Source organism: Lupinus angustifolius, chromosome LG03 (genome assembly GCF_001865875.1).
Source record: "Lupinus angustifolius cultivar Tanjil chromosome LG03, LupAngTanjil_v1.0, whole genome shotgun sequence".
NCBI lineage: Eukaryota > Viridiplantae > Streptophyta > Magnoliopsida > Fabales > Fabaceae > Lupinus > Lupinus angustifolius.
The window spans coordinates 23,314,605-23,547,940 of NC_032011.1; the positions used below are offsets into that span (position 1 = coordinate 23,314,605).

The following is a 233,336-nucleotide window of genomic DNA, read 5'->3' on the forward strand; positions in this document are numbered from 1 at the left end:
TCAGCAGAAGGAGTAGGGAAGGTACTGATTCAAAGACTTGATGGCAAGGGATCATCAATTTCCAATGTGCTCTATGTGCCCAAGATGCAGAATAACTTGTTAAGCCTTGGTCAACTTCTAGAGAAAGGATACAAGGTGATAATGGAAGAAGGTGAGCTAATTCTGTTTGATAGAACAAACCAGAAGATATTGAAGGCCTCTCTTTCATCCAATAGAACCTTCAAGATAAAGATACAAGTCAGTGAACAAACTTGTCTCAAAGCTGGAGTGGACCAAGATACTTGGCTTTGGCACTTGAGGTATGGACATTTAAACTTCAAAAGTTTGGAGTTGCTAAGCAAAACTGAGTGTGTTGCAGGATTGCCAGTTATAAAATCACCTACAACATTGTGTGATGATTGCTTGACCAGCAAGCTAGCAAGAAGTCCCTTTGAATCAAACATTCCAACAAGGTCAAAGAAGCCTCTTGAACTGATCTATAGTGATGTATGTGGCCCTTTTGAAACAGACTCAATTGGAGGGAACAAGTACTTCCTAACCTTCATTGATGATTGCACAAGAAAGGTATGGATCTACCTGTTGAAGAAGAAAAGTGAAGTCTTTGAAAACTTCAAAAGATTCAAAGCACTGGTAGAAAGGAAGTGTGAGCAAAAGGTAAAAACACTTAGATCAGATGGTGGAGGTGAGTATGCTTCTGCTGAGTTCAGTGACTTCTGCAACAAGGAAGGTATATATCATGAAATAACAGCTCCATACACACCTCAGCACAATGGTGTGGCAGAGAGGAAGAACAGAACATTGCTTAGCATGGCTAGATGTATGTTGAGGACAAAGAACTTGCCTAAGAAACTTTGGGGTGAAGCTATTGCTACTGCAGCATATATCCTAAACAGGAGTCCATCAAAAAGATTGGAGAACAAGACACCTGAGGAGGCTTGGACAGGGCAGAGACCTAGCATAAGTCATCTAAGAATCTTTGGATCACTATGCTATGGTCTTATACTTGAGATAAAAAGAAGCAAGCTTGAGGATGGAGGAGAAAGATTGATCTTCCTGGGTTACCATACAACTGGAGCATACAGAGTGTACAATCCTACCACTCAGAAATTTATGATATGTAGAAATCTGAGGTTTGATGAGAATCAAAGTTGGAATTGGAACCAAGAAGACAATGCCTCAGGAACCAAAACAGTTGTGAGACTTGATGAATGTAGACTACATCCAGATGAGACAGAGGTGTCAAGGTCTGATGTTGAGATAGCAGATGAAGAAGGTGTTCATCAACAATCAAATACAAGACTGTCAAGTCAGAGAAGTAGGCAACCATCAACAAGACTCAGAGACTTTGAAGTATTCTCAGACTCTTTGATAACACAAGAAGGGGACTTTGTTCATATGGCTTTGATGGCAGAGATGGAACCAATTAACTTGGAAGAAGCTCTCAAACATACACACTGGATCAGTGCAATGGAAGAAGAGTTAAGGTCCATTGAAAGAAACAAAACCTGGACTCTAACAAATCTACCAACTGGAAAGAAAGTTATTACTGTTAAATGGGTATACAAGACCAAGTTGAATCCAAAGGGAGAGGTATCCAAATACAAAGCAAGATTGGTAGCAAAAGGGTTCCTTCAAAAGCATGGATCTGATTATGATGAGGTGTTTGCACCAGTGGCTAGGATTGAGACAATTAGACTTGTGATTGCCCTAGCAAGCTTCAATGGTTGGGAATTACATCAAATGGATGTGAAGTCAGCATTCCTCGGACCCTTAGACAAAGAAGTTTTTGTAACACAACCACCAGGTTTTGAGGCTCAAGGCAGAAGGGAAATGGTGTACAAGTTACATAAGGCTCTTTATGGACTCAAACAAGCTCCTAGAGCTTGGAACAAGAGACTTGATTCATTCCTGCTGCTACTTGGCTTCACAAAGTGCAGAACTGAACATGGTGTGTATGTGAAAGGTAATCACATTGAAGAATTGCTAATACTTTGTATCTATGTGGATGATCTTCTTATCACAGGGAAGGAATTGATGATGATCCAATCATTCAAGCAAGAAATGCAAGCTGAGTTTGAAATGACAGACTTAGGTGAATTGTCCTATTTTCTAGGCATTGAATTCAAGAGAACAAGCAAAGAGATCTTGATGCATCAAACCAAGTACACAAGAGACATATTGCAGAGGTTTCATATGATCAATTGCAATCCAGTATCTACACCAATGGAGACAGGAATTGGCTTGTGTACAGAAGAATCAGATGGTGCAGTGGACAAGACAGTGTACAGGCAAATGATAGGATCCTTGAGATATGTATGCAACTCAAGGCCTGATATAGCATACTGTGTGGGAGTTGTGAGCAGATTCATGGAAGCTCCTAAACAAAGTCACCTTAATGCTGTAAAGAGGATCCTTAGATACCTAAATGGAACAATAGGATATGGCATCATGTATCCTGCTAATGCCAATAGAAGCTGCAAATCAGAAATGGTTGGTTTTTCTGATGCTGATTGGTGTGGAGATAAAACAGATAGGAAGAGCACAACTGGTTACCTCTTCCTATTGAACAAGGCTCCAGTGAGTTGGTGCTCTAAGAAACAAGAAATGGTTGCCCTGTCTTCATGTGAATCTGAGTATATTGCTGCAAGTATGTGTGCCTGTCAAGCAGTGTGGTTGAAAGGTTTGATGGAAGAATTGAGAATGAATGCAGAAGAAAGTATGCTGATTATGATGGACAACAAGTCTGCTATTAACCTTGCTTTAAATCCAGTGGCTCATGGTAGAAGCAAGCATATAGAGACAATGTTTCATTATATTAGAGATCAAGTTAGCAAAGGGAAGGTGAAGGTTGAGTTCTGCAACTCAGAAAACCAGTTGGCAGATGGTTTCACCAAGCCTTTGAAGAGGAGCAGGTTTGAATTGCTGAGGGAAAGGATTGGTGTTGTAAAATAAGATCAAAGCTGAATTAAGGAAGAGTGTTGTTAATAATTTCAGCTTTTGGCATTGATTTTGTAATAGTTTCCTAATTAGTCTAGTTAGTTAAGAGTTAGTTAGTTAGGAAAGCTATAAATAGAAGTCTAGCATATTTGAGAAATTTGCATTGTATTCATTGATACTTGAAGTGAATCAATAATACAAAGAGGTATATTCATTGAATTGTTCTTTCTTAGTATCCAAGTAAACTCATTATTCTTCAATCTTCTTTTCTATTCCTACTCCATTCTTTCTCTGTTTTGTGCTGGTGTTTGTATGCACTTGGTGTGCATAGCAGTAGCTTGAAGAACAAACAACAAAGGCAACAGATGCTATGAGTAGTTGGTAATGTTGATCCATTGTAGTTATACAAGATGAAAAAACTGAAGGTGCAACACTACAATGCAATCAATATTCATTGTAACTCACTTATCATTTATTACTATTATTTGTTTAGCCAGCAAAAAAGGTATATATAACTGATAACTTAATTTGTGACTATACTGATACGGGTTGTAATGAAGCTGGGTTGTAAGGCGAATGCAAGATTTTAATAAGCATAGAGAGTGGCTATGAATTAAATGGTAGTTCTATTGTAAGTAGTTAAATGGTAATTTAAGCTTTCTACTATCAATTAACTTCATGTAAATTCACACAAATCAATCTTAGTTAATTCCAATTTTATAAAGTTATTTAAAATTGTATGTATGTACCAATTTCACGAATATTTAAAGTTTGAGGACTAATTAGGAATAAAAAATAGTTTATAGTATCTATTTGCAAATGCCATAAAGTTTAAGGGTGTTTTGTGAACTTTTCCAAAAAATTAATAGTGAATGATTTATTTTTTTTGGTTTCCCACAGGTATCCTTGCACTGGAGACAATTCTGTCCGAGCCGGGCACATCCACAGGTAAGTGGGGCTAACTCTCCCAACGGGCATTTTTTCCATCCACAAGACTCGAACCCGGATTCTTGCTTAAGGGGAATAAGCATGTACCACTTGAACCAACGCCCGTTGGTAGTGAATGATTTGTTGACAGTGCAAGAAACATTTATACATTTAATGTATATATATTAAATCCATAAAATAATATTCCCTTTCAAAATAATTATTTTCATGTTTCGTTTTAGAAATTTAATATATATTTATATTTTATTTTCTACCTATATCATTACTTATTGTTCATCTTTTTCACCTCATATTTCTAATATTTTTATTCAGTTTCAAATATATTATACTTATAAATATATTATTATTCATGATGATTGAGATTGTACCAAATCTTTTTTAATTGTAATATGTTTTTATTCGATCCAAAGATAAAGGATACTACTTGCACATGTGTCAAACCTTTATGGTGCAAGAAAGTACAATAAATTTAAGTGATCAGTATACAATTTCTGGCCCAATTAAAATTTATTAGCATATGGAGTGACAATATGATATTGTTCCATTTGATTGTGGCCGTAGCATGGGAGTAGGGTAAGGTGCAATTACTTCTTGGAATGCTTATGCAAAGGCTTAGCAAAATTGTGTTAAATTTTGGGTTTAAATATAATGTGATTGGATACGGGCATATAAAAGTGTTGATTAAATTTGCATATAAAAGTGTTGATTAAATTTGCATATAAAAGTGTTGATTAAATATTGGGCTAAAAGTGGTTTTATGAAAGAGTGTAATATTTATGTATTATCAGCAACCATGATAATGAAAACTAAATTCATGGGTACTCGCATGAACCTAATCTGAATTTAATGGGGAAAACATGATGTAATTGAATTCGGATTCAAGTTTCATCCAAATTCAACTTTAGTGTTCGAGTTTGATACAGTTGATACCATACCATAAACCCGATTAATATATCTAAAATTACAAAATAACACATAAATACATATATAATATATATATATATATATAGAAAATTGACGTACATAGCCTATATATAAATACATGTTTCAGACGGGTTCTCATTGTATTTGGGTTACCCAGGTTCAGGGATATCATTGTTTTCAATTCCGCTTAGTTCGAATCAGGTTTTGGATTTCGGATTTAAAATTAGTAAACACAAACCCGACCGTAATTCACCTTTTTACCATTCTTAATTATAGTAAAGATTTATAAACATTTCTATTAAACATGCATTGTCACTGACCCATTTGACAGTACGTTTTTAACTCTAAGTAGTCCAATTATCTTGGACAAATAACCCATTTGACAGACATACCCCAACCCTAAAATCAAAAGAAGTAGAGAGAGAAGGGTAAATGAGTCATTACGAAACCCAACGTTTCCTGAATAAACAACTTGTTCTTCCCATGTTGCAAGTGAGCGATAGGATTTTACGCTTTGGTTGTGTTGTTACTTCCGTTATCTACTTGAGCTAACAGTAACAATGGCGGAACAGGTTCAAGGGTTTTCCATTTCAGACATTTAATACATTCGAAAATGTTTTATTTTTTTCGTAAATAATAAGGTTGCTTGTTTTGTGTTTTCAGACAGAGAAAGCCTTCTTAAAGCAACCTAAAGTGTTTCTGTGGTAAGGTTTCATTAGGTTTGTATTTTGATTATGTGATTTATTTGCTACTGTTACTGATTTATTTGTTCATTACTGGGTCCAATGTGATTCTATCTGATCTTTCATTATCAGTAACTGTTCTGCATACTCGTTTTAATGGATTCAACTTAGGATTGTTTTTAGTTTTGCACCATGTATGTATTAGTGATCACGTGTTTTCATTCTATTTTATTATTGTTTTTTGTTTAATTATGATTGTGATCCCGTGTTTTTATTCTATTTTTTTATTGTTCATGTTTAATTATGATTGTGATCATGTGTTTTGATTCCATTAACTTTTTCCTATACAGATATTCGATAACAGAAAAACCGGAAACAGAATGAAAACAAGTGTTATTATGAATGATAATAGAAAATGAAAACAGAAAATATTTTCTGAAACCATGGTCTTAGCTTTCAGCATATATTAAAATATAGCATTCATTTTTTAGGCTGAATGAAGATGAATGCTACCATGTTTGGTTTCAGAAAGCATTTTCTTTTTTCATTTTCTAGATCAATCTATGACAGTGCATTATGACGTCATTTGATCCATGTAGCCGACCCTGCCTAGTGGGATTAAGGCTTGATTGTTGTATTCAATTTGTAGACTGAATTTGTTGCAACTTTTAATGAAAATGGTATGTGCCATACAGTCATAGACAAATTAGTTTGAATTGGGGTTAGAATTTTGGATAATAAGAAATAAAGGAAGTGTTTAGGATTGGGACAAACCACTATGTGATGGACACTGAACAGGAAACTCTCCACATCTAGGCCATGCCTCATAAGGATACTTATACAATTGTATCACATTGATTAGATACAATCATACAACAAACTCAGAGAAGTGTTACACTTTTGTATGATTTTATACTGATGATATTGATAAGCATGATTTTCTGCATATTCAGGAACTTACATTGATACGAAATGCCCATTTACCAGCAACGTTTCCATCCATGGTCGCATTCTTGCTGCACTTTGTTAGAACTGGTATTATTTCAGAAGTTGTAAGTAGATAAACAGTATAGAAATTCCCAACAAGGAATCAGATTGATTCTAGGTTGGTAATATTTTATTGAATGCAGAAAGTATTACAAGAAATACAGAAAAGTACTACACTGATTTCCCTCCCAAACCAGTAGAAACCAAAACTGAACTCCCCATGAGTCAGTTATTCCTATTCTTATTATTTCCCCCCCTTAACAAGAGGTGTGTAAACCTCTATTTATTCATTCTAAACTGCTGTCCTAACTATTATTTTTCTTTCTCCTAGAATACACATGCTTAATAATAGGCTTAGGCACATGAAGGAGTGTACTCCTATCACACTTGTCATAGTGCCAAGATGAACAGGACAATCATTGTTCGGCGTGCAACTACCTCCATTTTATTAAGAAATACCAAAGGCAAGGCTCATTCTTCCTCTAATAAATTGATTACCTTATTCTTTTGTTTTTTTCCTGACTGGTAACTTTCTATTCGACTTCTTAGGAATGAGAAGTGACATTCAAACATTCCAGCACATGTATCTCCGTGTGAAGGAAGGAGACCATGTTATTATTGGGCAGTGCATTTTGGTACCTGTATCTTAAACATGTTAGAATACTGCTAGTACATGATTAGCCCAGTATCACAACTAAACAATAAGGATCCTTATTTCAAATTTCTAGCTGCAAATTCAGTATTCACCGATTCTACGGGGTTTAATGTTTTGTTTTACACATACAGGCCATTGTCGACTGTACGGTTTAATGTGCTGAAAGTGATTCCAGCCGGTTCTTCTGGAGGTGCCAAGAAGGCTTTTACCGGAATGTGAGCCTTATTGTTGTTTTCTGTTAACAGATGGTGTTAGATGTAGCAAAATTTGTAATGCTTCTTGATTTTTCTTTGTGCTGTTCCTGTTTTCTTTATTCCCTATGCTGTTCTTATATCATGTGGATCACTATTGTATTCAAAGTGTTTATGACTAATGATTCCCTTGCCCATCATATTCTTTGTTGGATATAGTGTTTCAGTGTCTATTTGTGGTGCTATTAAGCATAGCGTTTTTCAATGTTCACTAAGAATATGCTGATTGGTATGTCCAATTAACATTTTAACTCTTTATCCCCTCATTTTATAATACTAAACTAAGTATGTGGCTAGTTTTGATAATAAATATATATTTTTAATGGTCAAAGATGCTTAGGGAGCAAGGTAACACTAATTATAATTGTATGCAAGATAGTCATGCTGTGTTTGATATGATGAACCAACCAACCATGGCTAAAATTCAAGTTCCGGGAGTAAAACATCAATTCGATATCTGAGATTGATACTATCGATCGATTCGGTTTTATAATCATAAAGGTATGAATTTGATCTCTGCCTTCACATATTGTTTGTCGTGGTGGTTACCGATAGATAGTAAGGGTTTCATGGGGAACAAATTGGTTGTCAATGTGTAAAGTCAGATCAAATTGATGTTTTTGTAATATCAGGGTCTGAATTGGCCAATGATGCCAATCTTAGGAATTAAATTATCATTACACTCTTGCAATAAAAAAAGAGAGAATATAAATGGGTACTGGGCAGGTTATGTATACATTCAAGTTGTTCTTGTTCAAAATATTCTCTACCTTCAACAACCATAAGACGTGTGTATAGCAAATTGATCTTTGACAAATTATGTTGACATTGCCACTTTGCAATTTTTTATTCAATTTTTTGGGTCAAATTTCTTTTAATATTTCATCTCACCAAGAAGACAATATGCTATGTACATTGTTAAAGGGAAATTATGTACAAATTTCAGATACTTTGGTCAATAATATTCATAGACTAAGCATTTCCAATTGGCAATTCTGTGGAAGCTACTCTCACATTAAGAACTAAGAAGGAAATAATCTACAAGAAAACTTACTATCCAAGGATTTTGAAAAGTTCAACCCCATGACAATTTGATGAATAGATTTCTCAAATCATATCCTAAAGTATAAATGTCTTTTTTTAAATATAACATCATTCAATACATTTGATTCTCAAAGAATTATTGTATTTCTTTAATCCTTTTTCCTTCACGCCTAGTGCTTCTATTCTACTATATAATAACTTCACAAGATACAGAGACAATAACTCACTACAGCACCAATAGTGTTATTCTATCCTTCATTTCAAGTCTTGCCTAGTCTTTATCTTAACATCTGAAATCACTGTCTTGCAAAACCAGAAACCATGTACAAGGTTGCAAGTGCATCACAGTACCTGGTTATCACTGGTGCTGGAATCAAAGACATAAAGCTAGCAAAGAAAGCATGGGTTCTCCCAGGTCAAACATACAGTGTCTTCGACCTCTCTCCGGTTAACTACTCCTTCGACGTTCAAGCCATGAGCGCGGAGAAGCTCCCTTTTGTGCTTCCTGCTGTCTTCACTGTTGGTCCTAGAGTTGATGATGAGCATAGCCTTCTCAAATATGCTAAGCTCCTCTCTTCCCATGACAAGCTTTCAAGCCATGTCAAGGAGCTTGTCAAGGGTATTATCGAAGGCGAGACGCGTGTTCTCGCAGCCTCCATGACCATGGAGGAGATTTTCAGAGGTACTAAAGAGTTTAAAAAGGAAGTGTTCGAGACGGTGCAACTGGAACTTAACCAGTTTGGACTTCTGATTTATAATGCAAATGTTAAACAGCTAGTGGATGTGCCTGGTCATGAGTATTTCTCTTACTTGGGTCAGAAGACACAAATGGAAGCTGCAAACCAAGCAAAGGTGGATGTGGCAGAGGCTAAGAAGAAAGGAGAGATAGGAGCAAAGCTGAGACAAGGACAAACCCTTCAGAATGCTGCTACAATTGATACCGAAACCAAGATCGTATCGACGCAGAGACAAGGAGAGGGACAGAAGCAGGAGATAAAGGTGAAGGCTGAAGTGAAAGTGTTTGAGAATCAGAGAGAGGCTGAGATAGCAGAGGCGAATTCTGAGCTTGCTAAGAAAAAGGCTGCATGGTCAAAGGCGGCAAAGGTGGCGGAGGTGGAGGCGGCCAAGGCTGTGGCACTCAGGGATGCAGAGTTGCAAGGAGAAGTTGAGAGGATGAATGCTTTGACAACAACACAGAAGCTTAAAGCCGAGTTCCTCAGTAAAGCAAGCGTTGAGTATGAAACCAAGGTTTGATGATCTCTTCTTCATTTTTGGTAATACAAATTAAACTATGTTATTCACTTTCCATTAATTAATTGGACTAATTAATTTTTTGGTCACTGGTAAGAGCATTATGCATATGTCCTTAAAGATTGTCATCAGAACATGAGGGTTGGTTTCTGCTTATTCACACAAAGTTAGAAACCACCCTTATCTGATTATCTCAATTTGACATTGAACTAGGGGTGAGCATAGGACGGGTTAAGACTTGTCCTTACCTGACTCTAAATATTGGTCGGGTCATTTTTTTGAACCCGGACCTAGACTCGAAGCTAATCCGACCCTAAATATTGTCCGGATCAACTTTTAAATCCGAACCGACCCTAGCCCCGATTAAATATAATGCACATTCATTTTAGATAAAGACTTCTCAATATTATTTATTATTATGAATATGTAATTTGATATATAAAATGATATATGTATATATATATATATGTTATTAATCATGTATATATGATAAATAATTAGAGAATCAGTGATATTTTCGACTAAAAGGTATATTTACTCTGTACACATTTGAGTAGAAATACATACAAACATAATGAGCGAGTGACCATGGGATAGGTCGGGTCATGCTTGGTCCCCATCCCACCCTAAATATTGATCGGGTCTATTTTTTGAACCTAAATCTGACTCTAGACCCAATCAGACCCGACCCTATTCGGACCTGATAATGGTCGGACTGTGTCAGGTGAGCGGATAGGGCCGGGTCTTGCTCACCCCTACTCGGAACTGTGGAAAATTTATTGTCTAAGTCATTCAAAAGTTGGCAATGGAGTTGTTAACGTAGGATTGCATGAAGCATGCTGAGATTGATGGCATGTTTATTGTCCCCTGAATAGTTTATCAACTTAACATTTTTAGAACAAAAACAGTTGACAAGCTGGTCTTAAATTATCTTATGAATGATTTTCAATAATTGTTTCAAGAAGAATTATACCATTGAGATTTAACTTCATTACTTCATGACCCTTCAAAAGTTCCACTCACCTTTTTTTCTCAAATAACACCCCACAGGGAGGTACAAAATTGATGTTAAAAAATTGATGAAACCTGAAGAGAAACCTTGGTGAGATCATTTTTCAATCCTCATAAATCCATTAAAATTCTCTATCAGGTACAAGAGGCCAACTGGAAGCTATACAAGAAACAAAAGGAGGCGGAGGCAATTTTGTTCGAGAAGGAAAAAGAGGCTCAAGCACAAAAGACATTAGCCGAGGCCGCGTTTTTTACTCGCCAACAAGCAGCAGAAGCAGAGTTCTATGCAAAGAAAAAAGAAGCAGAGGGGCTTTTAGCAATTGGGCAAGCACAAGGGGCATATTTAAGGACACTTCTTGAAGCACTTGGAGGCAACTATGGTGCTCTAAGGGACTATTTGATGATAAATAATGGCATGTTTCAAGACATTGCTAGGATTAATGCAGATGCAATACGTGGACTTGAGCCTAAGATAAGTATTTGGAATAATGGTAATAATAATGGTGGAGAAGTAAGTGATGCTATGAAAGAGGTTGGTGCTGTATATAAAATGTTGCCACCATTGTTTAAGACGGTTCATGAACAAACTGGTATGCTACCACCAGCTTGGATGGGAACCTTGCCAGACAAAAAGACTTAGACTTTTATCCGTAACACATCTTCTGTCCGACAAAGTTTGTCACTCCATGTATCACTTGTGTGATTGGTCAGAAAAACATCTAATTATTACTTTTAACATCAATATTTTTTTCTATCAATCACATCAAATTATACATGAAGTGACATATTTTGTGTGACAAAAGCTGTCCTCCCACTTTTATGATACTACAAAATCATCAAACATTTGAGCTATTGTGTGAAGTTGTTTGGGTTGTGTTTAAAAAAAGTATCATTATTTCAATTATGTGAAATTGTGGTTTAGTAACTAAATTGGACTGTAACATGATAAATTGTACTTAGAAGAAAGAATATCTACAATGTGTGCTTAATTATATTTTGTTTATGGTTAATTCCTGTTGTCTTGTGAATTGTTCTGCTCTGTCTTTATTTGATTGTGCATGTATTTCACTTCTTTTTTAGAGTCCACTTAATATTCACGCATCCCAATTCCAGTTTCTCATTATTTCTTTAATAAATTTAATAAACGAAAAAATATTTTAATCCAGAAATAATTTATTATATGGAAAAAGTTAAATGATACCCATTCTGAGATTAGAGAAACAACCATCAAATTTTCTTGTCACGCCACAAAACTCTCTTTTTTACTCAACATTTGAAAGATGTGTTAGAACATAAGAAAAAAGAAAAGGCAAGTGACACACATTATTACACAAAATGCAACATGTAATAACAATTTTACTCTTTTGTCATTAAAAATGTGAGTAAAACAATCATTTACCTCTCTATTCTTATTCCTATGTTAATGGAAAGGAGTCTCACTAAGGTGAGAGATACACTTTATATAGTATCAAAATATTTTTCCGTAGTAGACTTCACCATTCTTTTGTTTTAGATTTCTTTACCCGTTCTCCGTTGTTTTCAACTTCAATCCATGAATTTATTCTTACATATAATTTAATTTGAGTCATTAAAATTACTTTAAAATAGTTATTGATTTTCAGTTTTTCAATGGGCAACTTGGTGGATAAGAATTTTAGCCAGCCAACTTTTAGTACAAAGCAATTTCACTTCAAATGAAAGTTTTTCACTTGTTTCACTTAAAACAGAAAGTCATGCTATGTAAGTTTGGTATGCTCAAGCGTTTTAGGCCCTAGTGTTTAAAGCTTGCATGACTTAAAACAAAGTTCTAGGTAAAACGCTTGTTTGATCTAAAATAAAGGATACATTAAAGTATAAATCATTGAATGGTCAAGCTATTAATCGGTAATAATGTAAGCTTGTTATAAAATATGGTTATAGAATATATGAGATAATTAATATGAATGGTGGAGAATGGGCTAAGATTCTGAGAACCATATAAGTTATTATCAAACCAGGAAACATCCAACATATCATAAAATGGATTCATAAAACTGTTGACCAATTAAAATAACTTGTGAAGGAATCCAGAATCGAAGAGAGATTTTTACCTATACAATGAATAGTAGATATTACACTACCAAGGCCATTTTATCCCCCTGAAGAAATTTCAGAATCTGATGAACCTTCAACAGTAGCATCTCTACTCTACAGCCTAATGGCTAGAACTAAAGCATAATCTTTTTTCACTTATGACTACCCCTTCTTTAATCTTTTCCTTTCATAAGGAAGGGTAGAAGTTTCTCACTAAAAACTTTGTTAAGTGATTTCTATTGTATAGAGGCATAGATAGAGCCTTCAAATGTACTATTGGCCTCTGTACATTGTTTGTTCCATAGTGGTTCTAGTTTCAACCACAACTGTTGAGTACTGGAGGAAGAAATCAAGTAGGATTCAACTCATTCCACATAGATCCTCTGTCTAAGAATCATCATCAGGTGGCATCATATTTAGATCTGGTATCAAGGAAAAGTGTCCTCTAGATTCTGAAACTTGTGAATGAGAATCATCTTGAGTTGTATGTGTGACTTTGAGGGGGCCCAAAGGTGCTATTATTCTCTGGTGGGGTTGACCAGTAGGAGTACATTGTAGTTCAACAGATGTTGAACTAGGATTGCTATGCCATTTTGTACCAAAATCAATCTGAGAATATAAGTATAGAAAAATATATGTCAGTGAAGAAATGATGAAAGATACAACTCCATTAAATATTATTTACAATATACATATTGAAAAAGAAGCCTAAGAGAATTTGAATTTACCTTCATCCTCTTCATTCTCTCATTTTTGGCTTTCTCTACCTCAAAATTTGCATTTTTATTTGCTATCTCCTGCAAAATAAGTGTAACATTAGTGATCATGCATGCCCATATGTTAAAGATTAAAAATTGAAGAGGAAGGAGGGTTGAGAGACACCTTTACCTTTTCTAAATACACCTTTTCCTTTAGCAGAGAGCTTTCCTCTTCCTTTAGTTCTGCAAAGGTCTACAAAATGGAAAAATGAAATCATGATCAACACTCATACAACCACATCTCAATCCAATACAACTTACAAACTTTTAAATTTGTGTGAAAGAAATAAAGCAACATCTATTGCTTTCAAAAAGGGAATGAAAAAACAAGGTAGAGTACTGAAGATAAAAAAAAGGAGGAAGAAACAAGGTAGCTTTACCTTCTTTTTTCTGCACTTTTTAGTAGAGGCAGAATTGACAGTGAATCCACTTGTAGAAGTAACCTACAAAATTGTTTCCAGTTATTGAAGATTAGCAAAATAGTGGGCACAAGTTACAAATCCAATCAGAGTCATAATAGAACAACATAAGAGGTGAATACAAAAAACAACTCAAGAATGGTAAAGTTAAATAAATTTAAAATAGTAAGAAAAAAGAGAGTCAGCAAAACAGCCCAAGGATGGAATATTTTACTATATAATAATATTTTATCTTTCTATAATAATTATAGTTATTTATATTTACTTATTATAACAATATTAATTAATATTGTGTTGATTTTCAAAAAAATCTGATAATTAAAAACATATCTAATTTTTCAAAAGTTGGATTATAAATAGAAGAATTAATAACTAAATTAGTTAATTAATTAATAAAGGCAACCATTCGATCCACTATTAACTACCGGATCTGCAGATATGCTTATACATTGGGACACGTGGCATGTGAATGACAATTGAAAACAACGTGGACATGCCCTCACATAAAACCCATTCATTATTCTCGCGTTCTAGAAGGACAGCTCAGCTGGCGTAACTCACAATTCAAACCACCTTCCAACTAAGTTTGGGATACAAATGTCACTTTCGGAAATCGAATATTTACCGGGTTTTGTGGTATTATTATGCACTAAAGTGACTCAACAAAGTTCTCAAATGTTTAGAATTTCAATTGAAGGCACCAACTTCAACTACCCCTCACTTTCACCCCGTGATACTCGTCTCATACCCTATCTAACTCATACTAGTGCCATTGGTGTCATATTAATATCATCTGATTTGGAGTTAGAGCAGCAATATTAAATACACCGCACCACACCAGAATGAACGAATCTCATGGCCCACAAAAAACTAAAACTAAACCCTTCTACAATCACTGCTCTCTATTCTGCTACGCTTCAACCCATTCCGTCTTAAGGACCCACAAATTCCATTATTTTCAATTACCAAAACCTCCCACGCTTCCACTCCCATTTTTTAACCACTGTTCTCATGAAAGAAGGGTGTTTTAGTCAATCAATCCGGGAATAGAGAACGGCCAGGATTTCAATCCTCTTAACTTGTAAATTTCTGACTTGTTCTCAAAATTGTTTACATAACCCAACAAGACGTTGGTGTAATAATGTAAGGTGTATCCCAATACGACTAAAAGGAAGGACTCGATTAATGGAATCGACATTTGTTAGTAAATCTGAATGACGGTTGTCACAAGCGCCAACCCCATCCTTACTTGAAGTGCTGACGTCACGCGTGTCACAAACGTACAAAACAATTTCCGTCAAAAAACATCTGAAACGGAACGCCAACTGCCACGGTAAATCTGATCGGTGAGTGGAAAATTAAAATATGACTTTTTTTAATAAAAATAATAATAAATGAAATGCAAAAATAAAGTGGATAGATAGATTTACGCGTCAGCATCTGATGAGGTCAGCGGCAAATCGTAAACGAAAACAGTTGCTTTAACGCATTCAAGGAAAGAGAAGAAGAAGAAGAAGGAGAAGGGTAAAACGGTAAAATTGAAAGGAAGCGTCATTCAGAAGAGAAGAATGTCTCGTAGCACACGGTGACATCACCACCGCCGGAAACATCATCGCTCTTAAAAACAGAAGGGTATTTAAGTAAAACAACACAAACAAAAGAGATCAGCATATAAAGAGAGAATAAAAGAGAACCTTGGATCTAGCGACATGGCGGTGGTTGGAGTCATCGTTACCGTCACCGGTGTCGGAAGGAGAAGCGGCGCCACTCCAGGAGAGAGGAGTGGTGGGGCTAAATCTGGTTGAACCACCAGCGCCGCCGCCGCCGCAACGAGAAGCATCAGCATGAGGTAGCCTTGACCTTGAGGCTGAGTTAGCGCGTGGCTTCTTGAGTCCCCATGTGAATGGAAGCATGGCATGCGATTTCACTGACACGGTGTTCTTGATGGTTAGAAGAAGATCGGCGACGAGAGTGTCGTCGGTTAAAGCAGCACTAACCCAATCATCGTTGAAAATCGTCATCATCGTTCGTAGAAAACGGTCATGTAAGTAAAAAAGTTGGTGGTGGGTTTCGTGAGAGAGAGAAAAGAGGGTGGCGCAGAAGGTGAGGAAATAAAAGATAAAGAGAAATAGAGAGATAGGTTTGTTTTGTTTTCTGTGTGTGTATATATATATTATGAGAACATAAATAATAGAGAATGAGAGAGGGAAGGGAGGGATATTATGTTTTGTTATGTGGCGGTGAATATATGGAAGATAAATGAAGGGTTGAGTTTATTATAATTCATAATCTTCCTAAACCTATAACAAGTGTGGACTTAGGCTACATCATAATAGGGAAATAATAGATTTTGTTTCTTAACAGATAATTTATATTGAAATATTTTGTAAAAAAAATTGTAGCCTTATCATATTATTTCAAGGTGGTTGCATGTTAATCTAAAACTTAATTTGTGACAAGATATTAATGGATGGAAGGAGAAGGTTTTTGGTGATAGGATCTAGGCGTTGTCATTGTGGGGGGTTTATAGAAGTTTAAGATTATAAATTTAAATATGAATTAAATATTGATCAAATTTAAATATGAATTAAATATTGATCAAATTTAAATATGAGTTAAATATTGGCCAAACTTAAATATAAGTTAAATTTTGGTCAAACTTGAATATGAGTTAGTCTAACAAAATTATTATTATAAGTAAAAGTTATTACAAATGATAAGATGATAAACTCAAATAATAATTAACAAGATAAAATTAAAATAAAACTAACTTATTATTCTTTATATAATCTAAATATATTTAAGAGAATCTTGCTTCTCTCCCACTCTCTTAGTCCTCTTCTATTCTCATTATTAGTTACTAGTGTGTACAAGCACGAAAGTGCCTGCCGGTCAATATTACATGGTATTACGTATTCAATTTGTATATATTTTATTTTTAGAATTAGAATGTATTTGTTATAATTTTTATGTATTTATGATAATGTTCAATTTAATATGAAAGATATAGTTAATTAATATGTTGATGATGTTTATTTATGATTATATGACCTTTTTGTAAAAATTAAATAATGTGAAGGGCAAAATAGGAAATAGAAATTACACCATGGTGGAAGTTATATCATGTTTTGCCTTTATATATAGTATAGATATACATTTATTTATACTTTTATACTACATATAAAGGCAAAACATAATATAATTATCATCATGTATGAGCTTTCAATTATTTATTTTGTCTTTAATATTTTTTAATTTATACAAAAAAAATCATATAATCTAAGGTGGTACCATTAATATAATAATTGTTTATCTCACTTTAAAGTAGACATTATAATAAATACAAACAAATTATAAATAAACTATACACTACAAAAGATATTATAATTTTCTAAAATAAAGTATATAAAAATGAATTTAATATTAAAAAATAAGAATATAGATTGGTAGATATGATATACCTATTGACACTCTAGTGAAGTATAAAGTCAATATGTATGTAATTCATATTTTTGTTTAACAATGTTAGTATAGTTTTGTAACATCTGAATATATTTACATATAGGATAAAATATTAAAAAGTTTAATTTTCATGAGTTATAGATACTAGGAAAAACTATGTACCTTACAAATATTGTTTTTTGTCTGTATGGTAAAGGAATATTTTTCATTATACAAAAAAAATATTTTACTTTTTTCACTAATAAAAAATGATTGTTATATAAATTGATAAGTTTTGGAAGATCAAATATGTTCAATCTTCTTCTCAGCAAATGTTCCGCCAATCCAATTCACTATCACTCCCACCCTCCATATCTTTTCATTAATAACAATTACTTTTATTTATATGGACAGAAAACAAATTGTGAGGATAATTTAAAATGCAAGGAGAAGACTAATTATATTTAATCATAATTAACTATTTAAAAACGTAATTCAAACGAGTGATGAATGATTAATAATTATGTATAAATTTTTATACTTACAGTCCATATTTATTATCCCATTCTAAAAACAATCAAACCAACACATTGTCAATCTATGAAAAACACTTCATCTTAATAGAAAACAGACACTATGTACTTGAATAAAGGATTCATATTTATTCTAGTTTTTTTTTTTACCAATAATGGACAATTATATTTGTAGGAAGAAAACTAAGCAAATGTATTGTATAACAATGCCCAGTGGAGGTGGGTTGATCCTATATATTTTTACGAGTCTTTCTATCATCCAATCCAAACAAATTTGTATACCAATCAATGAAAGTATTAGTAAGCACTTCACTTTAATTCATTTGATGTCATGTTTATATGACAAATCATTTGTTTGTCTTAGGAAAAAATAACAAATAGTATAACTTGTCATTTGTAGCCTAATAAAAACATTCTTATTTCATATTTCTAGATGAGAGTGTCATATATTCCTCCTTTAATGCTCAGTGGTATCATAAACACACTTTCTGCATCCTAGAGAAGAAGCATCTTAGATTGACATATAGTATAACTTGGAAGGTGTATTTGATTATATGGGATTTATCCTATTTTCCCTTATGGATACTTCTCTTTCATGCAAAAAAATGATTGAATAATAAAAATTGAGTATAAAGACTAAAGAGTAATGAACTGTAATTAGATTGATTTTTTGGTCGAGATGGTATCATACTATCATGATTACTATTGGAACTATCAATTTTAAATCACCATCCACCAAAAATTAGCACATGTGAGGGTTGCATAACAATTTCGTCCTCTAATTTTTTTTTTAATTTTATTTATTAACACATTCTAAATTTACTAATAGTCTAATATGAAAGTGATGTCATTAAACTTACAAGAGTAACAACACAACAATACATGACAACTAACATCAATAACTAGATGAAATCGCCATCAAAATAAATTGATTGATAAAAATGACAAATATATTTAAGAGTTAATATAACAATAATTATATACAAAAACTAAAGTTAGACAATAATAATATCATCATTGAGATTAAAACATAATGCACGAGTTAAAAAATTTCACTGTTGCTAATTAGAAATTATTTTTATGTAATGATTATTTTTACCAACAACTAAACTTCAAAATTTAAAGAATAACTAATAAGAAAAATTGTTGATAATAATTATTTGCAAAAGATATAAACTTATAGTTTTTATTAAGTTCTCAAATGCTAATATTATTGAAAAATAAAACAATAGTATTATATATATGTATAGCTCAATTTGTATAATCAATCCTACATCTTCCATATAGATATTAAAATTTGTAATTTAATATAAAAATAAAAAATGAGTGAGGGTGGACAATGATTCGTCTTTGAGAGGAAGAGTGCAAGGCAAGATTCCTTTCGGCGACTTCATGCCTCCTCTGCCATTCAGATTCCCACTAAATTCCGCAATTTTCGAAGCCCTATCACAATTATTATTATTTCATTATCGATATGGACCATACTTAATTTTTTTGAGTTTAAAATCTATGCGTTGATAATGTAAAGTTTTTTATATTATCAGTATATCATTTAATTTATCATTGATTTGTATTATTTTTGTTTCAGAATCAATGGTAGTTAATAAATCAACGGTGGATGATTGACTGACAATGTAAAAATATTTACACTGTCAGTGTATACATATTAAATCCAATTTTTTTGTACTATTGGGAATATTTTATTATATTTTTTGGTAAATAGTTAATTTCTTTTGGGTTTCATAGTTGTCTATTTTAATAAGTATCACTTTCAGGAATTGAATCATTGACCTTGAAGATCAAATAAATCCTTACCCAACTTGACTCAAAACTTGTTTGTTGGACCATACATAGTTAATTATGAGTATTACACAATTTCAATTTCATTTACTAATTATTGCATGATGAATCAGCTTAATCAGAGCTGATAAGTGGGATTCAATGAAAATACAATTATATTAACAGTTGTGAATCCATACTAATGTAGAGTTTAAAATATTAGCGTAAAAATAACTTTTATCTACTATTTAATTTAGTAAGTTACATTTTCAAAGGTTTATTTCTCTTTAAATATAAGTTGTTTTATAATATATTGATAGTATTAAATAACTCATACAAGTTATACCTATAATAATTACTTTATATTTATTACTCCTTTTATTTCAATAAGATCTGTACTTTCTCCATAATAATGTATGAACTAGTAATTTTGGAATGTTTATATACTTTTTGACAAGCTATAAAGTAATAACTATTTTTGCAATTTTTTGATCTATTGTTAACTAGGTGAATGTGACTTATAATTAGAGATGAAAACAATAATATATAGTGAGGTTAGTAATAAATTATTTGAAGAATGGATTTTAATAACCATAAAAACGATTACATTTTGTATAGAATTTGAGAGTGAAAAGACATTCACTAATTTGGTAGGAGTGAAAAAGGTTGCAGAAATTATAGATTTCTATAGTGATCACTGATTAGGAACATTTGTTGAATTTAAGGAATCATTTATTTCATTGTCATAATATAATTATGTAGAATGAAATTTCTTTTCCTCAATTTCCCCACAATTAAAAGGGCACGAAAATAGGAGCCCCGTGACTTGTTTAGCGGCATATGGGAATTTTGTGTTTTAGTAAAATGTTTTAAAAATGTGTTTAAACATGGTATCTCTTATTTAAAGGGGAAATTATTGAATAGAGGAAAGTTTTGGTTTGACTTAGTGTCCCATCATCAAAACAATTTTGACACATAACAAAAAACACTTTCCATTTCCATATACTTTATCGTTGTTCCTTTCTATTTTGTTATCATTTTGTTTGTTGAGTAAAGAACTAATATTTTTTAGGTGTATATTTACCTCTCCTAACAAGTTGCTCATAAGAATTAAATCACTGTCCTTTTAATCTTTTTTATGATTTAACAAAGTCATATACCATTAGACTAACGCCTTGTAAAATTTTGTATCGAAATTTTGAGAATGGATGTGAGTGACTCGATAAGACAAGGTGTGTAGAATAAGAATGGTTTATGAAGACAAGATACTCTATTTTTGCTTTGGGCTTTGAGGTTTAGCACACTCACTCTTAAACATTCTTTGATTGCTTTGGTTTAATTTAAGGATTTAATATGTATACATTGATAGTGTAAGTGTTATCTTACACTGTCAGCAAATTCTCATCATTTATATGTTAGTTAGAATTGACTATCAAATAAAAATATTGCAAATTAGTGATAAATAATATATTATCAGTATAAAAAATTTTACATTGTCAGTGCATAGATTTTAAACTCGTAATTTAACTCACCACTTGTCTCATCAATTCTTGGATATTGAGCAGTTTGAAGTGGAAACTACTGCATGCCGCACTCATCATGTCCATGTTCTGATTAAGCCCATATTCGATTTTCGGGCCTTAATTTCTCACACACCCCTATGGCCGGCCCAATTCTGATTATCAGAATATTCCAATATATAACAAAAGAAATCATTATAAGAGAAAAGGATATTAGTATTACTAGGGAAGAGGATATGCAAAAGGATATTAGTATTCCTAGCTACTTATTGAATGATAATACCCAAAATAAAATGTTATGTATTTTTTAGCATAATTATTTTATCACTTTTGGTACATAATTCTTACATTAGAAAGGAATAAGCAAAATGAGAAGCAAGAAACATATAGGTAGACTTAATATTTTAAATTTTTGTTCCAATTTAAGTTTTGACCGAATCCATTATTAAATTTTCCTTAACCACTGTTCTTCTATGCAAGGCTCAGCAGTAACATTTTTTAAATTTAGTTAGAATGTAAATCACAATTTTTTAGGAATACAACTTTTCTCAAGTATTAAAGAGTCTAATACTAAAATATGGTGATAATTTTTTTATTATTTTAATTTTTTATTGAAAAATCACTTAAAATTATAACCACTATTTTTTTTTTCCATGTATCACAATATCTCAAATATTGAATTCTCCAGTACTATATATGATTCATCCATTTTTAGGTAGGATTATTAGTGTTTTGTGTTGTGTTAATATAGAATTGTGACATTTATGGTATGATTGCAACTAATATCACTTTCTGGCACATTTGTATAAATCACTTAATTAAGTGTGTATTAAATAAATTTATATATCTATGATGCAACCTTTTTGAAGGAAAAAAGGAGGAGACGCCTCATTTTTACAACCATCACGTGATTCTATAGTATATCCACATACGAGGTAAGGTGTCTTGCATGTAACATTTTTCTTAAAAGTCTACCTATTTCTTCTCAAGGTGCATCATATTTTTAACAAGAAGGAAAATAAATGTTAATGTTTGCACCAACTTACAAAGGCACAATTTTAAACAATGGTTTCATAATGGTTTTAAAAACTCCCAAAAATAACCTTGATGCTTCTTTCAAATGTGGATATTCTCCATGGATGAGTTATAATTATAGTTGTGTTATAGTTTCAATGACTCTGAAAACCTTATCAAGTCAACTTTTGTAGTCGTTACACATATAGGTTTAAAGAATTTAGATCTTTTATACTATATTCCTATATCCAACCCAATAATACCTATAAGAATATGACACATTTGTATTAATTAAAAATTAAGATAAATTTTAAATTTAACATTATACATTTTAACTAGTTTGAGATAATGAGATAGAATAATTTTGGCACATCTCTTCTGGTTTAAAACTTTTGACATAAGTGCACATGTTTATCAACATTTTAAATTGCAGTTACATTTATGTTGTCTCTATCACAATTGTGGGAAAATGGTTTCACCCACAAGTACTACCTCAACTTGGTTGTGAATACTCCTAAAACTATAATATGACATGGTACAATTTAAAACAAACAATGATCCGCTCCATTATTCCATTATATATAAAAGAATAAAAATGACTTACTACATTAATTTTTCATTTGTTTCTTGTAGTACTCATCTCTCCATTAATTGTAAATAATCGTTACTCATTCAAAACACTAAGGCCCCCACCCTGAATATTAAATTCCTCTTGCTGTCCCCACTTGCAGAGAAAGCCATAGAAGATAAGGACAGTAGTAAGTAGTACCCCAAAGAAACAACCCCTAAATTAAAATACTGAAAAAGTGTGCTTAAAAGAAGATTCAAACCATAACAAAAAAGACTACTTTTTTGAAAACCCAAAAAGCAGTTCAAGCCTTCAAGATCTACAACACAATTCACAGTCTCTGCTTGTGCCTGTGTTGCTTTTGAGGCTTTACCTGCACAACCTTCACTTCCTCATATATCTTTCTGAGGAACATAGAAGAAACACTGAAAATGAAACTTCTTCTTATAGTTTTCATTCTTCACCAACTTATCCGGGTTCTAGTAGCTGCAGACCCTCCTGTTTCTTCACCTCAACCTGCACACATTACTACACTTTCTACCTCCATGCCTGCCTTTTCCCCTGGTACTCATCATTCAACTCTTTTCGAGTTCCGACCCAGTGTTTTAAACTGCGGTTGCGCTTACATTTAGTTTATCGTGATTATGTAAGCATAATTGTGGTCATGATACGAGTGCGAATACAATAATAAAAATGATCATAATGATATGACATTAATTGCTGTTGCAGACTTTGGTTTAAAACCTTGATTATCTTTTCTTTGTTATTTTGTTCTGTTTACTATCTCTACAGCTACATGTTTGATTCATTTCAAATTTCCAATGATTTGATTCTCATTATTATATACTCTTCATGTTGCTCGGGTATTCATGTAGGGGTAGAAGACAAACACAAACACTCACACAAGAAATTGGTAATAGCTCTTGTTGTAGTTAGCACTGCACTTGCAGCACTCGTTTTGAGTTTGTTATGCTTTTGGATTTATCAACATACCAAGCACCCTTCAAAATCCAATAAGAAGAAAAATGCCCAAAGATCAGGTATTTATTTTGTAGTATTGAATTTCTCTAATTCATGATTTTCCTTCAATCTTTTGGCTTTTAACTAAGTTCAATATTGGATTGTGTTATTAAAGATTCTATTTTTAAGTTTTCCTTTGTTCTGTTTTTTTTGAATAACAAGATGCAGAGAAAGGGGTAGCTGCAGCACCATCTTTGAGTAAATTCAGTTCTGTGAAGTTGGTTGGTATGAAAGGTTCTGTTCCAATAATTGATTATAAGCAAATAGCAAAAGACACCAATAATTTCAAGGAAAGTAATATCTTGGGCGAGGGTGGTTTTGGATGTGTTTACAAGGCTTGTTTGGATGATAACTTGGATGTTGCTGTCAAGAAACTGCACTGTGAAACTCAAATTGCTGAGAGAGAATTTGAGGTAATGCTTCCTACTGCTTCATTCATTTGATGATTCTTTGATTTTTGAATAATTGTTTTCTTTCTCTAGTATTGAATTATTAGATGATTTTGCAGAATGAGGTGGACTTGTTAAGTAAAATTCAGCATCCAAATATAATTTCTTTGCTGGGTTGTAGCATTGATGGGAACACAAGGTTTATTGTGTATGAGTTGATGCAAAATGGATCCTTGGAAGCTCAGTTACATGGTAAAAAATATTTAATTTACATATTTAGGAGACACTACCTTACAAATTATACTATTCTAATTTTTCTGCAAAATTTGTTTATGTTGTTGAAGGACCTTCTCATGGCTCAGCATTGACTTGGCACATGAGGATGAAGATTGCTCTTGACACAGCAAGGTGACCCTCTTCAATAGTGTTTTAGTCTTTTTTTCTGAGTGAATGTTCAAATTAGTCTCAAGGGATACATACACCATTGGTTATATTAGTGGATAAGTGATGGAGAATATTATTCATAAGATTCTTGAATGCATATTCCAGATAGTATTTACCTTAATTCAAACAAGACTAATGTAAGGGAAGTTGATAAAAGTTTCACCATCAAAGGATAGATATGAGTTAAAGCTAAATCTTTTAGGCTCTATTTGCGAGTTAGTTTTTAGAGGGGGAGGAAAAGGAGGGCTTGAGAGCCATATCATAAGTATATTTCCTAGCTCCGAAGCCTTTTCCTTCTGTCCATTGCCCGACAATAACCTACTCGCAAACAAACCTTTAAGAATTAATCTAAACTTTTACTGTTTTATTGTGCTTTGTTAATATTACATTTGACATGATATTCACAACTGGTTAATGTTGTCCAGGGGATTAGAATATCTGCATGAACATTGTTATCCTCCAGTGATACACAGAGATATGAAATCTTCTAATATTCTTTTAGATGCAAAATTCAATGCCAAGGTAAAAAAACTAAGTTGGAACTGCTATAAAAGCTATTATCTTCTATTATGTATTGTTATCACCATTCATTGTATTCACCAAAGCCTCATTTTTTCATGCACCCACATAATAATTGGTGGTGGAATATCAGCTTTCTGATTTTGGTCTTGCCATAATTGATGGGTCCCAAAGCAAGAAGAACATCAAACTTTCAGGCACATTGGGATACGTAGCACCAGAGTATCTTTTAGATGGTATGCCAACTAAACTTATTATCATTCATATGCATTGGTCTGACACATTGTTATGTGTTTAATGTATTGTTAAGCTTTCAGCAAACCAGATCTAAGATATTGATTCTTTAGGACCCTAGTTGAATCCAATCAACATCATTAGTTTGAAACATATTACCTGTGCATCTTGGGCATATACCTGCCCAATTGACATAACATGTTATCTAATCAATTTAATATGGATATGCTGTGACTTACACGTTACAATCTCATTTATATAATGCATAGTTTGCTCCAGCTAATCACAAACTAATATCTGCAATGTTTTCAAAGAATAAATAAAAAATAGGTTTATGTGTAATTTTCATCACTAGGGATGGGAAGTACTGTTATCACACTTAGTTTTAAGGATAAAAATATCATTGCAAGTATACGTAAAAGGATATAATCATATAACTGTCGTATTGTTTTGTTTTTTGCTTTGTTTTGCACAACACTGTCTGACTCAATTTTCATCCTTGACTTTTGTTTGTGCACTAAATTCGTCTCCAACCTTTTTTGAGGTTTTGATCCTCAAACTTTTTTGTTTAAGCTAAGTCCATCCATCAAGTTTTTGTCCAAAAACTAACCGATATTTTTAATCTTATCGGAACAAATTATGGAGTAAAGCAAAAATTAAAAGGGAAAAAAGTGCATTAAGAAAAAATGAAACTAGTAGATAATTTGATATAGGTGCTGATATCTGTCATTGAGATATATGTTCTCCAATGTTTTTTAGAACATGGATAATTTACCTGGATCCATCATTGTAGAGCATAACAATATAAAAATGGTCATGTGCAAAATGCATGTATAACAAAAACTTTATTGAGGAGAATGCAATTGAATTATTTTGACAGGTGAATTAACTGATAAAAGTGATGTGTATGCTTTTGGGGTGGTGCTACTTGAGCTCCTATTAGGAAGAAAGCCTGTGGAAAAAGTGGCACCAGCTCAATGCCAATCTATTGTCACATGGGTAAGGGGTTATTTTTTATCCCATGAAATCAAATTTAATTGTGTTGCATCCCAAAATATGAAATATGAAACAAGTGTTAATCATTTCAGGCCATACCACAGCTCACAGATAGATCCAAGCTTCCAAACATTGTGGATCCAGTGATTAGGAATACAATGGATCCCAAGCACTTATACCAGGTTTGTGAACCTTGGAGTCAATACTCAAGCATATATCCTAGCTATATACATCTAATCTAATGTTATATGCACAATTAGAATTTGACATCTTGTTGAATTGGTTTGTCAAAATAACATTGTCCATAACCATTTTCACTCTTTTATAAGGCTAGACATGGTTAATGTTACAATAGAGTTATGTAATTTATTTGGCACATGTTGCCTAAAATACCATCATTTAATTAGGAAATACTTTTCATAATTAAGAAAGAGAAATAAAAGATGAAAAAGATAATGTAATAAACAAAGGTATAGTTGAAAAAATTTATAATTGAATCTCGTGTTTCTAAAACATAAATTTGAAACAAAATGAAAATGCTAACATTTTGTGTTATAAAGATCTAAGTTCTTAGGAAATTGTCCATAATAGGTGTATGTAGAACAAGTTCCTTAATAAAAACACATTGGCTTCATTTTGGTTGATGTTGTGTTTCTAGTACTAGGTTCCTTGTGGAATCAAGTATGCACTGTCTTTTCTTTATTAAACTTAATACTTTTGCAGGTTGCTGCTGTAGCTGTGCTGTGTGTGCAACCTGAACCAAGTTACAGGCCATTGATCACAGATGTTCTCCACTCTCTTGTCCCTCTTGTTACCACTGAGCTTGGAGGAACACTCAGAGTTTCACAAGTGCCTAAACATGTCTCCTCTGCTGACCCACCTTTGAATACCAGTCATTAATGTTTGGTTATCAATTTGACAAAGCTGCATAATTTTACCAAGACATAGCTTGTGATTGCAAGTCTATATTACAAGCTACCTGATAATTCTGCTCCAAAATATGTAAACATTTTCATATGGAAAGAAGGTTGGCCTTCATTTGGGAAGAGGGGAAGCATTGGATTGTTAATAACTTATGTATAGAGAATTGAGTTTGTGGAACAATGAAATCTCATTTTGTCTTCTCTTCCCTATTTTGGGTGTATGAAAATAAGAAAATGAAGCAAATATATTACAGCTAACTTTTTGGAATCCGTCCTCTGATGTTGGATGATTTGTAATTTTGTATGACTTTGTGAGCAGAGAAGTCTTAGTCTCAGAGATCATTTTGAGATCTCTATTCACTTTATTAAATCAAGAGTAGTTAAATTTTTATTTGTTTAAGAGAAATTATCTCTGAGGAACTGCATTTTAAAGGAGTTCCCACCTCCCACATGGTGAATTGTGAAGAGAAGAAAGTATGAGTTTAACAAATTCATTTTAGAAAGCAGCATTTATGATCCATGTGATTTTTAACTGAGGTGACTGACAAAGACAATCGGTTTTTACTGGAAGCCACTATGGCCCCTATTTGCATCATTTTCCTGGACCCCCTTTGATTCCTACATTTCTAGCTTTGAAATCCATTTACTTTCAAAATCTCACAAGTATCCTTATCCATATTCTTCCTCATTTTCCTTAACCAATGCAAACCCTACCATACCTCTTACTCACGCTTTCATTCTCACTATCAAGGTCTCCCATTCATCACCTATCGGTCTTCTAGCCTCTTTTTCAACACTCATCAACAAGTTAGTTCCACACATACGATCTTTGTCAACATGAAGACAAATTTAGGTTTAGTTGACCCATCATCCCTTTTAGTTTAGTTTTTCATAGTGATTTTAGGAGTTTTGTCACTTCATTTTTTTATACATATCGGGTCGTGGTTTGGGATTTATGCATTTGTGGTTATCGTTTTTTGTTGCTTCTGGTTTTATTTGTAACATCTGAATAACGAAGATTGATTACTTACACAGGCTGGAGGAGGAAGAGTTTGTGACTAATTATGAAAGAATAGGACTAGACGTGAAGGAACATCTCAACCACCGCATGATGAATCACATCCTCATTCAAGTCATGAACAGGTCCATGAATTGACCAAATCATGAGGAGGTGGATGCCAATGGAGAAAGTTATAATGTGAGACAAGGACCCTGCTATATTTGGACCATGTTGTGCACCATATATGAGAAAGCAAAGTATGTGTTAAATCTCATTTCTAATGCAATTTGCATAATTTTTAATAAGATCATATAAGTTATAACTAAATCTCCTTTATTTTAGGACTAGGATGTAACACCAGAAAATTTAGCAATGCCATGATCTTTCCGTTAACATTGGAAAAGGATGCTACGCGAAAGCTTTCAAACCCGGCTAAACAAATGTATTTCAAGTAGAAACATGAGAAAAAAACTCAACATGTGCTGCCGACAGTAGCGGGTACTGTCCGGGGTAAACCCCTAATTAATTTAGGAGTGCCCAATCTAATTTACTTGGATTTGATGAAAAATAATTTCAATCAAACTGATTGATTTTAAGTGAAAATATATTTTATTTGTAATCAGTGAACAAAATCAAAACAATCTTAATTGATGTCTTCCAAACATCACCGACAAGGTTCGAATCTAAACACAGAATGCAAACATCAGTAGTCTATCTTAATTGGTTCAGTCCTGTTGTGCTGATTTGGATGAAATTTTCCCTGGTTGAAATGCTCCCTTCATAAATAAAATAAAATTTAATTTTGATTCAATAATGGTGTAGTAAACTCAAAATTGTACAGTTTTGGTTTGATTTTATAGATAATACATGAAAAACAGTCAAACAATTTTCACAAGAAAACCAAACATTTAAAGTTTTTTGGTCCCACAGAAAGCCGGCAACAAACCATCTATGGATCTATACAAGTGTATCGAAATGTGAGGGCAAATATTGAACAAAATATACAATGCAGAGATCTCAATTTCATGTCTAACCCAGATGCAATTCAAACCCAAGCAAAAAAAATAAGAAAACTATCTTGCAAGGGGGACAAGAAAAACCACATTTCCACAAAACAAACTAGACTTCTGACAACATTACAAACCAAACTAAGGATAGAACTGTTCAAAAATATGTGTTGGCAAAATACAAGGGTTCCTAAAACACAAGGTCGGCAACACCACGAAAACTGAAGAAAACCACTTGGTGGAAGATGTTTCTGCCACCACCTTATAAAGGGTATGTGAATGGAAAGGAATGAGTAGCAGGTTGGTTGGGCCTAGTAGAAGAATTGTCAATAATCATAGATGAAGGTAAGTGATCAGCATGAACCAATTGATGTACATATCTTGTATGGAATTCTAGAATGACAACCATGATTGTTGAACATGAATACACATACACAAATGCATAATCTAACATGGCATGAAGACGATAATGAACATGGAAAGAAAGAAGAAAAACAGATTGCAACAGTTAGTTTGGAGTCTTCCATGTAGGTTTCTATGGGGAGGAGAAATTAAGACAGCGCATGGAAGGTGCTAAAAGAAAGACATCATTAAGATAAGATGATGACTCGGAAACACACATTGTTGATAATGTTGACAAATGAATGAATTAGCAAAGTAGCATAAAGGATTGGAGCCAAACACCCTCGCACAAAAGTCCGAGAAAACTAAAGTAAAACAAAACAGAATTGTTTACAAAATTGCTGTCAACTTTCGTATACAAGACAACAACTAAGCCTTAGCCACACTACATGCTGTCGGATTCTCATCTTTCTTATACCCATCTCAAAATTACAAACAACAAACTATAGTTCAACATTAACAAAATGTGAAGAAACTTAAATAAACAAGGCAGAACCTAAAACATCATTGCAATTGCCTACCAGTTGAATAATGAACTCAATACATAATTAAAGCAATGGGGAACTAAGAGTTAAAGATAATTTAAGTAAACAAAAAACGACAAGATAATGATTAAAAAATTCCCATTACTTGAGGATCAAAAGTAGTACTCTTAAACAATACTCAGTGAACTACAACATGCTCCTTAAACAGTACCCTTGAAATAAATGCACAACATTGTTTCTGACTTGAAAAAAACAAAAAAACTTGAAACTAATTTCAATAAACTGAAATGAGTAAGCACCTCAAAATCCGAGCTTAGTACGACGCCAATGGCGGCGCTTAGCATTGTACCTAAAATAAAAACAGAGAAAATGTAAGCAACAGATACATGTTAAAAAATTTGCAAAGAGATTAACAAAAAGAAGTTACCTGATAGTGTTATCGGTCCTCATGCGGATCCAATAGGGGATAGGCCTGTTCTGCCTAATCTTCTTCGCCAACTTCTTCTTGATTCTGAATGTCTTGTGTGACGGCTAAAACAACAACAACCAAATCATTCAAAAGAAAAACCACAAATTTGAAGAAATCGAAATCAAAATCAATGGAGTTAGGGTTTGAATGATGTGTACCATTTTTGCTTCGGCTGCACCAACAGAAACTGGAGACCCGAAACCCTAATCCCAACTCCACCTCTTTTTATATGTTTATTTTCTTTGAAATAAAATAATTTAGCTATGGGCTTTTTAAATGGGTCTCATGAGAAATAGAGTTTTGGGTTGGACCGTTTTCTTTTCAAACAATCATGTGTATATTTCATTCAAACATAACCAAAATCAACAATTTGACCGTCAGATACAAGGTTCCGCTAGATCTTAGTATAATCAATAGTTCAATTTTTGGGAATGATACTTGTTGTAAAGGGCAATACTGAACCCTAAAAGGGAAAGTGAGAACTTATCTCTCTTGGGGAGGATTCATTTCGTATCATCCTTTCTATGCATAGTTAAATTTTTTGAATGCAATCATTAAAAATAAGGAAAATGATATTAAATCACCACATTTACCTTACAATAAAGTGACATATATTACAAAAAGTGTAATATCTATATACTGACAGTGTAAAGATTTATACACAGTTAGTGAATCATTCACCCTTCATTTGAATTACTTTTTTTTAAAGTCAATGATGATTGAAAATGAATGATATATGATATAGTGACAATATAAAAACTCTTACACTGTCAATACATACATCTTTTTCTCTATTATAAAATAATATTTTATTTATTAATAATTAATTTTGAAGTAACATATTGTAAGTATAAAAATTTAATAGGATGAAGAACTCTAAAAATAAGACAAGCCATCACTAAACAAACTACAGATAAAAACAAATGTCAAAACAAGTATAAATGACAAAGCCAAAATCTACTTAACAAATAACTATTTTAATATATGAAGTAGATAACATTAGGCAATAAACGATTGCTGCAAAAATCTAGCCTAAAGAAGTAAATAATCTTTTGCATAAATCCTTAACTCCATCTAATGTAAACTCATTCAAGATGAAAAAAGACATAAACATGTAAATCATGTTATGTTCCAATCCAATTAAAAGATAACACCTAATTAAAAAAAAAAATATAAAAACAGAAAATAATTATTTTATATTATTTAGTGGAATATTATTGATTTGAGACATAAAGACATAAATATTTTGGGACATGTAATCCTTTTTTTCCTTGCCTCACTCATCATTTTCTGTTGAAAAGCTTATATAGTTATAATATATATGTTTATGTGCAGCAACTTGAATATTTGACCAAGGTTATCATGCTGCACCAAAATCATATACAAGCAATTTGATTCCTATGATGTTCATAGAAAATACTTTATAGGGGCAATTTATTTTAGTGATTTGTTTGTTTTGAAAGAAATTAGTCTCTCCCTGTCAATTATGAAATAACCTTGATGTAAAAATAACTAGAGTCACATGAACGAGGATCACCTGGAAATTGTTTTTATAAAAAACATAAATTAATATTTTATATTATTTTAGGAAATATGATTGGTTAGGGACAAGGGGACATGATTTTTGGGGACATATAATCCTTGTCCGAGTCACATATGTTAAAAAGACTCAGCACACAACAACTTGTGAAACTTATTTCCAGCTATTCATTTCATAAATGAATATTGTTTCTGAAGTTAGAGGGGTGTCTTGAGTAAATGGACGTATACCTGCAGTCACAAATGGAAACATGATTTTGCTTCAGCTACAAAACAAGAAAATAATTTCAGGGCAATCTGCGGCCTAAAGGTAAACATAATCTATTGAGAATGAAGTCTCACATTCTTTACTTCATTGTCTCTCTCTCAAGAATGACTCAAATAATAATTGTTACACTGCTCATGTTATTGTCAATTGGTTTTGAGAAACCTTAACATAGTATCAGAGTCAGAGTTCATTTTTCCAATTGTTAGGTTGTCATGGGCCAACAAAAATATCATTAGGTCATTAGTTAAAGATAACCCTTCACCTAATCAAACAATCTTATATGGTAAAGACATATTGAGAAATGAGAAGTAAGTCTTGCATTGCATACCTCATTCATTATAACTTAGTCAAGTTAGAGATAAGGGCCCAAGGAAGAGTACATGCAAATTAAAGAAAAGACAAAAGACACACATAAATACTGTAAAGTGCATGCATGTGTGTATTCAAGTTAGGACTCAAAATAGAGAACTGGCATATTATTTTTCAATTTATTACAACTTTAGTTAAATTCAATGGATTAAGGATGTTGGCATGTGCAGCTGTGTGAGGGGCAACAAAACATGGAAGGTTTAGGTTATATGAAGAGAAATAGGTAGAATATAAATTAATCAACATATAATCAAATATCTTCTCATATTAAAAGATAATTTATCTATCTCTGCTAATAAAAGTATGAGTGTACTTTTTTATTTAGTTTTAGAAATATTTTTATAAAAAATGATTAAATCTAACACATGTGATGATTTTATTGCTGTAGGAGACCACTTATATCAGAAGTTACTTTATTTTCTTTAATTAATAGATAAACACTGGTTTTGCTCTCATCACCCATGTTGTTATGTTTTTGGATCCGTTTCACGCGTATTCATTTGGTCGGGACTTAACAACATTATATTTATATTTTATATCACTTTCTTGACCTTTTGTGCATATGAATCTGATGTTAGTTGAATACCCAAAGAAAATATCCAATTCAAGAAAAATAAAAATAAACAAGAAAGATAATAAGACATATATAAGGATATTTATAAAGTTACAAATCTTTTAAGACATTATATACCTGATGATGCTTGTTCTTTTGTCTCCCTTCTATTCTTTTCCCTCCTCTTTCTTTGTTACTGCCTGATTTTGTTCTTCTTTTCTTCTGCTTAGAATGAAACAACAAGCAAAACTGCACAATAATACTAGAAAGTGGAAAATGTTCAAATTATAGTGTTTAATTATTAAAGGAGAAAAATAAATGTTCAAAATAATAAATTACATTTATAATATTGTGAACAATAATATGAAGATATTGTAATACAAAAGATATAATATTAATCTCTATTTATATTAATATTAAACTTATAATTAAGTAAGGAAACAAATCATAAAAGATGAAATAAATCAATTCTAAAAGATCTTATAAGATACTCTAAGGCTATGTTTGGTTAAGGAAGGAAAGTGAAAGGAAAGAAAATTGAAGGAAGGAAAGTTGAAGGAAAGAAAAGTAGTAAGAAATGAGATGATAATTTTATTGTTTGGTATGACTGAAAATGGAAGAAAAATGGGAGGTAAGAAAATGCATGTTTAAACATAATATATTTAAAATGACATAAATGCCTTCATTATATAACTAAATTACATAACTAAATAATTATTTAAAATGATAATACATAATTATATAATATATCTAATTTTTGAATACTATTTTTTAATATTACAAATTACATAACTAAATAATTTATTTTTAATAATATTGATTAATATTTTTAAGTCACATATAAAGTAAGTTTAATATAATAATTTATGTTTATAAAATTCAATAAAAATTATTAACATGTTATATCTTCTTCTAAGCAATGTATATAAGTAAAGTATGACTCATTTTTTTATAATCACTTTTATATTTTTAATAATTAACTTCTACATATTTGCGTTTTGTCTTTCTAATCTATTTATTTTTGTCACTTTGTTTGTAATTAAGTTTATTTTTTCTTTTCATTCCATTTTTATTGACAATACATAATTATTATTTATTTTTGAGTTTAGAAGCAACAAAATAAAATTAAGTTAAAGAATTTCACATCAAATTGAATACAAACAAAGAATTTTACTAAATTGTATATATTTTCACATAGATTGTGGTTCTTTAAATTCATTCATGGTGAATGGCAAATTTGGAATTTTTGATGGTTTTCTCTCCTTTCTTAATTTTCTTCACAAAATAGGGAGGACAACTTTTTGTGTGGGACCCATGCATATTTTTCTTTCCCCTCATTTTTAGTGTTGAACCAAATGGTGGAAAATAATATTTTCCACCACTTTTCCTTCCTCCCCTTTTCTTTCCTCTTTTTTTCCATAAAACCAAAAATAATGTAAAAGAATCTAAAATATAATCTCGATAATATGAAATGTTATTATCATAATATGAGATGGTGATCAATCATACGAACAATACTTATGTAACATCTTTCCATGAAAGATACCACTAGTAAATTCAGCCATAACATGTTATGAACTTTTTGTGTGGAACCATGCATCTTAATAAAAAGCTGCATATAAAATGTTCATAACATGTCCCAAATAGGATGCTTTTTCTCCTTAACTAGTACCTAGACTATTAATTATATAACCGCCCACAAAATAAAAAATTAAAAGGAGAGGGACCCTTTGCTTTGATAGGTTAGTGATTTGAAAATAATGAATCAGATTAGTATATCAAATGATTTGATATGTTAAGGTAATTATGATGGTCCAAGAATCATTGATTCCTAGCTTGAGATTGACCCAATTATAAAACTATACACTAATCCCAAACAATTGATCCAGAAAATCTGAAAATGCAGTGATTAACAGTATTCATTGATGTTTGATTTGTAGAACTACTAATAATTGCAACATGTGATTATTATCTTGGTTGCCAAAATGGTCACAATAATAAAGCTCTAAAATGTGACATTATCTGATAAAAAAATGGTAAACTCTAATTGGCATGCATCAAAATTTTATTTTCATTATAGCAATTGGTGATTTATATATTTGAGAATGATATGTTCAAAGATCTTGTAGTTCAAACTTCATACCAGAGAAGAGAACAAGTTTGTCATAATCAACAACTTGCTCATTACTGATCAATAATCACATGAGGAGAATCTATAGTTGCTGTTGGGTTTATTCAAGTGTGAAGTCTCACATTAGATATATGGGGAGGAGTGAAAGAGTTTATAAGAAAGAAAGACTCATAGAACTAATACCTTAAGGTTTTGGTTCAAGACGTGGTGTCTCAACTACAAAATTGCAATACAACCAAGTTATAGCTGATAGGTAAAGAAAAAAAATAAGGTTAGACCTCAAAAAATCCCCTTGTGGGACCCCTTGGTGCTTAAATTGGGTGCCAATTTGTTTAGAAAAGGTTGCATACTATGGAACAAACTCAACTACAAAAGCCCCTACCTCCTCCTTCACCAATTGGTACCACAACTCTATGTTACTCAAAAATATCCTCCAACATGGCCAGACCACAGCAACGATATCGAGGCGTCCGACAAAGGCATTGGGGCTCTTGGGTGTCGGAAATTCGACATCCTATATTGTAAGTGTATACATTATTTTTCACAGGCACTTACCAACAAAACTAAATTCTAAGATAAGATAATGCTCAATAAGTTACTCATATTAAAAAAAAAAACATCTTCTACTATGTTTATAACTTATGTAACATGATGACTAAAATTGAGATCTTCATATAACATGCATTAATTTATATTTTAGGATAATGTAGTTATTTCTGTTATTAGAAGCCTTATTTCAAGGTATTAAATTGGAACATAAAATTGTGCAGGAAAACTAGGATATGGCTTGGTACTTTTGAAACTGCTGAGGATGCTGCTAGAGCCTATGATGAAGCAACAAGACTAATGTGTGGAACAAGGGCAAGAACAAACTTCTCTTACAACCCAAACTCATCACAATCATCATCTTCTAAGCTTCTATCAGCAACTTTGACAGCTAAACTTCACAGATGCTATATGGCTTCACTTCAAATGACTAAGCCATCATTGCCAGAGCCTCAGAGAGTTATAACTTCACCAAATAATGAAAGTGAAAGTGATGCAATGTTATTATTACCAAAGAAGAGAGAACAAGAGGAGCAAGAAACAGAAGGGAAATGGGTTTTCAAGAAGGTTAAAGTTGAAAGTCCTCAGCAGTTTAAGGCTCTTGAAGAAGACCATATTGAGCAAATGATAGAGGAGTTGCTTCATTATGGTTCTATTGAACTCTGTTCTGTTTTTCCACCACAGACTCTTTGATGCATCAGCATAAACCCTTTGAGTCTTTGACTTTGAGCATTTTGTTGCTTCACATTCTTATTTTCCTAATTCAACTCATTTTTATGAACATCATTTGAGTTTTTTTTAGTTGTTTAACTTATGTCTTGGTCCTAGATATATTTCTTCTAAGTGACCAATTAGACAATGCTTTATATATAGCCAAATCATGTTATGAACTTATGATCAGTGAATTTATGTTTCATGTCTCTTTGTTCTAAGATCATGACCTTTGCAATGCATGTATTTCTAGTTCATGAATCAGAGCCTATTTGACTAAAATGTAAGAAAAAATTGTCAAAAGTTACTACTTAATAAAAGAAAAAAAACTTGATTCAGTTTCTGGTCACTTAAATGATGATTCATTATTCTAACTTAAAAATTTTACATTTATGCTTTGAAGCATAGAGACTTTGAACACCCTCACATGTTGGTGTTGGACACAACACGAATACACTTGAATTCGTAAAGAATATATATCTCTAGAGTATCCAAAAATAAAAATAAAAAACAATAAAAAATAAAAAAATAAAGATGAAGATACATGATACGTTTCCAACAAAAAAAGATAAAATATAATATGTTTTATCAATTTTATGAATTATTCTACTGTATTTTCTAATTTTGGTACTTGGAATTTTGGAGGACAATGATTTTTAATTTTCTACTTTTGATATTTTGATTTACATTTATGATTTTATGTATTTTTTACTATTTTATACACATATTCCTAAACATATTGTATCCTATATTTTAAAAAGAATGCCTGTCAACTTATCACATATATACCCTATCCAACATACATATTCATATCCATCCTTCATACCATTTATGTATTTTAAAAGTGAATGTATCGTTTTCATGCCATATATACTGCAAATTTAATCAGCTTTTGGCAAGTGAAACTTCATATTCTAATCATCTTTAATAATTTCATGTCAACCCCATTAACTTTCAGATCTTATTAAGTAATTGGGTTGAGCACAATAATTAGGAAGTTCTAGATTCCTATCACAACTCCAATTTTAATCTCCATAATAATTATGAGCTTAATAAGATTGTTAACCCAACTACAACTATATGGTCTTTGAGCAACAAGCAATAGGAAATTATAAGGTAATTATTAATTTATGATTATATATTGACTCTCTAAAGTGGAATTCACATAGTTATGAGTTTTTCTAATTTCTTACTATGCTTTATTTTTTTGCTCGTTAAGATTTTTCTCATTTGGTTAAAATGGATAAAATTAACAAATGTTAATCTCTTCCTGATAAACTAAAAAAAATTTGATGATCATTTTTATAAGACACTTCATAAAAATATGCAATATTGTCAATATTAAAAGCTATTATTATCTTTATTTTTTATTGTCATTGAGACTATCAATTATGAACAGTACTAAATTGGAGTAAGATTCTAATCTTATAGAATTTTTTACAATTTTTTTTTGATATTATTAACTATCTTTTTATTTGCAATCTATTTGGAAGTGTTCTATAATATGGAGAGGAGATAATAATTTTTATCTATAGTAACAGTTGATAAAAATATATATGTACTTAGATTGTAACAACTTTACACCATTAATACATCATATTTAATTAGTATAAGAAATATAAATGAATAATGAATGATATATTTTATAAATTTTTACCTTAAAACTATATAGGTATTACATTAGTAATAGAAATATGAATAATGTTTCTAACTAGTTCTAGTAATTGTTGGGGTTTGTGTGTTTTGGTGTCCCATCTCTATCAATGAAACTTCATCATTGTTCACCTGTTTATGATTTGATCTTGTTCTCCACAACGATCAAATAATAAAGTTGTTTATTCTCATTATTTGGTTTTACTTTTGAATCAGCAAATTGGTTAAATCATGGCATGTTAGTGAGTTTTTCATCATTAACCGTTTGAATCTTGTGAGATGAACACATTTACTATCTATGTCACACAGATAACAGAGAAAGAATGAAAAGGGTAAAATACTTTATGAAATATCTATTATCTAGGATTTCTTCGTGATTAGCTAAGTTAATTACCGTTGCATGAATTGAGAATTTGGGATGGACATCTACTGTCACACACTTAGTGTTACTCTATGTGTCATGACCTTATGATTGGTCAAGAAATCACTTAAAATTTAAATTTTAACTTAAATATTTTTTTCAACCAATCACAAAAGTTAGAACATGTAAAGTGACACTAAATGTAGGAAAGCAGAAGTGCACCTATGAATTCATGTATTGAATTGGACTTACTTTTGATACTTTGACTTATCATCATTGCAATATTTTTGAGTATTTCTATGATACATAGGACACATGTTTATATGATCTTGCTAATGAGTGCTTGAAGGGCACTCAATATAAAAGTATAAGTTGCCAAGTAGAAAACCAAGTTCAAAATATCTTGATCTTCTAAACTCATAATCTTTCAATGTACAAATATTTGTTTTGGTAATTGGTTCCGTATAATGATGTAAGGGTACTCTTTAAAGTTGTTCTTGAATATTATAGTTTTAAAGAGTAGTATTGTTTTCATCATTTATAGAGTTCATGGTCTTTAGATTAGAGAGCAATGTTACTAATCTCAGATTCATTGTGATTAAAAATCTGGTAATGTCCTTTTAGCTTATTTTCTGTAGCTCTCAATTCAAGAAATTAATACTATCTTTAGCATGCTTGGTAAAAGTTATTTATAGGAAAATAATCCTTTAATCATTTTTCTTAAGAGGGCTTTTCAGGAAACTAATTCAAATATATACTTAACATGTATTCAAAAGTTCAAGTTAGGCTAATCAGATTTCCATTAATATGTATACTATTTGAACAAGGCCTGTATATATAGAATCCACGGTTGAAATTTATCTTTTTTCCTTAAAAAACTCACTCAATTCATAAGAAAAGTAGGTGAAGGAGTCAAAAGTATGAATATTCTTGAGAAGAGATACTGGTAAAAATCAATCACCCTCCACCAAATCATGGTGTATATAGAATTCATGGCAAAAAGTTATATTTTTCCCTTAAAAAAACTCACCCAATTCATAAGAAAATTAGGTGAAGAAATCAAATGTATGAATCTTAGAAGAAAATGTGGTCAAAATCAATCACCCTACACCAAGCTATGGTGTATATATAGAATCCATGGTTGAAATTTATATTTTTTTCCCTTAAAAAAACCTCACCCAATTCACAAGAAAAGTAAGTGAAGTGGTTAAAGGTATGGATCTTCTTTAGAAGAAAAAATAGTTAAAATCAATCTCATTGCACCAAATCATGATTTATTTATAGAATCCATAGTTGAAATCTATCTTTTTCTCTTAAAAAACCTCACTCAATTCACAAGAAAGGAAGATAAAAGAGTCAAAGGTATGAATCTTTTTTAGAAGAAAAGTAGTCAAAACCAATCATACTACAAATCATGGTGTATATATAGAAATAGAATCAATGTTGAAATTTATTTTTCTCTCTTAGAAACCCCCACTCAATTTACAAGAGAATTTATTTTCATATGGTAAGAGATCTATTATTAAATTTATTTTTCCCCTTAAAAGCCCCACACGAATCATAGATAATTTATTTTCGTGTGGTAAGAGATCTATTATTTGTTTTCTAGATGCCTTGGGTCAGGTGAGTCATACATAAACCCAAGAGGAAAAAAGTAAGAAAATCAAAATGTCTCATAAGTAGTTTTGGATCATAAGTAGATTTTTTAATCAATTAGTTGAGTAGAAGTCTCATTGTCTGAAGATTATTAAAGGCAATATGATAACCCATTTATCTTGAAGTGTAAACATAAAAGGAATAAGTTTCTTCGAGATAACTTTTTTCTAAAAAAGAATCTTATTCAGGAGTAATAAGTTGTTCCTTTTCCTTTTGCATGATTAAAGTGTCGTTACCTTATATTTAAAGTGCCAAAATGTTATGTGATATCATATTATTTTTTATACATTTTTCTCTTGGGTAATGAAAATGATCTTGACCTAATATATATGGTAAACAATCATCTCATGTATTGAAAAGTAAATTGTTCATTTTCTTTTTACATTTAAAAGTAAAAGTATTATCACATTATATTTAAAGGATAAAATATCACAACATGTAATTTTTTCTTTTGTTTTTTTTATGTATTTTACTGTAAATGATCTTGACCCAATATATATGGGAAAAAATCATCTCCCTTAATAAAGAGACAAATTATTCACTTTCTTTTTACTCTTAAGCGTAAAAGTGTCATTATATTATATTTTTTCAAAAATAACATATGTTATCTTCAGGCAATATATATGGAAAAGAATGATGGAGAGATAAGTTGTTACTTTTTCTTTTAGACTTAGAGGTGAAAGTATAACCAAAGACAAAAATGTCACAACATTTTAATTTTTCCTTTTTCATTAATATTTTAGTTTACAGCAAAAAAGGACAAAGCACTGCATCATGATAAACTTCAGAATACCATGACATTTGGTTTAGGTTTAGTGATACAACTAGTCCTTCCCCATCACTTCACGTGGTTTAGTGCATGTATTCATGTACACCGAATAAGGATCATCTTTCTCAATAAAATTAGATTGATAAGTTTCTAACCAATCAACTTTTTCAAGTAGTATAAAAATATTATTTTGTGTATTAAGAATTTTTCTTTTAATTAAATGACATTTTTTATTAAACGAGACAAAAAATATGGACATAATTAGGGACAGCTGATATGTATTCTTCGACCACATGGTCTTCCTAAACCACCCTTCTCTTAACCTTAGCAAACAGACAAGGTCACCTGGGCCCACATCATATGCACTGGTTTTCTAAGCTCACCCATTTTGTGGGAAAAACAAGCTGCATTTATTCTCCATAAGAGTAGCTGCAACAGTTTTGTCAAAAGTGAACCATAAACAAGCTGCAATTCACTTTTGTCACTAATTTCCCCTGCAACCAAACACTGAACCATAAACTTTTCTCCATGAGTTTGATGATGTTAGTGTTCAATTCACTTTTGTTTCGGTTATTGTTGGGATACTGATATCATATAGCTTTTAAGATTCTGTGTTGTATTGGATAGAATCAGATGCATATCAATTGAACCTTACAAATGAGGATGGAAATGAGGTAAATGAACCTTACAATTGACAGAAGTAAACTAACATGTATTTAAACCATTCCCGAGATAACGAAGTAAGCAATTGTGAGACTTACTCCCTAACAGTATTAGCAAGTAGATGGATTGATTGAATGATTAATGGATTCTTTACCACCCCTTCTGCACAAGTGCCAATTAAACAATTGACTGTATTCTAAGTTCTAACGACAAAGATTTTAAGTGCTTCCAGATATATACTTCACAATCCAAGAGTGCAAGTGAAAAACATTTGAATCTTTCTTTTGTAACTAGTTGAGGTGGCAGATTATGATTGGCTTTATCTGGAACTTAGAATTTTTCCTACAAGTCTACTCCAACCATTGGCATGAAAGACTATTATTAGTGTATAACTGGCAAATTATAGCTTAGGACTCGGGTGAAAGTGTAATGTAACAGTTTGTTTATGAGTTGAGTTTTAAAGGGAGAGTAAGAGAAATGGAAGGCTTTAAAGCCATGAAATACACTTTTGAGATGGCTACGAAACTTTCCATTTATTTTTTTTCTCCAAAACCCAACTCGTAAACAGACCCTAAAGGAACAAAAAAATGATGGATTTTTTAACCATTTCCACTCAAACGAATGGTTTGATACCAATGTCATGTTAAACACAACTCAAAAAAATCTACTAGTTTGTGAATCATGTTCAGTTTGGACCCTCTAAACAAGAGTTTGAAGCATACTATGTGCAGGATGAGTAGATTCTGAAATCTCTTTCTCATAACATTTTGTACCTTGTATTTCACAATTGATTCAAATGATCCTGTATGATTGAGGATCCTAATCCTAAGCCCAAGATACATAACTTTGGAGTCCAATTTATGAGGATTTAGACTTTATCTCACACTTCAGTAAATGTACACTATCCTACACAAGGAACTCATATGTTGCATCAACTTTTGTAGATTAAATCATATTCAGGAATACATACACTAAAATTTAGAAATAAAGAAACTTACCATTCACCATAGAAAGAAAGCATTTCAATAAGAACAGAGACAAACAAAGAAACCATTCTGTAGTAGCTATCGCTACACTAAGAAAGATATATGACAGAACAGAAAAATGGAGCAAATAAAGAATTTTCTTCCCTGCTCTTCTTAGGTTGCTAAGATAATTCTAACATGGTATACATAAGAGCACGACTTCTATGAACGCTTTACTTTACTGTTAAGGTTGGAGTTGAAGAAGCATCAATCAATGATGTAGATGGAGGAAGGCAATGTCTTCGGCTGGTTCTTTTAATCGTAGAACCTTGAGGGCAAGACGGCAATGGAGGATTGGAGGAAGCCTCACACTTGTTAGACTGGCTTCTTGTTTTCTTCTTCTCTCCTTCCTGAACCTTGTCTAATGTAACATGACGAACTTTTGTGTCATTTAGTCCAGGGGGAAGAACACAGTTGCAGAGAAGACCTTCATATCGAGGAACATAACATAAAATTAGAAAAAATCATGTCATGGCTTTCGAGTTGCAGCACGATAACATCAATCGCATAAGAGGTGTATATTAAACGGGAAAGAAAACTGCAGCATAATCAAAAGCAGCCAATCATTTAAAATACCGATAGATACTGGCTGAAGAGCAACCTTTTCATTATATCTTCATGAATTTTGAGGTACTAAGTAATCATCACGACTTCAACTAAATTGAGAAAATAAAAATCACTCGGAGTTTATTTCCAATAAAATAAAAAGATCATGTGAATAATATTCAGATTCCAGTAACAGGCATGAGGCCTCAAATAAAAGGTTAATTTGAAACACAGCATTCAACAATCATAACCATAAACTTTCATATCACAAAGTTGTAATGAAATGCAAGAAGTTAATTTTTTTCCAGAGCTGATATTGTTGTTACATTTTGAAGTGTGCCCTCTCCAATCAAGCACAAGGGGGACAGAAAATGGAACAAGCATAATTGGTGCCATTGCAAATTTGGGTTGTAATTGGTGTTTTACAACTAACATATCTCCCTAGAAAATTTCTTAACATCCAATGGAAAAACAAAACAATAAATCATAGAAACAGAAAGAAAGATATTAAGTTAATATGGAAAATAACATACTGTGATAATGTGATATATTGCTTACCAAGTCGAGCAAGTCGATTCACCCATCGAGGGATTGACCTTCCTGTTAATTTGAGACACGCATCATTACAAAAGTGGTTGCAGTTCTTCGAGATGAGATGATAGGTGTTCCCAGAGTAGTCTTGAGCTAGTTTCTCCATAAATGCCCGGACATCTTTCGTTCCGAGATCTGTTGTTCCAATGAAAATTGATTTTCTGAAAGTAAACCCAGGGCAGTGTTTCGGTTGCACTTCAAAAACTCCAGTTGTCTCATGTTCATGCGCTCCAAAACCATATTCAATATCATGTACTATAACAAAAACAAAATTACACCTCTGTCACTCTGTCAGTACCAACAAGCAATGGAATTTACTCACAAAAGCTTGATATCATGATTTATTCTAAAGCTTCTCTTTTTAGCTTCAACTTTATACAACATATCATACATGAATTGACCCAGTATTTCAATTCATAAGCTTGGTGTATATAAATAAGAAATCATTAGTTTCATACATATCAGACACCATAATCCAGTGAAATAAAATAAATAGCTTAATTTCCACCAAACAGATAATAATAAATAGAACAAAACCACTCATCTGAATTAAAAGCACCATGATTTAAGTTATTATTCATATGAAATAAGAAAGAGTGCTAGACTTAGATGGTTACCTTGAACACCAGAATGATAAACTCCAAGACCAAACCAATAGGCATAGCCATTTATAGGGGTGAGATCATAAACATTGAGATAAACAGGAACAGTACCATGCTTCTTCTTCCTTGGCACCCCAACAAGTTTACACAGCATTATACAAGTTGCTTATGAATCCAAGGAAGAAGATTTTGTATGTGAAAGTAGAGATTTTTCTCTTCTACCTCTTTGGGTTTTGGAAGAAGAAGAAGAAGAAGAATCTTGTTATGGGTGGCTATGGATGGTGGTGTCTTGGTATATCTATGTGTGGACTCACCAAAGTACTTTCCTTTTAGTTCTCCACCTTTTTACTTTTATCCATAATTTCTTTTATCTAAAATATTTCTATAACTAACAACTTGACCAATTTCTACTTTCCTATTCAACACCTTTTTTAATTTCTATAAAAAAATCATATAATTCTAAGTAAAAATGTGTTTCATCTTAAATTGAATATTATAATACAAATAAAAAATATAATATAAAATACATGTTAGTAATAATACTAGTCAAACTTAATTCATAGTTTAGTACACATATTTTGACTATTTTAATTAAGTGTGTTTTTATATATTAGTTTAGCCACCAAGTTTAAGAAAGTGATATATGATATAAGAAATGTTAAAAGAAAAGTCAGTATAATATATTAATTAAGAGAAAAAAGATATAAGGGTTATAAATTTAATGAATATAATTAAATTTTTATGAGAATGATTACCAATAGTTTTTATGTTGTTCTTATCTCAAAAGAACCATTTTGTGAAAAATTTAGGATAGTTTTAATAAATGATAAATCACATAAAAGTGTGGAATATGTCAGACTCATAGGAAAACAATTGATGTTTCTTTAAAAGTTAGATTGCCTAATTTGTAGAAAGTATAAAAAACACAACATTTTTTTAAGAATAAAATGTGTGTTTAATTTTGGATATGGATAATCTTAATAGTAATATGTATATTTTTAATAAGTTTTCTAACCAATTAGAAACAATGACACATATAATGATACATTATTTTGGGATAATAGATGTCCACCTATGAATGATCTAAGTAGCAATGTTTCTTGATGGATATCAAAATATTGAGTAAAATATGAATGTTAAGTAGTAAATTCTCTCTCGCTATATATATATAGATTAAAATATGAATTATTAAGTAGTAAAATCTATACAAGTAATATGGATCATCTTAATAGTAATATGTATATTTTTAATAAGTTTTCTAACCAATTAGAAACAGTGACACATATAATGATACATTATTTTGGGATAATAGATGTCTACCTATGAATGATCTAAGTAGCAATATTTCTTGATGGATATCAAAATATTGAGTAAATTATGAATGTTAAGTAGTAAAATCTCTCTCGCTATATATATATAGATTAAAATATGAATTATTAATTAGTAAAATCTATACAAGTAATATACATGCCAGTTTTGGGATACAAATTATCTAATTAGTAATATCCCTATAGGTATTATGTATGTTTAGTTTTAGGATTGGGATGATCTAAGTAATAATATATATGTTAGTTTTGGGATATGAATGATCTAAGTAATAATATCTCTTGATGGATGGATCTTAGAATGTTGGTTAAAATATCTACAATTAATTAAATACCCCAATTAATGATTTACTTTACCTTTTCATCTTAATTTTATAAAACCACACAACGATATCTCCCCTGCTCTTATATTCTCTGTCTCGTCTAAACAACACACATTCATGTAGATTTCATGTTTGTATCTAATGTATTTTTAATTATAATTATAGATTTTAATAATTAATATATAAAATAACTATTACATGTATAATAATATATTTACGATAAATTTATTATAAAATATTAATAAAATAAATAATATATAATCTTAAAATAATAAATAATAAAAAATAATTAATTTAAAAATAAATTTATAAATAAGCAGATATTCATATCACTGTTGACTAGTATCATAAAACTTATTCTAACACATAAATTATTATTATTAGTATCAATTACATATATTTTTATGAGTACCCATATATTAGGTTTTTTTTTGTCATTCCTATTTCACATACTAATTCGCAAGGAATAGCAACTTTTAAGGCAACCCAAATCCCGGAATTCATGTTCCCTAAATTCTTAATCACTTGTACTATATATGCGTTCAATTATATATGCATTCCAACTACTAAGATGATTTCTTTTAATTTGTATATATCTTTTTGTGTGGAATATTATCTCATTCACGTGTGACAGATTTGTACTATTCATGGAACAAAGATTTAATGTTTCAAATTTTATCATACACCATTAAAAATCTATTATGTCAATTAAAAAATTAAATATTCATTATTTTTCTGTCTTTATTTTATTATTATTAGTGCGAATCATAATTTGGGACCATATATTTCTACCTCTAAGAGTTGACACCTTAAATGAAGTGTGAGACATGGCCCAATAATTAAACAAACAAAATGTTAAGAGAATAGCACATAGAGTCTAATCATTAAACGAGTGAAGAGGATGCAATGCCTCAAAAAAGGGAAAAAAAGAATACTTAAAAGTTGTGCTTATCAGCTTAAGTTAAGGATTATATTATATACTAGGGGAATAAATAAAGTATATTTCACGAAATCATAGGGAATAGAGATAGATTTGATAAGCATTTTTAACTCAAGTTATAACCTTAGTTATAGAACATTTCAATTTTACCCATGTTTCTGACTTCGAATTCACAATATCCAAGGGCGCATGCGAGATATAATCATGCGGGATTCAGCATTTTAGACAATATTCTGACTTTGATGTGGGACCATATACATTATTCATGGGTGATAATTCTACTATAATATATGATATATAGAGTTTGTAAATAGGAAAGACATTTATGAAATTATTCTCCTTTTATTTGATTGTTTGTATTCAACATCGTATAATGATCACTTCTATTGAACTAACAATTATCGACCAAAACAGATCAATATAAAAATAGTAAGAATAAAAAAAAGCACTCACTTCCAAACTCAAAATGTTTGGTTCACTTTGGAAACAAAAAGAGAAATCATGCTGGACCATTATCTTGAATCTTTTTCATTTAGGAGTGACATGATTTGGGAGATTAAAGTTTTCTACCTAACCTTAGTTGATTAAAAAAATCTTTTCAACTTTATTCATCATTTGGCAGTTGGCACCAAAGGAATTGATTCTTTCTCTCTTTTGTGTATTATTTATCTTTTTTCATTCTGTATGAACATAAAACTTAGATGCTTTTTCTTGGAATAACTTTGTTAAGTTGTGGTGGGTCGAAAAGGGTTTGATGGGTTGATGCTTTTATAATTCAGAATAGCATATGTAATGAGACATTATAACCAACCATAAATAAATTTCATGCGCATTATGGGGTGGCTCATGAGTCATGATTCACTCATGAAAGTTCTGATCACATCAAAACATGAGAGATTTTTCACAGCCAAGCGTAAGTCCCAACTTTGCATGTAGATTATGAGCCATATATAGTTTTTTCATTGTTTTGATAGGAAAGATATGTCAAATGTACTAGAATGATAAGAATATGTAGAGTTTGAGTTATTTATTATTTATTTTGCTAAAATAAAAATCATTATATTAGGTCACTTTTTAGCTGCATTCTTTTTAAAAAATACTTTATAATTATTGATTAAATAGCAATATTATTTTTATAGACTTAGCATGTTAGTTAATATAATATTTTGTTAAAGAGTGAGGTTTGAATTCTTAAACTTCTTATCACTTCACTCCTCAAACCTCAACCATGTAACAACTATATGATTACCAAAATACCATATATTATTATGAAAATAAAAATATGTACTTATAGTGTATAAGTTTTATACACTATTATTGCATTATTCATAATTTATGTTTAATTATTATTGACTATTCAAAGAAAGTAATACAAATGAATGATGAATAAATATTTACATTGGCATTACAGGTATTTAACTCTATTATTATATGATTGTGAGATGAATGAGTATTATCATGGTTCGGATGAAAAATTAAAGTAAAGAAAATTGAGGGTTCGAGTATTATCCACCACAAATATAACATTTTGCAAAAAAAATTATCATGAGAGAGTTATGTTGTTTGTATTATTGGGCTCTGGTATCAATTAGTAGTGTAAATTAAATGAAGTTGTGTTGTGGGCTTGTGGCAATAAATACCAAACTAGATTTGGTAGAAGTAGATATTATGGCCCAAAAGAATAAATATGCATGAGACATAGAATACACATCAAATTTTAATGTGGAAATTCTTCCAATAAAAATCTTCTATATCCACTATTTTATATCATCGAGAGTAATGTCACATACAAACTCCAAAAAATATTGTATTATATATAGGATAATTACAAATACTGTTTTCACAATATTGTTACACAAAAAGTTACAAATACAATGTTACTTAATCAATCATCCTATTAATTCAAGTACCACAATATGCTAGGATCCACCATAGTTTAGTTGGATATATTGCAAGCTGAGAGAATGTAACCCATTTTACTAATGCTAGTTGTAAAAATAAAGTTTTCATGGTTATAAATAAGCCTAAGTCCATTATCAATTCAAGATTCATATCATCCATACATTTCTTGTATTGCTTGGTCATGTGCTTCTTTCTCTAGTTGTCACAGACAAACTCACATGTAGTGTCACCTTTATCACATTTCTCAATGGCAGAACTTCATTATAGCATCATATATGGTAAAACACATGCTTAGTTTTTAAATGGGTCAGATGTTATATAAATTTATGCTTACTCATAATTTAAGCAATTTGCATAAAATTATACTTCATTTCTATAACCCCAAAAAAATTAAATGGAAACCACAATCAAGTGCAACTTATCTTGGGTCAAGTCTTGGGCCTCATAGGCATTATATGCGATTATGCATGTATTATATCAAAGAATAAAGTATCTCCTCATACTAAAAGATAATTTATCCTTTACAACCAATAAAAGTATGACACATGTACTGTTTTGTTTAGTTTTAGAAATATATTTAAAAAATGATTAAATAGGACAAATGAACAAGATATCACTTTTAAATAATTTACATACATATCAAATTATTGAATTGAATTTTGTTTATAAAATTGATAATTCATCATATGAGAGAATGGTCAAAACAATCATCTGAAGTTGCTCAATTTTACTTTATGCATTTGTCAGTTATTCAAACTGAAGGGCTTGGTGCATATTTTGGGTGCTTGTGGTGTTATAATGGAGTTAATAATGTTTTATTTTACACTATATCAAATCTTTTATACGTGTGACTTCAGTGCTCTTGTTTTCAGTCATATATATATATGTTTGCTTGTAATAGAGACTAAGATCAGAAAGATTGAATTTCATGTCCTAATGATAGCAACAGATAAATCACGAAAAATGCGCCCTTGAAGATTTGGCAGGGTCCATAATTAAACTTAGAAAAATGACACGTGAATATCAAAACTTAGAACAAATATTTTTAACATTTTTTTTATGATGAGAGATTTACTTATTGTAGGAGTAAGTTTTACTCCTCATCTTAGACATCAATTATAAGGAAATCCAATAATTTCAATTAATGAATAGATCTAAATCATTAGATTTTCCTAAAATTGATAATTAAGTTGAGGATTAAATACAAAACACCTACTCTTAGAGTAAGTGGATCCCTACTCTTTTTTCATACATTTTGAGGAAATCTGCATTTATATAAAGAAAGTAAAATAAATAAATGAAAGAAAATTAAGTACTTACAATACCATACATTATAAAAACTTTGGTATCCAAATAGCATAACTTTAAACTCTAGTGTGAACTATGAATGAACCATGTGAAAAAAAAAAGTATATATAGTTTGCTTGCTGTCAGAATGAGAAGATTGGTTTTGCTGAGTAACAATTACGTTTGTTTAATTATTATTTAATCTTGAAGAGTTTGTCCTTATGCAAATGTTTTTTAAGTAATTACAAAAACTTATTATTATACTATTAAATATGAACTCATGTGAATCTTTCCAAGATTTGAGAGCACTCTATGATAGTGACCGAGTATATGCACCTTGCTAATAGGACAAACATGCCATCCTATACAAATACCAAACTCATAGAGCAACTCTAATATGATATTCCAAGTGTCCATAAACAATAATCATAGTCTTATTATTTAAATCAGATAATTAATATTCGTTTATAATGTTATCCAACACCACCCCACTAATTTGGTTTTTAATTTGTCTATATTTATTTATTTATGTAGTCACGTTTCCCTTGGCTTTCTAGTTTGGGACCAACTATCTCCTGAATATAATTTAGACTCAGAAGGAACGTAACATGTTTTTGCTGCTTCTATTGTTATAGTTTTAGAATAAAATATCATGAAATCTTTGATTGAACAATTTTCATTGGGATTATATAGTTAGTTTGTAACAGCACATGCATATATGAACAATGATCACCCCCATGTCATGCTTCATGTATTGTCCTGTACCAATAAAAATATGTCATATATGAAGTCCTACATTGGATATGCGGAAATAGTGAAATAGTTTATAAGTAGGAAAAACCCATGAAATTAATGTGTTAAGGTTTTGGTTCAAGATGTGGTGTCTCACTTGTGGCTCTTCACTCTTCCCATACCCCGGTAACAATGAAATTTCCTAGTGGTTAGGAAGCTCTCCGGTCGTAGTCTAGTCCAACAAGTAGTATCAGAGCTGATGGTTCGACTGGGCTGTCTCACTTATAGATCTGAAACATCATATGATCTCATATATGTAGGACCATACTTGGAAACATCAATTTAGTCTAACTATATCTCTTTTGTTTACCACATTTTGCATAATATATACATGTGGTCCTGTGTTTAATAAATGTGAATTGATTTATGGTTGCATTAGTTAGCAGATTAGACTTCAATCTTTGTATTACTTTAGTAGGTCTAGTTTGATTTATAATTTTGAAGGGAGTTATGGGAATAATAGCTCAAATTTGAGACTGGTAAGAGTTATAAGAACTTCAATTAAAACATTCTTTGGATTAATTTAAGCATTGACAAAAAAGAACAGAAATTAAATAAACGTCATAGAAGGAAAAATACTCATCAAACTGAAAAACTAAAACTCATTGCACACCTGAACCTACAAGATTTGAATAGTGTTGAATTCATTAACAGGTAACAGATAAAGAACTTTGATCCTCCAATAAACAGAAATTTATACAATATATTTATTACAAACATTTGGAAAATAAATTTGACAAAATGTTAACTAAACCTACCAATCCATAAGTACCAACTAAAGTAATACAAACCTTTGCTTAAATTAAAGCTTTAAGGATAAATCAAGAAGCTTCATATCTTCTTGATGAATAGTCTTCAAACGAGTTCCATTAACAACATAGCCACTTGTTTCTTCATTGGCTTCATAATTCAGCATAGAACTTCTAACATTCACCACTTCAAATCTACCAACACTGTTATCTCTTGATGATAATGTTAACCCTTTCTTGTGTGAACTTTCCATTGCTAGCTTCCCTATTCCAGGTTGTTGATTAATAATGGGTTTTGATCTTGACCAACCATGTAGTTGTTGTCCATAAGTGCTTCCAAACCCAATAATATTAGATGAAAAGTTAGAAGCTTTATGAACCAAAGAGTGAGCTTGAATTCCAAGTGGTTTATTACTACTAAAGGGTAGTGATGCAATATCATGAAGAAATGGTATTCCAAAAGCTGCTGCTGAAGCCATTATATGTGTTCCTAATCTTTGACCTCTCTTTGCTATTGACCTTTCTCTCTTATGAGCATTTTGGTGTCCTCCTAAAGCTTGTGAACTATAGAACTTTCTCTTGCAGTAGTTGCAAGAGAATACTCTAGGCTCTTCTGCTGCATCAAAACCTTCAGGATCAGGAGGGTTTTCTTCTGATGAAGTCTTAGCTGAATCCATTTCCAAACAGGTTAAGGGATTCAGCTTTGGACTACTGCAATCAAGAGCTGAATCACCACAAGGAGCATTCAGATCCAATAAGGTAATAACTGTCTTTGCCTTCTCTTTTGGTTCTTGTTCCTCAAGAGAGTGATGCTGATTATTTTCATGTGGATTCTGCAATAGTGTAGTTGGACTTTGAGGAAGCTCTCTAGTGTTATCACAAAGATAAGGCTCTTGACTCATGAGTTTTTCCATTGCAGGGTACTTTCAATTCTTGGTCCCCTTGTTGGTAGGTTAAGAAATTTTAACATGAACATGTACCTTTAAATGTATAAAAAGTGAGTATGTATATATATTTTTATATATATAAGACACATGCTTTATTCCTATTATTATCATCATCATATATAGAAATGGAATTATAAAGGTGATGGTTTTATTTTGTCAAAACATTAACAATATAGTATAGTTTCTGAAAATTATGAAGTGATGGGTCACGCGGGGCTTCATAGTAAAAACCAAATGATATAGGAGACAAAACCAAATATTGTCATGTCTGCCAAACAAACTTTCCTTTGTACTTGAAAGTCCATAAGCCAGTGTATCATGTCCCCACTTGCTGTTACACTGTTCCTTTGTGCTTCTCGTGAATTGGGAAAAATTCTAATATTGTTTACTTAATTTGCTCTTCATTTCAAGTGAAGTGAAGTGACAGTAAGTACTACCATATTCTGTATGTATTATTATAGTATTGTTATCGAAATAAAAATATTTTTTATTTGTTTATCAATTAAGATTCTTAAGAATATTCATTGTACAAAATATACTTATTCTTATAAGAAATATAGGTCCCAAAAGTAGAGAGGAACATAGAGAAACTATTTTTTATTATAAAATATAAAAGTATAAATATATTTGAGATCCGAATATAAGAATAATAGTTACTATTTTAGAAGAAAAAAACTAGATATTATTCTTGCTTTATAAGGATATCTCATGAATTATAAAATAATACGTGTTAACTAAATAAGAATCTCTATTAAAGATAGTTTAAGATACTTAAAACTTGATGACTCCTTTTCAAATTAAAATCTCGTCCTTTTCTTACCCTATTGTCAAATATTATTTATTTTGAAATATTAAATTAAATTCTATTTAAAAATGATAATCATTAGATGTTGAGGATAGATAAAAAAAATTAGTGACATACATTAGTAAATAAAATATCAACTGATCATATATCACTTTTCTTATATGTTATAAGAGGATTCGTATAAAAATATAACATTTTCTATTATAAAATGATTTATATATGAGGATTTGTATAAAAATATATCATATTCTAGTAATAATTTTAGCAGAGGAGCAAAATGGAAAGAATGAAAAATTCTATCCACCGTGGAAGAAGCAACAAACTGCCGACAATCAAAATGGGAAGCTGACGTGGAGTCCCTGCAATTCATGAATTTGATAGTGGTATTTGTACCAAGTGCATTATTATTAATTATTAACTATTAAATTAAGAGGATCAAATGTCGCAGATAATCTTTTGGCTTACGTATATAACTTTAGCTTTTCCAGCTGTGATCTACTAATTCTAACAATAAGTTTTTTAATATACTCATCATCCTAACTATCAATTTTAGATAAATTTAATGGTTTAGAATCTTCAAATTATTAGATTCTTCTATAACTAGAATGAAAAATAAATTTAAAGTAGATAAATCCTCTCTCTTTTCATTCCATGTATCTATCAATGAGACAATATAAAAAGTATTAGTATGATTTTACCATATTCTATTTTATTTTTATTTAAAATTTTTATTTTAATTTTATATCATACTTTTACTGTTTCTTTAACATTAAATATACTATTGCCACTAATAATAAACTTTATTTTTAAAGGAGTAAATATCAATTAACATATAAATTATGGATATTATGTTAACAATATAAATTATAGTTTTTTTCTTCTTATTTTATATTATATTTGTTGAATTTTAGACGACTTAATGGTGTGCTATTTTATTATTCTCTTACTAAAAAATTATATTTTTATCTTACACTATATTTATGTTATTTATAAAATTAAATTTATTATTACTAGCGTGTTGACATGCACTGTCGTACCTGTCAACCCGCTTTCCTATCGTTTATAATGTATAGTTTGTATTTTATAAATTTAAATATAATTTTTTGCGCTAAATTTACGGTTGAATTTATTCAATTGGTCTAATATTCAATTTTTTAAATACACTTTTAAAATAAGAAGATAATCAGTATAAAATAAGAAAATAATATTATATAGTTTTTTTGGTAGAAATAAAAAAATAATGAGGGCAAAATAGGAAAACACAAATTACACCATGATGAGTGATTATTTTGTATTTTTCCTTTATTAATAGTATAGATAACGAATAATACATTTGTATATTCTATTTTTTAAAACTTTAGTTTATAATCACATAACCTTTAATATTAATCTATAATAATCAAATGATTGACTGAAAAAATCTTTTAATTTTGTTGGTACTATCAAATATATTTTCTCACTTTTTTGGTAATGAACTAATTCTTTTTAGAATGTATAACTGTCTATCCCAACAAATATTGTTTATGAGAATCGAACCATCAACTTTTTATTCTTTCTAAGAATATAATGAAACCTTAATGAATATCTTTTTTAAAATCTTTTGACTACTTGGATTGTCAAAGACTCAAAGTGCTATCCCCACCCAAAAGGATCATGGGTTTGGAGTAAATACTAAATATTTTCATTAGACAAACAACTCCTATGATTCCATTTTAGAACATCATTAGCTTAGCTGTCTAATAAAATCGTAGAACCAAATCTCTTTAAAGAGATTTTTCTCTCTCTTGTCTTTTCCACATTCCAAATTAAAGCTAGCCTTCCAAAATAAGAAAACCAAAATTTCCTGATCCATCCCCTCCTTCCTCGTCCTAAAGAAAAACAAATATCTTTAGGATCCATCTTAAAGTACCCCATCACCACTTCTTTACTTTAGTGCATCTTTCTTTACATCAATACGCTTTTTATTTTCTTTGAGTGGAGGTAGATCATTTATATATATTATTGGAACACTTTCTTTTTGTATAATGAATAGTAAGAAATTCATCGTTTCAGTGTGTAATTGTCTTTTCCAAGAAAAATTTTAATAAATTATTTATAAAATTTTGAAATTATACAAATTATTTTATGTACATTATTTTCAAAGCCTATTGCAAAACAATAATTTTTACCATGTTTATTATTGTGATATACAATAATACTATGAGAGTATACGTCAACGTTGTAAGAATTTTTATATGGTTAGTGTATTATTTATCGTTCATTTTTAATCATGACTCTTAAATTAAAAGTAATAAAATGAATAGTGGATAATATACTTTATAAAAAACTTTATACTACGATACATAAATATTACATTCGAATACTATAACTATAATTTTTGTGTATGTAAATTACTTCTTGTAAAGGTCAAGTAACACACGCGTATGTGATTAGTATATTTATAAAATATGTTAATGAGTAAAAGATATAATCGTGCATCCACACATTCAAATAACCCACTCATACAGTGCATTCTCTCGACACAAACATATGCAAAGGATGACAAAAATGTTACGCCACAAATCAAAACATGGCGTGACCTAGATGGTCACGTACTCGTGTTAGAGATAACTCTAAGATCGTGGTCGCAATTTGCCAATAATATTTTGTGCTTTCTTTATTTCTTTGTGCGCCATTTTCTAACTCAAATATCTTCTCTTTTTTCTTCCTCACATCATCTTATTCCCCATGGCTAGTTCCCTTTCACACACATATCTAGAATTCGTTTTCATATGGGCCAAACTGTTTTACTTTTATACATGAATAAGAGTAACCACAATGACAAACAACATCTTCATTTTTATTTGGGTCTTACTCATTATTTTATAGTTTACTATAACTCCCTGTGAAATTAGAACATTTACTTTTTTTCTCACACTGACAAACATCATTTTTATTTACACTTTTTTCACGATATCTACTTTTCTCCTCCATTTCTATAGGTTAAAAACAATCAAGAATCATTCTTATTTAAGAATAAAAGTCGAAAAATAAGAATAACATAGTAGAAAATATATAAAAATATTCTTATTCCATTAAGAACAACCATTATGATTGCTATAAGGTTGTTGTATCTGAGTTATGACCTATATGACATATGTATGAATTTTAAAGCATGTTGGTAGAAAAGATCGAATAGATGTATCATGCTGCTAAAGGCAAATACAAAGGCATGCAGTGTACCGAGTAAAAGTATCAGAGAGAACCGAAAGTGTAAACTAACAAATAAAAAAATAGCTAGCAAGAAAATTTCCTTGGTGACCTAAAAGTTTAAAATTCAAACAAATAAAATGAGAGGTTGAATAAGTATACAGCTTGATAAGAAACAAACTATAACATTAACCTCGAGTCCTCGACTATACAACTGGAAAGTAGAAACGAAACTAAAACATATTCTTTAGTTGTTATATACTAACAAGTTTGATAATATCAACCAGAAAATTTAAAGTGTTTCTAAGAAGAAATTATTTGTAGTATCTTAGCTATATATTTTTTGATCGGCAAAATAAACTATTATTAAAAGAAGAAATAATCACAGGAGAAGGAAAAGAAGAGAAGAAAGAAAAAGGCTAAAAGCCATTACAACAACACATTATGAAGACAAGAAATAAGATTCGTTATCCAATCCAAAGAAGAGATTTGATATTTGCCCATCTGCCTATTGATCCATAGTCAAGAATTGATCCTAATGGACTAAAGAGTTTTCTTAAAAGTAGGTTGAACAGAGTTAAATATAAAATCATTCATAGATTACCAGAGTGTTCAAATAATAACTAATCAAATGATAGTCAAATTTATCATAACGTACAATTATCCATCAGTGTTGAGAACTTTAGTATAGTAGCAAAGAAAGAAATACAAAAGAAACTTACCAAGTTATTATTGAAGCAAAGACACTTATGTAACTAACTAACTATATATATATAAAAGATTAGATTCCTTTTAACATGGAGGCTGTGGATTTTCAAGAGGATCAAATAATAGCCTTTTTAGGTAGCACTATACACAGTGCCCATGCTAGGGTTGATGAAGTTTGCACCCCTCATATCTAGAAGCCAGAATATCTCATTTGTATACTCTATCATCCAGAACCATTATTGCATGCACTATTAGAGTGCTTTAATTTCGAGGAGCTCTATCTACATTTTTTTTATACGAAAATGTTAGTATGTTAGTATTTGTTTTGGATGAGACTCAAATCATCAAATTCTTTCACTCAATTCTTCACTCTAACCATTAAATCACCTTATAATTCCTTTTTTTTTTTAAATTTATTATAAGTAAGACTCAAACCCACAAAATCTCCTACGCTTCGTTCCTTAAACCTTTCACTTTCACCATCAAACCAACTTATGACTTCCAATGAGCTATGCCTATTGTTAGGGAAGTAGAAAGAAACAAGATGTAATACATATGAAGATAATATGTATAAGGTAGCTAGAGTCTGTGGCAGATCATAGATATGAGGTAAGTGAATGTGGAAGAGGGAGAGAGTATGATATGAGTAATAGAATAACAAAAACCAAAACAGAAAAAGATATACACAAGCAATGATGAAAAGCTTAATCAACTAAACTATAGCTTTAAGCCTTTAAAGGATGATCTCTTTCAATCTAAGCATGCGAAGCTTTTAATTAGCGACAGCATAAAATTTCCATTATTATCTTTTTATTATTTAAATTATTTAGGTTCATTGTATTAATTCAATTCATTCTAAAATCATAAATCAATAAAGAGAAGCATTTCATTTATCTTCTTCCTTCTAGTTCTTGTTGAACTGGTTTCTTTCTTGATTGTTTGATCTTGTTTGAAGATCAAAATATCATAGTTTTAATCATTGATATGGTTACATGATCCTTGGTGAGTTCATTTTGTTTCGTCAACATACATTGTACCACAATGGAGACAAAGTTAACTAAAATTGACCACTCATAAAATAAACCTTTTTTTTTCTTGCAAGAATATTAGACATTGAATTAAGTATTAAGCAATATTGTAGAGATGACAATTAAAACCGAACACAACTCGAATTTAATGAGAAAAACTTAATGTGATTGTGTTCGGGTTTTACCCAAGTTCAACTTTTGAGTTTGGGTTTGGTGCATTTGATACCTCACGTCGAATTCACCACAAACACGTTTAATATAATATAATTATAAAATTACACATAAGTACATATAGAGTATATGTTAAGGGCGGGTTCCCATTGGGTTTGAGTTACCTAAAACTTGACGAGTTCAGAGATAAATAATTGTTTTCACCTCCACTTAATTGAAAATCAAGTTCGATTTCAAGTTTTGGATTTCGAATTTAGAATTAAGTAAACACAAATCCAACCCAATGGGAAGTTAGATTGCACTATAGCCCCACCAAACACCAACAAGAAATAATAAATAAGTAAATGACATTTCCAAGAGAAAGTCATTACTCATGTGCCTTTAAAAAGCAAGATGGAGGAATCCTAAGATTTCGTGCTAAGAATGAATCTTGAAGATATATTTGTTATATAAGCTGGAGGTTATCATGAAAATAGCAACTTATTTGAATATAAGTGGACAACCCATGATTATTCTTTGAGTAATCATAAATTAATTAGAGGGTCATATCTAGATGTGATTTGAGGACTCAATTCCAAGGAAGTAGGTAGTAATTTACTCTTCAATCTTATTTTTATCAATATTAGTTGTCGTAGTTTCTTCAACATGTTTTACTAGTTCCAGCTATGAGGACCAAAAGAGTGTCTATATACACATACATAGACATACATATAGACATATATACATACATATATACACACATACATATATACATATATATATTTTGGACCAGTCTAACGTTTGCTTATAATTAAATAAGTAAATAATGCTGTAAACCTTGGATAATTTGTAGTACTGTAGTGTCTCAAATCCTATAATACATTAAAGTTTATTAAAGGGGTCTTGCATAATCTTTTATATAATTTTACATTTTTTTTCATTGATTGAAACAAGTCAATTAAACGTTACTTCGTCAAACCCTATCACATGATGAACACTACTAAAATATATCTCATATCATTTGATGGATCAAGAACCCGAAAACGAAATAAAAATTCACAGCTATGAAAGTAATAAAGATAAGTAAATTACTAGTAGATTCTGTTTTACACGCGCAGTCAAATATATACGGTCAAATATTTAAATGGTGAAATTTGGGTAGAAAATTATTTAACAAAAGGGTGATTCAAATATAGAGGACAAAAAGATATGAAAACTAGTTTGGAATTCATTGGTGCCTTGAAGGTTTGAACTTTTGCTTGAAAGATTATGTTGAATAAAATTCCTTGCAAGCTAAACATTTTCAAAAGAGGGGTTAATATTAGTGAAAATGATCTATTGTGGGTCTAGTGTACTGCTCATCATGAAGAAACTATTGTTTTTTTTTCTTGTCATTTCTAAATTATTGTTTTTTTGCTTGTCATTTCTCCTATCACATATGACAACTTCTCTACTAGTATTGAGTCTTGTCATGGTCTTACCCACAAGTGATAAGGAACATCTACTACAACACTTCCACCCAGGGCCATGCATGTAGAACTTTGGAAGAAGTTTTCTCGATAATTTGGATGACTGACATTTAGTCTCTTCGGAATTGTAGGAATGGAGTGATTTTCAAAAATAAGGAAACATGTCCGGAGGAGTTTATAAACAATAACAATCTCAATCTTAAATCTGAATTAGAGAAGACATAAATTTGTGATTTTGGCTTAGTTCAAATGAATTTCTAATTCAGTGTTTAGTATGAAGTGTTATATATTGTTAATGTAACTTCTTAGTTGTGAGGGTATTGATTTTGTTCTCTTAAAATTTTGTTGAAGGCTTTATAAGATAGATACTTAAGTTTTACACTATTACTTGTGGAATCTTACATAGCATACACCAATGCATTCTTTTGGATCTTGTACCGTTCTGTGGGTACACTTAACACAAACCCAATAACAAGTCAGGGATGCATGCTCTAACATTCTAATAATCATTGAGAACCAAGGTTAGAGATGGTCTTAATGAGTTAGAATTTTTTCATTTTATTAAATTAATGTCATGAATATACCATTATTTAATCACTTAGATCACATTTTTCTAAAGTTTTGTATACCATTTGCCTCATGAATTTTCTTTTTACCCGATACATATAATTAATTCATTCACCACATTCAATCCAGCTAACAAATGGAAGTAATGTTAAAACAATTGAGCTTTTGTTGGTTAGTTTAGTTAGGATAATTAATTTTTCTATCCTTTATATAAAAAATTTAATGTAATTTTATTTTTCCATCTATTCAATATTTAATGAATAATATTTTATTCTCTTATTTTTCTTGATTTATCAAGAAATCTTTTTCATGTCTCTTATCATTTTAACCATTAAAAGGAAATAGTTGGAGCATTATTATCATCCATTATTATCTAATATAAAATTTTGAGGAAGACGTGAGAGAAACTGCATACTCATAATTGTGATTACTTGTAATCGACTTTCTTTGCACTAAGGCTGCCCTTTACATCATTACTGTGAAACCCGAGCCGGACGTCAAACCGGCAGAGGTCCCGTATTAGGTTTAACCGGTTTAAACGGTTAAATCGTCCGGTCTGATCTGATGATTTCATACATAATTAATAATTTTTATTTATAAATATATAGTTATATATAAATGTAAAACTTTATATAATTAATAATTATGTATAATTATATTGAAATAATACCTCTTTATCTTTTTTGGACCGTAGTAAAACAAAATATTAGAACATTGTCCCATTTTTTTTATTTTTAAGTGAGTCATCCGGTTTACTTCCCGGGTTAATCCGGTTTAACCGGTTTAACATGGTCGGACCGGATTTTTTCCGGTTCAAAGCGGTCTAACTCTCATTCGGTTAAGACGGTAAACCAGAGCCGTTTTCAAGTCCGGTCAGCAGTCAGACCGGTCGGAGCGTTTGGTCCGGTCCGATTCTAACAACACCGCTTAAAAGATGAATATTTTTGAAGACATGGAGATCATTAAAGTGAAAATTATTTCCATTAACAAAAAAACTCACCTATATACAACATAATTGAACATTTAATGAGTGTTATTAATACTATATCGGTCATCAAACCGATCGGAGTACTAGTATAATGGTATATCGGTTCAATGGTTCACTAATGAAAACAATAAAAAACCATTTTTTCATTAAAAAATAAATTTTAAATAAAAATCGAACGGTTCAATTGAAAACCGGTTGGTATGGCCAGTTTCGGCTGATTTTGACCGATATGATTGCATGACCGATACAATTAGTGTATCGTACTAATATTAGGACTGATTCACCGATTTACCAATTGAATCGAACAACACGAATCATTTTTTACAACACTCTATTTAATGCTTAAAAAAGTATCTATCTGACTACTATAATGGACCTTATTGATTTAATTTACAACTACTTTAGCTAAGATTGTCTTTATCCTCACTTATATGATTTGTTAATTTTAATGTTACGAATTGTGTATCTATTTATGTAGAAGGATTATGCACCAAACATCCACTAATTATATGACTTTTGCAATCGTATCTGAAAACCATATGCTAAAGCTTTTCGGCACTCCAAGGGGCAAGGACAACCATAAACATAGAGTAATAAAGGCATTTAACTAATATATGTTTTGTTAAATAATATATAACTAGCATGGTTTACATTAAATAAGTCATTGTCTCCCTATCTCAAAGTGTTTGTCCACGTTTTTATTTCTATATGTTTGTATTTTGTATCATTTGTCAATGTAACTCTTTCAATCATGATATTAAATTTCATCATAATAATATATAATGTAATCACATATTTGTTATTGAAATTGAGGTTTAACAAATTCTCTTATATTTCCTTCCCAAATCTTTTCTCTCACTATTTTTTCCCTCGAGTTTGTCTGTAAGATAAGTGCTAGATGATGAGAGGAAGAATTGGTGGAAAAAAGATTTGTAAAGAAAATAGAAGAGAATTTCCACAATTATAGTATATTTACTGAAATTTAATTAACTAAAATAATATTTTGACCTAAATTAAAAGCAATAAATTATTCACATATCTACTTATGTATCAAGATTTTATGTCGGTAAAAAGATGCCATTGCCAATGTTAGGGTTTTAGTATGCTCATTTTTTTCATTCAACCATATAGACTAGTGATATTTCATAAGTTACATAACTTAAGTTCAAAAGTTAATGTGCAATTAATGGTATCCAAGATTTATGAAGAGCATGAACAGATTTAAGTGGCCCCACCATGGTGAATGAATTTTATAACTTATAATTCATTTATCGTTTAGACATGTAATGAACAGTGACTAGGTTTTTAACAACGATTGTAGCTATAGCTCAGTGTTAAAAAACGTACCTAATATACCATAACATACATTTTTAACCACATATTGGTACTAACTTACACAATTTAAAATGGAAGTTAAACAATGATTGACAATTTTTTTTACATATTTTTATAAGTTCGATGCTTTTATATACTTTTTCAGACTAAATTTTTTATTTCCTAAAATCTAATAAATGTTACTACCAAAAATCGAATCTTTAATGTTTTAGTTTTTATATAAATATAATAAGACTTTATATTACTAGATGAATGTCTGATTGGTTTTACATTTAAACATTCCCTCTTAGATTTTACTTAAAATGATGAAGTATATACTATTTTTAGTGTATATCATCTATAATTTAAAATGGAAATAGAATGGAAAAGGGAATCATTCTATTCTTTACCCAAATCTCCACAATTCATTATTTTCTCTAATTTGGCAGGAGACCATGGAGTGGAAAGGAATACTTTTCATTACAAGATAATAGTGTATTATGTATAAGTAACGTATTTACCTTATTGACCTCTAATTTCAGAATGTGACATCCCATATTATTATTATTGCTATATAGAAAAGTATTTAAGAATCCTTCAATCTTGCTTATCCATAGTGCCTAAAGTTAATTATTGTGACATGTTATGATTTAATCGATTGATTCAAGTGAAGGAAATCCTCGGTTTCCTGTGAACAACCCCTACCCTATATAGTTGCAGATTCTATCATTTTTATAGTTGGACACTGACACACACATGTGCCAAAAGATACCCACTTTTTCACTGGAATATATAATTTATTTCAAAAAATATATTACTTTATATATTTGATTTGTTAAAAATATATTTAAGCTAAAAATTTTATTATTAAATATTTTCTTGAATAATATGACACACTTTTTGATACTATTATCCCTTTTTCACCACTTCTCATTCATTTACCGTTTTCATCTAAATTCCAATTAGGTCATTATCATAAGTAAATGAATAATATATATATATATATTAGCGTGTTGACATGCACTCTTGTGCCTATCAACTCGCTTTCCTATCGTTTGTAATATATAGTTTGTATTTCATAAATTTAAATATAATTTTTTGCGCTAAATTTACGGTTGAATTTATTCAATTAGTCTAATATTCAATTTTTTTAAATACACTTTTAAAATAAGAAGATAATAATGATAAAATAAGAAAATAATATTATATAGTTTTTTGGTAGAAATAAAAAGATATTGGGGGCAAAATAGGAAAACACAAATTACACTATAATGGGTGGCTATTTTGTGTTTTCCCTTTATTAATAGTATAGATATAGATATATACTAATATTATATGAGTTTTATATATGACCAATATGTTAGTTATTATTCATATTTAATTATAAAAAATTAATAAAAACAAATAGTGAATAATATATAAGTGTCTATAAATTTTTACATTAAAAATATATAGATATTACACTCTACAAAAAAAACTCACACTTTGATGATTGTTAAATAATAGTATAGTAGTTTATAATTAATTTAATTAACAACCATACTATACTCATCCTATAATAAAGATTTCATATTTTTATTTAATATTTTCTATATTCATTCCCGAACTGCTCTCCTGAAATTACTCTTCTTCAAATCCCAATTTTCATTCTTTCAGAAAATAATAAAAATCCAAACTTTCCTTCTTACCGGAATCTCTTCCGTTTCATAGATTCTGGTTTTGTTTTCAAAGTTCTATAGACCCATAAAACAGAAATTCTGGTATAGTTAATATACCTATATCTATTTTCTGATTCATTGAGTTCACTTGGTGAAAACTTCGTATTTAGAAAGAGAAAAAAATGACAGTGGAGAATACTATGGTTGACCCCATTGACGAGTTTCCTATAGGGATGCGTGTTCTTGCAGTAGATGATGACCCAACATGCCTCTTTGTTTTGGAAACTCTACTCAAAAGATGTCAATATCATGGTTTGTTTCTTCAACTTTTGCTTTTGATTTGAGTTTTGTTCTTTTAAGATTTTGAGATTCAGTCTAAAGAATATGTTATAAATTTATATCTTTTGGTTTTGGTCTTAGATTCCAATATACACACTTTTTTAATTACATTGTTTGTTGGGTATATATATATATATAGTACTAATTAATTCTCAGTTAACTACAACTTTGTCAAGTTTTTTACTTTGTGATAGTTAACAAGTACATATTTTCAATTTAAGTTGATAACTGGACAAAATCTTTAATTTTAAGTTCACCTTTTTAAGATCTATTTTTTTTCACTATTAGGATTTGTATTTGATGAACATTCCACTATTGCTTGGTTTTATTGATGTATGTTATGTTAATTTGTTAGTTATGTCTGGTGGATTTTGCAGTAACCACTACTAATCAAGCGATAACAGCGTTGACTTTGTTGAGAGAAAACAATGAGAAGTTTGACCTGGTAATCAGTGATGTGCACATGCCAGACATGGATGGATTTAAGCTGCTTGAGCTAGTTGGGCTTGAAATGGACCTACCTGTCATAAGTAAGGGGATCTTTCTTGCAATCTTCGGCAGTTCATCTTTAATATTTTCTTCATTTTGACTCGCATTATTGATTATCGAGTTTTCAATTGATACGGTTTGACTCGCATTTTGACAGGGGTGATTTGGTTTGTTCTATTTTCGTTTTCGATTGATATGTTTTCACTCGTAAGTACAAAAATGCCACGATGTTTACATTTTGTTCCATGTTTTCAAGATTTTGTGAAGGAAACGGTGAAGAGAAGGTTTTATTGTTGTAGTTTAAGTGGGAGAATATCAACTAAAAATGAAAGTGTAGACAGGAAACAAACCAAACATCACCTTAGATTTCAAATACTGAGGTTTTGGTTTTGTAATGTTCATCGTACAAATTCAACTATATTCTATGTACTCCATAATAATCCTAAATTTAGTAAGGCTAACTTGAGTTATTATGTACTTTTGTTTCAATGATTTCAGTGTTGTCGGCAAACGGTGATAAGAAGATGGTGATGAAGGGGATTTCTCATGGAGCTTGTGATTATCTGCTGAAACCTGTGAGAATCGAGGAGCTAAAGAACATATGGCAGCATGTAATGAGGAGGAAGAAGTTTGATTCAAAGGACAAGAACAAAACTAACAACCTAGACAAACCTACTTCCGATTGCGGCAATGGACCAGGGTCAGCAGGAAGAGAAAATTCAGATCAAAATGGAAAGCTGAATAAAAAGAGGAAGGACCAGGATGATGAAGAAGATGATGAGCAAGAGAATGATAATGACAATGAAGACCCTTCGGCACAGAAGAAGCCTCGGGTTGTTTGGTCTGTAGAGCTGCACCGCAAGTTTGTTGCTGCTGTTAATCAGTTAGGCATTGAAAGTATGTTCTTTAATCCCTGTCTTCAAAACAAAACACTTGTTGATATAAATTTTTTATTAATTGCCTCAAGGGCTTAATAAAAAACTTTTCGTTTACTTTATCATAATTTTATTTAATACATGGAAGATGTTAGCACTAGCAATCCAATTTTAACAATAATTTATGACATTACTATTCTGTTCAGATTTATTATGAACACTTTTCAATTGTTCTTCCTTCATATAAATAGCATATCATGATTATGGCTCGAATTTTATGCCATCCTGCGAAGTTTTCCATTACTGGATATAGATGCATTATGACATTGTTTTATTGGTGGCAGAAGCTGTACCTAAAAAAATACTTGATATGATGAATGTTGAAAAGCTTACGAGGGAGAATGTGGCCAGCCATCTCCAGGCAATTTTCGGGTTCTCAGTGCTTTAATTTAATGTAACATAATCCTTTTTCATTCACTGAATGTTTCTGGTTTATGAAATGACTGCAGAAATACAGGCTTTACCTGAAAAGAATCAGTTGTGTGGCAAATCAACAAGCTAATATGGTGGCAGCCTTAGGGAGTGCAGATCATTCCTATTTGAGAATGGGTTCTATGAGTGGCGTTGGACATTTGCAAACATTGAATGGTTCCGGACAGTTTCATAACGCTTTTGGATCCTTTTCACCAAGCAGGGTGATTAGCAGATTGAACACCCCCGGTTTGAATGTGCATGGATTTCATTCTCCTGGAGTACATCACTTGGGTCAAACACAAAATTTAATCGATTCCACCAATGATCAACTTAAGTTCCAGTCAGCCATAGTTCCGGTTAACCAGAATGGTGTTCCGGGAATGCCAGTGTCTGTAGGGCTTGATCAATTGCAGCAGAATACAGATGTGGTTTCTGTTCAAAACCTGACCAATGCTATTGATGCTAGAACAACTTTTCCCATCTCAAATAAACTCCCAGATCCAGGACCAAGAGTAACTGCCTGTGGTTCCCACCCTCGGCGTCTGGGTATCTCAAACAATGCTTTGATGTTGGAAGCTCATCCACAAGAAACACTAGGGGGTATAGTATATGAAAATTCACCTACTTCAGCACACTCACAACATTCAGAAGTTTCTTTATCTTTGCCATATCAAGGTAGATATCCCGATAATTGGTCAGGTGCTATGCAGCTATCTGGGATCCCGACAAAATCTTTTAGTCAGACATCTCTACGTGGTATAGATAACATGGCATCTTTACCCTTACAAGGGGGGAATCTAGAAAGTTCCTTAAATGTCACTTCACTGTATGGTCAATCTCATGATTCCATGACTGATATGCACTCCCAAGGTGTGATTTTTACTAACCGACCTGGGCATATAAGGAATAACATGCCATTCCAAGACATCTCTACTTTCCATTCAAATGTTAGCCGTGGCTCAATGAACCCTTTGAGTGCTCCGCTTAATGGTGTCGTTGGTCCAGCAGGCCATAACAGAAACTTGGACTTCAAGTTTTGTGACCCCATACAAATGAAACGTCATGGGATTGTGGAGTTATCTGCAGAGACCTCGATGAAACATCCGGGTAATATTGTGAACCAGCAGAAGTCTGAACAAAGTCATTTGTCTAACAACCTTGGTTCACTGGAAGACTTTGTCAATTCAGTGATGAAACAGGTAATAACAATTTTCCAATTTGGCAGTTTTGCCATAGAAGTTTCGTATAATTCTTTTAATACATTGACTACAGTCTACCCTTGCATTCTCGATGACGGCTTAAAACCATTTGAAGTCGACTTTAGGGAGAGATACACGGATGTCATCATTATTAATTTATCTAATACTATACAAAAGACTTGATTTGTTACATTGTAAAAATTGATACTCGAAGACTTAAAGCGATGCATTGTGTTTTTTGTGCTTGTCAAAAGGATTAATTATGGTAGTCCGATAGGCCTGCTCGCCGAATACAAAAACAATCAAGCCTTAGTCCTACTAACCAAATGACTACCATAATTAATTCTTTTGACATTCCCATTTGGCGAAATCATCTTATTTGTCTATTCCGGGTTGGTAAAATAATCCACCTATGGTGTATATGTTTTAGCATTTAATTTATGTTCACGCATCTCTAATGTGTTGGCTAATCATATGAATGATGTATCTTAAACCTCTAGTAAATATTTTCCTTTTCATTTCATGCAGGAGCAAGATAATATGAAATTATTGGATGGAAACTCCATCTGCGATAATTACTCTGGTGGGATACCAATGTGATACAAGTTCCGCAGTATATATATGAGCATCATTTCTTTCTTATCGTGTTGAACTACTTTTTGTCTTAGTTTTTTGTAGGATGTTGCTTATCTAAGATTACTTTTTTTGTTTAGATTTTGCACGTTAAAGACTTCACAATTTATTAAGATAAATGCTTTGTCTACTGGTCCTACAATGCATTTTGGAGTAATAACTCATGCTGTTTAATTTGCGTAGATATTGCTTTTGTTAGTGACCAATAAATAAGATGATTATGATAACAATGAACATGGATTCTCCAATTTGTGATCGAAAATGTTGTCCTACTAGAGTGCATTTATTTTAGGAGTAATGAGCACAATCCATGGTATCTCATGCAATAGTTTTGGGTTTTCGCTTCTTGTTTATGCTTCTTCCGATAGTTCTTCTTTACCTTTCTTCTAATAGTTCTTGTTTACACTTGTTTCGATAATCCTGGGTTAGAATTAAGGGTGGAAATGAGGTGAATCTAGTTTGGTTCAGCTCGACTCGTTAAGGGTTCAAACTATTTTTCAATAGCTAACTACGAAGGAGATAAATCACCATACAATTATTTTTCAAAGGAAGATATTTAGTATGAGAAAGGTAAGTGTCTTTAATAAAAGAAAAATCATAAGCAACACATCAGTAGAACCCACATTAGACAAAAAACATATGTGATAGGATTAGCCAACGCTGCCTTAGTTTTCTTTCACTTCAATCTCATTTTTTTTTTTTTTTTGTATAACTAAGATATCTTTCACCCTATGATTAAAAAATTAACCGTTCCTCACCATATGGCTAAAAAACTAATAAAATTTTATACTCACTGGATCAGCATCTTGGTAGTTTTCACTTCAATCTTTTATTTTACCATAAATTAAAGAAAGTTCTTGCTAAAACTCCATCAAAATGTCTAAATTTCATCAGTTCCACAGCCACTCAAATAAAAATTAAAGTTGACCAACATCGAGTGTTATATTCAATTTCTTAAAGGTCTATTTGCGATTTGGATTTTGGAAAGGGAGACTTTGTAGTCATGAAACTTGAGAGATGACTATAGGGCCTTCCCTTTCCATTCTTTCCCCTTCAAAAATCAACTCACACTAAAAGATAAAAACCTCATACTAAAAAACCAAGAACCATGAACAATATCCAATTAGGTTGTTATTTTGATAATATTTCCAATGGACGTTGTTGCAAGACATTTAATGACTACCGGATATCTACAATGCATGTTCTTTAATCCAAACACTTAATTAGTTAAAATGTTTAAGACTACTATGCTGCAACAAACATATAGTATACTAGTTTATGTTTAATCATCCAATTCAATGACCCCAGCACCAGATTTATCTGTGTTCTAATTCAGTTCAGCATTATTCTTAGTTCCATCTATTTCAGTATCATCTCCCTTCTTCTCATCTATCAGACTGGAGCAGCTTTCTTTTTCAGGTTTGGGCTCTATTACCATATCTTTGCTCTCATTGTCTGCAGAGTTATCAAGTTTGCAGTCCTCTTTTGATATAGCAGCCTCTGATTTGTTTTCTGAATTGAATACTGAGATTCCAGCATTAGTCTGATCTTGTTGTGTGGGTGTAACTGTAAGGAGTCGGTTGATATCTTCACAAAAGGTTTCTAGTGGAGGGTTGTTCTTCACCATATTACCCTCTGCTTGTTCTCTTTCCGAAGATCTTCGAACTAAATCTATTGGGTTTTCCTTCACTGCCTGGCACATCTGACAATACAAAGGAAAGGTTGTTGACACAGATCCTCATTATAATACTACTTTCTACTTTCTCTCTCTTTATTGCATGATTTGTGAAGTGATCAGCACATAAAGAGAGCATGACAAACTAAAATACTTTTACCTCATTGTAAACTTGAACTAATTCCAATTGATTTGGATCCTTATCACAAGCAGCAGCTGAAATGTCTTCCAAAACTGCAAAAAATGGTAGCACTGCAAGTAAGTCTTTCACCCCCTAACCATTGGGCTGGGTATTGCACACACCAGACAGATTTTGTTTTAATGTATGACAGCACATTCAATTTATGTGCTACGTTTCATATTCTAATTGTGTATACACTTGGAGCATGCAAGACTTCCTCTATTATCTGATGTAAACTCGGTAATTCCTATTGTATGGCCATGAGATCAAGTATCTGATAATCTAATGGACATCAATAGAATCATACCTACTGCTTCCACTTGAGGCAATTGATCAATCACTTGGGTGTCAGGGTCCCCTAATTTGTAACTTTGAAAACCTGTAGCCTCAGGTTCACTTTCATGTTCTTCATCTGATTTTAGATTAGCCTGCAAACAAAGCTCATGAAGAAGAAATGTCAGTCCACAAGCAAGTCAACCAAACCTCTTCATTTGCTTGTATGCACCATGAACATTAATACACTTACAAAGTACTCTTCCTGGTACTCGACATTGAGTCCTTTTTCCAAGAGAAGGACCCTCTTTTTTACAAACTCAACCTGTCTTCTCTGCATGTCTCTAAAATGATATAGTACTGTGGAATCTTGATATAACTGTGTTTGGTTCTTAGCATCACCAGAACCTTGTGCACCATCAGCTGCTATGTCATTCCCACCATTTTCCGGGCATTGGTTGCTAGGCAGTTCCACATTTGTCAAATTTAGACCATTTTGTGTATTACAGCCAACTTGTCCTGCCACTGGTAAAGTTATAAGGGGAAGATTCAACTCCTTACAAATGACCTCCTGAATATTCAGATCCTTATCATCAACAATAGCTTGCCACCTTCCATATCCATGCCTTTTATAGAAAAGAATTATGTAAACGAATAAACCAACAATAAGAATCCACAAAGGTCACAACTAGCACTTAGCAAACTACCAATCATCAACAATCATAAATAACAGATCATGTAATTTTAATAAAGAAAAATGAAAAACTAACACAAAAACAAAGTAGATATGTAAAAAATCAAGCCTACATTTTTTGGGTAATACCATGCAGTAAAAAGATACTGCTTGTTGCATTGTTCGAGAAAACAAAATATATATCATTAAAAGACATACTTCATCACAGCACGCAACAAAAGTCTATCATGCTCCTCCTTCCATATTTTTGCACCCTTTAAACCAGGATAGCGTAATAATACGTCATCTGAAAACAGGGCATTTCGAGGATTTTCTGATGCAAACTTCACCTGTCATTCCATATCCCAAGAGAAAGAGAACACACTCATCAGCAAAAGAAAAATAAACTGAAAAAGCATATTACCACCCACCCCAATGGTCCTAACAAAAAAAAGTGATTTTAAGTTAAATTCAAAGTCAGTGAAGTTTTTAACATTATCAGACATCAACAAACAAGAACATGCCCCATCATTATAAACTTTAGATTGAGTGGGTAACTGCTCTTCAACTGGGAATATGTTTACCAAGAACTCTTTTGTTAGAATTTTCCCAAACCTAATTATACTGCGGTAAGGAAACAGGGAAGCAGAATGATAAAATATGCTAATCACAAGCAGTTAAAATACAATTGGAACTTACTTTGTCCCTTATCAAGGATAAAATTGCAATCCTAACAAGCACATCTTGTATTCGGAGACCTTCTTTGGGAACACCATCTACCGGAAAGTTATAAACAGAAAGTAAATATTAGGAATATTAAGATATATAAATATAATACACATACATATATAAAACTCAAGAAAACAAAAATGTAAGAAATAATAGACATAAGGATCTACCCACCTGTGAATGTAGAGGAATCAGTTATATCTTCAGTAATATGAGAGAAGAAAAGGATTCCATAACTGTAACAGAAAATATATATACCACATTCACTCATAGAATGACTTGGAGGTATGCTACGGACCACAATATAAGTAATAAAATTATTAATAAAAAAATCCAAACTATCATATACTATGTCATAAAAAGTTTCCAATATGACATTTGTGTAGGCCAAAGTTTTTTTACCCTAAATTTAACTCTTCATTCATTCATGTACTTGCATATATCCAATAAAAAATATATGCTCATGCCAAATATGTGCACATGCCACAAACAGATGAATTGCCAATTAGAAAGTCATGGAGTATTAAGAGAGAAAGCAAATACAGAGCTGGAAGATTAGAAATTCTCCCGAAAACAAAAATAAAAGGTACAAGGAAAGAACATTAAAAGAATTTCATTTGTTATTAAAAAACACTCATAGTGAACCCTGAAAGACAAAAAACATACTTTTATTTCACAAAGGTTATTGAACTACCCCTAATGTGAAAGTACCCATGGTGTCTGTTAGGCAGGATTTTCCCAAAGGAACAATACCATCTCCCTTGCATCCTTCAAGCAATTCTTTATGATTTTTAAATGGCCGAAGTTTTGGAAGCAACAAATTGAAAAAGAAAACAACATCCTAACATGCAAATCACCCAACATGTAGAGACTAGTTACTAGTAAAGAACTACTACAGAAGTTAACAAAATCTAATTAAATCCGAAAAATTGTTGTTACTGTTTTCCCCCTACTCTCAATCTTATCAGTATTCAAATTGTTGTTACTACTTTCTTTGCTGACAATGCATGGCACAGATACCAAAAACTTAACCGTCCCTTTGCCCTCCACTGCAGCTAAACAAAATTAAGATAAACTTCCAAGTAAAACACATGTTGGCATCAATTCAAATAAAATGCTGAAATCCTATAAAAATTCCTAAATATGGTAAAACATTTAACAAAACCCATAATAATACTCTTTAATTTCTTCATAAGTCTTCTGTTTCATGCGGGGGATAAACTCCTTCCAATCAAATTCACCAACCCCAAACCTGTAATTGATGCACAATGTGAGATAAACTATGGATATTATCATGCAAAACACATTCTTCAATAAATAAAGATAAAATCAAAGACGGTAACCTCATCAAAATTTGCACAAACGTAGCCCTCTGATTTTGATTAAAGCCAAGTACCCTGAACGATCTTCCTACACCTTCCATCAGAGGGAGCGGTTCTGTGCTTTCTGCTGCTTTAACATCACAGTCAAGGCCAAACAAACAATGTTCACCATATCAGTTAAAAAAAGGTTAAAATAAAGTTATAGTCCAAACTTTGTGACTCATTTTCATTTTAGCCCCTATAGTTTTTATCGATCCTTACACATACAAACATTTTCAAAATAGTCCTTACCGTCAATATCAAATATAACATCATTAGTTTAGTTCCTATGAGATTTTTACATGAGGAAACGACAACACCTGCTGAACATTGCTCATACAGGATTTATTGCCAGCAGGAACACCTAAAATAACACCTACTGGACAAATGAAAATTTACTAGGTTAGCCATATAGGGGTAAGGCTGTGTACATATACCATCCCCATCCCCTGTGCATCCCTTCTTTAGCCATATGGATGTGTTACAACAGTCTCCTATTAGAAGTTGACGGTGGGGAGTCTGGGGACTCTATTGGAAATGCATATGAATGCAGGACTAATTTAGAAACAAAACTAAAATGAAAATTGTAGAGAAAAACTTTAATTCAACCTAAAAAATTAAATATTTTATATATACCACGAGCTTTCTTTTTATAAGGCCTTCTAGCAGAAGTAGCTCCAGTTGAATTTGAATCACCATCAGTAAGGTCTGCTTCGTAATTGTCATCTTCACCATCAGAGCTTACATCTTCCAGACCAGCAAGGTCATCCTCCTCAACAGAAACAATCTGGAAATACAGGGAACAATAGATACCACCTTAACAAGAATACACATTATAAAAACAAATACAGAAAAGGAGAATTAGAAAAAGGAACAAGTTCCACAATACCATAAAAGAGAGGCCTGGTGCATGAGGCTCCCACTTAGTGGGGTCTGAGGAGGGGAGATGCATGCAGCCTTAACCCTGCAAGTGGAGAGGATGTTTCCAGGATTTAAACTCGTAACCTCATGTTCACTAAGCAACAAACTTTTGAGGGTGAGTTTGGCGCAATGGTAAGGTTGTTGCATAGTGACCATGAAGTCTCGGATTCAAATCCTGGAAATAACATTTCCGCTTGTAGAGGTAAGACTGTGTACATCTGCCCTCCCCAGACCCCACTAAATGGAGCCTTGTGCACTGGGTCACCATTTTAAAGTTCCATAATACCATACTAGGGTAAAAAGCAACATTAGAGAGCAAACAAAGTATGTATTGGTACTATTGATTGTAATCTTAGAAACTTAATGAGAACAGGTACCAATAATCTTTTCTGCTCAAATTAATACAAGAAAATGGCATAAACCATAATCACTTACTGTCTTGCGATTTCGCTTCCCTTTGCCCAAGGAATTAAACTCCTCAACTCTATGCTCTTGATACTTGTCTTTTAACAACTCCTCCCAATAATGTGTCCTTTCTGAACTATTTAGAGTCTCCATTGCTCTTTTTTGTGCTGCCTCCTCGGCTGCAGCCTGAGCTTCATCAACATACTCAAAATTTGCAACCTAGAACATTTAATCCATTCAGTCAACCAAAGCATGGGACCCAACCAGAAATCTAAACTGAGTAAATAGATACAGTGCAGTTATTTGTTGTAATAAAGGCAAAATAGAAGTTGCTAAACATAGTGGTAAAAAGGCAATGAAAGCAGAGTAAGCAGTTCATTGAAGAAATTTTTTCTAAGAAACCAATAGAAAGAATTGAATTACTCAATTATTTACTAGCCGTTGAGGTAAAATATATATCTCATGGATCTCTCCTTTTAACTCATGAGTAAATCTATCAGAGTTGTTGGAAAAGGCTCATAACCTCATATGGTAGAAGCTAAGAAATCCATTCACTTATGGTAGCTGGCAGAAAGCTTACCAAGCCCGGCAGTAATTATGTTGTTGATCCTCATCTTTATAGGTTAGTCGTTGGTGTACTGCAGTAAGCAATGATTACTAGACCTGAAATCTGCTACAGTGTTAACATGGCAATTCCTAGCCCGCCCCTTGAAGATCATCAAAGGACTGTTAAGCACATCCTTAAATATCTAACAGGTACCTTAATTCATGACCTAATTCGGTCTGCTCAGTCCATTAAGTTTCTTACCCTTAAAGCTTTTTTATGCTGATTGGGCATCAGATCCAGATGACTACAGATCAGGCTCAGGTTTTTTTGTATTTTTGGGGCCTAATCTAGTATGATGGTGTCCAAATAAACAAACTCTAATTGAGAGATCTGGAACTCAGAATGAGGACAGTCACACAAGCCTAGAAACAAGCTTGACCTAGATTGGTAGCATAAACATTAAGAGCACAAAATCGCATATGCATGATTATGTGAAATGATTAACCTTAAATGCCTTCAGAAATCCATCTTCATCTTCATCTTCCAAAGTAACCTCTTCATTTCCAACTTGATCACGATCCAACAATCTATTACGAAGAAATATACATGAAATAAATCCCAAGCATGTTCAAATTTGATGCTTGCTGAGAAGTGCCTGATTACCTATCGATAGCAGCAGCATCATAATGGATTTGGCGGGATTTGCCTGCTTCATCATTCTCATCTGAAAATAACTCCTTTGAGCCATACCTTATGATGTCATCTAACTCTTCCTAAGCACAATCAATAATAAAAAGTTACCATCAGATCATTAAAACAATACTATTTTCAATTAAATGAAGTTCAATTGTATTTCGTTTTTCAATACTTAAAGTTCTTAACTAACATTCGACTTCAATTTTTTTGGAAAATTCGATCCCTTAAAAAAATGGCATGGAGATCAACAAACTCCACATCGATAGGTTATGAGAAAACCTAAGGGTATATCAGATTGAGGTACTATAAGTCCAAAATGCCTTGGCAATTAGACAAACCAGCATCTAAAGTGGAAATTATTTTGCTCTGTAAGCTTCATCGCCAGAGCAGGGAGGACCAGCGGTGAAGCCACTGCTTGCAGCGGAGAAGGAGAAGGTGAAGACGGTGGTGATGAGGGAGAGGTTCCAGGAGCGGTAGAAGCCGTGATACCATATAAGAAGATACAAAACAAAGAGAGAGCAAGAGAGAGAGAGAGAAGGAGAAGAAACTGAATTTTGTTATCAATGAAAAGTTGGTAACAAACAGAAGGAGATGAGATATATATACTAGAGGCTTGGACAGCTCAGCACAGTGAGTATTTCGGCAGCCTTAACCTCATCTTAGAAATATAAACACAGTAACAACTAACTACACTCTAATAAAAGAAGAGCCACTTTCCCACATTCAAGACTTGGACGGTCCCATACACAAAATATTTACATAATCAGGAATTTTAAAAGTGAAGGTGCGGTGAAGATAATGACCTTCAAGGAAACACTAAACACAACGGACCACATATGAGGCAATAATGTGTTTATTTATGCAGCGGTTTCCAATTTTGAAACACATGGTCATTCTATTCCAAAAGAAGATTTTCTACATGAACAATTTTGTGCATTTAAACAAGTGTAATGCCTGATTTTTTCAAGAATCTGTGTCGGCCTCTTCTGTAAAATTCAATCAATACTTGGGATTAGCTGTCATATATGCAGAGTGAATGGAGTGCTATACTTTGTTAATGTGCTTTCCTCTTCACTATTTGCATGTTGTTATCATATTTTCGACAAGTTGCCTTATCCTCAATTTTGATGCTTCTCTTTATCGATCTTTCATAAAATTCTTATTTTAAATACAAAATGCACATTAAGCATCCTACACATATTATTTTCTATAATTCAGATCTACATCAAACACCGCACTACATATTAAATGCATTTTCTCTTCAGACAAAAGTAATTTTTTTTCAAGAAAAACAATGGAATTACAACTATCAGGAGGATAAGCATTCCTCCAGACATGTCAGAGAAGAGAGGCTGGGAAATAAAGAACTACAAAATGCACCAATGCTAACTAATCTCTTTGCTCTCCTCCATAATTCTTGATTCAGTTAGAAATAAAATCAATTCATGTGTTCCAGTACGAAGAAGTAAGAGCGTGCCAGCAAGTTGTCCATATTCTGATCAGACGATAAAATAAACAGGGCAGTGAACAGTGACTACAGACAATGAAAACAAAGGAGCATAGACTAATTGAAAAAACTAAGATATTTCTAATACTACAGATTCCAATGCTATACTACCAATCAACATCTATTTTCCATGTGGTTACTGCAAACTAATCACATCAGTACTTCTAAAAAAAGCAAAAAATGCAAGACGGTGACACCTAAACAATTTGAATTAATGTGGCCCAACCAATGAGACCGATAGCTACTATTATCAGCTTTCACAACACAAACCTTTATTTTTGAAAATGTAATTGCTTACCTGATTGATATTTTGAGCCTTTAGCCTCCCTACAACTAGATGCTCTAAAACCATTTTCTTTTTTGTCAACTCCATCATCCTTTCTTCAATAGTTCCCCGTGTTATAAGCCTATAAATCAGCACCTACAATGCCAGAACTTTTATGACATTCAAAGGCAACAATAATAACCTACATAACAATGAAAAACTCAAACCTTGTTGGTTTGTCCAAGTCGATGAGCTCTAGCCATAGCTTGTAAATCAGCATGAGGATTCCAATCACTATAGAAAGACAGTTCAACCAGTGGATAATAATGAAAAACTGGATTAGATTAGCCAATAAGTCACACCAAGAAAATCTTAACGTCTTATCATCTTATTAATAGTATGCATCAAAATGACTATATTGAGAATCCCCCATTGTTAACATCAGAACAGCCAGGAGGGCAAACACTATGATCACTATCTAGAGCACCACATTGGCCCCTCCTTATATCATTCAATGGCAGGAAGGCAAACACACCCAAACTCTTATGCAAGAGAACTATGTTTTCCCCTTAAAACTATGCTTCTTTTCTGGAATGTTTTTCAGAGTAGTCTCCAGAAACACATTTAATGGCATCTTTTCCAAAATCACAAAAACATACTCAAGAAAAGAAATCTAGAAAACCCAATAAAACTTGCACGCCTAATCTAAAAATGTGAGAACATGATCAGGAAGCTAACGTCTCTTATATTTTCAAAGACCATAAAAGATTTCTCTAATCAAAGTTCCCACCAAACTTTCTAAAACCATAGATGAATGCCCAATTCTTAAAAGGAAACAGCTCGAATTCTCATACTTTAGTAGGTTAGCATTAAAATGTAGAGCATAAAGTAACTTACTCAAATCTCACAAGCATAGCAAATAAAAGCAAAAAACAAGACAATATCAAAAAGAAGTGCAAGAGAAAATCACCATATAACAATGATAGATACCGGTTCACAAATTTTGGAAGTTGAGGATATATTTTAACCCAAAAGGGAAAACCAGTTAGACAGCAAAAATTGTTTAATGGCCAAATTTATTAACATATTTTTTCATCAGACTAATCTAGAGTAAAAAGAATTATATGAATTAAAAGGTTCACCTATCATATATAATGACTGTGTCAGCAGTTGCGAGGTTTATCCCCAACCCCCCAGCTCTGGTAGACAGAAGAAAGCAAAATCTTGACGAATTCTTGGCATTAAAACGATCTATACGTATTTGTCTTTCAGCTCCAGCAACTTTGCCGTCTATCCTTTCATAATGCCAATTCTAGCATATATAAAAGAAAGAAAACAAACACACTGAATATCGTACAGAAAATTCAACTTTAAAAAATAATTTGGTTAATAACATATAACAACTACACATGAATACCTTGTAAGAACAATAATCTTCAAGTAAGTCAAGCATGTGCTGAAACTGGGAATATATGAGGACTCTGTGTCCTTGCTCTTTAAGCTTCACCATCATCTTGTCCAGCAATTGCAACTTCCCTGATGTTTCTAGCAGCTGACTGTCAAATAGAAGTGAAATAGAAAAATGGATTAAATCAATAACATAGTTAACTGATCAACTGTATACTCAAAATTATACTACAAAAGCTAACAATTCTCAATAGAACATAAAAACAGAAACAAGATCTAGTTCAGTTAGAGTGTATAATAATAAAAGAGTGTGACCTGAAATTCACTGTGTTGTGTTATCACTGTTACAGTCGCTGTTATAATTAACAGTTCTGCAACAGTTGTAGTAAGGATTAACGAATTCTGTTAGTGATAGGTAAGTACTATTAGTTACTAACAGACTCCATTAAACTAACTGATATAAACATCATTGTAACAGTGGTATCAGTTAAGATCTATAATATTCAGCTTTTTGGTGTATCAGATTCTCTTGATTCCCTCTCAACTTCCTTCTTCTTCATATTCTTTCATTTCCCTTAAGCAGGGCACCTAGTATTTCTAATAGGCAACCTCAATGTCACACTCAGAAAAATGCCATGAGAGCTTACTTGAATGATTCATTCGCATCGCCAATATCTGGTTCAACTCCTTCTAGCATGTAAGGATGACAACAGAGCTTACGCAGTTCCATAACAACATTGATAAGAGAAATCTGATTCAAAAAACATTAGAAAAACCCAATAATGCCAACACTGCTATGATTTTTGTCTCTTTACTTACGAAGCTAAGAATAAGCATAAACTAAAAGGTCAGTACAGAACAAAATGAATCTTACCTGTGCACCACCACGGCGAGTTAATATCTGATAATTGCGGGTCAAAATTGCCTTATAATATTCTTTCTGTTTGCTGCTCAATTCAACACGTAAAATAAGTTCTTTTTTAGGTGGTAGTTCCTTCATGACATCTTTCTTCACTCCTGCAAGTGCATTAAAATTTTGAATCCACAACTCAGCAATACACTTTTTTCTATACAAATTACCAACTACTATAAGAACCACAGAATAACCAGGCCTCTGAGGGCCTAGTTGAAAATACCGTTAATGCCAAAATCAGAACTACTAAGTTAAATCATCGGAATATATAGTATCACATACACTTCAATATAAAGGTCAAAGATTGAGCCAAACAATATAAAGCTCTTCAGCAATTAAACATCATTTTCTGTCTACAAGAAAAGCAAGAGAATAAGAAAGTTACATGATCCAATTCCAATATGGACCATTCAACGTTCTAACAACTGCTAATCACTCTTTATCTGGTTGAGATCAGGACATACTCCTATATACATAATAAGACCCACAACTTCTTCTAGGATCCTACCACTTCCCCCAAAGTGATTGCAGAGACTAAAACTTCTACAAGAACAACATTTAGACAGATTGAGAGAGAATCAAATTTTTAAAATATCACGTAAATCTTGAAAAAATGAGCAGCGCATAGACATAGATTTAGAAGCTTGATAAGATATATGCTCTTCAATTGAATGTTAAAGAAAAGGAGTATCAGATATGATATTTTGAGAAAGACTTGTTTCTCAATACTCAATGATCTTGTAAATTTGACAAATTGCAATGTAGTATCATAAAATCTGACTATTACCATCAGCACAGAAACAGGTTCACCATAGTTCAAGCAAGAAACATAGATTGACAACACAAAACTTGCACAAGAAATAGCATAAATCAATAGGCTCAGTGCTATAACACAAATGTTGAGTTAATAGTAATCCAAGCAAGCAAATGACATCAAATTGTGCCACTCTTCAAGATTAAGATGTATACTTCGCAACAGATGTGGGGCCAACATTTTATGAAGCCTTGAAATTTGTTCCTCTTGATTGATATCCTTAAACTCTTCCTGGAACTCCTCTAAACTTCCAAACTACCAGCAAAGAAAAAGGATGTACATAAGAAACTCTTGAGTCTTGACCTTCATGAGCAAATTCAATAACTTAAAATCATGAATTATATTACAATACAGTCCTCATGCTAACCTTCCCAGCATCAAGGAAGTGCATAAGCATGAAAAGTTCATCCAGGTTGTTCTGAAATGCATCAAACAATTTGCCATAAGTACCTTCCAACTTCCGATAGATAAATTGAACATATACGGGTGGGTTTTAAATCAATAGTGTGTATCAGAATGAGCGAAATGTATCAAACAAATTGCCAAGGAAAATTCAATAGAAAACTCAACAACAAATATTGAACTGTTCTTTTAAGATTAGTGAGTTTCTAATCCAGAATCAAACAGAAATTAAATGATACACAGAATAATAGTACCTATCATGTAAATGCTGAAAATTAAAAGGACAAAAGTTCACTATAGTTCAAGCAAGAAACATAGAGGGTTTAATATAACTTTCAAAATCATAAAATTCTTCAGTAGGCAACCATATATTAATTTACACACGTATAGACACGCTCATGGAAATAACACTAAATAATTGTCAAACCACAACTATTATACAAATCAACTCTGATTTAAAATACATAATAGGTATATGTACACGTAAAAATTCTAATCCAGTCCTGGGTGTAAGTGGCGTGTCAATTGTGGCACAATGGCATAATTTAAAGTAAACCTGAAGAGGAGTCCCAGTCAAGAGCACACGATGTTTGGTAGAGTACTGCTTCAATGAAGAAAATAATTTTGAATCCTTGTTTTTGAGACGGTGACCTTCATCAACTATCTGAATACATATGACAGGCTGTCAGCATTAAGCAGGAACGAGAATAGAAGTAATAGAGGCAACTGGTAAATTCATATTTTTTGTTCTAGTACTGCAATGGAAAGTAGAATGCTACCATGCAATTCCATATTATAGGTTTCAATGAAGTTGTGTCCAAGTTGATCATCTCATATGATGTCAAAAGGACATCAAACTTAATCCTCTCTTGCTTGCTTTCAGAAACAATTTGGCCAGATTTCTTTTTCTTGATCTTCTTCTGTTGTTTTGGAAAGTAAAATTCATAATCTCGTATAACAGCACGAGCTTGGGCAGATCCAACATACATAATCTGCAGAAAAAACATACAATTAAAAAAGCAACTACATAACTAACAATATTGCTGACAAATGCCCATATACATACAACATTCATTTGGGGTGCCCATGTTGCAAATTCGCGTTCCCAGTTTCTCAATGTTGAAAGTGGAGCAACCACCAGATGTGGAGAAATGCCCTCTTCAAAAAGGGCTGCTAGGAAAGCGATACTTTGTATGGTTTTCCCTGCAGGTGAAAAATTCAGCCATTAAAGTGCAATGATACACTTTTGCTCGAAACTTCAAATTAAGGGCAGGGTACGAGAAGAAAAAATAGTAAAAAGGAGGGTATAAACCCTAGTGGTTTGGTTTAGTTGATAAGGATCAAAGAACTTTGGTTGGAAGACTTGGATGAGATCCACAGTAAGCCCTCATATAGGCTTGTGGATTGCCCTTGTCTTGGAATGGTATATCCTCTCATCCCCCTAATTTTTTTAATTATAGATTTACCCCCAAAAGGGGAATAAATAGATAGAGAATAAGACCGAGAACAGAATTACCAAGTCCCATTTCATCAGCAAGTATAACATGAGTTTGCTTGGACCAAGAGAACCGCAAGAAGTTCAAGCCTTCAAGCTGATATGGGTGCAGCGTACCTTCATAACATGAAAATGAAATCAGATGAGTAGATTGTCCAGATCAAAATCTAAAAAAGTAAACATAAAACATACTATTTCATGAAGAATATCAGTAGAGAAAACATACCACCCGACAGAAAATCAGGGTTATCTTCATAATGTTGGAATTCTTTCTGCTGTTTCTTCAATTCAGCATCATCTCTGTCACTGCTTTTTAGTTTATGGGAAGAAAGTTTGCTGGACTTAGAACGTAAGCTATTGAATCTTTCTATTTCCGGCTGAAATGCTGAAATGTCTGACTCATACTCCCAACAGCACTCATCATATGGAAGCTCTTTCCACTTCACAAGATATTCCTTCTCATCATCGTCACCCCTAGACCACTTACAAGTTATTCTATGAAAACATATGCATTTGTCTACATTTTAAAGGAATAAAAGTAGCATAAAATAATTAAGTTAACTATCTATGAGTCTAGGACAAACAAATGACAATATCATTAGCTTTTTTTCTTTTTCAGTTGGGGAGACTAAAGGAAGAAATGCATTGACGGAGAAGAGGAAAAATACAGCAGGAAATTGAAAATATCCTCCAAAAATTGAAAATATCCTCCAAATTATATACCAGAATCATATTCCTTCTAAATGATCATGATACTATTTTACACTGCTACACAAGGACAAATCCAATATGATTCCTCACAATATAAGATGAGAAGACTATTAAGAGCTAAAATGAAAATAAAAAATTCATAGTGAATCGCATTAGAAAATGTTTTGCTGGATAACTAATGTTTTTGTTAAGGTTTAGTTAGTTAGAGTAAGTCTCAGACTTTCAGTTGAATAGCTAAAATATTAGCTAGACAGCGCTCACCACTTCTAATAATACCTTACGGGTCTGAATACCAAACTCAACAATTCAGGATAACGCATTTCAGTTTTCCAAGAGTTCTCTCCCTTTCACACTTCTCAGATTCTAATAAAAAACTGTCTGGCTGAATATATAAACCATGGACTGTGAAATGATAGGAAACTATTACCCCCAAATAAAATAAGTAATTCACATTTAGAATACAAACTAACTTCCTAGTTAAACAGATAGACATCCTAAAGTCGAGAATGATAGTTTGGACCTGACTTAACATAGCACATTAACACTACCAGAATTCCTGTTAAACGCATTTCAAAAAATTCCAAATTTAGCATTGATCCAGAAATTAGGAACAGATTCATCTCGTGTTATTTTGCATATGGGGAAGATAGAAAATGAAGTCCTACAAAGTTGAACCTGCAAGCAAGTACTCGGTCGACTGTAGTCCATTCAGGTCGAATGGCAACAAAATCTTCCTCGGAAGTATTGACCGATGCCATTTGACGATGGAAGTTGTTCAGTTTAGTCCTTAGACGAGGATGAGTCTTGAAAGCATTCTGAAAATCTTTCTCTGGCACCCTAAAGAAAAATTATGTGTAGCGTATATGGAAATAGAAAAATGATAAGAGATTTGGAGAAAATAAAATCCTGGAAAGCAAGCTTCAAAACTAAAATAAAATAAAAAATAATAAAAATACCGAAAACTAAAAATTGGGAATGCTATAAAAATAGAGTGAGCAGAGGTGACGAATGGGGACTAATATATAAATATATAATCAGCATTGCAGAACTGCAGGAAGGTTTACTAGACACTATAAGAAACTGGGACATAATAAGAATGAGCTCCCACAAATTTACCAACTGCAATGCAAATATGATAGTCCCTTCCACTTAACAAGGTATTGTTTGACAAGACATTGCTTTGACCCAGATACTGTGGCATCACTATCAGCAGCTACAGTAGGGAACATCACGCAATCTAATATCTTATCGATATCAATAAGTGGGCTAACCTGCAAAAAAACATAAAAAATATAAGTATAGGCTATCACTCAAGCAGAAATCTGTTATAAGTATCAAGTACTGCTGGAAAAAACATTTAACACTTACACATTCAGGGCACCTCCAAATGATTGGAACGGGACCTTTAAGTGGTGGAAGTAAACACTTAGGATGGTAAACATAATTGCATGTGTCACAGCTAATAAAATTTCCACTTTCTCCACAAGCTTGACACAAATTCTCTTTCTATGAAGAAGGAAATGAAACATTAAAATGGAGACGGTGAATAAAATTAGTACAAAACATTTACTAGTGTAAACAAAGATACACAGCATTTATGAATGAAGAAAATGGAATCTAGCATTTAACTAGAATGATAATATTCCTAATGTGTATATAACAAGAAAACCTCCATCTTTTACCTTCAGATAAAGGAGGAGATTTTGTTAGAGAAAAGAACAAGAGAGCTACAAGAACAAAGGATAAAATAAATAAAATTTACAAAAAAACAAACACATTAAGTAAGCCAGGATTGCCAATTTCTTCTAACAACCAACAATGAAACTCCTCTTAATTCTTAAACAGACGTGTTAACAGAGCATCACAAAGAAGTTAAGCAGACCACTTCATGTTATGTCTCAGAGAGGGTTAAATCTATATTGCTAAACAAGTGTATCCAATAAGGCACGGGGGAGAAGCTAGAAGGGATGAGCACTTCTTACAGGTTAAGTTGCTATCCTTCAACGAGGTACATGCCTCTAGCACCTTAGGCACGCCTCCAGTTCAGGTGAGTCAACCATTTGTGCATTATTGCTAACTGTTAAAAAGCCCAGTCATATAACTTGATAACCATGATGTTGTAGGAGGTAAAGGAGTCAGTGTTAAAAAATAACTAGTGGTCGGTTCCTGAGACTCTTAGCAGCAAGCAATTTAAGGTTTCGTAAATTGAATAACAACAACAAAGCCTTTTTCTTCCCATTAGGTAAGGTAAGCTTCATGAAATGAAAGGCACAATAGTGTTCTATAAAAAATTAAGTCTTCAAATAGGCTGTTTAAATCTTAGTTGTTTATACGGTTTCTCTTAGAGTTTTTTGTCTTCATCTACATCTATTTACTGTTCCAATATTAGATCGCTACAGACCTACAGTTGTCAAACCAATTTCATACAGAAATTAAAAAATGGAGAGATTGAAGAATGGACTGAAGGGTGGGGATGAAGAGCCAGAGGAGGAATATGATGAAGTGAGAACTAACCTTGAAGGGCATGGGAGCTGAAAGATCAAAGCACTGAAGGGGTGGGTGCAGTGCTGGGTGACGCTAGAGTACTAGACCGCAAGAGATAGGTGGAGCCGCAACAACAAGGGACCAGGCATGCGCCGACAGAGAAAAAGAAATCTAATATGAAATGCTAATAACATTACTATTAAAACAAAAGAGGCAGCATTATAGATGATGGGCTTCAGTCTATTGCTCTAAAATTTTGGCCCATCTTATTCCAAGGCCATGTTAGCAATAATAGATTAAAATTCGTATATATGTCTGACTAAGAAAATGCAGCAGGGCCTAAAGATGGATTTGAGGGAGGGATTGATCCGCAGTAGAGATTTTGAAGGGGTCTCGAAGTGCTGGGCATGGATCAGGATCGAAATAAGTTGGTATACATTTTAGAGTTCATGATGTCTGACAAAATGATAGAAAGGCAATAAAATGAAGGAAAATGAATGTAGAAAGTAGAGAGAGATTTAGAATTCAATAGTTGTGTCTAGTACATCAAGAACAACGTAGAACCCTAACTATGAGCTGATGCAGCTTACTGACAGATCAGCAAACTTACTAGCTGATGTATTGCCACACACACACATTAAAATTTACCATATCTCCACATCTTATAATAGTAAAAGTGTGTTCTATCTCCATATCTGTGTCGTGTCGTATCATACCGGTATCATATTTAGTCTTGGTGCTTCATAGCATATAAGGGTGCCTTTACCTTTACTACCTTGGCTTAACCTATATTGAAACTCTTCATGAGTTGTATCAGCAATTATACTTTCACGCCAAATTACACACTCTTGGAATGAAAAGTTTAAAGGAGAAATTTCCACCACCACACAAATCACCAATTAATAGCAAGACAAAGTAGTGTCCGCTTCTATAAAATATATTGAGGACAGCTCAAATGTGAGAGGAAACTCCAATACATGCGAACAACGCAAACAAATATACTGGTTTCCTGAACCAAAGCGAAACACCAACAACCGATCTACCACTGAAGCAAAGCAATAAACAATTTAACATACCACATCACTTCGAACTATCCTCTCAAAATTTTCCAGAGTTGTCCCAGGTTTTCTAGGCAAAAAATCATCATCATCTGAGTCATCTATATTATAAATTGGCTTGCGATCTGATCTTACACGAAGCCTCTCAACCAAGCTACTCATTTTCTGCCAAAAAGATAAAAATCTTGATATGAGCAAGAAGAAGAAAGAATTAATTATATCAACATAACCGTAGAGTGATCAACTTTCATAATATCTCCAAATAAAAATCTGATACTATTTCCTTTTCTTTCTAAATTAAGATTATAATTCATTTGTCCTCAGTAACGTAACTGAAAGCAATGTATGAAAAGATATGAACTAAAACTTCATAAACCGTACGATTTGGATAAATAAAAAATTACATAAAAGTAAAAAAAAACTAAAAACACATTAAACAACGAATCAACGAAGTAATTGTAAGATAACAACAACATCTTAATGTTAATTAGTGTTGAATAACAACAGCTTCTCATGAAAACACTTAGTAATTACAAAAACAAAGCAGAAACCCTAGAAAAACTGAAAACTCATCGATCATTTCTAAAAACGGTTAGAATAAGAAAGTGCTATGAGTAAAGTAAATCAAATATTTTATGAACTACTAGTATCAGTGAAGTTTGAAAGTTCAGAGTGAGATGCACCGTAGAATGCGAGATTTTCCGGCGATCTAGGAACGGGAGCTTCGGAATTCGCGGGAATGTAGAAAAATGAGAATATGGAGAGAAAAAATGAACATGAAAAATAAAAAGAAGAAATAATATATAGATGCTTAGACTCACCGGGAAAAGAGTCAAAAGACAGTGACCGTAGATTAAAAGATGTAACCAAATCTGTGTGTATCGAAATTTGGAAAAACACAACTAAACAGACACTGAAACTTTAGGCCAGTGAAATTATATTCATACAAATATATTCATTATATGGTTGGATAATTCGTAATGACGAAAGCATACATACATTATCAAAGTAAAATAATATCAAACAAAAAAAGTAAAATAAAAACTTTATAAAGAACTTTCATTTATCTAGCCTTCTATTTCTTCCATTGTGCTGAGTAGTACCCAAAAAAGTGGGTATACTTTTAATTATTTATTTCGAATTTTCTATATTATTATTCACTTTTATGTTGATGATTGTTTTTAATCAATGAGACTATATTGTTTCAAATTATGGTGCAATTAGTACTAATACAAAAAAACTAACTATATATTTCTTATAATTTGCTCAATTGATTAAATTGTAAGATATAGAATATGATTGTTTAAAATGTACTTCACCTTCTTTTCATTTTGTGATTTCTTGATGAAGACACATCAACATTCAAGTAAGGAATGGAAATAAGGATTTATACAAATAAGTAAGATGATAAAAAAGTGAGAAAGGTTTTCTATTAGGAGGGTTATTATAAAAACTTGAGAGAAAACCTCTTATTACCAACCTTAGGAGTTTGTATTCGGGAGAGAAATCATGACCTTAAGTTGGCCTTTAGACTATGGAAACTATGGGTTATACCTTAGGTTAGCCCCTAGGAATCAACCTACTAAGACTATGGCATTATTATATGGTCCAAAAAGATAATGAAAGTTCTATATTGAGGGTCATGTCATATGATATCACTTATCTATCCAACATACTATATGTTATAGTCTCTAGGAATTTTTGGATTATTTTATTATATTGAAACTATTTCACATTAAATCTAAAAGACAAAACATCTTTGTATAAATATATAAGGTAAAATTGTTTGATATCCTCCTCTAACTTATTATAGGACCTTGGAGTGTATACATGTACTCTCTACATGAGAAATGTCATAGAGATTACAGAAAGAGAAAACATTTTAGAGTTTTGAACAAATACTTGCTTTGAATTGTATATGGAGTGACATCTTTGGATACACTAATTATCTCATTTGTTAGACCCAATGAGTAATATCTATATATAAATATGTATTGCTAAACTTGCTTGTACTCATAACCTACCACTCTCATCTAATTTGAATATTAGAATACATTTTTATACATACTTTTCACCTTGTGACACAAGGTTACTCAAGTAGGAAGTATTTCTCACAATTAAATGTTTTGAATGAAGGAGAATATAATTAAAGTTACAATTGTCACGCTTTCTTTCTTCAATTATAATATCCGTGATGTTTCCACCTGATTTAATGAGGTTGGTCATCTATGATTGTGAACCTCACATTTACAATGATTCCAAATCAGTAACTATTGGTTCATTCTATATATTGTCATTTGGTTACATTCCTAAATGGTCTACAATGTGATTCAGTGTTTTAGACAACATAATGAACAAAGGAACATTAATATACTATTTTCAAAAACATAACATGCAATCTTATCAAGTGAAATATGGATTGTCATAAACAATATCACTTTGAAATGTTGGAAAATATGTATACTTTTTAAGTAGTAATACTTTTTAGTACCACAGAGTCAGAGCAACTTTATTAATTTTAATTTTACTCTATTTATTGTATCACATATTATCAATCTCCATTTAATATCGAACTCAAGAAAAAATATGTATTCATATTATTTTTTAGTACAAATGTACTAGTACGTTGTTTCCAACTCAACATGGATGAGTTAGGGTTTCAAAAAACTCATGCAATGAAATAAATGATGAAAAATGATATGTATTCCTTATAAATATACCCACCACATAAAATAAGTAACATGTTTAACAAAAAAACATTTGTATACTAATGAGTGATTTATAAGTGATATATGTAATTTTATTGTGCTATAAGAAAAATACTATAAAGCACACATAAGTGGGTTATTTTTTATCAACAAAATGTTGATCTAGTAGTACAAAATTTTGTCAGATTCCAAAATGACCAAAAGATCAATAGTTCGATTCTCGAACGTAAGATTTGTTAGAGTGACAATCACGAATTCCAAGAGAGATAGTTTTATGGACGACAAAAAATCCAACCGATTGATACTCGTCAAAATACTCGCAGTAAGTACGCGCCCACAACAATAGCTTATGAGTGTGAATGAGTTTTATAATATTCGCACCCTGGATACGCACATATTTATAAATTAATTTTTTTATAGATATTATATATTATTATTATTTTAAGATTATATATTATCCACATCACTACTATTTCAGAATAAATTAAAGTGATCTGATTATTATCATAAATTTATCATATAAATATCTTGTCATTCATATCATAATTATTTTTATATATTAATTATTATAAAATATATAAATATATAATTAAAATTAAAAGCTAAGTGGGTACTCGCGAATACCTACTATTCACACGGATACTCGCAAATAGTATGTTGTTGCGAATGAGAAAACATTAACTACACTCACCGACCTTATTGTCATCCCTAATTAGTTTCTTAGTCAAAGAATGAGAAATATCTTAGTAGTATAAAAAAAAAATATTTAAAATTTTGAAAGGAAAGCCTTCTTATTTCTGCATTTTAAATAAGAAAAAATAGAAAATTACAAAAATGGAATTTTAGGACCTTCTAGCATCTTCTTTACCCCTTCCACACGCACTTTTTATCTGTCTCAAAACCCCCATTCAATTCCATTCCACTCCACTCTTCTATCAAACAACACCACACTGTGTCTCTCTTCGTGAATGGCAACAAGAAGAACATCAAACCTAACTAAATCCATTTTATCTTCCTTACATTCTTCTAGAACCTTCCACAAACCTCTCTATCGTACACGCGCCGCCGCGCGTGTCTTATCTTCATTCCCTCACCATGTCTCTGCTTCTAAGATTATCGACACCGATGTTGCCTCCGCTAAGTTCTTATCGCACTCTTTCACTCGTGCCTTCCACGCTTCCAATCCCTCTTATCGCTCAGCTAGTAGCAGTGCTCAGGTTCCTAATTCAATTTCCTTATTATTTTACGTTTGATTCAATTTTTAATGAATCGGAATTTTTTATTCGAGATGGAGTTTCCAAATTACTGTATTGGTTTTTGTTTTTGTTTTGTGTGCATAATATGCTATTCATAATTCATTTCATACATAATTTGTAAAAGATAACTTTAAGTTTTGATTAATATTTATCTCGGGGTATGTCTTTTTTGGTATAACCAAGGGTATCCCGAGTTAAGAAATTTTGGGGTGTGTGACTGCCTCTCCTTGTAGCTAGCAGAAATCGAATATTTGACATTTTGGTGGATCTTGTGATCGGTGGGGCCTTATGTCACTAAACCAACACTCTGACATGTTTACATTCTTCTTAATTGTTTTTTTTTGTTTTGGTATTAGGTCTTTCCCGTCTTGTGTTGATGTTAAAATTGAATACATATAATATAAATTGAGTATGCTGCATTGTTGCATCCCTATTGAAAATTCAAGGAACATGTAAAACTACCTATTTTTGTATGCTGATGTAACTAACTGGTTTGTTTCATAAAATTAACAAAATGGAGTTAATGATATAGATTCGAACAATTAATTAATCACTTAAAAGAGTCAACTGTGATATTAACAATGAGTTGATCCAGTTTTACATTATGGATTAAAATCTCATTATGGGTTACAATATCTTTTGGCAACCACTTAGCAGTGTGAAGAAAATTCCAATTTTTAAAAAAATCTTCTGATATGAAGATGTATTGTCCTCTATAATCTTTTCCCCACTATCCTTACACTATTTTGCTAAAACACCCTACTTCGAAACAACCGTGCAAATTATGCTCAAATGCTTACTTATTATTCTATTTCACTAATCACCATGTCTTATCAATCGCTTAGACCCTTGGGATAATGATTTTAGGTTCAAACCGGTGTGCTAATGTGTCCTTTATATTTAATCAGATTGCACAGACAGAGTTCACAGATATGGCATGGGAGGGCATTCTCGGTGCTGTGGATTCTGCACGCGTTAGTAAGCAACAAATCGTGGAATCTGAGCATTTAATGAAAGCCCTCTTAGAGCAAAAGGATGGTTTAGCTAGAAGAATACTTACTAAGGCGGGATTAGACAACACGTCAGTGCTACAGGCTACGGACAACTTTATAGCTCAGCAACCAAAGGTGTGTTTTCTGGTGATAGGTTTCTATCGGTATTTCATATAAATTCTCAATGCTTATTTCATTTCGCAGGTGACAGGTGACACTAGCGGTCCTGTGATTGGTTCACATTTTAGCTCTATCTTGGATAATTCTCGGAAGCACAAGAAAGAAATGGGTGATGATTATGTGTCTGTGGAGCATCTTTTGCTGGCATTTCCTTCAGATAAGAGGTTTGGTCAACAGTTATTTAAGAATCTTCAGCTTAGCGAGAAGGCTTTGAAAGATGCCATCCAAGCTGTTCGTGGAAGTCAAAGAGTGACTGATCAAAGTACAAATTTACACTCTGATTCTTTATTTCCGTGAGGAAAACATGATAACATGATTGGTTCATCTTATTAAAATATTGGTGACAATTGTTAAAATTTTAACTAAACATAAAATCAATATTTAGCTTTTACATAAGAATGGTAAGTTTGGTGAGATGATAAAAGAAAAGAATAATGATTATTTATGTTTCTTATGAGCTGTAGTATAAATGAATTAGTAAACTAAGTAGTGAGTTATAAATATAAACTGGTGTATATGTAAGGTTCCTCTTGTTTCAATTGGCTTCATGATGTGATCCTAGAGCAGGTTTGGTGTCCATGTACTTGATCCATGACAATTTCTGGTTATGAAATAGAACCTGCATTCATGCTTGTATCATCAATTTCCGCTTCAAATATGTTTAAGCTGTTACTCAAATATTCATCTTCATAAAGTTAACCTGGGACTTGTTTTTATAATGTTTCTTAACAGTTGGCCTATGCTGAATGATACTTTCTACTTGCTGTTGTTTGTTTGTTGGCACTTCTCAGAAACATCTTTTTCCTCACTTGAAAATAATTGTCTATAGATCCTGAGGGGAAATATGAGGCATTGGAGAAGTATGGAAATGATTTAACTGAACTTGCTAGGCGTGGCAAGCTTGATCCTGTCATTGGTCGAGATGATGAAATTCGGCGCTGTATCCAGATATTGTCAAGGAGAACAAAGAACAATCCAGTTATTATTGGTGAACCTGGTGTGGGGAAAACGGCAATTGCTGAAGGGTTTGTCTCATTCTTTTGGATGTGTTATGAAACATGACTTCTTCATATAGTTGTTACAACTTAGAACATGTTTTTGGAGTAATACTTCATAAACAAACTTCTCCAAATTCCAAATTTTTTGATACAGTGAACAATTCAAATATCTGTGCTATTGATTTAGAGTGCCAGTGCCATACATTTTTAATGCTGAGCTATATGCTCCTTTTTTACATGTCTTGTTTCCTACCATTTGATTTTACTAAAAACATTTTCATTGTTTTGCAGATTAGCTCAACGTATAGTGCGCGGAGATGTTCCTGAACCATTGATGAACCGGAAGGTTGAACTCATATTCTTTCTTCCCTTGGTTACAACTGATAATATAAATTTAGCTACTTGTTTGACATTATGTTAAGTCTCGGTGCATGCTGATTTTGTAGAAGTTACTGAAAGGGTTTAAAGGAACAGTTACTTGAACACCTTCTAGCGTTGAAACATCCTTAAACACTAAAACTAGGTTTTCTTACATTGAAAATTTCATATGAACTAGGCAAATCTTCTGAAATGGGTTAATATTCTTTTAATTTATAATCTGATCTGGAATATAACATTGTAATAAAGTGAAGCTTGTGCTATAAAACTCCTGATAATCTTCTATGCATGGTAATATGGAAAGGTTCCACCCACTATTTATGTCTATAATAGCAGTCTTACAAGGGAGTGTAAACGTTTAGTATTTTTAGTTAATTTTGCATTGAGATTTTGCTTTTGTCCTGGGTGCTTTGTAGTTGATCTCCCTCGATATGGGTTCATTGCTTGCTGGTGCGAAGTTCCGTGGAGATTTCGAGGAAAGGTTGAAAGCTGTCCTAAAGGAAGTTACAGCATCAAATGGGCAAATAATTTTGTTTATTGATGAAATTCATACTGTTGTAGGTGCAGGTTGGTACATTGCTCTCATCACTCATGTTATAAGGTTGACACTGAGAATATTGTGTACTTTCTATTTGAAGCCTTCGCCAGTTAAAATAAGATTGTTTGTTATCTTTTCTTTCTTATAGATAATCAACTAATGAACAGAATCATTTGGTACTTAACTCCACAGCAACCTAATGTGTAAAATAACTTTGACCTTTCTTGTTGGTTTTCCTTTTTGGATGTATGGGGGAAATTTAGTAATCGAATACTAAAGGAAGTAAGCGAGACAATTATACTGTATTATAATTGATCTTTAATTGGTTGAACTCCAATATTTGCCTGTTTAAGTCTGTTGTGTATCTTCAATTATTTGCACTTTTATTTTTAACCAGCTTTTTGTGATACCCTAATTCATCATCCACTCTAGTTTGTTCCAGTTCTTCAATTCAGACAATTAGTAATATGATGTATTTTGGTTTTTGGTAATAGGGGCTACAAGTGGTGCAATGGATGCTGGGAACTTGTTGAAGCCAATGCTCGGACGAGGTGAACTTCGATGTATAGGTGCAACTACGCTGAACGAGTATAGAAAATATATTGAGAAGGATCCTGCACTTGAGCGTAGATTTCAACAAGTTTTTTGTTGTCAACCATCTGTGGAAGATACTATATCCATTCTTCGTGGGTTGCGTGAGCGCTATGAGTTGCACCATGGAGTCAGAATATCAGATAGTGCACTTGTTTCAGCAGCAGTTCTTGCAGATCGATACATCACGGAACGCTTCCTGCCTGACAAAGGTAAGTTGTGACTACACTTAAAAATGCGAAGTTGATTCATTATAATAATTTATTTTTAGAAATTTCCAGTTCTAACCAAAACATGGTAAAAAATTTCTTTAAAAAACATGACCTTTAAGTTTTTATCTCTCCTATAAAAAGGATTGAGTAAGCACTCATCAATTAAGAATTCAGAAATAGAAAATAACTAACTAAGAGTTAGTTACAATAACTGCTCTCTCTCTCTTTCTCTCTTCTCTCTTCTTATTTTTCTTCATTCTCTTACATGGTATCATCACCAGTGGCCAACGCCATTAACGATCCTCCTCACGAAGCCTCATCTCCTCCTCTCTCGTCTTCTGCTGCCACACCTCTTCGTGCTCAACCTTCAACTCTTTCTCTTCAAATACCAAATACAAAGCTCACTGAACATAACTACCTCACGTGGAGCCAATTCGTGCTTGCTGTCTTGAAATCAAATCGTGCCCTACGCTTCATTCATTCCAGCGATGTTCCTCTACGTTTTCTGTCTGATTCAGATCGTAACACACATCAGGTAAATCCTGGCTATCTAGCATGGGAAGAACAAGATCAAGCAATGTTTTCGTGGCTCCTCAATTCAATTTCAGAAACTCTTCATCCACGAGTTGTTGGATGTGTTCACTCCTGGCAGTTATGGAGTGAATTACATGCCTTTTGCAACTCACATACAAAAGCTAGAAGTCGTCAATTACGAACTCAGCTTAGGTCTCTCTCTCAAGGCTCTATGAATATCTCTGAATTTTTCTCTAAGGTGAAATCCCTAACTGATTCTCTAATCTCAATTGGAACACCAATATCTCTTGAAGAAAATGTTGATTGCATTCTGGATGGTTTAAATGAAGATTTTCAGAATGTTATTACATCTATTGAAAGCCAAGTTAATCCACCCTCAATTCATGAATTGGAACAATTTTTACTGACTTTTGAATCAAGATTAGCCAAGAACAAAAACAAGTCTGTGTCTGATGCTCTCTCAGCAAACATAGTTGCTCAATCTCCCCCTCAATCACCTCTCTCTGTATCCATGCCATCTCCTACTGGTCATCCTCATTCTCCACATTACTCTGGCATCTTACCAAGACCTTCAGGCAATTTTCAGTCTGGTTTCTACACTCAAACTAGAGGTGGACGTTCTGGAAAACGTGGTGGACGTGGTCTTCGTTCTGGCAGGAATTTCACTCGTCCTGGAAGCTTCTTTTGTGACTATTGCAGGAAACCAGGACATGATGTCTCCTGGTGCTACTATGCTCCCTATGATAGTCATCATGGCACACTAACACCTTCTCATTTCTATGGACAGTATCAACATCAAAATCAGTATGGAGCCCCAACTTCAAACATGTATTCAAGGCCATCTACTCCATATGGACCCTACTCTTCTGGAACAATGACCAGACCATACTCATCTGTGGTTCATCAAGGCTTTGGTCAAGGCTATCCCAATGCACAGTCTGCAAACTTCTACAGAGGACATTCCCCTTTGCCTCCTTATGCTCCTCATCATCAAGGTCCAAGCTATGCTATGAATGCTGACACTGGCAGTCAAGATTCCAGATCTTCACTGTGGTATCCTGACTCTGGTGCTACAAATCATCTTACATCAGATTCATCCTTGCTACATGAGCCTACTGAACATTTTGGACCAGACCAGATCTATATGGGTAATGGAGCCAAAGCTCCCATCACAAGTAGTGGTAACACCTATTTTCATTCTACAAATTTCACTACTTCTTTATCTTTACAAAACCTATTGCTTGTTCCAACAATAACAAAAAATCTAATTAGTGTATCTCAGTTTGCAAAAGACAACTCATGTTATTTTGAGTTCCATCCTAACTATTGTGTTGTCAAATCACAGGGTTCTAATGAAGTTCTCCTTCAAGGGACTCTCACTTCAGAGGGCCTCTATGCCTTCTCCAATCTTATTCCCAAGCCTGTCTCCAAGAAGTCACATATATCTCCTACTACATCTCAAACTGTTTTAGTTTCTACTACTAGTCATATTACACCTAGTTCTTTTCTGTTATGGCATCATAGACTAGGTCATGCCCATGAGGCAATTGTTCACAATGTCTTGAAAAATTGTAATATACCTTGCTCAAATAAAATTGCCTCAGATTTTTGCTCAGCTTGTTGTTGTGCTAAAGCTCATAAAGTTCACTCTTCATCATCCATAAATGTATATGCTACACCTTTTGACTTGTTATATGTTGATTTGTGGGGACCATCTCCAATATACTCTAAATCTGGCTTTAGGTATTACTTGTCTATAGTAGATGCCCATAGCAGACACACTTGGATTTACCTACTCAAACAAAAATCAGACACCTTGCATATGTTTCAGCATTTTGTCACAATGGTTAAAACTCAATTCCAAGGCAATATCAAAGCTGTCCAAAGTGACTGGGGTGGTGAGTTTAGACCTTTCACGAATTTCCTTAATTCTCTAGGGGTGAACCATAGAATCTCCTGTCCTCACACTCATCATCAACAGGGCACTATAGAGAGAAAACATCGCCATATAGTAGAGACTGGCCTAGCCTTGCTAAATCATGCAAACCTACCTCTGCCTTTCTGGGAATATGCTTTTACAACTGCAGTGTATTTAATTAACAGACTCCCTTCCCCTTCACTACAAAATCAATCACCACATTATCTTCTATTCAAACATATCCCAGATTACAAGTTTCTCAAGGTGTTTGGATGCTCTTGTTACCCCTTACTTAGACCCTACAATAGTCATAAACTTCAGTCAAGATCAATTGAGTGTACCTTTTTAGGCTATTCTACTGCACATAAAGGGTATAAGTGCTTGTCAAAAGAGGGTAGACTATATGTTTCTAAGGATGTGATCTTTAATGAGCAACATTTTCCCTATGTTCCTACTGTTTCCTCTCCTACTTCTAACACAAAAATTAGTTTTGAGTCATTCAAATCCCCTCCTACTCACATACACAATCCTATCCCATATGTCACAGAGTCAAGTCCTCCCCTTCAATCATCAATGACCCCTCAATCATCATCCACTGATTCTCATATTGCCTCAAATAGTGATGCTCCCACAGATCTCAAACAATCAACATCATTCCCCTATCAACACTCATATGTCCAGTCCCACTGCCATTGTTTCCTCCCCTGGTCAGCATACTACAAATTCTTCTACATTCTCTCAAGGTGTTACTACTATAGCTCCTACTCATCCTATGGTCACTAGATCCAAATCTGGAATTGACAAATCTATAGTTCCAAGAGAAGTGCTTAGAGCTCTTCTAGTTCACACAGAACCCTCAAGTGTTAAGGAAGCTATTGCTGATCCTGTTTGGTTACAAGCTATGCAACTTGAGTTTGATGCTCTCATCAAACTAGGAACTTGGTCTTTGGGTCCTCTACCTCCTCATAAACATGCTATTGGCTGCAAATGGGTTTTTAGAGTAAAAGAGTAAAGAAAATGCTGATGGTAGTGTCAACAGGTACAAAGCTAGACTTGTGGCAAAAGGGTTTCATCAAAAACCAGGGGTTGATTTCACTGAAACATTCTCACCAGTTGTGAAACCTATTACCATCAGAATCCTTCTTACCTTAGCTGTGACGTACAAACGACCTCTAGAGCAACTAGACATTAATAATGCCTTTCTCAATGGTGTGTTAGAAGAAGAGGTTTATATGGTTCAACCACCTGGTTTTCACAGTGGAGACAAAAACACAGTGTGCAAGCTCCACAAAGCTCTATATGGTCTAAAACAAGCACCTAGACAATGGTTTGAAAAACTAAAAGGTACTTTAGCTCAACTTGGTTTTCATATCAGCAAATGTGATAATTCTCTGTTTATTCAAATTACTCCTACATACAAGGTGTTTGTTCTGGTTTATGTTGATGACATTATAGTCACTGGATCCTCTACCTCTCAAGTTCACAGAGTTATTGACAAACTCAGCAATAGTTTTGCTCTCAAAAAGCTTGGTTCTCTTGACTACTTTCTTGGAATAGAAGTTAAACACCTCACTGATGGTTCTCTTTTTCTCTCTCAATCCAAATACATCAGACCTTCTACTAAGGGCTAATATGAACATGAACACTGCCAAATCTACTCCTACTCCTATGGGAACTTCCTGCAAATTAACCAAGTCTGGTTCAGAACAGTTTGAAGATCCTACTTTATACAGGTCTATTGTTGGTGCTCTGCAATATGTCACTGTAACTAGACCAGATCTAGCATTCAGTGTAAATAAAGTCTGCCAATTCATGAGCAAACCCCTGCTTCAACACTGGAGTGCAGTGAAGAGAATCCTGAGATACTTACAAGGATCATCCTCCTTAGGTCTACACATCAAGCATGCTGTTTCTTCTACTCCTATTCCTATCATAGCTTGCTGTGATGCTGATTGGGCCTCAGACCTTGATGACAGAAAGTCCATCTCAGGAGCTTGCATCTTTGTTGGACCAAATGTTGTCACTTGGTGGTCAAAGAAGCAACAAACCATTTCTAGGTCAAGTACAGAGGCTGAGTACAGAAGCTTGGCTCTGGCTACTCAAGAAGTGATCTGGATTGAATCTCTTTTCTCAGAGTTACAATACAAATATCAAACCCCTCTGGTTCTCTGTGATAACCTTAGCACTGTTGCTATGGCTCACAATCCTGTCCTTCACAACAGGACAAAGCACATTGAACTGGACCTGTTCTTTGTAAGAGACAGAATCCAATCAAAGGCTCTTCAAGTAAAGCATATTCCATCAGAACATCAAACTGCAGATGTCCTAACAAAGCCTTTGTCAACATCCAAGTTCCTTTCAATGAGAAAATCCCTTAGAGTGACAGATGCCTTGTCCCTAACTAAAAAGTGTATCTAATTTTTTGTTGTTTCTTCATTGTACTCTAGTAAGAGCATAGGAAAAGGGGAGTTCCTTTTCAGGGGGTATATTAGAGTAGTTAATATTGCCAGATGGCAAAACTGATTGTAAGAAACAGTTGTGCCTCTATTCTCCTATAAATAGGATTGAGTAAGCACTCATCATTAAGATTCAGAAATAGAAAATAACTAACTAAGAGTTAGTTACAATAACTGCTCTCTCTCTCTCTTCTCTCTTCTTATTTTTCTTCATTCTCTTACATTATCCTTCAGATTGTTATGATTTTTAGAACACGTGTTACCTCCAGGTTGGGAAACTTTTGTGGTTGATTTGTTGCTTCCAGTGTATAATTTAAAATCTCTCTTTCAGCCATTGATCTTGTCGATGAAGCTGCTGCAAAGCTGAAGATGGAGATCACCTCAAAGCCTACGGAATTGGATGAGATAGACAGATCGATCTTGAAATTGGAGATGGAAAAACTGTCTCTGAAAAATGACACTGATAAGGCATCTAAAGAAAGATTAAGCAAGCTTGAAAGTGATTTGAATTTACTTAAGCAGAAGCAAAAGGAATTAGCAGAGCAATGGGACAGCGAAAAGGCTTTAATGACTCGGATAAGATCAATCAAAGAAGAGGTAGTGTTCAGTCTATTGGACACCATTATCAAATAGTTTACACTGTTTTATATGTTGGTAGAAAATAGCTATCTGGTTATTATGTGTTACTGGGTTGTGTGGACCTATTTTTCTTGTACGACATGATCTATATTTCTCAGTGTGTTTGTCTGGGTAACATATTATCCTAGTTATTCCCATCCTCAAAATTTATCTAACACCTTTTCTGAGCATATGTAGATTGATAGAGTCAACCTAGAGATGGAAGCTGCTGAGCGTGATTATGATCTGAACCGTGCTGCTGAACTTAAGTATGGAACTTTGATGTCCCTTCAGCGCCAATTGGAAGAAGCTGAAAAGAACCTAGCTGAATTCCGTAAATCTGGGCAATCTTTACTTCGAGAAGAGGTCACTGACCTTGATATTACTGAGATTGTAAGCAAATGGACTGGTATACCATTATCAAATCTCCAACAAACAGAGAGAGAAAAGTTGGTCTTTCTGGAACAGGTTCTTCATAAGAGAGTGGTTGGTCAAGATATTGCTGTAAAATCAGTGGCTGATGCAATTCGCCGTTCAAGGGCTGGATTATCTGACCCAAATCGGCCAATTGCAAGCTTCATGTTCATGGGTCCAACTGGTGTTGGCAAAACCGAGCTAGCCAAGGCTTTGGCTAGTTACTTGTTTAACACAGAAAATGCTCTTGTTAGAATTGATATGAGCGAGTACATGGAGAAACATGCTGTTTCACGTTTAGTTGGGGCCCCTCCTGGTTATGTTGGTTATGAAGAAGGTGGTCAGCTAACTGAAGTGGTCCGGAGAAGACCTTACTCTGTCGTACTATTTGATGAGATAGAGAAGGCACATCATGATGTCTTCAACATCTTGTTACAGTTGCTGGATGATGGAAGGATTACTGATTCTCAAGGAAGGACTGTTAGCTTCACAAATTGTGTTGTGATTATGACTTCAAACATTGGCTCCCATCACATACTTGAAACCCTTCGTAGCACACAAGACGACAAGGTTGCAGTTTATGATCAGATGAAAAGACAAGTTGTTGAGTTGGCTCGGCAAACATTCCGCCCTGAGTTCATGAATCGTATTGATGAATATATTGTTTTCCAGCCTCTCGATTCCACAGAGATCAGCAAAATAGTGGAGCTCCAGGTAATTTATGTGTTCATATTATAGTTTTCCTTTTCAACCTGTCTTATTTCTCAGTTCCCTGGTATCACTGGAATATAAATAATGGATTACATAATTAACAAAAATAAGATGTTAATAACTATTCTCTAGTTATTGCAATCATGAAAAACAAAAACTATGCATTACATATTTAACTTTTAATGTTATTGAAGTTTTTGGATTATGTTCTTTGACTCATTCTAATTTATGAAGATGTATGATAATACTTAATACATGTTTTGTAACCTGCTACAGATGCAACGAGTGAAGAACAGGCTCAAGCAGAAGAAAATTGATCTTCAATACACACAAGAAGCTGTTGCACTTCTTGGTGTATTGGGTTTTGATCCAAATTTTGGGGCAAGACCAGTTAAAAGAGTGATACAACAATTGGTCGAAAATGAAATTGCAATGGGAGTTCTAAGGGGTGATTTCAAAGAAGAGGACTCAATCATAGTTGATGCTGATGTGACTCCATCAGCCAAGGACCCTTCTCCCCTAAACAGACTGCATATTAAGAAGCTGGACAACCCTGTTGCTGATGCCATGGTTGCTAATGACTAATTTTCCCCATTGGGTTTCTCATTAAAGCTTCACAATGGTGAGTTAAGATAACATAGTTTATACTTTTTTTGTATAGTGAATGGTTATGATAATTCCTTTGGGTATGAACTCAGTCCTTGTGTTTTACTTTAGGCCATGTTTCCCACTTTGGGTAATAAGATTATTCTTTTAACAAGGCTCTGGGAATTAAGAGTTCTCTCCTTTTTTATATATTTGGCTCTCACTCTCCTACTTCATCTTCATTATTGCATGCCCCAAAAATTCAGTGCTGGTATAAAAAAATGTGTCACCAATTGAAGCTTGCAAAATTCATGGTAATATTATCATTTCTTTTAGGAAAACTTTCTTACTCGCTACTGTATGGTTCATAAAGAAATGTGAAAAACATAAACCCTTTACAACTATAGTTAGGTTGTATTCTACAATCTATGATAATATCTAAGCTATGGTAAAGTTGAAGAAGTGTAACATCTCAAAGGAATACACGTTTTGGAGAGAGTATAAATCTTTACATTATACAATGTAGAAAACTCATATATTGTCACGACATACATTTTTTTTTTCTCTTTTAGAAATTCTGGTCCTGTTCAAGGCAAATATTAAGTGAGGAGAAAGGGGTTAAGGTTAAGGTAAGTAGTTCTCTACCATGTCCTAGTCCTCCTACTCCCAAGTAAATTCAAAACTAAGAAACGAACTTTGAAGAATATTTGGTAAGCGCCAACCAAATCAATATAGAATAATATTTGATGGTCCAACCACAAACATGAGTTATGTTTTGTCTGAAAAATCTAGTTAACCTTTGATCTTTTGGCAAAGCCACCTCAACGTAAAAAAAACTACTTTTTGTACTTATTAGTTTGCAAAATGTTGCTTTTAAATCTGAAATCATTTATGTTATGCTGCTCTTGCTTCTTATAAAACTAAGGATGACTTTGTCAAGCCTTGACTAAATTGTTCAAAGTAACTAGAGATTTCTCTTTGTAAAATTACAAGTTGATTGTGAACAGAGCCAAATGTCCGAACGTGAGAATATCCTCATCAAGATTCTTCGTAACGACTATAGATTATTCTACATTTTTAATTTTAACAAGTTATAGTACCGTATATGCATACCCCATTTAATCTTTGAAACTTCTCTTTTTATCGATTATTCTGATGAATTTATTTAGAATAAAAACTTAAAAAGTGCAATAACTATGGCAGAAAAAACAGTCCATACATAATAACAACCACACAATAGTTGTTTTTTCCTCTGTTTTCCACTCTGTTATTCTTATTTTTTACTTTTGTTCTTAAATAAGAATAATTATTAGTTGTTCTTAATTAAGGAAAGTAAAGAGAGAAGTAGATGTTGTGGGAAAAAGTAGATGTTATGGAATCCAAATAAGAATAAAAATGATGTTTGTCATTGTGAGAAAAAATATATATTATTCTTATTTTATGGGGTTTTATAACAAATTATAAAATTTGAGATTTAAATAAGAATAATAATGATGTTTGTGGTTGTTCAGTGAATAAATTTTATCTGTGATGTTTGAGAGAAAACAAGGAATGGGTTGTAGACAAGATATGGGACTCATATTAAATGCGAAAGGTGTGGGGTGGGACCAACAAACATGGCTGCAGCCCATATATGGTGTAGTGTGAAAAAGATACATATTGTATTGGGATCTTCCTTTCGATTTAAAGGGTTGACCTTTCTTTTAAGTTTTAACCACCCTAATAATATTCGTTAAGGAATTTAAAATAAAAAAGGTTATACTGAGAAGTAGAGCATTCAAATTAAGGTATTGCTTATGGTTCATTATTTTTCATTGGTCGAGTTTATAAGTTATCTATGATGAATGAGTAGAAAATAAATAATGAGATATGAGGTCATTGAGGTGATGGAGAGTACTACAACTAAGGATGTGAACCCGAGTTCTCAACCCAAAAGAGATCTCATATTAGACTTGACCGGTTTAAACGGTTAAACTTTCTAGTCGGATAGGATGATTTTATATATAATTTATCATTTTTATCTGTAAATATATAGTTATATCTAAATACAAAATTTTATATAATTAATAATAATGTATAATGATATTGAAACAATTTTTTTTCATTTTTTTGGACCGAAGTAAAACAAAATATTGGAGCAGTGTTCTATTTTTTTAATTTTAAGTGAATCGTCTAGTTCACTTTCCGGGTTATTATGGTTTAACATGGTCGGGCCGAAATTTCTTTGGTTCAAAGCGGTTCAACCCCTCATTCGATTAAAACTATAAACTAAAGTTGTTTTTAAATTCGGTCAATTGTCGAACTAGTTGGACCGCCTGATCCAATCGATTATCACAACACTTACTATTAGAACAATAATGAGCCCAAGAATATGAGTTCTCTCGCGTGAAATATGGTCATGTAGGAGAAAACTCAACACATTTTATATATCATTATCATGTAATATACCTCATTATAAGAAGCTATTAGAAACTTCTCTTTCAACACGAGAGAATCTAAATCCTCAAGAAATCATGGGTCTCACACTGTATCAAGTGGTTAGATTTTTGTTTGGCATAATGCCTCTTATGAGATTCTGATGCATTCTCCAATTTCTGCACCATACTATTGGTGGGAACTAACTACATTAAAGCTTTTGTGTTGGGTGAAGGTGCCCCTAGTTTTGCCATCATTCTATGCCACCATACATGCTCCATAACTTGCTCAAGGTGTTGGTGCTATTAGAAACAATTAAATTAGATTATCCAAAAATATCATTATATTATTATATATTTTTTATAAAATCTATTATATAAATTAGTGTAATAAAAACTTTGTAATGATATACCTATTTATTCAGCTACCGAATAAAGATTTTGAACATTTCGGTGTGTACATATTATTTGATCATTATAGTGTGCTAGAGCAGAAAAGATGGTTTTATAGCAAGACAAAATCAATATAAAGTGCCGAAAAATTCAACTGGGAAAACGTGTTTGAAGTTAGGCAACATGCTTAGTATCTTAATCATTGATTGGAACCTTATAACTATTTTTCTACTTTTTTGTTGTTGCTGATTGTTGGCCTGTAGGTAAGGATGGTGTGGGGTTATTATACGCCTTTATGTTTATCGAATACCATGTGGCAATACAGTCCAGTCAAATTCGCCTTTGGCACGTCAAAATATGGGTTGACCCGGTTCAATCTTTATTGCTAAAAAAGTTCAAAACATCCGCTCAACTTATATTTAGTAAGGTAGGGGTTGATCCGTTTTTTTTTCTTCAAAATAAATATTTATAATCAATTCAATCACAATTTAAAAAATAAATAATCATCACGCCTCATAGATGTTTTTTAAAACAAAAAATCACAACAAAGTTCACAATAACATATCGTCTTAGTTTAAAACTTGTAAGTTCTAAACAACAGATCAACATAGTCTTAAATTTTTAGACTTTTGGTCTCCTTTTTAATGTTGGCCCACTTGGTCAACCCTACCCTCCATGATCCATCTAAAAAACGGACTTCTAAACCGGTTTGAATATGAGTTTTTGAACTAAAATCTCCAGCCAAGCCCATATTATTATTTCTATCATTAATAAGTTAATTTAATAATATAAGGTGTCATTGAATTTTCATATAAACCCAAAAAGTAATTCAATTACTAGGAGTGAAAAGAGTAGTCACATATCGATTAATGCCTTAGACTAAGGGTTACACCAAAAAGAATACATTAAGGACCATATATACCTCAAAGCATTATACAACCTTCCCCACTAACTTGAATGCAATATCAACACATAACCAACCTCATCTCCCATTGTTATGCCTTCACACACTTTCTCCATTCGACAAAGAAAACCAAGATTGAACTTCAGAAGAAACACTACACACGTATTCCAAAATGCCACCGACAAAGAGAAACCCTACCCTACATTTTTAGAAACCCCCACCTAATATTTAATTGAAGTTATATGCTTATCACTATTACTCCATTTCTTTATTCTTTCCTTTCAAGTTTCAACCAAACCAAAAAAGAGCACCGTAAGTACAAGGTTAAATAGTCAAATGGATCTAATTGTAACTAATAAAAACAAAAACATTGGTGGAATCCAACTATAATTAATCAACTCATAGTACTCAAATTGTAACTCAATAATTTGTTAGGGGTGAAATCAAACTACAGTCAACTCAAAATATCAATCGGTATAAAAATTTATATATAATTATTATATCATTTATCACTCAAACATAACAATGTATATAACTCGTGGCATGCATTGTCGGCTACAAACTCAATTTAGGAAGTATTTTAAATTACATTTCGTAATCACAATAATTATGATCCTAACACTGCGATTTTGTAATCTCCACAATAACATTACGATTGCATTTTGTATTCTATCCTTCGTGACTGTAATCACAATTTAAATTTAAAATGCGTATAAGTAAACGTGGACTCAATGATACACTACTTCTCATCACTCTCCATTTTCAAAAGCAGAACAAACCTTTCCATAATTTCTATCTTATATTGATTTATAAAGGACTCGTTTTCTCTTTATCTTCTCAGTAATGTAGGTCATCGGAGAATGGCAAAGTGTCACCGTAACAACGTCGGATCTATCGCTCTCGACCACCGCCGCGCTACCAAAACCTCAACCTCTGGCGGCCACTTCCGCCTCTGGAATTCCACACTCCGCCGCATCATCTTCGACGCCGTCAGCTGCGGCAGCACCTCTCGCTACAAGTATGACAACGACGGCGGCGACGGCGAGATAACCTCCACCGCCTCAACGAGCCGCAGGGAGAAACACGCGGAGGATCAGAAAACGGAGAAGAAGGTTATGAACGTAGCGGGGAATGAAATGGGAGCGTGGAGGAAGAAGAAGGAAGAGGAATTGAAGGAGATGAAGGAAATGGTGAAGGAGTTGGAGGGAGAGGATTTGATGAAGAAGAGAATGGCAGCGAAGAGAGTGAGGATGTTGGCGAAGGAAGAAGGGTTGGAAGTGAGAGGAACACTTGCAATGTTGGGAGTGATTCCTCTACTTGTTGGAATGGTTGATCATGATGAAAATTCCGTTGAATCTCAGATTGAGTCTCTCTATGCATTGCTCAATCTCGGAATCGGAAATGATGCGTTAGTTTTCGTTTTCATGATCATAATTTCTGATTAATTTAGGGAACATTTATTGACATTTTCTATATAAAAGGAATTAAGTTATTAAACTGATTAGATTTACCAACAAGGTGGTGGTATAGTAGTGTAAGGCCGGCCTCGCTGGATCCCAGTATGACCAAAAGTTTCGATTTCTGTGAGCGACGTTTGTTGAGGTTTGTTGGGAGGGACAGGAATAGGGTTCAAGATTATATGATTTTAATTTAGTTTCTGGTTTCCTTTTCTTTAATCAACCATAAGTTTTTGATGTTTCTTTGTGTGGTGTGTTACAGAAATAAAGCAGCCATTGTCAAAGTTGGTGCAGTTCACAAAATGCTGAAGCTTATTGATTGTTCAGATTCATCAGTGTGTGAAGCAATAGTTGCAAATTTCCTTGGATTGAGTGCTTTGGATTCGAACAAACCGATAATTGGATCCTCGGGTGCAATACCGTTCTTAGTTAGAACCCTTCGAAATTTAGATGATAAAAGTAGCCGCCAAGCTAAGCAAGATGCTCTTCGAGCTCTGTACAATCTTTCAATCACTCCAACCAACATTTCATTTGTTTTGGAAACTGATTTGGTCTCATTTCTCATACACTCAATAGGAGACATGGAAATAAGTGAAAGAGTTCTCTCGATCCTAAGCAATTTGGTGTCAACACCGGAGGGTAGAAAAGCTATCAGTACTGAAAGGGACGTAATCCCGATTCTGATGGATGTATTGAATTGGACAGATTCGCCAAAGTGCCAAGAGAAAGCATCATACATTTTGATGATCATGGCACATAAGTCTTGTGGCGACAGGCACGCCATGATTGAGGCAGGGATTGCGTCAACACTTCTTGAGTTGACACTTTTGGGCACCCCATTGGCACAGAAAAGAGCCTCAAGGATATTGGAATGTTTGAGGATAGATAAAGGGAAGCAGGTTTCCGGGAGCTATGGTGGAAACTTGGGTGCAACTGTGTCTGCGCCAATTTGTGGCTCTTCATCATCTTTCACGAAGACGGAGGGAAGAAGCGTGGAAGACGAAGATATGATGAGTGAAGAGAAGAAAGCAGTGAAGCAATTAGTCCAGCAAAGTTTGCAGAACAACATGAGGAAAATTGTGAAGAGAGCCAATTTGCGTCAAGATTTCATTCCATCCGAGCGTTTTACTTCACTCACTTCGAGTTTTACTTCAAAGAGCCTACCTCTTTGAATAATTGCAGCTGGTATAGATGGGAGTCAAGTTTGAAGAGAATGAACCATGAAGTTTAGTCTTCACATCATGATTTTACTGAGCTTTTGGTGTTGTAGCTATTTGCAAATTTTTAGCACTGATATTAAGTCATCCCTTGTCATAGTCTTAGTATATAATTATATAGAAGTATGTCTAGTTTAAATCTCTTTCGGTTCTTTTGTTTTTGGGTGTTGCAAAGGGCATTATGTTTCTTTTGCATGATCATGAATCCATGAAACATGAAAATCACTTTTACTAAATTGAAAATGAAGCATAGACATTTGAAAACCAACTTGACACTATATGAGTTTTATGATTCATGTGTAGTGAATGGGATGCTATGCAAATTTGGGAAACTTGAGGGTTGTTTGAGACTTTGAGTAGCTTCAGTCATACTACTGCTACTAGCATACCGAGTCACTTTCAAACCGACCCTACTATTTGTTATATTATTTTGGCTTAAATATGTTTTTAGTTACTAGGCAATTCTGGTTTTAGTTCCCAAATTGTACCCATAGTTTTTAGTCCCAGTTTAGTTTATCATTTTGGTTTTAATCTCTTTTGATGATGTGTCAACATCACAATTGACCACATCACCAATTAGTATTACACATGTCACATTTTTAATCAATATTTTGGAATATCCAAGGACCACAATGAAAAGAAATAAATTATAAGAACTAAAATCAGAATTCAATTACTTTTTATGGATCAAAAATATTTGTAATACTATTAGTTATAAAAGTTGTTAACAATGAAAAGGGTGTGTCATTTCCTTCTACTATATATAAACATCTAATATTCACTGCAATTTTCTATTTTAAGAATCTTTCCTCTGTTTATTTAAAAACTCTGTTCTATTTTCATGAATCTCTGTACTATCAGAATTGAATATAATTTGTTAAGCATTTACTTTAGAATCTCTCTATCAGCAGATTTGAATGTAATTAGTTAACCATTTGCACTGAGATTGTAATCTGCTAGCTAAATTATAAAAATGACCCTGTATTTGTTTAATGCCACATGATATACTTTACTGAGTTTATTTTAACAGACAACAAATATAAATGCTATGTTGGATCTAATTGAATGGAAACATGAGCTGCTAGTGGCAAATAAGTATAGGTAACATTTTCTCCGCACTACATTCACATTAAACAGTGTTCCTTGTGGGGTCTATAGTCATATACAATGCAAACTTCTGTTGAGTACTTTAATTTTGTTGCTTTTTTGTGTAAATATTCTTATAAAAAAAAGGAGAAAATGATGGCTTAGTGCAAGAGGCCCCACTTAGTGAGGTCTAAAAATGGTAGATATACGCAATTTTATCCTACAAGCGGATAGGTTGTTTTCAAAATTTTAATTCGTTACGAAAATATCCTTTTGTTAATGTAATTTTTTATTTAAAAATTATTTGGTTGACCCTTTGAAAGATGTATAGGGTCAATGTTAATTTACTTTATATGAACTTAGGTATTATTTAGTCTGAGTCAGAAGTTCCAAAAGCAGGTTTCAATTATTTGAGCCACACATGTATTTCATAGTTGGTTAAAAAGTTGGAATTTTCATCACAAACCACAGATTCTGCATAGATCCAAAAAGAACTGCACAAAGGTGCATTACCTAATTTGATGCCTGGAACTTATTATATAGTATTTTTCTTTGATACCACAAAGGCACAAACAATGATGTGTGTGACCACTAACTGCTATCAGTTTTGGTGTGAAAATTCATACAAAGGATGCCCATATTTTTAGATAATAAATTGATCTTGTATATCCATTTTTCGTGTATAAGTTGAAGTAAGACAGTATATATGGGACAAAGATCTTCTGTCTCAAAAAAATTTGTCATCTGTCTCTACTCAATCATATTTCCTAAAATAATATAAAATATTAATTTATGTTTTTTATAAAAACAAATTCCAATAAAATAACTCATTTTGATTGGTTTGGTACACCATTGGGGACACCAATAGGTACAAGTGATCCTCGTGTATATGTAGTATAAAGTTTAGCAATAGGCAAACAAACTCTATTTTAGAGGTAAAAATTGGAGATCTTGGGTAAATCGTTCAAGATGATAGAGAAACTGAGGTGAGAACTATAAGATTCAAATGGGTTGGATAAAATGTTAGAGTAGTTCAAGTGTCATTTGTGACAAAAAGATATTACTCAAGTTTAAGGGAAAGTTTTACCGCAGAACTATAAGACCAGTAATGCTATATGGGACAGAATGTTGAATGATAAAATGTCAACAATATAATAGACTTCATATAACAGATATGAGAATTTTGTGTTGGATGAGTGAACATACTAAACAAGATAAGATTCAAAATGAATGTATTAGAGAGAAACTTGGAGTAACTCATGTTATAGAAAAAAATGGTAGAAGTGTGAATTTTGTGTTTTTATTTATTTATTTATTTTTTACTTTTAGGTAAAGATAAATAAATGTATTAATATATCTAACATTATGCTCAATATCTCACTGCTTTAATAGTCTTACTTATCACTGGAAACTTGCACACAAGTGTTGTGTTGTATATGTGTGCACTGCACATTGTTGGCCCCATCAGTATTATTATGGGTACAGGCATGGGCATTACAAAAGTGCATATCTTCATTGATAATAATTATAAAAAAGAACTTCAAAGTTTTAACTGCAAAAATGTGATGATTTTAATGTGGTACTGTGGATGAACCATGACTGTGCATTGTGCTCCATTTCTAACTGTAGAATGTATTCTCCTGTGCTTCATAGATGAGAGTTTATCAAATTGTGGTGGCAGTATTTGAGTTATGGTTTTATATAAAGAGAATTACTGGTTGGAACATCGAATCCTGAAGCTTGGCGTAACGGCAAGTTTGTTGCTTAGTAATTACAGAGTCCCATGTTCAAATTCTAGAAACAGTCTATCTGTTTGTGAGGATAAAACTGCATACATTTATCCTGTGAGAGATTCGTGCTCTGGACTGTCTATTTTTTATGGTTTGGAACATCAAATGCGATTTTATAACTTAACATTCATGGCCAATAGTAAAATGTTATAGCTGCAAGCAGAAAATGAAATTCAAATAACATCAATTAGATGGGCCTGAAAACTTTGCCTAGTTATTTTTCATCAAATTCAATTTAGCCAAACAAGTAGGTGAGAAATTTACTTCATAATAATGTATTTTCTCATACAAGGATATAAGTTATATCCTTAAGTCAATAAAATTATGACATGTGTCATATTTAACTGTTTTCTATAAAAATATTTCTAAAATAAATAAAATAATACACATATCATATTTTTACTTACCGAATGAGATAAATTATCTCCTGATATAACTGCTTGAATATACATTTTATTTAGAACTCAGACAAAGCTGTTAAGTGGGGCTATAAGTTGCTGTCCTTGCAGGCTGTGTTAGGCAAGGTTAGTGGTTTCAGATTTTCAGTATTTTGAGTCTGTTTTAATAGAAAATTACTATAACAATTTTTTTGTAAAATAATAAGACATGCTTGTTGACTTTCAACAACCACATTTATATTCTGCAATAGTTCTGACTATTTTTTCTAGTAGTATATTTTTTCTGTAACTCTTTCTTGTTAGGACTATACAATTAAAAGTTAGTGTTGTGGCCATAAATTCATTACTAGGTCCACTAATTTATTTTGGAAAACATTTATAGGGACCAGTGCATTAATTTGATCACCAACTCATATTAGATTAATTATTGGGATTAGTAGAATAAATAACCCAAGTAAATAAAAATAAATTTTACTTCATATAATTGCACATGTAAATAAAATATTATGCCTTGAACTTTCAACAAGCAAATTAATCACATCAGAATTAGTATAGGGACCCACGATATCAAAAGTACATGATTTGCTGCAATTTTCTAAGAGAATCCTCATGATTCAGCAACTAGAATAATGTAAAAAAAGTACAAATGTAACATGTTGAATAATCTAGTAATTACATGATGGAAACTTGTGTATGTTTAAAGTGAGCTAGTAAACTGATTAGATTCAATGGAGATTTCAACCAATAAATGATTTAAGGGTTGATATAAGTTAACTTTAGAGGTGAATTCATGTAGGGGTGGGTAGGACCCGACCCTACCCGCTCACCCGGCACGGCCCGATTATGATTGGGTCTGAATAGGGTTGGGTCTGATTGTGTCTAGGGTCGAGTTCCGCGTTCCAAAAATAGACTCAATCAATATTTATGGTCGAGTAGAGACCAAACATGACCCGGTCCGCCTGTCCGAGGCCACTCGTTCATCATGTTTGTATGTGTTTCTACTCAAATGTGTATAGAGTAATGATACCATTTTGGTCGAAAGTATCATTTATTCTTTAATTTTTTCATAATATATACATGATTAATAATACATGTATACATATATCATTTTATATATCAAACTACATATTCTAAAATGAGTATGTATTATATTTAATCAGGTCTAGGATCGGGTCGGGTTTAAAGGCTGACTCAGTCGCTATATATATTAAATTCATGCTAATTAACTACAATCATATTAAAAAACTACAATTTCATGTGTGAACAACTAATAGATTTGTCCCTTCTGCAGTCACAAATGTTGAAAAGTAATAAGAAGAAGCAGAAGAAAAACAAGGTAAAAGTGACAATATGAGTATCTAACTACAGATTGAGCAATTAAATTTGGTTTCTGTAGTACAAGTTCTGCTAAAGGCAAAAAAGGGTTCACCATTTATGAGAAGGACCACCTCTACCAGTACAATATTCCATTATCTGTGTTTATAGCTATAGATAGATCCTACATCAGATGTATCACATAGCCCTGTTTTGTCAATTCAGAGATATATCCCTTAAGAGTTAGGGGAGTACTGACTTACCATAAATTGTGTTACATTTTACATAACTAGCACATGATGCATCATCACTACTATTGCACTAAGGTTTTATAGTGGAAATACCAATTATTTAAATTTTGGCTGCACCGTTGTGATGATCACCGCAACCGCATTATATTGTAATTGCGGTGTGATTCCAAATCACAACGATGTGGCTGTATCAGGCTGCAACGTAACTGCATCAGGCCGCATCAAATTCAAAAATATTATTTTAATTACAACATAATTCACATCGCAATGACCACAATCATAATAAGTACAATCGCGGCCGCAATTTAAAACATTTAGTGGAACCGAGTGAGTGTTACATATAGACTATTTTGGAAATCTAGTGGTGAAAACATGGAAAATTGGCAAAGTCTTATTGCACATCACTGCAATGCACGTGTAGATTGTAGACACTTATTCATGTATAGCAAGTAACATGTATGGTCCTGTCTGTGACCTATATGCACCTTTGCTACATGCAATGTCTATGTCATTGAGTCATTTTTGCATTACTAATTCGTTCACCATTATTGAACATGAAAAATATGAAATCACATTTCCAGGTTCTAGGCCAAAACATAATATGAACTAATGAATAAATTCTTACATAATTGTAGCCAACCATTTAGATTATTAGTACTTTAGAGTAGTTTTGTTTTGGCTTATTTTCTAAGATAAATGTTTTTTATTTTGGAATAAACGCTTTAGACATTTTTATATCTATTAGTTTGGCTTTTGGAAAAAAAAACTGATTATAAAAACCATGTTTTACATATAGATGCACACATGATCTGAGATAATTAGCTGATTTAACTAATACAATGGAATACCGATTTGATTCTGTCATAAGGTGAAACCTGATCAATCTGACCAATCGTTAATTCAATTGGCAGATTGAGAAACCTGACTTTAACAACCTCCATATCGTATTTAATGTAATGCCATTTTGAATTGACAGTCTAGAATTCAAAAACAAAGTATGCACACATGCATGTCTCCTATGGTTCGTTTATAAGTTACGGAAAAAGTTCGGAACCATGAAATAGACTTGTAAAGTATCTCTGAAACATTTTCATTCTAAAACTCAACTCTTTAATAATAAAAAGAGCATGTTGTGCAGATCCCATGGCCTTCATCAAACTCTTTCACTGTCCTGTAATTATCTCCCGAACATTTTTATCAATTTTATTAGCTTCCTTTTGCAATTTTATGTATGTTGGTTGATTGGATTGCTAAAAAAATATGAATAGTTACACAAAGTACATATAGAGCTCTCCAAATTCGGTTCTTGTGCCAAAAATGAATATGGAAATAGTTTGGGGCATACATTTGATAATATTACTAAACTTATTAATCAACTTGAAAAAGGAAGTTCTATTGTTTGTGAACTCGCCAATCGGCACATTGCATAACGAAATAATAGTTACTGCAAGTATTTTCTGGGAGGAAAGGGGCTGCACTGGCTTAATATAAAAATGAACAGAAGACAAAAATATAACTATCATTATATGATCCTGAAAGTGCTTATGTTTAATTTCATTCAACAAACAAACTACATCTATTATCAGAAATGGTAGCAGCCACCAAAAAATTCCATGATCCATGTTACCTATTTGGACAAAGCATTAAAACTAGTTAACTTCATTTGCTTTCAGTAATTGGAAGGTAGACGCCTTCTGCTGCCAACCAGACATTCTCGGCACGCTTTTCTCGAACACCACAAACCTAATAAAACACAGCAAATGACAAAATTGATGATCCACTTCCAACATTTTAGTTACATATGACATAAAATGGACTGTAAATCCCACCGTCACTATTCCTTGGACATAACAAAATTATAGATACGTGCTTAAATCATTTGCAGAATACTTCTTTTGTTGCTGCACTCTAAAGTATATAATACTTACATATATGAAAAAGCAAAAGCAGCAAATACCAAAAAAGAATCAGAGAATAGAATTTATTTGCACTCGTATAGTTCTTCAATATATAATTGATTACAAGAGAATACAAAATTTCGGTTTCCAAGTCATTTCTTACCTCCTGCTGCCCTCCAGCAATTCGAGTGTATTTCTTATCATGACTGTGCAGATAGCCTCCAGTGTCAACATGTTGAAGCCGAATCTTTTGATCTTGCTTCCAAGTCTTCCCGCTTCCTTCTATTGTAAGCCTGGTGAAAATAAAACCAATATAAATCACCTTACAGAATATTGAGTTGGAAATATCATTATTTATTGTTTTATTATATCTTACTTCCAATGGTCCCCAGTGTCAGACTCGGTCTCTCCTCCAAAGCAGCTCACCTATATTCAATTCAAATTGACAAACTCGGGAAAATATTATACTTGAATCAAAATTCTAACTTTAATCATGAGCTCATTCAAATACAAAGGACAATAAAAAAGATATAAAGGATTACAAAAATGCATGTTTCAATCTATGTTCTCCATAGTTCAAAAATGTAGCATGGTCAAAATTTTCTTGCACCAGTCTATTAGAATTTAGAGGGAAGATATAGACATGACGAAATAACTCAGAAGTGGTGGTGGATTGCACAAGTGTTGATTTATAGTACAACATGCAAGATCTAACGAACCATATGGTCAGTAACATAGATGAAAGATCAATGGATGCCACTGAGATGATAGTCTTTATTTTGATTTATATCATAAAAGAGAAAAAGAGATGCCTCAAAGTGTTACAGTAGTCCATTTTGCTAAAGGTGGAGGATAAGATTAGGCTCAATCCATAGGACACATTTGAAGATATATGTTAGTTGAGACCAAAAGCTAATAAAACCTAGTGGGAATATAGAGAAGATTTAAAATATTATAGTCTTTATGTTATATAAGAGAACATAGAACTTTTGCTACATGGTACATTAAAGCATTAAATTAGCGAGGGTGAGAACTTTTGATTATTAGGCAAAACGTCGAGATATATCAAAACGGGGCATTTTCATTATCTGTGGTAAATGGCTAACAAGTAATATGCAATGCAGAGCACAAATAAAAATTCATAGAATGTCTATCACAATTAATAGGCCTAAGATGAGTTGCTTAAGAGTATACAGTATTACAAGTGCAAAATTTTGTTCAACCAATTTGCATGTCTATCAAGTGGCAAGCTTTAAAAAACAAAGTTGGACTGTTTCAGGAACATATCTCGGCAAGAGTGTAGAGCATAAGAGTACGTTCAAGTAACACAGATGAGTGATAACTTCATGATAGGGGATACGTTTGTTCAATGATAAGAGGTTTTTAATTAAATTAAGATGAAAAGGACTCCCACAATACATAATAGAGACTCCAGGACTAAAAAAGCAAGCAGCTTTGCTATTTAGACAAATTTTGAGAAAACAAATCATATTCACATACATTTATCTAGTCTACCTTGGTATCACATTCACGTAAATCAAATGTTATTACACACGTAAATCAAATGTTGTCTAAAAACATTTCTCAAAAGAAAATGATGTTGGAATACCCAAAAAAAACAATCACGAAATACCTCAAGATTGTGTGATATTGGGGATGCATGCAAATGGCTATGCAGCCACTTCCTCGTCCTCATATGCTGCAGTCTAATGAGTGTTCCACTTTTAATGGTGTCACCTTGTTTAGCAGAAGATTCTAGCTCAGGTTTAACAACCTGAAAAAAGAACACATATCTCAAGTCAAGTTCAATACTCAATACAAACATAAAATGCCAAGTAGTAATTTATTTGCTGAAAATAGGGAATCATAATGACCTTCCTTGGGGATAACTTAATCACCCATTGTTCTTGCTTTACCAATTTCCTCCAAGATTATATTATCGTTATACTTACATGATGATTGAAATTACAATAACCTCCTTCAACAAGAGAGGCATCAAGTGCACTTAAATAAACGTCACTATCATTTCACTTAGACATAGGTTTAAATGCATAATACAACAAAATTGACTCTCATGACACTGGAAAAACATCGACATAGGTTTCTTAAAAAAAACTATTTATAGAAAATATTTAAATAAGATATTAGCAGCCAATTACTTATAAGAACAAAAGCCAAAATTGAGAACTGTTGGTTCCAGTAACAAAGAGCTAGGTTTCACATTAGCAAAATCTCATGTTCTAGTCTTGTGAATGAAAAAATTATAGCCTGAGAAAACATGCACCTTAAATGATTCTTTCAAAATGGACTCGGATTAATCAAAGTCCAAAGCAAATTTCTAATATCCAGAATTTCAAGCCAATACAATTATAACTTAAAGCGTAGATATAAGGAATGTACCCAGTAACTATTGGAATCATCAACACTGGGAAAACCAGTAACCGATTGTTGTCCACTTCCAGAACCATATGGCACCTCATGAGAATGCAACCGAACTTTCGTCTTCTCATGCATAAGCTTCAACACCGATCCATAAGTAATCTGCACCTATAACCGCACCAGATCAAACACAAATCAAACTATCAATCACCACCAAAACATAAATTATAAGATCCATAACCCTAATTGCAACAAAAATGACAAAAATTAAAAATTAAATAAAAACCTCGACGCCTTCGGAAGAAGCAGCAGATACAGAAGAAGTAGGAGAATAAGGTAAATCAGAATCAAGAGAGAGGAAAAGGAAGAGTGCGAGAGAGAAGAAAGCGATAGCCATAACGAAGAGTAATGCGATGAACCAGTTCTGTTGCCAGAACGGGAATTCAGATTCTGAAGTTCTGATTGATTCCCTGTACACGATTCGGGTCGACCCGGTTGGTTGTGAAGAAGGAGAAGAAGAAGATGAAGAAGTTTTTCTTCGAGACACACTCTGCGACCCTGATGAAGCCACGGTTCGACCCGGTTTAATATCCAGATTTGAACATTGAGAAAAAAAGAGAGAGAGAGTTTAAGTTTTTATTAGCTGAGAGCAATGAACACGGAGAAGAGGACTCTCGTACGTAGTTCTTAACCAATTGTTAAAGGACACGTACGTATGTGGATGACGTGGTGGGTTATTAGTGGTTGTTGGTTTCTGTTAGAATAAAAAGGAAATTTGATTTGGGCTTCAATTTTATTGGCCCGAGTCCATATATTTAGGGTGACTTTATATTTATTCAGTTAAATTTGTTATTTAGGGTCATAGATTTGATTAATCAACTAAATGAGTTGATAAGATTTGTTAGTGGTAAGTGAAAATAATTAGTATGAAATAATTGCATCTTATATACATGCTTACAGATAAAAGATAAAATATACACTTTAAAATAATAATATAACTACTAACTAATTTTTAATATTTATCATTTATATGCAACTATATGACTCGGGATTTCTACCCTCACAATTTTTACATGCAAAAGTAATCTTATTTGGCTCTCCATACACATAAATATATATATATTAAACAAAATTTTATAATAAATATACATATATAATATATAAGTCAGAATTTGTTTACACCCAAATTAAATTATACTAGTTATACTCAATCTTAGTTATTAATTTTTTTTAAATCTAACAGACCAAATGTGTAAGTGAAATAAGTGATGAGAGAGAAAAATATAAATTTTATATAAAATTTAAGTTTCACATATTTGGTTCGCTAGATTTAAAAGAATCAATGAATGAGATTGAATGTAACTAGTGTAAGTTAATTTTGATGTAAATTGGTCTCCCCTATATATCATGTATATTAAAATTAAATTTCTTGATACAACCTGATTTAAAGGTTTCATATATCAAGAGATATATGTTTACACTCAATTTAAGTTACATTAATTACCTTCAATCTTGACCGTTCATTTTCTTAAATCCAATAGACCAAATGGACGAAACTTAAAAGTTATTTAATATTTTTTTTTCTCTCATCGTTTATTTTACTCACTCATTTGGTCCGTTAGATTTAAGAAAATGAATGACTGAGATTGAGTATAATTAGTGTAACTTAAATTGAGTGTAAATTGATCATTCTTCTTTATTTATATATATATATATATATAAATACTCATTAGTGGAGTTAATTAGTGATATATATAAATATGAATTTATTAGCAGGTTTACAAATTGGTGAACTTTTATTAATTCAATTTTAAGTTTAAAATAATAATTTATGTTGAGTTCAAATAAAGTATTAAGGAGTTTGAGTTTTCCACCATACTTGTGTGGGGTAGAAGATAAATGAGTTAAGTAATTCAAATTTGCAAGGTTGTTATAGTCCAATGCGTTGGACATGAATATTACAATGTAACCCGTGGTCAATTTCTCTCTTAACCTATATTTGAGAGTTAAATAATAAAAACAAAATTAGAGGAATCATAGGGTAAGGAGGGGGAAATGAAAACAAATAAAGTAAATTTTCTTACTTGTTTAGGACTCACACGAGTATAACATTTAGATGATGGAGAGAAAATAATGTTAATCTAAAAAAATTGTATTAGTTTTCCTTTAAAAGTATAATTAATAGAGAGAAATGAAAATAGTTAATTAAATAAAATTTTACTAAAGATATTTACATACTTTAATATGTTTGTCTTCATATAAACTCCTACTTGGAGAATCATGAAAAAAAATGTTTGAATTAAAGTGAGTTAGTGAAAGGGGCAAAATAATATTGGTATATTCTTGATATAGTTATCTGGACTATGATTTCGTTTAAAAAAAACCTTTCCATCCAAGTTTCCCATTTGATCAAACATCATGTATGCTTAAGCCATTCGGCCCCATCGATGAAAAAGAAAATCAAATTGTATTTACATAAGAGTGTAATATATATACACTAAACTTTATATATAATTAGTCAATGCATTATCTATTATTTATTTCTATTAATTTTATTTAAAAATTAATGATAATTTAAAATCAATAGTGGATAATACAGTGTAAAAAACTCTTAAACTATTAGTATATATATATATTTGTCTCTTCATATAATTTAGAGTAAATTACACTGACATCCCTTAAGTTTTAGTGAAATTAGACGAACCACCTCTCATTTTTTTATACATACACAAACCGCCCTAATTTTTATACTTTCGTTATATTGACCACTCCTACATGAGAAATAAGTGTAATTTTTTGAACAAAAAATGTGATAAATGTAATTAAGTTAAACAAAACATGATATATATTGTGGAGACAAATCCAAATAATATTAGTCGATATCTCTTTATTGTTTTTGGTTCGTTACAATATAAGAACGATTTAAACAATATCTATTTAGAATTGTTGATGCATTTTGTAACAAAAAATAATAAAAACACATTGATTTGTATATTATTTGAATTTTTCCTCACAATATACCATATTTTGTTTAACTTAATTGCATTTATCACAATTTTTGTTTAAAAAATTACACTTATTTCTCATGCAAGGTTGACCAGTGTAAGTAAAGTATAAAAACCAGGGGTTTGTGTAGGCGTAAAAAAATGATGAGTAATTTATGTAATTTCACTAAAACTCAGGAGATGTTGGTGTAATTACTCTGTAATTTATCAAATGTCAAATAAACTAGGGAGAGACAAAATCAACGGTCAAGAGAAATCTACGTGGGCCAGAATTTGATGAAAATCCAAAATGCGAATTCCATTCCCAAATTTAACTCAATTTCACGAACCCGCCAAATCCAAAAAGTTCCGCGTAAGAAACTAGAAAATAGCGCAAAGTGGAAAAAACTTTTATTTTGTATGATAATTTATCAAGAGATTTTCGATTTCAAAATATTCCGAAAATCTCACTTCACCTTCTCTTTCACTTTCTCTCTATTTCCCTCTTCTCTGTTCTACAGTCGAATCAGAAATAAACATTTTATTGAAAGGAACCATTGCCTCTTTTGTTTAATTACAAAATCTGATTTCAGTTTCGGTGGAAGCGGTTATGGAAGATATAGAGGAAGAGGTTCAGAAAACGGTGCTACCAACGGCGGATTCGGATCCAGAGCTTGAAGAGAAGCTTCTCGAAGTTGGAGGAAAGCTCGTAGAGCCTCCTTCTTCGGTGGAGGAGCTTCTCTCTCTTCTAGATGTAAGCAAATCTCTTTCGTTTCTTCAATTCAATCATATTATTTCAATCTTTGTGTTCAAATTCTGATTTTCGTTTTCTTGTTCTTTTTTTATTATGGCTTAGTGGCTCCGTAATTCGAATTTAACTCGCGAGTCATTTCATTTTCGTTTTGCTTGTTGTTGCATGTCGTTGTGTATATGATGTATAAATTTCTGAACTGGATACCTGAAATCGTAAACTGGTTGATGAAATCTATAGTATGTGATGTTTTTGTGAGGGTTTGGTAGAAAATAAAGCTTGACTGTATTTTTTGTTCATCAACTTTTGCTCATGTACCAATTCGTCCCACGGTTTGTATTTTTCTTGGCAGTTTAGGTCTCAAACTTTTTAATTTATGCAATGTTAGTGGTTCCGTCAAATTTCGATCTACAATTAACAAAAGACATTAGGCTGGCTATTAGTTACACAGGCTTTTCCCATTATTTTGGACGGAAACTTGATGTAAGGCTAGCATTGCATAAACAAAACTTTGAGACCAAAATTGTTAGAAAAATGTCTAGGGAGGAACGCACATGATTAAAAGCTGAAATATAAGTACTTGGAATGTGAACCGCACCTTGGATGTCGACAAGAGAGTATTGCACCTGGTAACTTTGGTCCTAAACAAGTGATGTAATTGGAGAAATTTGAATTTGGTACAGGTATTTGAGTATGTTCAGTTTCAGTTGATTTGTTGATTGTCAGAATTAGTGATTAATATACATAGGAAATGACATTAAGTTGAAAAGGACCTTTTTACATTTAGCATTGGGTTGACAAGTTTGTAGAAAGTTTGTGAAGTATATAGTTGGTGGAGGAGGTAAACATTTTAAGTAATCTGTTTTGAAAAGGCATGCTTGCTCGTGTGATAATTGTAGAAGAACAATATGCACTTCCTCAATTTTGGAAATTGTGATATTCATAATACCTTTATTGTAAATGCTATAAATAATACTTTAGTTGCGAGTTTAGATATTTGGAATTTCAAGGTAAAAAAACACTGTTGTACAAATAAATGCTTCCAGAAGTAAGTGACTAAAAATAGATGCTTCGTTTTGCTTCCAGAAGTAAGTGACTAAAAATAAGTTTTTGCGTTGACTAATTACCTATGCATATCACTTTTCTTGCTACAAATCCTGGTTTAAGGCATTAAAAACTTGATAGTGAAAGGGACCTTCTTGAAACTGTATTGTTTAGCCCTAATTTGGAACATTATACAACTGCATTTATTGTTAGTAAATTATGCTACACTAGTTTTTTGTGCATGTAAAGCGTAATGAACACACAAAATGCGCAGGAGGAACTAATATAAGTAAAATTGAAAAATAAAAAAATCATTATATTTTTTTACCTTCCATCATCCTTGTTAATTACTTATGCTCCGAACTAAACTACAGTATAAAAGATTCCTGGTAGTAGAAATTTTACAGTGAAAAACATTTGCTACAATTATGTTCATCCACTAAATGAAATAGATTTTATTGTTGTCGACAATTTTATAACATGTCAATGTTAATATCATGAGTTTGCAAATTAAAATTTAGACCATTTTTGCAACACTTTTTATTGTTTTTTGATTCCAACACTGTCTTATTTCATAAATATTGACCATTGTTGTCTATAGTTCAACTGGTTGCTCATAATATCAATGAGGGCTAACTTACACTTTTGGTCCTCTTGCATTATTTGAAATTTGGTCTTCTATTATATATGACCCAATTTGGTCCTTGAAATTTTGAAGTTGTTCCTTTCTATCAACACTGTTATAACAGTGTTAAGTATCTCACAGTAGTTCACAGGAATCTGGTTTCCAGCAAAGGAGGAAAGGGAAGAAATAAGGAAAAATAGTGAGAAAGAGTAAAGGAGAGAGAGCCTAGCTTCCAGTGAACATCGCTCATATTCTGACAAACTATTAGATCTGACACTGTTATTGTGGTGTTGACAGAAAGGATGAACTTGGAACAACTTTAGACTTAAAGAATCAAATCTGCTTGTTTACTACAGATTGAACCAAATCAAAACATTAGATTAAGTTAGAGGATTGTTTTTTTGATGAATTTTTTGTGTTGAATTATTTTTACGTTGTGTTCCTCTCCCTGAACAAACTCGATGAATTATCTGTGTGCATGCCTAAGGTGTGTGAAAATAAAAAAAATGCTAACTTTTCTTGTCATTGTTTTAACTTTCTCTGTTGACCAAGTAATCTTTTAAGCTTGACATATGATGGAGAGTTGTTATTTACACATTATTAATTATGCATCTGACTTTCAGTAACTGTAAGACAGGTTGACTTTATATTTTTGTATTTTTATTATCTGAAATTTTTTGCTGAAAAGTTCCTCTCTGGTAAAAGATATGCAAATTTAAAAAATATACTCCTTGCTTTATGAATGACCAGTACTCGTTTTTATGATCTTATGTATTCATTTTGTCCTTTGTACTGCAGCAAGTTGATAGTTTCCTATCAAGGGTTGAACAGTCACCTTCTATCTCTATGCAAAATGCCCTCTCTCCATCATTGAAAGCATTCATTGCTGATGAACTTTTAAGACATTCAGATGCTGATGTCAAAGTTGCAGTTGCCTCTTGCATCAGTGAAGTAACAAGAATCACTGCACCTGAAACTCCTTATGATGATGACCAAATGAAGGTGTTCATAACTACTTCCTATCACATACTCAATGAAACTGACTTTATATTGTTTTTACTAATGAAATCAGTTAAATTTTACTTATTACATTTTGTGCAGGAAGTCTTTCAATTAATCATATCTTCATTTGAAAATCTATATGATAAGACAAGTCAGTCGTATGCAAAAAGAATCTCAATTCTTGAAACTGTTGCGAAAGTCAGATCATGCGTGGTAATGTTGGACCTTGAATGTGACGCCCAAATTTCGAAGATGTTTCAGCATTTCTTGAAGGAGATAAGGTAAGGAAGGCTGTAGGAGTTGCTGCATACAAGTGTGGCATCATCACAACTTTGGACACTGTCACTTATCCCTGCCCCCAACCTAGTGGGATCATGGCTTGGTTGTTGTTGTTGTCACATATGTTTTTCATTCAAACAGGATCTGTCCTTTGATAATACTCTCTCCTTGAGCTATCTTAATGTGTTCTGCTGATTAATACCTTGCAACATGTAGTAACATAAGTGATTTTCCATATTTTTATTACATACACACAAAAGCATTTCAATAGACAGTTGAGGGCTCTTGGTGCAGGTTGTGATTCTAATATGCTGTATTTGAAACTTCCAGGGAACATCACCCAGAGAATGTTTTTACATCCATGGAAATAATTATGACCCTCGTCCTGGAGGAAAGTGAAGATATATCCCTGGAACTACTCTCTCCACTCATGGATAGTGTTAAGAAAGACAATGAGGTTTGCATTTTACAGTTTTATTTCCAATCTTTCTAGTACATTGTGATTTTGAACTTTAACTTTGTTTTGATATTCATATTTTTACTACTTTGGTGTCGTGATAATCATCATGATCCAGGAAGTTTTTCCAATTGCTAAAAAGTTGGGGGTGAGGGTCCTTGAAACTTGTGCAACCAAGCTTAAACCCTACTTATTGCAAGCAGTGAAAAGCTTGGGTATTTCTTTGGATGATTATAGTACGATACTTGCCTCAATATGCCAAGGTGCATCTAATAGCCTGGAGCAAAATGATATATGTGTTACTAGAGAGCAGACAGTAAGTTTTCTATTGGTCTTTTATTAATTAATATTGGCTTTAAAATAATTAATGATGTGAAAATTTATGGTGAAGTTTCTATTGGTTATTGAATTTTTAGGAAGATGAGAGCAAGTTAGCAAAACAGTCATCTGAGGAGTCAAAGCAAGTATGTTTCTTCCCCCTTGTACTTTTGTTTTTTATTTGTCTGTTATTGTTCTGGATTTTATTTTCCAGAATTGAACAGTGGAACATGTTAATTTTGATTGGTCAGATGGTTAAAAAGGATATAACAGAAGCAGTACCTTCTCATCAAGATATTGCGGTCAGATGCATATCTCCCAAGTCAGTCACGAGTAATGGCGCTGCAAAGATTGGAGAAGATTTTTGTTTAGGAGATTCAAAGTCCCTTAAGAGGCAAGAGGTTACTGATTGTTCTGATAAGTCCAAAGATGTGAGTGTATCTGGTTACGAGGAGCCCAATGGTTTGGACACTAAAAAGGTTGACAAGAGGGAACAAAAGCCAGAACATCCGACCAGGAAGCGGGGAAGGAAATCTAGCTCTTCAACCAAGTTGGTTGAACCTTTTGAGGGTCACGTTGCTGCTAATGAGAAAGAAGCTGAGAAAATGCTTGACTCTGAAAATCACAGTGAGGAGGTTCCCAGTTCACTTCATGAGAATGCTTCTGTTGAAGCAGCAGGACCTTCAGAGAATGACAAAGATATTGATGCTAAGATTTCGTCTCCAAAAGCAGGCCATGGTGAATCTGAAGTTATTGGTTCTTCACCAGCGGAGGGACTCCATGACAGAAATCATTCAAAGAAAATTGCATGCGCAAAAACAAAGGATGTCCATGCAAAAGAAGTAGCTACAGAGGACTTTTCAAAGGTGAATGATGTAACTAGCGACTCTGATGTCAAACCTGCCAAACAGTCTGCGCAAAAGGCACTTGGTCTGAAGTCTGATCTGAAAAAAACTTCTGTGGCTGATTCAGTCAAAAAAGAAAGTGTGACCACAAGCGATACAGATGCCAAAAAGCAGGCAGCTAAGAAATCAGATAAAATCAACAAGGGTGATGATGGATCCTCCTCAAGACAGCCAGAGGAAAAGAAAAAGTCAGGACGGGGGAAAGCTAGCTTTGAAAAGGGTGTAGTGAAATCTTCTGCTAAAGATGCGGATGTGGTAATTTTTTATGCTTTCTGTAGAGTCTGTTTCTCTGCTGCTATTTATTAATATTACTGCAACATGATTTTGTTTTGCTGTATTTTATTAAAAAATGAAAATAATGAAATTATTGTTAATTATTTAGGAAGTGGTGTCTTCTCCAAGGTCCGGTACAAAATCAACTAAAAATGAAAGTTTAGTGGAAACTCCCAAGACAAATGTGAAGAGGAAACACTCCTCGCAAACTGGAAATGTATGTATCCCGTTCCCACAATTCTAAAACACAATAACATGGACACATCATGTTATCCTACGGGAAATCCTTTCTGCAGCTACATGGTTTCTAAGCTGAACATTTATAGCAGGTTCAAATCTGTTGGTTTTCTTTTTAAACGCACAACAGATTCAGTGAAATATTACTTCCTATTCCTTTATAAGTGTCATTTGTTTTGATTTTTTCCATTTATCTGTCATTGTCAAGTTTCTAAGACAATATTAATTACTTCATCAATTATCCTTTTCCTCAAATCCTGGAAACAATTTCTTTGCATGGGAGGTTAAGGTTGCCTATGTTTATCCTCCCCAGACCTGAGAGCCTTGTTCAATTGGCCACCCTTTTTCTAGTGAAGCGAGGAGAGGAATTGAGAATGATATAACTGGATGTTTTCTACAATAAGGTGTAATTCCACTATCTTTAGAAATGTGTGTAACCTCCACACATGCGCAAATCACCTAAGGCGTGACTCTATTATTTTTCTACAATAGGATATATTCGAACTTTCTCCCTATTGCATTTACTCTTATTCCTATATTGCTCAGTGTGTTAATTCATCTAATGCAACATTCTCATCTTTGTTACACTGTGTTTATTGTCTTGTTGACTGTTTGCCTCCAACATTGTATAGTATCTCCAATCACTGGAATTCTGGCTGTGTTGCTAATTACATAATCATACTTTATTGTCACTTTGATTGCTAATTATCTAGCTGGTGTTTCAGGAGTCAGATATCAAGGAATACTGTGAAAATCTTGTTGGTTTACGGATTGAAGTTTGGTGGCCAGACGATCGCGAGTAAGTACTTAGCATAAGATTCCAGTGCTGTTTGGCATTTACTTATAAATTGTAATCTTCAATTTTTGTATACATGGTTGCATGAGCTGCTTAGTGTATGGGTCATTGATTTTCTGACCTCTTAATCTGGAATAATGCTTTTACAGGTTTTACAAAGGTGTTATTGATTCTTTTGATCCTGCCGTCAAGAAGCATAAGGTAATTTGCCAGTTATGAAATTATCTCTCTAGCCCCGCTCCTATTGTGTTTCCCCTTTCTGTATTTTGTTGTTGTTTAGCTCTAATCTTTTATGTATGTATACCTTCTATCTTTAAAACGCCAAAAATGCTACTAATAGCATATTTGTTATCTTCTGGTACTTGAAAAAATCTTCTGATACCTGTTATTCATTTTAGGTTAATTATGATGATGGTGAAGTAGAAATATTACATCTTAGAAAGGAAAAGTGGAAGATCATCGAATCTGCTGATTCTGATTTAGATGGGGTTGGTCTCTGCCTTCTTTTATACATTTAATTAAACCTCATACAATAACAACCAAACCTTTATCTCACTAGGTGGGGTCGGCTACACTTAAACCTTACCTGCACACAAAATAATAGCAATTTTTTCTGTTGACAGGATGCAGGAAGTGATTGTGCCAGTCATGATGGTTCCATTGATATGTATGTTCTCCATATTGTTGATGTTGTTTATCAGTAATACATCTTGTGCCTATATTGTTAGGAAAATTCTCCTGTATTATTTGCATGCCTGTTTTCATGGTACAAATATAGTGTTACATTGCCTTTGGAAAGTGAGGCGGGTTCTGTGGTATTTTTCAAAAGCTATTGGAAAACCAAAGCAGTAGGTGTTGTCTGGTATTTTTCAGGTAAAAATATGTTGATAAATTGTGTTGTGTTCTTAGAGAATATTTTATAAATTCAATAAACAACAAATCACTTAACATCTCTTAATAAAATGTATAACCTTATTGTTCTGTTCGCTGGTATTTGGATGGAATCGTGGAAAATAGCAGATTCTGTTGTGCATTGACAATTTGTATTTTTGCATGGTGTGCTTCTTGCTATTGAATATCGGGTGATTCTCTTCGATGCTGTGGCAAGCATGGTGTGCTTTCTTGCTGTTTCTTTACTGGCCTAATTTACATTGCATTATTCTACGGTCTTATTCAGGCCCCCAAGGAAGAAAGGGAAAACTATTGCTGGTGATTCAACTAAGCAAAGAAAGATGGATGCTTCTTCCAAAAGGTTTGTGAACATTAATAATCAACTTTTTTGCTACGCTTTGTTTGATATCTAAATAATCAACTTCAATATCTAGTGCTAAAGAAAAGGTGATCAGTAAATCAAAGGGCACATCCACAAAGTCTAGTGGTAAGTCCAAAGATGGCCGCAAATCCAAAGATTCCCCTACTATTACCAAATCTGATGATGAAGAACCTGGCAGAAAAATTAAGGACAACACTTCTAAAAGTATTGCTGCTGCACAAAAAACGACTGGTAAATCGAAAAACACTGGTGCCTCCAAGACAAGCAAATCAAAGGATGATGATATTAGCACGCCAAAACCCTTTAAGTCGAAGGAAGAAACCCCAAAGAGTGGAAAAACCCAGAAGATTGTTGCTTCCAAAGATGGTGGCAAGTCCAATGACAATAATAGTGGCAAGGTGAAATCTGGTTTATTGAAGAGAAAAGATTCAGAGAATGACGCCTCAGATAAATATAGAAAGGTCAAGGCATTGAGTTCATCAAAGGCACAAGGAAGTGATGCCAAGAGTGGAAAGAAGCGTGAGAGAAGCTAGAAGTAAATAATATTTCTCACTGTTAATTCCTTTACTGCTTGCATCGCTTCTGCTTATTAGTGCACTCTCACTTGCAGCAGCATTCTCAAGTAATTAAACTAAGCCATGTGTTAGGTATCTTGTCATTGTTTGTGGCGATTCCCTCATTGTTGCTACTATTATTATCCGTAGTTAGCCCTAGTTAGTTGTAGGTTCTAGTTGTAGTGTCAGATAGTATATTAAGTCAATTTCTCTTGTTTCTATATTGGATTGCAGAAACCATTTAGTTTGCAACCTTTATTGATATAATGCTTTTGGAGTTAGACTCCTCTCCATTACTTAATATGATAATTATAGAAAAATGCATTGAAAAATCAAAGGATAATTACATTTATATCCTTTAATTTATATTGAAGTTATAACATTACCCTTAAAAATACATTAAAAAAATATAACTGCTTTCTCCTGGAGAATAGTTTGACCGGTGCTTTTACATTACCTCATACCGATAGGCAACTTTCGAAGCTAAAGATTTTTTCAGTTTTAGTAAACATTCCATCGTGACTGTAAATAATAAGAGCACGGGATTTTATTTTTTATACTTTCTGACCCATAAACAGATAAAACTTTAATGGGAAAATCTATTAAAATATTTATATTTATGGAAAATTAGTTGAATTGTTATTATTTAATAATGGAGAAACTAGGTGTGAAAAGAACATATTAAAATATTAACATTTATGGAAAGTTAGTTGAATTGTTATTATTTAATAATGGAGAAACTAGGTGTGAAAAGAACATACTAAAATATCAAAAAATATGAAACAAAGTTTTTCAATATTTTTTGACACTACCAAAGATATTTTTATTTTTTTAAATAATAAATTAAATTTTTTTTAGAATATGTAGTTATTCCTTTAAATAAGTGCCGTTATCAAGAATTGAATATTTAATATTTTTCCAAAGATCTAATGTGTACACAGTAATGTTTTGTTGATAAAAGTTTGCAACTTGCGAACATAAAGGAATAAAGTGAATAAACAAAAGTGAGAGAGAGTAGGAGGGAATGGTCCACTGCTAATAAAAATGAATAAAAGGACGGCTAAGCACCTCAACTTTACTCCAAACTCCAATGCCCAACCAATATAGCTATATACCCTTTTTGGGTTCACATTGTACTCATTTCATGACACAACCTGGAATAGTTACCTTTTTTCATGTAAAAATATTTTGGATTATGTATTACTCCATCCACCATATAATATTATGTCAAAATTAATCTCCATTGATATGTAATCTATTCTATTTCCAAATAACTTTTCTCATTCAATTTTATACAATATATATCAACATAAATATTATTTTTCTGTGTTGCAATTTGGAGAGCATGAGAGTGTGTATGAATGATTCCATTCGTTATGTCTCCCCCAAATGACGCAGCCCAATTCCCCATACCACAACATCACTATTACATGGTCCCCACATTCTCATCATCCATCCAACGGTAGTGAAGACCTGTTTCCCATCAACGGTTCTGATCCCATCATACCTCATCCTCTCACGCGATGCATCTAAATCCGAACCACATCTCTGGTCCCAAATTTTATATTATTTTATGTCCCTTTTGTTTTTTCATTGCTTACAAATGTAAAACATGATTTAAATATATATTAATTCTATATTTTCGAATTAATAAGAATCAAGAAATACAGTAAGTGATATAATGTTTAAAACATAATATATGTGCTCCAATCCAAGTAGCATCCATATAGCCTCAACTCTTTCTTACCTTTTTCAGATTATTTGGATCCTTACCTTCATACAACAAGTTGCTTAGAAATTACATTAATACACTTTAAATTGCATTCAATGCTTTAGAAAAATAAAATATGTAAAATGCTTAAGAGAATTTAAAAGCATTCATATTTATTGCATGGGAAGACAATGAATAATTTATTTATTTATTTGGCACTACAATCACAAATTAATTTCATAGGAAGAAAAAGAGTGTGGCAAAGATGGTTTAAGTCATATTTGACTTGTTCCTAGTATTCTCTTTACTTCACTCATTAATTAAACAACAAACTCCTAAACCTAAACGATTAGACATCATTTTCTCTCTTTCTTTTACTTCACCGGTCAAGTATATCATTAAACATTTATGTCTGGATATGTGTCATGATAATCATGTTAAAAGTCCACATAATAATATTTAGAGTGACTTACACTCACATATCAACCTAATTCATATATACATATTACACTCATTATCTCTGCAAGGAGATGTAAGAGTAATATTTAAAATAAAAAACGTGTGATGCATGTAATTAAAAGTTAAACAAAATATGATATATCATTGAAAAGTTTAAATAGTATAAGAGTTAATGTATCTTCATTATTTTTTGTTCGTTATAAAATACATCAATAATTATAGGAAGATGTTTAAATCGCTCTTATGCAGTTTTTTAACGAACCAAAAATAATAAGATACATTAACCTGTACTATTTGGATTTGTCTTCAGAATAATCTATTTTTTAACTTAATTAATCTCATTACACATTTTTTTGTTTAAAAAATTGTATTTATATCTCATTCAGAGATAGTCATTTTAATACATGTAAATAAATTAGAGATGATTTATGTAGGAGCAAAAAGAATGAATTGTTTATAATTTCACTAAAACTTGAGAGGTGTGAGGATAATTTACACTAATATTTATTGGCCATATAATGTAAAATATTTTATATTGGAACTTAAACTCTTTTTCCTTTGAATAATTAGTATAAATATATCGAAGAAAACATAAAATAGCTATCTATTGAGTAATTTATGTTTCCCTAATTTACCCTTTCACATTTATAATTTCATATATATACTTCTATACTATTAATAAGCCAAAATATCATTAATAAAGCCAAAACAAGTAATAATCATCACCATGTGGCATAATTTTTATATTCTAAATTTATCCTTTTGTAACCTCTCTCATTAATAAGCAATAACTATTATAAGCTTTCACATATTGATTTTATTGCTTTCATTTTTATATTAATATATCATCAATCTTTCTCATATTATCTTATTTCTATCTTCTCTATTTCTCAATTCAAGAAGAATACACAATAACACAAAAAACATTCAACAATTCTCTCATTATTATTAGAGGTAAAAAAAATGAAAATTTGCATAAATTTCATGTATATCAATTACCACAAGTTATCTTTTTAAATCTTTACTCTCTATTGAATTTATATATTACATTTCTTATATTTAAATTATTTTTTCTTAAATAATATAACATGAAGATGATATATTCTATATTAGAAAAATAAAAATATGGATCGGCCTACACGGAGTGCTAGTCGATACGCTAGTATTTATAAATGTAATCCACACCTATTAAAGTACTTAATATAAGAGAAAGAAATGCATTTCACTAATAATATTGTAAGAGATACTTCAATAATACAACAATATAAATGCTGAATAATGTAATAAATTTTTTTTATATAGATATTACTTCAAACTAATATTAAAATTTCACAATCACATTGACTGAGTTGTGAAATTGGGTGGTAATAGATATTGATATGTGGTAATGATGAAGCAAACGTAGTCATAGTGACCATCATATAGTATTATTTTAGTGGGCAAGCATAAAATAAGGGTTTAAGAGTCTTCACTCTTCACTTCACTTTGTGTGTGTGTGTGTGGCATTTAACTATTTAAGTGTCTCTTTCGATCTCAAAAGCCTGCTCCATCTATGAACGGATCTCAAGAGTTTCAACTCTCTTGAAGGGTGCAACAAACAACCCTTTCTTCCTTCTTCCACACTTCAGATTCATGTTGCATGAGTAACAAGAGAGAGAGAGAGAGAGAGAGAGAGAGAATATCTAACAAGGTTTTTGGTTGGACTTGGAGTTTGTGGTAGTGTTCTTCACCTTTTCTTTTCTATTTTCTCCCTTCACTATGCTGCATCTGCATCTGATGCATTTTTCCTCCTTTCTCCTCTCTTATATGGCATGTTTTTTTCAAAGCTCCAAAACCCTAATAAAAAATCTTACAAATAATTCAGTTAGGTCAATAGGACTTTTGTTTTCCATTAATTGGTGTATCTTTTTTCCCTTCAGATCTGATTCCATTCTGATTTTCCCCCACTTTTAAATCACCTTTTTACCTTGTATGTTTCTAAATTTGGGTAGTACTATTTTGCATTTACATTACCACTTTTTGATTTCTTGGAACATAGAAATTGACAGAAGAGAGTGAGCACACAGAGGCACTTGATATAACTCTATATTACTGCTTTTGTGTGCTCACTTATCTATCTGTCATCTTCCATTGCTAGAAATTGATTTCATATAGTTTTCTGGCTCTGCTTCTTTTGTTCCTAACCACACCACACTATGAACCAAACATAAACCTTCTCTCTCTCATTCTTTGGTGAACCTCTCAGGAAGATCATTGTCTGCAAAAGGAGGTTATATCTTTATCAAACAGTGAAAGTTAAAGCAATGTTTGTTGTTTGTTTTGTTCCATTTTGTCTCTTACTATTTTAGGTTTGATTTTATTTATTGATTGTAATAAAATAATATTATAATATTTTACTCATTAATTACTCTTTGATCCAAATATTTGCTTATTATTATCTTGTTATTAAAAGAGGATATTGACTTCTAAGGATAAATATCTATTGCCCTAAACTGTATCTTAAATTATATATTCCGGGCCAATGATATTAAAAAAAACAGAAAAATAATAAAAATTTAATTTTTTTATTTGATATGATATATTTTCATTGATTTGAGATATAGTTTAGAACAACAAATCATTGTCAGACTTTTAGTGACCTAATAACCTTGGAAAATGAAGCTAGATTAAGCAACAATTGATGAAGGTAGATTAAGCAACAATTGTTTATTTTATTTTATTATTGTTGTCATGGAGTGTATAGTATGACATAGCATGGAATAGGACCATTCACTCACGTCATATAGTATGGTCCTCACAAATTTTCTTCTTCCTTTAATCTCTTTTCAACATTTTATTATGATTCTCATTCACTATTTTATATTCTTCACCTGCATCTCTAGTTATGATTCATTCTGGTTTATTGGTTTCAAATTTCAACTGGGTATTTTTACTGGTTTTGGTTGGTTTGTATATATGAATCTTATAAGCCTATAACCTAATAACTTTAGAGATGCTTGTGCTGTGTCTAAGAGACAGAGACTATATCAAAAAGTATGTGAGGATAATCCTTATAACTTTAGAGTATATTTATACTTAAAAACAAAAGATAGTACATAATACCAATTATCACTTCTATATTGATTATACTTTAGCACTCTGTAAGTGATGTTATCTAGGTTTTTGGGTAAGCAATGTTTTTTTATTTTTATAAATGATGAAAGAGAAAAAGAGAAATTTTAAATAAATTATTGCACTTACTCATTTGGTCTATTAGATTTAAGAAAATGAACGGTTGAGATTGAGTGTAACTTAATTTGGGTGTAAACGAATCTCTCCTCTTATTATTATATTTGTTATATATTTTCCATTTTTATGCACTTTTGTGATAACTAATTGTTCATTATTCTGTAAAAACCTGTCATTATATGTAGTTATATACCATAGCAAAGGTTTTGCAGTTATGAAACTATATTTGGAACTCTTTTATACAAAATCCCCTATATTTGGGACTTTGAAGTTTCTATTTTTATGCTTGTTTTATATATTCTTCGTTATTTATTTTTGTGGATCTTTATCTCTAATGTATGAGCTATCCTTTTCACATTTAATTTGGTTATCCTTGATGGAGACAATATACACACTCCCACTAGCAAAAAGTCAACATAAAAAGTTAATATGGTGGATCTAGACCTGGCATATATGTTTGCATTTTTATTTTATTATTGCTTTAGGTCAAATTAAAATGCTATTATGTATATGTAGAATATGTCTTTTTTTCATATATTACTAGGCTTTTTCATGAATATACCTTTATTTATAAAGATCTTAAATTCAGAGTTGATTCAAATGTTTCTTCTAATAATCAAGCTTCTCAATGGGTAAGAATTTTTCACGTTGCTAATTAAATTTAGAGTTTGTTTTGTCACATGGTTTAAATATCTTGGATCTTATTATAAGATGGTTGAGAAATAAAGGAAGATAAAAGTAATAATATGTCATATTCCACATAGAATTTTGGTTCTTTTATCTTTATTTTATTACATACATGATTATATATCTTATTCCTCTAAAAGAATGGTTCAATCCACTAGACTCATATCAAGTAAAGTTTGTAGAGAATTATTGAATATAGTCTTATTCTACAAGTAGAAAGATTATTTTTGAGATTTGAACCAATAAATATCACATATAATAATTTTACTGTTGCCAACTGATTTTTCATTTTTCTGTTTATTTAAATTACTTGGCATTAGTTGGTGAATAAAAGCATGGACCATTCTTCCAATAAAACATTCAAATGGTGAATAAGACTATGTTTGTAATTTCTTTTGTTTCTTTTTCTTTTCACATACGTTTAGGGCTTTATTAGGTCAATCTTTAGTCTCTCACTATATTTGTCTCAACAACAATGTTCTAGTTCAATAAGGTTACTAGTGAAACTTTTAACAGCAACAATTTGAAGCTTAGTAATTGGATGCAAGTATAGCTTCATAGACAAATTGTTGTAGTAACACTAACTTAGCCATCATCATCGTTTATGTGTCTGCATACTTTAGTGCATAAATGTCACTCAACACTAATTCGAGGTGGTAAAATAATATAGCAAAATTTAACATGCTTGTATTCAAATTCTGACTTTGTGAGCAAAATATAATAATTGAGTGATTGTTATTAATAGACGTATTTGAATCAACTTGCATATTATTAATTGGCATTTTTTGTTGGTTCATTTATTATTAGGAGTTAACTAGTTTCTGATCAAAGTTGCAAATGGAAATAGCCATTGTTCAGTTTATTTGAGTAATGTGTGGTAGTCATTGTTACAAGTAGCTCATATAATATTTTGATTGGAAATGGTTTTGATGGAATGATATTATAATACTCAAAGAAAGATGTTAAAGGAAGAAAATGCAGAGAGAAATGAAGTAACATTGGCAACCTTACATTAGGTTTGTGGAAATAGTTTTCACCCTTATTATAATAATTTTGAATTATTACTGAAATTCTTAGCCGCGTCTTTGAAACTCAAGTTGAAGAGTGAACACAACTACACCAACAAGCTTATTTGTTATAGTATAGAGAGTGCATGTGATTAAGTGGATGGGTATTAAAATATCATATATGTAGGGGTAGAGTAGAGATATCTAAAAAGTGCTACCTAGGGCGTTTTAAAACTGATACACTTTGCATCATTCATGAATCTTAAATAAAATAATATATATGTTTAATGATTAGTATAATAAGTGATGGTGTATACTGTATAGATATTAAGCTTGCATTTTTTTACACAAGTCCCAATGTACCAAAAAAAACTTCTTTTAAATTTTGGTACATGATTGGATTTGGCTTAGTGTTTGTTTTCTTGAAGTACTTAATATGTAATGTATATTCGATATGTAGAGCATTATATTTATATCATTATTTATGCTTCACTTAACTAAAAAGAACACAGTAATAGTACGAAAAAAGAGATACAAATCTTAAATTGATAATCTGACTTGTTGGCACTATTGCCCTGGTTTCTTTTTCTTCACCGAGATATTTACCAATCGAAAGAAGACTTGCTACTGGTTTGGTTATTTTACAGTTCATTTTGTTTGTTATGAATATTTTTTTAAGATCTTTTTTACCTTTTTGGGCCTGTCTTGCAATCAAATTTTATGTGAAACACAATTAATAAAGAAGAAATAATGAATTCTCAAACCTTGGCAGTTAATAAAGAAGAAACATATTGGTAAAAGCAGTTATCCGAAAGTTCTCTAACTGGCTTTATAAGCATGTTTTTAGGGACCCAAAAGTAATAATGGAGAAGAAACAATTGACGCAATAGTTCTTCAGAAATGAGTCATTTTACAATACATTACATAATGGTTGACAATACCCATAATAGTAGTAATAAATAGACTGTGGACCAAACAACTGAACAAGTGCAGTGAGGTGAAAATTCTGTCTCTTCCGCTTTGATCTGATATTTGTTGGACATACTCTGAATATATCAGACACTTTTTGCAAGAGCTCCAGCGGCAAACAGAAGATTTCTTCGAGAAAACTGCTTCCCAGAACAGAATATAAGGAATCACATATGATTGAATCCGCAGAAAATTATATCAATACTGTCCATGTATAAACATGTAAACCATGCATTGAAGCATTAGAGGACTTACCCGCAATGCCGAAACTGGAGTAGATTTGGTTGGCAGGGTTTTCAGTGATCTGAGTCTGCTAGCATTCCCACTTTTACTAATGAGGTCAAAAGTTAAGCAGTTAGTCTTTTCCATGGGAACAAAACTCTTGTAGAGACAAAATACATGTTACAAAATTAGACAAACTTACTTATCTTCAGTCCTTGGAACCTTTGTGCTCGTATTTACATCCCATAATTTTACAGTAGAGTCAGCAGATCCAGATGCTATAACAGAACCTTCACAGCTGTCACGTGCAACAATAATGAGTTTAGTGTTAACTATGGCTACTTCGGTAGCAACCTCAAGTCTTTTCATTTCCTTCCTAATTGATTAAAGTTAAAAATAATTTGATTTGGGTGGAGGAGCACCTGAAAGCAAGTGACCAAACACATGACGTGTGACCAATCAAAGGTGTGAGACAGCGGCCACTAGAGAGGTCCCACATCATGATTGTGCCATCTTCATCACCGGATGCCATATAGCGACCATCAGGAGACATTGCCAAAGACAAAATCATACTCCTGTGACCAACAAAAACCCGGACACACTCCCCACTCTGAACGTCCCATAGTCGAACTGTTTTGTCACTGGAGCCAGTAGCAATGTAATTGCAATTGGCATGCCATTGCACGCACTGAAAAAGATCACAAAACAAGTAAGCGTTGCTTAATACATATCGGGGAACTGAAAAACATTGCCGTGACAGCAATGTTTTGAAGTATTAGCATATAATTGAGTTTAACTAGATTAGAACAGGAATTTTCAGGAAGCTTAACTGGAAGAATGAAATTGTCTATTAATGCTTAAAGAAAACAAAGCAACAGAAAAGAAAGCGCTAATATCAATCAAATAATGGCTAAGGCAAACAATATTCCTAGAATTAAATTCTAAAGCTTTACAATATGATCATACCACCCAACTATATTCAAAATAAAAGAGAGCACCTCTTACTGATTGCAGAAAACCAAATAGATTACGAAGTGTATGAATTGTGCACTCAGGTTTCACATAAGCGGCAAAAGTGGGAAGAGATTAAAAATAAACAATACAGACATCTGAATTTATAGATCCAAAAAATTGCATTTAGATGCACACATCAATCAATTGTGAGTTGATTATCACTGACTAAGCTTTATTTTGTTGAAAACTTTATAGGTTGTCATCTCCATCACAATGCTTTTTTCTTCAAGACACCAACTTTAACCAAATTCACTTCTCACTTTTTTTTACTATAACCTCCCTTTTGACATTAGGTCAGGATTTACTTTTAATCAAAAACTGCTGAATCATAAATTATAATTGTTTACTTAAACCACTGGTATATGAATTTATGAAGCAATCAATATGCAAATAGTATTTACATGAGGCTAGTAGGAAATGTAAAACCTAAACGGAAAAAACAGGAGAAATTAGAATTTAGAACAAGCAAGAGAGAGGATGTTGGACAACTTACATCAACATCAGACAAGTGCCCTGCCATTATTCTTAAGGGCTGTATCCTGTCCATGGACCAAATTCTAGCAGTTCTGTCATGTGAGCAGCTGGCAAAATAATGCCCTAGTGGACTGAACTGCATACAGAAAAAGAAATAAACATGGCATTATAGAATTTAAATGCAGAGAATAATGTCCCAAAGGATAAACAAAGGAGGGAAAGCAACACAATATCTTGTGGATAAGGAAGAAATCAAATAATGAAACATTAGATTGAAACTTTCAAATTTTCCACTCCAGTTTGGTATGTTGTATATTTATGATTTATCATCAGAACATAATTTCAGAGGAAAGCATTTTACCTGAACATCCCAGACAGGGTAATTGTGACCCTTGTAACAAACAAGATTGGCATTAAACTTTGTGCTCCATAGTCGAACTGCATAATAATACATGTAATATTCATGGTTCAGAATATGGATCAAAATTAAAAATACCGTGTAAAAGTAACAAAATGGAAATTACTACCATAAGTGAAGAAGAAACAGGTTGAGGAAGAACATTAAAATGGGATCAAGTAAACATACTTGTTGAGTCTGCTGAGGATGAAAGAATAAAATCCCCAATAGGACTAAATGAAGCTGCATAAACTGGCCCTGAATGACCTTGAAACAATGTATACTGTCTTTTCCCACCACCTTGTCCAGGGATTTGTTGGTTTTGTGATGTGTCATTCTCATCCTGTGACATAGCTGATGATAGCAGAATTTATAACTTGGCATTTATAGCAAGCAAAAGATAAAAATAAGCCCATATTTGACATTTGCAACTACAAACTTACAACTGGATGACTGTTGTCCAAGCTTTGCCATATCCCAAACCTGCAGGTCGAATTCAAAAATAAAATCATCAGTTAAGATAAAACTCCATAGACACAGGGTTTTCTCTTACAGAAACGGAAAGATGGGGATCTAGAGAAAAAACCTTTAGCGATGAGTCAGAAAATCCTCCAGCAACCAAGGATCCATCATGGGATATTGATGAACAGCTTAAACTGTGATAGATGGCCAAAGTATAAGTGTTACGAAGCAAAAGTGAAAACATAACAGATAACATTGTTTGGCCAAGTACCAAAGACATTACCCATTGTGTGTGTTGATAAATGTGTAAAAGCTAACTGATGGCAGTGCAACGCTACTAAGTTGTACACGGTTCCGTAAATCTTCAAGGATGGAGTGTTCTACCTCAGTTGGGCTGCAATAATGCAACATTATACAATATAAATGGAATGTGAAGTTGTGAATTTACTAGTTTGCAATTATAAATCTGACCTCAAACATCTTAACCTTACCATACATAACATAGCTGACATCATATAATATAAAAAATCAGAAGTGAAGCACTTGAAAATTTATTTGCTTTTTCAATTTGTGAAATGCTTGAGTCTAAACTTGGAGATCCTAAAAGTCATTTCCCTTCAACATCCTTTCCGTCAGAAAATAAAAGGATGCATCTATAATCAAATGCCAACATTACCAAATAGCATAATTTTGTTTCAAAATAAAGAAAAGGAGTTCAGTTCTGACATATGTGCAAGTCCCATATCGGCGGGTGTGAGATATGGAACTCCCATTTAAAGTCAATTACTCCCCATTTAACAATATAGCTTTAAAGAGTGGGCTCTCCCCTCGTAACAGAACGACTTTCAGAATTTAGGGTATTAGGGTTAGTTTTTTAATCCCCGTGATGTTCTGCTTGTGGTTGCTTCAAAAGAGCTGTATACTATCACGGATATGCAGAGAGATGGGAAACTATGTTCTATTCTTAAGGGTATTTGGTCTGCTTTCTGTTTTAATGATCAAGTAAACTTGGTGATTTGACTATATGTTTATGTGTGTCTATACATACGCACAAACACATACATGCACAAATCAAATAACATGAGACGAGAATCCTCTCAGCCGGAGAAAAATATGCCTATCAAATCTCAGTTTCCTTTTCATTAGTTGTTTTACAATTATGTTACAAACATTGACTCTGTAATTCCTACTAAAAATAAAAAATAGAGCATAATTCCTTCTTTAATCCACATCCTATATATTATTTGAAAAGCATATTAAATCAAGATTTGGACTTGAGAGAATACATTACGGGCAAGGGGAGTTCTGGTTTGACTCGAGGAGCTGTAGATACAATGTTAGCTTCAGGTTTTGCACTTTTCCCAGTTGCACTTCCGCCCTTGTCCTTTTTTACCTTTTTGATTGAAGCACCTTGCTTTCCTCCTTCAATTGATCTTTTCTAAAAGATAAACATGTAAAACAAAAGTGAAAAAGCACTTGACTAATGGGTTCTAACTTCTCAGAATTAAATAAATTGAAATGCTTTCAATTGAAAAACTCATGCACACACTTTTTAGAAATTACTATAACTTGATTCTAGAAACAAATGGCACTGGATTACCCAATTTAAGCATGCAAGGAATACGACAGTCAGAGGTTTACTTTAAGAATATATATGTACCTTACTCTCGTCATTATCCCCCTCTTTTGCTTCTCCTTCACCTTTTTCAGAATCTGAAAGCAAGGCCCCAGCCTTCTCCAGCCGTTCTTCCAGAGAGTCTTCAAGCAACTATGAGAAAAGGACAATGAAACCAGATAATTACTGATTAAGTCATTAATAAATTATCAAAAAAATTACAATAGTTCCATAGTGCATATATTAAACACGCAGCATTCAACATAGTAACTTAGCTAAGAAAAATTATTAAAACAATTCATGTGGAAACCTTGGTACAAAGAAAGTTTGCAAAAACGAATAACTAGGGTCATATTAAATAAACAACCAAGATCATATCTAACTTTGTCAAGTTCTGCCAGACTGCCACTATACTAATACACTCACCCCCCAATGTACTTCTTTCTGATTTATCTGGTTAATTGCATCCTGGCTGCTTCCAGTAAGGGTAACAGCCTCTGGATCATCAGAAATTGAACTAGGTTGTCCGGGAGTAACTGTATTACAACAAAAACAATTAAGTACATGCAATAACAAGAAGTTTAAATGAGCAGATGCAAAATAAAAATAAAAAAAGTACCTTGGAAGTTAATGTGCTCATTGATGATACCAAGTATAGTGGTAGATTGCGTACTGTGCAAATGTTGCAACAGAAGCTCATAGGAATACTGACAAAACATTAAGGCGTTATCAGCTTCCCCACATAGTTGACTATTTTTATTTTAAATAAATAAAAAAGGCCACAATGATGAAAAATTAGAAACAAGTTAGCAAAAGAACCAAAGTCATCTATTTCAACAGAGCACAGAGATCTTTTATAATGTTGCTGAATTTCATGTAATGATTTTTTAAAGGGAATTTCATATAATGGTTAAATGAATGATATGAGCTACTCTTCACATATGCATGTTGCTTCCCCTAGGTCCTCAGACAAGCCAAATCCACTATGACAATATAAACATCTCAAATAGATTCTTCAATGTGTCATATTAATGCAATGAAGTGTAGTATTGGGTGCAAGCATGATCCAGCACATAAAGTCAACAAATTGGATACAATAGCATCTACCCTCCCCATACTCCACTAGGTGGGAGTCTCGTGCACATGGTCGCCATTTTTCTAAAAACGATTCAGGTGTATTCGGAATAGGGTCTGTGCATCAGGTGGCTAATCCATGTAAAGTTCAATTATCATGGTCTCTTTCTCTATGTTTCACTTGTAGATATAGAACTGTAGTATTTTTCTTCTCCCTGCATTTGAGACTCAGCGCAACAGTAAGGTTGCGTTCAAATTCTTGAAATAGCATATTCGCTTGTGAGGGTAGGGTTGTGTTCATCAATGCCGACCTACTTTTGATTTGCACTCCAAATTAAAACACAAATACGCCTATACCAAACATGTGCTCAAAAGTAAAGAATGATAAATATTGTTCAAAAAACAATTATCATTATGATGATCATTGAACACATAAGAGAAAGCACAAAAAGGGCACTAAAGATCCGGAAATTAATATAGTTGAATAAAAATTTAAAATTTGGATGTGTGAAGTCTAAACATAAATATTTCAATTATAGCATAGCTGATAAAGTAATCCAGGAGAATCATGATATTACCTCGCATATCTTAATATTGAATTTGCTCTGCCTTAGTGAATGAGCAAATTCCATTTCCTGATTAAGAAGAACATTGTAGGAATATTCAATTCAATGCTAATAGCTAAATAACCCAACAACTTCAAGAAACTTAGGGCATCAACTAACCTCCAGATGAGTAGGAGAAAGAACTCCTTCAAGTTTTTGAAGGTCACGTAAGTGCATCATTTCATGGTCTTCACGGAAGGTATTGAAAAAGTTCCGAGCTGAGAATACCAACCACAATCATGTTAACAAAAGAATAAAACAGATGTTGTAATGACAGCCCACATTGGGAACTTTGCATATGCTTGTATTAGATATACCCATACCTTCCTGAATATGCGCTTTAGCTACAAGATCCATGAAGCAATGGATGAATACTGGATAAAGCACACGAAGCAACTCATACTGCAAGGAAGTCACAAATCATGTGATAACAGCAGGAAATAAAACCAAAAAATGAAAATTGAATTTCAAATAAGATAAAAAAAACACAGGAATGTTACCTTGTACAAATCTAGTGAAGAGTAAGTCCATGTTCTTAGTCTGCTATATCCATCATGGAATCTGGCAGGACCACTCTCCAAGCTGCAAAATAAAGGGATTTAATACAAAGTACATACGCATCATAGAGAAATGACATACGACACACATTAGAATAGAACACACAGTGTGGTATAGGAAGCATGAATACAACACCAGAGACAGTAAGACAGTAAAACATGACACTGACACGGGAAATGATATTTTTTTTAAATCATAGGGCACGACATGACTGTGATGCGAGATATAAAATTGATAAAATGTTAACATAAAAGCATAAATCGTGAATTAATAGAGAGTAACAATGTGTTAAAAATTAGCATAAGTCAGTGTAAACACAATAAAATGCTACTGTTTATCAAAATTATTGTGATATTTCCATATATAACACAGTATAAAGCAATCAACACTTCTCCCACGAGATAAACGCACACGAGCTTGCTTCACACTACAGTATGCGAAACTTCACAATGTCTCCAATGTAGAGTGAACCAGCACACCTATATTATTTTCATTAAGTCAACATTCACATAGGTCACAGCACTTACATACTTCTACGCTTCTAACAATCTTACTCACACTTAGTTACATTTGTTTCGCTAATACTGGTTAAAAAGCAAATAACCATAATATAACAATAAATAAACCTAGCGAAGCTGATTAATATTAAATTCCTACTAAATGTGTGAGAAAAACAACACATAATGAAAATGTGAACAAAAAATGAGGAAAAATAGTGGAAATTACTGAGCGAAAGAAAGGATTTGGTTGCCAATATCAGAATCGGAAGGGGAGATAGTCTTGTTGAGTTGAAATTCTTCCTGAAAAACCTTCTCAGTTTGTTTGAATCCTTTCTTCTTCAGATACGCAGTTACATAACCAACTATTTGATCTTCGTCCATCTTCTTCGATTCTCTCTTTTTCTCTACTTCCTCTCTTTGATCTCAAAACCCCCCTCTTAGTGAATTTGCATTCACGGTTGGGTTGAGGTTACTTTCGGAATAAGATAAATGATAATGGGCTTGGGCTTCAGCATCTTTTGTTAATATTAGCTGAGGAAGTTTTATATCTCATATTTTAATATTCATAGAGTAAATTACATTCACATTTTATAAGTTTTAGTGAAATTAAATAAAAGTCATAAATTATGAAGATATTTTTAAAACATATACAAACCACCTTTAATTATATATATAGGTTACAATGATTACCTCTATAAGAAGTATAAGTGTAATTTCTTAAACAAAAAATAGATACATATAATTAAGTCAAACAAAATATGGTATATTATGAAGACTTCCAAATAATATACGAATTGATGTCTATTACTCTATTCATTATTTTTTATTCATTACAAACTACATAAATAATTCTAAGAATATGTTTAATAACATTCACCCTCCTTGTTTTTTAAAAATAGTTCATATTTTTTTTGTAAATAATCTTTTACTAATCATCTTGAACTCAATAATATTTCAAAGTACATAAAACTATCATCAATAATATTCAATTTATCTTGTATGTGACCTTCATGATATAAAATTGAGGTAACAATTAAGGTATTTAGTTGAACCCTTTTTTTAGAGTCATGATTTCGCATGTGACCTTTAAGACATGAACGGATTTGTTACCTTAATGTTACATAAATTTATTTTTTTAAAACACCAAATATAACCTTAAGATCATATGTAAGTTTTAATGTGGCGTATTTTTTTTTAAATATATGCATGTAGCGTTAATGTCACGTATGAATTTTTATCTTTTGCTTACCTTAAGGTCGAGATGGGTCCTTTGGTAGATAAAATATATTTGTGACCTTAAGCTCGTATATGAATGGTGGTGTGTGCGTTATTTACTCCTTTGGTGGAGAAAAAACTAATAGTAATGTTAATCAATGTCTAGAAGAGTTAGCATCCGTTTGAGCTTTGTGAATGAAAAAATATCTGCTGGAAGAATTAGCCTCATATACTTCTGCAGATGTTTCTGGCTCGCATAAGATTGCCTTCAGTACGAAAATATCGATGGGAAACAAAAAACGTTAATCAATATGCTAGGTAGCAATTAAAAAAAATTAAATGTATCCAGTGTCTTGAAATTAGGTTAGTTGGTGATTAAATTATAGTGTGAGTTCTTATCCTCAATATTTCATCCTTTTATCCATCCCTATAGTAGTATAATACACTTCCCTCACTTGGTCTGATCAAAATTTTCATATCTATCCCCTTGACCTTTATATTTATAACATTTTTTAATATCTCAACCTATTCATTTTATATCCCTTCAAAAGTGTAGGAACATGTAATCTTAGCCACAAAAAATATATAAAAGAAAATCTTAGATCTATGACTGCACCATCTGATCTGTACACGAGAAAAACATGGAAGCTTAGATTTTATTAACTACTTCCTTTTTTTTGGTGCAGTTCCTGATTCTATAGTTAAGAAATTAATCATTGTTAAATTTATGATTGTCATTCTCAACAAATATCATTCGCATGATAAAATATTTGACAAATACAAATAAGAATATAGAAAAAATAATTGATATTGCTATATTAATTATTGGGCCATGATATCAAACCAGAGTTAGCCAAATGTGTGTAATCAAATTGACCGCATTCCATGCCATGCTGGCATGCATTACATTAATTCCTGTGTCATATTATTTATTTTGTTTTGGTCATGTTTCAACATTGATGTTCAACATTAACATTATGTTTCGGTTTCTATTTTCTCTGCTTCTTCTTCACATAATGGTGAAAGGTGAATACACATTAGACTCATTGAGATCAAGTTTAGTTAGACAAGAAGACACTATCATATTTGGTCTCATTGATAGGGCTAAGTTCCCATTCAATTCTCCTACTTACACAACTTTGATTCCACATTTTTCTCTCTCATTGCTTCAGTTTCTTGTTCATAATATAGAGGCCATTCATGCTCAGGTAATTCCTACCTTCATATCATGATATCTTTTTTTTTTTTTTGGAAATTTGAATTAAATATTGTGTTTGTTTGGCAAAATCTATTATTTGTTGTGATTCTTCTGATTTATGAATCTTTGGTGTTGAATTGATTTTTTATTTTATTTTAGATATTCCACATTTCCCTATTCTGTCCATTTCCAATTTATTGGTTTGTTGGGAACTTGAGCAGTATATTTGCTATCGTAATATATTGATAATTTAGTGGCAATTTTTTTGCAATTTTTTAGTTTTTCTTTTTGTATAAACATTGGTATCTCTTCACTCTATATCTATGAGTTTCATACTCTGCCGATGTCATCCGATTAATGTTGTTCACATGAATCTAAATTTTGACATTTTAACCACTCACTAACGTCTTATATTAGACATTTTGCTACAATATTTAGTTTATTATAGCTAGAAAAGATGAGAAGATAATTTAGGAAATAAGAGTAACTAACTTGCACTTGTTAGACTTTCTTTGTCGGAATGAGATTTTCTGTCTAGGACAAGTGATCTCCATCCCTCTGTGTTTCTATTTATAGTTCTATACTGAAAGATAAAAATCAGTAGCATAAGATAAGGTAATGATTATATTATTCACCAACAATAATTTTTTCTTTCTTTTGGTAACCAAGTTTTTCAGACAACATATGGACTTCATGGAATCATGCAACCATAAGTATATCAACTCTATGTAAATCTCCAGGAGTAATTATTTTTATGAGTAAATATCCTCGTAAATCTCCAGGGATAATTATTTTTATGAGTAAATACTCATTTTAGTTCCTCATATTTTTTGTTTTAAACTAAATTGGTAATATCAAAAAATACGATTAACTAAAATGAATATTTACTCTATTTTTATTTTACATTTTGATATTGAATTTGAAAGAATATTTATAGATAAAATGATTTGCTATGTTACAGGCAGGTAGATATAATAGCCCTGAAGAAACCCCTTTCTTCCCAGAAAATTTACCACCCTCAATTGTACCAAACCACACCTTCTCACAAGTAATTCACCTAAACTCTTGTATGATTTTCAACTTTTCATTACTCATGCAACTTACGGTCGAATTTGTGAGTTGGGTTTTGGAGGGGAAAAAAGAAGAAATAAAAAGTTTCAAAGTCATCTCACAAGTGTATTTCATGTTTTCCCAAGTCTTTCATTTGATCATTTCCCTTTATTATCCTCAAAAAACTAACTTGCAAACAGACCCTTAGTGGAACATGGATCGATTTTAAACCTTGTCATTAGTTTTTGCGTCCTGCAGCTGCTTCCATTAACATAAACAAGTTCATATGGAAAATGTACTTTCATGAGCTGCTTCCAATTTTTGTTGCTTCTGGTGATGATGGCAACTATGCACAAACTGCAGCTAGTGATCTTTCATTATTGCAGGTAAAATTACCCATAAAAGTTGTTACATATATGAATATTGGATGAAGTTACCAATCAAAATAAGTCTCAACTTTCATTTTGTGAATGTATTTTGGTCCAACTCATCAAATTTTCAACAATGGACTAAACTTGTGCTTGTTTTGAAACTTTACAATTCTATAAAAAAATTGCAGGCTATCTCTAGAAGGATTCATTATGGAAAATTTGTAGCCGAGGCCAAATTTAGGGAATCTCCTAAAGACTATGAGCCTTTAATTCGTGCTAAGGTATATCTAATGTTTTTTGTGTACTACCATATCTTACCGAGTGGGAATCTAATTCATTAAGATGGCATACATACACATACCCTACTGAGTGAGAATCTCGTTTACTAAGCCGTTTTTTTTGCAGGATAGAGAAGCATTGATGAAATTGTTAACATCTAAGAGTGTAGAAGAGATGGTGATAAAGAGGGTTGAAAAGAAGGCAATGGTGTTTGGACAAGAAGTTAGTGTTGATAATGTTGTGAAGGGAAAATATAAAGTTGATCCATTAATGGTTTCTCACTTGTATAAAAAATGGTTAATACCCCTTACAAAGATTGTTGAAGTGGAATACTTCCTACACCTTCTTGATTAAAAGCCATTTCAATGCAATTAATTTAATTAAATAAAGGAATTTGGTGTTATTGTTCAAGTGATTAAACGCTTTTGTGATTGTTTGCCAATTTCTTATGGTTTCAGCTTATAGGAGTATTAATAGCTTTTTAACTATTTTTAAGAGTTATAGATTCTTGGATAAGTAGGACTGAATAATCTCTTTTTGTGTAAATAATCTCCACTCTGCACTTTAGAAAGTAGATGAATGAAACCCAAAAAAGTAAATTGAAGATTTGAACAAAATAAAGGAAATAATCATCTAAAGTTAATTTGATTCTAAAATGGACATGTTAATTTGGTAAGATGGAAAAGAGATTACAGAATCAGACGTTAAATTTCATTTGGTTTTTTTGTTTGGGCGTGTATCCTCGTACGAGAAGCAATTTTGTTCGAACCGGGAACATTCACATATATGAGAAGCTAACTTTTACAATGAATATTTTTTTCATTCATAAGACTCGAACCAAGACCTTGTTTAATGAAAATTAAATATGTATTATTTGAACAAACACTCGGTAAATTTTATTTGGTTTGATTTATAAATTATAGAATCAACATTTGTAAATTATAGAATCGGTTATAGTAATTCCACTTGAAAAAAACTATAATAAATATAGTTTTAATAATAAAACCATAGCTATGAAATTTATAAATGTAATAATTTATATGAAATAAAAAATGATGGTATTAGAAGTTGAGAAATAACAAATTTTCTTAAACTTTAACTATTAAATTTCACATGTCACTTTATTTACTATTGCTAATAATGTATTATTCTTAACCACTTCCATATAAAATTATTAAGATAAAAAATCGAATCATTTTTTATTTATTTTCACTTGGAAATTGATTTTTTGGGAATAAAACAGTAGCAATTTTAAATAGGAAGGATATCTAGTTATTCTAACAGTGAGTTAAAAAAATTAATTTATATCTTAATTATTTATTTTAGAAAATTCCAATAGTAAGATAACTAAAATGTAAAATATTTTTTTTAACTTACCTTTTATTTCCCCTTTTTAAATAACAAAAACTTGAGATGATATAAGAAGTTTATTCTCTAATAAAGAACCTTTATACTTCAATTAACATGGTTCGGTATACCTTTTTTTCAACCAATTCCTCACGTCAAACATTTATTCTTAGAATCTGATGGACTAATCCAAATTAAGTGTATGTTTGATAATCAACGAGATTACTTTTTAGTCAACAAATAGTTTATTTGGTAAAATAAATTCACTAAGTTTCACAATAAAATTTAATTAATAAGCAACTAACTTATAACCTCATATTTTATATGGTACATGAGATTATGAGCCGGGTGAGCAAAACAGGTCCGATCTGTCTTAACATGTTGACTTAGGGACGTGTCTGACTCATCCAAATAAAAAAAAGACAGACTCAATTAAAAGGGACAGATTCATCATAAAAAAATGCGGGTTCGGGTCTTGTCTGGTTCACTCGACCCATCTCTTATAGTTATATATCAAGACTATCAATATCCATTATATTCAACCTACGTAACTCAAATACCTACAAACTCACACAATATATCATATCACTTAATGATAGAAAATCACTTAATTTTTAGTTTTTGTGTACTCCATTTTAAGTTACATTTTTCTGTTAATAGTCTGTTGTTGTATTTATGTGCGTGAACTTTTGAATATTGACATGTTGTTGTCATTTTATTTCTCATGTGTTTTTATCATTTACCAGAACACTTCAGCTCATTGTTGACATTTGACAGTTTAAATTGTTCTAAAATTTTCAATAACTTGATTCTGATAATTTTTAGTTTGAATGATGTAATTTATGGTTTATAGTTTATACATTGATGTATGTGATATGCATATTTTAGTTGAGTTTATATATATTATGATAATTTTGATTGTGCATGCTTAAGGATTTGAGAAAAAAAAAACTATGTTTGTCATTTTCCAACTTGGATAGAGCCCTATCTTGATCCGTCTTATTTTGGACATGTCCCTCACGTGACTCATCCTAATCAGAAACGAGTTTGGGTTCAAAAATTGACTTGATCAATATTTAGAGACGAATGAGAACATATATACGCTCACCTAATTCATAGTTTATTTGAGTGTATAATTACTCATTTCAACTAAATATATTCGACGGATACATATGAATCCAAAACGGTCTTACATTACTAAAGTAAGACATCCTACCTTCAAATTTCTCACTCATAACTTTCAACTTATCATGCCAAACAAATCCTTAAAATTATCACCAGCAAAAAAAATTAATAGGTATACACTAAGAGGTTAATTTTTTTTTCACTATTAACAAATCATATACTATTGATTTATTAATTACTATTAACTCTCAAATAAAAGTAGTACAATCAATAATAAAGTGTAAAAAATCTTACACTGTCAGTATATAAATTTTAAATTAAAAAAATATATATAAGTACGTTTTTTACCATTCATATTTTATAATGAGTTACCAAAACTTTATACTTATACTTCATTTATTATTTTAATAATAAAATAATAATGATAATTATTAGTACAAAACTTCGTAACGATGGCACATGCGTCTTTTCATTCTATTTCCTTCATCATCTTCATTTTCAGTGTTTGACTGTACTATCGAGTGTGAGTGCCAAAAACCCCAAATCCAAAACCCTAGGCACTAAAATCATCGCATTTCATCTCCATTGCACCAAAATCATCGCATTTCATCTCCATTGCACCAAAATCATCACCATTACTAGAAAATGGGTCACATTGGTTCAAGCAAAGATGCAAATGATTTAGACTCAATGGACATCGATAACGACGATTACTACACCGGTTTCTCCTCCGATGAAAACGACATCGATCTACCTCCAAATCGCGCTCTAGAGGGTTTAACCGAACGAACGGTTAAAAACTTGTGTGATAAAGCTTCAACGTTGTTCTTCAAAGAAAACGGTCTCATCAGTCACCAAATCAATTCATACAATTCCTTCATCAGTGCTGGGCTTCAGAGCATCTTCGATTCCTTCGGTGAGCTACTTGTTACTCCTGGTTTTGATCCATCGAAGAAAGGTGACAGTGATCACTACCGTTACGCTGCAGTGAAGTTTGGGAAGGTTACACTTGAGAGACCTAGGTTTTGGGGTGGTGAAGGGAATGCTCAAGAGTTTAAGATGCTTCCGCGACATGCTAGGCTTCAGAGGATGACATATTCTTCTAAGATGAAGATTGATGTTCAAATTCAGGTATAATCAGATATCAACATTGCCCCTTGTTGTTGCTCATTGTTTTATTAGAATGATGAAACACTCACAATAGTGTTATTATAATTTTGTTGTATTTGAGAAATGGTTGCATGGTGTGATAAGTTTATGGTAAGTGATAGAATGTTGGTTTGTTCAAGGCTTAAGAAAGTGATTATGTCAAAAGTGATTTTTTAGAAGCTGAAAATAGCTTATAAAAAAGCCCTTATTTGGCATGAGAGATTTGAAAAAGAACGTCCTAAATTTTTCTACCGTATAAAATACTGATTATGCAAAACTTAATTTTAGCATTTTTGTGTGTGTAAAATGCCAACTAAACCAAACAAATGTCAAAATGCCAGAAATGAATTTTATTTTTTATCAAAGCAATCTTTCAGCCATTTATTCCCTTGCAAACAATTTGTGATGGTAATTTATAAGTCCTTGGAATTTGTGAGAGATGGATGATTTATGTTGTTATATCTGTGTTGATTATTTTGCAGGTTTACGTCCCAAAAGTTGTTCGAAGTGACAAATTTAAGACTGGGAAGGAACAATATGTTGATAGAGAGGTTCTTAAGGAGGATAGCAGAGATATTATCATTGGCAGGCTGCCTGTCATGGTCATGTCTGATCTTTGTTGGATGAAAGATGCCGATAAACCTGATTGTGAATTTGATAATGGAGGCTACTTCCTGATCAAGGGTGCTGAGAAGGTTAGCTCAAATCCTGGTTCACACACTTTTCTACTCTGTTTATTGCAAGTTTTATACTTTTTAATTCACTGCATTAATTTTAGTTGAAGTTGCATTTATATTATTTTAAATATCTGTATATCTTTCATTTCTTATAAAAAAAATACTTGTTAATCTTCACAATACTTGTCTTTATTATTGATAAATTTATTTGTGTGAAAATTTGTTGCAGACTTTTATTGCGCAGGAGCAAATCTACACAAAGAGGCTCTGGATTATAAACACTCCATATTGGACAATTGCATATAAGTCACCTATGAAGAGAAATAGGCTGGTCATCAAACTGGTTGGTAATTCAAGAATTGAGGAAGTCAACAGTGGAGAGAAGGTGCTGACTGTCTATTTTCTGTCTGTTGAGGTCCCTGTGTGGATACTCTTTTTTGTTTTTGGTGTCACATCAGACAGAGAGGTTATAGATCTCATTGATTGTGGAAATGATGATGTCAGGCTTGAAAATATCCTTTCTGCATCCATTCGTGATGCTGATGAGAAATGTGACGGATTTCGTAAAGGGAAAAATGCCCTGCGTTACCTGGAAGGATTTGTAAAAGGGGTGCAGTTTCCACCTCCAGAATCTATTGAGGAGTGTCTTAACCTTTATGTCTTTCCTAATATAAAAGGCTTGAAGCGAAAGGCCCGCTTCCTGGCATACATGGTTAAGGGTCTCCTGCTAGCTTACAGTGGCCGCAAAAGATCTGACAACAGGGATGATTTTCGGAATAAGAGGATTGAATTGGCTGGGGAGTTGCTTGACCGCGAGTTAAGAGTGCACATTGCACATGCTCGCAAGCGAATGTCAAAGGTTCTACAGAGAGACCTTTATGGAGATCGTGAAGTACGGCCAGTTGAACATTATCTGGATGCTTCCATAATTACCAATGGTCTTCAAAGAGCATTCTCTACTGGAGCATGGTCACATCCATTTAAAAGGATGGAAAGGGTATCTGGTGTGGTGGCAACTCTTGGGCGCACAAATCCTCTGCAAACCATTGCTGAACTGCGTAGGACCAGACAGCAAGTTCAGTATACAGGAAAGGTTGGAGATGCTAGATACCCGTAAGTTACTTTTAAGTTTGGTCTATTTTGTTCTTTAATTATGTTTTCATTCTTTTTGGTGTGATGCAGTGGGTGAGGTTTGTGTCAGTAGAATTATTTTTTACTCTAATATGTGGGTTGAAGTTGGACATTCAAAAGTGATATTTTATGTTTGAAACTGTTGCTTTGTTTTATAAAAAACCGCTTTCATTTATAACAATGGAAGTTTCTGGTTACAGGCATCCCTCTCATTGGGGCAAGGTTTGCTTCCTCTCTACCCCGGATGGTGAAAATTGTGGGCTTGTAAAAAATTTGGCTGTGACGGGACTAGTGAGTACCAACATATCTCAATCTATACTGCCTCAGTTGATTGAGTGTGGATTGGAAGAGCTTGTAGACGATACTTCTACTTACCTTGGCAAAAAGGATAAAGTCTTCCTTAATGGGGATTGGGTTGGAGTTTGTGCAAATTCTATTTCATTTGTGGATGAGCTGAGACGCAAAAGACGAACTAATCAATTGCCTCATCAGGTTTACTTTAATTTCCCATTATAAGCAGTTTTTGTATGCTATGATTCCCATTTTTTTATGTTATATAACTTGGTTTTATTTTGATGCATTTGGGCCATGTAGCTGAACCCACCTATTGGGAAAAGGTTTCCGTTTTTGCTGTTGCATGGTTTTAGTCTCAGTCATGAAGGGTTAAATATAGGAAAGACTGACATGTTTAATAGTCTCAACCTACATTGTTGATGATATATTCATATATCTAATAATATAGTTATAGAATACATTTTTGGAAACATGGTCTGTTTATGTTAGTAATAATTTTATAATTTGGTTTAAGTTTTTATGAGGATCATGATTGCCAATGGCTACCATATTTTAAATGCCTCACTTTCTTCACGTGATTGAATTAATTGCTTGGACTCCCTCCGTCTTTCCAGATGGCTTGTGTCTGTGGCTAGTATACACCTGAGCTTTGATATTTGATTGTGAAACACTTCATCGTTCACAGCCCCTCTCCTCTATCAAACATTGGTATACTCGTTGTTTTTAAATGCCTTTCTCATCATGCATGCATTAATAACTAGCCATCATAGAGGGGTTGGGGTACTTTATTGTTTGATTGACATTAGATTCCTTTGCTGTTTTTTTTGTAATTTTGTTGAGTAACTTGCTTATTTCTGTAGGTCTTATATCTAATAATTTCTGCTGTATAAATAGATGAGTGCTGCAGTATTTTACAATGTATTTGTATTTACTGATTTTGTTTCTTTCTACTTTACATTATAGGTGGAAATAAAAAGAGACCAGAGTCAACAAGAAGTGCGTGTATACTCAGATGCAGGAAGGATTTTGCGTCCACTTTTGGTAGTTGATAATCTATACAAGACTAAGGAATCTAAAGGATCTAAATGGGAGCCTGATTCTTTCCAGTCTCTACTGGAAAATGGAGTAATTGAGCTCGTGGGACATGAGGAAGAGGAAGATTGCTGTACTGCTTGGGGTGTTCAGTATTTATTCAGAAAGGAGGGCAAATCTTCTGTGAAGTATACACACTGCGAACTTGATATGTCATTCTTGTTGGGTTTCAGCTGTTCGCTTGTACCATTTGCTAATCATGACCATGCAAGGAGGGTGCTGTACCAATCACAGAAGCACTCCTCACAGGCAATTGGATTCTCTACTTTAAATCCAGACATTAGAGTTGATACTTTGTCACACCAATTAAATTATCCTCAAAAGCCCCTATTTCGAACAATGACATCTGATTGTCTTGGGAAACCAGGATATTCTGAAGTTCAAAATAGAATACTGCCCAGGGCCGAATTCTACAATGGGCAGAATGCCATTGTTGCTGTCAATGTTCATCTGGGTTATAATCAAGAGGATTCCTTGGTGATGAACCGCGCTTCCTTACAACGTGGTATGTTCAGATCTGAGCACATAAGGAGTTACAAAGCTGAAATTGAAAATAAGGATTCTTCTGAAAAGAAGCGGAAGCCTGAAGACATTGTAAATTTTGGAAAAATGCATAGCAAAATCGGTAGAGTTGATAGCCTCGATGATGATGGCTTTCCATTTGTTGGTGCCAATTTACAGAGTGGTGATATCATTATTGGGCGGTGTGCTGAGTCTGGGACGGACCATAGTATCAAACTCAAACACACTGAAAGGGGTTACGTTCAGAAGATTGTGCTGTCCTCAAATGATGAGGGGAAGAATTTTGCTGTGGTTTCTTTGAGACAGGTAAGTGTTGAAACCTACAATTACATTAATGAAGATGCCTATGCCTTGTACGTGAACTTCTTTTAGGAGTTACAGCATTGCACACAAGTTACCATATGCACAAGTACACACAAATTTATAAATTTGCATACAGATGTATAAATATGCAAAAATGATAGCTTACTTTCTGATAATTAACTACGTTCATTTTGATTACTGGTATAATCTGTTATTTAATATTGCAGGTTAGAACTCCGGTGCTTGGAGACAAGTTCTCAAGCATGCATGGACAAAAGGGTGTGTTGGGATTTTTGGAGTGTCAAGAAAATTTTCCTTTCACAAGGCAAGGCATTGTTCCTGATATTGTTATAAATCCTCATGCATTTCCTTCACGACAAACTCCTGGGCAACTCCTAGAGGCTGCTTTAGGGAAGGGGATTGCTTTGGGTGGTTCATTGAGGCATGCTACCCCTTTCTCTACCCCCTCTGTTGATGCCATCACAGAACAGCTTCACAGGTACAGTTTATCAACTCAACTAGAATATGTAAAATATTATTTGGATTACACGCGTTGTATATTATTTGGGCTTCTCTAGAGTAGGAGCTTGTATATCAACTTTTTCTCTTGTTTACTCTGGCTATTATGTTTTTCCTATTTGCAAGTAATGTTTTCTCATTCATTGATGGTCCTTCGTTTGCCCGTGGCACAGTTTTTTCAATTTTCCCTAATTTCACTAAGTTGCCATGTCCTTGTGCTCTGTTATGTTTACTCATATTTCTTTGGAGTATTTGTAGGGCTGGGTTTTCAAGATGGGGTAATGAAAGAGTTTACAATGGTAGAACTGGTGAGATGGTCCGGTCACTCATCTTTATGGGTCCAACCTTCTATCAGAGGCTACATCATATGTCTGAAGACAAAGTGAAATTCCGAAACACTGGTCCAGTTCATCCGTTGACCCGACAGCCTGTGGCTGACAGGAAGCGGTTTGGAGGTATCAAGTTTGGTGAAATGGAGCGTGATTGCCTGATAGCTCATGGTGCATCTGCCAACCTGTATGAACGGCTCTTCACTTTGAGCGACTCATCTCAGATACACATTTGTAGCAAATGCAAGAATGTGGCAAATGTGATCTTACGACCAGTGTCTGGTGGCCGTAAAATAAGGGGTCCTTACTGCCGCAGCTGTGAGTCTGTGGATGATATTGTGGTTGCCAATGTCCCATATGGAGCTAAGTTATTGGTCCAGGAGCTTTTCAGCATGGGCATAAGTCTCAAATTTGAAACCAAACTCTGCTAGACAATTTGACCTCTCTAGCCATTCCCCAAACTTTCTTGTGAACTAGGTGTAGATATCAGTTTGATTCATGGATGATCAGTTTGTATGACAGTTCGGTGTATTTCATGACACGTGTAGTATTTTAACTTAAATGCCTTGCATAGTTTTTGTTTTATAGAATACCGTTTTAAAAATCCTTTATCAAACCAAAGCCAATGCAACTTAATGGGATTGTCATGTTTGCAAATTAACCTAGTGAATGAAACCAAGTTTGCACGATATTGTACGTGATACAAAATTTGTGATAGAAGATGTGATTCCTAAAATGGAGCCTTCCACTGATTTCATCTAATAGGCTGCTAAGTTATTGAATCCCACTTCTTGTGAACCATTATACGAAAATGTATTTGATGCTGGTCGAAAACACGGGCATGTCTTTATTGTCTCGTTATCATCATTTAGATTTCAGTTAATTCTAATTATTAACCTTATTTTGGTTTACTGCTGCATTAAGGAAGGGCAAAGGGAAATTTTGCTAAACAGAAATAATTATCTCCTTTTCAAATGCTATGACGTGCATTGGCTTTATTCAATTGCATGTAACCTTTCCATCTGAGTAAAGAAAAAAATGTTGCAGCTGTTGCATTGACATGGTTAAGCAACTTAGAAATCCAAAGAAAGAAAAATCAAGTTGTTAGAGGGAACAAGCATGAGCCTTCTCCTGTTCAACTGGAACAGCATAGGGTGAGTTCCAGTCGGCATCGAAAATTTCCTTAAGTTGAGAGACAATGGCAGTGTTGTATGTCCCAAAGCTGATCCCTGCTGTTGTGTAGAAGTAGTCCCATACAAGATTGCTAGTCCCTATGTGAGCCCTTACATCACTAACTGCATATTTTCCATGGTTCACTCTTGTAAAACCAGGGTATATATTTCTGGTACTAGCTCCATCATGTTTGGCAGGTCCTGTCTTGTTGAAACCTGGAACCAGATAATATTTGATCTCAACTTTACTAGTGCAGTTGTTGTATTTTGAGGAAGCGCAGAGAATGTTGGAGTGGAGGAGAGACTTCAGGTACACATCTGTGTTATCTATGAAGTGTGCCCAATATGCCACCAATAACTTCACTGTTGCATGCTTGGAAAACACAACCTATTCCATAAACTTTGTAAGAGAATGTAACACTAAATAATAGAAATTTTGGACTCATCAACGTTCACACTTTTAACAATTTAATATGATTGAGTAAGGTGGTAGCAACAAGAGTTCAGTGAAAATCACAAGGCCATTCAGTTTTGCTAATGATGCAGTCGAAAAGATAAAAAAAAATCGAATAAAAAGGTTAGGGAGGCGAAAAAAGACAGAACAAACAAGGAAGGAAAATATAGAAGGCAAGAACAGTAGGAAGTTACCTCTGATATAGCAGAGGAAATGGATGACCAGTAAATTGTTTGGTCTGTGTATTGTGACTGACCTAGCCAGTCCATGGTGCTGATTCTAACTGTTCCCCTCTTTCCAACCGATTTTATTGTGTCAATCCATGCTTGCTCATCGGTCTGGTATTTTCCAAATGATAGCTGCAGCCACCAATAATACCAATATCCAATGAACATCAGTAATTTCATACATAAAAAATCAGAGTACAGTCTTTTAGAGTACTTTTCTGCATAGGGGAATTTCTGCATTTCAAACAAATTGCCCCGACAACGCAACGCAAGTTCGAAACGGGCTTTCAGACAAGCCAGTAATATAACCACTCATTTCCATATTAGCTGGATGGCTGCATTAGCATCACCTATCAAATTTGGGGTATAAGCACTAAGGATTACTTCAAAAGGAAATTATACAAACTACAATGGCAAGGTAATTTATTTTTCACCAACCATGGATTGGGATGAGGTAATAAAAAGCAACTCACATCTCTAGAAATCTTCAGGTCTTCACTAAATCAACTTTAAGTATAAGAAAATAAATTCTGTGATGAATTCATTGCACATCTCAGGACTAGTCTATTTCACATGCATTACATAGGATGTTATGAGAAAATGAAGAACTATACAATCTATGACAAAGTGGTTTCCGCAGCAGTTCAATTCAAACTACATGAAGAAATGGATTGAAACTTTCTCAGTTTCTCTACAAATTTGAAGGCAAATTCTGACCTTGCTAATTTCTAGCTAAGAATTTAAGCGCCCTGTCACGCCTAAGAGACATTGACAAATCGTGTTCCATGTTTAACCGAGACCAGTAGGCCTAGGTCTTTTGCCATATAGCTTGGTTTTGGTCTCATTGCCACCCAAATAATAAGGAAGATGAGAATGAAGAAAAGCGATCATGAAGAAATCGATGACAACATAAACAAGAAGGTGATAGTAGAACAATAAGACAGTTATTTATTTGGTAAGCTTGTGTCTCCAAGTTTTTGCTGGAAATTGTGACAGTAGCCAACTAGACACAAGGATGCATATTACACATGATATTTGTTCAAAATAAGCTTAATTACCTCCGGAGGAGCGAAGGAGAGATAGTTGAATTCGGAATGAGTTGTTGAAGAGTTACTCTCAGGAGTTTGAATAGGAACCTCAAACATATCAGGGTCAGACAGAATAGGATACCCTGTAACATGAGGGATATGTAGATATCGCGGAAGAGGAGACCTGTAACAATGTAATTAAGTACAGTCTAATAAATTAGAAATTGCAACAATATTCTTTCTTCATGCTTAGATTACTTTCATGAGTTACATCTATTCGAAATTGCTTGTGCATGTAAAATGTTTCATTTGCTTGCGTTTTGAAGTTCGCTATATCATTCACCATGTGCTTAGTTCTTAATCTCATGTTCTTGGTCATGTTTAAGACAACATTTTATGCAAGTGATGGTTAAAACTGTAACCAGCATTTAGCATCGCGTGAAGGATATAAATCTTGTAGAATATAAACCTTCAGAACCTTTTTAAGGACATTTCAATGGCAAGCAATAGAAAATGATACATTGAGGCAAGTAGCAACTCTAAGTAAACTTATTTTTTCGTCATAAGGCTCAGACTTACTTGCATCTCTGTCTTGAATCAACGAAATGCGACCAGCAAGGAACCTTTCTTTCAACTTGCCACTGTTGATCTAACACTGTTTTTGTGTAAGCTGAGGAATTAAGAGATGCAAGTTTCCATAAATTGTTAAAGTAGACCTCAACCTTCTTAGCTATTTGTGGACAATCAGCAAGATAAATTCCAACTTCCTTAACCTAGAGCAAGAAGATGATACGAAATGAGATAAGTATCACGGATTAGCAGGCAACATATGTCTAAAGTGAAGAAAATATGAGTTCATACGAGGCTCCTACTTAATGAGATCTAGGGAGTGTAGATGTATGCAGTCTGACCCTCGTAAGCGGAGGTTCATTCCAGGATTTAAACCTATGACCTAATGGTTACTAAATAACAACTTTATCGTTGCGCAAATCTTACAATTTTAATCAGTCACATAGACATTAATAACCCGTAGAGGGGTATCATCAACCAACAGAATATATTGGGTTGAAGCTTGAAGTCTTGAACTTATGCCTCTAAAAAATTAAAAATGTAAACATAAAACAAGTGGAACATTTATGAAATTACCTGTGTAAGAGATTTCCAATCATTGTTAGCAGATCCAATATACAAGTCCTTACTATCAGATATCCAAACTTTGGAATGGACAATGCCTGAACCCCACCAATCCTTTAGTAGCAAGGTCACATTCTTAACATTAGGCCTTCCAGAAGCAAGATTGGATGGTTCTTCTGTAAATTGTGGATATACTCCTGAGTGAGACAGTAACCTACATTCATCTCATACATAAACATAACCATCCTTCTTAAATAAACAAACCCATTTAAAAGTTAATTGGCTTAATTAAGTACTTATTCAATAAACCTTTTGGAAATAAGCTAACAAGAGCTTATTTTCCTAAGCTTATTGATATAATCTAAGAAAAACTCAGAGTCATATGCTATTTTCATAAATTTGTCATCATAAGTTGTAATTCTTAAATAAAGTTCTTCCAAACACACCATTAAGATTGTGAAATTGACATGAATGACAAACCTGATAGAAACATTGCGGTGAGCAGCATCATCTAGAGAGTTATAAACTGCAGCACCTTGATTGGCACCAAAGTGTTTCATCTGATATTTGGTGTAACCATAGTCCCCAGAACGAGGATCATTTGGAGAAGCTAGTAGCTGCCAATACTGAGCAATTACATCCAGCTTTTTGGTAGAATTTTCAGCCAGCCACCGAAGCACATCCCCTACATGACAAAAACAATACATTAAATACATAAAGCAGTAACTACCCGTAAAATTATGACGTTGTTCGATCCTGTAACCGATCCGAGAATAAGGGTCAACTATTGTTGTTGTATAGTAATAAAGTTAACAAACCAGTGGAGAGGACACCAGGAACATGGGAGAGGTGAGGCATATCTGTGGGAATGGATTGAACAAGCCATGCTTTACACTTAGGATTTGATGATGATGATGATGTTGTTGTTTTGTGACATTCACAAACGTTGTTGAATATGACAAACACAAAGTAGAGAACACTAATGATGAGAGTAGTACTATGTCTCATGATTACAATATTATTAATATGGAGACAAGGACAACAACTATTGACACTGTAACGTGACTGAAAATGATTATAAAGGAAAAAGTAGGATTTTTAGAGTTTATACTTTTAGTGTTATACTTTTCTGGATACCCAGATGAGTCAAACTATAAGAAACTACCATTTTCTCACTTCCAAATCTTTCTTTTTATTATTTTTCTATTTATGATCCCTTTGGAATATTCTGTTTTTGCAAATATGTCTTTATTTATATTTTCAGTCAATTAAAAAACTTCATTCAATTAAAAAACTAAAATTAATATTTTAATATTATTTTGTGAAGTTTCATATAAAAAAAAAGTTAAAAGACCGATAATCGTCCATTTCGCACAGCCTACAGATCCGTTAAACACGGTTCATCTATATTGTTGCACAGACTATTTGCCATCGGTGACTATGATTTAATCCCGTCCGTGCATTATTTTATAAGAAAATCAACGGTTGATATTGAAAAGGTTCTAAACAACGTTGTTTTTAGGATTTATGGTACTCACCACAAGCTTTGTCGATCAACCACAACACTCATCACCGATCAGGTCCTCCGTCACGGTTACTTGCTTTTCTTCTCTACTCTGTCGTGTCATAACCCATAGATATTGAAATCTTACTTTGATTACATCCTCTCCAACATATCCTACTATATAGAATATGCAAATTACATAGGAACTAATCCATTATGAGGTGTGTGACCGTCTTGCCAACAAGTGTTGTTTATCAGGGATTGAACTTTATCTTTTAGTTATCTTGATGATCTAGCGGGCCTTACACAATTTTTAGTTGCGTGACTGTTCCTCTCAATGAATATGAGTGTCTCTCCCAATGAGTATGAGTGTGGCTCCCATAAATCGAACCATTAACTTTTTGATGATCTTTGAGATCTAACCAGCCTTACACCAATAGACCATCGGTTTTTTATGAGGGAAGGTAAAATCTTGTCTGTAAGAGTTGGGAAATAGCAGCAACGCTTTCAAACAAGCTCTGAATGCTGGCATAGAACAACTTGTGGCAACCATTACACCACGAACATGATTTTGGTTAGACAGTGTAGGAACAATCTGCTATGAGCTTTCAGAGGCCAAGTATGCAAATAATGGGGTGAATGACCCATGAGTTCAAAGACTTCTCCATGGTGTGGAGACAAATGTGGCATGGCTTTAGCCACTAATGACTTTTGATAGTTATGATATTTTTTGTTCATTTGGTCATTGGTTTCATTGTGAAGAGGCTTGAAGTTATTATGTTGCTGAAAAGATTTAATCAACTTGGTGGCCTTTAGCTTGTTAAAGATTGTAGAATTTTGATAAGTCATGTCAGCAGCATGACAAATAAGTGTTAGAGACAAGTTTTTACCACTTACTCAAATGACAACAATTATTCCAAACTTAGAATTTTGATATTGCCACGTGGTGCAACCCGGTGTTTGCGTCATTGTGCATGACTATGCCATGTGTCCAAGTGCGGAGCATCACTGCTCCCGACACTCCATGTGGTGGTATCTACAATGACTTCGCGCACCGAGTTACGCCACGTGTTCTGTTGTTGAAATATGGTAAGAGATATTGAAAAGAAAACTTCTTGATGAATCACTAAATATATGAAAAAAAAGCTTAAATAAAGAAAATGAGAAACATAGAGTAATCATATTCTCATTAATGAATTGAATTTTCATTACAAAATTGAATTGAATGGATAAGAAGTGAGTCAATATGGCCTATTTATACAAGAGAAAAGAAAGCTTGTAAAACAAGTAACTAACACAAACCTAACTAGCTAGTTCCTAACTTCCTAACAAAATATCATCTTTCAAAAATATTCTCTAATATATCTTTGATATCCCCTCAAGCTCATGAGTGAAATTTTTTACTATCCAGCTTGGAATTGATTTGAAGTAATAACAACGCTTAACCACTCATGGCAGAAGCTATATCATCAAACGCTTAATCATCCATAGCAGAAGCTATATCTTTGCTTAACCACTATGAGCAAAAGCTACTCATCCAATGTTTAACCATTCATGAATAAGAAAGAGAGGTAAATGATGAAGAATAAGAAAATGATGTAATATTGTATAAGATAAATTGGTCATGGTACTCATTCTTGAAGAGCTTGAGGATATCAAGAAGCTAGCTTATGTACTTGAAAAGAATTTTTGACCAAAAACAAACTCCCTTGATATGAATTTGAAGGTGGATGAAGAATGTGATAATGAAGAATTTAGGGTCAGATGTTAAAAAGAAACATTGGATGTTGAGGAACCAACGCTGTAGCAATCAAAGAAATCAAGATAGTCTTGCCACACATGCAGTATCGTCACCTGTTAGAAGCAAGATAACACTAATGAAGACTATTGAGATGAAAAAGAAAGCATCACCATGTTCTTGATTGTTGAAGTTTTCCATGAAAGCCTTCATGAAACCATAAGCGGAAGCTATCAAAAGATAATTATGCTCTGATACTATGTTAAAATGGTAGGAGACATGCTTGAATCTTCTTGATGAAACAAGAAATATGAAAAAGAGAATATTATTCATTGAATATTGAAATAGATTGAAAAACAAAATTACATTGAATCCTTTATATAAAGGATAGAAAAAATAACTATCCTAACAAACTAACTAACCACTCAACTATTTTAACATTTGAGATAGAGGGGTAAAGAAACTAGAGTAATAAATAAATGAGAAATAATTTGGGGTAAATGATAAAGAATAAAAAAAAAAGTGAAGTAATTGTTGTTGTCATCGAGAAACTATCCAAGAATCATCTTTGTAAGGATAATTCTTATAGATGCAAGAAGCAAGCAATCTGCAAAGTGCAACCGACATTCAAGCATTTACATGTTTGAAGCACTCAAGGCCATCATCTTACATTGTCCATCCAATGCTAGAAGTTGAGTTTCTGTGTTGCAGCAATAAGAACTCGGAAGACTGCAAAATACCAGGGTAATGCTAGTGGATAACTGCAAAATACCTTTTCTCAATTGGGTTCTTTGACAAAGTGAATTCGATTAGAATGAAATACCAAATGGTGGACCTTGATACATATTTTCACATGATCAAATCAGTCACCAACTTCCATATACCATCACCTAAATCACCTCATTGAATGTGAAATCAACCTTTTTAAGAGCCATGAATGAAATGATGTTGAATCTTGGAATGGTAGAAGTATAAGCGGAAACCATCAAAACAATCATTATTGCTTTGATACCATGATAAAATGGTAGGAGGCATGTTTGAATCTTCTTGATGAAACAAGAAAGATGAAAATGAGAATATTATTCATTGAATATTGAAATAGATTGAAAAACAAAATTACATTGAATCCTTTATATAAAGGATAGAAAAAATAACTATCCTAACAAACTAACTAACCACTCAACTATTTTAACATTTGAGATAGAGGGGTAAAGAAACTAGAGTAATAAATAAATGAGAAATAATTTGGGGTAAATGATAAAGAATAAAAAAAAAAGTGAAGTAATTGTTGTTGTCATCGAGAAACTATCCAAGAATCATCTTTGTAAGGATAATTCTTATAGATGCAAGAAGCAAGCAATCTGCAAAGTGCAACCGACATTCAAGCATTTACATGTTTGAAGCACTCAAGGCCATCATCTTACATTGTCCATCCAATGCTAGAAGTTGAGTTTCTGTGTTGCAGCAATAAGAACTCGGAAGACTGCAAAATACCAGGGTAATGCTAGTGGATAACTGCAAAATACCTTTTCTCAATTGGGTTCTTTGACAAAGTGAATTCGATTAGAATGAAATACCAAATGGTGGACCTTGATACATATTTTCACATGATCAAATCAGTCACCAACTTCCATATACCATCACCTAAATCACCTCATTGAATGTGAAATCAACCTTTTTAAGAGCCATGAATGAAATGATGTTGAATCTTGGAATGGTAGAAGTATAAGCGGAAACCATCAAAACAATCATTATTGCTTTGATACCATGATAAAATGGTAGGAGGCATGTTTGAATCTTCTTGATGAAACAAGAAAGATGAAAAAGAGAATATTATTCATTGAATATCTTGCGGGAGAATGTTAAAATAGTTGAGTAGTTAGTTTGATTAGGATGGTTAATTTGGTTAGGATATTTAGTTTTTCTATCCTTTATATAAAGGATTCAATGTAAAAAAAATTTCCAATCTATTTCAATATTCAATGAATAATATTCTCATTTTCATCTTTCTTGTTTCATCAAGAAGATTCAAGCATATCTCCTACAATTTTAACATGTTCCAGTGTAACGCATTTGTTCCAATAACCCAATATCCCCCTCCCACTCAAACCAAAAGTAGAGTTGAGAGTTAAAATGTACATTTCCTTAAATGATTGCTAATTGTGCAAGGAAGGAATAAAATTGTGACTTCCTCCTATTGCGTTTTAAAGTTTGACGACTATGTAAGAAAACGAAAGATTTGAGTTTTTTTAAGGTTTCATTTGGTTGCATAGAAGAAAATAAGAAGAGAGAAAGATGTGACAAAGAGAGTGAGAAGAGAGAGAAAGATAGTAAATTTTTATATTGTTTGGTATGAAAGAATAATGAAAGAAAATGAAGATAAATAAATTTTTACATCTCTTACTCTTTTGTTTGGTTGTTGAATAGAAAGTAAGAAGATAAATATGATGTTATGGTTCAAATGACAATAATATCCTTACAAAAGAAGTTTTTTTGTTTTATTATTAATTAAACATAAATCTTTAATTTTAGATTAAAAATTTTATTAAAATTTTTTATTATATTTTCAATTAAACATAAATCTTATGCATGTTAATAGTAGTTAAATCCAAAAGTGAAGAAAAAAATTAAGGACAATTTTAACATTTTATACAAAATTACTATTCTCTTCTCACTTTCTCACCGAAGTTGGAAAAAAAATGGTAGGACCCACCCAATTTTAATTCTCTCATTTCTTTCGCTCTACAACCAAATTGAAGAAAGTCTTTATTTCTCCCCAAACTCTCTCATCCCTTTTTCTCTCCTCTCTAATTTCACTCTACCAAATGGAGGCTTAGAGAGGATTTGTCAAACCAAGAAAAATATATTAACTCTTGTGACAAATCTTGAAGTATTTGAGTGACCAGTCCAATCCGAGTGAATATATCCAAACAAATGAAGAGGTGGCCTAGTAAGAAAAAATAATCTATTATGTGAAGTATTTTTCAAGCTCCAAATGATATGTGAGACAACAATAAAATAAAGATGATGAGGTGTGTGCATAAATTGGCTAACATGTAGTACAGATGAGATATGAGATTACATAAACAATTAAAGTTTTCCATTAATCAGAAATAATGTTGGGTATTCCAAGTGTGAAGGAAGAAGTCATACATTGAGTAAAAATGGATGAGTTAAAGAGCATATAACTGAATGGACTCATAGACCTAAAACCTTAAGGTTTTGGGTCAAGATGTGGTGTCAAGCTCACCTATATGCTTATTTCATTTAGCTCATGAAAGAATGTTGTAACCCATGAATGAAGATCACCCAACAAATAAAACAAAAGGTTAAACATAAAATAACCCTAATTATAATTTACAACCATATTTGACATTGACATCTAGCAAAGTATCTATCAAATTGTTCTTTCATACAACTGAAGTAAGAATATTTTTTATTAGGAGTTTACACTTATATGACTTTATTCTCTTCTAAAATAAATAGAAAATATTAATTACGAAATAAAATTGTTAGAATATGTGATACACACTTTATTAACCTTCATGCCTCTAAAGTAATTAATTTTTTTTTTTTTACTTTTTCCCGAGAAAATTTTCTAAAATAATAAAATAAAAATATTTTTATCCATTATTATGTAATGATTTGAGATTTTTAATTCTAAATCAAACTAAGAATAAATCAATAAGAAAAGAATTTGTTCAATATTATGAATGGTCAAGCAACCAAAATGTAAATATTTTCTATAAAAACACTAAAGGAGTATTAATTACACCAAATTCCATATCCCAAATTTTTATTTATTTGTGGACAAGAAAACCGTTTTAAAAATTGATTAATTTTCTGATTCAGAGTATTAAGATGCATTTGAAATTCCGAAAATAGGCTTCCGTACAAAGAGAAAAATTACCCCTAACCCAATCTCAATCTTAATCTCAAGTATTCGCTTCTTCATCTTCCTCTTTTTTGTAACGCAAAACGAATCTGGATCTCGATTTCCATGGCGTTTTGGAGATCTATCGCTTTCTCTGCACTTCTCGCTCTGCTTTTCATCCATGATTCTCACTGTTTCTATCTCCCTGGTGTTGCTCCACAGGACTTCAACAAGGTTAACGGTTTTTCATTTCTACTCATCCTTTTCAATTTTGATGTGTATTTTGATATGAGAAATGAGATCTGTGTTGGATTTGATTGATTCTAGGTTTTTTAGGTGCAAGTGTATGGAATTTAGTTTTCATTTTAGTGGATCGTTTCGTTGAATTGAAGAGTTTTTGATTTGTTTTTTGTGTGTATTTAATGTTTCGTGAAATAGTGAGGATAGTGAGGTGAAAGTTTTGATTTCTGTTGGATTATTGTTTCAGTGTCTTGTGCTGTTTGCTAAACTGAGGAGTTTTGTTATTTGTTGTTTTTGTCATCATTTTTTCGTTAGAATTTGAATCTTGATTCGCTGACCGTGTGACGAGTGTTTACTATTATCCACGAATCTTATGATTGATATTTGAACTCTAGTTTGGTAATTAGAAAGTTTCATACAGACTGGAAATGTATCCTTGAGACATGCTGGACAATAGGACTGGTAACCAAGGTCAAGGTGTATATATCCTGTCATTTTACTTTTGAGGGTGCATTGTATTACCTCATATCTTGTTTGCACTTTTCTGTATGGAGAAGTTGATTTTTCGATATTTAGCAGTGATACCATTTGATGTAAAAAATTAAAAATTTAATGAAAAATATAGGTACTTTTGGGATTCTTACTCAATCTTCCTAATTTATTAAATTTCTCTCATTTTACTTTTGTTTGCTATGTCCTTATTCCTATACCTCTAGTCTTATACTCTTCAGTTATTTCTAAACATGAAGGATAAATAATCTGATTATCTTGCATGGTTGAATGCTCACATAAAATAATATAACTTTACGATCTTCCCAGCAACTGCAGTGCCGTGGATGGATGACCAGTTATTTTCTTGTAGATATATCATATAGTGTGCTGAATAAGATATTTCCTTTTGTGATGCTCTTAGTCTGGTCAAAGTAAGTTTATTCAAAATTATGCGTATACAGATCTAGTTCTTAAGTCCTTAACTGACTTTTAAAATATTTCTTTGGTGCAGGGAGATTTATTGCAAGTGAAAGTAAACAAATTAACATCAATAAAGACCCAGCTTCCATACACATATTATTCACTCCCTTATTGTAGCCCACCAAAAATACAGGACAGTGCAGAAAATCTTGGGGAAGTGCTTCGTGGTGACCGCATTGAAAATTCTCTTTACGCGGTCAGTTTAACATGACATGTTAAAGCGTGACTCTTTAATTTTAGAGAAAATAACAATAAAGGAGTTCTTTGGGAAACATTTTAAGTTTAGACACAACTAACGTAACCAGTCAATTGGTTAACCATGTTCAAGGAGTGGTTATTGTTTAACTGCTTATTGACTTAATTAACCATCTGAGTGGTTCACGTTTCCAAGCTGAAGTTATTTTTAGCTAGATTTCTTTCTATGTAATTTCTCATAATTTTGTTATGGTTATCATCTGATTCTGACCCTGTTGTTTTGCAGTTTAAAATGCGTGAGCCACAAATGTGCAATGTTGTGTGTAATCGCAAACTTGATGCCAAAACTGCTAAGGAGTTCAAAGAGAAGATCAATGATGAGTATCGGGTGAACATGTATGGCATACCAGAATTTTGATCTGTCAGTTTCTGCCATTTTCTACACCAAACTTGATATGTTGCATCTTACAATGGCTATTCTCTTTATGCACAGGATCCTAGATAACCTTCCTCTAGTTGTTCCTCTTAAAAGGAATGATCAGGATTCTACTGTTTATCAGCTTGGTTTCCATGTTGGACTCAAAGGGCAGTATAGTGGGGTATGCTTATTATTTTACAGCACAGTGTCTATTGTTATAAATGGCAAGTAGTTTCTTTGCTTACTTTGTCCAAATGTACAGAGCAAAGAGCAGAAGTTTTTTATTCACAACCATTTGGCATTTACTGTCAAGTATCATAGAGATTTGCAAACGGACTCTACCAGAATTGTGGGCTTTGAGGTTAAGCCATTCAGGTTACTTTTGTTTGCTCTCTACATGTTCTATTGTTTCATGCCATTTAACTGCTTTTCTTTTTCCCACAATTATAGTCTGATGCATAATTTGATCCATCTTTTTGTGGTGGTAGTGGTTTTCCATATCTGAAATTCTGAATGTTAATATGCAGTGTAAAACATGAATATGAAGGTAAGTGGGATGAAAAGACTCGTTTGACAACCTGTGACCCTCACGCTAAACACACAGTTCTCAACTCCAATACTCCCCAAGAGGTTGAAGAGAACCAAGAAATCATCTTCACTTATGATGTTGATTTCCAGGTGAGGTTTTGCACATGATAACATTTATACTTCCTTGCCATTTAGAACATTTTTTGGCACACACGAGCCTAGTAGTAAGGCATATAGGTTGGGTGGAGAAGCTGGTTTTCAGCTAGGGCGTCAAAAATCCTCTTTTGCTAATGGGCATTTTTATAAATTTGTGTTCTCATAACTAATCCTTCTTTCTCTTCCTCCATCAAAGAGGAGTCTTATTTTCTCATTCTCCTCCTTTTGTTGTTTTAATTAAATGAGTCTGAGTTGTATTAATTAATATCTGCTTTTACCTTTGGCATTCAGGAGAGTGATGTGAAGTGGGCTTCAAGATGGGATGCCTATTTGCTAATGAATGATGATCAAATTCACTGGTTCTCAATTGTTAACTCATTAATGATTGTTCTATTCCTTTCGGGTATGGTGGCAATGATAATGCTGCGGACATTGTACCGGGATATTTCAAGGTACAATGAGCTTGAGACCCAAGAAGAAGCTCAAGAAGAGACTGGTTGGAAGCTTGTCCATGGTGATGTGTTTAGGCCCCCTCAGAACTCAGACCTGCTCTGTGTTTATGTTGGAACTGGTGTTCAGTTTTTTGGAATGTTACTAGTAACCATGATATTTGCAATCCTCGGGTTCCTATCTCCTTCAAACCGAGGTGGGCTAATGACAGCCATGCTCTTGCTTTGGGTTTTCATGGGACTTTTTGCTGGTTACGCCTCAACTCGCTTATACAAAATGTTCAAAGGATCTGAATGGAAGAAAATTGCCTTCAGGACCGCAGTCTTCTTCCCAGCCTCTGTCTCTGTCATTTTTGCTGTATTGAACACTTTAATATGGGGCCAAAAATCATCCGGAGCTGTGCCATTTGGTACCATGTTTGCTCTGATCTTTTTATGGTTTGGAATCTCAGTCCCACTTGTTTTTGTGGGTAGCTATGTTGGATTCAAGAAGCCTGCAATTGAGAATCCAGTGAAGACAAACAAAATCCCAAGGCAGATCCCGGAGCAGGCCTGGTACATGAACCCAGCCTTCTCAGTTCTTATCGGGGGGATACTCCCATTTGGAGCTGTTTTCATTGAGCTTTTCTTCATCCTCACCTCAATCTGGTTGAATCAGTTTTACTACATCTTCGGGTTCCTCTTTTTGGTCTTCATCATCCTCATCATCACATGTGCTGAGATAACCGTTGTGCTATGCTACTTTCAGTTGTGCAGTGAGGATTACTTGTGGTGGTGGCGATCATACCTCACATCCGGTTCTTCTGCACTTTACCTATTTCTTTACGCAACATTTTACTTCTTCACCAAGCTTGAAATCACAAAGTTGGTATCTGCCGTATTATACTTTGGGTACATGCTGATAGCTTCTTATGCATTCTTCGTGGTGACCGGTACTATCGGATTTTATGCATGCTTTTGGTTCACAAGGCTGATCTACTCCTCAGTCAAAATTGATTAGTTATAGAAGTCTGGTTTTGGTTCATCTACCAATATCCCTAGTAAAATTTAAGGATTTTGAAATTCAGTTACTCTATCATGTTCAGATGTATAACCTATTTTATACAATTTTCAATTGTGGCAACTATGATTCTTTTGTTTCAGTATCATTTTTATTGCCTTTGCCATAGCAGGATCCTCGTTAAATCACAGATTTTTCTGTGGTAAACGTTTTAATTTTCAATAGAAACGTTTTAATATTATTCAATGCCTGATATATTTGGAATGAATGTGAACACGTGTGGTTTTGTTTACTTGTATACATAATTTTTTGAGACAAGTCATCTTTATATACATTTATTTACTTATCTTATATCTAAGATATCAACATTAATATTTATTTATACCTAGAATTGACAAAAAGGATCAAATTCAAATAGATATGATAAATGAGTGGCCTCAGAGAGGGTAACTTAAATCTGAATAAATCTCGTCATTTAGTACGGTTAAAAAAGGGTCTGATTATGTAATTTGAAAGTCAATTGTCACAGGGAACAAACTACAATTATTTTGGCTTTATCCAATCAAAACCAAGCATGAATTCGATACCAAAATTTTATAAAAAAGTTAAAACGGTCTACTATATATCTACAAACAATATAAATTTTATTATCATTACATTAATATTATGTATGTAATTGTCACTATCATATACATTTATATTTAGTATTCATGACTCTACTAAAATGTAAATCAAATGAATAATATAATGATTATATACAAATCTTTATACTGTCTTCAAAATATTACACCATTATATTATTAACTCTAAAGTAATAGAGATGAATACCCATAAATTGACAAGACAAACTTTACTATAAAAAAATAAGCACAAATATCTCATGTAATATTATCTGTCTGATAACATCACAAAACCAAAATGTGTGATGGTCCATTCATATCTCACCTCATCACAAAAATCTAAAATCACAACATGCTTCTTTTTTGGTCCAAAATTATCCAAATCCAATGCTTATGGATTACAAATAACAAAGATAACTTTTTGATGATGCACTCTCACTAGCGATTTCTCCACCGTCAGCATCTACCATTGCATTTTTTTTCCATACCCAATTAAAGATACAGGTTAAGCACTTTTGCTATAATCAATTCTGCTAGCAATTTTTTGCTCTTATCATTAGATTTTATTGCTTAGTTTCTATGGCTGTGTTATTGCTATGCTCTTCAACCATGTGTTGCAGCAGTGTCTCGTATTGTTGTGCTTTCACTGACACCACTACAAATGTATATTTTCTAAGCAATAATAATGGGTTCTTGGGAAAAGCTAATAATTGTGTCAAAATGAAGTCTTTACCAAATGGGTCTATGTTAAATTGGAAGAAACGTGGAAAAAAACAAGTGGGTCTTGGTGCACATGAGGTGGTTGTTGTAAGTGACAAGAGAAAAACTAGAGTATCATCAGAAGAGGTTATTGGTGTTCTCAAGTCTATTTCTGATCCAAGTTCTGCTCTTTCTTACTTTAAGGTGGTTTCTCTGTTACCCAAAATTGTGCATACTACTGAAGCATGCAATTACATGCTTGAATTGTCGAGGGTTCATGGGAGGATAGGGGATATGGCTTTCGTTTTCGATTTGATGCAAAAGCAAGTTATTAACAGGAATTTGAATACATACCTGACTGTTTTTAAGGCGCTTTCGGTTAAAGGTGGGATTCGTCAAGCACCGTCCGCATTTGGAAAGATGAGGGAAGCTGGGTTTATCTTGAATGCATATTCATATAATGGGCTAATTCATTTACTGCTCCAACCTGGATATTGTAGCGAGGCTTTGGAGGTTTACAGAAGAATGATCTTGGAAGGGTTGAAACCTAGCATGAAGACATACTCAGCACTAATGGTAGCATTGGGAAAGAGAAGGGATACTAGAACCATCATGGACTTATTGGAAGAGATGAAAAGTTTGGGATTGAAGCCAAATATTTACACATATACGATATGTATTAGAGTGCTTGGGAGAGCTGGGAAAATTGATGATGCGTGTGGGATTTTAAGGAAAATGGATGATGAAGGATGCGGGCCTGATGTTGTCACTTATACGGTTCTGATTGATGCTCTTTGTGCTGCAGGGAAACTTGATAAGGCCATGGAGTTATATGCAAAGATGAGAGGTAGCAGTCATAAACCTGATCAGGTAACTTACATTACTTTAATGGACAAGTTTAGTGACTCTGGTGATTTGGATTCGGTGAAAATGTTCTGGCGAGAGATGGAGGCTGATGGTTATGCTCCTGACGTGGTTACCTACACCATACTTATTGATGCTTTATGCAAATCTGGGAGTGTTGATCAGGCATTTTCTATGTTAGACACGATGAAGATAAAAGGGTTTGTTCCGAATCTTCATACTTACAACACATTGATCTCTGGACTTTTGAAGCTGAGAAGATTAGATGAGGCGTTAGAACTTTTCGAAAATATGGAATCTTTGGGTGTCAAACCTACTGCTTATTCATATGTTCTTTTCATTGACTATTACGGAAAGTCTGGTGATCCTGGAAAAGCTCTTGACACCTTTGGAAAAATGGAAAAGAGAGGCATTGCTCCTAGTCTAGCAGCATGTAATGCATCTTTATATAGTCTTGCAGAAATGGGTAGGATTAGAGAAGCAAAACATGTACTTAATAGTCTTTACAATTGTGGGCTTTCACCAGACTCAATAACATATAATATGATGATGAAGTGCTATAGCAAGGCAGGGAACATAGACAAGGCCATCAAACTTTTGGCTGAGATGATAAGCGATGGGTGTGAACCAGATGTGATGATAGTTAATTCTTTAATTGACACACTTTACAAGGCTGGTCGAGTTGATGAAGCGTGGAAAATGTTTCAGAGACTGAAGGAATTGAAGCTAGATCCTACAACTGTGACATACAACACATTACTTGCTGGCTTGGGGAAAGAGGGAAAAGTCCAAAGGGCCCTTGAATTGTTTGGGAGTATGACAGAGTCCGGTTGTGCTCCTAACACAGTAACTTTTAACACACTCCTTGATTCTCTTTGCAAGAACGATGCAGTTGATTTGGCCTTGAAAATGCTTTCTAGAATGACAGTGATGAACTGTAATCCTGATATTCTGACTTATAACACTATCATTTATGGCTTGATCAAGGAGAACAGGATTAATTATGCATTCTGGTTTTACCATCAGATGAAGAAATCTCTGCACCCTGATCATATAACTTTATGCACTCTCCTTCCTGGTGTTGTAAGGTATCAAAGGGTTGATGATGCTATCAAGATTATCATGGAATTTGTACATCAGGCAGGTTTGCAGACAAGCAGAGAATTCTGGGCAGAATTAATGGAATGTATTTTAACTGAAGCAGATATAGAACAGGCCATTTTATTTGCTGAAAAATTGGTAGATTCCATTTGCCAAGATGACTATGTAATAATACCTCTGATTAGAGTCCTGTGTAAGCGGAACAAGCCTCTCGATGCGCAAAAGTTATTTGACAAGTTCACCAAAACTTTGGGAGTTCACCCAACCATGGAATCATATAATTGCTTGATGGATGGGCTACTTGGCCATAACGTCACGGAAAAAGCTTGGGATCTTTTTGTGGAGATGAAAAATGCAGGTTGTTACCCAAATATTTTCACTTATAACTTGTTGCTTGATGCTCACAGTAAATCTAGGAGATTTAATGAACTTTTGGAACTGTACAATGAGATGCTCTGTAGGGGATGCAAGCCTAATGCTATAACCCATAACATTATCATCTCCTCCCTTGTGAAATCCAATAGATTAGATAAGGCATTAGATTTATATTATGACCTCATAAGTGGTGATTTCTCTCCCACTCCTTGTACGTATGGCCCTCTCATAGATGGTTTTTTAAAGGCTGGGCGATCGGAGGAGGCAATGAAGATCTTTGAGGAGATGTTAGACTATCAATGCAAGCCCAACTCTGCTATTTACAATATCCTCATCAATGGATTTGGAAAAGCAGGCGAAGTTGATATCGCTTGTGATTTGTTCAAAAGGATGGTTAAAGAAGGAATAAGACCGGACTTGAAATCTTATACCATTCTTGTGGAATGCATGTGCATGATTGGTAGAATTGATGATGCCATGCGATACTTTGAGGAACTAAAGCTAACTGGCATCGATCCAGATACAGTTTCTTATAATCTTATGATCAACGGGCTTGGAAAATCAGGTCGGTTGGAGGAAGCACTTTCTCTTTTTAGTGAAATGAAGAATAAGGGCATTACTCCTGATCTTTACACTTACAATGCATTGATTCTCCATCTTGGGATTGCTGGAATGGTGGACCTAGCCGGACAAATGTATGAGGAGCTGCAACTTGTGGGCTTCCAACCTAATGTCTTCACTTATAACGCTCTCATTCGAGGGCATAGTATGTCCGGAAATAAAGACCGAGCGTTTACTGTCTACGAGAAGATGATGACTATGGGATGCAGCCCCAACAAGGGAACATATGCACAGCTGCCAAATAAATGATGATTCTGCTGAGCTATCTCATGACTCATGAGACCCTTGTTTTGTTAACCTCTCCTCAATGAATGATGCACTAAGGTAATCATCAATTTCTTGCTTAGAATAATTTTTTGGAAACCTTAAATCATTTTGCTAGATATTTTATTTTATTTCCTTTCGATCGTTGTCTTTTCTCCAGGAACATTTGCATTTTTGCCTCGACAAATTTGGAGACAAGATATTTACCTAACACAGTTATTTGCAAATTATTTACTACATCCTGGAGATTCCTGCTGATCAATGGTGACAGCTGACAAGTACTTGTGTAGAAACAGCCTTCATGGTACTTGCCACAATTTCTCGAGGACTGGTTCTGTCCTCCGTCGGAACTGTGAGTATTTCTGCTTCTGTTCAATATATTTCATGCTTTTTAGGCAAACTATTTGTTTGGGAGTGCTTAAATTCACACAGTTTCGTTTTTTGTTTGTGGATGCAGGCTTGAGCTCCTTCATTATGCTGTATAATGAGGTGTGATGCTAACACACCATGATTTAAACCAATGATGAAGTGTATAAAACATAAATATACCTCACACTAAGATTTGTATATAATGCAAGAGCTTTCCAAACTTTGCTAGTATCATTCTTTCTTTGTTGGGCAAAGTAGAATTCAATGGCACCTCTCTCACTCTTTGTTGTAATGTTAGAATGGTGTTGCATGAATTTTGATGCAGAATGTACTAGTTGCATTAAAAGCATTATACATAATATAATAATGTAAAATGCTTTAACCTTTTTTTTTGTACAAGCCAAACTTGAAAAGTTCGAAGTTTGGTTTATTTGCAATTATAATCTTATTATCTATGGTAGAGGAAAGGAGTTTAAAGGGTAAGGTTTTTCTATAAATCTCATTTTAGAGGAGTCTTATTTAGAGTTGAAGTGACACTGTAACTTTAAGACTCCTCAAATGACATGACATTGTAACTTTGTAAATAAAGTGGCACTGTAACAATTTCATGTTATAAGAATGAAAATGATAATGAACTATTCGAATAAAAAGGTATATCATTTTCTTTTGCCTGAGTCACAATGAAAATTGATAAAACACTCCTGAAAACCAGAAGAAAAAAGCAAAGAAAGAACATCAAGTGATAAATATTTAAGAAAAGGATAATAATATGAGAGACATTAGTTTACACCATTCCTTTAAAGTGAGCTTTTATGTATAATATAATATCAAGGGAAAGTGTTTTTGCTCTTATTCATTTATCAAACTAAGATCATAATGTACTTAGATTAGAGAGTAAATATACTCTTACTTTATATACAAACATCCAATAATGGAAGTAAAGTTGACTTTGATTCATTAAATACACTATTCATCCAGATTTCAGTTAAATTCTCAGTCAATTCCTGAAAGTAGCAAATTGTATATTGTTGATTATAGCCACAAATAATGACATTTGGAGCCACATGTTAAGCATGCAGAAGAGAATTTGAGGGTGAAAAACTGGACACTGGAACCAAGAAACTGAAGAAAAAGTGTGATATTTTTATGTATAACCAGAACAATTGTTGTTATATAGTGTTAGATGAAAGAAAATTTGGCAATTCAGATGCATTCTAAGCACTGGTACACACTATATATTTATATATAATACATGTTTGAACTGTTTTGGTTGGAATACACTAAGTTTCACTTGTCTCTTGTTTTGGTTCAGATTCAACTTGTCCATTTGAAGAGGATTGCTCTTCTGATGGTGCACTTGACTGAGCATGTTTCTTGAACTGCACCAAGATCATGGTCATGTTATCACATCCCTCGCCACGGGCAGTTGATGGTGCCAAGCACCGATCGAGTACTCTTTCACAAACTGCAGAAGGTTTGGTTTCCTGTGTAAAATAATTACAGATCACCCAATTAGGATGCCATTACACATACCAACCATAATAGAATAACCCGGTGCTATATAAATTCATTCAAAATAATAACCTGTAGACAATTAAAAAGGCCACCACTGCCCATACTGATATTAAAAGGGTGACCCATTGCACGATGCTCCCACCTGGTGGGTATGGGGAGGGTAGATGCATGCAATCTTACCCTCGCAAGCGAAGAGGCTGTTTATAGGATTTTGAATCCACGACCTCCAGGTCTCAGGGCAAGTAACCTCTAAGTCACAACGCAAGCGATGACCGCATTAAATATGATCAATATGTATAATCTATGGATAAGAATCACAGGTAACTATTAATTGAATGCTTTGCTATCTTATTAGAAAAAAAAGTTAAACTTAGAACTCACTGAGTGCAGTTGCTCATGAATGAAATCAACCAATTGTTGGCTTGACATGCAATCCCTGAAAATAATCAAGAGAAATAAGTTGTGCTATTTTCAGTATGGCCGTGTGATAGAAGCAAATTATTATTTTCAGAATCACAATACTTTAGCAAATGACACTGGCATATGCTAAAACCTCAAGTTATATATTATACAAAGACGCTTCTTCTTGAGGGAATAAGTGCTCGAAAAATTAGAATAGAAAGCATTTCTCTGACTAAAACTTGAAAGTGGGAAAATCTGTATGATTTCTGAAACTAAAGTATATCAGTTTTTTAAACATAAAAGTTATATCAGTGTATATTACTCATATTGGGCATGAAACAAGAAAAATTTCAACTTTTCAAAAGACGCATAATATTGTCTGCCTAGTGTGCCTACAACGAGAATCCCATCGGTTATTATACTTCAATGATATAGATGACTGTCATCTTCATAATACATGTTAACATTCGGAATAAAATGGGGATATGAAAGCATAAGAACAATACCATATGCCATCACAAGCTAGCACCATAAATTCATCTTCATCACAAAGCTCAACCTATAATAAAATGCCATAACAAAAACAATGCATCGGTAAGAACAAAAGAGTAAAAGTAGAATCCTATTCAAGTATTCGTTATTGGTTCTACCATATAGAAAAATGGAAATTGTGGTAAGATATGAGTATCACTTAGGCAGTTAGCTGAATTGTAAAACAGGAAAAAACTTACAGTGTTTATATCTGGATTGGCAGTTACAATTTGTTTTTCAGCAGGAAGATATTTATTCTGTTTAAATTCCATGTCACCTGCAGTAAATGGAAACTTTAGAAACCATTCCCATTGCATCCTCGTAAAATTAGCGTACCGAACAGACGTATATACCAAAATTTTAAATCTCTAATTATGCAATTTGAAACCAATCTCCTCTTATCTAGTAAGGAACCAATATGAAAAGGTAGAGATTTTTCACATTGTATTCTTATTCATCAAGTTCACAAAGTCATGGATCTTCGTGGCCTAAAGAAGCAAAGGCTAAGGCTGCTACATCGAGTTACATTTCAGAAAAAAGGAGAAATAAATAAAAAATGAAGCTTAAATTAATCCTTAAAAAAATTCCCATGCCAGTAGATAAGTTACCAATAGCTCTCGCAAGATTTAAACTGCCATTAATCCGCCCTGCATGAATAAAACCACCAGCTTTTACGATTCTTTCCTTCTCAATTTCAAGATCAGGTTTGTGGTCTCTAGACAAATTGTACGCCTGTGGAAAAGAGCCGTAGTGAAATCAGTACACATAATTATCTGCTACATAAATATGTAGTCTACCTCTAGAAGAGAATGTTACGTATCATTTTCTACACCGAAAACAAAATTCCTGTAATTAATTTTACCTGTCAAATTAAGAGGCATCTATAGTTGACAAATATATAATATTCACACATATGAAAACACAGCAGCATGCATTTATCCTTATTTAAGCATGACAAAACAGGAGCATCACTTCTAAACTTACCTGACCCTTCCGAGATATCACACAACGAGAGTCACCAGCATTTGCAACAACAAGTTGGTTGTTTCTAATCACAGCAACACAGGCAGTGCTTCCAGAAGTTGGTCCGGCAAAGTCAGAATGAGGCCCCTAATTACGATAAATAATTCAAATCACAGAATGCCAACAAAAAGAAACCAAAACAGAAAAACAGACATGCAGAAAACAAGCATATCTGGACAATCGTAACAGTATTCCCAAAAACATGATATTTTTCTACTTAAAGCCATATGCCAGGCACCAAATTACCGAGTATATCCAAAGAATCTGTGATACTGAAGAGTAGAATTGAAGGTATCTTTCTTCAAATTTCATTACCTACCTCCTCAAAAACCCAATCGTCAGCTTGTTCATTACCATCACTGCTTCGTGGAGACCAAATCAACCCTTCAATCATCCCGCTAAACTTGTTTATCTTATCCCCCAAGGTTGCTAATTCCCTCCACCCCCTTTGGCCATGCATCATGTCATCCATTCTACACAAAATTGAAAATACAAGATCAACACATTTGTGATCTTTCATCTTCAATATCAATTAGACTAAGAGAGAGTATGTAATGCAAAAGTTTATGTCGGGTTCTTTAGCTCTGTAAGATTAGTGAAATGAAATAAATTAGATAATACATAATATGACAATTACTAACATAACAGCAACTGACAAGTGGACTACAACTTGTCATAAAAAATGATAGATATACTTTTTTTTTCATATCTTGCAATTTACTCGAGCATGAAAAATATCTAAGTGCCTGAGACTAATGTAAACTACTCTTCTTTGTACATTAAATAAAAAAACATGATCTAGAATAAACTATGAATCATAGATTTTATGGAAGGTTTTAAATAGTACAAAAACTCTTAAAACTCTTACAAGCACGGAAACTCTGGTCATTCAAATTGTGAAATACATGATAGACAGAGAAACTGCCAACCTTAAGAAAGCTTTCTGAAGAGAGGTTCCGATATCTCCAGCCGCATATGCTTCACTTTTGAGCACTTGTTGGTGAAGAAACTTAGCACAAAACTTTGCAACCACCTTACCTGAAATTTTGGGATTAAGTAAGCATCTATAACACGGTTTTGAAGCAAACTAGACATGATTTCTATAATATTCTCTAATCGCACTGTTAGTTATTATAGAGATTTGTAGCTCAAATATATGCATAATCATAATAACAACAACAAAGCCTTTTCCCATTAGGCGGGGTCATCATATACATGAATCAGATTACACTACACCACTATGTTCTATTTTAAACAATGTCTTCAGAATGTCCAAATCATTATATTCTCCTCACATGCCCAAATCAATTACCATCTTCTCACAATAGGTGTTACCCTTACTTTCTCTGTAATGCATTTGTTCCTAATTATTCCTTCTCTTGTATATCTACTCATCTAAGATAATAACCTCATATGTGCTACAGTAAGCTTATGCTCTTGTTGGATTTTTACCGCTCAACTTTCAACATCATACAACATCGTAGGTCTTATAGTTGTGTGGTCAAATTTTCATTTGACAGACAACCAAAGTTACTCTTTAATTTCATCCACACAACTTAAGTCCTATGGTTTACATTATAAATAATAATAATAAATAAAAGGCTTCAGGACAAAAGACTACTAGCATAAAATCGACCTCGACTTTCTCAACTGAAAAATGTCCTAAAAGGTGCAACCAGCACAGAATCAAGGCACGTGAGTTACAATGGTATCAAAAGATGAAATATGCTAAAAGATGAAGTAGTAAATGCAATTCTGCCATCACTGAAGTAGCCAAGCTTTTTTCAAATCTTACCTCCATGACCATCATACACACCAAAAAACGAAGTGGACTCATCCAGATCAGTATGTGCAGCATGCTAACGAATGAAAAGAGAACAAAAAATCAACACCATATTAATGGATTAGCCAAAATCTAAATCAGGTAAACTGCATTCGTCATAGTATCGAAGAATAAGAAAAACCCTTTAACTAACAAAAGAAACAAATATTACTATGATATCCTTGGGAAAGAAAGTCCCTTGTGTCTGTTAATTCAACAAAACATTGACCATAAACTTAAGAGTAACTTGTTGATCCATAAACAACGGTGTTATTGAAACTATATGCCCATCTATGTATCATGTGAGTGTTTTAACAATTTGGAAGGAAGCTGAAAAAAAAGGAAGCAATGACACTGCAAGAATCTTTGTATTCTAATGCAACCAGAGAAACAAAAGAAAGCAATCTAAATTTAAAACAGAACTCATAATTCGGAAGCACACGCTATTACCATGTTGGTGGTTCAGAGTTAATCAGTTCACAGAATTCTTGATTAATATGCATATGATACTATCAAGTTATAAAATAAAACTAATGAAGTTTTCAATGATTACTCACAGCGTCTTCCATTGTCGAACGCCACCCTTGCATGGATGATAAGCCATATCTGAGATGATCATTTTCACCATCTTCAGAAAACTTTTCAGTTTTGGGGGTGCTGAGATATATTCCCATTCCTATCAGATTAAAACAAGTACACATTAAGTTTAACTACTCAAAGTATGAAATAAAAGAAAACTTATACTAATAGAAGTATTAAAAGGAAAATATGAAAGCCATATGCCACAATTTAAAATGCTGCATATTCAATGAAAAATAATACAGGAACCAAACAAGCAAATCTTACTCCTTTTAAGAAATAAAACAAAAATGGACCAAATGGATATTCCTTCTAATAATAACCATGACAAAAAAGTAGCAGTAATTTCACTTAAGGCACAAAAACAAGAAGAAAATAACCAGTTAACCACCACCTTGGAAGGGAAAACATAGCAGTTAGATATACATACATACATATATATATACATATATATATACATATATATATATTATTAACTAAAGCAGCATAGTTGAGATAAGTTATGAAAACACGTGCAAGAGAGTAGATATACTGAAATGGAAAGGAATGTGATTTTTTTTGTTTTCATCACAAGATTCAAAGAAAGCAACATTGAAATAGGGGTAATTAAACGTTTAGGGTGTAAAACAAGGACAAGATCACTTTAGAGAATAAAATAGCATCATTATATGTTCACTAGGTAGAAGATTGTAAACAGGTCAAAATTGGTCAAACTCAACTTGAGTCACTTCAAATAAAGGAGATTTATTATATATACAAAAATTGTTACAAATAATACGATAATAACGACCCAAATAATAACTAACAATATAGATAAATCCAAATATCATCTAACATATTATGCAGCAGATGAATTTGTGAATCATAAAGATACCAACAATTTAGCAGTGATCTCAGTTATGGTTGGAAATAGCGAATCAAGAGGAACATCAATGGAAAACAAATACTCACCAAGTGAAGTGCCTCTTTTTTATTTGAAAGAGTGAAACCCAATTGCCAGAAATCCAAAAAGATTTGTTTTTTACTAGTATTGAGAAGAAGAAATTGTTGATGATTCAAAATAACAAGGTTGGGTTGAAGGATAAAAAAACAAGTTTTTGCAGTGTAGAAAGAAGAAAGGAGCAATAGAAAATTGAAGAGAGTATGAAGGAAACAGAGTAGATGATGAAAGTGGGGAAAGAGAAATTGTTAGATTTGAGAAGAAGAAATTGTTTGGTGGTGTGGTTTCTGGAATTCACATAACACTGTTCATACTACAGCTCAACACAACTTGTCATAATTGGATTTTGTACTTATCATATATCTCATACTTCATATTTTTTCTGTAAATATTTTACTATAAATATAAAGATTTATAGATCATCACTGAATTATTTATTATTCATTCCTAATTCGAGTTATTTTTTTAAATAATAAATAATTATTAAGCATGTACTATTTCAATCAACATTCGTGGTATATTTTATTTTTTAGTTAAACATGGTGTTATTAATACTAATATTAATGGTAAAAGTTTAACTAACGTCCCTAATTAAATTGTATACAGTGAAATTAGACATGTGTGTATTATTTTATACTAATATTAATATTTAAAATGTTTTGATATGGATAGACTAAACTTGAAGCATATTAATTCTATATTTGGACTTTTCCATCAACACCTTCAAAGTTCAAATGCGAATGAGTTTTGTTTCTTTTAAGACAGTTTAGTACCCTAATCTTATGACTGTTAAAAATGAATAATATTGAGTGATTTGTGTCTACCTAAGTAATAGCCATTTTCTTCAACAAAAAATATGAATTAAAATTATAATTCACTATATATCACTACATATGTTCTAGGAAAATTTTACTCTTCCAACATGCAATCTGCAACAATTACTACCCTTTAATTTTGTATTTATTGTTTTTTTTCATTACAAAAGTTGTTATAACAATTCTACAAGAATTTCACTAATGAAGGAACAACCTTTTAAAACATTCATTGTACAACTTATATGAATGGTTGCATATAATAATACCAAACAAATAAATAATAATTTATTGAGAGAGACAAACACGAATCTCAAAATAGATTAAGAATAATCCGAAAAGGTAAAGAAATATTTTGGTAATACAAAAAAACTAGTAAATAGTGGTAGTCAATTACATAGATGATTTCCCTCCAAGATTAAGAGATTTAAAATATAATTAATCTAATTACTCTATAGCAACAGGTCAATATCTAAAGTAATATATTAATTACTTTATGCCATGACTTTATCTAGAGTCTTAAACTTTACCCATAAGGGTACTTATTGTCATTGTAGGGTAAAGTTCAGACAATAGAAAGAGACACAAAACAATACTATTAGGAGGGGAAAAATTATGTTTAATGTATAAGTTTTATATATTGTCTATTACTTATATTTAATTATTATTAACTATTAAAAAAACCTAAAAAAATAATCAATAATGTATTATTATATATAAATATTTATACGATAATGTGTGGATATTACGTCAATAATAATATACCTAAAAAGACTTGGGGGAGGCTTTTTCTGGCACAGGAAGCAATGTTTTTAAGTGAACACTATTCTTCTATAATTAGTAAACTATCTGATTTTGACAAAAGAGATAAGATCTGCCTTGTAATTACAATCATGATTTTTTGTGATAAATAAAATATTACTATAAGATATGTATCAAAATATATATTATTATAAGGTTAAGAAAATATACACACTTCCATTGCAAGAGCAAAGTACACCCCACTTGGGCTTATGATATTTTTTTGTCAATAATTTTAATATGTTTTCTTTTTCTTGTGTCAGTTGTGTGTCACATGTGCTGGTCAATGAGATTTTTCAAATCCTTATTATGCATTGAACCAAATCTTAAGGTACTAGTTATTTAAATATTTAAATGGGAAATGTATCACATAGAATCTTTATAAAAATCTTCGAACTCATGCTCAAATATTTTCTTTTTAGTATAAGATGCTATATACGTGTGTTGGTTACTGAATCATGTTGACCTGTCACCTTAGGTTATATTAGTGGCTATCAACTATCTTATATTATAAGTATTATTCATGATATCTCACTATCTAACCAAATTTATTATCCCAAATTTTATTTCATATATTATTCTATATCAATGATGATAGAGTAAAAATAATAATAATAATAATAATAATTAAAAAAATAATTTTTAATTGATATAATATATTTTTATTGACACGAGACAATAAATTTTTATTCCTAATATTTATTTGGTTGTATAAGATCTCATTGTTTTTTTGTTTGTCCATATTTTCATACAATCTCTTCCTCTTGCACGGTATCTTGTGAAAGGATTATTCTGCTTCAAACATGAATAATGCAGATGCTGTCTTTGAGAAAATCACAGCTTATAAATCACCTTTAAGGAGTTGGAAAGATTCAATACATATTTCATGTGTTCTTTTTAAGTTTTTCAATAAATTTTAGTTACTGTAAAATTAGATTATATAACAACTCTAATTTAATCAACAAACAAGGCATTAGTCTAATATATGACGTTTCATTAGATTCTGTCAGATAGATCAAAATGTCAAATATTCAATTTCTGATAATGACACTTATTAGGATGGAAAGTTACATGTCTCGGAATATATTAATTCTTTAACTAAAAAAACTTTAATTTAATGACTTAACCATACAACTATTATTGGCTTTCAGCTACAATCCCAAAGCTAGTTTTATGAAACAAAAGTTCAATAATTATTGACACGAACCTTATAAAAGTTCACAGTTGTAACATGTGTAAATTACAGTATGTGTGAACAATTTTGGTACTATATAATACAACAAATAGTTATATATCAAGATATTTATCTTTAAGTTAAGCCCAGAAGAAAATCTAAATTCAGCTTTTGCATATATTAGCAGATACATGATGATTATTAGTTACAAACCTTTTAATCTAACAAATCACATGTCTGTAATGGAATAAAGCATTGATAATTCTTTTATAATAAAAAGGAAAAAATCTTCATTATGTTATTACAACTTTATTCTTTCCCCTTTGGGGCAAACGAAAGGACACTATTTAAAATATTATTGCCATTTGCCAAAGTAGAGAAAGATGGTATAGAAAGCATTCTTCACTTTAAAATTTATTGCTCTTAAGGTAAAAAAATTTATATTATCGGTAATACTCACTCTTAATTTGTATTAATTTTATTTGAAAGATTGAAATGATATCATAATGTTGCATCCAACTCAAATATATGAAGGCAAAATTCAACCAAAAACAAAGAAGTCAAAAACCATCAAATTTCAATCAACTAATAATACTCCTAAGTTCAGGGCACAGGGAGTATCACAAAACAGCAAAAAGCACAGTTCACTGTAGTTTGTTATACTATTATCGGGTATATTCAAGTGTGAACTACAACATTTGATATGAAGGAAAGAGTGAAAAAGTTTATAAGTGGAAAAGGTTCAAGAAACCATTGCCTTAAGATTTTGATTCAAGTTATGATGTCTCACGTGTAGTTTTTCACTCTTCCCATGTCCAGTAATAATGAGATTCCCCTTGGAGGTTCCCCAGTCATGAATGGGTCTAACAACTGATGATACCAAAGCTTGTGGCTAACACTGCACAACGACCACTTCCGCTGCACCAACAACTATAAATAACGACGTCAAGAGAGTAAAAGGAAAATCTCAACAAGGAAAGTTCAATCAAGTTTAGAGATTATGCAGGCTAAGCTTGGACATATAGTTAGGCATGCAGCTATTAGTGATGAAGCTTTCTAAGCAATCACAATGCTTGAAATGCACTTAAAGCATTTTGAAGTAATGTTGTTGTTCTCTCTTTCTTATTCATTAGTGCTTTGACAACACTTGCCATCTTAGACAAAGCTTCTTTCATTCTCACATCTTTGTCCATTTTACCAACAAAGAGACCGGTCTAATGGTATAAGGCCCTACTGGTTAACTAGATCGACCAGAAAGTTAGAAGTTTAATTTTTGAGATTAGTTCCTTACGAGTAAGGAGATACCCTTCGTTAAACCCAAAAAAAACATCCTTGTCCATTCTCCTTGGATTGCCTATGTCCCAATCTGATCATGCATCAACATTACTAATCACAACAATTTCTCCACATGTTCCATCCATTTTGAAGGTAGTATCATTCATGTCCATCAATTGAAGGTGCTCCAAATCACTCACTCTTATATCTCATACTTTGTTTCCAAAAAATCTTTGTAAAGATACAAATAAACCTGTTTTTATATGAGATAGCATCATTAAGCTATAAATAAGGAATCATAAAAAATTGTGAGAAACAGTAGTTACAAACTAAGTTCCATCTTCCATGTATTGTCCATTTAGCTAATAGAGGAAAGAAGTGTTAGAGGCAACTACAAAAGCATGATATGAAACAAAGAATGTTTTTTCAATGGAAATATGACAAACCTTAATGTTGTGTCCTAGAAATCATTCTCAGCAATTATCACTTGGAGGGTTTTATCCCATGCAAATCCACTATAACTAATCTACCATGAACATGAATTCAGGTATAAGAATAAGACAAACAAATTCCTCCAATTATTATTTCATACATATTAAATCCATTGTTTATTGATATATACAAAACTGGTACACTTTCACTTTTATTCCTTCTTCATTATTTCAAAGATCCAACATAAATATTCTAACATTTTGGACTTGGCTGCAATTTCACCTTACCTACCACAATAGGCACTTAGGACAAAGATAGTGTAAATGAATAAGATAAGAAAATTTTACAACAAGCATCAAATTTATCATACTACCATTACCATTTTCTCTTTTCTGGTAACTAGTTAACCTTTTGTTTTGTATTTGTAACACAAGTTAGATGCAAAAATGAACATGTTGCCTTAGTTTGTTGAATATGAAACATGACAAAAAAAATAAGAATGTTAATACAACAATAGTACATCAAGGTCATAAGAACCTTTCCTCACTTTCTGAACTAGCTAGCTTTGTAGTTTGTGTATCAGAAATCAAGAATCTGAAAGAATGTTCCTTTGCTTTGTCATTTACCATCAACATTGTTTACAAGGGAGACCAACTCAATATTCTCCGTCTCCGAATTGTCAACCTCGACAACCATGTTCGAAGCCATGCATTCACTAGGGAGAATGGAAGAGTTTGGATCAGCTTTAGGTACCAAAAACAGCAGACAAAGTGGAGTGATTCTTAAAATGTTCCGGATCAAAATTGCTATCCATAGATTATCGAACTTCGTCCGCGTGATCTTTAGCACGTGGAGTAAAATGCCTCCTGCCCATGAAGCTGAAAGAACTCCAGCATTATCAATTGACATTAGTAGTGCAAAGAAAGTGCCCTCAATACCCGAAGGACAAAGCTTTGAGCTGAGTACAAGCATAGGCATCCACTTGAGTCGATTAGTCATTTGAGCTACACTTTCGACTATCACAATGAAGACATAATCTGGCATACCAAACATCAGGTTTAATCTCAAGACGATAATCAGATCGAGCATGCCTGACAAACCAAAGAATAACTGAGTCCAGAAGAGCAAGTCTCGGAATGCGTAATCCTTTAAAGCATACTGGTATAGTATTGCTCCTAAAAGCGAGCCCACTGAACCGACTGAAAACATAAAACCAATTGTTTTCTGCACAAGAAAGATGAATGAAAAAGGTTAATGGTATTCTAAGATCATCCTTTTTCATTTAACAAGATCTACATAACAAGAATAGCACTAAATAGTTTACAAATTTTCTTGACCTTGACTAAACATAAAGTTAGTGCCAAGGTAGCACAATGCCAGAAATGACGATAGAAGTATATAATCACTACTTCACAAGGATTCAAGATCTCCGTATTTGATCAGATAGGAAAATATATCGGGGCCATATATAGCAACCAACAAGGAAATGGATATTATTCAGTCATCTAGAGAAAACTATCTACAGTTTGACATGGCTAGGTTTTTTGTATTCTCTTTTCACAGACAAGGTTAGTGATATTCGGTATCATAACCAATCTCATGGTAAACAAGGTTGAGGAAAAATTCTTCCTCTTGGAGCAAGTGGAAGCTCTTTATCCACTGCATTAAATCAAAGACAAGTGTATAATAATGACGGCAAAATCATGTATCCATTTCTTGACACAATATGTTGGAGGAAACGTTTACTTGCTCCATGAGTATGAATTCCTCCTCATGAAAGGTTCGGCAGCCATGAAATACACTTGTAAGGTGAATCTCAAGCTTTTCCTTTCCATTCATTCCTTCCCAAAAACCAACTCGCAAACAGACACTTAGTGGAACAGTGGAAAAAGAGTTTTTACGATATAAGCACGTGTGACTGGAAGGTAGAGTTTCTCGAGGTCACATAGGCAATTACACTACTTTCTTCACATAAGGGAAATGTCTTAGAAGTTCATATCAAAGAAGTACAAAGGAGTATCGGTTCAATGATTTCCCGAGGAGGAAAGGACGCGAGAGACTCCACAACCATGCAAAGGAGAAGATAAAATATACTACATATCCGTTTAAATATGCAAATGATATTATCAATCAATATTCCTAACCGAATACCTCAGAGAAAGCTGGCCCAGCTTCTTTGTCTGTATACCAATAGAACATTCCTTCAAGGATATTCAAACTCAAAGCAAGGGATAAATACATGTATAAACAAGGCCTCCACACTTCTTCACTCTTCAATGTTCTCCACATAGCCAAGCTAGCATCAATAAACTTTTGGTTCACCTTGACATAACATGGAAAATCAGATTATTCACGTATTAGGAATTACGATCATGCAAATGAATGACGTAAGTTAATGTCTACCTGATTGTAAGCAAAATTAGGCATGTGAGGCTCTTGAAGTACAAAACCAACCAATATTACAAGTCCTGCTGGGATTGTTATCAAACCAAACACCCCCTGAAGAAAAAACTTTCCTATTAGCATAAATGTACAACTAATGAAGTGCATAAAGGATTCGAATTTTATTTAGATTTATGAAAACATAAGTTCAAGAGGCTTACCATAGGGCCCATAAGGTGAACAAAGATACCGCTAATGGAGAATCCTAATAATGCTCCAACAGAACTACTTAAGGCGCATAAACTTTGCATGTCAGCAGCGAGTGAAGGATGAGAGATACTGTTCTGTGCCACACAAGCATCGATGGTCACGTCTGCTATTGCTACCCCAGCACTTCCAGCTGTTAACGACAGAAGGGCCAAAACAAGATGCAGGTTTTTGTGCAGAGATAACAAAAGCATGCCAATCACTCCTATTAAACCTGTCACAAACCGGGGGGGTTAAGAATTGGCTAGTGTTTTATCGTATCAAATTTTGAATATCTCCATCAACCCTTTAGCAATACTTTCGGTTAGCATATATTGGTAATGAAAGAGAATGCTAATCATCGCTAAGAAACTTATATAACGCAAGCATGATTCTGTTTTCAGTACAGGCTGCAACCCTTCTACGAATGTATGAAGGAGAGCTTACTTTTGCTCATGTTTATACATTTTGTATAGTAGAAAAAGTAACCATTTATATCTGATTCTATATATATACAACACGCACTCTCGCGCTACATCACCTTAATCCATGTTCAAGGATGTGATATGGAAAGCATGTTATTGAGATGCTTATCCACTGATGCTTTATTGCAGAAGTATGCAGCAAGTACATTATTGACAGAGGATCATATATCAAGCATCGGAAACATGCCATTGATTAACGAAATTTTTTCCAGGGCGTCTTATTAAGTCCAGAGATAGTGGACCAATTAACACCTTTCAAATATAGAATTACAAGGACCATACCATTTTAATGTTGATCAGATTCAAATAATGCTGAAGACTAAAAACGAAAAGAAAAGGAAGCAATGGTTGAATAGGAATCAGATATTTGTCCAAGAACATGTCAATGCAATTACTATGATAACAACCTATTACCATCATCAACCCTCTATACTATCCTTAAAATTCACAACATGTAGCATGAAGTTAATTTAAACTGGTAGAGATTCATGAAAACATGCAATTGAGGGTGAAACTTAGAGCAAACATGTTGAATATGTAATGTATTTGAACTTAGCAAAACATGAGAAGATTTGCACAATATAAATACATGTTAAATATAATTCAAAATTAGAAATATCTAAGAACATATCATCTTCCAACAATGATTACCAGCCAAAATGAAATAAGGTCGCCTGCGATATCCGAAAATCGGGAGAACATCAGTGAGAAGTCCCCACAAAGGCTTAACAATCCAAGGAATATATGTAATTCCAGCATAAACCTGTGCCTCTGATGGCTGCACCTTCTGAACATCTTTCATATAATACTTGGTGCCAACACTAGAAAGTGCTCCACCAAGTCCTTGACTTACTCCATAAATAACTATTACCCCAAACACAAAGCTCCAATGCATTTCCCTTGAAAGCATTCTGAACCAATGCACTGGAATACAAAGGCAACCACAAACCCCTTTTCTGGATTCATCATATTCTTCCACAACTTCACCATAAGGATCCTCCAGATTTTGATTTTCCTCCTTCTCCTGCATAACTCACTAACCCTTGTGATAAAGCAACAATTTCCACAATCAGCTGAAAGAAATAAGAACACCCTCCAAAAAAGAAATTAACTTTCTAGTCCTTAACATGTGGATCTTGCAGGGTTGAACTCATTTTGATGAGATGGTTTCATTTTCAGTGCTGAATCACTATATTACCTCAAAGGAAGAAAGGGGTTTGAAAAGGGTAGAGTTGACCTGTGCCAATGGAAGTTGAAGGAACTTTGTTCCACTGCATCATATATTGAATCAAACCGTATGAAACTAGAAAGAATCTAAATCTAACATCAACATAGTCACCAAGGTAACAAATGGGTACTTCGGGTTTTGTCCCAAGGTTTGACTAATAAAGAAACAAAATCAATAATGCGTTCATCTAGCCTCATTGGATCTCCAAAAAAAGTTGACTAATAATATTTGTTAAAAGGGGCAACCACAATATCGAAAGAATTAGTTCCATAACTAAAAAGATTAGAAAATACACTTGGTGGTACCAAAAAAATTAAAGATTCAGTTTCTTTTTGTTAAGGCTATTAAATGTATATAAATTTTTATGTACAGTGGAATAATAATTTATAAAACTTATATTTTTTTTCCTCACAATTTTGCTCTGGATAGTGATCATAAAGATATTTATATTTTCCTTTATAAGTAAGTAATTTGGAATTACAACTTTGGGCTCACCAAAAATGGGGGCCATATAAGAAAGAAAGATCTTGTTCCCACTATATTGTTGTAGATTGTGTCAGAAACTAGTTTCATTGCAAAACTTTTTGAGCAAAGACACAGTACAAGTCTGTCATCTAAATAAAGCAAAATGTTTATCCAAAATCATAATTTATCATTCATTTATATTTCTTGTATTTAAAAGTTAAAAATTATTAAATATGAAAAAATGGATGATACAGTATAAAAAACCTTATGCTATTGGTGGATACATTTTTTTTCCAAATAAATACAGTCCAATAAAAATGAACACATGAATACAAAGTTCACCATGTGGAGAGAGACTCTGCACTCTGCATTAGACAAATATAGTAAGGAAAATATATTATCCTATAAAATTAAGTTACATATTTTTCTATGTATATATGGATATAACATATATTATAAGGTTGCTATTGTACTTTAGTCATTAATGAGTTATATATGTTATTCTCTTATATTTATACCACCTGTCTTCAATGCTGTAAGCCTAAAGAGAAACAAAAGCAACATATTTGTTCCAAAAAAATTAAGAATAAATAAGTAAAAGTGTATTATTCTATGTTGAGATTTTAATGCCCCAAATTAAAATAGATGTCAATCTAACCTGAATTTATAGATATTCATCCAAATTTAATGAAGAAAATTTGCTTTAACTGAGTAATGACAAAAATGTATATTTAAATATAACAAATATATTTTGAGTTGAGATTAATATAGGTCGGATATATTCGAAACATGAAAGGGCATACATGAAAATATTTTTAAAATTAGATGTAGCTCATTCTGGATTAAAATAATCATGCAACTTGGTTATATGGGGACGTTGTATATAACTTGTTGCACTGCAATTTTAAAGAATTTTACTACAAGTTGGTGGGTGTGGATTTTAAAAACATGATATTTTAGATGATAAATGTAAATTTATTTTTAGTCATTCTTACATATGAAAAGAGAATTATTATTTTAATTCCAAATTATCTGATCAATCCAAAAAAAGTATGAATTATTTGATTAAAAGGTTATATATCATCCATAAGTGTCATTTGTAATACATGTTACTTTTCTTAAATCATCTAAGTGACAATAAGTAACCAAAGATCACTGTCTTAGTGAAAAAAGAAGGAAATGGAATTAGAGGTAAATAATAGTGCGTACTTTTATATTAAAAATAACATAAAGTTGGATTGTTAAAAATAATTTGATGTCACATGTCACCATTTTCTATAAATGATTATGAATTTTACCGGTGGGTCCATAGATTACGCCCCCGTATAATTAGCAAGTTGAAAAAACTTACCTTAGTTGCGCGTGAGTGAGAATTTTAAAATAAAAAATCGACCTATGATGCATTTTATTCCTAGGTATATATGAATTATATTGTTATCATATGTCTTGATCCATTGGTCCACAACTTTCCATTATTTTTTCATGAAAATATTCATACATCACCTATAATTTACAATACCCCACAACCCCACTCAAACATGGTTAGAATATAAAACACATGAAGGAATAAAGTAGGTGAAAAAATGTATATAGCAACAATACGAGTTTAATGGACCATGTCTCACAATATTGTGTCATTTTATGTAATATGTTTTGGTTGGTCAGAAAAATAGTTAATAATTAAATCTTTAATTTAAATATATTTTCTTCAACCAATTATAACTTATGGCACATGGAGTGACACAAGATACGGGACAGAAGATGTACTCTTGAGTTTGATATATTGTAATTATGATATCCATCATTTCTATTTAATCCTTATTAACTTTTAAAAAAAATAATTCAAATAAATAATAAATGATATATTTAATATGTATAATCTTCACACTAAATGATGTATTCTACATTGGAAACTAACGATGTTACCTTGTTGAGAAACTAAACTCAAAGCACTTTTTTTGTGTTCTAACTATAGTCTATTTGTATTTCACCAAACCTTTATAACACATTTCTTCAATACACTAATTAACTCTTATGGTTTTATAATGACTCTGTTCCAACACAATAGAACAATTTACAAGCATTACTATTCTATTTCTGATGCCAAGTTCATTCAAAATAAAACAGTAAATTGTGGTTCAAATTTGTAATTTAATGAATTTCCAAATGTATGATTATTCAACATAAATCATTGCCCATTTTTTTTAATTGGGCCTTCAAACAAGGCCTAAACTACTCTCTATGCCTTTGGCAAGACCATGATTTGAGACATAAAAAGAATAAAAATACAAGATATAGACAATAATCAAATAAAAAAAAATACAATGTACATATTGAACCTTAGAAAATTTAAGAACCATAAGCAATGGTTGTAAACAGCATCAATAATATCAACATGGCACAGTTTACTTAAAATTGAATTTATCAAAAGTTGTACATTAATTTCCTTTATTTAGACTTTAGAATACCAATATATTTCTGCACATGTTCCAAAAAATTTAGTCCTAGATACACATGCATACAAAAACAAAAACATGGCTATTAGATCAAGTTTGGAAATAACATAGTCATGTTTTTTCCCTGCACGTTTTTTTGTTATCTTCAAACCATTAAGAGAAGCAGAATCAGAGAGCACGTTTGTTTACACTTCATAGGCTCATTGTGCATCTATCAGGAGAAGAAAAAACAATTCTAAATTGTTTTACACATTATCATTCATTATCGATCATTCATGTTTAATCATCGTTGACTCTTCAAAAAAGTAATAATACAAATAAATGGCCGATAATGTATTGACTATGTATAAATCTTTACACCGGCAGTGCATAAATATTATATTCATTATAGAGCAAATTACACTGACACCCCCTGAATTTTAGCGAAATTACACAAACCACCCCTCATTTTTTTACACCTACACAAACCCCCTTATTTTTTATATTTTCATTACATTGCCCTACATGAGAAATAAATGTAATCTTTTAAACAAAAAATGTGATAAATGCAATTAAGTTAAACAAAACATGAAAAATGCATCAAAAAAAATTCTAAAGAGATATTCTTTAAATCGCTTTTGTAATATATCATAACGAACCAAAAATAATAAAGATACATTGATTTGGATATTATTTAAACTTGTCTTCAAAATATATCATGTTTTGTTTAACTTAATTGCATTTATCACATTTTTTGTTTAAGAGATTTCACTTATTTCTCATGTAGAGGTGATCAATGTAATGAAAGTATAAAAAATAGGGGGATTTGTATAGGTGTAAAAAAGTGAAGGATAGTTCGTTTAATTTCACTAAAACTCAGGGGGTGTCAGTGTAATTTACTCTTCATTATATATTCATAGACTTCCAAGCTGATATGCATCACTTTATTAAATACAAGAGTAGCAGGTATGAGTAGGAATAATATACTATACTAATACTTACCTTCATTCATAAGATGAGTAATGCATTTTTCCTGTAACATGTTATATATCAAAGTATGGCTTAAACTGTAACAATAAGACATTATATTTTATTTCCTGTTATTAAAATAGTTAAGATACCCAAACAAAAGTATTTTATTATCCCACAAAGTGGACTTAGAAAAAATGGAAACTTTAATGCAGGAAACAACAAAGACTATGTCATTGTATTATTTTCAGATGAGCATCTTAAACAATGACAGAAAAATGGTAAAAGAACCCATGAGTTTTTCGGCTAGTTATACATCTTAGAACAATGGTACAAAAATTTCCTCAGCTTTGTCTTAAGCTGTACAAGAGTACTCTAGAAGCAAACTTCTTTCTTTGACAAGCTCGTGAAGGTCGCGGACGATCTTGAACACAGCATCTGGCCTAGCTAGCTTCAATGCATTTTGTGACATTGCTTTCAACTCATCGGCTTTTGGACCAAACCACTCGGAAACAAATTTCGCTATTTCCTTAGGAGATTTAGTGAACTTGCCACATCCATTTTCAACTACATAGGGTACATTGCCAGCTTCCTGTGAGGAAAAGAAAGTTGCCAAGTTCATGATATTATTCGAGTAGAGCATGGTGACTCAATAAAATGTTTACACATGACTGCAGCCTCACCAACTATGTACATCTAATACCAAAACCAGCATAAGATGAATTTTTACTCCCTAAAATCTCACAATTAAAAGTATACTCAAAAAGGGTAGCCTAGTGCACGAGACTCCTACCTAGTGGGGCCTGGAGATGATAGTTTGATGCAGTCTTACCCTCACAAGCAAAGAGATGGTAGGTTGACTCTTTGGCAGATTTGAACCCATGACTTTTCAGGTCACAATGCAAGCAACCTTACCTTTCAATTGAACAATTTTAGAATGGTATTCATTTCATGTTTCCAGGCTTTAAGTCCCACAATGAAAGTACAGGATTTCAATGTGGGGTTTACATGACCTTGGGCTCTACCCAACCACAATGGCTAGCTTTGGTGGTGTTGTTATCCAAGCTTCTTGCGATTAGTCTCAGAGCTTACCACCATGTCTCGCCTCCAAGCAAGCGGTGATGCCAACAATACAGTGTTCGCCCGAAACTACACAAAAGGCAATGCACATCAAGCACGTGTGGGTAGGGAACTACCTAGTGTGCTGAGAAGCATGGTGGGATAGTAGCCTAGTCCTTGAAAGACATCCTACTTAGTTTACCCCGACCTAGTTTCTAAAATATTCCTAAAGTTTCGAAAGTCAGAACTTAACCTCGAACATACTTTCATGATTCATTCATGGACATGATTGAACTAGCTAGATACCTTCTATAATTCACAATGTTGAGAAATAAAGCCATAACCAAAATACCTGGCCAGCAATATAACCATTCAATATAATTGGCAGGCCTCGGATCATGGCCTCTGCAATCGTCCCTGGTCCAGCCTACAGAAGGAGAAATTAATTATTGCTGTCATGATGAGGTAGGAAAACATTAGTCATCACAGTGAGAGCTTACTTTTGTAATGATGCAATCACAAGCTCCCATGCATTCTTCCATTTTGTTGACAAATCCCTTGACCTAATATCAGTAAAAATAAAATAATTCAGCGGCCATCATAGACATAACATGTATAATAATCACTTTATATCAGCAGGAAAATTTTCATCAGACTCAACGCATCAATTTTACGCACATGATTGCTATGGAAGTTCTACGTGACCATCAATAACTCATATTTTGAAATAAAAGTCACAATAATCTATAATCTCCATCCAAGGTAATAGGGATCAATAATACCCCTTATCCAAACTTGATGGAACTTTCCTACAAGTTTCCTTACTGCAACTAGTCAATCAAAGACTATCTATACTCATAACTACAACTCTAGTAAACACGACTTCTGTTATCCTTTATGCTCTTCCATTTTCCTACGAGAGTCACTCCTCCTTTTTACAGTCACTTATGAGTCATCATTGGTTTTTTTAGGCTTAATTAAGTTTTAGGTCCTTGCAAATAGGGTCCTTTTGGAATTGGTCCCTAAGCTTTTTGTTTGGTGGTCTGAGCCCTCGTTTTTTCTCCACCTTTGGCATCTGTCCTTCCATAAGTTAAAATCAGATTCACATTTAATCTAAAGATAAAATCGTGTTCAAATACTTGTTAAGAATTAAAACATTGTAACTTTGCAAACTGAATAAGTAAAATAATGATGAGCATTCTCAATCACATTTAATCTCGGATAATGCAAATGTCAAAATGGAATCATTCAACCTCAAAGCAAATGAATCTGAAAACCAAAACATAGATCTAAAACATTGCCTTAATGGTGTAAACCGAATCGTCACAAAAATGCCATCACCAGACCTTGTCGAATCCAGTCTCTGTGAGCAGCTCCTCCATCCCAAACGCCACTGGAGAAGTGCTACCACAACCGTGCGGTGGCGTGTGATACATTAACTTGGTACGACAGTCATGAATTGGCCACCAAAGTTGAAAAACGACAACATAGAGCAAGAGCAAGAATGAGGCATTAAGCTTATTCCGCTAACAAAGGAAGATGAAGAAGTGGCCGATTAAGGTGTTGACGGTGAATTACTCCTTGATCTAGAAGATGTAATTTATTAAAATAAAAATCCACATGGCGCTACATGGAGAGCTGTTTGTGAATGTAGTGAGGTGACCTTGACCACTGCCGGCCACATTACCTCTTAATTGACGTAACAAAAGATGCCAAGGGTGGAGAAAAATGGAAGACTAAGACCATAAAAAAATCTAGGGACAAATTCCAAAAGGACCCATAATTGGAAGGACATAAAACTTAATTAAACCATTCTTATCTTGTTATTTCCTTTCAAGTCTCAAACATATAGTTCAAAAGTTCAAACATCTAAAATCTTAGAAATCCTAAGGCAAAATAACACTCCAAAGATAACTATGAATGAAAATAACTATGCACTACAAAGTAATATTAGAGATTTAGAGTACACAAATTGAACACACGAGCACATTATACTAGGAGTTAGTCACCATGTACTACTGCCAAATAGATAATTCTGTAAGCATATGTAGGAATAAACATAGAGATTGAGAGAAAAGAAACACATGCTTATGAGGTTCAGAATGTCTGAACAAGGGACTGGAGAGATTGAGGGCATAAATACCTGAACAGGAACCTTCCAAGTAATTGAACGCAATTTGTCAGCAAGCTTCTTATTACGACCACAAATAACAAGAACTTGACCAACAGGAGCTCCAAGGCTTTCATCATATAACATATCTCCAAGTGCCCGAGCAGTAGCCTCAATCGGGCCCATACCTTCACCTCCCCCCATCAACAATACGGCAGGAAGATCCTCATCCATGCCTAATAATCTCCTTAGTTCATCCTACAAAATAGATTAGAAAGAGGTACAGATAGACAGTATTAACATATGTAATTCATGAAATCAAACTCTTCAAATCATTTAACAATTAAGCAGGCTTTTCCCATAGATAAACTTTTATAACATTTATACTTCAAGAAAAACTGCATTGAAAATTAACAACAATCGACATCTGTAGCACACTGATCGCTAAGAAATGAAATAGTCATCTAACAAAAGCCCACAGCATGACAAACCTTTGGCTGAACCGGCTTAACAAAAGAAGGTCGCACAGGCAGACCATAAATCTTTATTTGTGTTTGCTGAAGTCCAGCTTTGAGTGCCCTTTTTGCAAGTTCTGTTGTCGGACAATAGCATCTGGTTACAAGCTTATGAAACCTGGATATACAGGCACCAATATGTTCAAACTAAACTAACAACATGGTTCCTGAAATAAGGTACGAAAAAAACAGAACCAACCATGTAGGATGGCAGGTGCTTAAATCTGTGACAACTGTGGTAAAAACAATCTTCTTTAAAAGACCCCTTGTCTTCAAAATACGAAGTGGAACATGTTGCATCAACGGATGCACGCTGATTATTACATCTGGCTGATATTTCATTAGCCCCTTAGCAACCTCACTGGAAGAAAAATAAAGATAGGATATTCAACATTAACATATGATAAAACACGATATCTATCTGAGAAGATCTAAGAATGTGCAAGCAAAATAGATTATGCAGCAAACAATATCGGCATGAACATTTCAAAGCAACGAGAAGTTAATCCCGAATACAGCATGCAAAATTCTCAAACTAGAACCATGCTAGACTGACTATTGTTTAATTTCACATAAGAAGTTTTGCATATAGAATTGCTTAATTTCACATAAAAAGTTTTGCATGCACCTTTTCTCATGCAAAAGAACAACCAAAGTCTTACCGAGCTATGAATGCTGAAGTTGCAGCAAAATTAGACTGATGCACTACACGTGGGGCAGTTCCATAATAAGTCATTTTCCACAAAGACCCATGTTTCACCAAAAAACTATAGCTCTTAGGAAGTTGATTAAATGGCCAAGGCGTGTGTTCAGACCATAAATCAGAAACAAACACCTGTAACGTAAACATTAAACTAAGAACATCTAAATAGCAGAAAGAAAGAAAAAAAGGAAACTTTTTGTTTCAAAGTTTCTTCTTTTATTATTCTCCACATTAATACAAAAATGGAAAAATCAAACAAACCTGATATTGATCTCCATATTCTTCATAAAAAGCAGCTTTAATAGCTTCTGCAGAAGCTCTATGACCACCACCAGTATCACTCATCAAAATCAAAACTTTCTTGGGTTTCTGACCCTGAACACCATTGGGTGAATTTCCATCATTATCAATAACATCACAAACATCGTTGTTATTGTTATTGTTATTACCATCCCCAGAATCAGTACCCAATGAAGCAAACCCAATTGGTGATTTGTGGCAATGAAAACGAATAGCAGTGTTGAAGTCAGTGAAAACCCTCCTGAAATTGAAATCCCCTTTCCCTCCAAAATTCAAGCTTAGAGAAGCAGGGTTTCTGACCCTTGTAGTTTTGAAGGTCAATGAATTCAAAAGAATAGAAGAAGAGTGAGAATAAGAAGAAGAAGAAGAAGAAGAAGAAGAAGATGATGATGAATGTGAAAATAAGTTGAGAAAATTGGAAGAATCAAATGTAAAGCGACCAATGTGAGAAGCGAAATCAAGAAGACGAGTGTGTTCTTGTTGAACAGTAGTTGGAGGAAGCATGGTTGAATTGGGTTTGTGTTTGTGTTTGTGTTTTTTGAGGATTATGTGTTACAAATACTTAGTAACATAACATGTAACTTATAGAATTTGGGTAATAAATAGTAGTGAGAATAACAATTGGACAAGGTGGTATAATAAGGAAACAACATTGGAGAATGAAGAAGTGAAGAGATTGGAATGGAGGGTTTAAAAGGTTGTCGTGGACGGTGGGGGAGTTTCAAACCCATTTTTGTTTTCATGGTTAAGGGGCAAATATGTAATTGAACAGACGTAGTTTTTATATTCTAATTTTGCTATTTACTATATCCAATGTTTTTATGTTTGCTTTTCTAATATATAAGTTGTTGATAATTTTGTAACGCATGTTGCATGTAATTTTATAACATATATGTTGCATAAAACATATGAAATTTAATTGGATTTGATATATTTCTTTAACCATGAAATTTCATTATGTCAATAACGGATTGAAATTCCACTATGCAGAATGGAAAAAAAATATTTCATTGAAATTAAAAATTGAAGGAAAGTAATGTATCTCTCTATTGAAACTTTGAAATTTTATAGATATATATTGAAAAATTTATAAAAACTTTGTATATACACTTAATATTATAAAAATAAGAATGTAAGTTAACATGTTAGTATATATAATAGTTTTAGTGTGACTTTTTTTATCTGTTTAAATTTGTAAGGCCTAAGTCCAATTTGTATGTCTATAAGTTTGTCTTTAAATAGCTTAACAAAAGTAGGTTAATTTTAATATATTGAAATTCTACATGTTAAATTAAATATATATTTTTATAAATCTTGATTTGATTTATTTATGAAAATAATATAGTTTACTCATTGATTGATCTATTTATGAAAAATAATCTAGTTATAGGTTAGATAATGTTGGGTATTCCAAATGTGAATGAAAAAGTCTTACATTTGGTAAAAAATGGATGAATTAAAGAGCATATAAGTAGATGAATCTATAAATCTAATGTCTTTAGGTTTTGAGTCAAGATGTGGCGTCAAACTCACTTCTATGCATCTTTCACTTAGCCCATAAATAAATGTTATAGGCGATGGATGAAATCTCCCAATAGATAATAAGTCATGGACCATGTCTTCCTAGTTTTGATGATAGTTACATGATATTTAAATAAAAGTCATTAATTTTTGATAAATTTTGAACTAAGCCATTAATAGTTAATTACACTTAACGTTTCTTTTATTTTAAAATAGACTTTCGTATTTTTAAATTCATTTGTAACTATACTTATCTAATTTTGATTAGGCTTCTCTTTCTCCTCAAATGTAAATATATTTATGAAACACCGATATAAATATTTTGTTATTTGTTAGAGTCAGATAAAATTGTCAAATCCATCTTGTATAATTATTACTAATCAGCATATTACTTTGATGTCAAAAACTTTAAAATAACAAAAATAAGAAAAAAAAACTTTTGAATTCTTTATCTAATTGTCAATTATCAAAAAGGCAAATAAATCTGATGCATGTTTTTTATAAATTCTATTTTTGGACGGAGGAAGTAGCTATGACATGTACAAATACTGTTCTTATTATGTACATAAAAGGTGATACAGTGATTTCAGTCAAAGACACATTCATAATCTGCAACATGATTAATTTTGTTTGGATAACATAACAACATAATCATTAAAAAAAAATCTTAAAAAACAAGAAAAGAAAGTGAAAGAATAATATGGTCAAGTTTAATGAATTAATTTGTTTTCTAGTTTCACACGATCATATAGAACGTATCAATGTTCACCGGCCTAAACTTATAAAGGAGATATCTTGTCCTTATTTGTTTTCTGTATTCCAAATCAATCAAAATATATTATTTAATTAAAAAATATTATATTTTATATTATCTAATGTAATTTTATTGGATATAAATATTAATACATGATTCTTTTGGACCAGAATCCTCTCTTCACCGACCTCATCAAAGCCTTCTCCCCTTAGCTTGACCGAACCAACAGGTCACTGAGATAGTAGGTAAATAATTTTCAACAACTTATCACAATACCGATGGCAATGGTACCCGGAAGTATGGCCACTCCTGGATAAATTTGTAATGGATTTTGGGTTCGTATTTTTGGACTTATAGATAGTTGATATTGGAAATTTTGAAACTGTATGTTGAATATGTTCAAATGATAAGATATCTAGACTTGTAACTACTTATATCCGCAATTCCTAACTATATATATTATATATATATATATAATATTTTGTTGATCATAGTTATGAGGTTATGTCATTAATTTATAATTTTAATATATGATAACTTATAGATGTGATCTTATGTTGGTAAGTTTAAAAATGTATTGTTAATTTATAATTGTGATATAACGCTATATTGATTAAACAAATATTTCAAAAAAAATTATGTGATATTATGTTATTAAGTCATAAGTATCACGTTATATTGATTAGTAGTTCCTCCTAAATAAATTTTCATTATAGTTAAGGATGATAATAAGTCTGAGTACTTAGACTTGTGAGTCCTTGAGTGCCCAATGAACTTATGGTGCTAAGATATTCAGAAAATATTAAAAATAATTGTGACTAATTTATGTATTTTATTTGTTTCCTATAATATTTGTCAGGCAATGAAAAAGAGAAAGAATAACAACAAAATTATAAAACATAATTTAAATTGACTATTAAACATGACTCATTTTGCTTAAACAAGCATAAAGTAATAAAGTCACCATTTCAAAATTATGATGAAAAAATTATTTAGTAAAAATGTTTAATCAATATAACATTACATCACATATATGAATTAACAACATAATATAATTGTTTAGCAACATAACAATCACGTTTATGAATTAACAAAAATTAAAAGTATGCATTAAAAATAAACATTAGATACTTATGATTAACATAACATTATAATTATGTTGATATATATTTAAAAAGAAATAATGTGTCTAAGTACATCATTATCAAGACCTGTCCAACAGTGGGTTTCACAATCTCAAGCTCAACCACTCTCGAGTCCAAAAACACGAACCAAAACCTGACCCATTGCAGGTATTATTTGTGGGTATATGCTAATCTTTTCATTGTCATCCTAATCATAATGTTGAAGTAATGAATTTGTTATTTATACTTATTTGGATAAGATAAATTGTGTTTAGTTGATAATTAAAATTGTCTTTAAATTATGTTTTGTAATTTTTTATTTTTTCTGATTTTGATTGTCTAAAATAATATATAAGATTATAGTAAAGAAATGTATAATTTCATGAGTTGTTCATAATTATTTTTAATGTTTTTTGAATTTCTAAGTACTGGCAGACCCACTAGGATATCATCATGGTTGTGAGGCATACTCATGTCCAAAAATAAATTTATGGGATGGTCCAAATAATGCACTATCCCATCTCGTCCACACTCAATATCATCCCTAATTCTTTATCATCAATTTCCAATAACCTAACTTCCATGGGGAAAATCACACCATGGACTTCCCTTCATATCTCCACATACCTACATTGCTCCCATGTTTTTGTGTGTGGTTATTTTGGCAAGTTACTAATACTTTTAATGGTTAATGGGATTAGATGTTTTTTGTTCTTTTTATAATTTAATTTAGGTATTGGCTTGGTTCTGATATTGTACAAGTTCCGTGTGATAAACAAATTTAGGCTCCAATTTAACTATATGGAATTTAAATATTTAAGTCATAACAAAATTAAGGATTTAAAACAAATTGTGATAATAAAATAACAATTTGTGCACATTATATATCAAATAATATAATTATATATTATTTTCACAATAAATTTTGAATAAAATAAGTTTCATAAAACTATGACAATTTCAGATAAAAAAATTATCATTAGACCAACAAAGTATTGAATGAATTATGTTTTAAGTAGTAATAATTGACAACACATTAGATTAAAAACCAATAACATACTTGTTAAATAGAGATAAAAATAATTGAAAAACTGTAAATATATTTGTGCCTTCATTAGTTATGGACTCTATGTTGCACACTTGTCACACACTCTCTCTAATTTTTCATGGATATTGGTCTTTTTAATCTTTTTAAGTTTTATGTAAATTAGATGTTTTAATTATCATGGTATACTTCCATTAATTTTATTAGAAGAAAGATTATTAATTACTTTAATGAAAAATGAAGAAGAATGAGTTCATTTGATGGAATTTTTCAAAAACTATATCTAATGGCCGATGAATCTAATGATAGAAGCATTGTTACACTTATTCATTAATGTACTTGAAATTATTCAATATTGATCTTATAAACATTATAAAGAAATAGTATATTGGAATTTAGACATGGCAAAAAGGATCGTCTGGCCTGTTTAGCTCGTGACTGCAATTTTAAGTGGGTGTTGGTATGTTCACATTGGCCTAACAGACAAAATTCAATGTCTTACCCATCTTAAAACGGGCTAACGAACTTGTGAGTAGCCCGCGGATATTGTTGAGTAATTAAAAAAGAATAAAAAATCCATATAATTAATAAAATAAAGTAGTTGAAGATGAAAAATTAACAAAAGTTTTGTTATTTTATATAAAGTTGATCAAATCACATTATATTTTATTTGAAATTTTCTTAATTTTTTCTTAAGTTATGTTTGTGGGTCGCCCGCATTGCCCAATAGAAATGTCTGCAGGTTTAGTGAGCAAAATGGACAGAACAAATATGATAAATAGACAAAATTTACATATCTTACCCGCAAAAAAATATGGGCTATGCAGACACACTTCATTTTGCCATCTCTATTGGAATTTAATATATTCAGTGCTGGGTTTTCTCGTTCAGAATTATATGTAAAAAATTCATTGAATAATGTCCTTATTGTTTGTTGAGGAATACTAGGAGTAGTTTTCATTATGTTGCACATGTCTGTAAGTCATGTAGTACTGAAGTCTTGGCCACCATATGATGTGGATGTTGTAAAAGTGATTACTTTATGTGCCACTTTTTCTAGTTAGATAAAAATATATATTTAAATTAAAATTTAATAATAAAATATTTTTCTGATCAATCAAAAAAGTAACCTATAGAATATTATATTTTTTAGGACATAAAATATGCTTCTCATCTCCATGCAATGGATGTACAAAAGTTGTGAGTCAAGTCAACTAGAGGCATGAATCATTCTCCACTTGCCACCCAATGGAACCTCATTGTTGACATAGAAGTGCACCAAGCATATTCCCTAGTGGATATCCAAATAGCCGGTGGATTACAAAACTCCGAAATCAATGATATGAGTGTAATATTTATATATAGTTATTCATTTGTATTAATTTTTCTAAGAGTTAATGATGATTGAAAATAAATAATGTAAAAATATCTTACATTATTAGTGCACATATATTTTCCTTTTAGGTTATTAAGCCCATTCAGCCAAAAAAAAATTTGGAAGAGTGAGAGAGATGAAACTAAAATATAGCTTGCTTTGAATATTTTTTGGTAAGATGAATGAATGGATATGTAATATAATGAAATGGATTAATTGCGGATAAAAGTTTTTAAATAATTTAACAGGCAGGAGGGAGAAGCACAATTATTGGGTTTTGAAGTCAGTGATACACATTTTATGCAATGATAAGCTACCAAGATTATTAAAAACTAAATTGTAACAAAGACAAAATTGTAATAAATTTATTTTTTTACTTGCCCTTCATATTAAACTTGCAACCTAGACAAAATTGTAAAACCTTGCTCATTCTCATTTATTTTAGAGAAAAAATTGAGCATATGTTTATAAGCTTGTTTGGGTATCTAGCTTAGATCACAAAGGAAACTTTTATTTTAAAAGTATAGTAATTTTTAAAAAACTTAGAATGAGTTATATTTGTATATTATAATATCACATATTATGATTATAAAATAGTATAATTATAATTTAATTTATTGAGTTATATCAAAAAAACATACTCAATTTATTTGTTTATATTTGTTATGAATTCGATTTGGTAGGTCAAAACTTTGTATTTTTAAGCAAGTTAACCATGTTCTACCACTATGTGTGTTAAAACTATTTGAAATATATTATTATATAAAGTTTTATGGTGTTGTCTAGTATTTGAATGAAAGAGATAAATCAATGTTATATATTAGATTTGAGTCTCTTATTATAATATGCACTGATTAGAAATATATCATCCACATTTGGGTTCATATGTGTATTAGAACTTACAATTTTTTATTTTCTAATAATATATTGATAATCACTTCACACTCAGGAGAATGTAAGCACAATTGGTCGAACATCATCAACAAATTCTTTTGTTTTTTTCTCTATAATTATTATTTGTGTTTTGTTTGATTGCTTGTTACCCATGCTAAGAATGCAATGGTAGCTTCTATTACATCAATAATATGAATTGGAAACATATAGAATTTGACATAATATGCCAAAACTCTATTAAGTTCACTAAGTTAAGATTAACCTACCATCATATGGAATTGGGTTAGGGTCTATCAACACATCTAAAAAATGTTTGTCCATAATGTATCACGTCCATTATCCTACAAGCGAGAGTATATCTGTTGTTCTACATTTTGTGTCACTTCATGTATTATGGATTTATGATTGATTAGAAAAATATTTAATAATTAAATTTTAACTTAAATATATTTTTTCTGACCAATCACATGCCCACAAAACAATGAATATTAGTTATTGCGCATCTTTCCCTTTACTTGCTTGTATTCTCGTATAAATTGGATTGAAATTTTTTATGCTAATATTGACTTGAGTCTTCATGACACTTTTAGGTAGAAAATCATGTATCACACAATGAAAGATCACATTTAGTTTTTCATATATCATATAGAACAAATTACTCGAATCTAATCAACACAAACTATTTAGCTCATCTAATATAATTAATTAGGTTTCAGTAATTCGAGATTCAATACCCCAATCAATCTAAATTAAAGAGTTTCATAAGAAATATAATTTCATTTTTGTGATGCAATAAATTAACATTATTTAGATGTTATGTAAATTGAGAAATGAGTTTGTAACTACTAAATTTCCTTTAACTATATATTGTAATCTATTTGTTCTATTGACTAAAAAAAATGAAATCAACATGATGAATCCATTTGTTAAAATAGCTGAATTTTTAACTTCAAAAAATTGAACATATAAATAATTAGCACAACATTCAAAGAATAATAAAAACAAATTAAATTACCAATTATTCCACATATGACAAAAGAAAGGAGAGGTCACAAAAAGACTATTATAAAAGAGAAGAAAATTATTAGAAATAATAATAGGTTGTTAACAATAATAAATAGAATCAAATGATATTTGTAGAATAATAAAATAAGTAAGAAATGATATTTTTGCAAGCACAAAAAATCATTTTCTATTTTTTTCTATCCCTTCATCAATATTCATCGCCACCCACCTATTCTCTCATGAATCAAATGGCTTTCTCTATATCTTGTTGTTGTGGATCTCTTATTTTCAATTCAAAATCGATGCAAACTAAGTTTAATTCCAATTCCTGCAACAATAAAGTTTCTACCTTTAGGGTTCGTGTTTCAATGATTGATTCCTCTTCTGATTTCACTAGACGCACTGAACAAGCTTGGTTAATCTCTCAGGTTAGTTTCAATTCATATCTCATTGAAATCATATACCTATTGGTTATTGCTTTGTTGAATAATTAATGGACTGGTCTGAAATTAAATATAGTTATGGTATTTGCATTATGGTCCTTCATTTATCGTATATTTATTATGATGCTTGCAGCAACCTAGTCCAATTGGGTGTTCATCTTGTAACTCAAAAGGGAATATTGAATGCAAATGGTGTGGTGGTACTGGTTTTTTTATTCTTGGTGATAACATGCTTTGTGAAGTCCCATCCAGGAACACTAGCTGTAAAATTTGTGTTGGAAAGGTACCTTTTTTATGAAATATTATTTGTATTCGGTTTTATATTGGTACCGGAGGGGGAGTTTGATGCAACTGTAAGGTTGCTCAGATCACGATTTCAAATCGTGGAAACAGTCTCTCAGGTTGAGGGAGTAAGACTGTGTACAACTGTACATATACCCTCCCTAGACTCCACTGAGCGGGTCCACTGGGCCACCCTTTTTAAGTTCTATATTGTTACTCTACATTCTCAAAATACCAATTTACTAGAGACTTATTGTGGAAACAGTCTTTTCGGTTGTGGGAGTGAGACTGTGTACATATACACTCTTTCTCCAGACTCCTCTAAGTGAGAGCCTCCTGCGCTGGGGTGTCCGCTTTTTAGTTCTATTCTATATTGTTACTCTACATTCTCAACATACCAATATACTAGAGACTTATTGTGTCCATTATTTGTTATTATTCAGGGATCAATGTGCTGTTCTAATTGTCAAGGAACAGGCTTTCGTGCAAAATGGTTGGAAGAACCTCCTATTCCCATGTAGCCAAACTACAAATCAAAATGTTGGTGTATGATTTTAGGTTGTAAGATATTCAAGTTATATTATGCCTCAGTTACATTTGTCTGGCATACATTGAACAGTATTGTCTAGTTGATGTTTTGTCAAATGCTTACATGTTACAAGCAATTGATTACTTACATGTACAAGTACAATAGTGCTAGTGTCATTCTTTTACAAAATGTAATATAGAGGAGCAGTGTTAAATCATTGATACAGGTGATTATATTTCAACATGTAAGTTTACGATGTTTTCATATTTTTCTTTATTTGGTTAGATAACAGAGAAAGGTCAGTGTAGATGTCATGCAACCATTTATCATTTTCAGTATTTATCATAAAACAAGTTATAAGTATTCCTTTGAAAATAACTATTTTTAGCAACTTGTCCCTCATAATCTCCTATGTATCCTGATAAAGTTTGTTGTATTCATTGCGATGGCGGTTGAGCATGCATAGATGCCAACAGAGCAAAGTGAAACAGATACTAGCAGTAGTGCCATCCACTGTCTCCCAGATATCAGAATTGCCAATGAGGCTAATGCAACAGCCACAGCCGAAAGGGCATTTTTCCATGCTTCGAAAGCTTTGACGACAGTTCTACATCCCTTGCAATGTATTACATGCCGAAAATATCTACTGGCTAAGTTTGGAGCATGCATTGTTCCTATGCCCCCCCCCCCCTTAGCAGGTGAGGAAGCTGATAGTCCTGCAACAATACCAGCTGGTGCATGTTCTACCACAGCAGGCTCTTTGGGCAATGAAATAGTGCTGTGACCAAATGGTAAGGCATCCCATGCCCCACTTTGTCCATCCACTTTCTGTATTCAGCAACCCACGTGTCTGATGATTTTAGATTCAAGTACAGATCCTTTGTGGGAACCTTCTCTTTCAGTTGAATTTCATTTTGGGATGATGAATCCCATGTCTTCCTCAAAAACCTTGCTTGCATTCTAGTGGAAGTACCATTTCGGGAACAGTTTTGCCAATGGGGATCTTTTTGTTGCTCCAAACCTCACTATCAGCAATGATTTACCTTGCCCAGTGAAGTAATTTTTTTCACCATTTTTATCAACAATTTCCCTGTTATTTTGTAGAACAAAGGAGCCTCGAACCGTAAGAAATCAGGTGTAGATCCATCTTTCTCTTTGCCCCAGCAACCTGCAAACCCTCTATCAGTTCTTTCAGTTACTTCAAAAAGCAGTGGCTGTGTATCCTCTCATTTTGCAGTCTAATCTGTTCTATCATGTTGCATAATCACTGCTTAGTCCAGCTGGTTCTGTAATTGCTGTTAACTACCCTTTCTCTCAACAATCTAATAAGTTGAGCACATTTGTTCCTTGTCATTGTGAAGATATTTGTTTTATTTGTTGCATAAGTTCTGTATTGTCGTATTCTTTCTTTAGTCTATTCAGTACTCACAGACCAAAAGCTAGACAAATCCTGTACTGGATCTATAATCTGAAATCTTGATACATGTACAGAACTGAATAGCATTTAATAAAATGTAGAAAGATATAGGAAAAGTTATCCACTATTTGTATCATCTCAGAAACAATAATCTTATTAACAATATAATTGTTTGTTATTAGTGACAAAGGGGATAATACAAAAATAATGAGTATATTCTCCTGAATGTGTGCTTAAAAAACATACAGCAACAGCCAGATTCTTTATCCTACAAGGTTGGGTTCACGGTTAAGAAACATAATGCAGAAATTTTTTACAAGGCATGTTAAAAGGTCAAGATAAAATGTTATGGAGAACAATTTTAGGAACCTTTCTTTGACCTATTATGAAACTTTTTATTCACTAAGTTTACTCTATCTTGTATGTGACAACCTGTTTAACTCAAAATGGAACCATTTATTATTTACTGCCTTTCCTGTCATTGTTATTTGTACATCTATCTGATTGTTATGTTTTCATTTATCTAAGTTATATTACACATTATCGTATCTTTTTTGGTATAAGCAATAATATACATTCATCTTATGAGTGATGAACTAATCTTTTTTAAAATACGTGTTGCTCCTTTCAACAAGTGTTGCTCTACATTTTTACAACACTAGCGCCTTGTTGGCGTTACCAAAGCAATATCTTTAATATATTTTATTAAATATTTTTAATCACTTAGCAAAAATAAAATAGAATAATGAATAAGACAATTCAGGTGAATACAAAGTGAGTATGTCTAAGCCCATCAGAAACTATCTGAGGTTGAAGCCCATATGTTATTGTTTTTTATTCCCATTTTGTCTGCATTAGCCAAAATCTCATATATATAACAATTTTGCTTTGCTATACTTCTTCAATTCTTCAACATCAAAAAATGGTGACCCATTTTATGTTATTGAAGCCACTACCACTTCCAACCAAGAATCTTCACCAACTTCTCCACTCACCCAAACTTTCACCCCCTCTTCTTCCAACAACCCATCACAAAAAATCATCACTTTCTTCAACAACACAATTCAGGATTAACAGCAGCACAAGCAAGTTTGGAAATTTCCTTGATTTGAAGCCAGAATACCAACCACAATCCTTAGACATTGACCTTCATTGGTGTCACCCTTCTGATCAATCTCGTTTCGATGTGATCATAATTGGTGCTGGCCCTGCAGGTATAAGGCTAGCAGAACAAGTTTCCTTATATGGAATCAAGGTTTGTTGTGTTGATCCTAACCCTCTCTCTATGTGGCCTAACAATTATGGCACATGGGTTGATGAGTTTGAGAATCTTGGCCTTGATGATTGTTTCGATAAAACTTGGCCTATGGCTTGTGTTTATCTTGATGAGGGTAGGAACAAGTTTTTGGATTGTCCTTATGGGAGGGTTAGTAGGAAGAAACTTAAGGAAAAATTGATTAAAGGGTGTGTTTCTAATGGTGTTAGATTTTATAAGGCAAAGGTGTGGAAAATTGAGCATAAGGAATTTGAGTCTAGAGTTTTATGTGATGATGGGGTAGAATTGAAAGGGAGTTTAGTTGTTGATGCAAGTGGATTTGGTAGTACTTTTGTAGAGTTTGATCATAGAGTGAAAAAGAGAAACCATGGTTTTCAAATTGCTCATGGTATTTTGGCTGAGGTTGATGAACACCCTTTTGATTTGGACAAGATGGTTTTGATGGATTGGAGGGATTCCCATTTGGGGAATGAGCCATACATGAGAGCTAACAATTCAAAGTTTCCAACTTTCTTGTATGCAATGCCTTTTGATTCCAATTTGATATTTCTTGAAGAGACTTCGCTTGTTAGCCGCCCGGTTTTGTCGTACGTGGAGGTGAAGAGGAGGATGGTTGCAAGGCTAAGACACTTGGGAATTAGAGTGAAAAGGATAGTGGAGGATGAGAAGTGCTTGATTCCGATGGGAGGACCTCTTCCCCAGATCCCTCAAAATGTGATGGCTATTGGTGGGATTTCCGGGGTAGTCCACCCTTCCACCGGGTACATGGTGGCTCGAACAATGGCTCTAGCACCGGTGGTAGCTTCTGCAATAGCCGAGTGCCTTGGCTCTACCAGAATGATAAGGGGGAAGCAACTTTATAGTAAAGTTTGGAATAGCTTGTGGCCAATTGAGAGCAGACTCAATAGGGAATATTACATTTTTGGAATGGAGACTTTGTTGAAGCTTGATTTGAATGGAACTAGGCGTTTCTTTCATACATTTTTTGACTTAAAGCCTTATTACTGGAAAGGATTTCTCTCTTCAAAGTTAACTTTCATGGAGCTTACTTGTTTATACATATCACTCTTTGGGCATGCCTCAAATCCATCCAAGTTTGATATTGTCACAAAGTGTCCTATACCATTGGCTAAAATGATGCACAACATGGCCTTGGAATCCATTGTATGATGGAAGGTTTTGAAACACATACACAAGCTAAATTTGTTTTTTTTTCACAGTTGAATTTGCTTATTGATTTGCTGAAATATCATTAACCTTATAATGTAGCTGCTAGGAACTATTTCAGTTCAGTTGAATGTGAAATAGATATCCATCTCTTATGCAAATGAAAATGATACTTTGGTTCTTTTCTCTCTGGCTATAGTTATGTCAGTGTTTTATGTTAAGTGAAAGTTTTTCCTTTCTATTATGGTAATAGTCTTCTTTTTTCATGTGATATGAATAATTAATACAAAAGACACCCTGTGTATTCTTTATACAAATTTGTTAAACAATGCTCTGTAGTTATAAGACAAGAATTGACAAATTGTATACTACACATACCAGAATTTACCCAATATCTAAAAATTTATGAACGGATTGTGTATATGTTTTATATATTGTGATTACATTATCATATTATTATTGATTCTTCAAGAAAAATAAGAAAAATGAATGATAAATAATATACTGATTGTGTATATCTTTACAATGATAATACATAGGAGATGAAATAATGTATAATAAAATTGATAACCTCTTGATTTGGCTAGCCAGTTTATTATTCTTTACATTTTTAGTATTATTTTAAACTAGAGCAAATGATCAAGTGAAAATCATACATTGAGCTGTGTAATTTCATTTGCTTTATTATGTATAATGTATCATCCACCACTCATATTTAATTATCATTTGCTCGTAAAATACTTCACTACATAATAAATCCTCCCATATGATTCAGTATTATCACCCTCAAGTGGCAATCTTATACATGAGGCATATCTTCAAATCAGCATCACAATATTAGGTATAATGAGATTTCTATTGTTGCCTGGCTTTAACCTATTATAACTATCAATATTACTACCTCATTGTCATCCAATATAATTGGCTTCATATTAGATAATCTGATATTCCATCCATGTTTCAGGCACACAACTTTGCCTAACATTACAAGCCATATGGTTAGGATCTCTCTTGTCTTCCTCTATATGCACAATGTATACTACTCCCTATCGCGTATTCGCGTTTAACAGTAAAGTTTACTAATGCAGACCTGGAGTGAGAGCCTCTGCTAAGATTTTGGTCCATTTCACTAATCTTAGAAGACCTTGGAGTAGATGGTCAAGATTTAAGTTTGCCGCTTCTGTGAAACGCCAATTTCCGAAGGCAATCAATCAGCAGCAAAATTACCTTCCTTGCAGGCAGGTAACTTGTTAATGCATTAGCAATAATAAAGCATAGATTGCAAGATGATAAATTTCATTCCTGGATAGACATTTTAATTTAAATTTCTCAGTAAAGTCAGTTCTCAATTGATCAAGTGATAGGCACGGCCGTGACCGTCGTAGTGCTAGTGTCACACGGATATGTGAACTTACAACTCTGATTGTAGAAAGTTGAAACATATATTCAAGTCCATAAAACTGTATGTGATGTCTGTTATAAAATATAAATAATGGTAACAGTTACATTGCATAAGCTGAAAAGCCTTAGTATGGAAATACCTCCATTCAATTTCCGAAAGCACTAGGCATCACACATTTCTCACCAAAAGACAAGCATTTTTGCTCAAATGTTCTTCCAAATTTTATTATATTCTGTCCATATTTTCTCATACAAACTCCAGACTTCCAAGATTGACTGGCAGGTCTGAAAAAATGCAACATGGAGAGAAAAATAAAAAACTCAAGCAAGGACATCTTACTGAGAGAGCGATATTAGCTAAACTCTAAAGATACGTTTCGGAAGTAAGGTTATACCGCATGTTCCCCATAGACATAAACCACAAGGGGTTGGTTTGGCAGTTGATGAGCATGTGATGTGAGAGTCAAGAGTAATGAATGATGGGGTTGTAAATACTAACTGTGGTAATTACATAGGATTAGGCTACCCATACATAAGGTTAGGCTGCAAACAATATTCTTATGAACCCGTTAGTCTCGGCAAGGATTAGACAGGCAAGATCAACTAGTCAAGGTAAACACAAACTGGCCTAGACATAACCTGGTCACAAGACCAACTTTTCTCCGTATAGCCATGAAATAACATCATGTAACACAAATTCTAAGGCAATAGTTAGAAACCTATCACACAGATAATGTCTATTCCTATGAAGGTAATCTTTTCTTCTTATATTAGAAAAGAGTATCACATGCTGAAAATATACTGGTGTCGCGATGAGTTATTGTTGCAACTAGCAAGCTTTATAAATAACGCCAAATTTTATTTCAAACTAGTTCATATGATCATGCAGTTTACCCTGCCTACATTTGGTATCTCTTATTTCCTCATATGCTTCACATCATATAACGAGTAACGACACTCAGTCACGCGAAACTAAAACTATCATGCACTAAAGATGGAACCAAAAATTGAAACCAATTTAGTTGTGCACAGCTAAAACCAACACAATCAATTCGATAGGAGATAGGCAAACTATAAAGAAGTACAGAAAAGAACATTCAAAGGAAATATATTCCTTAACAATAATAATCTCAATCTGGTTGGAGAAAACCTCACTAGTCTTCATAGATTTATGTTGGGGTGCATGACTTTAAATTAAAACCCGAGTACGTGACTATGTGTATTTTTATGCTATACATAGTCAGTCCTAAGCCCGGATAAAAGGTGAAGGGAGTCTTAGGCACTCGAAAGCCAGCATAAAACTTTGTCGAATCTTTACAATATGACTTTAAATTAGTTCTTTACATTATACTGTTACAGTTCGCAAATTCACAGAGGTATAAACCATACCAGAAGGAGGATCCAACAAATTTGACGAATTAAAAACTTAGTATATAGTGTATACATGACATCATACATTTTTAAAACCCAAACAACATAATCAATTGTAGAATCATATACATATAATGAAATTAAACTTTGAAGGTAATTAATTTGCATTAGTTATCAAATTGCAACCACTACAATGATTCCATCTAAAATCATAAGTAAATATAATGGCTATGAAAGAGATTAACGAACCTTGTGATTCAATTGGACTTTCTTCTGTGTTGAGGTTGTTTCTCGGTGGCTAGTTTATAAATCCAAAACACCTATAAGTAGTTAAAAAATGGAATAATGAGATTGAAAAAGATGAGATAATGAATGAAATATAAGAAGAAGAAAGTGGAGAGAGAAAAATGACCAGAGCGAGAACATGAAGTGAAATTAGAAGAAGGAGTAAAAGAGGTAGAGTGTCAAAGATCCATGGTCGCGTCAATGAGTATTCTTGCTCCTTTCCCATTCTACACTCTTTCCCATTTCCCACCAAAAACTCATTAGGGTTTCTTTTAGGTCGGAATCATATGTCCCAAAATGAACGTGTCTTCATGTACATAATCAATGAGCTTTCTCCATGTACGATAAATATGTTATTTTATGTTTTTAGAAATTTTCATTTTAATTAAGTGTTACTTTTCATTGGATCGGGACAAGAAAATGAGATATGTGATCTAAATGATATATCTTGTATAACTACAATTCACATGGATAAGGATCTGTTGTCTTGGTATCTTGAATCAATAATGTTGAAATAAAAACATAAAAATAATAAATATTTCATTTTTTAATTAACATGTTAAGTTTTTTTGACTTATTTTGGAGGACTTAACAAAGAAAATAAAGGAAAGAGAAAGTTGAAGAGAATGAGAATCTTCCTCCTATTTAGTAAAAGAGAGTGGGGAGAGAAAGAAAATAAAAGCAGTGAGACCACTGACTTTTAGTTTCATCTCTAATGTGATAAAAAATGGTAAATGGAGATAATTTTTTTTGTATTTACAATAATGTTCTTAGCTTTATCAAATCTTTATTATTATTTAAAGAGTAAAATTGTTTTTTTTTATATAAAAACACATTTTCTCCCCTTTCTAATTCTTTCATATATTTTTTCTACCAAACAACCATTATAATCAACTCATTTTCTCATTTCTTTCTTTCTACTCATACTTATACTCTTTCTTTTTACTTCTCTCATCCTATTTCTTCTCTAAACCAAACAAAGCATAACACAAAAGTATCTAACTACTCTATTAACAATTTTTTCTTGGCTCATCTTTTATTAAATTTACATTGGAATTTTTGTGTGTATTTAGTTACCCATGCTGTAGACAGGTTATAACATTCGATGTGTTGCGTGCGCATGTTGTTCTTTGGTGCACTGTTGTAACATATAAGTCCCTGTCTTTATGTTGTACTATTATTATGACTAGCGTGTTGACATGACTGTCGTGTCTGTCAACCTGTTTTCCTATCGTTTGTAATGTATAGTTTATATTTTATAAATTCAAATATAATTTTTTGCGCTAAATTTACGGTTGAATTTATTCAATTGGTCTAATATTCAATTTTTTAAATACACTTTTAAAATAAAAAGATAATAATAATAAGATAAGAAAATAATATTATATGGTTTTTTGGTAGAAATAAAAAGATATTGAGGGCAAATTAGGAAAACACAGATTATACCATGATGGGTGGTTATTTTGTGTTTTCCCTTTATTAATAGTATAGATATAGATTAATAGTATAGATATAGATAAAACATGTTTAATCATAAATGCATTTATATCATATTTTTTCTTAACGCTTAATTAAGTTTTGGTAGAAATATGGCAAGTTTTAATAAGAAATATAACATTATTATTAACTATACTTTTTTGGTACAGATTATATTCATTATATATCATGTATATTAAATAAATAAATAGGAGTTCCAAAGGTCGTAGACTTTATCACTTATGCAATCACCCTCTACTCATGGTCCAATCTAGCGTTAATAAAACTTTTATCATCTAATCAATTGAATTCAATGTTATAAACACACATTCATACATACCGGTTCAATCATTAAACCGATCAACATGTTTTAATGTTGACCGATCATATAATTATATTGGTCAAAATTGTTCATATTGACCAGTTTTCTATTGAAATATACATGTCAAATTGATCAATTTTATTTATTTAATAAAGAATAAATTATTAGTTTTTTATTAATTTTTAATATAAATGTTAATATATTATATTATATATATATAATATATAACTTGGCTGATATGCAATTTAGTTAGTAAACCATCGATTGAACTGCTATAATAGTACTTTGATTGTTTGATGATCAATAAGGTACTAATTGTAATTTGCACCGGTTCTTTAGAAACACCTTATAAATACTAAATATGCTTATTTATAGCTTAAATATACAAGGAAATTGAATAAAGGGTTGATCAAAGTTAATATTTCTCCCTTATTATAATATAACATTTAAGACATTTTTATGGTTTTTATTATAATAAACATTATATTTTATGGAGAGCATTTCCTTTTTTTCCATCATTTGTAATTTTTTATATGTTTTTATCTTTTTTTAGGAAGACTATTAAGTAAGAAATAATATTAAATAAGTCTTACAATATTTTTTAAAAATCATGTAAAATATCATTTTCATTTATATGCATAATTTTTCTAGTACATACAATCAAAAGATATTTCCCCAACATTATGAGTGTTTTTTCATAGGCTATGCATTTTCATGTGTCATGAATTTGTGATTGGTCATAGAAATATATTTAAGTTAAAATTTAATTATTAAATATTTTTTTGATTAATCATAAACTCATAAATATGGAATGATACAAATTGTGGGACAACAAATGTACTCCCTTTTTCATACTACATAACAAATGCCACTCATTCCTAAGAATTAAATCTTTGAATCTAACAATACATTATGCCACATACCAAGTTGATATTTATACGCATAATTTAATAAAAGTGTAATGGACTAATATTTATGATCATTTTAACCAATGTCTTGTCAAATTTAAAAATTGGATCGTTAATTAATTAATTAATTAATAGAAAGCAGGGAGGGGACAGGTGTCAGGAGGAAGAGATGAGTAGGTGTAAGATTGGTTGATTGCTAATTTTTGACATTGACTTGGTCCCACCAAAAGCTTCACACAATCACACATCTCTTGGCGACGCGTATGCACCAAGCAACCATTTTTTCCGTTTCCACATGTACTTTCACACTGAGGTAATCCTGTCCGAGTCGGGAACATTCACATACGTAAAACTAACTATTCCAATAGATATTTTTGTCATCCACAATACTTAAACCCAAAACCTCCAAACAACCATTTTTAGCACTACTTAATTTAATATTTATGTTGTTTAAGAATTTTCTACCCCATTTATCATTCATATATATCATTGATATAGTAACATTAATTGGAATTCTAACAAAATTAATATAAATAAATAATATATATATTAAATTCTTTTTACAATACTGTATCATTTCATCACCTTTGAGATAACCTTTGGACCTCCAAATGAGTTACCACAACAATAAAATATTAATCAGTCACTAAATAATGATTTTAATAATATATTTTTCATTCTTTCATCAATTCTTCCTAGTAACCTAAGAATCCCATTATCTATATTAGAAAATGTACAACTATTATATTAAGAAAAGAAATGTACTCACTTGGAATGAAAAAAGTTTATCATACTTTATCTATCCATTCAAATTTAACTGGTTCTTATAAATAATATAAATGAATAATAAATATTCATAATATACAAATATTATGGTGAAAATAATAATAATAGCTACAATAATCATATGAGAACTTAATTAGAAAAAAACTTTACCCTCTTAGAAAATATTATGATTATTGTTGAACATCTAAGTTGGATCATTGATTGAACAAACAATGTGTAGCATTGAGCTAAAATCAAACAATAAACCAATTTTCTCTCTGTCATGCCATTTTTTTCTCTTCCCTTTCTTAGGTATGTCCTTTTTCTCTCTCTCCACCTTCAATTCAGTATCTTTATTCATTATTGCTCAACCTTCAATTCAGTATCTTTATGCTTTTTTCCTGTAATAATAACAAGATCTATGTACAAAGTTTATATCTTTTCTATGCAGTTTTTGTTTAATCTTATGAAATTAATTACATTTTCTTCCTTGGCCTGTTGGTGCTGTTTATGCAGGTTAGACATGAAAGTGAGTGATTTCATAATGAACTTCCATTAATGTTATGATCATTTGGAATTGTTGAATTAGAAATAGTGCTTTTGTTCCTTCATTTTCTCCAAAGAAATAGTATCTGGGTCTTCTTCAAATATGGGTTATCTCAATTCGGTTTTGTCCTCTTCAAGCCAGGTTCATGCTGCAGCTGATGCACCAGTCACTGGTGGGGGTCTCAGGTTAACTTCATTTTAACACATTCATCTCTCTATGGATCTATGGTTGGGTGAAATTTTTATTTTTTATAATCAAATTTTATGTAATCAAATTTTTTCTTTTTTCCTTTCTGGGTCTTTGTATTTAGTACTAACCATTTTTGTTATTGGTTAAATTTTTAATACTTGGATGTCTTATTGATTTCTGTTACTTGTGTCAATGGTGTATTCATTTGCATTTTCATGATTCTGTAATGTATTGTGTGGTTGTGCCAAAAAGAAAATTCTGATATGTGTTTTCTTTCATATGGATTTTAAATTCATGGTTCATGAAGCATATATGTTTTAATTTTGTTGATCTTTAATGGTTGTCCGTCTATGAAGTTGAATATTTGTATATCTGTTTCTGAGTTGAGAATGTGTGTTCTTGTTTGATGAAATTTTGTTTTTCATTATATATGAGGTGTGAGTTCTCTGCATTACTGGAAAGATGGCACTGTCTATTTAATGTTGTGTTGAAATTTGATACAACAACGACCAAGCCTCGATCCCACTGTGTTGAAATTTGATCCTAGAAAATTATTTGGCATTTCATTTTGAATATAAAGAATGAGACTGCTTGAGATTATCGTGACACGATTACTATGATTCGTGTCTACAGTCACAACGGCAAATTCAGCTATGGGTATGCTAGCTCTCCTGGCAGGAGATCTTCGATGGAAGATTTTTATGAGACTAGAATCGATGGTGTCGATGGTGAAATCGTTGGCCTTTTTGGAGTTTTTGATGGTATATTTACTTCTTTCTCTCATCTCCATCTCCATCCCCGGTATGTACAATGAACGGAAAACATGCCAAAACACTGCCATATGTCTAATATTAGTGTTTTCTTTAATTTATTAACTTGTTTCTTTTCTAGACTTTCCATTTCTTATAATATTGGAAAATTGATTGCGGTGTAACTTATCGTTGCCATATGCACATGCTAGTGTAGTTTTGCACTTATATTCATTACATGGCCAGCTTATGTAAATTTATTCAGTCTTCTCAGCTTTGTGCTTATATTTTGTCATATATATATACACACACAGACATTGGAAATTATGGATTTGTTCACAATTGTGGTCTCATCTCACTTTCGACCCCGAGTTAATTTGATTGTGGAAGGTTTGATTATTCTGTTTGCCCGTAGTATTGTTTGCTGCATATGAAGAAGGAAATATATCTGAAGGTTGCCCATCTCATTATCTTTCTGTGGGCATAGTTTCCAGATTCTTCACCCTCCTCTTCTTGAATCCAAATATCTCTTTTTAGTATTCTTTTTTGAAACTTTAGAACTTTCATATATTCCCTATATGGCTAATTTTCAACTGTATACCGTTTCTTTATTTGGCATCAGAGTGCATTTCTTTTCTAAAATTTAAGCATGTAAGAATTATTTCCTATTTGATATACCTATAATATAAGCCATGCTTGATGTAATATTATTATCTTCTAAGAAAAGTAGAAAGTAGTTGCAAGTTTCTTATTTATAACTCTTTCAGGTCATGGTGGTGTTCGTGCTGCTGAATATGTCAAGCAAAACCTGTTTAGTAATTTGATCAGTCACCCAAAATTCATTTCTGACACCAAATCAGCAATATGTATGTTATCTTCTACTGTGACTGCATGATACTTTTACGTGATGCTCTCCAATTTCGTAAATCTTGAGAGTAACTTTTTTCCTGCCGGACTTTTCTTTTCCACAGCCGATGCATATAACCATACCGACTCTGAATTTCTGAAATCAGAACATAGTCATAACAGAGATGCTGGATCAACTGCTTCCACCGCAATTCTAGTTGGTGACCGCTTGCTTGTTGCAAATGTTGGGGACTCCAGAGCTGTTATATGCAGGGGCGGTAATGGTAAGACTATTAGCTTAATACACACACATAGTATTATATACATTCATCACCACTAACTATAGAATTGGGAAGAGGGCTCAGGGAAGTTTGGGAATTCGGGAGATTGAGTATGTTACTCGTTGCTTAACAAACTCAGCACATAGCAAGTTGCCAACCACTGAGCCGTGAATGAAATTCTGCATTCATGAGGGACATGAATAAGAGAGGATTCTACCCGTCTGATAGTCTTTTACCTTTTCGGCTACTTTCTCTTGCTTTCCATATTGTACTTTCTCTGCTTCTAATATAATCAAGTGCAATCAGAGCTTGACTCTGATTTTTTCCTCATCTTAATTTCTAATATGAATCAGTACCTATCAGGCACTAACTTATTTTACAGTATGTTTATGTTAATGCAAGTGCTGTGATGCGGGTCTATACATGTCCATGACCAGTTCTTGTGCATCTGCTGTTAGATGATCACCTCAACCTTCATATTTTAAACGACTAATCAATATCTTCCTTGCAATTGTTGATTCCTATAGCCATTGCTGTTTCTCGAGATCACAAGCCAGACCAAACTGATGAGAGGCAAAGGATTGAAGATGCAGGTGGCTTTGTCATGTGGGCTGGTAAAGTCATCATATAGTTAGTTTCTTTTTTGTAATTTTAAATACTTATCTTGTTTCAAATTATCGATAACTTATTGTCACATTTGCAGGAACTTGGAGAGTTGGTGGAGTTCTTGCTGTTTCTCGTGCATTTGGTGACAGACTCCTGAAGCAGTATGTTGTTGCTGATCCAGAAATCCAGGTGTGTGTACTGTCTACTATCATTGCTGACATCCATTCAGGGATATTCCATATAGTTGTAGAAGATTATTCTCTACCTTTGCCTATATAGTTGTAGAAGATTAAACTTGTAAAGTAGCATTCTAGAGCTTCTGTTTTGAAATATAGTAGATGTCTCCTTTCCTGAGTGATCTTCTTTACTCCGATTGACATGGCCGTAAATCTCATTTTCTTGCCTGTTTATATAGCTAAGTTACAAACATGTTTTGTTGTCTTACAGGAGGAAAAGGTTGACAGCTCTCTTGAGTTTCTTATATTGGCCAGTGATGGGCTATGGGATGTTGTCTCAAATGAGGTTTGCAATGATTTTGATTTCTTCCACTTCTCATTGATTAAGCTTTGATGAAAAAGCTCATAGTAGTAATTTGTGTCAATGCCTTCTTTCCTAAAATGCGAGTCAAAGATTGTCTACACTAACAGATGAAAATCCACCCAAAAAATATGGAAAATTATTATCTCACCACTTTTCTTATCTTGACATGTTTACACCTAAATCCTGGTCATTTATTATGTACTCAATTTAGAGAGTAGAAGTCTTTTAATCAATAAGTGTCAAAAAGGCGTAAAAAGAGTAGTGTGAGAAAATCATGATTAGAAAATTAGTTTTCATTGAAAAGCCAACAAGGCTCACTTAGTGGCCTTGCTCTACTATTTGGCATTCTTATCATTCTCCATGTCCACCATTCCTGAGAAAAGTATGATTCAGCTTTGCCTCGCTAAAGATGGAACGATATAAAATTAGTCATATATGTAAAATACATTGGTTGCAAAACAAATAAAGTCGAATATCAGTAATATTTTTCCAACTCACTTAAAATTTGAAGCTTTTTTCCCCTCAGGAAGCAGTTGCTATGGTTAAACCAATCGAGGATGCAGCGGAGGCAGCAAAGACCCTGTTGATAGAAGCATCTAAAAGGGGAAGTGCTGACAATATCACTTGTGTTGTTGTTCGTTTCTTGATGAACCAAGGCACATCTTCTCATAGCAACTTGAACCAAGGTTCTTCTTCTCATAGTAGCTCTGATTATGCATCTTTCTGAAGAAGGGTTGTGCATTGCTAATGGTGGATCCAAAAATTGGAAGCAATCCCTGTTGCATGGTTCTTATAATATAGAGCTTTTCTTCACTGTTTCAGTTTCATAATTTGGTCACAATGTAGTTAGGAAAAGTGGATGTGTACAAGGAGTATGGCCAGATTTATAATTGGACATGCTGCATGTAAAACTGGTTCTTTCTGTCCATGTAATTTTATTAATGTTAGTCACTTAATACCATGTAACAGTAATGTATTATGGTTTGTATGAATTGTAATGATACAAATAAATATAAGAAACTCACATGCTTTTATTAGTATGTAATTGAAAAAAGTTTTGGAATTTGAACTACCCTTGTAGTTCAAGGGATTTTTGTGCTCATTTGTTATATACAAATTCACAGTTGAAGACTGATTTATGCAACTGCTGAGAGAAAATGATAGGAAATTTTTGCAGCACAAAAATCTCATCTCAAAAGTGGATGTTAGCCAAAATAAATAATAAACATGTACACTGTGATAAGAAATTTTAAAGCAAACTGAACCATCATCACATTGGTTATAGATAAATCGCAAGTTATAGGATATAAAACTGAAAGTGAATCAATGAAAGAAAGAATATAGAAGAATTATATGAAACAGATTTATAATGGTTTGGTCCAAAAGGGGATATTTTTGTCCTCAATTGGGAGTTTTATATATTGAACATAGTTTCTTCATCCTTCAAGTTAGATTATAAGCATAATAAGTTTAGAGAAAATGTTTCAGTTTTAAAACACAAAATAAGTTATTCCCTTCTCCCCATTTTAATTGTTACACAAAATAAGTTTCTATAATATTACTAGTAAAAGCACGCCAAGTATTCCACACAAATTTTAAAGCACATCTTCTCACCATACTATTTTTTTAATTAATACGTAGAATTTAAAATATTTAGTGAAAAAATGTTTTGTAAACCATTACCAGACTCCAATAGCATGGTCTCTACATGACTCAAACCAGCATGCACATATGCTTGTCCAGGCTGTTCATTAAGCAACGATGATAAAAAATAAATATTATGAGTGCCATTTTAATGGGTTATGTCTTTAATTTCAAATTAATATCATCCTTTATATAACATCAAATGACATTTGATCCATGTAGCCAAGCTAAGATAAAAAAATGGTTGTTGTCCTTATATTCTCAGATTTTTCAAAAATATCATATTTCATACCCATATCTATACATGTTATTGTATATGCAACATAGAAAATGTTGTATTTCACAAGTTTAGAGTTCCACATTGTTGTGTTTATACGCTAAAATTTGATTCTAGAGATGGTAAAGAGGGGAATGGGCTCGCGATTGAGTCTCAATTGGTTGTTGACTGTGCAAAACACTCGAGTGCTCATGATATATGTACTTTTAACCTTCTTAGAAAACACGTTTTTCATGTTCTCACTGTCTAAAACAATGTTGATGTATTTGCTTACTAATTAGCCATAGTACATCTCTTGTCCCATACAGTTTACTAATGTTTATGATTGATTAAAAAATATATTAAAATTAAAAATTAAATAATTTTCTGATCAATCAAAAGCAGTAACACATAGAATAATATATTTTTTGGATAAAAGATGTCCATCCATAAATTGCATGACAGCAAGAGTGTGGATAAAAAATAAATATAAATAAATTGCATTGAAAAGTTTATACATATTCTTTACCACTTTGCTCATGCTGGATGAAGACTGCATTGTTGCATAGGTGTCCATCACTCCTTATGAAATCCAAGCCCATCCCCTTGCGTGGCACACCATACTGTGACAAGGCCCACACGTGTACATTATATTTCGTGTTGGTTTCGAAGTTTTAACATCAAACAAAGGAACTTACGATACATCCAAATTTTGGGTTTCAAGTTTAGTACTAATCCTTATCTCGTTTTCTTGTATTGGAGTTAGAGGCAGACAGAGTCTTCCGGTATTCGCGGTTGTCACGTTTCAAATGCTACAATCAGATTTTGGTTTATTTTCAAAAGCTACAGTAGATATGTTTTGATTAATTTATAAAATATTTAGTAATGATCCTCACCAAGAACAAGTAAATACTTTATGTAATGATAAGAAATATCCAGAAATAGATAGAATGTGCTATATTGTAATATTCAGGCATAGATGATCACTATATCATTCATTCTTAATTTGAATTAGTTTTATTGAATGGTTGATGATGATCAAATATGATTTAATGATGAATTGCACGTATAAAACTCATAATTTTTACCTATCAATGTCTCCTTCCAAGCAAAATTTTAGTTACTTTAGTTATTAAAATAGATTGTTACAGCAAGTTCTTCAAGAAACAGAGAAATCTAAAATACAATTTTCAATAATACAATTATACTTTTAATTAGAATAAAATATATTTTTGTTATTGAAAATAGTCATCTCAATTTGTTAGAACTTAGCCGATCAAAATTTTTTGTTGGAACTTAGACCACAATGCACGTGTAATAGGAGATACCGAGATTGTAGGACTCAACTATTAGACACTAATAAAAAATAGTATTTAATGAAAAGGTGGGATTTAAAAATGATTAGTGTCCCATAAAAAATGATTAACTAATATGGAGTATCCATCTTACACCAATGGCATCCCAGATTTTGATACACTAATATTCCACATGTTGAAACCATGAAACCAAGATATAGAAACAACTCTTAACAAATTTCACCCATGATCAATACACAAAATACAAAGCAAAATAGTTTGCAACATTCCATTGCATGATTCAAAGCAACATCAAATATATACATGAACCCAACCATATGCATATTATTACACAGATTGAAAGACAAAGCATAACACAGAAAATTAAATTAACAAGCCGGAACGACGCCGTACCCGGCGAGAGGGTGATGATCAGAATCGGAGCGTTTAGCAAACCTCCCTTTGATCCTTGGTCTGGTTTCAGCATAAGCTTTTCTTGAAGCGTAGCGAATAGTCTTCTCGAACTTTCGGTTTTTCCTTTTCTCTCTGTACCTCATAACCCTAGCTTCTCTATCCACCGCCACTCCCGTACCGTGATTCCCTCCCTCCACCACCGCCACCTTGCTGTATATCTCCGACACCGGGTTCGCGTCCGGCACTACACCAACCTCCATCGACGACGATGACACCTAAACATACAAAAATAACCACATGTCAAGTTATCCTAATTACCGCAATTGTAACCGCAATATTAATATTGCTATTTTGGAGATTTTATAACTGCATTTGCCACAATTGTTTCAAAATTGCGGTAAATAAAACTCTCAGTGTTACAGTTATAGTTCAGAACATGTAATAGCAAAAGCAAAAGCAAAACCACAGGTTCAAGTTATTGTTCTTACACTATGACTCATTTGAGACTGTGAATGTGAGCAATAGAACTTGTAACCGTAGCTGAAAGGCTCGTTGTTCTGAACCGGAACAACACCGTCGTTAGCAGTGGAACTTTTATGCTGCTCCGTTTTCAGATCGTAATCCAGATCTACATAAGGAACCGGTTCCACTTCAGCAAACGCGTTCAGATCTGTTCCTTTCGGATTAGGTAGCAACCACGACGCAGCCTCAGCTTCCTCGGTGCTGACGCCATCATCAGCAGCATCGTTAGCGAAGAAATGGTTATCATGATCGACGAAGTTATCATCGGAACCAATGGAATCGTAGTTACAGAAGAAGGGAGTGACAGGCACGCGCTCGTGGCGTGCGGCGAGTGAGTTAGCAGTGTGGATATCGCGATCGCAAGCGAAGCATAGAGAAGCAGCATCAGCCTTGCATGTCACGTGAGCGGGAGCATGTTCGCAAACCTCGCAGAGTGTGACACGTGGATGGCGGGAGGAGAGTTTGTTGGCGGCGTGGATTTTGGAATCGCAAGAGGAGCAGAGGAAGGCGGAGTCAGGGCGGCAGAAGAGGGTGGCGGTGGCGGAATTGCATGAGTCGCAGAGCTTGGAAGCCATGGCTATTACTACAATGGCTTCGTTCTTTGGGAAATGGGTTTGTATTTACTACTTTGGTGGTTGTTGTTGTAAACGTTGAAAAAGGGTTGAGAAGCATGATTAAAAGAAACAAGTCTTTGTGGTGGGACAGGGATATCTGAAAGGAACTAATGGAAGACTGACACGTGGGATAGGCTTAGCCTTTGCTCTGTAGAAGACTTTAGAGCATCTTTATCAATAGGAACTTTAAACACATTTGTATCAGTCGACATAAATTTATCATTTATTTCGTTCTTTTATAGTGTTAATGAATCAATTATTATTTAGATTTAATCATTATTTTTAAAATAGAAGATAATATAAATAAATGGTAATTGACAAACCAACCATGTTTAAATCTTTAATCATTCAATATTCTTATTTTATACGAGTATAACATTTATGTACTAACAGCGAACTATTTATTTATATTATTTTATTTAAAAATTAATAATAATTATAAAAATTGATAGATAATGTAGTAATAGTATAAAAATTTCTTAGACTTTTAAATTTTTTTTGTCATCCTATATTCCCACTTTTTTCATTGCTTCCTTGCATGTCCTTGATTGTTGCTTCTACTTCTTCACCTGTGCCAATATAAAACAGCTCCACTATTATGTCAACTTCAAGTCCATTATTAATTATAGATAGACATAGCAAAATGGGGCGCCCGACTCGTTTAGCCTGCGCTCACAAATGTCAGCAAAAATTTAAGCGGGCATGGGCATGCCTATATTGATTAATGAACAAAATTTAATACTATGTCCATTTTAAAACGGACTACAGGGCTAGCAGGTGGCCCGCGGACATTGTTGAATAATTAAAAAAAATAAAAATATATATATAATAAATAAAATAAAATAAAATAAAGTAGTTGAAGATAAAAAAAGTAACAAATTTTTTGATATTTTATATGAAGTTTAACAAATCACATTAGATTACAATTTTTGTAGAGATTAAAACTCACATTACATCATAATTTATTTAAAATTTTCTTATTTTACCTTAAATTATGTTTATGGGTCACCCGCATGCCCAACGGAAATGCCTGCAAACTTGGCGGGCAAAATGGGCAAATAGGCAAATTTTGTATGTCCTGCCCGCAAAAAATATGGACTATGCGGGCGTGCCGCGGGCAATGTCTGTTTTGCCATATCTAATTATAACGATTACTAGAATATAGTGTTTTGTAAATCTCAAACGGAGAAATGATCCATATGTGGATGGAAATCTCACTTTTATGCAATTCACATGGTAACATATTGCATCAATTTCAATTCGCATAAATAATCTCATACTCATCTGTGTAATTTCAATTAATTTTCACAATAGAGGTTACTTTGACAACATATTGCATTAACTAATTCAAAATAATTACCAGACAAAAGGAAAAACACAATATGAGTCCATTACAAAAATTATAATATTGGAATTAAAACTTTTAGATTTGATATCTTTTATGACTACCAAATCTAATCTCACAATATAATTCCAAATCGAACATAACTATACATATCTTAAAACATACGTAAATATGTATACATAGATTCAGTTTGCATAATATAACAATATATAACACATATATATTGCAAAATATGATTTAGTAGTGCAAACTAAAAATATAAGTCCACCGTAAAAAATTCATGTAGAGTGTAACAAAAGTGCATATCATAGTTTTGAAAACTAGGATAACTTACCTTAGTTTTCTTTTAATAAAGCAAAAGAAGTAAAAAGCAAAAAAAAAATTCTTTAAAATTCAATACGTATATTGAATGATTTGAGAGAAGTTTTCACTCCTTTTGAAAACAATGATTGAAGTATATGAAGTGCTCACTGAATGTTGAATGTAGGCTTATAACAATATATACATGATTCCAAATAAATTATTGACACATAATGAGATTTAACAATGCATATAATGATCAATTCAGATATTCCCAATTTTTATAACATTACAGCGGAAGCGAACAAAAAAATTCCCAAATTAGAATTAGGGTTCAAACAAAATTTGGGGAAAACACCTTAATGGAGAATCATAAAAATTCAAAACCTCAGCTCTGATATCACTTGTTGAGAATTCCTTATGATTTGTGAAATACCAATCTTAGGATCTTGAATCTCATGATTCTCACACACATATATGAAACAAAGGTGCAGTGTCACACCCAAATCCATGTTCCTGGACGTACTCCTTTGGTCTACGTTTCTGGAAGAGGTTTTGTGGTATGATGGTTTTCCTCAATCAAATCTCTGATTCCTCTTGGGACTTGCGTTTTCACGCTGATTGGGAGAGGAGAAAACTGAATTTGATTTGGTGTGTTGGGGACCATAACCTTCCTTCTGCGTTACCTAACTTATAGAATTCTCATTATCCCCATGGTTAACCTGATATCCACCCATTAAGCCCATATCCTTTATCAGATTTTAGAAATCTAATGAGAGTCAGTAATTAGATCACTTATAATATAACTTCAGAAATAAATAACTGATATCATTGTATTAAATATATAATGTCTACCTTAATTATGAATTATAAATTTCTAATTAAGGTGAGCATCATATATTTGATACAATGATATTAGCTATTTATTTTCGGGGTTACATTATAAGTGATCTAATTAGTGACACCCCTTAGATTTCTAAAAGGTTATAAAGGATATGGGCCTAATGGGTGGATACCCACCAGGTTAACCCATAGGGGATAATGGGAACCCTATAGGTTAACACATCAGGAAGGTTATGGTCCTCAATACACCAAATCATATTCAGTTTTCTTCTCTCCTCATCAGGGTGAAAACGCAAGTCCCAAGAGGAATCAGGGACTTGGTTGAGGAAGGCCATCACGCCACATCTCTTTCAGAAACGTAGATCAGAGGAGCACATCCAGGAACATGGATTCAGGTATGACACTGCACCCTTTGATTCATAAATATGTGTGAGAATCATTAAATAGATCCTAGGATTGGTATTTCACCAATCATAAGGAATTTCCAACACACTTCTCTTATTTGGTATCAGAGCGTAGGTTCTGAATTTTATGATTCTCCATTAAGGGTGTTTTCCCAAATCTTGTATGAACCCTAATTTTAATTTAGGGATTATTGAGTTATGCTTCCGCTATTATGTTATAAAGATTGAGGATTTAGGGTTTAATTTGGGAATTATAAATTCTGATTGTGATTGTTAATGTCTTATATATATATATATAAGAATGTATGCGTGAATGGATTAAAGAATATTAACAGTGAGCAATTCCTTCTTTCTAAAAACTCTTTTGTTTTGAAACATGGACTGCTAGTGTCCTGAGTTCTTGTTTTTTTCCATCTGCTTACAATGTCAGAAAAACTCTTTTGTTTTATTAAGTCTGTTGTTGTGTGATTATGTTTGGCCGAAATGCTTCACCAGTGAAAGTTGAATCACGTGCATGTTGTGTATAATTTCAATTTAGTTTTAAGAACATATACCAAGAGAAAGAAAATGCAAGTGATGTTAGAGATTATAAATTTTTACTGCCCTAGTTGGTCTACGATACCCTAGTAGAAGCCCTCTTGAACATGTGAGTGAATATGAAGGTTATATTTTCGAGAATGGACAAGGGCTAGTACAGATTGTTTACCATCATGTGTTGATACATTATATGTTCTGCATTTTATTGATGTGCATAATTTCTGCACTAACGTGAATGCAATTGAGATATGTGTGTTAGGTACAAATTTTGTTCTTTAATTGATTCTGCACTAATATAAGTTTTGTTCTTATGAACATTTGGATTAAATATTTTTTTAATAATGGATCCATTTTTTTCTCTTTTGTCTGGTAATTATTTTGAATTAATTGATGCAATATGTTGCCAAAGTAACATCTATTGTAGAAATTAATTGAATTACACATATGAGTATGAGATTATTTATGCGAATTGTGTTCGGCCCAAAGGAAGACACAATTTGGCAAAATAATGACATACATGTAATGATAAATATGTAACAATTATAAAGTTTATTTTAGGTGAATAATAGTCGGTCCAAAGAAAGGCTATTGTTTGACAGAACTGATTGTTAATATTTGATCATTACTCTGAGAGTACCATTTACAAATTGATTTCTCTGTCCAAAGACTAGATATTGATGTTGTGTTAGGTATCTTGTGATGGGTCTATTATGTGAACATGTCTTGTTTTAAATATATTACATGACTTGTTTGTTTATATTTGAACATGTTATTAATTCTTTGTTATATGGATTCAGTGTCTTTTACCAATGCTGCAAATTTTTCTGCTCAAAT

The 233,336-nt window shown here is 32.6% G+C and overlaps 25 protein-coding genes, 5 long non-coding RNA genes and 1 pseudogene across 51 annotated transcripts; 16 read left to right on the forward strand and 15 right to left on the reverse strand.

The window, feature by feature from the left end:
* On the forward strand, positions 8,614-11,614 carry LOC109343763 (flotillin-like protein 4). 2 transcript variants are annotated; one of them, XM_019582223.1, is made up of 3 exons: positions 8,614-9,677; positions 10,831-11,330; positions 11,508-11,614. In XM_019582223.1, the coding sequence occupies exons 1-3, from the start codon at positions 8,751-8,753 to the stop codon at positions 11,512-11,514; spliced, it is 1,434 nt and encodes a 477-aa protein (XP_019437768.1). In that variant the 5' UTR covers positions 8,614-8,750; the 3' UTR covers positions 11,515-11,614. The 2 variants fall into 2 exon arrangements, with proteins under 2 accessions (XP_019437768.1, XP_019437769.1); XM_019582224.1 differs by having other exon boundaries at positions 10,831-11,340; positions 11,514-11,612.
* On the reverse strand, positions 12,704-16,148 carry LOC109343765. 2 transcript variants are annotated; one of them, XM_019582232.1, is made up of 5 exons: positions 15,636-16,148; positions 13,903-13,965; positions 13,668-13,715; positions 13,493-13,561; positions 12,704-13,373 (listed from the first exon to the last, which is right to left on the reverse strand). In XM_019582232.1, exons 1-5 carry the CDS (start codon positions 15,963-15,965, stop codon positions 13,152-13,154), a joined length of 732 nt encoding a protein of 243 aa, XP_019437777.1. In that variant the 5' UTR covers positions 15,966-16,148; the 3' UTR covers positions 12,704-13,151. The 2 variants fall into 2 exon arrangements, with proteins under 2 accessions (XP_019437777.1, XP_019437776.1); XM_019582231.1 differs by having other exon boundaries at positions 13,653-13,715; positions 15,636-16,142.
* Positions 23,044-27,589, forward strand: LOC109343764 (probable receptor-like protein kinase At1g80640). Of its 5 annotated transcripts, none has more exons than XM_019582226.1 (10): positions 23,044-23,360; positions 23,660-23,836; positions 23,979-24,229; positions 24,313-24,457; positions 24,550-24,613; positions 25,075-25,171; positions 25,302-25,404; positions 26,283-26,401; positions 26,491-26,580; positions 27,122-27,589. In XM_019582226.1, the coding sequence occupies exons 1-10, from the start codon at positions 23,228-23,230 to the stop codon at positions 27,296-27,298; spliced, it is 1,356 nt and encodes a 451-aa protein (XP_019437771.1). In that variant the 5' UTR covers positions 23,044-23,227; the 3' UTR covers positions 27,299-27,589. The 5 variants fall into 5 exon arrangements, with proteins under 5 accessions (XP_019437771.1, XP_019437773.1, XP_019437770.1 ...); XM_019582228.1 differs by having other exon boundaries at positions 23,672-23,836; XM_019582225.1 differs by having other exon boundaries at positions 23,044-23,357; positions 23,657-23,836.
* LOC109343766 lies at positions 30,333-30,920 on the reverse strand. The gene is made up of 3 exons (XR_002107254.1): positions 30,843-30,920; positions 30,643-30,746; positions 30,333-30,564 (listed from the first exon to the last, which is right to left on the reverse strand). It is a non-coding gene; the product is annotated as an uncharacterized LOC109343766 (long non-coding RNA).
* LOC109343770 lies at positions 34,923-53,507 on the reverse strand. The gene is made up of 4 exons (XR_002107255.1): positions 53,472-53,507; positions 51,334-51,339; positions 50,255-50,256; positions 34,923-34,942 (listed from the first exon to the last, which is right to left on the reverse strand). It is a non-coding gene; the product is annotated as an uncharacterized LOC109343770 (long non-coding RNA).
* On the forward strand, positions 35,983-37,006 carry LOC109343769 (protein PPLZ02-like). The gene is made up of 2 exons (XM_019582236.1): positions 35,983-36,065; positions 36,315-37,006. Exons 1-2 carry the CDS (start codon positions 35,983-35,985, stop codon positions 36,781-36,783), a joined length of 552 nt encoding a protein of 183 aa, XP_019437781.1. The 3' UTR covers positions 36,784-37,006.
* Positions 42,849-44,962, reverse strand: LOC109343768 (deSI-like protein At4g17486). The gene is made up of 3 exons (XM_019582235.1): positions 44,683-44,962; positions 44,033-44,320; positions 42,849-43,355 (listed from the first exon to the last, which is right to left on the reverse strand). Exons 1-3 carry the CDS (start codon positions 44,819-44,821, stop codon positions 43,102-43,104), a joined length of 681 nt encoding a protein of 226 aa, XP_019437780.1. The 5' UTR covers positions 44,822-44,962; the 3' UTR covers positions 42,849-43,101.
* Positions 51,821-52,978, reverse strand: LOC109343767 (zinc finger protein 3-like). Of its 2 annotated transcripts, XM_019582234.1 has the most exons (3): positions 52,131-52,978; positions 51,984-52,079; positions 51,821-51,946 (listed from the first exon to the last, which is right to left on the reverse strand). In XM_019582234.1, the coding sequence occupies exons 1-2, from the start codon at positions 52,897-52,899 to the stop codon at positions 52,039-52,041; spliced, it is 810 nt and encodes a 269-aa protein (XP_019437779.1). In that variant the 5' UTR covers positions 52,900-52,978; the 3' UTR covers positions 51,821-51,946; positions 51,984-52,038. The 2 variants fall into 2 exon arrangements, with proteins under 2 accessions (XP_019437779.1, XP_019437778.1); XM_019582233.1 differs by having other exon boundaries at positions 51,984-52,978.
* Positions 64,763-69,124, forward strand: LOC109343772 (two-component response regulator ARR12-like). Of its 2 annotated transcripts, XM_019582238.1 has the most exons (7): positions 64,763-65,120; positions 65,525-65,677; positions 66,135-66,533; positions 66,856-66,932; positions 67,021-67,585; positions 67,661-68,184; positions 68,713-69,124. In XM_019582238.1, exons 1-7 carry the CDS (start codon positions 64,991-64,993, stop codon positions 68,782-68,784), a joined length of 1,920 nt encoding a protein of 639 aa, XP_019437783.1. In that variant the 5' UTR covers positions 64,763-64,990; the 3' UTR covers positions 68,785-69,124. The 2 variants fall into 2 exon arrangements, with proteins under 2 accessions (XP_019437783.1, XP_019437782.1); XM_019582237.1 differs by having other exon boundaries at positions 67,021-68,184.
* On the reverse strand, positions 69,922-88,037 carry LOC109343773 (CHD3-type chromatin-remodeling factor PICKLE-like). Of its 4 annotated transcripts, XM_019582242.1 has the most exons (32): positions 88,018-88,037; positions 87,353-87,499; positions 85,161-85,298; positions 84,909-85,063; positions 84,468-84,629; positions 83,308-83,555; positions 83,103-83,198; positions 82,653-82,789; positions 82,366-82,578; positions 82,143-82,250; positions 81,552-81,602; positions 81,340-81,439; positions 80,332-80,474; positions 80,105-80,208; positions 79,468-79,606; positions 79,193-79,362; positions 78,278-78,344; positions 78,084-78,206; positions 76,246-76,355; positions 76,088-76,169; positions 75,066-75,254; positions 74,346-74,496; positions 73,692-73,800; positions 73,526-73,600; positions 72,523-72,584; positions 72,319-72,395; positions 71,839-71,969; positions 71,200-71,572; positions 71,040-71,101; positions 70,981-71,009; positions 70,653-70,726; positions 69,922-70,519 (listed from the first exon to the last, which is right to left on the reverse strand). In XM_019582242.1, the coding sequence occupies exons 2-32, from the start codon at positions 87,494-87,496 to the stop codon at positions 70,145-70,147; spliced, it is 4,197 nt and encodes a 1,398-aa protein (XP_019437787.1). In that variant the 5' UTR covers positions 87,497-87,499; positions 88,018-88,037; the 3' UTR covers positions 69,922-70,144. The 4 variants fall into 4 exon arrangements, with proteins under 4 accessions (XP_019437787.1, XP_019437785.1, XP_019437784.1 ...); XM_019582240.1 differs by having other exon boundaries at positions 70,981-71,101; positions 73,692-73,797; positions 88,018-88,036; XM_019582239.1 differs by having other exon boundaries at positions 70,981-71,101; positions 88,018-88,036.
* On the forward strand, positions 90,909-102,636 carry LOC109343774 (chaperone protein ClpB4, mitochondrial). The gene is made up of 10 exons (XM_019582244.1): positions 90,909-91,259; positions 92,207-92,425; positions 92,495-92,732; positions 93,300-93,495; positions 93,760-93,814; positions 94,263-94,413; positions 94,879-95,187; positions 100,427-100,692; positions 100,912-101,841; positions 102,115-102,636. Exons 1-10 carry the CDS (start codon positions 91,011-91,013, stop codon positions 102,421-102,423), a joined length of 2,922 nt encoding a protein of 973 aa, XP_019437789.1. The 5' UTR covers positions 90,909-91,010; the 3' UTR covers positions 102,424-102,636.
* On the forward strand, positions 106,889-109,006 carry LOC109343775 (U-box domain-containing protein 45-like). Its single transcript, XM_019582245.1, has 3 exons — positions 106,889-107,542; positions 107,854-108,825; positions 108,856-109,006. Exons 1-2 carry the CDS (start codon positions 106,995-106,997, stop codon positions 108,761-108,763), a joined length of 1,458 nt encoding a protein of 485 aa, XP_019437790.1. The 5' UTR covers positions 106,889-106,994; the 3' UTR covers positions 108,764-108,825; positions 108,856-109,006.
* LOC109343776 (stromal cell-derived factor 2-like protein) lies at positions 115,083-118,562 on the reverse strand. The gene is made up of 6 exons (XM_019582246.1): positions 118,211-118,562; positions 117,946-118,092; positions 117,179-117,319; positions 115,922-115,971; positions 115,709-115,838; positions 115,083-115,390 (listed from the first exon to the last, which is right to left on the reverse strand). The coding sequence occupies exons 1-6, from the start codon at positions 118,319-118,321 to the stop codon at positions 115,307-115,309; spliced, it is 663 nt and encodes a 220-aa protein (XP_019437791.1). The 5' UTR covers positions 118,322-118,562; the 3' UTR covers positions 115,083-115,306.
* LOC109343777 (muscle M-line assembly protein unc-89-like) lies at positions 121,362-129,688 on the forward strand. Of its 5 annotated transcripts, none has more exons than XM_019582249.1 (14): positions 121,362-121,662; positions 124,127-124,330; positions 124,430-124,611; positions 124,940-125,066; positions 125,185-125,382; positions 125,483-125,530; positions 125,648-126,544; positions 126,672-126,779; positions 127,525-127,598; positions 127,745-127,796; positions 127,994-128,083; positions 128,219-128,262; positions 128,773-128,847; positions 128,921-129,688. In XM_019582249.1, exons 1-14 carry the CDS (start codon positions 121,519-121,521, stop codon positions 129,399-129,401), a joined length of 2,724 nt encoding a protein of 907 aa, XP_019437794.1. In that variant the 5' UTR covers positions 121,362-121,518; the 3' UTR covers positions 129,402-129,688. The 5 variants fall into 5 exon arrangements, with proteins under 5 accessions (XP_019437794.1, XP_019437792.1, XP_019437796.1 ...); XM_019582248.1 differs by having other exon boundaries at positions 121,363-121,662; positions 125,636-126,544; positions 128,921-129,686; XM_019582247.1 differs by having other exon boundaries at positions 124,127-124,611; positions 125,636-126,544.
* LOC109343780 lies at positions 133,111-146,066 on the forward strand. Its single transcript, XR_002107256.1, has 3 exons — positions 133,111-133,861; positions 135,944-136,081; positions 146,056-146,066. It is a non-coding gene; the product is annotated as an uncharacterized LOC109343780 (long non-coding RNA).
* Positions 137,319-144,852, reverse strand: LOC109343779 (transcription initiation factor TFIID subunit 5). 2 transcript variants are annotated; one of them, XM_019582253.1, is made up of 20 exons: positions 144,631-144,852; positions 143,847-143,928; positions 143,670-143,748; positions 143,467-143,564; positions 143,320-143,376; positions 142,287-142,374; positions 142,094-142,203; positions 141,713-141,820; positions 141,339-141,490; positions 140,336-140,446; positions 140,177-140,246; positions 140,034-140,073; positions 139,780-139,944; positions 139,555-139,631; positions 139,213-139,329; positions 138,128-138,393; positions 137,908-138,003; positions 137,739-137,814; positions 137,540-137,623; positions 137,319-137,480 (listed from the first exon to the last, which is right to left on the reverse strand). In XM_019582253.1, exons 1-19 carry the CDS (start codon positions 144,783-144,785, stop codon positions 137,570-137,572), a joined length of 2,001 nt encoding a protein of 666 aa, XP_019437798.1. In that variant the 5' UTR covers positions 144,786-144,852; the 3' UTR covers positions 137,319-137,480; positions 137,540-137,569. The 2 variants fall into 2 exon arrangements, with proteins under 2 accessions (XP_019437798.1, XP_019437797.1); XM_019582252.1 differs by having other exon boundaries at positions 137,319-137,623.
* Positions 146,607-148,969, forward strand: LOC109342621 (chorismate mutase 2-like). Its single transcript, XM_019580563.1, has 5 exons — positions 146,607-146,827; positions 147,779-147,865; positions 148,110-148,253; positions 148,427-148,519; positions 148,644-148,969. Exons 1-5 carry the CDS (start codon positions 146,636-146,638, stop codon positions 148,869-148,871), a joined length of 744 nt encoding a protein of 247 aa, XP_019436108.1. The 5' UTR covers positions 146,607-146,635; the 3' UTR covers positions 148,872-148,969.
* Positions 151,451-157,646, forward strand: LOC109343781 (DNA-directed RNA polymerases IV and V subunit 2-like). Of its 2 annotated transcripts, XM_019582256.1 has the most exons (8): positions 151,464-151,546; positions 151,607-152,120; positions 152,621-152,833; positions 153,045-153,928; positions 154,147-154,438; positions 155,204-156,160; positions 156,385-156,656; positions 156,935-157,646. In XM_019582256.1, exons 2-8 carry the CDS (start codon positions 151,635-151,637, stop codon positions 157,434-157,436), a joined length of 3,606 nt encoding a protein of 1,201 aa, XP_019437801.1. In that variant the 5' UTR covers positions 151,464-151,546; positions 151,607-151,634; the 3' UTR covers positions 157,437-157,646. The 2 variants fall into 2 exon arrangements, with proteins under 2 accessions (XP_019437800.1, XP_019437801.1); XM_019582255.1 differs by having other exon boundaries at positions 151,451-152,120.
* On the reverse strand, positions 157,946-162,075 carry LOC109343782 (phospholipase D Z-like). The gene is made up of 7 exons (XM_019582257.1): positions 161,839-162,075; positions 161,501-161,705; positions 161,033-161,234; positions 160,466-160,659; positions 159,917-160,070; positions 158,826-158,990; positions 157,946-158,565 (listed from the first exon to the last, which is right to left on the reverse strand). The coding sequence occupies exons 1-7, from the start codon at positions 162,026-162,028 to the stop codon at positions 158,110-158,112; spliced, it is 1,566 nt and encodes a 521-aa protein (XP_019437802.1). The 5' UTR covers positions 162,029-162,075; the 3' UTR covers positions 157,946-158,109.
* On the forward strand, positions 168,177-172,256 carry LOC109343784 (transmembrane 9 superfamily member 8-like). The gene is made up of 7 exons (XM_019582259.1): positions 168,177-168,370; positions 169,380-169,544; positions 169,830-169,939; positions 170,037-170,142; positions 170,224-170,336; positions 170,489-170,639; positions 170,937-172,256. Exons 1-7 carry the CDS (start codon positions 168,263-168,265, stop codon positions 172,092-172,094), a joined length of 1,911 nt encoding a protein of 636 aa, XP_019437804.1. The 5' UTR covers positions 168,177-168,262; the 3' UTR covers positions 172,095-172,256.
* LOC109343783 (pentatricopeptide repeat-containing protein At4g31850, chloroplastic) lies at positions 173,031-177,395 on the forward strand. The gene is made up of 3 exons (XM_019582258.1): positions 173,031-176,698; positions 176,799-176,990; positions 177,096-177,395. Exon 1 carries the CDS (start codon positions 173,294-173,296, stop codon positions 176,621-176,623), a length of 3,330 nt encoding a protein of 1,109 aa, XP_019437803.1. The 5' UTR covers positions 173,031-173,293; the 3' UTR covers positions 176,624-176,698; positions 176,799-176,990; positions 177,096-177,395.
* Positions 178,117-184,154, reverse strand: LOC109343785 (probable protein phosphatase 2C 60). Of its 2 annotated transcripts, none has more exons than XM_019582261.1 (11): positions 183,833-184,154; positions 182,858-182,982; positions 182,274-182,337; positions 181,408-181,516; positions 180,798-180,951; positions 180,440-180,565; positions 180,064-180,187; positions 179,656-179,732; positions 179,431-179,483; positions 178,904-178,958; positions 178,117-178,491 (listed from the first exon to the last, which is right to left on the reverse strand). In XM_019582261.1, exons 2-11 carry the CDS (start codon positions 182,972-182,974, stop codon positions 178,288-178,290), a joined length of 1,083 nt encoding a protein of 360 aa, XP_019437806.1. In that variant the 5' UTR covers positions 182,975-182,982; positions 183,833-184,154; the 3' UTR covers positions 178,117-178,287. The 2 variants fall into 2 exon arrangements, with proteins under 2 accessions (XP_019437806.1, XP_019437805.1); XM_019582260.1 differs by having other exon boundaries at positions 182,858-182,976; positions 183,831-184,154.
* LOC109343787 (probable folate-biopterin transporter 2) lies at positions 188,678-192,777 on the reverse strand. Its single transcript, XM_019582262.1, has 5 exons — positions 192,078-192,777; positions 190,917-191,176; positions 190,717-190,812; positions 190,465-190,635; positions 188,678-189,537 (listed from the first exon to the last, which is right to left on the reverse strand). The coding sequence occupies exons 1-5, from the start codon at positions 192,454-192,456 to the stop codon at positions 188,932-188,934; spliced, it is 1,512 nt and encodes a 503-aa protein (XP_019437807.1). The 5' UTR covers positions 192,457-192,777; the 3' UTR covers positions 188,678-188,931.
* Positions 196,671-201,729, reverse strand: LOC109343788 (probable monogalactosyldiacylglycerol synthase, chloroplastic). Its single transcript, XM_019582263.1, has 8 exons — positions 201,172-201,729; positions 200,870-201,042; positions 200,407-200,568; positions 200,184-200,325; positions 199,726-199,950; positions 198,083-198,145; positions 197,935-198,009; positions 196,671-197,115 (listed from the first exon to the last, which is right to left on the reverse strand). Exons 1-8 carry the CDS (start codon positions 201,712-201,714, stop codon positions 196,879-196,881), a joined length of 1,620 nt encoding a protein of 539 aa, XP_019437808.1. The 5' UTR covers positions 201,715-201,729; the 3' UTR covers positions 196,671-196,878.
* Positions 201,465-201,948, forward strand: LOC109343789. Its single transcript, XR_002107257.1, has 2 exons — positions 201,465-201,555; positions 201,594-201,948. It is a non-coding gene; the product is annotated as an uncharacterized LOC109343789 (long non-coding RNA).
* Positions 209,097-210,458, forward strand: LOC109343791 (protein EMBRYO SAC DEVELOPMENT ARREST 3, chloroplastic). Its single transcript, XM_019582265.1, has 3 exons — positions 209,097-209,356; positions 209,505-209,654; positions 210,097-210,458. Exons 1-3 carry the CDS (start codon positions 209,168-209,170, stop codon positions 210,172-210,174), a joined length of 417 nt encoding a protein of 138 aa, XP_019437810.1. The 5' UTR covers positions 209,097-209,167; the 3' UTR covers positions 210,175-210,458.
* On the reverse strand, positions 210,488-211,632 carry LOC109343790 (annotated as a pseudogene).
* LOC109343792 (capsanthin/capsorubin synthase, chromoplastic-like) lies at positions 212,378-214,405 on the forward strand. The gene has a single exon (XM_019582266.1). The coding sequence runs from the start codon at positions 212,522-212,524 to the stop codon at positions 214,043-214,045; it is 1,524 nt and encodes a 507-aa protein (XP_019437811.1). The 5' UTR covers positions 212,378-212,521; the 3' UTR covers positions 214,046-214,405.
* On the reverse strand, positions 215,466-217,376 carry LOC109343794. Its single transcript, XR_002107258.1, has 3 exons — positions 217,227-217,376; positions 217,064-217,134; positions 215,466-215,728 (listed from the first exon to the last, which is right to left on the reverse strand). It is a non-coding gene; the product is annotated as an uncharacterized LOC109343794 (long non-coding RNA).
* Positions 220,780-225,354, forward strand: LOC109343793 (probable protein phosphatase 2C 59). Of its 4 annotated transcripts, XM_019582270.1 has the most exons (11): positions 220,780-220,882; positions 221,087-221,302; positions 221,940-222,067; positions 222,823-222,921; positions 223,027-223,185; positions 223,710-223,796; positions 223,886-223,977; positions 224,236-224,310; positions 224,855-224,989; positions 225,020-225,069; positions 225,116-225,354. In XM_019582270.1, the coding sequence occupies exons 2-10, from the start codon at positions 221,220-221,222 to the stop codon at positions 225,053-225,055; spliced, it is 894 nt and encodes a 297-aa protein (XP_019437815.1). In that variant the 5' UTR covers positions 220,780-220,882; positions 221,087-221,219; the 3' UTR covers positions 225,056-225,069; positions 225,116-225,354. The 4 variants fall into 4 exon arrangements, with proteins under 4 accessions (XP_019437815.1, XP_019437813.1, XP_019437814.1 ...); XM_019582268.1 differs by having other exon boundaries at positions 224,855-225,069; XM_019582269.1 differs by having other exon boundaries at positions 225,020-225,354.
* Positions 227,780-229,111, reverse strand: LOC109343795 (zinc finger protein CONSTANS-LIKE 4-like). Its single transcript, XM_019582271.1, has 2 exons — positions 228,426-229,111; positions 227,780-228,212 (listed from the first exon to the last, which is right to left on the reverse strand). The coding sequence occupies exons 1-2, from the start codon at positions 229,032-229,034 to the stop codon at positions 227,913-227,915; spliced, it is 909 nt and encodes a 302-aa protein (XP_019437816.1). The 5' UTR covers positions 229,035-229,111; the 3' UTR covers positions 227,780-227,912.

What these genes read in the sequence shown, in the direction of transcription:
- LOC109343764 (XM_019582226.1), top strand. Translation starts at nt 23,228, where the DNA reads ATGAAACTTCTTCTTATAGTTTTCATTCTTCACCAACTTATCCGGGTT. An exon ending in CATGCCTGCCTTTTCCCCTG is followed by an intron (nt 23,361 to 23,659) that starts GTACTCATCATT and finishes CATGTTGCTCGG; the next exon opens with GTATTCATGTAGGGGTAGAA. An exon ending in CTTGGAAGCTCAGTTACATG is followed by an intron (nt 24,458 to 24,549) that starts GTAAAAAATATT and finishes ATGTTGTTGAAG; the next exon opens with GACCTTCTCATGGCTCAGCA.
- LOC109343788 (XM_019582263.1), bottom strand. Translation starts at nt 201,714, where the DNA reads ATGCTTCCTCCAACTACTGTTCAACAAGAACACACTCGTCTTCTTGAT. An exon ending in ACTTCAGCATTCATAGCTCG is followed by an intron (nt 200,569 to 200,869) that starts GTAAGACTTTGG and finishes TTTTTCTTCCAG; the next exon opens with TGAGGTTGCTAAGGGGCTAA. An exon ending in CTTGGAAGGTTCCTGTTCAG is followed by an intron (nt 198,146 to 199,725) that starts GTATTTATGCCC and finishes TACTGATATTAG; the next exon opens with GTCAAGGGATTTGTCAACAA.
- LOC109343785 (XM_019582261.1), bottom strand. Translation starts at nt 182,974, where the DNA reads ATGGGAATATATCTCAGCACCCCCAAAACTGAAAAGTTTTCTGAAGAT. An exon ending in GTTCGACAATGGAAGACGCT is followed by an intron (nt 182,338 to 182,857) that starts GTGAGTAATCAT and finishes TTCATTCGTTAG; the next exon opens with CATGCTGCACATACTGATCT. An exon ending in TGATATCTCGGAAGGGTCAG is followed by an intron (nt 180,188 to 180,439) that starts GTAAGTTTAGAA and finishes TCTTTTCCACAG; the next exon opens with GCGTACAATTTGTCTAGAGA.
- LOC109342621 (XM_019580563.1), top strand. Translation starts at nt 146,636, where the DNA reads ATGGTGAAAGGTGAATACACATTAGACTCATTGAGATCAAGTTTAGTT. An exon ending in CAAACCACACCTTCTCACAA is followed by an intron (nt 147,866 to 148,109) that starts GTAATTCACCTA and finishes CCTTGTCATTAG; the next exon opens with TTTTTGCGTCCTGCAGCTGC. An exon ending in GTGATCTTTCATTATTGCAG is followed by an intron (nt 148,254 to 148,426) that starts GTAAAATTACCC and finishes AAAAAATTGCAG; the next exon opens with GCTATCTCTAGAAGGATTCA.
- LOC109343769 (XM_019582236.1), top strand. Translation starts at nt 35,983, where the DNA reads ATGGCCAGACCACAGCAACGATATCGAGGCGTCCGACAAAGGCATTGG. An exon ending in GAAATTCGACATCCTATATT is followed by an intron (nt 36,066 to 36,314) that starts GTAAGTGTATAC and finishes AAAATTGTGCAG; the next exon opens with GAAAACTAGGATATGGCTTG.
- LOC109343768 (XM_019582235.1), bottom strand. Translation starts at nt 44,821, where the DNA reads ATGCTGTGTAAACTTGTTGGGGTGCCAAGGAAGAAGAAGCATGGTACT. An exon ending in TTATCATTCTGGTGTTCAAG is followed by an intron (nt 44,321 to 44,682) that starts GTAACCATCTAA and finishes TTTTTGTTATAG; the next exon opens with TACATGATATTGAATATGGT. An exon ending in GAATCGACTTGCTCGACTTG is followed by an intron (nt 43,356 to 44,032) that starts GTAAGCAATATA and finishes CTCGATATGAAG; the next exon opens with GTCTTCTCTGCAACTGTGTT.
- LOC109343791 (XM_019582265.1), top strand. Translation starts at nt 209,168, where the DNA reads ATGAATCAAATGGCTTTCTCTATATCTTGTTGTTGTGGATCTCTTATT. An exon ending in AAGCTTGGTTAATCTCTCAG is followed by an intron (nt 209,357 to 209,504) that starts GTTAGTTTCAAT and finishes TGATGCTTGCAG; the next exon opens with CAACCTAGTCCAATTGGGTG. An exon ending in GTAAAATTTGTGTTGGAAAG is followed by an intron (nt 209,655 to 210,096) that starts GTACCTTTTTTA and finishes GTTATTATTCAG; the next exon opens with GGATCAATGTGCTGTTCTAA.
- LOC109343793 (XM_019582267.1), top strand. Translation starts at nt 221,220, where the DNA reads ATGGGTTATCTCAATTCGGTTTTGTCCTCTTCAAGCCAGGTTCATGCT. An exon ending in TGGCTTTGTCATGTGGGCTG is followed by an intron (nt 223,797 to 223,885) that starts GTAAAGTCATCA and finishes TCACATTTGCAG; the next exon opens with GAACTTGGAGAGTTGGTGGA. An exon ending in GGGATGTTGTCTCAAATGAG is followed by an intron (nt 224,311 to 224,854) that starts GTTTGCAATGAT and finishes TTTTCCCCTCAG; the next exon opens with GAAGCAGTTGCTATGGTTAA.
- LOC109343787 (XM_019582262.1), bottom strand. Translation starts at nt 192,456, where the DNA reads ATGCAGGAGAAGGAGGAAAATCAAAATCTGGAGGATCCTTATGGTGAA. An exon ending in ACCTTATTTCATTTTGGCTG is followed by an intron (nt 191,177 to 192,077) that starts GTAATCATTGTT and finishes GGTTTGTGACAG; the next exon opens with GTTTAATAGGAGTGATTGGC. An exon ending in TTCACCTTATGGGCCCTATG is followed by an intron (nt 190,813 to 190,916) that starts GTAAGCCTCTTG and finishes TTTTTTCTTCAG; the next exon opens with GGGGTGTTTGGTTTGATAAC.
- LOC109343765 (XM_019582231.1), bottom strand. Translation starts at nt 15,965, where the DNA reads ATGATGACGATTTTCAACGATGATTGGGTTAGTGCTGCTTTAACCGAC. An exon ending in AAAAGTGCAGAAAAAAGAAG is followed by an intron (nt 13,716 to 13,902) that starts GTAAAGCTACCT and finishes TCCATTTTGTAG; the next exon opens with ACCTTTGCAGAACTAAAGGA. An exon ending in AAAAGGTGTATTTAGAAAAG is followed by an intron (nt 13,562 to 13,652) that starts GTAAAGGTGTCT and finishes CTTATTTTGCAG; the next exon opens with GAGATAGCAAATAAAAATGC.
- LOC109343792 (XM_019582266.1), top strand. Translation starts at nt 212,522, where the DNA reads ATGGTGACCCATTTTATGTTATTGAAGCCACTACCACTTCCAACCAAG.
- LOC109343795 (XM_019582271.1), bottom strand. Translation starts at nt 229,034, where the DNA reads ATGGCTTCCAAGCTCTGCGACTCATGCAATTCCGCCACCGCCACCCTC. An exon ending in AGTCTCAAATGAGTCATAGT is followed by an intron (nt 228,213 to 228,425) that starts GTAAGAACAATA and finishes TTGTATGTTTAG; the next exon opens with GTGTCATCGTCGTCGATGGA.
- LOC109343783 (XM_019582258.1), top strand. Translation starts at nt 173,294, where the DNA reads ATGGCTGTGTTATTGCTATGCTCTTCAACCATGTGTTGCAGCAGTGTC.
- LOC109343781 (XM_019582255.1), top strand. Translation starts at nt 151,635, where the DNA reads ATGGGTCACATTGGTTCAAGCAAAGATGCAAATGATTTAGACTCAATG. An exon ending in AGATTGATGTTCAAATTCAG is followed by an intron (nt 152,121 to 152,620) that starts GTATAATCAGAT and finishes ATTATTTTGCAG; the next exon opens with GTTTACGTCCCAAAAGTTGT. An exon ending in GTTGGAGATGCTAGATACCC is followed by an intron (nt 153,929 to 154,146) that starts GTAAGTTACTTT and finishes TTCTGGTTACAG; the next exon opens with GCATCCCTCTCATTGGGGCA.
- LOC109343763 (XM_019582223.1), top strand. Translation starts at nt 8,751, where the DNA reads ATGTACAAGGTTGCAAGTGCATCACAGTACCTGGTTATCACTGGTGCT. An exon ending in GCGTTGAGTATGAAACCAAG is followed by an intron (nt 9,678 to 10,830) that starts GTTTGATGATCT and finishes ATTCTCTATCAG; the next exon opens with GTACAAGAGGCCAACTGGAA.
- LOC109343777 (XM_019582247.1), top strand. Translation starts at nt 121,519, where the DNA reads ATGGAAGATATAGAGGAAGAGGTTCAGAAAACGGTGCTACCAACGGCG. An exon ending in GTGTTAAGAAAGACAATGAG is followed by an intron (nt 125,067 to 125,184) that starts GTTTGCATTTTA and finishes ATCATGATCCAG; the next exon opens with GAAGTTTTTCCAATTGCTAA. An exon ending in CATCTGAGGAGTCAAAGCAA is followed by an intron (nt 125,531 to 125,635) that starts GTATGTTTCTTC and finishes TTGATTGGTCAG; the next exon opens with ATGGTTAAAAAGGATATAAC.
- LOC109343775 (XM_019582245.1), top strand. Translation starts at nt 106,995, where the DNA reads ATGGCAAAGTGTCACCGTAACAACGTCGGATCTATCGCTCTCGACCAC. An exon ending in CTCGGAATCGGAAATGATGC is followed by an intron (nt 107,543 to 107,853) that starts GTTAGTTTTCGT and finishes GGTGTGTTACAG; the next exon opens with AAATAAAGCAGCCATTGTCA.
- LOC109343767 (XM_019582233.1), bottom strand. Translation starts at nt 52,899, where the DNA reads ATGGAAAAACTCATGAGTCAAGAGCCTTATCTTTGTGATAACACTAGA.
- LOC109343782 (XM_019582257.1), bottom strand. Translation starts at nt 162,028, where the DNA reads ATGAGACATAGTACTACTCTCATCATTAGTGTTCTCTACTTTGTGTTT. An exon ending in CACCGCAATGTTTCTATCAG is followed by an intron (nt 161,235 to 161,500) that starts GTTTGTCATTCA and finishes AGATGAATGTAG; the next exon opens with GTTACTGTCTCACTCAGGAG. An exon ending in ATTGGAAATCTCTTACACAG is followed by an intron (nt 160,660 to 161,032) that starts GTAATTTCATAA and finishes TTCTTGCTCTAG; the next exon opens with GTTAAGGAAGTTGGAATTTA.
- LOC109343772 (XM_019582237.1), top strand. Translation starts at nt 64,991, where the DNA reads ATGACAGTGGAGAATACTATGGTTGACCCCATTGACGAGTTTCCTATA. An exon ending in CAAAAGATGTCAATATCATG is followed by an intron (nt 65,121 to 65,524) that starts GTTTGTTTCTTC and finishes TGGATTTTGCAG; the next exon opens with TAACCACTACTAATCAAGCG. An exon ending in AATGGACCTACCTGTCATAA is followed by an intron (nt 65,678 to 66,134) that starts GTAAGGGGATCT and finishes CAATGATTTCAG; the next exon opens with TGTTGTCGGCAAACGGTGAT.
- LOC109343779 (XM_019582253.1), bottom strand. Translation starts at nt 144,785, where the DNA reads ATGGACGAAGATCAAATAGTTGGTTATGTAACTGCGTATCTGAAGAAG. An exon ending in CTTCACTAGATTTGTACAAG is followed by an intron (nt 143,749 to 143,846) that starts GTAACATTCCTG and finishes ACTTCCTTGCAG; the next exon opens with TATGAGTTGCTTCGTGTGCT. An exon ending in ACCCTGTCTGGGATGTTCAG is followed by an intron (nt 139,330 to 139,554) that starts GTAAAATGCTTT and finishes TTCTGTATGCAG; the next exon opens with TTCAGTCCACTAGGGCATTA.
- LOC109343776 (XM_019582246.1), bottom strand. Translation starts at nt 118,321, where the DNA reads ATGGCTATCGCTTTCTTCTCTCTCGCACTCTTCCTTTTCCTCTCTCTT. An exon ending in ATGATTCCAATAGTTACTGG is followed by an intron (nt 117,320 to 117,945) that starts GTACATTCCTTA and finishes TTCTTTTTTCAG; the next exon opens with GTTGTTAAACCTGAGCTAGA. An exon ending in TTGCTGGAGGGCAGCAGGAG is followed by an intron (nt 115,391 to 115,708) that starts GTAAGAAATGAC and finishes GTGTTTTATTAG; the next exon opens with GTTTGTGGTGTTCGAGAAAA.
- LOC109343784 (XM_019582259.1), top strand. Translation starts at nt 168,263, where the DNA reads ATGGCGTTTTGGAGATCTATCGCTTTCTCTGCACTTCTCGCTCTGCTT. An exon ending in TTGAAAATTCTCTTTACGCG is followed by an intron (nt 169,545 to 169,829) that starts GTCAGTTTAACA and finishes GTTGTTTTGCAG; the next exon opens with TTTAAAATGCGTGAGCCACA. An exon ending in TTTGAGGTTAAGCCATTCAG is followed by an intron (nt 170,337 to 170,488) that starts GTTACTTTTGTT and finishes GTTAATATGCAG; the next exon opens with TGTAAAACATGAATATGAAG.
- LOC109343773 (XM_019582239.1), bottom strand. Translation starts at nt 87,496, where the DNA reads ATGAGTAGCTTGGTTGAGAGGCTTCGTGTAAGATCAGATCGCAAGCCA. An exon ending in CTATAATATGGAATTGCATG is followed by an intron (nt 82,251 to 82,365) that starts GTAGCATTCTAC and finishes ATATGTATTCAG; the next exon opens with ATAGTTGATGAAGGTCACCG. An exon ending in CTCGCCGTGGTGGTGCACAG is followed by an intron (nt 80,209 to 80,331) that starts GTAAGATTCATT and finishes TTTTTGAATCAG; the next exon opens with ATTTCTCTTATCAATGTTGT.
- LOC109343774 (XM_019582244.1), top strand. Translation starts at nt 91,011, where the DNA reads ATGGCAACAAGAAGAACATCAAACCTAACTAAATCCATTTTATCTTCC. An exon ending in TTATAGCTCAGCAACCAAAG is followed by an intron (nt 92,426 to 92,494) that starts GTGTGTTTTCTG and finishes TTCATTTCGCAG; the next exon opens with GTGACAGGTGACACTAGCGG. An exon ending in TCAAAGAGTGACTGATCAAA is followed by an intron (nt 92,733 to 93,299) that starts GTACAAATTTAC and finishes AATTGTCTATAG; the next exon opens with ATCCTGAGGGGAAATATGAG.